Genomic DNA, 250,157 nt, shown 5'->3' with positions numbered 1-250,157 from the left:
GATCTGTGTCATCTTTCGAAAATTTTCCACTATTTATTTTTTTCTTTCTTCGCTGCCGCCCGCTCTTCTCTGGTCTGTCTCCCCTTCTCCTTCCCTTGGTTCGTGGCACGGGGCTGTGCTCTCGTTCCCACGAAGTCGCCTTGTATTGCACACAGGTCCTTGTTAAGGTTTTTTGAAAGCCCGCGGCAGGTGTCCAAGTTGCGGTCAGGCCGAAGGTCCAGCCTGGCTGGACCGCGAAACAGCGCGTCTCCAAGAGTGGGCTCTTCTTTCGTTCCGCTCGACGTACGTCCCCCCGTGCACGTGGCGTCTCGGAGCGGCTACAGAGCTCGGCACGCTTTGAAATCAATCGTTACGCGACTGCTGTGGCTTTTCCTAGCATCGTTCAGTCACGAGCAATTTGTCTTGCGTAACCGCCTTCAGGCTGACTTCGCATGCACTGCGGAAAGCAGCAAACGATTGAAGATTTGAAAGGTGAAACACGGCACAGGTGATTACGTTAACGCACGTGTGTACTTGAGCAGCCACCAGCGGCGTTTCTAAATAATCGATGACATCTGACGTGTCAAAACAACCGTGTTCTTTATCGTTTCTTTTTTCAGAAGCAGCATCGTAGTGTGTGGTCTCTGATTAATTTCGACTGCGTGCAGTTCTTTATGCCCGTTGATCCAAAACCAAAATGCACAGAAGTGATGTACCGAGAATGCGCATCGAAATCTCCATACGCCGAGCGCTTTTGCATTTTGTGACCTTCAGTGCAAGGAATCGAAGCAGCGACCACGCGTTCAACAAAAAATCAGAAAGGATTTTTTTTTTTTTTGAGTCTCTAGTAGGTCTGGAATACATGTGATGCACTTAAATATTGCCCCCGGAGAATGCCTTGTTTCTCAGTAGGTGTCCATGAAGCATCCCTGAGATAAGCTGCTGTCAAATATGTGACGTTGTTAATTTCTATTATTTATATTTAACGTCCCTTCATATCTCCATTTGCGGTCGCAATCATCGGTCTTCGTTGCGCACCACTGCTACATTATCTTCCTATAGGTGAAAGAAATTATGTTTTAAAAGCGTTGTAGCCGTGAACGTGAAGAATGTTCCCCACTTTAAAAAAAAATGAGGCAAAAGCCTGGCTAGCTGATTAATTGCCAGAAGCACTTAAAACAAACTTAAATCACTATCAGAGCTGCGAGAAGCGCTGTATGACGGTTTCGTATAAAGACTGACTGTTGTTCGTTAAACGTTTTCTAGGCGCACACAATCATTGTAGTTAGCCTTCTTTTGTTCGTGTTGCCTCTTTTTTTTGCACTTGATCCCATTGCATTGCGGCCATCACGGTCAGAAGGCGAACCCGCGATCTCGTGCTCAAAAGCGCAGCGTTACCAACGCTCAGCCAACACGGCGGCTGAACTCGTGACTATACTAATTCATGGTTACGAATCACAGCATCCTTTTCCATGATATTCGAGCCAACGAATATCGAAAGCAAAATTGCATCCGCAAGAGCATTCTAATGTTGTTGTTGTTTTTTTTTTACTACATATTAGTACAATGGCAGCTGTCATAAAAGGGTATTACAGTTATAGCAGCTCCAGCTTGTCGCTTTTTAATACACAACGCTTCATAATGTACTATGTAATGACAGAAACTTGCTAAATTTAAGAACGCTGGGATGTGAATATTGTTTCATATTGTGATAATAGCTATTTATTATCCAAAACGTACTCAAAAGGCATTCGATATTCGATTTGATTCGTTTTTGGCTCTATTAGAGTAGTAATCAATTCGGTCTCAAAAATCACTATTCGCACACCCCTTAACATTACCATAAGTTTGACAGCGCAGATCTTGAAACTGGCGCCATACTCAGAATTCCTTCCTTGTGTATACGCCTTGCAAACATACATTATACAGTAAAAGCTCGTTAATTCGAACCGCAAGGGGAAGCCGCTTCAGTTCGAATTAACGAAAGTTCGAACTAACGAAAGTGAAGGAGGGCAACAGTACACTGCGATTTGGAAGCAGTAGGGCATGTCAGGAATTCGGCGTGTCAGAAAGTGATGGCGTGTGCCGCGGGCACACGCCATCTTCAAGTCGAAGATCTGGGTCCGACTGTGCCACACCACCGATGTCCACCGAAACGAACGTGAGCCGAGGCTTAGCACCATCACAATGAATCGCGACGGCCGATACCTCCTAAGCTGAAAACAGAGGTGCACAACCGATGAAGACTGCCGAGACATGTGAAGGTGGCGTAGGCCCTGATTCGTTGGTTCTTGATTGCAAGCGCAGCTGCGACGTACTTGATTCGCTGTGTTTCGGAGCTTGCCGTGCCATCTCCGCACAACATTAGCAGCTGTACAAGATTTGCAAAGCCTCCGAGATTCGCAACGGGCAAGAAGTCTCGGAGGTTACGTAGAACGGAGAGGCGGCAGCCGCCGCTGCCTTCTGGCTGACCCCGCGTCGGTTAGATTTTTTTCCGATTTTGCCTTCTCTCGCCGTTCTCTCCGTTTCGGAGGCAATACAGCCTTGTGTGTAGGCAGTAGGCGCGTTTCTCTGGCCGTGTGCCAGGCGAGCGTAGTTCGAATTATCCGTGAGGGAACCTTCTCGCGTTCGAATTAACGGACTTTTTTATACATAGACTTCTGTGGAGATTGGCCGGACCAAATCGTACAGTTCGAATTATCCATAAATTCGAATTATTGAAGTTCGAATTAACGAGCTTTCACTGTATAGTAATACATTAGATAGTAATGTAGATATATATACGTAACAGTAGTATAGATCAAATATGCAGATTAGTTGAAGATGCAGTTGAAGATGCAGTTGAAGATTACTGGGACGAGCCTTCGTTCGGCGAAGAGGACATAAACGATGATGATCATGAATGGTTATGTTTTAAAAAAATAGTATGCAGATATTTGTGCTTTATCTCAATGGTATTAATCAGAATCGTGGCCGCGTTCTGACGGGGGCTGAATGCAACAACGCTTGTGTGTACTTAGATTTACCTCGCACTTCAAGGAACAACAAGGAATGGAAGTTTATCCGGAGTCACCCACTAAAGCGACCGCGGTATCCAGCGTGTTGCTTTTGGGCATTCAACTTCCTAATAGTATTTGGTTTTGATTTATGACGATATGTAACCGTGTGCTCCCTTTAGCAATGTGCAATATTTAGGGAAGCCCACCAGCCTGCAATAAATAACACCAAATACACAGGAAGATGGGAAAAGACAGCGCATGGTTCCGTGCCCGTAGTCCTCTTCCTGTCTTTTCCTCGGTCTCCTGTCTTATTCTGCGATGTACTGTCCTTGTCCAAAGTAAACGGGCTACTTCGCGTCTTGACCGTCTATACGTCGTCCGGCTGTGTGGTGTGGTTCTCGCGGCGCTCCTGGCATTCCATGCCTCTGGGTTATAAAAACAAGGGAATTTTTTATTCCCAAGACCGTTGCAACTAATGGCAAACCAAAGTATGGCGGTCACAGACAAGGCATGTCGTAAATTTCTGACAAAGGCTATACATATGAATAATGTGAAAACAGAAGCCGGGATATTTATAGAAAAACAGCAGCTATATTTCTACGTACCTGTTAATGCGAGTGTCATCGTACATCAACGAAACATCGGCAAGATGAGAGCCTGAGTCAGTTCCGACTAACTGATTAGAGAGTTGTTGCTGGCAATGTTTGGTTTTATTCACTTCTTTTAGGTTATTAAAAAAACAAATGCGCTACGATTTCACAGTGACAAAGCGCGCAATTCATATTGTTACGCAGCGGAAGTACACATTGTTACGCAAGTCTAAGAACGCGCGTCATGCGAACGCTATTTACTGGGTATAGTCACGAACATAACTCTTTCGCCAGAACAGACTGCCGTGCAAGTTGTTTCATGATCAGTGACTTGACAGTGACAGTGACAGTTTCATGATCAGCGAACGAAAACAGTATAAAATGTTGTATGTGCACACGTGTGCGTCTTCCACTTTGCCCCATGGGCATGCGCTGCAAGTTATTGGGGCTTTCACGGACTAACAGCTCCGAAATCAGTAGCCGCTTACCTGCACATTTCCAAAGCAGTATGAGGATCTTCCGATTCCCGGAACCACCGCGCAAACCGTCCTTACCTGTTTCGGGCAAACAATCGTGAAACGCCAATGTATTTCCGCGGTTCAGGGCATAAATATTACCGAAGCGCTGCTATAATGTCCAAATTTGTATTGGACAGAATACGACGTGCGCATTCACTGGGTGGAATTTCAGTTACGATACGCGCACTAACGTTAGTCAATAACGTTAATAATACTAATAATAACGGCAACAACAAACAGCGTCTCGTAAACCATCTGCCATTTCCTAACGCCCTGCATGTCCAACAACGCGTTCTCTCTACTTGTCGTCTTTAATATCCGACTTCTGCAAGAGTACGACGCGTAATTCGAAAGCGACACGGAATAAATTTCCGGCGCACTTTCTGCGCAGCATCACACCGACTAGCTTGTTCTGCATTGTAGCAGCTACCATCCCACCATTCAATGCAGCGTCATTCATCCATCCAAAGCTTTGGCATCGCGCATCCACAAATACATGCAGACAGTTATAAGGCGTAGCGGAATAAACGTGGACAAAGCCATTCCCTGCTGTTGAAGCTTTCATCATCATCATCATCATCAGCCTAGTTACGCCCACTGCAGGGCAAAGGCCTCTCCAATACTTCTCCAACCACCCCGGTCATGTACTAATTGTGGCCATGCCGTGCCTGCAAACTTCTTAATCTCATCCGCCCACCTAACTTTCTGCCGCCCCCTGCTACGCTTCCCTTCCCTTGGGATCCAGTCCGTAACCCTTAATGACCATCGGTTATCTTCCCTCCTCATTAAATGTCCTGCCCATGCCCATTTCTTTTTCTTGATTTCAACTAAGATGTCATTAACTCGCGTTTGTTCCCTCACCCAATCTGCTCTTTTCTTATCCCTTAACGTTACACCTATCATTCTTCTTTCCATAGCTCGTTGCGTCGTCTTCAATTTGAGTAGAACCCTTTTCGTAAGCCTCCAGGTTTCTGCCCCGTAGGTGAGTACTGGTAAGAGACAGCTATTATATACTTTTCTCTTGAGGGATAATGGCAACCTGCTGTTCATGATCTGAGAATGCCTGCCAAATGCTCTCCAGCCCATTCTTATTCTTCTGATTATTTCCTTCTCATGATCCGGATCCGCCGTCACTACCTGCCCTAAGTAGATGTATTCCCTTACGACTTCCTGTGCCTCGCTGCCTATTGTAAATTGCTGTTCTCTACCGAGACTGTTAAGCATTACTTTAGTTTACTGCAGATTAATTTTTAGACCCACTCTTCTGCTTTGCCTCTCCAGGTCAGTGAGCATGCATTGCAATTGGTCCCCTGAGTTACTAAGCAAGGCAATATCATCCGCGAATCGCAAGTTACTAAGGTATTCTCCATTAACTTTTATCCCCAATTCTTCCCAATCCAGGTCTCTGTATACCTCCTGTAAGCACGCTGTGAATAGCATTGGAGATATCGTATCTCCCTGCCTGACGCCTTTCTTTATTGGGATTTTGTTGCTTGCTTTATGGAGGACTACAGTGGCTGTGGAGCCGCTGTAGATATCTTTCAGTATTTTTACATACGGCTCGTCTACACCCTGATTCCGTAATGCCTCCATGACTGCTGAGGTTTCGACAGAATCGAACGCTTTCTCGTAATCAATGAAAGCTATATATAAGGGTTGGTTATATTCCGCACATTTCTCTATCACCTGATTGATAGTGTGAATATGATCTATTGCTGAGTAGCCTTTACGGAATCCTGCCTGGTCCTTTGCTTGACCGAAGTCTAAGGTGCTCTTGATTCTATTTGCGATTACCTTAGTAAATAGTTTGTAGGCAACGGACAGTACACGGCAACGGACAGTTGAAGCTTTAACCACCACCAACTCGTAAAGGCTGCAGCTTAGTAATATAATCGCTTTTCAATTTGGTTTCTATTACCTACTCATGCGCTTGTAACGGGAAAACAATCTTAAATACCATGGTTAGGTGCTGGACAGATCATCTCGATATCTAGGTTGGCAAGCTTCAAGCCGACACCTCTTGTTTGTTATTACATTATTTGCAGGTATTACTTAGCCCCCATCGTGTCGCATGTGTTCCGTTTCGTTCTTGTCATTTGCACTGTTATAAACGCTGTCAGCAAGATGAACCAGCTCACCCAAATCAAGGTATTATTGTGAATTAAGAGCTCTTTGCCTAAACAAAGAAATAAGTGTCATAGTTTGTCGGGGACGCCACGTTGGCGCCGCATCCTAGGCTTTCCTGCACCGCCCCCCCCCCCCCTTCTCGTGGTAGTCTTCTCAAACTTTACGGTGGCTTTTCGCCACTTGTGACGGCAGAAATGTCTAGAACAAATTAGTGTCAACTTTCTCGAAAGCCAACTGCAAGATCATGATCAGAGACTTTCATGCAGTTCCGCTAAATTCATGACATCATGCCCGGGATTATTATTTTACGCGAACGCTTTCGGCTTCATTTAAAAAGAACACACACAAGTGAACGCAATGTACACTAAATCCGATGTACAATGTGTTTGAGCATGTTAAATTACGTTGAAGTGGTTTTCTGTCCCCTAAACTACTGGATCCACAAGAAAATCACGCCCAAGGCTGATGCCCATTGTCATGGAAACTTCGCAAATGCTTGCCTCACAATTTAAACTGAGCCGTGAGTCCTCAGCAACACTGATAGTCCGAGCCAAAAGCGGGCCTCATAAAACGATCACGAGCCCTGCTTAAGGCTCTCAGTATAGAAATTAGGGCTAAGAGGGGCTGCAAGAATCGATGGAAGCCGGCTGAAGAAAAAAAGAGAGAAACAAGGCGGCTGCCACCACTCAAGGAGACCGCACAAATGTTTCGCCGCGGGCGCCGGCGTGGTCTTTCGGCCAAAAAAAGGCGGGCTTTTCGACGCGCGAATAGCATTCAATGGCAGCGACGAGACCTTTCTGCACATTATTGCTCAGGGTGAGGAGGAAAGAGCGCGCGGTAGACGCTGCGGGGGTGGAAGGTGGCGGTGGCCTGCGCAAGGACAAGTTTCGACAAATTTCTGTTGCCGGCCGAATCCCACCATGCCGAAAGCAACGCGCACTTCTACGCGGGAACAGGAGAGCGCCAACAAACTAAGCGAAGAAACACAAGTTGAAAACGGCGAGGAAGGCCGGTGAAAAGCTCGTACTGAGTGATCCACCAATGCCGAAAACAAAACGGCAGTACAGGAAATGGAAACGCGGAGAACTCGTTAAAAAGGCCGCAGAAGGTTGTAAAAGGAAAGCTCGCTGCAAAAGCCACAGGCAACAATAAAACGGGCGCAGAGGGCGCGCGGCCGAGGGAGGCGTTGTCCAACGAATTGGGAACACGGGAGAGCTGCCGACAAGGTCACCGAGCAGTCGAAAAGCCAGCTGAGTCGGACGGCCGTGTGAGTGTCTCGGCGAAGATCAGAGCGACCGAGAAGAAGAGGAGGGAAGAACATCCCCGCCTTCCCCCTCGACTTGCACAAGTGGAAGTGTACAGCCGGGAATGCGTCGTTATCCGCCACCTCCCTAACAGCAGCGTTCGCACAACACTCGTGTGTGTGAAGCTCGTATGACAAACTAGAGCATGGCGGCAGTTTCCTCTCTTTCTTTATTATGTTTTTTTTTAGCTCTCCGACTCACGATGTTGCCATCGCGGCCCCTCCCGTGCACCTTCCACGAGCCCGGAGCAGTCGAGGACAAGAAATTAAATAAGAAAAATACGAATGCGGCGATCACCCAATATATACCGCATTCTGTAACATCACGTTATAACCATCGTAGTGCACGACAGTGCAGTTATCTGGATTTTCTGCATCTTTTGCAACTTGTTGTTGTTGTTCAGTCTTTCGGCCTATTTCTAGTGTGCACCTTTCTATAGTGTAGCGCTTCAATCTCGCTCTAACCGCTGCTTTCTGCAACATGCCGTATTTACGCAGTTCGAGCGCGCCCTCGATTGTAACAGGCACACAGATTTTCTTAATTTTAGAAATTCCAAATGCAATGCCGTTCATTGCTATCTCACCAAATTTTCGCGGTGAGAGAGCGAATACGCAATATATTCTCAATTGAAAAAAAAAACGTATAGCAGCCTAGCCACGGTAGGCCAAATATCACTCGTCGTCACTGTCGGAGTTCTCCTTATTACAGTAGTAACTGCCCCGAGCATACTGCCGGGCACCCGCAATGTACGACAGAACACGGATCTAAAGATCTGCGTTGGGATTCAGACACTACTATACCAAAATTTTGGTATGCTTACACAATTCTTATGCGAATGCGATACTTTGATTAGTTTTCATGGCAGAAAGTTCATTAAGATATATTAAGTTCGCCGCTCACACGCCCCTAAAACTTCCTTTCTTTATAGATGAATATAAACAGAGGAGTGGTTTTCGACATTTTCTGAAGACAGCTACACCTGTTTTGGTTGAATGATATAATATAGGATAGAAAAAAAAATAAAGTATCTATAGAGAGATATATATTTAGGTGACTCTCTCTCCAGAGAGAGAGAGAGACATTTAAAGCGGTAGAGAAGCTGAGAGATCGGCCTGAATCAAAGTTCTCACCTGCTAGTCAACATTGGGGAAGGGCGACAGGAGTAAAGAGAGAGAGAGTGAGAGAGAGGTGTTGATGATGAGTGGTTTGCCTGGCGGCATGCCTAACATGCTACTCCCGACGAAGAGGATGAAAAATGCAATAATGCGCAAAGTTCGCAACAACGATACACAACTTACCCAAAACACACCCTTAACAATCGGCAGAAGCGTCTCATTGAGGCCAGTGCCTCGAAGGAAACACAAATGTGCCTTCATTGCATAATATGCAAAGGCAGTGAAATGCGTGGACCAAGGACGTGTAATGTAAGTGTTCAAAAGATGACAGGCGGCGAATGTTGACAGCGGATATATATATATATATATATATATATATATATATATATATATATATATATATATATATATATATATATATATGAACAGGGCCATTCTTTGTAGAGTATACTACCTGCAAGCGTATATTAGGTGGGCTGTATTTTCCCACCCTTTCCACGCAGGGTACAGTGCGGATGTTAACCATTTGATTATTAATAAGAAAAAGCGGGTGTTTGCCACGCTTATATCGATTAATTCGGGGTGGACATACCCTGTCGTGCCTGTTAAAGCCACATGGCATGCGAGACTCTGGGAGTGCGGGTCGACATACCCCAAGTTCATCAAGAAGGAGTGGGACTCGCTTCTGCGTAGCCCCGCTCTAGAAAAGCGAATCTTGGCTGTCCGGCGTGCCCGCGACCGGGCCGGTGGGCTAGACCTGCCGGTCCCGGCGTGAGACTAGCCGGGTGCGCGACAAGTGCGGACATTGAGGCACTCTACTTTGCCTGAAAACAGGATCCCGCGGTGACCGCTACGAACACACATCCTGCGTGTTTGTTCCACGTTATTTTATTTCGCTCCCGAGTGACGTTACAACGAGAAAAGTTTTACAACGACTGGTGCCTACTGTTAGCGGCGGGTGTGTTCGTGTACTGCGTCGCTGCGTTTTTCGTCGGACGGGGTGAAGTGACGGAGCGAAACCATTCTCAGCAGAAATCAGAAAAGTGTGCGCGCATGAAACAAACGTACTATAGTGTCTCAACAAAGAATATTTGCAGAAGAAGCCTTCAACGCAAAGATTTGTCGCCGTGAACTTAGCGTGAACGATCATTGTCAGCCGTGAGATAGCCGAGCGTCTAGCCACTGTGTTAGAAAAAATACTTCTAACACCGTGCGTCTAGCGACGGTGTTTGAGCGTTGTGTAGCACCGCCGATTGATTGCTGTCCACCAGTGCTCACTGCACGCGCAAGCTGTAGAATGCGTGCTGTTAAATTGTGAAAACACAAAACCAAAAAATATAAATTTTATGCTATTTAAAACCAAGAGTATTTATTTAAAACAATGAATAAAGCATTTTTGTACCTTCCTGCCTCGACCGTATTCTCGCCCAGGTTTGTAATGGTTGCGATAAATGCATTATTTTATATAAGTACTTTTTCAATAGCAACTGATTCATTTCAAGCTTGGAAAACGAGTAGTAGATACGCCGCGTACATGCAAACAAGCCATGCAAAGCTGCTCTTTCTACTTTTGTCACTTGCAATGAAGCTAAAGAGCAGACGACGGGCAGCGTTGTAGAAGGCGTGGGGTTATGTTTCTTTCACTATCCGGCATGTGCTGTGGCACATGAGAGCTCTGCTAAACCAGTCATCAAAATACAAAAGTCTTTATTTATACCGAGAATTACGCGTTTCAGGAGCACGATTTTTCGAGCGGGACTATTTTAGTCGCGGAGGCAATTGGCTGTCGCGCTTCGGTCATCTGGGCGAGGCCTCCCCTTTTTTCTAAAGTTGTATCCGACTATAGAGAGATGTTGAGTAGTGTGGGGTTTGAATCTCTACCATGCGGTACTTCGAGCGACACCTTGCTTGCAATACGTAATGCATCCATATTAATATGCCTTGCACACCGTAAAGTTTTCATTATAACAAAGTCTGTGAATGTGGTGCATGCAGGTTTGAAACACAATTACTCAGGACGCAGTAGAATGAATAATCGTCACCAACGCCGGCGTTTTTCAAGGAACTGTTCAGGTGATTTCCTTCCTTTGTGATGCACTTTTGATGACAATGGGCCTAACACCCTGCCAAATCAAAAAGGCCGATGTGAGCCAATTAAAATGCAGTTCTTGTTCGAGGGCCGAGTGACGGCCCTGGTCGTCGTGGTCGCAGAAAGATGTTTAACAAGGTAGACGCTTAATTTCAAATAAAATGCACTTTGCACAAGCGTCATCCTCGCCCTCCTCATTCAGCACGACACGCTGAATCAATAGCCCTATCGTTGGCATGAATAGAGGCTGCACCCCACGCGTGCATAGATGGATTTAAAACTGGCAGGTGATATAGAGAGGCGAGTCAATCTCAAAGTAATGTCTGGCCACGGAAGTATTTTCCGTAGATTGGCACTGGCTGGACAGTGCAGAGGTTTGCAGTATATTGACGTGGGATATGTGACGTCGATGTCTGAGTGCACGATGATAGCGCCAGAAACTCCACGTGCATGGTCTCTTCGGTCACCCAGAGTATGCCGAACAATGGTGGCTGTTGAATGCGGATTTTGTCATGTCTCGTACTGGGCTTGTTCCCGCTTTTCTTCCTTTAGAAAGCGTACACCAGATGCACGACGTGCGTCGGACGTATAGGATTGTGTAAGCGTGGCATTTTTTTTTTCTTTTCCCCAGATGGATTCCGTATACTCCAGGAGTAACGAACAGTGACTTTTTCTATCCTATTAATTAAAAATGCGTGCCTAGATTAAAGAATCAGAACTTTCGCCATTGTTTGGGCAGAGGCGCACCCGAGAACGTCTCTATAGGGTTAGTGCGTTGCTTGTAAGGATATGCTGAATGTATGAATTACACCGTTTTGTCACTTTCGTTTGTCTGCTTATAGGGCTAGTCGACTAATAAAAAGCGAAGTGTTCTGTTGATTTGCTCTTGGAAACTCTAGACTCTAGAATGGCTGGAATGTAGGGCTTTTTGGAGCCCTACATTCCAGCCATTCTTCACGTAAGAGACAAGAAGTGCTGAACAAAATAGTTGAAAATACGTTTGCTCACTCAAGCTCGCAGAAGTCTCCTTTTCAGGCTTGACCAGATGTCGCCGACCGTTGCGGCCCCCATATTGCGCGTGATACAACCACGCTAGCTTGTCGCCCTCTACGCCACACTTGAGACACGTGGACCCATTGCCCTCAACGCAGCTAACATGGCTGAGATGCCTCCATGGAATTGATTACGTACTCGCTCTCTGTTGTGATAAAAGCACTAAAGATATCCTTGTCTGCTCATGCGCAACTACGACGCGACAGGCTCCTGTGGAGCAAATGTAGTAAGTCTGAGCCCCTGAATCAAAGGAATATCATCAGTTGCCTATTATCGTGCAAATGTGCGTGAAAATTTGCTGCGGCACATATGCCGCACATAACGATCTACAATTACGCATTCTTTTGTTTCGTCATTTTTGTTTTTCGATGTCGTAAAACACAACTGCCATTCGGAACATCGTTCTATTTAAATATGGAGTTTTAAGTGCCGAAGCCACTTTCTGATTACGAGGCAGGCCGTAGTGGGGGACTACGGAAATTTCGACCACCTGGGATTCTTTAACGTGCACCTAAATCTAAGTACACGGGTCTTTTCGCATTTCGCCCCCATCGAAATGCGGCCGCCGTGGCCGGGATTCGATCCCGCGACCTCCTGCTTAGCAGCCCAACACCATAGCCACTAAGCGACCACGACGAGTCGAAACAGCGTTATTATGGCAAGAAATTACCGCTGTTCCTTAGTCCACCAGAGGCATCCGACAGGCTTGGACAAATAGCGCGCCATTGCTGAGAGACATAGCAGCCAAGTGCTATACACGACTCCGATTCCACAAAGATAAAGCCGCTAAGGACAGCGCTCGCGGTAAAGAACGGCTGACGCTGATGCCTTAGCGATCTTTAGGGGAAGAAAGACAACGCCATCAGCTGCCGCTAGTTTTCATGGATGGCCCCGTGAACGTTTCTTTCAAAGCGAAGTGCCGGTGCCCTGCCGAACAGAAACGGAGGCAGTAACTTCCTTCGGTCCCGCTCAGCACTCAAACAACAGTTCCGCGGCGCACAGGAGCGGCTACGCGCAGCCGGCAGTAACGAGCCCAATTCCCAGGTCCGCCGACCGCCGTCGCCTCTTGTCGCCGTGCTTCCTCCTTTCTTCCCTGTCCTCCTCTTTGTGTTTCCTTTCAACGGCCCCCACACGCCCACCGCTAAATGCCGAGCGTCGTTTTCCTAGGTATTTCCCCGAGTGCCCCCCTCTCAACGCTGCGGGCTGCTTTTGGTCTCGCCGCTCCTTTGGCTTGCAGTCTCTCCCGCCGCGATCGTGCACTTCAAACAAACAACATGGCGCCCAAGTCGAAGGCGATTGCAAAAAAAATATATAAAAAAGAGGGAAAGTGGTCACTGTGGGATTACACCAGACCGCTTGTGGCTTGGGTGCGCCGCAGTATACGGTTTGCCCCTGTGGAGACCAGAGGTGACACTGGCGGTTGCTGGCTGCGAGTGGTCGAATCGGGACCGCCTTTTGCTTTCGTGTTCTGAGCTCGCTGGCTTTACGAACACGAACGTTGCGGTGGCTGTTCCCGCTGCTTGGACTTTCAGAGAACGTCGTTTCGGCAAATCGGCTACGTTTGCTCTGACATGCGTGGCGGAACACCTAGCGCAACATTCGTTTGCAGACCGTCTTCGAAGTCGACAGGACCTCACATTGACGTCTGATTCTGCAAATGGGAATTACGGCGCACCCGGGACACCATCGGCCATCTTTTGGCGACCTGTGCAGTTCGGACGAAGACACAGGTGCAGCGATGCTCGTCACGTGGTTATTGTGGACGCTGCGAGCTTGACGGAGCTGTCTTTCCCGACACCTACGGTAACCCACGCGTGTATGTGTAGCTGTGAAGGACGCGCTCGGCCCCACGCCAACGGACTATTCCAGGGTAGGTAATCTGGAACTGTGAAGAGCGCTTCGCTTGTTGACTTCTTTCCCTGTGTGGACAAATGAAGTAAGAAAGATCACGTGAAGGACACGATGTGCCTTAGAGCATTGACTCTGCAACGATAGCTTTACTCGCAATGACAAGCGCACCCCGGAACAGCGACTCGGGAACACTGTGTGAAGCCAAGAGTGCCTTCTGAAGGATTGAGTGAAAGGTCCCATCCTGCGCTACCGAAAACGTGAGTGAATTTGGAGCTATGCGCCTTCTTTCGCCTTTCGGTTGGTCATTCTTAAGTGAGTTCTGTCAAAATGTCGTTACGCCGAGATGCCCCTAGCCCCCATTTCCCATGTATACGTGATGGCGTTACCCACTACATACACGAATGGTAGGTTATAGTGAAACTCTTGCTTTACTCAGTTTTGAACCACGAGTACACAGTCAGGTTTACAAGAGGCTTACGACGACACACAGGCCATGAATATGAAGTGACATTTCATTAGTTTTGGTAAAATATTTCACCCCGACAAGCCCATCTGATCAACTAGTTTTTCCACGTGCATAAGCATCCCTTCATATTAGGTCCCGCGACTCTCGGTTCGAGGACCACAGGAAGGTCAGTGACCTCGCGTAAGTTAATGCGAAAGTTCACTGTCTCATCCGACACTTGAAACCATGAACGACGCAGCTAACGACGATGAGTGAAAGCGCATAAATGCATCTTAGCTTTATATACCAAACTTTATTTCCGCGCACAATAATCAAAACGAAGAACCTGCCATGGCACATTTCTACTGAGACCAACAGAACAATATTTTAGGAAGCGATGCGTAATAAAAACGCTCCAAGTAGGTCTTTTTTTCTTCCTCTGCTTTTCTTCTTGTTCTCAGCTGTGGTTTACTTTTTTTTTTCTTCACGAGATACGGGCTCTCAACAGAATTCTCACTGCTCGGTTTTCATGTACGCAAACAGTTGGTCACATTCATTTCCCGCAGTATTTCCCCATTAGTTCCTTTTTGTCACATCCATGTAAAGTGTGCTTCCAGCAAATATTTTTATGGTATCTATATTTGAGGACAATATGTCGAGCTGTCCATGGCATTTTGTTATTTTGCTGCAATGCCCTCCTCGTTTGCGCAACTATTTGCTACGACCTTGCAGTGCACGTATTCGGTGATGCGGCCACTGTATACATACACACCCGTGTAAGCAAACAAAAAAAAGATTATATGCATCCGTGCCAAAAAACCTGATGTCAGGACACTTTGCACAGGTGGTTCCTAAAGATGATAAAGGGCAGAACTTGGTCATTTCGCCAACCAACGTCGTTCCTTCTGTCGGTGTTGCAAAAGACCGACTACAATATGTCGACAAAATATTGCAGGTCTAAAGGGACATTAAAAGAAACATCAAGTCAGCTTAGAACGATGAAACACTTTTTCGAAACTCTATTTTCTTTCCTTTCGCGGTAACAAGTGGATGATTAGAAGAGGAAATGAAGGTCAAAGTGTCGTTTTTTTTTTAAATTTCGCACCGAAATCTCGGCGCCGGTACAGCAACGTGAAGTCAGGGATCTCAGCGTAATTCTTCGGACTTAGACCGCTGTGGGCACAGCGAAAGTTTCTTCAGGTTTAGCACGTTTAGTCTCTGGCTCTTTTAGGAGAAGATGTAGTTCGCCTTTACCGACATGCAATTCACCAGGCTCGAGCAGACACCGTCGAAACTTATGACGTCACGGATCGCTGGTGCGAGAATTTCAAGGCCGCGTTGCCACCCGTCTTTCGGTTTAGCGTCTTTTCTGGCTTATTAAACCTCTTCTCACGATGAGGCGTACCTATTTTTTTTTTTTGCGAAAAGATAACAACTTGCAGGTTTTATCTCGACTTAATGCGCTCTTTTGTGCGCCTTTAAGGTTGGCGTTTTCTTTTTTCATTCTTCAAACGCCTAGAGGTCTAGCCAGATGGGCAGTGAAATGCCAGTGAGCTGTACTTTCAGGAAAAAAAAAGGAAATGGTGCGCCACTACAGCCCAGAAAAGATGCCCCACCACTTGCCCGCGCTCTCATCTGTTGACTAGTGCCTAGTTGACTAGTGACTAGTTGACTAGTGACTGGTGACTAGTTGCTAGTGACTAGTTGACAGAATGACTAGTGCGAAAAACGGTGTTGTCGTCGCTATAAGCAACTTGTGTGCTCTGTCTTCTTGCTTTCGCCTCGCCCTAAAGGATTGCGCGTAGCATATGTAATTTTCCTAACCGAGTCCATAGTGTAATTATTAGTGTATAGTTCAAAACAGTGGGTTCTCTTGGGAGAAACGGCAAGCACCGATTCAATTTCTAAAGGCATACTTAACTATCTCGTTCATGAGTTACCATAAGTCGAGGTGACAGCTCCGGCGGCGCATTTTACAAGGCCGTCTTTTGAATTTTGTTGTTTGGTTCGCGCTGATTGTCAAGCTCCGTGTTGGCATCAAGAATTATCGCCGCATTTAGCAATATTCGGAACTCTTGATTGACGCAAATGATTAGATTGCTGTGTAACCGAGAAAGAGCATAGAATGCAAGCGATTCATCCGACCTGCGGTTGCGGCAGGCGTGGGTAGGGAGAGCCTGCCATGTGGAGACGTAAAATTGCTGGAAATATTCAACGCGTGAAAGAAATACTATGTAAGTAAGGGGTTTTTCTCTAAATTTTGGAAACATTCCATAACATTTTCGAAATTATTTTAGCACTGCAAACTAAATAGAACTGCGGGTGGGGACTCATAACAAGATGTTTTCGCAACGTATGGCAACATGTTGACTTTGTATAATAAAAACAAAATTTTATTCGTTTGAAGATTCTTGGTCGCTTTTGGTATTCTCACCGACAGACCAATGAAAGCGCTTCTCTTGCTCTAGTAGGAACGCTATGGAAACAGACGCTGCCTATACGGTTGCATAATTTTAGTGTTTTGGAGCAGTATTCACGGATGCAATGAGTTTGCTACGTGGTCCGTTTCATGAAACATGGTCGCAGTGGCGAAGGCTACCTTCAACGTCTGGGCGCCTATAGATGTACGAAACGGCGGGAAAGTGGGAGCCACAAGTATATGCTGTTCGGCGCCACCCGTTTGAAGCCAATAAATTTCTTTCAAAATTCTTTATTTTCATTCAATTGCGCGAAAATGTTAATTATTGCGACACCAAAGCCAAGCTGCGCGTTCTTTTTTTATTATTATTATTTCTTTTCCACCAAAACGTTACAGGCGGTGCGTAAGCGTGTGGACAGGAGTTTAAAAATAGTTTCATGTATTTCGACTGATTTGGCGCAGTAAGAGTCCTCAGAAGTTGCTAGTTCGCGCATTTAGGTATATCATAATGCAATGTTGTCCTTATTTCTTGATAAATAATTAACTGCCCTCGTGCAAACGCTCCCGAAAATTGATGACGTCGCGACGAGAACGTCCCGGAATGCTCAGGGCGACGTCGCCCTCCCCCCCCCCCCCCCCCCCTCTTTGTTTTCGCCTCTTTTCTACTTTGCCAAGCCATTTCCGATCCCCATGAGAGTGGTCACTGAGCACTGAGGAAGGATATAAACGAACACGAAGCATTAAGCCACGCCACCAGCTTTGTCAAGGTAGCTCTCGGGGAAGCCATTCCCTTCGCCTTTTCCCTCGCAATACTGGCTTGACACGTGACCTCTGATGCACAGCGTATGGGCCGGGAATGTTTGGTTCCCTGCAGTATTTAATCGGATGCGGGCACTTGTTTCGCTACTGTGCCGTGACTCTGCCTGCAGTGCCTACCGAGGGCTTTGACATCACGATCACGTGTTGGGCCGATTCATTTAGCTTCAATCTTGTTGCGCCCAGTTGTTCCTTCCCGCAAGCCATTGGGTGTGCTTGGATGAGGATAGTGACAGAGAAATCCCGGCTAATTCTTTTATTTCAATTAGCCTTGTATATAGCACTGCGAAATCCCTCCGTATACGCCGAAACCGAGGTTATTTTTCCAGCGTTCGCCTTTGTTTCGGCATGAAAAAAAAAAAGAAGACTTAACTCGAACAAAGTGGAGATTACAGTTTACACAATTGCGTGCATAACATTAGAATATCGAAACAGTGTAGCAAAATAAAATGTTCGATGCTTTTGCATACTGTTAAAAAAATTCAGTTTATTGCGCGAAAAGGAGCCACATAAGGGTTACGGTCATTGCAGAGTTTTAAACTGAAGACCACTACACCATCTTGTAAAACAAGAACAGCTGGTTGACGCCCCACATGCTAAATGCATGCGTAAATTGCAAGTTTAAAGTTTTTAATCTATACTTCTTAGTTTGCAAGTTTATAGTAGACAGCATTTTTTTTCTAAAGCCGTATTCATTATCCACATATAGAGGAAGTCTGAACAAAAATAAGTAAATAAGGATGGTGCTGAGAACTACGCGCATGCAAGTATATGAAAAAGAAGAAACAAAAACGTTTTACGGTGTCTCTGACTATACACGTCGAAGGATATTGCTTGTGCGGCGTTCCTCAGAAGCGCCTGTAATTGAAAGCCAGCTTACACCGGCAATCTGGTCAAGAGCTTTGTTGAAAACGTGAATAGCGCCCAGCCCTCATAGACATTATTGGACCACAACAAAGACCATGCACTCTTACTCTTGCAGCATGCACCTGCTCGCAAATACCGCATCTCCTGTAATGGTGCGATAAATAGTTAAGAAATGGCGGCACTATGACACCATTATGGAGGAATAAAGCACCTTCCTCTATTCGTATCGTAAGGCTGTTTGACACTGTGAACTGTACACGCCCCTTCGTTTCAGCTTTGCTTTCGTATTTTACCACCCTCGTTCCCATTTTCAACTAATAATTTTTTTTTCTTTGTGCTAAAACTTACCTACCAAAAAAGCCCATATGCCCCAGAAGCCACGTATCCGATAATCTCATATGATCCGTATGTGAGAATATACTTGGTTTTGTGTGATCTCCATGTGTTCTTATGAGATTTCTTGATATTGGGCTTATAGGCAATGTGCGTTTATTTGATGTGGTTTCCTCGAGCATTTGGTTATCGCTTTTACGGTCATCACACATGAATCACTGAAATTATACGTCACATTGACAATTCAGCCCTGAAAACGAACGATGCCTATCAGGTTATAAGAAACATTGTTTAAATTTCCTTATAATCTAAAATTATTTCCATACTAATCCTTTATCAATAATATTTTAATACGCTCTGGTCACTAAGGTTGTGTAAAGCTTGCTTCAGAATAACCCGTTATTCTTGCTCCTTGGCGTATATCTCTTTCCTTTTTGCTCTTTGCACTTTTGTTCTCTCATTAGAGCATCTATTATCCTTTTCTTTTTTACTTTCATACTTAAACTCAATTCGTGGCCTACAACTCCAATCAAGGCGTTGTCTATACGTGCAATAGATGAGGACTATCAACTTCGCCATCATCAGTGTTCCATGTGATTGCCCACTACGAAGGGCAGCAGCTGCATTATTATCTCATTTCGCGTCCCATGACACATGCCATTCGAGCACTATGTTTTCAACATCTTCCTTGGTTATACGGTATAAACGGTCAGACGTGTGAGTAGATTGTTAAGGCTCAAAGGAGATGCGCCGCCTCTCCACCTTAGCTCTTACATTCGCAAGCACTTGACGCAAGATAGACGTTTTGTGTGAAATTGCGCCAACTGTTGTTTCTTTGAATCTTGTCTTCACCAACAGCGCAATGAGAGGACGCCCCTCATCCAGAGGACGTGGTCCAGGGAGGCCGCGAAAGTATGTGGCAGCCTCCAGCCAAGCGCCAACGCCAAACCGACACAGGACCGCAACAAAAAGGTATACAGAGCAATTAGTTTGTCATGAGCTGCGCCTGAATGAGACAAAGGCTTTTCACTGAGCGAATTGGCTGGGAGCGTTACTTTAACCAAACTGAGCTGTCTAATAAGCCGGAATATAGTAATGACGGCGACAATGGTTATGTTGTAATGATGCTGATTACACCACTGATACTATTCGAGGCGGAAGTTCGCTGTTGGGCTAGTTGACACATATTTATAAACATTAGAAATTCACCGACCATTATGTACCCCTAATGGGAAATTTGAGCGCAGCTCTATATGTGTTTTCATTTCGCGATATATGGGCAGGCGCAAACAATTTGTCTCGTGCGGCACGTTGCAAACGGACCGAAGTTGGGTGCGACTCCATTGCTAATCGACAGATCGCGAGAGGCACCGCGTGGGTGACGTGTGGGCGCGATTCGAAGCACCCGCCGCAGACAGACCTCCACTCATTGAATGGTTTGTTTCCACACAGACGACGCGCGCTACTCTGGTGCCGTCTCGTAGCCATCGTCGCCGCGAAGCCAGTCTTGCGTGGCACTACGCTTTTCTTCTCACCCTTTGGCCATACCCACTTCCTCCGCTTTCCACTTCGCGCTCTTTTCGCTAGCGCCGTCTTTCATCTCCAGCTGCGCTCCGCGTTCGCTGTCATCCTTCACTGTACTCGTTCGCTCTGTTACGAAGTACAACACCGGCGCTAGCCGCAGGAACGGGTGCCGAAAAGCTGTGCTCTAAAGAGGCGCCAGGAAACGACGGCACAAGAAACTGATACACACACAGACGCTGTATCACTTTGTCGCCCCGTTTCCTGGCCCTGCATTTAAATGGAGATGAGGATTGTGAAAGCCGAAAGCTGTCGACCAATAAGAATTGGTACATAGGCGGGCCATGCCCATGAGCATCGTCTCCATGATGTTTCGTGATGTGACGATAGTGAAAGCTTGAACCTTGAATTTGAAGGTACACCCGAGCTGTGCCTTCAAACACTTTAACCTTGAAGCCTGATAGGTACACCCGAGATGCGAGGCGATAGGTTTTTTTGTTCTGGCTGTTCACAATATTGAGTTTTAAGTTTGCTTTAAACGCGCAAGCATTTCTATGCTTATTCAATGAGAAAATCGTGCGTCCCTCCGCCCGTGCGAGCCGTAATACGACCGCTTTCAAGATGGCGCCCGCAGCAGAGAGCGAATTCACCTTCGTGCTGCCCCTCGCTTCAACGCCAACGAAGCGACGAGAACACAGCGCTCACGGAGCTATCAGCACCGAGGCACTTTCGCAGATCGTTCTCAAGATACGGGCCCGCGCGTCTCTCTTCAACGCTAAGTAAGTGGCGAGAACACAGCGCGCGAAGCTATCAGCAATCATCGCTCTTTGACGACATCGCATATCGCTTTCAAGGTACGGTCCGCTCGGCGGTGCCGCCACCCGAGTACGTTTGGTCCCGGTTCATAATGATTCGACACGGACAGAGGAGGAGCTAACGAGTGATAATGGCTTATAATGATCGGAGCGTCATCAGCGCACCTGGCGCCGCCATCTGCAGTACTTTGTTTGCGTTATCAATGCTCCTTGCGGCGCCGTATGCTCCAGTTCATGTCGCCACAGCGCTACCATTTCTACTCGCCGGATCAAGTTTTGTAACATTGATAACGACATCGGGCTGAGTGGAGTTGAGCAAGTGGCACAATGCTTACATCTGCTTAGACAACTCCCAGAGGACTTTCCGCGCAATTTTTCTTGAGTCTGTGTGCGTGCGTGTGTTTAATGTATGTATAAACTAGTATAAGTTACAGTAACGTGTAATGTTTTCATCACTGTTTTATTTTTCCTTTTTCTCATATACGTTTGCATCGCTATCCTTCGAGCCATCTCTTACAACGGTAACGTTTCCCTCAGTGCCCTCAAAACCAAACGCCTCGGGCACGTTGACCGCGTGTACATATACTTCAGGACGGGTACTGAGCACAGAACAAGTTCAGTAGTGCCTGTACAGTCCAAAATTAGCTACTTGCGGCATCCACTGCGCCACCTAGTGCAGGTGGCTGTATCGAGACAATTCCTTTTTTTTATTTTTTTCAGCGAGGGGTGCCAGACCACCCCTCATCGCGCTGCATTCTGTGAAGCGAAGGCAGCCGCGGTAGCGTCTGTATGCGGTTTTTATATAAAACAAAACAGTCATGCGGGGACATTAGCTGCATGCAGTGAGCGATAGATCACACCAGACGATAAGCCACGCCCCGTATTTGAATCCCAGCGACTGCTGAGGCTCGCCTGGCCTAGGACAGTATCGCAAGTAGGGCAGTGAAATTCAGTTGAAAAGAGCATGCTGTGTCACAGAAAGAAGAAGCGTGAGCAAGGGTGGCACACCCATGTGGCAACGATCGTTCAAGGTAAACCGCCTAAAACGAACGACCTACGGTATAGACAACATAAACGCACGGCTGAGCATCGCACTCAACAAAAGTCTGCCCAGGGCTGCACCAGTTCTACAAGCCATGCATCAAAAATTATTTTCTTAGCCTATAGTGCTCAAAAGTAAACTTATCTGGCTTAGAACAGTAGGGCGCTGCCATATAATTAAACATAAGACATTTCATTTGTGATTTCACTCGGTTTTAGATAAAATTTCATAGTTGGCTATTTGGTCGAGTCCATCTGCAGTGCCTCGGTGTCTCTCAATGTACATATAACGCCGATCTTTTTGCCTACTGCATTGCCGTGACATTTACTGGCTAGCTGTCTTTTCTTGTTCGTCCTCTTTGAGTCAGTGTTCTCATTTTTTATGTACATTCATACGTAGTACCTTAAACACCTTTTCTTTTTTCAGTTCGTATTCATTATTCCTTCTAAAGTCCCTGTGTCCACTTCCGGCATGTATAATGGCTACCACACCGCAGGAGGGCCGATCTGTGCGGCAATTTTTTCCTTTCCACTCGCGTTTGTATTTGCCAAGACCTAGTCACGTGCGTTGAAGATGCGTCCTCTTACAGAGAAACCAACTTCACGCTGACTCTGACGCTTGTCGCACAACCTTTCTGCCAGTTGACAGTTCATTGTGTGCCGTGTTCAAGCGCATTACGTCAATTAGGAATATGTATATTTTTTTTTTTTGGCACGTAGGTTGCCGATTACTGGTTTATTTCCAAATATCGGTGCTTCTCAGCGCCGTTGAGCTGCTACCTTAACTAGGGGATGCAGACCAAATTTTGCAAGGAAGAAAATCTCCAATACGTCTTTTTTTTTAATCTCGAAATATTTTACAAGGACCCAGTTACGTGTATCCTAGCATCGCACATGAAATTCACATGCGCATGCGATCCCTCACCTGTACAGGTGCATTCTTGTGAAATGCACAACGGGACAGAGCGCACACCAATACACGATGTGAATTTGGTCTTGCAGCGAACACTGCTTGTATGCAAGGCATATTCTGTATGCGTAAGGCGACCCGCCAGGCTGCATATATGAACACTGTGGGCATGGCGCGCCTGAATGCCGGGCAAATTAAAACCAACCGTGGAGAATAGTAAGAGACGGCTGTATTATTGGTGCCATAAAGACAGCGAGCACACACACTGAAACATTACTTTTTAGAGCAATAAATTTATTCCCGGTTCGATGGTTTGCGGATCTTGGCGGTCGTTAGTAAAAGCGGCAAAAAGTAAAAGTAACGAGCTTAACGGAATCAGCCACCACGCCATTGCAAGGGATACGCTCATAGCATGCATCCTTTGCAGTTTCTCTAGGTCCATATGTTCTGTATGCAGTAATTCTACTCAGCTGAAATGCCTCTTGTTTCATTCAAGGAGGGTTTTTTTTTTTGCCTATGCGCGTTTGTAAATACAGGGTACCTTCTATTGCACGGGGTCAGTTTGTCCAAGAGTACCAGCGTCCGAGCTCAGCTATGGACTTCGTGTGTTCACTATTTCCCTTCTTCTCTTTATCCCCACGCCGCAGGCTTTGCGACAGTCCTGGATCAGTGGCTCTTCGCTCCAGACTCCAAATAGGTGAGTGAGTTTGAAAGGCATCCAGAGTGTAGAGATCAGTAAGTTAGTATTTAAGTAAAAAAAAAGGGGGGGGGGGGGGGGAGGGGACATCGGAAAGTTGAAGGTGGTGGGACGGGAGGGCTATAGAGGTGAGAGAAACTTCTTGCATACTTTTTGTTCAGAGCTCACTACAAACAAAAGACAACGAAGCCTTCCTCATATTCGCTAACTCAGTAGGGGTTGGACACGTCCTAGGTGACCGTTAATCATCGGTCTAAATTTTCGGGCCGAGGATCCGACGGAGATGCTCTACACGTTCGATACTTCTTTTCTTTTTTTCGCGTGTACTCATTGTCATTTTTCTATTCCCCACAATCCTTACCCCTTGTGCGAGGTAGCAAACCGGACGCTGGTCTAGTTTACCTCCTTGCCTTTCCTCTGCCTCCTTCCTCTCTCTCTCTCTCTCTCTCGTCCTCGTTTATCAACCTGCACCGTCGCATGCGCGCATTCAGCAATTTCTCCGTAACCGCTGCTCCGAATATTCGCCTGTATACAGCAGTGGTGTGCTATCGGCTTCGAAAAGGTTGTGGGGCTCACGGAATCCGCGAGGAAGTTCAAGTTTCCTCGATAGCTGAGCAAGCATTTTTGCATAATCTAAAAATTATCTAGTGTTGCGTATTGCACGCTTTAACTGCGAGGGAAACTAGACTTTTTTTCGACTTCTTTCTTTGTTTTTGGTGTAAGCTATTGGAGTTTCACGAGGCTACTATAATGGCAGTTGCCGTGTATAACGAGCAGACCAGCGTGGGCTTCACGGTAACTCACGCATGAGAGACCACAGACAGCACCGTCTACAGAACTGCAAGTTTATAGCCTCGTGCTTCGCTTTCAGTGCCCGCAACGTTCTATTCTCTACAGAGGCAACAAAAAATGCAGCTGTTTCTCACACTCCTTTATTATTTTTTTTTCGACAGCGCGGTTATGATCACAATGTGTTACACTAAACAACGACAAAATCAGCATACTTCTTTTAGGTCCCATGATCTGCCACAAAGTGAAAGGAGGCATATTAAATAGGGTGCCCATTCACGGAACGTTCGTGATATTGCGCTGCGACGCAGGAAATGGTGAACTGACGCCAAAAATGGATTGCGCATTACATTCTAGCCGCGGGTAAATTTGCACAGTTAGAGAGCTCCGCGCAAGTGAGCGAAACTTGCTGCGCAAGTAAGTTGTCGAGTAACGAAAAAAGAGATACTTGCCCGGAACTTCTCCGTTTGCCACCAGTTGGAGGACTTTCTGGGCGGCGACTACAGCTCTCACTGTCGCAAAACTGAAACCATGACCATATTCACGCGCGAACAAAATGCTGCATGCAGACCGCCACAGGTTACAGGTCCGAATTGTGTTCGTATCAAAGGACGCTTGTGAAGGATGGGTGCCAGAAGAGAGAAGAGAGAGAGAGAAGAATACAGGAAGGCAGGGATGCCAGAAAAATTCTATTAGCCGACCGACAAGGCGATACCGAGGGCATAGGCCTGACTGGGGCCCGGCCCCCTGTTACCTGGAATTACAAACGCAGTTTCCTGCTGTCGTAGTTCGACAGAACAACAGTTCATCCTAGTGCAATGTGCACCGTGGTCAATAAAGTCATGTTCAAGCAAGGAAGAAAACAGTTTGCAGCCACATCATACTTAAGGCCCTTCTCAAATGTTTATACATTTCAGTATTAAGCAGAGCACGTCATTATTAAATTATGGGGGTTCTGCGTGCCCGAACCACGATCTGATTATGAGGCACGCCCTAGTGAGGGACTCCGAAGATTTGAACCACCTGGAGTTCTTTAACGTGCACCAAAATCAAAGTACACGGGTATTTTCACATTTCGCCCCAAACGAAATGCGGCTGCCATGGCCGGGATTCGATCCCGCGACCTCGTGCTTCGCAGCCCATCACCATAGCCACTAAGCACACACAGCGGGTGCAGAGCACGTCATTGTGATACAGTGAAGCAGTCTAAATATTACTAAACAAGAAATTGTGCACAAAAAAGTGGAGAATATGTGAAATAAGATTGGTCCACACACACACACACACAAATATATATATATATATATATATATATATATATATATATATATATATATATATATATATATATATATATATATATATATATATATATATATATATATATATATATATATATATATATATATATATAATGACTCCTGCCCAAAATATTTGCTTCCCGTGGACACAAGGCTTGCATCTCACATCATTGATCATGCCTCTTTCGCCGCAGTGCTTGAGGCTGTACGCAGCCACGACGACGCCTGGCTGTTCGCCATGCCATTGGACGAGACGATGTGTCCGGGATACTTCAGCACCGTCAAGGTGAGTACCTCACTCCCGGCTCAGTGCCCATGGTGACGTCACGATGCAAAGATCTGAGTCCGCGGCCCGCTTGCGCTACTTGCACTCGCAGGAGCCTATGGATCTGACCATGATCGCCGAGCGCGTCGAGAATGGTGCCTACGCGTGCAAGGAGGCCTTCATCGGCGACTTCAAGAGAATGGTCGAGAACTGCGCTTTCTACAACGGCCTCGAGAGCGGTGAGACAAAAGCCCTTTCGGTGTCTCCATATGGAGAAGCCGCTTTTGAAGTTCCGACTAATGTCGACGAGATGAAAGATTATCTGGAACAAGGTGCTGAATGTAAATGTAAACACCAGTTAATCAAATACAGTATCATGCGTTACGGAGAGTACCGCAAACATTTGTATTTTGCGAAGTGCACTATACCCGGTTCAACGTGTTGTATCCGTATCACTGTCTGTTAATTGGTGAGCTCTCTTGCATCAGGAAGCACTCAACTCTGTATTAAACAGCGCATAAACTTGCAACAAGTATTTCAGTCATTTTCGTGAAATAAGGCCTCTTGATAAAATGGGAACGTTCGTAAGAAATTTTTTTTGCCAAGATAACGTCTGGCCTCATCTAAAGCGATACAGGTGCAAATTTCTACATGCTATGGGTGTAATTTTGTCTACAAGCTTGGCGGTTTTTTTTCGACTGTACATATTTTCTTTGAAGACATCGCGTGCGACAGATAGCATAATTCTAGTCCTTGAGCTAGAATACACAAAGAGGTGGACATTGCACGACGAGTCAAAATGCATGATGATCTAATTAACAGAATATTACTAATTAACATAAAAACAATTACTTTACGGCAAATATTGGAATTTGCATATTAGAGCTGGTGAGTTCGCCAGGCGTATTCACTTGCACCGAAATTTCAGGATGATACCAGTTTCAAGATATTGATTCCTGAAATGTGCAAGGAAGTTAATGGGCATTCAAGTCACTTTTGTGGTTCAATGCAAAAAACGGCGTTTTTTTTTTATAAAAGTAAGTGGAACAACAGTGCGTTTCTGCCGCAAGTTTGATGGCGGATATCTCGAAACTCGTGCCATCCGCAAAATTTGTTCCAAGAAGATATGTCTAGCAATCTCACCGGCTATACAATTCGTAAGTTGCTATATCTGCCGTATGTATAGTAATTAGGTAAAAACATAGTTATTGATCCTTTGTTAATTGGTTCATTATGCATCTCGATTTCTCGTGCAAACAATGATTGCCGCTTCAAAACTTCCAGCTCAAGTGTCACCGTTATGCTATTTGACGCAAGCGATATTTAAAAGTTCTGTATCGTCTAAAAAGACACCCGGTATGTAAATGTGAAAGCCGTCGGTAACATTTACTCGTAATTTGTGATTGAAGGGGTTAAGCTCAGTGTACCGCACGTTCCCTGCATGGAAATAACACGGCACATACTACCACGACCGTACTACTGCACGGACGTCGCGCGTTGTACAATCGCGAAAGCGACTCTTGGCTGCGGATTTTAACGAAGAAAAAAAACATGGTTTTGTCTGAACCGCAGAGATCGCCACCAAGGGATACCGGTTGTGGGTGGCCATGCTGGATGCCCTGCACACCGTCTGTTTCGACGACGACGAAGAGGCTGAGGTCGACAGCACTCGGGACAGAGACGCGAGTTCCGGTGCAGGCATCGCGCGCTCGCCTGCCTCGAGACTGTACGTTCCGGAGCACGTGAGGAAGCCGAGATCGAACGCCAGCGACCAGCGGGAAGACGAGCGCACCATGCCGAGGACTCGGCGCGCGAGCAGGAAGACGGCCGCGCGAAGGAGCAGCAGCCCTCCCAGAGTCCAGGACGAGGCGGCCGAAGGCGATGGCGACGATGACGAGGACTTCGCGGCGCCCAGTGTCAAGAGGCGCAGAGTAGGAAGGCCACCCAAGGCGTCCAGGACGCGAGGCGGAAGGCGGGCCGCGTCGAACGCGACCTCCCGAACCCGTCCAGTCGTCAAGAGTCCTGCGCTCGAGGCCCTCTCGAAGGCCACGCGCAAGGCTTTGGAGGTGAGCGCTGTTAGAGATATCATTCGCCAGATTACCCGCACCACCAAAGCCTTACACATGAGGTTAGAAAAAAGTGATCAAAGCGTGAAATTATGCGTCATACAGTGGGCACTCTGTGTGCTATGAGGTGGACACTTTGTGTACAGTCCGAGGTGGCTAAGGCACCACAGTGCATGTGCAAGTGCCTGAACAGCATCGAATAAGTATTGCAGTGCCACGCTACAGTGTGTCCGTAAAGCCCTGGTGCACATTTGACCGATCACGGGAAATCAACGAAACAATATAGAAATGTGAAATCTTCACCAAATAAAAGGAAAACTTTCCAAGTTTCATACCTGTTCAGTGCAGTTCGATGTGACCTCGATTATTGGTAGCAAACACGAATCGTTTTGGACTATCCGCCGGTTTGATAGCGTGCAACAGCTGCAATTTGTAACCCGAAAAACGTAGACGTTTCTTTAACACCTTATAAACTGTACTATTGCTTAGGTGTAATCGTCGAGCACACGCACGCACAGATTTTTTACGGGGCTCCTAAGGTAGCTCTCCCGTATCGCCTCTACAGGCTCGTTACTTACCGACGGCCTACAAGAACGAGTTTTGTCCAACAAACTGGCGGTACCCTTGAACTGCTTATCCCACCGATTAATGTTGTTCCTATGTGGTGGTGCTTCGTTGTACACGCGACGATATTCACGTTGAACTTTTGTCACGGATTCGAATTTACCGAGCCACAGAACGTGCTGACCTTTCCTCAGTACCATCCAAACCTCGACTGGCGTGGGCGTCGGCTGACCCGCTGCTGCGCAGTTCGTAGTGCTGCGTCACCACCTGTGCGCGCGCACACCCTTGCACATCATATTACGGAAAATGTGGGAGAGTTTTCCTTTCATGTGGTGAAGATTTCATACTTCTATCTTGTTTTGTTGCTTTCCTGTGACCGGTCAGAAGTGCACCATGACCTTACGAACACGCTGTGTTTGTTGCCTCACCAAGCGTAGTACACCCTTCTTTAGGCTGGCCAGTGCATATCTACTGATATATTTTATTGGTTCTTGCTTGTTGTAAAAAAAATGCTTTCTATTAAGATTTCTTGTGCGCTTTCTTACCATAAAACTACAGTCCGAGGCCTTTAATTAGGTTGCATATTGAAGAATTCTTGTTTATTGTTCTACCCGGAGCTTTGCATATCCTAGTTTGTTTTTTTTTTGTTTTTCACCTAGAGAGATGATAATATGTTTAAAGTATTGACTCTTGGTCTACTTGGAGAAATCGCTAAGCGTGGCTCAATATGGAAGCTTGAGATCGGCCACCTTTTGAGACAGGCCGGAACTCTTTTCGGAAAGTTCAGAGTCATTCGCATTTTCATGCACTACCAACGTACAACCCCGTGACTGTCTACAGTAGGCCTGCTTGACAGGCCTAGATGCCTGCGCAGACACCCTGATTTTTCTTCCTTTTCCCTCCCAGTTGCCTGGTTGAACGGAGGTCGTGGCTCTTCAGTTAGGCCGTCAGGCGCGTGTTACAAAAAACAAGAATTTATTTTGTAATTAATATTGCTATGCTAAAACAAAGCGATTTTTAACTTATTGCAGACATTCTGGCAAGTCTGGGTGAATACGTGTAATACAGCAGTGCGACAAGCTTTTTTCAGAAGGAAGGAAAGCGCTGGTGGACTCCTTCACCTAAATTTTTTACGCTGTCATAATTAATGTTTGCCTTGTACATCACGAACAATAAAACACTAGCCCACATGCAGAGAAGTGCACTATTGCATGCATAAATTACATATCTTGCGCCGATTGACTTTTTCTCTGTGCTCCTTAGGACTCGGCCGACTTGACTTACGACATCTGCCGTCTGAGCGGCGACTTCGAGGCGAACAGCGACGTGGCCGGCTACTTTCCCGAACTCAACATCGCCGGCACACACAGCCACCCCTCCGACCTGCTAGCAAGGTTCGCGGGCACACCGAAGGACAGTGGCGGGTACACCATCGCCGAATCTCCGGAAGCGTCATCGCAGAGTGAATCTAATGACCGCAACCCACACGTCAGCGACAGCAGTAATAACACGGGCGAACCGATGAATCCCACCGGTGACGATGAAGCAGGCGGGGAGCAAATGGATAATCGTGGTGAATCGCCCGACGAAATTCACAATCCGGACTCAAACGCTGCTGCGGTGGATGCTGAACACGTGACAGAGGACACGGACAGAACGCGCTCTGGTGAAAGTGCAACGGAAGATTTCACTCCAGTCCTGGAAGAGACGACAACCACTGCAAGCCCTGAATTCCGAGTAAGCAGCGTCAGCAACGCAGCTGAATGTGACGAGCGAGTGAGTGACGACTCTGTAGAAGGTGCGAAAGGTGGAGCGACGCAAGAGATGGCGCCGCCAAACAAAGCCCGCCCTGGCACAATGGCGACGGGCAGCCCATTCATGGGCAACAGGCAAGGGCCTTACTTTCAGACGTCCGTTGCGACGCCTCCGAGGTGCCGCTCTGTTCCTCCTCTCCACTTCGTTGCTGTTAACATGCGTCACGCGATGAGAGTCCCTCGCTCGCCCGGTTCCTGTGGCCGCGACAACGGCGATTCGATTGCCACAGCTAGCGCGCAGCCTGGCGAACAGGGTCGTTCGGCTGCTTCCTTAGAGATCCGCGAGAAAAGACCCAGTCTCGTTGAAAGTAGGGAAGACAGCACCAATCAGGCAACGGCAAAACCAGACGGAGAGACAGAAAGCCGAGAGATGAATGGCTGCAGATCGGACGGCGAGACCGAAACGACTAAAGAGAGTTGCTTCAGCACTCTCTGTCAAGTCAGTGACGGATGCAGCGATTCAACTGCTAGCACCGGCCACGCCGCCACTAATACGGACGCCGACGCGGGAGACAAGACCACCGGGATGTCGTCGGAAGGCAGCGAAGAAACCATCCTAGAGGCTGGGGACAGTGAGAAAACGAACGAAGGACAGACGGGTGCATCACTTCCCGCTGGCAACGTTTCCCCGGAGCGCATCCAGGCGCGGGAACGATGGATTACCAGGCTCCAGGGCGACCTCCAGGGAGCTGAGCAAGAGTTCTACTGTGGACTGGATAGCCCAAAGTCAAGCTTCAGCTTTTCGTCGGGATACCTGAGCGAAGAGGCCCTGTCGCCGTCCATGCGGTATCACAGTAGCTCGAGTCCGCTCCCGCAACTGTCTCCGTCACGCCTGTCTCCGCTGCTGCCGACGTCGTGCCAACCGCCGCAAAAGGTGACGCCTCCCCCGGTGGAGACGGAAGAAATGCTACCGTTGAACGACCGAGGAGCAGCGGCTGATTCGCAACCAGCTAAGGAAGTTCCACCGGTAGATGCAGCTTCGTCGCGCGAATGTTCGGTCGTTACAGAACAACAGCCTCAGCACCGGGAGCCAACGGCACAGCCACGGTCCCCGCCGTTTGGAGCGCCGACGCCGCTGCAGAAGATATCCGCCCTTGTTGCCGACATTCCATCTCCAACCAAGAGGTGCGGCGCCTTCTTTCCGTCTCCGTTTGCGCCGCCAACTACGTCTGCCAGCGATACGTGTGGTGGCGGAGATCATCTTCGAGACGGCAGAGACGGCAGAGACGGCGCTGCGTTTAGGGTAAGTGCGGTTGGGCTCGTTCACAGATGGGTTTCGGAACTACCAAACTTCTAGACGGGAGTATTAAGGACGCTACACTGAGCAGAATTTGAATAGTTTGCACTGGACGTCGCATAGCGGGTGAATAGTGGGAAGCACATCGTCGCTTGTTCTGTAGTTGTTTATTTTTGATTCTTTCTTTTTTTTCTGTTTTTGTCAACTCCGATAAAGTGTTCCATACACCATGACGAGCGTCAACGTGACTCGCAGAACGATACGGATAGACGTAACGCAGTGGCAATAACAAGGTAGCGTTCAGTCGCAAGTGCCTACGATGCTGTGTGTTTTCACGTCTACCTGCACGACGTGTAGGGCCTTACAAAATTAAAGAAGACCTTTTGATGCCCAAGAAACGATTATTGGTGTAGTACGTGGCAGCAAACCTCACCCGCTAAAACTTTCCCGAGTAGCTCACCTTTCGATGAGTCAGCCTTTTCGCGTTTTCTTTACCCTGGGCTAAAAACGGTGAGAAGTAACAGTATCAAATGCAGATCGGAGGTTTTATTTTACACTGGTACCCACTGCGCAATCGCGATACCGTATTAGACCAACACGGGGTGCTGTTGATCTCGCCGCATACAGCTTGGTGAGAACATGTTGAAAGCCGACATTGTGAGTTCGTCACACAGGCCGCGGACACACATCAAATCCTTAAACAATTTTACAAGTTATTACAACGCAGCTGTATATGGCTAGGGTTCCGTGCATTTTTGTTCTCCTGGAACAAAAACTATCATCATCAATGGCTCATACTCTGTAAGCATTCATACTCCCGTAAGCAAGCAAAAAATGCAATGGCTCATAGTCCCGTAAGGCAGAGGCTACAAGTAGTCAGCAAAGTGAAGCGAACAATGCTCAAATTATTTCTAATCACGCATACAAGACACAAAGCAGCATGTCGAAAACTGTTATCATCAATGGCTGATACCTCCGTGAGCAATGGCTCACAGCCCCGTAAGCAAGCCAAAAAACGCAATGACTCATAGTCCCGTAAGGTTCATGGCTACTCACTTTGCGTGAATGAGCTGCGATAACACTACCCCTGTTGTCGTTGTCGGTGATTTCGATGCGGATATCTCGGTACCGAAAAGGGAGCGGTTTACGCGTTCCGTGTAGCAGACATATACATTGCGATGCCACACGGGTATACGGCCCAACCGACCACCCAGCGGCGTACGTGCATTGATTTGACATTATCAAAGAATGTGATTGCAGTTGCGAGTGAAATAATGACCATCACCCATGAAGACAATAAATAAGTTCGTACCTTTGTTCAAAATTATCTGTCACCTCCGTGTCGTGTGCTAAACAGCTTCGCTGGTCAACCACCTTCGCAGAGTGCAATGGCTCATGATTTATTTATTTTCTTACACGTACGTAAATATAAGCGCGCTTTAAAAGGAAACAAATAACATGGTGTCATATTAGATGGAGAAAAATCGCACCATGACACACACTGTTCAATGGCACCATGCCGCCATTCGGGATTTTCGGAAAGCTTCAATATTATGCCTTCATGTAAGGGCCATTTTTAGCTCTTTTAGTGTTGCTAGGTCATCTTTAAGCCTGCAGCCGTCATCTTGGTTAAACTGTGATTTTTTTTTTCCACGTGGATTATCGATTCGGCTGACAAGTATAGCTGAATTGACTTTAGTTAGGTAGATTGATATGATCCTGCAACACGAGTTCTTTATTGCATTCCCCCCAAAAATATCCCAACACCAAATACTTCAATGCGCGATGAAATTTCCAGATGTGTTATCGCTCCTCTTCATTCTACCCATCGTTTCTCTCTCTCTCTTTTTCTCTCTCTCTCTCTCTCGCTTCAGCTGCACTGACGCTTCTAGTGACCTAAGATCAAATTGCATGCTTACTGCAGCAGCGGTTACGTTTTCCACACATTAAATTCTTTCCTGTGTAACATAAAAAATCACAGGAAAAAGTGACGAAATCTTCACACAAATACTTTGAATCTTGCAGGTGACAGAACTGCATGCTAAGCAAGACTTTAAGCAAGAGTAATCGTCAGAAGCCGGTGATCCCAGCATTGGTAAACGAGGCATCTACGACTCTGCCACCCATTTGCCCGAATGTGCTGATGCTCTCTCATGACCTTCACTATTCATTAAACTCTCTCTCTCTCTCTTTCTGTGTTCACTAAGCCTGCCTGTCTTTTTATTCATTTCAGTATTCCTGCATCTCTATATGTGTATACGTCTCTCTCGATCATGAGGCATCTACGTTTAATGTTTTTCCGCGACGCTCGCAAACCAGCTCTGACAGTGAGTGCGAACAACAAGGATCCCGGAATTCAAGGGCTCAACTTTTTGCTGGTAACAACAGTATCAGGCCAATAACATAGGGAAAATTTTTAAAGGGAAAGCTTCGTGCAGGCACGCGCCCGTGCCACTGCTCTCGCATTCGTCGTCGTCTTCATCCACAGCTGGCTCCGATGCCGCTCATCATGCCAAAAATGAAAGGGCCAAGTTAATTAAGATACAGTTCATTCAGGCATTCTAACCCACGACCTTCGGTGGTAGTCAAATTCTCGAGCTTATGTGGAAGCCGAACCCACAACCATTGGGTTAAGGCGAAGTTAAGGCACAGTTAACATAGACTTAACTAGGACACTCGAACTCACTACCTTCGGTGTTAATTAGGGCCAAGGCGACTAACGCACAGTAGATTGAGGTAGCGTCAATTAAAGCACTCGAACCCACGAACTTTGGTGGGAGAAAACAAGTATAAGGAGTAGCAACGCATTCGAATGATAATGTCAGGTAAGTTAATGAATGTCTCTTGAGAGCGCAGGCTTTCGCCTTCACCCTCTTTGATGTATGCGGGACTGTCAATTTTTTGTATGTTGAATTGGAATGTAGAAATAATAACGCGAAGGGAAATGAAATTGGACGAAGAGACAAACCGTGGTCCGTGGGTGCCGTGCCCACATCTTCCCTGTTTAAGCGTACAATGTTGTGCTGATTGGTAGCCAGGGTGGCGGCGGCCCCCACGCCAACTTTCTCGGGTACTAGTGCATATGTGTGCTATAGACCTATCTCTGTGGCTGTTAGTCAGCGCCGTTAGCGGCGAATTGTTTTAAAGCGTAGTCGCTGAGTTACTACTTGATTCACCCTGCATAGCCTAATTACCGTAATTACGAATTGATTCAGCAACAGTGAAGAGCCGATAAAGCTTACCATTGGGAGCTACCTGTAACCGTGAAAGATACTCTCATATATCAACCCTTAAAGTAGCTTTAGCTTATGTATTTTTACATGGTTCGTCCCCACGACTTAAGAAAATAAAAAAAGCGAGATTGAAGATATCGCTAGTTAGAGAAGGATACTAACTCAGTACCTCTAATTTGCACTCATTTGTTGTTCGCACTGAGCAATGTTCGATGGGAACAAGAAACACTTGCATGAGCAAAAAAAAAACGAGAAAGGAGCAGCTTATGGTCAATATTGTGACTAATTTAAGCACAAAATTGGGAATGAAGAGCCCCACAATTTCGTATATCCTTCGCGCGTGAATTATCCGACGCTAGAAGCTCGAAAGAGCTTCTTTCTGGTTGTGCGCGGCTTTTATCGAACGATTGATGAAAAATTCATTAACCTTAGCCGACCCCTTGAACCTATACGCATTTACTATAGGTAGACATGTGCCAAATAAAGAGGCCACAAGAGTTGCCACAATAGCACAAATTACTTGTGCGGTTTTGCGTCCTCAATCTCCACAGTAGTACAGGGAGTCTCAGCTCAATTTATCCAATGTTTAAAAGTGTGCAGAAGCATTCTAGGAGGACGCTACCAAATGCATATTGTTGGCTATTTTACGGAGCAAGGGAAAGTCTAATATTTTGCTTAATTGCGCGTTAATATAGAAGAAATAATAAACCTCAAAACTATTAAATTTAGGGCGAAATTTTCAATGCGAATTGTAGAGCGTTTTCAGAAACATCTAATCAGCAGCTTCTAATTCCTAGTTGTTCTGTAAGTATTTTTCTGGGTCGTAAAGAAAGCACGTGAAAAAAAAAAAACGTCACATTCCCACTTCCACAACGCGATTGCAAGGCTCTCAAAGGTGCCGCGTAAGAACAAACAGCACATTTAACCTGACGTTCCGCCGCTTAAAAGGTGACAAGGCGGCGACGCGGACGCTGGACGCATTATTTGCGTCTTTGATGTGCTTGCCTCTTGTCATTTCATGATAGCGATAATTAGAAGAATCGTCAAACTTGGGTATGTGGTCATTGCTCCATCTCCCTAGAACGGCTCCGTATAGTGCGTCTTCGCCACACGACGACTCTCTATGCAGTGAAAACGTAAACCGAAGCAATGTTATGGAATCAATAGTAATCTCACTGCAAACACTAGCTACGAGCTAGAAACAGGGAACCAACGTGTCCGTTAGTTCAACTGCTCGAAAACCACAATCACCCGAGATATGTGACACCTGAGAGTTGAGCTGAGACTTGTAACATCTGCGGCGCCCCGATCAAAGCAGGGCGAATTCCTAGGAATATGCAAAACTATGTACAGTAGCCTAAGGAGAGAAAGGGCTCCGACGGTAAGTGAGAGGCAGCCAGGCGAAGCCAAGAAAGCATACAAGCGACCATTGAGATGTCCAGAAAGAAAGTAGTGCAGCCGCAAGCACTCGACAGTAACGTGCAGTTACGTGCAGAACGTGCCCGTCCGGGGGAGCGTTAAGTCTTCGGACTGCACCAGGTCATCGCGAAGTAGAAGAATTTCAGGGGTTATCGTAGACTGCATGTTTATTGCAGTCTTACGAGCTTATTACATGCCGAAACTAACCGTATAATCAAACAACTATAGGCTATTTCTTTCCTTTCTTTCTTTTTCCGCCTGCCTGAATACGCATTCGTCGTGCCAGCTTGTTGCGTAGGTGCGATAAGCTACCTCGGCCCAGCGCACGTAGGGAGCACTACCGAAAAGCCTCGCGTTCAATAAGTAGGCTTCTGCCGCTGTAAAAAACTGGGTAGTTTACAGACCGTTCGTGCTGCTAACCCTGAGGACGATCTCAGCTCGTTAAAACCGACTCACATGCCCAAGCTCTTCAGCCACAACGAGCGCGCCCACAATCCACTCCACCACCAAGCAGACGCTGTGACTCACTGGCTGCGGCATTCTGTTGGTAACGAGGAGGTCACTTGTTCGATTGCCAGCCGCTGCGGCCACATTCCGGGAGCGAAATGCAAAAACGTCCGCTTTCCGATGGTCCGAATTATTCCGAAGCCCTTCATTGCGGTGCCTCTCATAAACCCTGGGTTTCTTCGAGACGTTAAACCCTATAATCTATACGAAATCTTAACTAAATTCTGGGCTCTTAAGCGCCGACAGCTAGATAGATCTGTTTACGAGGCACGCCACAGTTGCGGACTCCGTGTTAATTTTCACCGCTTGGGGTTACTTAATAATAGCCCCTTTCGTGGTGCGCTATTATCCCGAATTCTGAACAAAAATGACGAAGTTATTTTTGAACACCACAGCTTGCAACTTGTTTCACCTCTTCAAAAAGACTAAATTCCCTTCTGCATGCGCTGTCGCGTGGATTATGTGCTGTCATCTACTATAAAAGACCGACTAAGCACAGAGACAAAGCTATAGGCTCGTCCATGGTATTGATAGGAAAAACAGAGTGCCGCTGGTGAGCTGAAAGCTCGTCCATGGTCGTTTTTATTTTATTTTATTTGTTACCAGAAATCCGTAGATGAAGCCGGCTGCCCCAAAGCACGGAAGGAGCTCTCATGCTTACTTAAACTTAAGTAGACAAGAACTAAATGTAAACATAAAAAAAAACATATAAATGTTCCTGCAGGACACCAAGCTCGACAAGCGGCTCTAGCGAGGCAACTGTCTCATGTACATAAGCACTCACCACTTCTCTTATCACCATCATCCATCCCAATACTTTCACTCCCCTTCCCTCTTCCCCAGTGTAGAGTAGCAGACTAGAGCGCACTAGCTCAAGTCGACCTCTCTGTCTTTCCTTCTATATTCTATATATAAGTAGACAAGCGTTGTTCACCTTCCGCACCCATCGGAATGCAGCCACCGCGGCCGCAATCGAACCCGCGACCTTGAGCTCATCAGCGCGACGCCATAGCCACTGAACTACCACGACGTGTGCCAGTGGATGCATACGTCTTGGCCTTTCGTATAGCTGAAAGACAGGCTGAACACAAAAGCACTACGGCAAAGCAAACAAATTGTTATGTCACCTCAGGATGCTTTGTTTGGTATTGATGTTTACATTTATTTTGTGCTGACATTTAGTAGCGCTTGTGTTTCAGAAAACGATAACATAAATAAATATGTATGTATGTATGTATGTATGTATGTATGTATGTATGTATGTATGTATGTATGTATGTATGTATGTATGTATGTATGTATGTATGTATGTATGTATGTATGTATTGACGTTCATCCTTTCCATCCCCGTGCAGCCTATGTGCGTGAACGCGAACCACGCCGGAGGTCTGCGACCGACGCCCTCGTCGTGCATCACTCGGCCCGTGCCCACCCAGCCTGTGGGAGCGCAGAGGCTGCCGTTCCCCCAGGAGAACATCGCGTACTTCATCCCTGCGCCCGGGGGCCACCTCCAGCCGATGCCCGTCCAGCGCGCGGCGCGCAGTTCCGGTGAAGGCATGGTCAGCGCAGCTTCCGTCTACGACGTGAGTGCCCTTGGCCCACTGGTGTGCTGCATATTGTAGCGCACCAGAAAAAGAAACAAAAAAAGCTCTGAGAAAATCTAAATTGGTAGATCGGCATCGAGGAAACTCCGTGGAGCACGTGGACGGGAGAACAATATGCTTTCTTTTTTCACTTACAGCAGGTGCAGAGGTCGCGTGATATTGAGTCTCAGATTAAGTGAATATGTTTTTTTTTTTCAGTTACACATGCATAAAAAATAGACGCAATCAGGCAAATAATCAGTGCACGTTCTCACCGTGTACTTCGAATATATGTTTTTAAACGGATATTAGTGTGCACCGCACGGAAAGTAAACTATTCTACCACCTTTATTATTATTATTATTATTATTATTATTATTATTATTATTATTATTAATACTAGTACTGGAAACTGTTTTTGACTTTGCCCTCCGCTCGCAGTGGCCTGGCGGCGTGGGCATACCGCTCCCGTGGGGCTGCCCGCCGATCATTTACTACCCTGCCGAGCTGGCGGGTCACGCGCCTCAGGCGCTCTTCCTGCCGGACCTGAGCCCCGAGGCGCAGCGCAACGCGCTCTGCAGCGCCCCGTGGCTCAGGAGCCGCCACCGCCGCCAGCCCGACTTCAGCTCCCACCACCCGCAGCAGCAGCAACACCAACGCCACCCGACGGCCCTGCTCCAATTGGCCGGTCACGTTTCCCACGTGACCAACGGGGCGCGCGGCTCCGGCGCTGTCACGGCGACGGCGACGCCTGCGTCGGTTTCGCAGACGACGACGCCTCCCGAGAAGACAAAGGCGTTGGTGGCACGCGGCACCGCTTCGGCGATGTGGCAGCATCACCGGGATTTCGCGACGCATTACCAGATGGCACAGCCCCTCATGGTGACGTCCGCGGGACAGCTGCACCACCTGACGGAGGCGTTCTACCAGCAGGAACGATAAGTAAGGGTCCCTCCGTGAAGTGGCAAATTGAGAGTGCTTTAGAGATATTTCGAAAGCGAAGCTTTTCGTCGCGAGTGTCGTCCGGTTTCGCGACCACGCGAGCTGCGGCCTGACTGTTCCCTTGCCGAATAGCCCAACCAATCATAGCGAAGCACGCGCTCTGCCGGGTCCTTTGCAGCAGCACAACCAAATCGCACTCGCCTCCGCGCATCCGCGGCAGCACCGGCCGTGCGGGGGGAAAGAACAAAAAAGAACCAGAAAGCCCGTCCTCGCACATGCGCGGCGGCACGGTAATGAAGAAGTAAATGTTTCTTGCTGACAGAATGGATTCGAATTGCGCTACGTACGCGCGCATGGTGGCTCTGAACCGATGATGCGTTCAAGACGTCCGTCGTACTCGCTAGTAGTCAGCAACTCCGCTTAACAAAAGAGTCGGCATAGTGTGTGGGTGCGTGTGTACGCGTGCGTGCGTGCGCGCGCGAGTGTGTTTGTGTGTGTTGCCGATGACGTCCCAATCCGCGTTTTTCTCGCTTACGTTCGTCCAGTAACTATGACTGTCCATGTCATAAGCTCGCGTCGAACGGCCCCAGCGTAAAAAATAATGCCGTTGCCACTATGCGATCGTCTCAAACGTGGTCGTCGTCGTGGTGCTGTCGTTACAGACACGTACGCTCGCGACACATACACGCACAACTACCCAATTCACACAAACACGTTGGTACGCCTGGTATCGTTCTGCGGAACTCCGAACAATGATGTAGAGCCAGGTGCCTGCAAAATGCTTCGCGTGACATGGCTTCCTACAGTGCGGGAGATCTGCACAATTTTTCTTTTGAAATAGTAATCTTCAAGGTTGTCACGTGAAGCTCCCTCCTAGTTGCTTTTTTTCTCTTCTTCTCTTTTATAGGTGTCGGCATTATTGGTGGTTTTTTATTTATTTGTTACTTGTGCAGCAGTTGCGCTCATCACAGAAAAGAAACAACACGAACTTGCGTCGCCAGTAGAATGGAGTAGAGGTGTGGAGACCGCGTACAGTTTACGCTCAGCGTGAGGTGAAATTATAAGACAGGCTCAGGGCTTACTTAATTGCTTTTGTGGGATTATCGTGCAAAATATACCGGCAATTATCGGCAATTATCGGCTTCCTCTTTAAGCTCGAAAGGTTGCTTAGATTCGCTGTGAGCAGCTTCGGAGGTAGAATTCATGCACAGTCTACGCCGTTTATAATGCCAAATAACGGCGCTGGGAATGCAAGAAAAGTCGTCTGCAATATAGTTGTGCTATCCTGCCGCACTGTCCACTTCCGCCATGTTTTCACGTTTCAGCCAATCGGGGAGGACGTGAGCTCTTCCCCTGTGCGGACAAGGTGGCGATACCTACCGTGGCGAAATATTCAGAATAGCCCGTGGAATGTCACTAAGAATTCAACAAGAAAAAAAATTCGGGCTCTAGGAGTTCAATTTGTTCATCGAACGACCAAATTAAGGAGATGAAAACGCGCTTCGTGGCAACCGGCTTCCACCCACAGGGACAAGGCGCAGCCGACAGCCGCTGAGAGCCAGGCGCACTAATCACTAATCAGCAACTACCTACATTTTAATAACGGCACCTTGCGCGCCGTACGGCGTATAGTTTTGAGCCAGTTTGTACGTATCCATGATAAGCAGCAGTTCGTCTTCTTTTTTAAAAAATTCTGGGATTTTACATGCCATATAACCACGATTTGATTATGAGGCTCGCCGTATAATGAGGGACGGCGGATTATTTTTGACCTCCCGGGGTTCTTTAACGTGCACCCAATGCACGGTACACGTACGTTCTTTTGCATTTCAGCCCCATCGAAATGCGGTCGCCGGGATTCGATCCCACGATCTCTGGATTAGTAGTGCAACACCATATCCACTACGCCGCCACAGTGGGTCAGCAGTGCGGCGTGTCCTTTCGTTTTGTCTCGTGCTCCGCGGTTCTGCCGATGCTTTATCACGCATTATGGCGCGTGCATGACGCAGCCACATTTGTCTATGTCGTATCAGAAACTTCGCTGACAACAGTAAATGGTTAAGCAGATGCTGAGACGACTTTGAAGTGTTTCGAGGCATGGTGTGGGGTTCGTGGTAAGGCGGCTGAACAGATGACTTCCTTTAGCAAATCCGAATGACGAAAACGGCGACAGCAATGCGGGAATCATATCAGTGCAGCCGCTCGTTGATTGCTCTTATGTAACACTATAACGTGCGCACAAAAGTGTCGGGCTAATCGAAGTCAAGACAGCGATAACGCAGTCAACTGCGCTACGTGAAACTTTCAGAGGATAACGGGAAACCTTGTTTGACAATCATTCTTATTCCGAGCTGTTGACGCGTCCTAGTATACGGGAAACGCCAGGTAAAATTAGGTAAACGCCAGGTAAATTGAGTTGAAGAGCCATGCAACGCTCTACATTTGCTTCCGTATACCGTGTAATTCCGTAATTCGCCGAGTGGTTTATGTTTGTCTAAAGGCTAATTCTCCTACCATAACCGCACTCTAGCCCTAGCTGAACCCGGCTTAAACTCGCGCAAGAAGCAAAGAAAAAAAGGAATGATCCTGTAATCTGGAGACAATCAGAATGACAATAAAAATTAACTAACAGTAGAGATTAGAATCCCAACAGAAGTTATAGTTGTTGGATCCCTTACTAAGTTTACTTTTAAAAAATTGCCCTGGCAATGCTTTTCAATTCCTTTCCTTTTCAAGCAAAAACCGGCGTTTGAAAACTCTGGAATCGGCATTCCAAAATTTAGAAAATGTCGCAAGTTGTTGAACGTCGCTGCTTTGACGACTTTTCTTCCTATAGGTCTTTATTTTCCTGTTAGCGCAACAATGTATTCATTAGATATCATCATGGAACGGCAGGAAGTGTAGCACAGCAAAAACAAAGGCACAAAAAAACGAAACACATACAAAAGTGCTTGTGTCTGCATTTCTTCTTGTGTCCAAGTTTTGCTGCGGTACAGTTCATGCCATTTCATCATGAGCAGCCATTAAGCCCACATTGCCACTCTAGTTTACGATACATCGACTGCATGGGAGATTTATATGCTAACTAAAGCAGATAAGATTCTAGCGTGGTTAACCTCTTAATGTACGATTTTTATTTAATATTATCCAAGCTTCATGGGCCACACATGCCCAAACAAATCTCAATGTTTTAAAGAAATGCATGGTTCGATTTTATTAGCGAGAGTTATATGTTCGTGATACGTGATACACGACGCGTATCATATGCATGACATGCATTTAAGGGTTCATTTTGTCGTCATATTGAAATGCATTTGAACTGAAGAAAGTCCGCAAGAATATTTCGGCCATTGAAAAACAGCTTCAGTTTCTGCTATAAAAAATTTTGTGTATTTCTCGCAGCTTCAGCTAGTACAAGTTTCGATAAAATGTTATGACGTGAATCTTAACTGACTTATTCATAATTTCGATATCTGGGCTAGAAACATTAGGGCGCTTCCTTTTATGTAAGTTTTTGTCTATCATAGTCTTTAGGGGGGCTTCATGCACGCTAAAAGAATGCCTTCTACCTGTTCCTCCGAGGGTTCTTTGCTAGTGATGTTGTCATAAGCTCTTTGAAATACAACAGGCCCAACACTATATCTATCGTAAACACTGCTGGAATTTTCATTTTCTAACATAGTCATGACGATAATTCTAAAAAAAAACGCCTCTAAAAACGTGTTTGCCTTAAAATGTGTTCCCTTGAGAAAATTGCTGGCGTCAATAAAAGTTTTCTCTCTCTCTCTCGCATGAGAATACAGAAATCCCCTTTGTCTTGTACAAAACAAACCATAACTGCATGATACATCATATGTGACACAGTAAGTAAAGCTTGCCTCACAGACCCACCTGAACGTACTTATCTTTTAAAATGTCAGAGTGGGCTGATAGACAGCAATGAAACACCCTGGTAGTTCTTGTGCGCCTAAATCATACATAAAAATTGTCAAAAACGTTTTTGCGATTATTTTACCTGTTGCTGTTAGATGCCTTCGTACAATTTTCAAGGAAAGGCTAATTAAAAAAATCACTTCCATGTTAGTCGCAGTGTGTGTGTGTGTGTGTGTGTGTGTGTGTGTGTGTGTGTGTGTGTGTGTGTGTGTGTGTGTGTGTGTGTGTGTGTGTGTGTGTGTGTGTGTGTGTGTGTGTGTGTGTGTGTGTGTGTGTGTGTGTGTGTGTGTGTGTGTGTGTGTGTGTGTGTGTGTGTTTTAGCTAGGCATGACATATATTGTTCTCTCGGCTTTTTTTGTGTGTTTTTTTTTCGTGTCTTTGATGGTCTACATTGCGAAGGTGCACAAATTTAAAGCATGTTAAGTAGTTTACAAAACACGAGCGGTAAATATGTTGCATCAGTGAAATCCATAAAAGCGGCGCACACGTCGAGCGCAATAAAAAAAAAATTTACCCACGAGATAATTATCACTGATTGCCGACTATTTCCATTAAGAAGCGCCAGTGCGCTCGACGTGCGACGACTATTTTTGCAGCTATCTGCCGACCATCTCTCCATGCTTCGTTACGTTAGCAGCGCTGCGCGGTTTTCATGAGGCTGCTCTCGAACGTCGGGCGTTCGTGTCGTGTTCTCTCCCGAGGGTGCACTCCCGCGAGCAAGCACTGCCGTTCCGAGGTCACGTGATATTGCTGTACACTAGCCACCGTCCTTTGGTTTGATTGGTTCATAGCTCGCTTATTTCGAGTTATCTGCGCGGCATTATGTGCTGCGGTGCAGTAAGGAGGAGGAAAGAACTTCATTGGGTCCTGAGGAACCCCTTCCCACCCACTCTTGGTTTAGTGGTCGGCAGGAGTCGCGGGCCGCACCCACGTTGGGACGGGAAGCCCGTGAGCCTCCGCCCTTTCGTGAGCCCTCTGGACGGCCCGGAGCTGGGTCTGGTGGTCGTCGCTTCGCAGGGCGTCCATCCAGTCTTCTTCTTTGCGCGGTGCAGAAAGGATGGGGATTAAGGGCTAACTGCAACGTAATTTTGAGCCACGTGAAAAGCCTATATTTTCAATGAGTGCCGACATAAAGTGGCCTCTGTGTAATATTTTACACCTGAAATACTAGTGGGCGCTTCGCAAAAAGCTCGAAAAACTCGCAAAAGTAGCCGTTCTTTTTATGCCACAACTGGAAAAAAAAAACGTTGACATTACCGCTCGCCGGAAGTGACGCACGATTCATCAAGCGCGGTTCCTCCTCAAGACGGAGGCCAAGATTCGGCGCCGCCGGCCAGTGCCCACGGCGTGCTTAATAATCGCTCAAACGACGTCTTTGCACTTCGTATTCGCTAGCCACCATGCGCCCGCGTCGGCTGCTCGGCTGCTACTTAAAGGCTGCAAATAAGAAAATTAGTCAATTGCTGGCCCTGCAGCTTTGCCAATTGTGCTTCAGTAGTAGACACCACATACTCATTATCAATTTTGCCCAAGTGAAACTTCATTGCATTTGAACGAGGCAGAAGCAGCTATCTCTCGACATTCTTGAGTGGCGTCTGACGGGAACGAGTGTGGCGTGAATCCAGTCAGTCGCTACGCCGCAGGGACCACTCGAACCTCAAATGGCGATCGTTCGAAAGCCTTGTTGAGTGTCACAGGCATGGCCTGAAGAAGAGCGTCTGCAGGGATGAAAGCAAATAGAGCGAGGAAAAAAAAGGAATAGCTAAGTCAGTAAGATACGCAACATAGTGGTGGAATGAATAGTATATACGAAAAAAAAATTCAATACCGAAGTTTGTTCGTTTCTCCTTTCTCTATTCATCCGTACAAAATGTGCCCCTCTGGCCAAGCAATAATGGTAAATAAGTGAACGTAGTTGCGTAGCTTCTTAAAAATTTTCAAAGAAAATAAAGCTTTTTAACGCCCTATACGGATGTACACTGAAATTATTAAACATTTGTTTATATTCGAGCCTCAACAAGAATCTGTCTTTGTAACCAGCGGCTTTTATTTTGTTGTTTGTTGAATTGCTTGTATAAAATTAACCTGCATTTATGCTCTCTGACGTAATCCCTTTTTTTTCTGTACCAGGTGTCCGACAATCGATGATAACCGTGCACGGAGAAAGAAAAGCACTCCCGAGGTGCGTTGTTGGGTCAAAATCCCCGAGGTGTACTACCAGTGAAAACAGTACTAGCAGTGACAGTGACAGCAGCATCAGCGGTGCGTCCAAGAACCAGAACATGTCCCTGAGCCCACGGCTCACAATGCCAAGTTTTGTGTCATTCGCAGAATTGGAACGTCTGTGCGTCTAACCCACACGACTGACCGCTGAAGCATTCATTCTCGGAGAAAACTTCAGCCATGCTCTACGGCCCTGAGCTGCTATGTGCCGCAGAGTTTGACGGGTGTTTAGAAAACGTCAAATACGCGGCCATGGCGCTGATCACAGCCCAAGGAAAAGTGGCCTCCGTCTGTGTTTTCAAGCAAGCCTGGGTCACTTCGAGTGTCTGCGCCTCTGCAGGAAGCCTACACATGCTTCCCTTGCGCTACTACGGTCATTTGTATGATGCAACCACCGAACGAAAGTTTTGTACTTTTTTTTCTGTGTCATCGCCGAGAAAGTTGCATGGACTCTCTTCTCCAAGGCCCCGCAAGTACGGCACTCATGTCCTTGCCCAGTGCGCTAGGGCACGTGTGTGCTGACAGTGCATTGAGCAACAAGGCATGACGTAAGCAGCAGTGATGTGCAAACTGTGGAATCGCCTACGAAAAGGCATCGACAATACTTGCGCGTGTGAGTGTGTGTGCCTGTGTTTGTGTACTTCCACTACGAGGAATTGCACATATAGACTTGCGATTGTAATACGCTCATCAAAGGTACGCATTCCGAAACTATTGAGGGGAACCGTGCGCGTGACCGTATATGTACTAGCGCCATTTGCAAGCTAACACAAACTTCGTGAAGAATTCTGGGAGGCGGGAAGGCGGGAAGGGGAGAGGGCAGGAGGTTTATAGTGGCAGACATAAAGCTGCCAGTAGGTCTGCATTCGTATAACCAGTGCGCGACTTTTCTTTTTCTCTGATGTAAAAAAAAACATGCGTGACTTTGCGTGTGCGCTTCTTTAGTCACATCGGATGCTTAGCGTTGGCTTGTTTGCTTTTATCGCGGCGTGATTGTTCAAAGTTTAACGACTTTCTGAGCCATATGAGTCTGTTACACTGCATCGTTCTGTTCCAAAGCGGTGAAAAGGAAGAAAAAACCACAGGAAATTAAATGTAGGAGAAGTTCATCTCAAGTGGCGGAGCAGAACAGGTGCGACAGCAGGCACAGATTTACCGGCGTTCCAGAACGGTCGTGGATGCTCGCATACCATCACAGTCGTTTCTGAAAAAACGTCGAAGTTATTTACACCGAGCGATCGCCACGAGACGAAGAAGCTTAAGACAATATCGACGAATCTGAATAAAGTTATATGAGAATTAAGCTAATAACAGTGTACATAGTCTGGGCAGTCCCAATAAAGTACGTTTTAACCCTCTTTTCTGCGTCCTCCTGTCTATGCGTGGACCGCATTGTGACGAGCACAGTGCTCTCGACGGGGTCGTCATGCCTGTGCAACTGCCGCGAACTCAACGCCACAATCTGTTGACACTCAAGACCGGACGGAGCCCCAAGCAAGGATTTGGGCTAGCCGTATCATTGCCACTCCGGAAACTATACCTGCAACCCTGGAGCAAAAAGGTGTTCCCACTGGAATTTCAGGTAATCGTCACACCGTTAGTGGTATAAGGCGTATCGTGTTCGTTCCCGTCATAGCCTCCTTATAATGCAGGGCCTTCAAAATTCAACTCAGTAAGTTTATTAAAGGGGTGGAGACATCAAAATTTTCGTTCATGCGTTTGTTGATTCAAACGTTGCGTCATGCTTCAGGGAGCATGATACACACAGCGGGATTCACATATATCCGATAAATAATTTAATAATATCATTATTATACCGAGCGACTTCGGTTTCGGTTTCTGGGCTCCGGGGGATGCTATGACGTCACAGAGGAGGAAACGCAACATGGCTTGGTCACGTGGGCCACAAAAAATAGTGACGTAAAAATATGCTGCGTCGTCTGCTCGCGCAATGCGTGCTCTGCCAGCAGAGGTCAACTGGCGATTCGAAGTGCATGTCGCGATTATTATAATTATTGCGAAGAGCGACAACGGTAAGAAAATATTGCGGCTTGTGAGAGTCGGTGATTCATTCCGAAGCGCCGTAAGCTTTAGCTTCGAAGTGAACCGGAAAAGGCCTAGCCACGATATCGGCGGCGCCGAACGATCAGAGGCGGTGAAGCTGCCGTCGGTGCACAGAGTGACCACTCCTCGGACGCTGATTGGCCGCTTCGCCGTACGGCTGCCGCACAAATGGGTCCCGGGCCCGTGCTCTCTACGGCTAGGAAATCTCGCCGTTCGCGAGCAAAACCGCTGTCGCACGGGGGCCCGCGATTGGCAAACGGCGTGCGGCGAGTTTCCGTGCCGGTAACGTGGACGGGCCTTCACATTGAGAAAGGCCAAGCAAAGGAGAGACCGCTCCGAGCTGCCGAACTATGTGACTATGCGAGGAGAGAAGCGGACAACACGAACGCCGCATATCCTCCCTTTCGGAGTCGGCCGGCTACTGTTTTACACTCAAACGTGCAAAGGCCCGTCGGCACGGCAACTCGCCGCACGCAGTTTGCTATTCGCGGGCCGCCGTGCGGCGTTCGTGTTGTCCACTTCTCTCCTCCTGTGTCCGTGTCTGCATGCCTTACCCCTTCTTTGCATTAAGGATTTCTATATGCCTGTAGCTCGGTCATAGTGGAGGCTATGCTCGGCTCAGCAGGCTCCGTAATCGGCATTTCATCGCTACTCATCATACGTCACGTTTTTGTGCTGGTGTGCTATGACGTCAATATTTTCGTTCCTCCTCTGTGACGTAGTAGCTGCCGCGCTAGCGATGGGTCTCGACTACGAGAAGGAGTTTTTAATGACTTTTTGGAGCTGAATTAAAATTATTTTGAAACGATTGCAGCGTCCGATACCTCGTTCTGGGTGTCCTTGCATACGGAAGCAACCTACAACATGCTTTTTATAGCCTCAAAATTTGGTGTCCCAACCCCTTTAAGAAAGGCTATGCTAACCACACAAATGCTGCTTCGCAGATTACTTATGCGGCTTGGAGAACGCAGTTTTTGCGAACAAGTCAATAAATACATAAGAACTTTGTTAATTATCCTTTTTTTTATTTCGCGATTGGTATATGTTTATATACGAAGAAAAGCGTATTCGAGGGCACCTTCATTTTGTGTCATACTTCTAAAGCGTTTATGTCGCAGCGTACACTGGAACCTCGTTCATGCGATTCTGTATAATACGTATTTCGGGATAATACGTTCCCCCTTTTTTTTCCCCATCGTCCCATAGAAGCACTGTATTTTCATACGGTCATAGCGATCGTGTTTTCACCTGAAATTGTATAATACGACTGCAGAATTGGGCTTCTACTGGGATTATTCTAAAACTCATAGTTTTTTATTCCACTGTGCTAACTTAAATAACATTCCAAAGACCCACGAACAAGGTGTTAAGCCCCAGCCACACTGAAGGAAAAACGTACGCGGCGCGCCGCATATGTTGGAATGAAATTGGAAATTTGCAGATGCAAGTTCGAATCGGTGCGCGGAAGGCAGGGGTAATGGTTGCTGGGAGAGGCCTTCGACGTGCAGTGTACATAAAGATAGGCTGCTGCTGCGGTATGTATTAAAAGTTTATATGAACTATGGGGTATGACGTGCCAAAACCCCTTTCTGATTATGAGGCACACCGTAGTGGAGGACTCCGGAAATTTCGACCACCTGCGGTTCTTAACATGCACCTAAACCACGGGCGTTTTCGCTCCCGTCGATATGCGGCCGCCGTGGCCAGGATTCGATCCCACGAACTCGTACTCAGCAGCCCAACACCATAGCCACTGAGCAACCACAGCGGGTATGTATGTATGTATGTATGTATGTATGTATGTATGTATGTATGTATGTATGTATGTATGTATGTATGTATGTATGTATGTATGTATGTATGTATGTATGTATGTATGTATGTATGTATGTATGTATGTATGTGTGTGTGTGTGTGTGTATGTATGTGTGTATGTTGTATGTATGTATGTATGTATGTATGTATGTATGTCTGTATGTATGTATGTATGTATGTATAAGCGGAATTAACCTTCATTTTTTTTCATCTAATAATCAACCCATTACGACAAAACAACGAAAATTTTGTTTTGAAATGATACTTTAACCATTTAAACCGATTTAGCATTTATATTTAGTGTCCTTTTAAGAGGTGTCCATTTGTAATGGTCTCGTGTGATGTATCTACTTGCCAAAACAAGAAACTTACGAGTACGCGAAATTCATTCACAACCTGATACATCAATTCTGTCTTCCATCTCCACAGATCTGCCAGTCTCTTCTTGCTTGTTTTTACCCTTTGTACATTTGAAGCAGATTGCATTTGGCAGATGAAATAATGGGAAGAATAGGAAGTACAGAAGTATGGAAAAAGAGAAGACAGAGAGCGGTTTGGTGAGAAGGATAATAAATGGTGAACAACGCCCATTCTAATAAAGTTATGTGCAGTGGCTAGTTATTCAATTCCGGACCGCTACATATTTTGACGTAGAAAGATGGGATGTGGCGCTACACTACCAATAAACATTTGTCTCTCTTCTAGAGTATTTCCTGGAGAAGCGTCTTATCCACACGTGCGGAACCATAGGACTCCCCTAACCAACGATTCTGGCTTTACTGAGGCAGGAGCTCTCTGTGGAAATTCGAAGTTCTCTTGAGAGCCCCAAGGACCCTATAAGAGACCCTGCAGTGTCTCAGATATGTTACCAAGAGTAGCACTAGAACGGGAAATTCAGTGTGTAATTAAAAATTAGTTAAATAATGGGGTTTTACGTGCCAAAACCACTTTCTGATTATGAAGCACGCCGTAGTGGAGGACACCATAGTGCACCTAAATCTAGGCACACGGGTGTTTTCGCATTTCGCCTCCATCGAAATGCGGCCACCGTGGCCGGGATTCGATCCCGCGACCTTGTGCTCAGCAGCCTAACACCATAGCCACTGAGAAACCACGGAGGGTAGCTCAGTGTGTAAGAGAGAATTGTCTTTTGAAGTAATCACATGGATAAGCTGAATCAGAGTTACGTGTACCTACCCTCCGTGCACATGACCATAAACAGCTTATCTGTTTTTGACTGTTGTAGCGTTGAACATCCTTACATTGCTGCGCAGAATCAAGAACCCTACCAGCGGCAACGCGAACTCAGTGAGAGTGATAAACACAAAAGGAATGATCGCCACGGTACCGCGCATGCAGTTAATGGCGTCCAGCTTACTCCACGTACCATTAAATATTGATGGCGTCAAAATTAACACCTCGGCAGACGGTGGAGCTTCCGTGTCCATCATTAACAGAAATCGATCGTACTTGGTATTTTTTTTTGTACGCTGGTGAAGCCTTTTGCGTCCAAGCATACGATTGTTCGGTGAGCTCGCACGAGTGGGTGCACATAGCCATTGAATGTCAAGGCCATTCCGTTGCCAACCACGCGCTGGCAACACCAGAGATACTTGTGACTTTGTACTGTACTGCGTTGGACATGAAGAACCTCAAGCTTATCTGAACTAGGATGATAAAGCGCTCGTTGAAAAGGAGCCAAGAGTGAAGGCAAATGCTGATACCTGCACTGTAAACCAATTTGCACCCTTAAGGGGACTTTACTGTCTGTTAATTCACGTTGTTAAGGTGTAAAAGAGTGAGTTAGACACATTTGTACCCTCAAGAACTCTTAAGGGTTAACTTCCTTTGCAGGGTAAGAATTTGTACATGGGAATTGTCGTCACCACATATCTGTGGTAGAGTATCGCACGGGCAATGTGGAGAGCATGGATTTGGTTCCCATCAGCTGCAAGTCGTTTTTTTGCCCGCTTTCCTTTCCTTTACCATATATTTGTACATCTAAATTAAAGGAGCAAATAATCTCCACTATGCTTACCTTTTGCTTTAATATCTGCGGGCTTCATATGATTGTTCACTAACGAAATCGGGCTCCTCAGGCTCCCCTTCCTCTCGTTCAGAGTTTATTACGAGTCATCCACTTCGGAGACGACATGTATCAAAACTGTAAGCCCTAGCTGAAGCCGTCTATGTATATTGGAAACAACCTTTGAGCTGTTTACGCTGCATACATGGGCTGCACCCTTACGAAGCCATACTTTTTTTTCATACAGCACCACACTACGCCGACACGAACGCCGCCGCGGTCGCGGCACCTCCTATGCATCTGCTTCAACCACTGCTGCAGCCGCGCCTGTACCTTCGAGGCGCGTGACGTTATTGGCCCTTTTCGCGGCGATCCGATGGGCGCTGCCGTGCTTGATCACGTAGTGACGCATCCATTGCTTGCCTCAGCTGCCTCTGCAGTGTTTACACTGGATGCGTACGACGCCGGTGCGGTTTAGCAAGCATCAGTTTCTTGAGATATCGCAGACAGGGATTGGATGGACGACACGGAAGTTTGGCCGCAGTGTTCGAGACCATACAAAAGCGCTTTCGAAGCTATGTCCAAACGGCACAAGCAGCGTATATATGATACTTGATCTAAAAGTGGGTCTAAATATGTATTCCAGGCTATCCAAACTTGCCGCTCATGAATTTAATCAGGATTAGTGTGTTTTGCTATTCGTTCTTTATTTGGCAGATATCTTGAAGCAGCGGCTTGTCACGTTTCTGACTCAGTGAAGTTCCTCGTTGCGGTCACTATCCGATTATTTTCTGCCTAATCGCTCGCGGGTGGGCTCAGTTACGATAGAATTGTTGCTACTGCGCACAAGACTTGAAACGTAGCTGTTTTGTACGTTGTAACACGTTGTAGCAAAGATATATTATCGCTCGCAAATCGCTTACTCTACGAAACATTCAGCTTCGACCATTCGTGAGCTATCGGTGTAGTCCGTCATTCATTGTGCGTATATAATGCACATATATTCAAGGGCGCGCCCATTCGCTTATTCTTGACCCGTTCGCGTTAGAGTGGGCGTAAGTTTATGTGCCAGTTCGGGTAGATGCGTGTAGATACTGCGCGTGAAACTTACTATGGCAAGAAGCGGCGCTAGCAAGGCGCTACTCACTTTGTCGACGTTCCGGGGCTGAAGCCCTTTCTTTGAAAGTCAGCGGTATACAGCGCTGGCGGATGAGCAAAATTCTGTATCCTCGAGGAAAGCCGTACATCTCGAAGTGCCGGTAACACACACGGACAGTTGCAGCAGCGGTCAACGAACTTGGCCACACAGATTCATTCCATTCCTTAATACGCCAGTCACTATTTTTGCTGCCAACTGTAGTGCACGCGTCTCCAATCCAGCATGATTGGAGCACAGTGCGTTAGCGAAAAATCAGTTGCATTTCCGACAGCTCATCGCACAGAAGCAAGCCAGAAGCGGTAATGGTTTCGTATTCGTACGCTGTCGCTGAGGCCACATGCAGCGCGCCGCCAAAAGCGCCATCTCGTTTCCCTAGAACAAACTGCTGCGCGAAAGGGGTCAATAACCATATCTTACGCCTCAGGCGATCCCTTCCAATAAATGTTTCAATCAATCAATCAATCAATCAATAACCACACAAACGCATGCCACGTGCACAGGCGCCGTCGCCACACTCCTACCCCCACTTCCCCCTACCCGTCTCCATTCCTGCAGCACTGTCGGCACACTTTTTCTGATATTGCAGCGCTTTCGCTTGGTCAGAACACCACAAGTTGGTTCGCGTGTTTCTCTACCATCTATATTAGCACGTCATTAAAACTTCTTTCTGGGCGCTGTAACAATTTTTATGTCAAATATTAGCACGCATGCCGAATTCATTTTCTTACGCTTCTCACTTCCTGACTCCATGACACTCGTCGTGGGGAACGCATCAACGACCCAAACGCTGCCGGTGATGAGACGCGCGGCTCCGCGAATCGCGGTGAATACCCCTGTTTTGCTTCGCTTACAAATGCTGGCGCACACAAACGAGTAATCCCTTCAGCCCCCTGCTCTCTCCCACACTTGGTTTTTGAAACAATATATATGAAGAAACTACGTCGCAAGAATTTAATGTAGCCCTCGAGAAAGCTCAGACCACCGACCAGAACTGTTGGGCAATTAAACCGAAGATAACCACGAAATTGTGCTTGTCATCCTGCTAAATATGTTTGGCCCATTGAAAATCCAGGCACAACTTGGCGGCTATCTCCAGTAATGCACATATATATATATATATATATATATATGCTTTTTTTTCAGTAACCAACTTTCTAAGTAACCAGTTCCAATTTTGGCAATCTTGAATTTGGCGGTAACTGCAGTAGAGCGCCCGAGATCATATCACGCGACAGCCTCGTGGATGCTTCGTGTTAAGACGAGCAAACCCGGGAGTTGAATATTTGTTTTTTCAGGTTAACGGCTGCACAAGATGACGGCCGACTACGCTCTAAAAACAGTTGCACCCTTTGGGGTGTATATTTTCCACACAACGATAATCGTCATCTGTCTGGCCCGCATTCCCTTCCTTTAACGCTGCGAGCCCGATACTTCCAAGTCAGAAACGGCATGCGCGTTATCAGCATGACAGGTCATTTTCGACAGGAAAGTAACGGAGCGCAGCGTTTTCAAGAAAGGAAACGCACGCAAGACAGATGACGATTATCGTTGTGTGGCAGATATACACCCCAAAGGGTGCCACTGTTTTTACACTCTTAAAACTGTTGCACCCTTTGGGGTGTAACTTTGTCCCACAACAATAATAGTCATCTGCCTTGCTTGCGTTTCCTTTCCTGAAAACTCGGCGCTCGCTACTTTCCTGTCGAGAATGCTGCGTCACACTGATAACGCGCGTGCCGTTCGTGACTGGGAAGTACCGGGCTCGCAGCGTTAAAGAAAGGAAACGCGGGCAAGACAGATGACGATTATTGTTGTGGGACAAGATAAGCCCCAAAGGGTGTACATTTTTCTACACTCTTAAAACGGTTGAACCCTTTGGGGTGTATATTTGTCCCACAACAATAATTCGCCATCTGCCTTGCTTGCGTTTCCTTTCTTGAAACTCGGCGCTCGCTACTTTCCTGTCGAGATTGCTGCGTCACACTGATAACGCCCATGCCGTTCGTGACTGGGAAGTACCGGGCTCGCAGCGTTAAAGAAAGGAAACGCGGGCAAGACAGATGACGATTATTGTTGTGGGACAAGATAAGCCCCAAAGGGTGTACATTTTTCTACACTCTTAAAACGGTTGAACCCTTTGGGGTGTATATTTGTCCCACAACAATAATTCGCCATCTGCCTTGCTTGCGTTTCCTTTCTTGAAACTCGGCGCTCGCTACTTTCCTGTCGAGATTGCTGCGTCACACTGATAACGCCCATGCCGTTCGTGACTGGGAAGTACCGGGCTCGCAGCGTTAAAGACAGGAAACGCGGGCAAGACAGATGACGATTATCGTTGTGGGACAAGATAAGCCCCAAAGGGTGTACATTTTTCTACTCTTAAAACGGTTGAACTCTTTGGGGTGTATATTTGTCCCACAACAATAATCGCCATCTGCCTTGCTTGCGTTTCCTTTCTTGAAACTCGGCGCTCGCTACTTTCCTGTCGAGATTGCTGCGTCACACTGATAACGCCCATGCCGTTCGTGACTGGGAAGTACCGGGCTCGCAGCGTTAAAGAAAGGAAACGCGGGCAAGACAGATGACGATTATCGTTGTGGGACAAGATAAGCCCCAAAGGGTGTACATTTTTCTACACTCTTAAAACGGTTGAACCCTTTGGGGCGTATATTTGTCCCACAACAATTATCGCCATCTGCCTTGCTTGCGTTTCCTTTCTTGAAACTCGGCGCTCGCTACTTTCCTGTCGAGATTGCTGCGTCACACTGATAACGCCCATGCCGTTCGTGACTGGGAAGTACCGGGCTCGCAGCGTTAAAGAAAGGAAACGCGGGCAAGACACACGACGATTCTTGTTGTGGGACAAGATACGCCCCAAAGGGTGTACATTTTTCTAAGAGTTTACACTCTTAAAACGGTTGCACCCTTTGGGGTGTATATTTGTCCCACAACAATCGTCATCTGCCTTGCTTGCGTTTCCTTTCCTGAAAACTCGGCGCTCACTACTTTCCTGTCGAGAATGCTGTGTCACATTGATAAGGCGCATGCCGTTCGTGACTGGAAAGTACCGGGCTCGCAGCGTTAAAGAAAGGAAACGCGGGCAAGACAGATGACGATTATTGTTGTGGGACAAGATAAGCCCCAAAGGGTGTACATTTTTCTACACTCTTAAAACGGTTGAACCCTTTGGGGTGTATATTTGTCCCACAACAATAATTCGCCATCTGCCTTGCTTGCGTTTCCTTTCTTGAAACTCGGCGCTCGCTACTTTCCTGTCGAGATTGCTGCGTCACACTGATAACGCCCATGCCGTTCGTGACTGGGAAGTACCGGGCTCGCAGCGTTAAAGAAAGGAAACGCGGGCAAGACAGATGACGATTATCGTTGTGGGACAAGATAAGCCCCAAAGGGTGTACATTTTTCTACTCTTAAAACGGTTGAACTCTTTGGGGTGTATATTTGTCCCACAACAATAATCGCCATCTGCCTTGCTTGCGTTTCCTTTCTTGAAACTCGGCGCTCGCTACTTTCCTGTCGAGATTGCTGCGTCACACTGATAACGCCCATGCCGTTCGTGACTGGGAAGTACCGGGCTCGCAGCGTTAAAGAAAGGAAACGCGGGCAAGACAGATGACGATTATTGTTGTGGGACAAGATAAGCCCCAAAGGGTGTACATTTTTCTACACTCTTAAAACGGTTGAACCCTTTGGGGTGTATATTTGTCCAACAACAATAATTCGCCATCTGCCTTGCTTGCGTTTCCTTTCTTGAAACTCGGCGCTCGCTACTTTCCTGTCGAGATTGCTGCGTCACACTGATAACGCCCATGCCGTTCGTGACTGGGAAGTACCGGGCTCGCAGCGTTAAAGAAAGGAAACGCGGGCAAGACAGATGACGATTATCGTTGTGGGACAAGATAAGCCCCAAAGGGTGTACATTTTTCTACTCTTAAAACGGTTGAACTCTTTGGGGTGTATATTTGTCCCACAACAATAATCGCCATCTGCCTTGCTTGCGTTTCCTTTCTTGAAACTCGGCGCTCGCTACTTTCCTGTCGAGATTGCTGCGTCACACTGATAACGCCCATGCCGTTCGTGACTGGGAAGTACCGGGCTCGCAGCGTTAAAGAAAGGAAACGCGGGCAAGACAGATGACGATTATCGTTGTGGGACAAGATAAGCCCCAAAGGGTGTACATTTTTCTAAGAGTTTACACTCTTAAAACGGTTGCACCCTTTGGGGTGTATATTTGTCCCACAACAATCGTCATCTGCCTTGCTTGCGTTTCCTTTCCTGAAAACTCGGCGCTCACTACTTTCCTGTCGAGAATGCTGTGTCACATTGATAAGGCGCATGCCGTTCGTGACTGGAAAGTACCGGGCTCGCAGCGTTAAAGAAAGGAAACGCGGGCAAGACAGATGACGATTATTGTTGTGGGACAAGATAAGCCCCAAAGGGTGTACATTTTTCTACACTCTTAAAACGGTTGAACCCTTTGGGGTGTATATTTGTCCCACAACAATAATTCGCCATCTGCCTTGCTTGCGTTTCCTTTCTTGAAACTCGGCGCTCGCTACTTTCCTGTCGAGATTGCTGCGTCACACTGATAACGCCCATGCCGTTCGTGACTGGGAAGTACCGGGCTCGCAGCGTTAAAGAAAGGAAACGCGGGCAAGACAGATGACGATTATCGTTGTGGGACAAGATAAGCCCCAAAGGGTGTACATTTTTCTACTCTTAAAACGGTTGAACTCTTTGGGGTGTATATTTGTCCCACAACAATAATCGCCATCTGCCTTGCTTGCGTTTCCTTTCTTGAAACTCGGCGCTCGCTACTTTCCTGTCGAGATTGCTGCGTCACACTGATAACGCCCATGCCGTTCGTGACTGGGAAGTACCGGGCTCGCAGCGTTAAAGAAAGGAAACGCGGGCAAGACAGATGACGATTATTGTTGTGGGACAAGATAAGCCCCAAAGGGTGTACATTTTTCTACACTCTTAAAACGGTTGAACCCTTTGGGGTGTATATTTGTCCAACAACAATAATTCGCCATCTGCCTTGCTTGCGTTTCCTTTCTTGAAACTCGGCGCTCGCTACTTTCCTGTCGAGATTGCTGCGTCACACTGATAACGCCCATGCCGTTCGTGACTGGGAAGTACCGGGCTCGCAGCGTTAAAGAAAGGAAACGCGGGCAAGACAGATGACGATTATCGTTGTGGGACAAGATAAGCCCCAAAGGGTGTACATTTTTCTACTCTTAAAACGGTTGAACTCTTTGGGGTGTATATTTGTCCCACAACAATAATCGCCATCTGCCTTGCTTGCGTTTCCTTTCTTGAAACTCGGCGCTCGCTACTTTCCTGTCGAGATTGCTGCGTCACACTGATAACGCCCATGCCGTTCGTGACTGGGAAGTACCGGGCTCGCAGCGTTAAAGAAAGGAAACGCGGGCAAGACAGATGACGATTATCGTTGTGGGACAAGATAAGCCCCAAAGGGTGTACATTTTTCTACACTCTTAAAACGGTTGAACCCTTTGGGGCGTATATTTGTCCCACAACAATTATCGCCATCTGCCTTGCTTGCGTTTCCTTTCTTGAAACTCGGCGCTCGCTACTTTCCTGTCGAGATTGCTGCGTCACACTGATAACGCCCATGCCGTTCGTGACTGGGAAGTACCGGGCTCGCAGCGTTAAAGAAAGGAAACGCGGGCAAGACACACGACGATTCTTGTTGTGGGACAAGATACGCCCCAAAAGGTGTACATTTTTCTAAGAGTTTACACTCTTAAAACGGTTGCACCCTTTGGGGTGTATATTTGTCCCACAACAATCGTCATCTGCCTTGCTTGCGTTTCCTTTCCTGAAAACTCGGCGCTCACTACTTTCCTGTCGAGAATGCTGTGTCACATTGATAAGGCGCATGCCGTTCGTGACTGGAAAGTACCGGGCTCGCAGCATTAAAGGGGTTGGGACACCAAATTTTGAGGCTATAAAAAGCATGTTGTAGGCTGCTCCCGTATGCAAGGACACCCAGAACGAGGTATTGGACGCTGCAAACATTGCAAAATAATTTTAATTCAGCTCCAAAAAGTCATTAAAAACTCCTTCTCGTAGTCGAGACCCATCGCTAGCGCGGCAGTTACTACGTCACAGAGGAGGAACGAAAATATTGACGTCATAGCACACTAGCACAAAAACGTGACGTATGATGAGTAGCGATGAAATGCCGATTACGAAGCCTGCTTAGCCCAGCGACCGAACATAGCCTCCCCTATGACCGAGCTACAGGCATATAGAAATCCTTTACACTAGCCGGCCGACTCCGAAAGGGACCAGGATATGCGGCGTTCGTGTTGTCCGCTTCTCTCCTCGCATAGCCGCATAGTTCGGCAGCTCGGAGCGGTCTCTCGTTCGCTTGGCCTTTCTCAATTTAGGGACTTTTAGCGGTGCTACGGAAAGTACGGTATACGGTACGGTAAGTGCATACCGTACCGGTCGAGGACTGCGCATGCGCCAAACGTACGGAATGACTTTCCGTACGGCATACTAGACGGTAAGGAGTCGGTAAGGCTCGGCTGGCAATGTGTGTCGCGAGCCGAGCTGCACCAAGCCAAAACCGTGGGAAGCTGATGTCGGCCACAGAGTCGACGTCTCGCGTGCTTTTTTTTACCATGGTAATGCCAAGGCAAGAGGTTACGTTATATCACCTTCTGAGGAGCGACGAAGTGACAAGTAAACAGCGACATAAAAAAACAACCAGGTAGGTGGCGCCATCTAGTGATGCAGAGTTTACTTAGAAGGGACGCAGAAGTTTTATTGCAGTAACTAACTATATTCTACTTATCTGCTGGTGTAAAGTGTCAGCAGCGGTGCAATTTACAAGAAGCAAACCCTTTTTTATGTATTGATTAGATACGAACATCTATGTAACAAAAAGGTTTCACGTGTTGCAGGACGAAGTGTCACAAGATGTCGCTACCGGCCTTGTGACTGGCGTCTAAGTTTGCCGTAGCCGGACACTTCTGTAAAGAATAATGCCTGTATGGACAAGCTAAAGCTTTCTAGTATTCGTCAAAATAAATATTTCGAGCTCAGCGCATAGTTATTGTATTCTGCAAAGTCCCAATGTTAGCCGCTATCATCATTATCATATTACCGTCGCATCGAGCGGCACAAACGTCTTCGGTCATCATAGTAGAGACTTTTAGCAGTGCCTTATTACGGTACGGTAAGCGCGGTATACGGTACGGTATTACTGTTCCGTACTAAATTACCGCAATGACCGAAGACGTTTTAGCTGCGTGTGCCGCTCGATGCGTACGGTAATCTGATAATGATGATAGCGTCTAACATTGGGGCTTTACAGAGTACAATAACTATGCGCTGAGCGCGAAATATTCATTTTGACGAATACTAGAAAGCTTTAGCTTGTTCATACACGCATCATTTTTTACAAAAGGGCCCGGCTACGGTAAACTTAGACACCAGTCACAAGGCCGGTGGCGACATCTTGTGACACTTCGTCCTGCAACACGTGAAACCTTTTGTTACATAGGTGTTTTTATCTAATCAATACATAAAAAAGGGTTTGTTTCTTGTAAATTGCACCGCTGCTGACAATTTACACCAGCAGATAAGTTGAATATAGTTAGTTATTGCAATAAAAACTCTGTGTCCCCTCTAAGTAAACTCTGCATCACTAGATGGCGCCACCTACCTGGTTTTTTTTTTATGCCACTGTTTACTTGTCATTTCGTCGCCCCGCAGATGGTGGTTTAAAGTAACCTCTTGCCTTGGTATTATCATGGTAAAAAAAAGCACGCGAGAGGTGGACTCTGTGGCCGACATCAGCTTCTCACTGTTTTGGCTTGGTGCAGCTCAGCTCGCGACACACGGTGCTAGCCGAGCCTTACCGCCTCGTATGCCGTACGGAAAGTCATACCGTACGGTACAGTTCGCGCATGCGCAGTCCTCGACCGGTACGGTATTACGCACTTACCGTACCGTATACCGTACTTTCCGTAGCACCGCTAAAAGTTTAAGTTAGTACGGAACGGTACTACCGTACCGCATACCGCACTTACCGTACCGTATTACGGCACTGCTAAAACTCTCATCTGAGGGCCCGTCTGGCCCGTCCACGGTACCGGCACGGAAACTCGCCGCACGCCGTCTGCCGTTCGCGGGCCCCCGTGCGACGGCGGTTTTGCTCGCGAACGGCGAGATTTCCTTGCCGTAGAGAGGACGGGCCCGGGACCCATTTGTGCGGCAACCGTACGGCGAAGCGGCCAATCAGCGTCCGAGGAGTGGTCACTCTGTGCACCGACGGCAGCTTCACCGCCTCTGATCGTTCGGCGCCGCCGATATCGTGGCTAGGCCTTTTCCGGTTCACTTCGAAGCTAAAGCTTACGGCGCTTCGGAATGAATCACCGACTCTCACAAGCCGCAATATTTTCTTATCGTTGTTGTCGCTCTTCGCAATAATTATAATAATCGCGACATGCACTTCGAATCGCCAGTTGTTGACCTCTGCTGGCAGAGCACGCGTGTGCACGAGCAGACGACGCAGCATAGTTTTACGTCATTATTTTTTGTGGCCCACGTGACCAAGCCATGTTGCGCTTCCTCCTCTGTGACGTCATAGCATCCCCCGGAGCCCAGAAACCGAAACCGAAATAGCTCGGTGTAATAACGTTATTTTTAAATTATTTATCGGATATATATGAATCCCGCTGTGTGTATCGTGCTCCCTGAAGCATGACGCAACGTTTGAATCAACAAACGCATCAACGAAAATTTTGATGTCTCCACCCCTTTAAAGAAAGGAAACGCGGGAAGCACGGATGACAATTATTGTTGTGGGACAACATACCCCCCAAAAGGTGTAAATTTTTCTAAGAGTGTTTGGGGACAATCTGGTGCGCAAGTTGTTCGTACATTACGACACCGCCCTGTTTCTCAGCCCGCTCATCGGGCAAGTTTTCAGTGTCGCCACCGACGTCTTCGCGACAAGAACTATAGCAAAGATGACGAACTAATTGTTTTTACATCAATAGAAGATATTGAAATCCTACATGTGCACTTTTCTACGCGCCACTTAACCACGATGGTGGACTTCTGCTGGCACCATTCTTTCTGTCTTCCCTCCCACGCGGCCATCATGGTTAGGGCTAGGTAGCTGTGTGGGAAAGCCTGCTTACAGAATTCCGCATATCCCGTAGAGTTGGTAAAGGTAAGCCATGCGTGAAGGGCTGCAGAAGACAGACTTGACGTTCTAGGCCAGCTCATTCTGTTTACATTATCTCTGCAATGTTATGAAATGTCTAGATGAAAGTCACGCAGAAGTAATCGATTACATTTTAGTAATGCCTCAATTACTTTTCAGGGGCAGTAATAAGTAATGGTGATCAAGTACATTCTTGAATGAAGTAATTGCAATCGACATTCTTTTTTTTTCTGTGACGTGTGCAAGTCTGGCCTGCGCACAGTGCGGTACCTATTGCTCGATCTTACGGCTAATATTACCATAATATTAACCACCATAAGATGACAGCAAGCGCGCGTCGTCACCAGCACGTGCAACAGAAAAGCACGGCTAAACATGAGCAACCAACGTACGCGTATTCTTTTGTTTAATTCCAGGCGTGAAAGCATTATTTCGTTTAGAAAACTGTTGTCAACACCATGGCTAGGCCGGCCCTACACGCGCGCGCATGCTAACAAGAAAACAAACATCACCATATACACGTAAAGTTTTGTGTTCCATACGGGAAACAAGTGCGACCCTAGAGGAGTGCACGTTGCGTTAAGGGGGCCCTGAACCACCCGTCGGGCTTGGTGAAATAACGTAGTCCGCGGGTAGCACACGCTGTTGTGAACATCTCCGCCAAGTTCTGCTGTCGTACGCGGTCCGTGGAGCACGCAAGCGGAGTGCGAAGTCACGTTTTTCTCAAGCGCTCTCGTTTCAAAAACCACATGATCCTCGCTCTTTTCTTTGTGCTCTATTTCGTCATAAAGCACACTCAAATCGGCTACACCGCGGCCGCCGCCACGAGTACAGCGGCTAAGCGCACTGCGGATCTCTGAGGACAGTTGCGTTTGGCTAATCGGTCATTTGAACTGCGCGCCACGGTGACGTCTCCGCCGTAGCCTTCGCGGTGCAAGGCATTGGAGGAGGAGGGGGAGAACAGCTGAGGCCGTGTTTGATTGCCGATAACTCCGCTTCTGCTGAAAGCATTGAAGTACTTATTGCGGCCAAGTGGTTCGGAAGTAGCCCATCTTCACTTCAGATGTCTTTCTCCACTTCGATAATAAGTAGTTCAGGGCCCCTTTAAACGGGTTCAAATATGGTGAAACTGGATAAAAAAAAAATGGCTGTGGCTTAGGTAAGGTTAAGCCCAGGATGCGAAGCATACTAGCCTTTATTTTAGTTGTTGAACCACTGTTTAGCCTGGTGAACTGCTGTTGCTTGGCTATATTTGGTTCGGCTAGACGAAGAAACAACTCATGCATTACTTCTTCGCCTTCAAGAGTGGAACGCGACAGCGTTCCCGTCGACCCGCCAAGGGGTGTAAGACAATGGGCTACAGGGCAGCGACTACGCACCCCGCATTGGACGCGGTGAGCGTCGAGCAAAGCAGCGTTCGGCGCGGCAACGAAATGTGCGCCTGAGCAAGAGACGCACGCCTTAGAAACAGCTCGTTTCTAAGGCAACACCGCATTCACTAGAGGCGCTTTTGTACCGCTTTGAAGCATCGTACTCGTGGCTCAGTGGTAGCGTCTCCGTCCCACACTCCGGAGACCCTGGTTCGATTCCCACCCAGCCCGTCTTGCAAGAGTTGAGCCAAAGCCACTTCTCCTCTGTCGTGACGTCACGGTGTCACGTGATTTCATGGCGACACCGCCGCGCCTGAGGAGCTGGGTTGAGCTCTCGTAATATGCTTCGCATAAAAGGTCTGCCTGAATAGGGACAGGAAATTCATATATAGCCTACCTGAAAGCGAGGCATTCTTATATTGTATGACTGAAAAAATATTGTGCCAACGTTATCTGCCACTTGCGTTCAGTCAGGATCTGATGCATCTGCGCAAAACAGTGGCGCTCCTGCAGCAGGTTCATTCGAAACAATCCACACGTTTGCGCAAGTCGTTGTCACCCGAATATTCGACAAGTTCGAATACTAATAATAACTAATTATAAATTTCGAGTATCTGGATACTCTTATAGATGACAACTATAACAAAAAGAAACTTGAACAAACTTAACGAATAGCATTTACCGTCTCGCATTGCACCAGGCTTTCTTTTTTAAAACACCCGCGCAAGATAAGAACTTGCCATGCGACCCTGCGTAGCCTCCGGGATCTCCGACTTTCCATGTAGAGGTGGTCGACGGGTTGAAGGTTTATAAGTGTGCAAACTTCTTGCAAGTTAGTCACACTTTATCCAGTATAAAAATAAGTCTAATATTATTCAAAGAATGTGTCTCTTTAGCTATCATTATCATCAATCAACTAGGGAAACGAAAAAGCGGTTCTCTCGGTTTCCTCGCCGCTATGGTTCCCTAGGACCCAGTACCCACTTCGCGGCAGCAGCCATGTAATCGTATGCATCCATGAAGCTGATCGCTTGGCTGCCGGGTTTTTATTCTGCGACGCTTCCGTGCAACTGGGTCCGTTGCCACTTATGCCCACCATGGCACCGTCAGCCCGAATCGCCGCTGCGCCGGCCTGAAGACCCGGCGCAGCCGTATTTCGTAGCCACGACGAGCCCTGGGCAACCGCCGACGCTTGGTTAGCTTCGCCGCCCGCCCTGCTTGTAAACATGGCGGACGTCTCTGTCAAACCAGGTGAGACCTCCTTTGCAAACGTAGCCGCTAATCTACTGGGACCAGCGCGATCATACTCGAGCACAGGCGATCGCGGCGCGGTGATTGTTCCCGCGCGCTTTGTTACCTGTGGCTGCGCTTGTGCGACCGTTGCGCGCGCACGCGTGCTGAGCGGCTTCGCCGCCGATGTGCACATCGCTCCTCTGCATTTGAAATTTCGAGCAAGTTCATCACCGCGAACCTGTTGTTTGTATCGCAGGGCGTTCGTCTTTCGTTCGGGAATCGGCCTGACAAAACGTGCAAATGTTTCGGCCCGTAGATAGTCTCCGAAGTTCCGAGCGCGCTTGGAACGGGCCCCCTCGTAAACTACGGAGCTATCGCGTTTTGAAGCGGTGGCGCTCCTCCGGCCAGACTTGCCTTATTTTGTTTAGCTTTCTTTGGTGTCTGAAGGCTCTCTTGCGGTTGGTCTCGGCCAAACGGTACCCGTCCGGTGCTTTTCGTTTCGTTTTTCCTTCGCGCTTCGAGAGAGGGCGCACGAACACCGGAGAAGACACAAATTTGTGTCATGTGTGACGATCACTGAAATGAATGAACGACTCGAATCGCTGTCGCAAAATAGAAGCGTGTGTATATAACACAAATGTGTCCATGTTACCAGCGTCTGGTTATCGTCAAAGTTTCGCGGAAGGTTCCGCCGACGCGTTTGCAGCTGTGCGATGTGCTCGAACTGTGAACGACTGCATTAAAAGAAATAAAAGAAAAATGGGGCGGGGGGGCAGTTGGAACCATTTGTTATATACCTTCGCCTTTTGTTTTTCGCATGCAATTTCAGACGCGTTAACTGACGAGGGCAAAGAGTTTCACTCCGTCAAATTTAATTAACCGCACGTGTCAACAAGTGGTAGATGCTCGTGCAGCTGCGCTTTCAAATTTCTTGATGATAGTGATCTAGGGAAAGGAAGGACGCCGGCCGCATGCAAAATGTGCGCGTGCTCATTTTCTAAATGTGCAGGTTGTTGCCAGGGTTTTTTTTTTTTCCAGCTCCATGGATTGGCTGGTAAAATATTGCCAATTGTTCGGAGTGCATATGATATTAATTAAGGGTTAAAACACTTTTTACAATGTTTCAGTACACTTCGTTTTTGTTAATGTTGTTTTAACTTTGTTAGTATGTTGTCAAAAACCTTTGGTCTCGATCGCTAAATATGGAAAGGCGTGCTGTTCGTGTTAAAGTGGCTTTACTGCCATTTTCATTAAGGATCAGAATTTTGCCAGCCTATATCGTATAATCGTATGAAGATATTTACTAACCACCATGATTACACCATATTATTGTGGTGTTTGCATATAGGAGGTCTACTCGGAAAGCTTCTGGACTGGTGATTTCGTCGATGCTGCCGATCTGTTGAAGCATCACTGCTGTGTCTTTTTCAGTCCGTGTGGCCATGTATTCTTCCAGGGGTAGGACGTTTAGTTCCTGGGTCATGAAGCGAGCATTCATCGTCTCTAATGACATTTGAAAGAAAGGTGTCATTAACAGGAGTTGGAGATCTTGGCAAACGTAAAGCCATCAGATTTTTTTTTCTTTCTTTTTGTCATTAATAGCCTGGCTACAGGCACTGGTGCAGCATGCCTCATCTCCAAACCTACCATCAAAATGTTGGGACAGCTTCCATGCCAACATGGCTTGGGAATAATCTGATGCATTGTGCCATTTCTGGAATTGAACTGGCCGTTGATCAACCAGAATGCTTGTCATCAGTATTATTAGTCCTGCCTGCTATAAATTAGTAAAACCACAGACCAATTTGGGAATCATTGAAGTGCATCTTCTTCTCCAGGAGCTGTCTCACTTTCTAGAGCATTATACCCAAGACGGGCGGTTATGGCATTCTGCTCGGCACAAGATTGTGCGCTGAACTCTTAACCACAGTTGCTGTGTTCAAATGGGTGTGGAAAGCAAGAACATTTATGTATCAATTTAGATGCACAACATGGAACACCAGGCGGCAAGAATTCGAGCCCTCCACTATGGCGCTTACCATAGCCAACAGTTTTACCCAACTTGCGACAGAATTTTATGCAAGTGCTTGGTACCGTGGCAATATGCAATCTGCCATGACAATATTCACCAAGAGCATGTTGCATCTCTATCACAGCCACCTGAAGTGAACGGACATGCCATCAGCGCACTGCGAAACCATTGTGACGACGCAACTTTCGCCTGCTGCCCCTTGCTCAGGCCTCCAGAGACGCTGCGCACCGAGAGCCAGCCACCATGCTATGTGCGTGACTTTTGTCGAATTTTCAACCATGCCCTTTTCGGCCACATTTTGCCATCGACTGGCTACGTAGACCTAATTCTGCATACGAATGAGTACGAGTACAGCAAATCACTGCGGACCTTCACGATGGCTCCCACCTACACTTCAGACACTGAAGGCTAAGCCGCCATCCATACCCACTAACGGGTGAGCCTGAAATGTCTTGTCACAAATACAACATCTGCACATGCTGGACAATTAATATACCGGCTGCCGCAAGGCTTGCACTTCATCGAAATTCCACCCTACGAACTGCAATCCTCCCTAGGGCTGACGTTCCTGATAAGTGAGGCAGAGCTATGTTCCATCCTTATTCGCATCCTACCTGAGGGAAACGTTGCCCTGCTCACCTGCCATACTACTTCTGAAAATGCAAAGCTTTTGGCAGTGAATCCTTTGATCGTCCTCACTTCCAACTAGCTGCTCACGTCTATCGAGCCACTCCGCCCAACACCTGCCGAGGAGTCATCCATCATATAACACCTTAAATTTCCTCGGCTGAACTCGTGGGAAACATCTGGGACCCCGACTTGGGCATCCTGACTGCACTCATTATGGGCTCCACACATGCTGGATGAACTGTTGGGGTGTGATGGTGTACTGTGCCCCATACAAGCCCCGGGCACAATTCTGCACTGCTTGCTCCATCCTCGATCACTATGCTGATATATTTCCCAATACCAGAGTTATAAATTGCCTTATGTGGGCTTACATTAGGCTCGCCAAACCAACTGCACGCCTGCTCCAGCGGGGACCACCAAGCTGGAGATTCTCGCTGCGAAGTCTGAGCGGCTGCAGACTGCATCTTCCGTCAAATGGAGTATGCACATTGTCTGCGTCTTCGTGCTTCCGCCAATAATCTCCAATAAATGGAACAGCCATCACGTCAGCAGCAATTCATTCTCTCGACTACCTTGCTTACCCAGGCAGTATTCATCGCCGAATCATCTGCCTCAATTGGGACATCTCTCTAAACCAAAAGCATCAGCCATGCCAGGAGCAGCAGTGTACCCAAGAGCTGCTCCAAGACTCCTATCGCTCACCCAATGGCCCAGTAGGCCAAGCTGCCGCAACCTCGCAGGCTGCAGCATAACACCTTTCTCAGGCAAGTCAACCAGGCAGCCATTCCTCAGCCCTTCTTCCCCCAAACACATTCAACAGCCCCTAAACCCGGGTAAAGCAAAATGCAATTATCGTGCTACTGCCCTCTGTACCAACTACCTTCGGGCAGCAGAAATCGACTCTCCTCCCCCTTTCCCCCCCTTTCATATTTTATCTGCTGTGGACATTGCTCCAGGTAATAATAGAGAAACATCTTCTTTCGAAACCTCTTCCGCAACCCTTACTCAACAACTATATACCCCTAGTCGAAGTCTACAGACTTCATCACCCGCTTCTCCGTCTTGAAATTAACGTGCTGCACTTGAACCAGTCGGGTGATGCCTCTTTGCAAAAGGTATTGAACGTCTTGCGGCATGCCCTTTCATCACCTCCTGTGGCTTTCACGGAAGTCTTACACCAACACAACTCTTTAGAACAGTGCTTTGAAAACATATTCTTTAGGGTCGAAGCAGCATCGGCCTCTGTCCGTCACATCTTCATAACTCTTCCCACCCTCATCCATGAAGCACTGTACAATCGTCTGGCACACTGCTTCTGTGACATTGATCATCTGTATCGCTCTCATAGCCCCTGCCTACCCCTTGCGTTTTCCTCAGTAACATCTGCTGCCCCTCTTGAGTATATAGCACTAGCTTAGATAACTTACGTCTTTCACCTTCGCCCTACTCTCCTCTTTTCTAATCTCATTGGAGGTGATTTAAGACCCTGCACACTGCCTGGTGCTATTGAAATAACACCCCTAAAGGCACTCCCCTCCTAAAAACTTTTGAGATCATCCTTTTCTTTAACTTAACAACACAGATTCTGCCACGCGCCATGGCAACTCTGTTCAACGGGACACGACACCGAATCTTACTTACATATGGGGATCCTTGATCGCAATGTGGAACAACACCCTCACAGGCTACCACACTTTTCTTACCACTGCTCTGCATACCACAGCATTCAAGCACCGCCGAAATTCTGTGTGTATTAGGAACTGGTCCCGGGTGAGACAGGTGCAACAGGCTGCCCCCGTTGCCTCCACACTGCTGGAATGGATTGATGGGCTGCATTTTTGTGTTCACGATCACACTACATAGACTTGGACAAGCGCGTCAGATGAACCACCCGATCAACATCTCCTGCATCTTTGGGATGCTTGACAAGGCCTTCTGAAATGATGGCGATGCAACAAAAGCAACCGTCGTCTACTTGCTTGAATTAACTGGCTTAATGAAGAAGTCATCGATTATTCCGACACACTTACGTGAGATAGCTTGCTTCACACTTGCGACTGTCTAGCCACTACCATGCATCTCAGCTCTGCATGGCATCTCCTCTGCTCCCTACTTAATCCTGCGGCCGGATGCGCAAGCAGCCAGCACGCTCAACGCAAGATCCTCAACTCTTATGACACAGTGGAAGCTCTCTATCATGATCTCCTGGACACCTACGTTACCCCATACGATAAACCAGCATACCCAGATTACACAGAACCGCCCCTCAATCAATCCCAATCTTTTGTATCCTTTCACTCTTCATGAACTCCACACAGCTGTTTCATATCTCCGAAGTAATACCTGTCTGGGTCAAGACAAAGTCTCCAATCGTTACCTTCTCAATCTCGCCGACTCAGATTACGATTTCTTAAACCGCCATCATCCCACATGTGTACATCTTCGCGGAAGAACAGCCTCTGTGATGTCACAGGTGGGGTGGCCATCGCAACAACTCTCACACTGTGTAGTCCGGCCCTCCTCCCCACCCTTTCCCCCCCAACATCCACCAATCTATCCCCTACCTCTACGGCTGCTTGGTTGACTCTCATAGCATTATTCATGGCTCACCAGGACATGGTAAGCTTCATCGCAGAAGCGATAAAAGGCATGCCCTGCGGGACCCTGGACTGGAGAGCCCTCTACACAGCTGCTCTTATTAATAAAATGTATCATCTTTTGCGAAAATCCAGGATACCTCTGCACATAGGACACATCCGGAGTTTCACAATGCTGACCCTTCATGCCTAGGGAACAGTAATCTTGGAGGCTGAGGCAGTAATCACAACTTCATGACTGGACGTCATAGGTGACATGCACATCACTTCGCTGCACTAAGATGTGATGCTGCCGTTCATGCACCCATACATGCCATCAGTGCAGCTATGCAGTGCACATCGACATCAGGCAAAGGAACTCTTGACCTGAATTTTCCTCTGTCACCTTCACATTGCCCATCGATACCTTTGCGAGTGGAGGCGGGGCTAGTATTTGGTTGTCAAATGAGGTAGGAGTAAAGGTCAAATGAAAAGACGCTGAAGACAGGAACACAATTGTAGGACCTATTTACGGTGCTTAAGGTGGTCATGCGACATGACATAGACAGGACAGGGGCTGATCGGCATTGATCTGTGCTTGTGATGCTGCGTACCGTATGACATCGATGAAGCTAGTTGCTTCACTGACGCTGCCATGAAGTGATCATGGCACCGTAGTCATGCCATCGAGTGAAGAGGCAAATTTCACATCATGGCACTTTTTATTGTATTTTTAGCCACTGTGGCTGGTGTGCTCCGATGTACGTCATTATCAACATTAGCATTTTCAGAAGCTGAGGGGGAAGGCAATGGCTGCATGCCCTAATCATGTTTTTTCTGGGTCCAATAGAGCCAGAGGAGGAAGTGGCAGCCGTAGACACTGCAGATGCCACAGCAGCGGCTGACCTGCAGACGACACCGGCGCAGGCAGCCGGGCGCCGTACACGCAAACCCGTCCAGCCTTTGGGGGGCGTGGTGACGCGAAGGACCTCAGCTCGACAGGTAAGCAGAGCGCACAAGGCCAGAAAATTGAAATTTGGTTGAAACACTATACATAGGGTTCCTCGTTTTCAAGTAAACTCTGGTAATTTCCTGTTTCTTGCACGTCAGGCAAGTTTTATCAAAGTTGGGTTAACTGTTTAATGATGGCACATAGAAATACCTCAGAAAAATGCCGATTTTCTCTCTCAATGTGCATAATACATTGAGAATAAGCATAATCAACAAAAAGAAAAAATATTTTGTGGTAACTTTTTCAGCAATAGGAGGGAAACACCAGGTAGATAATTCGAAGTGGTCTCTGCCCCAAGCTATGTATGGCATTGTTGGGAATTTATGTAGACAGCTCTCATTGAATGCGAACCATGGGTCTTCATTTCATTTGTACATCTATATCACGTTTGATACCACTGCAGCTTTAGATGTTGCATCGGCTTGTCTCCTCTGCATGAGCTTTCAAAACAAAGCGAATCGCTTGCCAATCCTCTTCCTGCTCAACCTGTGTTCTTGCTCTAAAGCAACACATGATGCTTGCTGCCTGTCATTCAGTGTTGGCTGAAGGCATTTAGTCGGATAGTTCGTACTCAATAACAAAACTGAGAAAGAAGAAAAAACATTGCTGTATGTTGCCTGGAAGCAACATTCATAACGTATTCGTCAATGGTCGCTTTCGGTGAGTGCTTAATGGCCGGATGAGCTGATTGGCTAGTTGAGCACTATGTGACGTGGAAGTGGTATCGCTGAAAGTGATTGTTCAAAATATATCCCATGATTTTTCCGTGAAGTTTGCTCTTTCGTAAAGCCAGAATTCTCCCCACAGTGGGTGGCAGGGGTAATGCTGTCACCACTCCAGTTTACCACCCAACCTTTGAAAGGGGTCCGTGTCATTAGGATGATCGATCTGGCCAAAACTAAAAAATTTTCTCGTCTTTTTTTTTTTTCATGCTCCTCAGTTATGTCTTTATCACTATGGGAAATCATAATAAAAAAAGTGAAGTAGAAGGTGAGGAAATTGCACTTTCCTGGTGTGCTGTCAACAAAAATCGGGTAGAAAATTGGCCATCCGCAGGCGCCATCGCACAGTGAAATGCGCTGCTTTCCGTTGATGCAACACAACTTTTTTGGTACCATCATAAAGAGGATAGATGGGAGCTTCAGAAAGACACAACACCCAAAATTGCTGTGCAAAAACAAAAGAAGTGAGGGCAAAGAGGGAAAGCTGGCATTGCGATTCTATACTGCTACCATATGTATCAAGGAAGCACTCTTATTGACTGATGCAAATTTCAATTGCCAGCACATGCTTTGCACGCATTTTGGAAAAGGTTAGCTTTGTAATTAATTGTCTCAGAGATGTTTAAGAAAAAAAATGTGGAGTTTCACATACGAAATGCACCAGATTATGAGGCATGCCATGGTGTGGGAATCCGGAATTGTTTTGACCACATGGGGTTCTAACATGCATTTAATGTGAGTGCACGAGCATTTCTGCTGTGGGAGGAGTTGCGAAGACGTAGCCGCCGTATCCACGGTTTATTTAGGCCGGCCAGCCATGGCGCAGGAGGATCTCGCGAGAGGCCGACACCGCGGTTGCCCAGGTCGAGCGCCTAGCTTGTTCTATTTTTGCACTTCCTGCACATGAGCCCATCTTCTTCACCTGCTTTGGAGACGATATTCGCGCCGCTGCAGGGCTCCCCTCCTAGTGTGAAGCGTGATTGAAATAAATTCCAATGGTAAAGTCCAGGGGAAGTGTGCAGATGGGGTCGTTGTTGGTAGTGTCATCATCATCATCAGCCTATTTTATGTGCACTGCAGGACGAAGGCCTCTCCCTGCGATCTCCACTAACATCTCTCCTGTGCCAACTGATTCCAACTAGCGCCCGCAGATTTCCTAATTTCATCGCTCCACGTAGTCTTCTGCCGTTCCCTACTGCGCTTCCCTTCTCTTGGCACCCATTCCGTGACCCTAATCGTCCGCCGGTTATCTAACCTGCGCATTATGTGACCTGCCCAGCTCCATTTTTTTCTCTTAATGCCAATTAGAATATCGGCTATACCTGTTTGCTCTACAATCCAAACTGCTTTCTTTCTGTCTCTTAGTGTTATGCAAAGCATTCTTCGTTCCATCGCTCATTGCGTGGTCCTTAACTTGTTCTCAAGCGTCTTTGTCAGTCTCCAAGTTTCTGCCCCATATGTCAGCACTGGTAAAATGCATTGATAGTACACCTTCCTTTTTAATGATAATGGTCAGCTTCCAGCCAGGAGCTGACAATGTCAGGTTCATGCAATCCGAGGGAGATGTAGCAGGCAGCACCGGCAGTGTAGGTTGTGAGTGAAGCACAGCCACAGTGATGCCATAGTGTGATATCACAACTTGCCACAAGTTCTTATAGGTGCCTGGGCCTGCACCAGTCGGAGCTCCAAAAGTAGACTGTTTGGCACCTCGAGACTTGCGTGGAGATAGTGGAGAGAGTGCAAGTGTTGGTAGCTCATGTTGTTGACGAAGACATGATTCTCGAGATGAAGAAACCAGGGCAGAGCAGCTCCTGTAAAAGCTCGGTTGGTCATGCATCCGTGGAAGGTGTGAGCACAGATGCATTGAAAGGCTCGCCTGCTGCTGCTTGCAGAGAAATCTCGAATCCCGATATGCGTCGGGGTTGCAGAGGTCGCTTAAGGCATCGTGTGTTTGTCGTGTTGCCGCACCTGCGAGTGTGAAATTTGCGCCTAGTAGAGTCAGTGGGAGAGCCTCTGAATCAGTGGCTAGTGAGGTGCCCCCGAACAGAAAGTGGACAGCTTGTGGGAAGGTTGTGTGTTCGTGTCATGCCCGGGTCACCAATTTGTGGGAGGCGGCGCGAAGAGGTAGCCGCCGTAGCCATGGTTTATTTAGGCCGGTCAGCCATGGTGCAGCGGAATCTCAGGAGAGGCCGACACCATGGCCGCTCAGGTCAAGCACGCTAGTTTGTTCTATCCTCACGCTACCATCGCGTGAGCCCATCTTCCTCGCCTGCTTTGGAGGCCCATTAAAATGTGGCTGCCATAGAACTCGAAATTGCAGAAAGGTTGTATTAGAGATAAAATCAAAAGAAAAGAAATAAAACTTAGCTGCATGTTTAAGCCTCCCTTTTCCGGTTGCAAGATGTCCGCACCTCAAAATTTTCTTGGAAGAACCCTGCATAAAGGGTAGTAATAAAATCTGGTGTTACAAAAGTAATGAACGCTGCCCACCTTGTGTGAGCACCTGAACCAAGAGAATGCTTCGAAAGGTCCGCGGGTTGAACTCTCAGTGTAAGAAGGAACTGGAGAGGATGAAAACAGAATGGGCCAATGCATTGAAGAAGGAAGGGGAAAGGAATTGCACCACTGGCCCTGTGGGGATGCTTGAGCTCAAAAAAAAAAAAGTGTTGGCTGAAGTCGAGATGTAAATGTCCCTCATCCAAACCAAACTCTCTAAAGCAGTGAAACCTGAGGTGTCGGCCGTGAGCTTAGACTGTTAGCATGGCTGAGGTTGGCTTGCCAGCATTGTGTTGTGATTTGTTGCTCTTATTTCATTCTCAAAAAATATGTTCTCACTTGTTTTAAGGCAGAGGCTGTGTTTTTGACAAAATGATGCATTGTGTGCCTTGGTCACATTGACGTGGGCACATTAATCTTGCATTAGGCACCATTATCTTAACGTTGCAAATAATTTTGACATGTAGCATCAGTGCTGTGTATTTTTATGGAATAAATCCAGTGTTCTGCTGGTGCTGAGCATCCTCGTATTGCTTGTAGTACTTGCCAACTGTGAACAGAGTGTGCAATCATCACGCTTCACCGGTGCAATGTGTTTAAGAAAAATAACTCTACATATCTTAGCCTTAGTTCAACAAGTTAACTGACAGACTTCCATAATGTGCAGTTAATGTAAATGGATTTTATAGCTACGTTTGCTGAGAAAGAATCTCGCTTGTGACAAAACTCGGGCACCATAACCAATGAGGATCAATATTAGTATATTAAAATATCTTACATTCCAGAATATTTGGTTCTGTATGCAGCTCTTTTTTATTATCTGTATTGATTCAGTTTGCCATGTTTTTTTTTTTTTGGCTATGTGTTTCTTTTTTACAACTTATTCTAAGCATATTCAATTTGCTGGTAGTTCCCTTCCTATTCAACTGCACCCCAACGAGTGCCATTCACTTGGAACAGGTTTGAAACGTATTCAGAGGTGATTGCTTCCTCCTGGGTCTGAAATACCAATGATTCCTTAACATTAAAACTTCAAGACATTCAGATCCTGTAGAACATTCGACAAAGTCACGAGTTGCAGGATTAAGGCTGTTTCCAACATATTACAGAAGCTTACCATTGAGAAAGACAGTTCGTGGGATGGTTGGTAGGAGCAAATGGTTAAATCTGTAAAAGCTTTTAAGTAAAGTTCTTGGACGTCATAGTCTAATGTTTGAATAGCTTGCCAACATTCTCATTAATGCAGAAGTTGCCATCAATTGTCACCCATTGAGTATGACTGTGAGGAGCTTTGAGGAAAAGAAATTCTGACATTGTCTCATGTGATAGCAGGAAAAAGAAGAAGAAAAAAACAACAACAGGAGATCGCATTGCGTGAGGCAAGAGTTGCTTTTGTGCCCTCTTCTACTGCTATCAACATTGGGCACTGCTGGGGATAGTTGTAATCACTCCCTAATATGTTTTGGAGATGATAGCAAAAAAAAATTTATTTGCTACAGCTGTGGTCAGCGCACTTACCACCGCCAGACCTGTCTCAATATTGAGAACTTTGTCATCATGTACAAAGACTTTAAAAATGGTAAACAGCTCAAATTACTGAGGTGTTCAAAAGATGAGACGAAGCTGTGTGGTTAAGCCATTGAGTAGCAGAATTTTTTGATGGCCAGAACAACTTCTGTGCCTCCTAAAGACTAACATGAAATGGGAGAGACTTATTCAGTGCTCAGCACGTTCGAAAAATAGGGCAATAAATTTCTCCCAGTTGCGACGAAAGGCAGAAAAGCCAAAGAGGGTTAAGCGACACGCCACTGACAACTGCAGCTCGAGCCCAGTTGTGAGGGTTAACCAAAGCCGGAAGTTCCTAGAAAGCAGGAATGCAAGGAATGTCAACTTGCCACATCGAGGGTAGATGTCTGCTGGCAACCTACGGTCATTCTGGAGGGAAAGCTCATGCTAAGAAGGCACATTGTGGGAACTTCTTGTTAATATAGTTTACTTTGCATTCTGTGGAAGTTGATCGTGTGACTTCTCTCATGTTAAGTTAAAGAACCTGTTGTCCTCTCTCGTGCAACAAAAATGGTACATTTACAGCCATCGCCACTCTGAGTGCATTGTGGGAAAAAGAAACTCGCACAAAAAGCCAATCACATATCCCCTTCAGTGACGAATTGTGGTCTGTCAATAAATTTGTCAAAGTTGCATAATTTTATTCCAAGGCCAAGAAGGTAAAGGTGGCAGAATGCCTTTCAGCATTTCCTAGTGAACTCCTCGTAATTGGAGAGTAATGAAGTCTTCACTTAGTGTACAAACAGTCGTGTTGTGTTTCTGTTTAACAATATTTGACTCGCCAGCTTATAGCACATCTACAATTAATACGGTAGCACGTTCAGCAAAGTGCTATTGGGTAAGCAGACTGCAGTGAAATGGAGGACCATTGGGTAAACAGTGTGTTCGATGTACAGCAGAATGTGTGTGGTTTGTTTCTTACGACAGCTTAACGGAACTGGCAAAAGAAAAAAAAAAGAATTTGCACATGCGTGCATGCACCATGACTGAAGGGGACATGTTAAGCAGTAGCTCATTGGTCAGCACACCTGGCTCCCAACGCACCTTGCCCCAGCGGCAGGACTCCGATATCCACTTGTGGCACTGGTAGGCAAATTATCACTTTTCTTCGGCTTAATGGGGAGGCTGAAACTGGGCATGAGAAGGTGGCCCAACAATGGTGGCATAGCAGAGTAGACAAGACAGATAGAGCAGCAATAAAGAGTTCAAGGCACATTTTGGTTGGGCTAGGGTTGGAAGTGCGCCGTCAACTGTAATTTCGAATGAAGTCACGAAATTTAGCATAACGTGCATGTTCACTGGCAACCGAACACGCAGCCATTGACATGCATTGGCTAGTGCCTAGCCCTGGAACCGAAGCCTAAGCGATCCCTTTCAGCGTGGTCTTTGGAGTGTGGGTGTGTTTGGTGGCATAATTGTAACTATCGTGCTAGAAAATGAAAACAGTATTGTGCTTTATGTTTTGTTTTATATAAGTGTTATGTGTTTGCATACACGCAGACTAGCTAAACATGATTTGAACTGGTGCTTATTTCATGGATCAGTCGAGATGGAAAGCCGCGCTGATTAATTAAGGTCATACGGTCTGCCCAGTGTGTAGCTCATCAGTTTCATTATATATTTTAGCATTCAATTTTGCACCCTGTTGGTACATCTGCATTGTGTACCGGTTGAAAGCCATGCGTGCGACATTCTAAATCTATTTCGCATGTGCGCAGTTGACAGGATGATAGCACGGTATGCCGACAAACGACATGTTTTCCTTCGTGAAACTTCTTGGTCACAAATATCCAATGGCAACCGCAATCGTCAATCAAATTTGCACTCAGGCTAAGCTATTTTCTGCGCGGCCACACCACACAAGATCAGACTTTTGCAACTGCAGAAGGCAAGCCGAGGATGTAAAGTTCGGTATTTAGTCAACCTTAACGGCCAGATGGTGGTTGTGATTAATTAAATGTTTGGCAAAAGCGCAAACCTCCGAAATTGCCTGCCTGAAATTGTGCAGGAAAATGTTTAATTATCTAAATTTATAAATTTACCTAATGAGTGAGATAATAATGAAAAAGGTATGGATGACATTGAGAAATGAATGATAATAGCATTTAACGCATCGTAGGATTCGTAAAGACCTTTCCTTTATAACGACAAAGAAAGCCCATGTAATAAATGAATAATAATAATAATAAAGAAGCACTGCAACTATGACAGTGTTTCTGCCCACCAAAGATTGCATCAACCTTTATGCAAACCTCGTCGAAAGGGAGCACTGAAAACGAGCGTCCATGCTTTTTCTCGCTATGTCAGCAGTTCTTGGTGCGCATCTTTCGTAATTATCAAAGGTTGCATGGTGAGGTTGCATGATTTTGTAAATGTGCACTATTAGAACTGTTGCAAGACTGCATCCCAGGATTAAATGTTGTGGGGTTCTCCTCTGTGCTCTTGGGACAAAGGAACGACAACACAGTAGTGCAAACAATCACAAGGGCATTTATTGCACCTTTCATAGATCAATGCCTGCTTGCCGAGTCGCTATCCACAAAACATGCCGATGGGCGCGCGACAAATCTAGAAGTCCGACTCACCGCAACCGGAAAACGAGCGAATATGTTCGCCCCGAATATGTTCGTCCCAACGCCTGGTCGTTCGCGTGTTCGGTCACGCCAACGGTGGCGCATTCGAAGGCGGCCATGCGAGACGGTCTCGCAGAAGCATGGGTCGGCGCACGTGCGGCATGGCACGTCCGTCCCGCTTGCTGTCCCAAATCCAAGAGAGACCGCCTTGTCTTCCGGCGCCCAAGTAGCCCCGCCTGTCGGCGGCGTTAGCAGCGCAACACTCACGCCATCTCTCGCACTGCGCCCCAACCACATCAACCGCCGCGGGCATCAAGCAGGCCACGCGGCGAAGCCGCACTACAGGAGGCGTGCTATGCGGGAAAAACATCAGGGGATGCGCGAGAGTCGCGCATCCCCACAATGTTTATAATAAACACAATATACTAGATTACCACGTTTACGTCTGAGACCACGTTTTATTGCTGCTGTATGGACACATTTCATATGATTTCTTTTTATTTCGCATGCTTGTTTTTTCTTGCTTTTTGTTTTTGTCAGGGAAAAAAAGACCACACAAGACCCAAGTTGCTACATGTGCTGTTATCAGTCATTTCTCGACGTATTCCACAACCTTTGCATTGGCACCTTATTGAACAAGTAAGATAACAAATGTTAGCTGATTAAACTTCAATACCGTTGACTCTCGTTATAACGGACCCTGATAACCCGACAAGAAACGTCTGTTTTATCCAACGTCCATAACATCCGAAACGCCTCACTTCCGTAATTTTTGTCGCAAAAATTGAGTGACGAACGTCCAAAGTAAAAAAACAAAAAGTCGCAGTTTCGCCTGAAAGGCAAAGCATCGATTGCGATAGCAAATTAGGCAATACGTGTATAAGCGTGGCAGCAGCAGCGAGCGAATTGACCTTCCTGCTGTCTCTCACTTCAACGCAAACTTAACAGCAGCACAGCACACACGAAGCTGCCGGCACTGGGCACTCTTTGTTCACATCGCAGATCCCTTTGAAGAAGAGGCCAGAGTGGACGCGCACTTTGTCCACATTGCAGATAGCTTTCAAGAACGGTGACCGCGCCCTTAACAGCAGCCACTGCAGTAGAACCCCCTTTGTCTTTCCCTCCCCTCGCCTCCCACCCGTGCATCACGTGCAAATGATAGCGTGCTTCCGCCCCGCTTTCCTCCCTACCTTGCCCACAAGATAATGAGCCACGATCGTCGGCTGACCCTCGCAAGTCAGTTGCCAGCCCGTGTTGACATGGCAAAAGTACATTCTATACGGCACATTTTGACAAAAATTGCCGCTGATTTTGTCCGCTGTAGCCGATAGTCCATTGTAGCACGGTCCGTTCAAGCATACTTCGTTGCATTAATAAAATAGGTAGGACAAACTAAGGCTCTGGTTCGTTATATCCGAAAGTCTGCTGTTTGTGGGTCCGTTGTAACAAGCATAGACTGTATTAGTTGCTTGTTCACAATGAAAAAAAAAAAGAAAGAAAAATTTTCTCAACTAGCATTTACATAAGCCTATCAACATAGAGTGGGCACTGTTTGCGGAAAGCCCTCAATTATTTCTCTCTTGGCCACATTTAGTTGGCATATCCTGTACGCAACTTAATGGTGGCTTCTGAGGAACCCGTATGGGCTTCCTTTGTTGCTTCAGGCTGCAGTCGGGAGGGTGAAAATTTTTCCCTATCGTGAATTTCGCTCGCCTTGCCGGCTTCTGCAAAACTAGTTTGCCATGACCTAATAGTGTTCTGCAAAGCCAAATAGAGAACACATTTTCTTCATATGCCTGTATTTCACTCATATTGACCTTTACCAAGCTGCTCTAAGATGCGCATTTACTGTTCCGAAACGGACAATTCATGATCCGAGCCTGCTCCAAAGTGCCAAATTTGCTGCTCCCAGAGCTGCACCAAAATTTCCTTGGCCGCTTCCATTCCTGTTCGGCATTTATGATGTGTCTAGAAGGTGTTTCAAGACCCTCCATGGCTGCTTGGTGGCTGTGGTGTTGGGCTGCTAAGCATCAAGTCGCGGGATCGAATCCTGGCCACAGCGCCCGCATTTCAATGGGGGCAAAATGCGAAAACACCCGCGTTCTTAGATTTAGGTGCACGTTAAAGAACCCTAGGTGGTCCAAATTTTTCTAGAGTCTCCCACTACGGCATGCGTCATAATCAGACTGTGGTTTTGGCACGTAAAACCCCAAAATGTAGTTAATTAATATTAAGGTGTTTCAAGGTTCCTGAAGCTTGTAACGAGATGAGTGCCAAGAGCAAAGAGGAAATCTTTTTCATGTCTTGTGTGTAGCTAAAGAACACTAAAGGACAAGGGAGCCTGGCAAGTCATTAGGGGTTTCTAGAAGCTCAAGAACTGTTTCAGTGCAGCAGTGTGTGTGCAAACAACTTGCCTTTGTCTGCCTCCCACCAGGTAGCGTCGTCGGCATCCCGTGGGAGCGCGGCAACCGAAAGCAGCAACAGCACACCGCGACAAGGCGCACGCGCAACGCGGCAGGCGGGGCCTCGCACGCGAGCCACACCCGCCGCAGCCGCGGAGGCGGATGCACAGGCCGCCACCATGCCGCAGCGGGCTAGCGGCCGGGGCACCTGGAAGCGCAAGAAGTCTGACGCGGAAGAGCTCTCCACATCGGAGCCTGAGATGGAGCATGACGACTCCGATTCTGATCCGGTGTGGGTGCCAGATGCGACGACAGGCAGCAAAGGTGCGGCTGGGGCTGACGCGGACTCGCCAACAGTGGCGAACGACAGCGCAGAGCCCGTGCCAAAGGTGGCGCGTCGCGGGAAGCCGGCGAAGGCGAACAAGGCGAAAGCTGGAGCGCGGAAAAGCGCGGTAACAACAGTGAAGAAACCCAACGGAGCTTCAAAGGGCGAGGCTGGAGCAGGAGGAGGAGGAGGTGCGGCCAAAGGAGGGAGGCGCAGCACTGTGCGCAAGACGGAACCGGCGGCAAGCATCGACCTGGGCAGCGGCGTTGCATCACCAGACTCACTTCAGCTCAAGGTGGAACTGCCTGGTGAAAGCGAAGAGGTCAGTACCCGGCTTTTTCAATTGGGCCATGTGACATTGCGATTTATGCACTAGTAAGTGTCTGCTGTTTCTGTACTAGCTTGTTTGTTGTTGGCACCAGTAGGTATGGCGCTGTTCGCTCGGAAGGAAAATATTCTGCTAGGGCTAAAGCTCCCAAGCAGCCTAAATTCGGCATGGGGGCCTTGAAATTCATGCCAAGCTACTATCTTGATTTCTGACCAAAAATGGACAAATTATTTTTAACAACCCCAGTTTCCAACAAGTTTTACCTCCTCAGAACGAATAAAGACGCGCTGCTGAGCTTGAGATCATGGGTTCTGATCTTCAGGGCCACATTCCTACAGGGGAATAATGTAAAAATGCTCATGTTCTGTTCATGGGGTGGTCGAACCCTAGGGGCTCAATATTAATCTGGAGCCCCCTGCTATCACTTGCCTCGTAATCAGATCGTGGTTCTGGCATGTAAAACCCAAGAACTTTTTTTAAAACAAAGGACTACAAACTACAAAGGAAAAAAAAAGGCGGGGGGGGGGGTGGTGGTCATGAGAGCGATGCAACCTCAGCTGCTGCTGAATGACGCTTGTGAGTCCAGATGGTGTGGGTAAATTTCTCAGTGCATTAACAGCAGCTCTCTATGCGTGCTGCGACTTTGCCACTGCTCTTGTAAGTAAAATTTAGCCTGTGACCTGGAATGGAAAAAGCTGTATTATAACTGGTTATAGACTCTGGTTAATTCGATCCTGGCTTAAGGTCCCGGCCGGCATCCATGCATTTCTATGGTCCCAGACTTTTATTATTCTGACTCTAAAATTGGCTTTCGCCAGATAATTTGAACGTGACCAGTTGGCACGTGCATGCCAGAGCCCAATGGTGTCTCCAACACTGACCCCTTTTGTCTGTCTAGCGTCTGTCTCTACGGAGCTCAGGGGATAGTAAATGCGTTGAACACAGGCCAACTCGTAGAAAAGGCCTATTTTTGCACTGCCCTAGAAAGATTTTCAAGCAATAACTGTACCTCACAGTGCCTGATTATGGTATTTGCCCACTTTTGACATGTGCCTTTTCTTTTTGTTCTCTCCCTCTTTCTTTTTCAAAAAGTTTGCTCGAAAATTGCCTGTGTGGTGCAGTCAAACACAATGCCAAAACCACCTTTGCGGCATTCATAAGCTTTACTGCATAACACAGATGTATCGTGCCGAAATTGAACTTAGGAAACCTGGCAACCTGCAACACATATTAGACCTTTACCCATTTTTCTTGCTGAGAAATTGAGTGCGCTTTAGATTTTCACTTCTGTTTGGGAGCTTTAATGGTCATTTCTATGTCAGTTTTGTACTTTGTATGCGTAGAATGAGGAGCGCATTTGATTCGGGAGCTTGTTTTAGAATCGGAAAAGTACTGGCAAGTGAATCAGCGGTATGCTGTGGCAGTTCTTTTCTTTTTTTTTTTCACATATTGTTTAATTCAACTCACAGAATAATTCGATCAATTTAGACAGTCCCATCAAGGTCTGGTTAAGAGAAGTCTACTATAAATTTGTCTGAACTGTGTTACAATTCGAAAACAAAAAGAAGGGGGACTACTGCATACCAAACAGCCTTTTGTTTACCGTTGCATATCCTCTGTCCTGTTCTGCGATACAGTGGGCAGCACTACACCAACTGGCCTGAAATGCTGCCCTTTATCAGCTAAGCTGTTTCACTTGTTACGTTTAACTATGGCCAATACTAGTAGTATTCCAGGTTCTGACCTTTTACTGGAAACTTTCATTCCGAAACGAAATGCCCAGTCGCTGACCGGATGGTCTTCCGGTTTAATAGGCGCGGCGGCAACGCTGTGTGCAGGGCGGCCTCAGCGGTGGGGTCAAGCGGGACTACACGCGCCGGCCCGCGACCAACACCAGCTCGTGGCGGACGCCGGTGCCAGTTGTGGTGACGGAGCCGGGCGCGGCCAACACATCTGGAGAGCTGCAGCCGGGCGACTACATCATCGCAGTGGCCGACGTGCACCGTGCACGGCCACCCATCTGGCGCATTGAGGGACGGTCGCTGCTGCAGCGCTTCGAGGCCCTTGAGACCGGCGAGGAGACCCTCCTCTACCGAAACAGCTCCTCCGTGAGTGCCTGCTGCGGTAGCGACTGTAGGGTTTCATCACAAGAACACCAGAGGGAAATTTAGTGCTTGTGTCTGTGCATGGCATAGGTTGGCATACCCGCTCACGACTGCACTGACTCGTATTCCCTCCACATGCACCTCACAGGTGTGAAACAAGCATTCAGTGAGTGATGAAAGGTACGAGTGGACATGAGTATAAACAGCAGTGAGTGCCAGTTAACATGTGTGCAAACAAAATTCAGTGATGGTGATTTTGAGTGGGTGTGAGTAGGAATGTGTGTGACTGTTGGCGACTCTGGGTGGACATGAGGATGAGCATGAGCATGAGTCAGTGCCGGTAAATGTAAAATGGAAGTGACAATGAAAATGAGACAGTGTTGGGGAGTACGAGTGGGTGTCAGTGGGAATCTGAGTGAGTGCCGACAAATGGGAGTACACACAAGTGTGACTGGGTTCATCGCCTGCGAAAATATGGGTGATTGAGTATCTGCTTATTTTGCTGGTCGTTGATGCCTGACACCTATGCTGCACTTCACCTGGCATGTCTAAGAATGGCATCGGAGCTGTCTTGCCATGCATTTCGCTGTATTTATAGGTTTGCGTTCTTGACAATGAACGCCCTCAGAAGTTGGCAGGTTGAATGTTTTGCCATTTATTAAGGCTCTGTACAGTCGGATTTTATCATAACGAAATTGTGTCAGATATGAAAATGCCTTCGTTATATCTGATATTTTTTATACGCATACAGCATAAGACTGCTTATAACGCAAGTCGCCATGGTCACAAATTATCTGGTACCACACTATAACCAAGACATTTTTCAGAGGCTGTTGTACGTGCAAAACATGTAGGCCAAGCAGCCCCCTGTGTCTGGAAATCAAAGCATACGACCGGGATGTGCCCTCAATTTCGTTGCCAAGATGGCTCCTCCATTTCCTAAGTACCGTACAGTCACAGCAGTGTATTTTGTTGACTCTGCACCAAATCACAACTTTGGCCGCCGTTTCCAGACAAGAGGGCACAGGCTACGCCTAGCCTGCGGGGTTGCCAGGCAGTACGTCATCGGAAGAAGCTCGCTTTTGATATGTGTTCATACTCATAGACAAATACACGTTGATCTGGCATGACGTCACGTGCACAGGCTGCACTGATGGCAGCGCTCCTGAAGTGAAGTTCATGGCTGGTCGTCTGGCAACTACCCTGAACATACATAGCAAGAGTTTGTATGTGGCCGTACTGGTATAGTGATAGTTTCCTACAAAAGTTCTGGTCAGAACAGTGAAAGCTCGCACATGGACAATGTTCCAAACCAATGAATTTGTGGAACACAGTTTAAACTGACAGCATTGCAGAGTCTAGGTCGCATGCACGATATCTGCACTTCATGACGACGTAAATCACTGTGGGCAAACACGAAACACATTTATGGCCTCAAGTGATTTTTCTGGGATGCCGGAGTTGAAAAAGAAAAAGGAACTACATACTGATCTCTCTATTAAAATTTTTTTCAGCTTGCCCGATAATTCAGCCAATTTTGCAACCCCCTACCCTGTCGGAAAAAATCAGTCGGTGGCTGCACTTTCCACACACAAACTGAAGAGCCAAAGAGCGTCAATTTTCGATACAGACCACGCATGGTTAGCTAGCAGCCGGAGCAAAAGGCTTCTCCATCACATAGGCAACCTGCCGCGCGCCTTTTAAGCACCTCCCCTATTCCCCCCATTGTTGCTGTGATTTTTTTTTTCCTATCCACCCCCCCCCCCCTCAGTTTCTCTTCTTTATTTGCTTGCTCACTCCACGTCGCCACTTCCTTTGCATCACCCTTGTTGCTCTTCCCTCGTCCGACGCACCTCCTTGAGAAGGGCGCTTGCTGCCTCACTTGTGTGCGGGATTTTCCGGTAACCACTTTATAACTAGTATACCGTTTCATGGGGTTGCACTATAAGTGGTATGCAGATACATCTGTGGGAAGAGGAATGGGAGTCAGAATGGAAATACCGCATTTTGTCCAGTCCTACACTATAAGCGGTTATGTTACAAGTAGTACCTCGGGGAAAAAAATCACAATCGGGTCTATGCAAAAGAAACGCGAGAGGGCTGCCACTAACAGGCCACCAAAGGGTCTCCTGTAGATTTTGGTCAACCGTCGACATCTCGCCATGCCGGTGAGAAGCTTGGGAAGAACAATAAATTGAACATACACGCTCTGCACCACTACAAGTACGCCACCGCACAATCTGTGTTATTGCGCAGGATTGTCATGGTGGCCTTGCCAACTGTGGTCTAACCAAGCAAAGCCGCTACCCTAAACATGCACACCGCCTGTAGACTTTTTGGACACTGTGGAACCCCGCGTAGATCCATACTCTGCTACTATGCCCGTGTATCTGACCTCTCTCGATCGCCAGTAAGGTCTGCAACTACAAACGTATTGGCAGTGAGGTTCCCATAGCAACTTGTCACCAGCCACTCTGTCTGCTAGGCTTAACGAGCGCTGCTTCGTCAGGAGTCTGCAACCAAAGTTGTGGTTACGTATCAGTCGATCTGTTGGCGAAATTGTTATGGCCACCATGTTTGTGGCACGCACGCACTGTTCAGGCCCGAAACACCATGTGGCATCCAAAACGTCCGTTATTACCATTATACATTGGTGCTAAAGGTAGGTGGTGGTGCCGCAGGAATGTGCGGGACTGAAAAATGGGGTGTCTGGAAGATCGGGTCAGCGATTGTATCTGACATTTTTGCTACCATGATATGCATTTGTCAGAGCCCACATTACCAATTTCGTTTTAGTAGTAGAATGCTCCATTGAAATAGAGCGTGACCAACCAAATTTTATATTTGCTTTGTCATATCTGATTATTCGTTATGTTTGTATTTGTTATATTGAGGTTCTACTTTAGTTGTTTTTTCAGTGAATGACTAACCAACCTCAACCAGTCATAGGTGCAATCATTGACATCTCTCCTAGCTGCTTTAGGAACTCACTAATGTCAGCCCCCTCTCCATGCTACCTTCATTGATGAAAGTAGTGGTTGCAATGCTTTATGTATTTTTCAATGGTGCCCTCCTCTTCATCTATCACCATGTTCAGTTTAATGCACCAGTGTCCTTCATTATGGCATGCATATTGCCATGTGTTGTTATACTTTTTTTTAATGGTAATAAACACTGGATGATCAGCATTGTCAAGTTGTTGCTCAGTGCAAGGCATACCCTGCTGTATCCAAAATTTCTGGAATATTGTCCCAATCATAATACTTAAGCAATACTTAAACAAAAGGCAGAATGAATGCACTTCTTACCCATAAAATTTTTATTAATGAGATGTGTGTCATAAAAAAAGGTAAAAATTGCAAAAATCAAGATTGTAGGATAAAATTGAACAAAGTTTGTAAATACACGCTTTTATCTACTAAGAAAAAATGTAACAAAAATTATGAGATACGCAAAATGTACTTCCATCTAATTAGCACTATTTCCGAAAAAAATCAAAATTTTTTATTGAACAGGTATTTAACCACAAAAATTTAAGTGCAAGCACTACAGTTCTGTGTGCCAGGCTGCGGCCGTTGATATTCCGGGCTGGCTTGCGTCGTCGTCAGTCTCAGAGTTAAAGTTCGACGAAAAGGTAGCATCCTCAGACTCGCTGCTGCTCAATCCAAGGATACAGTCAGCCACAAATGCAACGGAATTGCGAGATCTGCAATGTTTCGAAGTGCACATGCCGCTCCTAGAGGCGGCCATTTTTGCTTTCTAGTTCGGCGAGTGCGAAAACATCAGCGTATGGTCAGAAATTACCACCTGGAGGAAAAAGGCGAACTGCTTAGGAAACAAAATAATAGTTCTCCTCCTTCACATCCGTTAGCAAAGTGTGTCTCTGAGTGGCGCGAGAAGTCTCGAAACCGGCATTTGAAACCAGAGTTAACAGGCTAATGATACCCAATGGGCGCGGTACGAAAAGAGTTAAATTTATTCGAAAAATGTGTCACGAAAATGCATTAGTTCTATTGGAACTCTGATGCTGCATTTATGAAGTCCAGATTATCCATAAAGTCCGAATTTCTGAGTCCGAAAGATCTGTCGGTGATTGTAGTAGGAGAGGTGTGTCTGGTGAGATTGTGCATGTGTTGCAAATAGTGTACATGTTTGAATGTAAGCAAGCATCCGGGATGACCCTGGAATGTGCTGTGTGAAACACATATATGTCTCGGACACACTTGATCCGGTAGAGTTGAGTCAGCGACTGACAGCTGTGCTCACCACCGTCATGATTGGAGTGTGGCTTGTCTTTGTGAGCTCAAATTCACCCAATGAAGAGTTAAAATTCCTAACTTGCACTTTTGGTAGTACTCAGTTGCTCACCGTCACTACAGTGTAACAGTATGGCTGTTTGTGCAGAGCCTCTAGAGGAGCCTCTCATTTGTTTTGATACAAGTGATCAGTGCCAGCTGTCGGGACTCATAACGTGCTGAAACTGTGTTGATGCAGTTTTCGGCGTGGAACCCGCTGGAGCAGTCCAAGTATGCCAACATCTCGGTGCGGGTGCACTCCAACAGCCGGTCAGCCACCGTTGTCGAAGTGCTCGAGATCCATGCCAGTCCCAGCTCCAGCCTCACCAAGTGAGAGTTCAGGGTGGCACGCTTTATTTTTCTTTCGTCCTTGGGACTTTGTTCTTGATTTCCTTGCGAGTTTCAATGTCCTCAAACTGCACATTGGGCTGCGAGGTGCACTGTAGCAGAGGGCTCTGTATTAATCTTTGCCGCCTGGCTTTTTTTAACATGCAACAAAATCCAAGTGTGCAAGCATTATTTGTGCTCTGCCCACATTGGAATACAGCTGCTTCAGATTAGTTTTAACATGGGGCATGTGCTCAGCAAGAAAATAGATCTTGCATATCCGGTTTTGTTATACAGGAAAACCTCGTTAAGTCGGATTTCGCTGGCCTGAGGATGTCTGAATTAACCAAATGTCAAATTATCAAGAGTATCAAGAAAACAAAACAGATGCTTACTTTGTCAGCGCACTTTTATTTGCTGAAGAAATCGGCAAATCCTGTTTTTATTTTGCACGAAAGCAGTGTGGAAGCTGCAGTTCTCATCTCATGACTGATTAGCCCACACACGGGTGAAAGCCTCGGGACTTCCTTCATAGCGCAGCCTCACCATGCTTCTTCATCTGAGTTGCGCTTTTCACTACTGCGCACACCTCCGAATTATTTTTTCACCAAGTCACTGCCCATTGCTATGTAGACTCTAGGTGCTTCATCCTTGACAGCTTTGCACTGAGTAAAAAATTCACCGACGATTACGATACTCCTTATTGTGAAATTTGAGCGCAGCTCTATACATGCTTTCATTTTGTGATATATTGAGGCAAAAAATATGAGAAAGACATGTAGCAGAGTCGGCAATCATCATAAATGTGATCTGCAGGTTAAGCACGTCAGCTTTTCTCGATGACTCGTCGAAGATTCCAGTGTAATCGCTGGTGCCGCTTGGCTTCCAGAAAGTTCTACACAATTTCCATTGCACATACAACCTGTTTACAAAACAATCGTGAACCACAACAATCGAAACAAGTGTGAACGAGACCAAACCAAGCAAAGCAAACAAGCGCGAGTGAGAGCGGACACAAGCAGACGATAATACGAAATGGTCTGGCAGGTCCGCATGAAGCCAGTTTCCCGGGCATACATCACTGAAGGGGCTGCCCTCATTGGTCTCTGCCATTTGTGGGTCACATCTTTCATCTGCCACTCCGCGTTCGCTCTTTCATCTTTCACTGTTGTGCTCGTGCATTTGGTTATGCCGCCACTGCCGCTCAATGCATTAGGAGCCGAGCTCTAAAACGCAACGACTGTTTGCCACAACCACTGTGGACAAAACCGCGGCTGCTGTCTGTGCAATCATGAACGGCAACCTTGCGGTTCTGAAGGCACGTGACCGAAAACTAATGCTTGCTGCAACTGTGGACGAAACCGCGGTCGCTATCGACGCATTTATGGATGGTGGCTACGCAGTCATGAAGGCACAAAGGTTACGCAGTGCTATGTGTGGCAGTGAACACTAGAATAAAGACTTTAAAGGCACAAATAAGCACCAAGCGTTCTGACATTGCTTTCATTCACTTATGATTTCTACTGATGACTATGGTGGTGCGGAATCCGTCACTTCGTTTTGGTGAACGCTGACGCCGTTTTTGCTCATTTGCGGCACTCCTGAGCGTTGTCCGAATCAACCTGTGTTTGGCCAAATACGTCTGAATTATCTGATTTTGCGAATTAACGAGGTGTTACTGTAGCAGTGGAGTACTCGCTGAAATAAACCATGCCCACCAAAATTTTCTGGCATTGTATGTCACCAGATTTACTTTATTATAGCCAATAATTCATTGTACAGTAGACTGCTGTTAACAGAGAGTTTTATAATAGAGTCCCCAAATGTTGTGGGGCCTCAAAGAAACAGCATCGAAGGCACTGCGCATACGCAATACACAAACTGCATTTGGGTTTTGCATTGGGAACGCTATTTCACCGATATAACGGGAGCCCAAATAGCGGCCCCGAAAGCTTTGCGTCAGCAAATATGGCAACACCCGTCGAAGCGACGGCTCTAACCTAGCACTAAACTGGGCTCGATTCGGGGTAACGCTTGAAGTTCGCAAACTAGGAGAAGTGACTGCAATTATCGCTTTCTCTCAACTAGCGTGTGTTACGCATATTCATTCACTAGATGCCGCTGATTCCAAATTCGGTTGTGGATGTTATGGCTCATAGGCCTAATACGGCTAAGCTTGGCTGGTGAAGGCACGTAAAGTTGGTTTGCTCAAAACTAAGTGCACCTAATCGTTTCCTGGTTACAGAGTAGCCTCTAAATACAGTAAAAGCTCGTTAATTCGAATTTCGGGATAATTCGAACTGTACGATTTGGTCCGGCCAAGCTTCATAGAAGTCCATGTATAAAAAAGCCCGTTAATTCGGACGTGAGTTGGTTCTGCACGGTTAATTCGAACTACGCGCCGCCGCGCCTGGGCGGCGTGCCGCCTGGCACATGGCCAGAGCAGGCCTTGTCGCGAGGCTGCAGCGGCTGAGTTGCCTCCAAAATGGGGAGAGAAGGAAAAAGCGGGTAAAACCGGTGCCAGCACCTGGCGCAGAGGCTGGAGGGCAAGGGGTGACAGCTGTGGCAACAGCTACGCCCTCTCTCTACCTCCGAGAACTGCGGTTTCCGGTTTTGAGCCGCCAATCTCAGAGGCCTAAGAATCTTGTCGTATAGCTGCAGTTGTTAACCGATGGATGGCGCAAACAGCACAAAAAATACAGCGAATCCAGTACATCGCAGCGCCGCTAGCGCTCGAGAATTGAACAAATAGGAGGAGCCTTCGTCAACGTCTTTGTCCTGAACTCGCGGTGGTCTCGGCCGCTTTCGGCAGCCTCGAGTTTTCTGGTTTTCGGCGCGCTTACGACCTTTGTTGTGCGGATCGCTTCAAAAGTTAGGCCTCGGTGGTGTGCTTCGCCGTGCTGACGTGCGGTTTCAGAATGGCGTGCGCTCTGAGCGCTTCTCCTCTGGATTAAGGAGATGCGTGCTCAGGACATACCGCTGAGTGGCCCCGTCATATTGGCGAAGGCAGCGGACTTCGCCCTTCGGCTGGGCTACGACGACTTCGCAGCTTCAGATGGGTGGCTGCACCACTTCCGTGAAAGGCGCCATGCCCTGCTGCTTCCTGGTCGCGGTGTCCTGTTTTTCTTCATTGCTTTCGTTAGTTCGAACTTCGTTTAATTCGAACTGAGATGGCGTCCCCTTGCGGTTCGAATTAGCGAGCTTTTACTCTATTAATTAAACGCGAATACACGCGTCAAAATTACTATTCCTATCATAAAATGGCATATTTTATTTAATTATTTCTAATAGCTTTTCTTCGACGCCGTAGTGGCGCTGTCAGTGCAAGACGCTATCCGCAAACTCAAAGCCCTATTCTAAGACTCTTCAATCCTGCGCGCCCCAACGCTGACACCCACAAAGCTCTTTGGGGCCCCGAACAATTGGGGCCCCTATTCTAAAACTCTCTAATTTGAAGTTGGTTAATTAGATCTTTTGTTTAATTTAACTGTACTGGAATGTCTGTGTGAATCCATACATTGCGGTAGAAGAAAAACTTTAGTTTGAATGCAAAAGCATGCTGATTCGGTTTAATTAGACTGTCACCCGTGCCCCCTCATGCGAGCAGGGGTTACTAAAAACTTGAAAACGCAAGAAATTCAGCAGACGGTGGTACTGGTTCTGTAGACGATGACAGTGACCTGGGAAATGTCTGTTTTGAAGATTTTGTCTGGGCTGGCGACTGCATTGAGGTCTGTGGGCCATTAACGCTGACATGTCTAGTTCTTGTAGTACATTAGAATCTTGTTGATACGTATTGGGAAAAAAAAACACAAGATAAACATGCTAACAGGCAGAACGTATGATCCGATGTCGCTAAAAAAAATTTGGGCTCAACTGTAACGTAACAGCTATGTAATGCGTAAACATTGCACGAATCATTGCAGTACGAGACAGCAGCGCACACCAAGCTGGTGTGGTGGCCCAAGACACGCGTCGTTCATTTTCCGGCTTTGGCAAAGCTTGTCTTTGCGCTCCTCTGATTCACCTGGGGTCAGCAGCTTCTTCGAGTGGGTCGTTTTGACGAAAAGTTTCAGAGTGCGTTTTCGGGGCACATTGTTACAGCACTAGACACCGACAAACCCGAGGCGCACGATGGTCAAGCTTGTGGGGGCCTGAGCGACTTTAGACGCGCGTTGTTATTTTTCCTATTGCAGTGTTTTAAGACTATGACATAAAACCAAAACAAAGTCAAGCTGGTGGGCAACGCAGGAATTCGATGCCACCAGAGCGAAACATGATGCTCGCATTGTGCCGCCTGCAGCAGGGCACAGCAGCGCATTTAAGTTATCGCCTATTCGCCTATTATCATATTTATTCAAATCTAGGCTGATAGTCTTTTTTTTTTTTTTGTCATATAGTAATCATATATCAAACTGTAGGCTTGGCTTATTTTCGATGATTAAAAAAACACGCTGCAGTTTTTCATTCACATTATTAAATATGATGCATAGCTAGCCCCATGTAGAAATATCGTATCACAGCCACTACTTTCTGCGCCACTAGCTAACTGAAGTACACGAGCAACGTCGCCATTTTGACCTGTGTCGTATCGGTGTGCGGTGTGGCGCATCTTAATGGCACCAAACAGGTGTTGTCACTATGCTGCCACTTTCAAATGAAAAGTTGTGCTAGCTGCAGAGGCATTGTCAAACGTTCAAGCCGGGCGGGATTTCGCCAGCTATGAGAAAAACCGGTGGAGGGGGAAATGGGAGACACTTTTTGTGTCTGCCGGCTGCAACAAGGAGACGACAGCATTAAAGGGAAGCTGAAACGGTTTTCAATTTCCATGAATTGCTGGGATTGGGAAGAACAGACCTAATAATTTACGGTTCCGAAATTTTTTTCTTCGTTTTGTTAATATAAGGGGCGGAAATCGCTTCCTAAATCACCCCCGCGGACACGCCCCCATCGCTTCCCGGAGCGCTGGGTGAGGTGGTTGCCAGAGGAGAGAACCGGCGACAGTGGCGTCACTGGCGGGGACCGAGCTGCCGGACCGGCGTGCTGGCATGCGCTGGCATGCCTCTTTCCGTCCTGCGCTTTACTGAACGACGCTACGAGAGATTTGCCGCCGCCGCCGCTCACGTTTGTTTTGCGATTTTCGTAAACTGTTCTTTCCTTCTGTGCTGCGTGAGTGCCTACAGCCAAGAGCGCCCAACATGCCCTCGTTCTGTGCAGCATTCAGCTGCGCGAACACACGCGGGCAAGACGATGTGGTGTTTCACAGGTTCCCGAAGGACAAGAAGCTTGCAGCGCAGTGCGGTGAGGAGAGATAAGTTCGTGCCGACGAAATCAACTGTGCTGTGCTCGGACCATTTCCGCGATAGCCGGATAGCCTTACGACAAATGCGGAAACGCGTTGTTCCTAGCGTTGCTATACTCCGTTTCATACATCAGGTGCAACGCTGTGGAGGCTTGAGATACTTCTTGCAGTGGCTGCGTTCGCACTTAGAAAAAGTTCGGTGTTTCTTAGTTAGTGCTTCGGCATTCTTCCAGCAGCAAGTTCCCAGTGACACTTTAGCGCATTTTTTCTCTCGTCATTGGAACGTGCAGCTACATGAAAAAAAAGCATACGTAACAGCTAAGATTTCCAACGCGCGAGAAGGTGCACACATCGCTCTCGCTTTTGGCACACTCAACATCGTCGTTGCCGCCGTTGCCGCCATCGTTTTCCATATCGGCTGTCGGTTCGAACATGTACGGCGAAAATACAAGCTGTCCGAGACAGCGAGAACGTTCCATAATGCTTACAACTCAGCTATGAAGCCAGAACAGAACAGCGTGCTACGCTCTGAAACGGCGGCGCCGACCGGCGACTGCCACCATTGACATCACAGCGTCTCCAACCAATCATGGGCAACAGCGGCGTTCGCGCGATACCCTGAGGCGCTGGTGCGCGTTTTCATGAAAAAACAGCTGCTTGCACTTGTTTCCGCCCTTTTTGAACGTGATATTCGTGTTCAGGGAACTCAAAACTGTAGAATGCCACAGAGAACTCGTATTTTTCGATAAGTGTTTCAGCTTCCCTTTAAGGAAGATGGTGACGTAGAATGAGCTCGGCATGTTCATATTCAATAATTGCTGTTTTCATTTCGTGAACGCTGTCCTCGCTTTTTTGTTCGGCCTACATTCAAGGTAAGTTTCTTTCTTTCTCTGTCTTCAAGCTTTCGGGAGTCTGCTTATAATCGGGGACGGCCTAGATTCAAGTAAGTACGATTAAAGCGTACAGTGCGCTTGCAAAGTTACTGAACCCCATAGGCTGTGAAGCATATAGGTGAACATGCTTATCACAATAGGGTTGGCGGCAATAGCTATGTGAATGCAATGTGTTGATGACCTGGGAGGAAATTTGCTGATACACCAGGATGGGAAACTGAGTGTGTGCCGACGTTTTCATGGGAAACAGGTGGGCAAGTACTGTATTGCTGGGGAGCTGTCACGACAAGCAATTACTGTTCTCGATTACGTACCTCACGCTTGTTCTTGTTTACAGGGTCGAAAAACGTATCATACAGTCGCAATTTGGCAGTGTACTGAACGTTGGGGCCACAAGGTTGTGTTTTCTGGGACTGTAAGGGGTAGTAAAAAAAAGTTGCGTAACTGCATTGGGTCATTTCTTGTGCTCTTAATTGCAAACATTGGCACCGGGAAATCGTACGTAACGCGACTGTATCAATGAGGTTCTGCTGTATTGTACTGAAGTAGGGTCTGTCGACGACAAAAAACTATTTCAAGCGTAAAAAGAAAAAAAGAAGCATTTGGATTGTTCATTTTGCCGTTGTTGTTCATTTGGCTTTTCGGACAATTGTACTAAATTCTGTGGTCCCGCAAGGGTCAAATTAATTTGAGTCAGCTGTATCCATGTTCACTGTACAGTTAAACCTGACTATATCGAATCCATTTACATTGAATTATCATTTTTATTAAACCATCTCTAAACACTGCAGAGCTGCAATAAGAACGCATAGCGAAATGTGTGGTTACATAGAGCAAAAAGAGCAGCCACTACTGATATATGGAATATTAAACAGTGTGAAACCGCTTCAGAAGTTGGCTTTCCCATGTGGCAGGCAGGGGAGCTGCCAACACCTCCTCAGAAGAAAAGAAATTTCGTCCAGCCGCACCTGTGCGGCTCTACCACGCCACAGCTAGCACCATGCAGCCCCCTTGAAAAATTTATCGTGGTCTGCCCTGCAATACTCGCTCCATTGTTTCAGTATGTTGTTTTCCCACTTGTTACCTTTGTTTTTGTGTAATGGCTGGTACAAAGCACCAGAATCTGCTGTTCACTACGAAGTTAGAAATTGTCGAGTTGGGCATGGTGAGAAAATAGATCTCGTGTTGTCACAGAATTCTGGGCTGAGATTAGGGAGGAAGCGATTGTTGCACCAGTTTCCACATTCCCATTGGCCACAGTGGACAGTCTTCCGACAAGTGCAATGAAGTCATCGCTGCTTTCAACAACAGTTTGGAACTAGTTGTCAACATTTCCAGAGGCTGTTCAGTGGTCAACGGCTTACAAGTTTGTGTCTGCGGGTGAAGGTGCTGCAACTGCGGAAGGACTTGAGGACGCGGTCGTGAGTCAGGACTTGAGGGAGGGAAACAGTGAGGACGGCTCTGATTTTGCACCCACCCGGCTTCAGTGTGATGCGTGTGGTCGCCTTGTTTCGGCACTTCTGCTCAAATGTGGAATCCACCTGCAGCTTCAGCTGCAGCCATCCACAGCTGGCACACGGAAAATTGCGTGCTCTCTTAGGCAAAGAAGAAAATGTTGAAGCACAACATTCAGGCCTATTACATGCCGCAGTAAGCTGAAGGCAACTCCTTTTCATCAATAAAAGGCTGTTAAAAATAATTTGTGCTTTTATGTTGTCAAATTCTGTAAATATCCTATATCGAATTACAGGATATATTGAACTGATACCCGTTTCTTTGCTACCATATCTACTGGTGTCTAGGCCGGCCCCGATTCTAAGCAGACTCCTGAATGTTCGAAGCCACAGAAAAAAAAAACACTTGCTCCGAATGTAGGCTGAACAAAAAGGTGAGGACAGTGTTCACAAAATGAAAACAGCATTTATTCATAATGAACATGCTGAGCTCACTCTATGTCATCATTGCTGCTAGCCTCATTGCTACGTGAGCTTTTGGAGGCCTACCACGTAAAGGAAAACGGCGATAGATGTGTTAACGACACTTCTGTCAAATTGTACCAAAAGGAAAAGATTTTACTGCGCAGCTGTTGTTGATTATGAGTTGACATTGGATTTTTTTTTACTTTCCCCCTCCCATTCTCCTCATCCTTTCATTGGCTGTGATTCTGCATATATAAGGCACCTTCACACGAATAAAACCAGTTGATAGTTTACGCTCTTCCCATTTCCGTAGCCTTTTCCTGTGGTTGTCTTTTTTGAATGCACAACTTGGTTCTTCAAAGCAATGCATCAACGAGCCCAGCAAGAACTTCTTCTAAAGGGCTAAATATAATCCGACGTATTGTGAGCATGAGCACATGTTATATCATGTTGGAAAGAACAGCGTCTATAGTTCAACCGATGGTTTGATGCGCTGGTGCAGCCGACGCAATCGGACGCTGCCATCGTGCTCCAACATGCCTGGAGTCGCGATGCTCGCCTGCGTGTCTATAACGTTGGATTATAAATGCGCCTTGTCTTCCTTATTGCTGTCATCTTGTTGCGGCACACAAAAAGTGTCTCCTGTTGCCCCCTTCTAACGAGGAATATTTTTCTCATTGATGCTGAAGTACCACCCGGCTTGTATGTTTGACGATGCCTCTGCAGCTAGCACAACTTTTCGTTTGAAAGCGGCACTATAGTGTAATCGCCTGTTTGGTGCCATTATGATAACGCCATGCCGCACGCCGGTATGACACAGGTCAAAACAGCATCGTTTGTGTACTTCAATTGGCTACTGGCACGGCTAGTAGCGGCTGCGATACTGACTTTTCTAGATGGCACTAGCTATACACAATATTTACCATGTTCAGTTACAAACTGGCATGTTTTTTTCTCTCTCTCTTTTTTTTTTTTTTTTAAATCCTCGAATCTAAGCTGACCCTAGAGTTGGGCACATGATTATTTGAGAGAACCTTACGGCCTGGATTCGAATAAGCATGGTAGTTTGATATATGCGGGTTAGACTGTCTGTTCAGGGCTGATCAGCCTGGATTGGATTGGATTGGATTGGATTGTAAAATGTTCTGTTGTCTCTGTGCCAGGAATGGTGGTATGGAAGCCAGGCCCACGGCATGTGGGGACCAGCAGCCCAACCTGGAGGAGAAGTTTGAGGTGTACCTGCAGACGCTGCTGAGCCACGTGCTGGACCCTAACTTCCTGGCCGAGGTGCGCCGCGAGAATGACGAGTATTTCCTTGCCAACCTGCAGACGGTAGACGGCGAGAACGAACGCCGCAGCGCCCAGATTCGCAACGGCTTGTGGAGGCCCGATCTGATGGCGGCCATCGCCGCATACTCTGACCTACGTGTCACCGACCTTCCTCTCGGTCAGAAGGCTGCGGTGGCCATTAAGAACGAGACCCAAAACCCAGCGGGGGACGAAACTGTGGTGAAGAAGGAGATAGTCGACAAGCCTTGTGAGGTGGGTCCCTTTTAGATGCGTTGAATGCAGAAAGGGATGGTTTTTACCCAGCCTGCTACAGCTAAATCCTGCCACAACATATTAATGAGGCTCATCAAAATTGCGCTACTTTGGTTGCCGCCTATGACCAAGTGACGCTCACTAGGCCTAATCAGCAGGAGGCTAGCCATTGTCGGGATCTTGCACCGTGAACAACACGCGAGCGCACCTATAATATTTATTTATTTATTTTTATTTCAAAGTACCTTACAGGCCCCAAGGGGAGCATTGAGTAAGGGGGGCGTCATTGAACAAATGACAAGAGAAAACATATATATGAGCGCTAAAAAATGTGAGCTAAAAATGTTTGTAATGATCACATGCTTCCAAACAGTGTTAAAAAAAACGCTAAATCAATACAAAGCGTTATCGGAAAAGGAATGAAAAGGGCAATTCACTCTAACATAAAAGGCAATGTAACACTTGCGCGAAATAACGTACATTGCGCGAGTACATAAAGCAAACAAAATTGAAATCACAATAACAAGAAAGTCACGTATTATATGACATGACATATGTACAGATGAATATATTTGTTATGATGAAGACTGTAGGTTTAGTAGTTGTCTGAATTTATCATTGCTCATTTGAGCGACAGTGCTATTAGGAAGCGAATTCCATAACCGAATCGCGCATGGTAAAGCCGAGAAGTTAAATGCGTTAGTGTTGCCATAAATACGAGTGAGGCTTAAATCATTATAAAGTCGTCGTGATGTGCAAGACGCGCGTTCCAGTGGCAAGTTTGATGGCTTGACTTGGTGAACATATCTATGGAGCAAGGACAGGAGGGCTATGTCACGTCGGCTACTCAGTGATTGAAGTGAAAGGTCGAGTTTTATTTGAGTAATGCTTGACTGGTAGCTGTAATTTCGGGAAATAAATCGACTAGCTCGGTTTTGGATGGCTTCTAACATGTGGATTAGGTATTCATGGTAGGGAGACCATATAGGGGACGCGAATTCGAGCTGAGGGCGTACAAATGATACGAATGCTAATTTACGGATGTTAGACGGGCAATTACGCAAGTTGCGGCGAATATACCCAAGAGATTTGGAAGCGTTTGCGCATATAGTTGCAATGTGAAAGGCCCAGGAAAGGCTCGGTGTAAGATTTACGCCTAGATATTTATATGCTGATGCCTGAGATACTATATTTGAGTTGATATAATAGGAAAACCTATGAGTTGTTGTTTTTCGCGTGAATGTCATTAGTTGGCATTTAGATGAGTTAAGTTTCATTTGCCAGTCTTCACACCATTTGGTAACGAGATGAAGGTCCTCTTGAAGAATGCGATGGTCATCAAGGCTGCGAATGGGTCGATATATTATACAATCATCGGCGAAAACACGCATGCAGGATGAGATGTTATTGGGCAGATCATTGATGTAAATAAGAAAAAGCAAGGGTCCTAGTACGCTACCCTGCGGTACACCGGAACTGACATATGCAAGGGGTGACGTAAAATTATTAACGACTGTAAATTGCTGACGGTTTGTGAGGAAGTTACGAATCCAGGAGAGCGTTAAGCAGTCTAATTTGAGAACGGATAACTTGGAAATTAAACGACAGTGAGCCACACGGTCGAAGGCTTTGGAGAAGTCGAGAAAAAAGCAATCTGTTTGAAGATTATGGTCCATGTTAAAATGCAAGTCTGTAGTGAATTCTAGTAACTGCGTCTCACATGACAAACCTTTCCTAAACCCATGTTGGTTAATAAAGAAAAAATTATTTGATTCCAGATGATGATATATGTGAGATGCAATGATATGTTCAAGCATTTTGCAGCAAATACTTGTCAATGATATAGGCCGATAGTTTTCTGGGGAATTCTTGCTACCATTTTTGTGAACTGGTATCACTTTTGCAATTTTCCAGTCTAAGGGAAGCTGGCCTGATGACAACGACTGGCGGAATATATTGCATAAGAATTTGCTAGATAACGTGACTGTATTCTTTAAAATTTTTGAGTTAATATTATCGACACCCGAAGAAGTAGTCAACTTAAGGTTATTTATGAGACCTGTGATACCATCCTCTGTTACATCGATGGATTGCATGTACTGGTAATCTAGATCAGTGACTTCCGGCAGATTAGAATGGTCTTCTATTGTGAATATGGATGAAAAAAATTCATTAAAGACGACTGGGCATTCCTTGGCACTGATTGGAGCTTGATTCCTATCATTTAGTGAAATGTGATGTGAGCCACTATTGGGTGAAATCACCTGCCAGAATTTTCGGGGGTTGTTTTTAAGTAGTGAAGGTAGATCTTGAGAGTAGTATTTTTCTTTAGCCTCTCTTAAAGATGAACAGTAAACTTTCAAAAATGAGCTATATTTGTCCCATACCACGGGTGAGTTTGTACGCTTTGCAGTTGCGTATAGCCTTTTCTTCTTGTTTCTGAGCCGTCGAAGGTGCTTGGTGAACCAAGGGTTCTGTCTATCGCCTGTTATTCTTATTTGGGGGATATACGTTTCCACTAAAGCACACAGCTTTTCTTTAAACAGAAGCCAGTTTTCGTTGACTGACCGAGCAGAAAACGAAGCTAAAAAGGTGCCAGAAAGAAAAGTCTCAAGTTCTTTGTTAATACTGCCATAGTCTCCCCTGTTGTAATCACGGATGATTTTGTTTGAGACGCCTGTATATTTCAAGGGAATGTTAAGAGTAAGTTGCAGTAGCTTGTGATCACTGAAACCGTCTAAGCAAACAACTTCACCAATTGTTTCAGGGGTGTTAGTGAAAACTAAATCTAAAATCTAATCTAATAATCCCACTTAATCTAATCTAAAATCTAATAATAATAATCCCACTTAATCTAATCTAAAATCTAATAATCCCACTTAGAGTGAACATTCAGCTACTAAGAACAGTTTCTCAACAACCGAAATCTTTCGCATGAAGTCTCTGAGAGGCCAGTCCGTTTATGATGACTCCACGCACTGGTCAGTTCAGTTGCAATGAACTGATGCGTGGCAGCATCTCAACAAGCAGGGAGGAGTATGGTCTTGGTGGTCTCAACACTGTCTGCCTTGAGCTTCATAGCTAACCTAAGCTTTCTGTATTGGCGGCGAGGAGTTACGGAGTCGCCCTCTATCGGAAGCGCCTCGCTGGCGTAGTATGAGGGATCACGTGGCGCGCTCCTCATAGGTTTTGCTGTCAGCGCTCACTGAAAACACCACGCGCGAGCTCTCCCAGACATTTCTGTAAGTACTTTCGAAACGAGAGAAGTTTCTTACTGTGTCAATAATAATCTTGTGCAAACTGAAAGCACACAATCGTTTACAGCCGCTATCTCTTTACCGAATATACGTACAGTGAATGCCACTGCGCGCGGTCGCCGCGATGGAGTCTCCCGAACCGGCTTCTTGCGTGAAAGGTAGGTAAACGCTGAGAGCAAACTATGTGAAATATGTTCTGATAGTGTTTGTATAATTAAATGGAGCGTAATAGAATGAAGCCTCGATGCAGCGATCGCGCAGATTCGCAGTGACCGACTGCGCGTCTGCATGCTTGTCCGTGCACTGTTTCGCTTTCTCCGGGCGCGCGTTATCGCACCGTGCCATGAGCTTTAGGCCGCAGAATATGAGCATTTGACAGTATACAAGCAACCATTGTTGCGTGGGCGCTATCAGAGCTGTTCAAAAATAATTTCATCGTAGAGACTTCGACGCCTACGGGGACTGTGATGTGCCGTCGCGACGATTCAATCTTTTTTTTCTTCTAAATTCTTTGACCTTTCGATACTATTTCTCTAGTTGCGTCGCACTGTATGTTTATCGGTGTTCTCAGCGTGCAATTTCCCGCTGCTCCTTTTTTTGTAATCCAGTGCATTAATTCATAACATAAACATGACCATATGCCATGCTTTCTTTAAATGTGCTTCTTACCGCTGCCTTTCCACTCCACTGAACTTGCCAGTATCTATAGTATCGTCAAGTTCATAGACCAAACCGTCGTGACATTAGTCGGGCAGCGGACTCGGGCGTGCGTCTCAGTGCGCGTTTTCAGAACATCGCAGACCGGGCCATAGCAGAAATCTTCCTCGCGTCTGTGCTTGCTGCATACCCGAGTTGTAGCCGATGACTGTTTGCCGGTTTTATGTTTCGCGAGCCAAGCTTCACACAGCTTCTTGTCCTGCGGCTACGTGTGATTAAGGCTGACACCTGCCTCCGTTACGTGCATCCGGCCCTGCGGCACCGAGCAGTAGCCTACCATGTTGCGCGCCTTCAAAGGCAGCCACTACCTATTGTAGTGCTTTCAAGCGTTGTAAAGGAGACACTCGAAGCGGGGAAATTTCGCCACTAAATGAAAACTGCAGCGTACGAGAGAATTTAAACTCGTTTTCAGCTCGCATCGGCGCGCCCGAAGCAGCCGAAGCGGCCGCTATGTCCACGTGATCCCTCCTACCACGTCACGCCGACGGTGGCGCCAGCTTTTCCAGTGGTGGAGCTCGAGGCCAATATGCCACGGGCTTTACTCACAACCACATCAACAGCCTGACAAATGTGGAAAGGGTCATGTCCATTGGAAAGTACTTAAACACAGCTAAACCGCAAATTTCTGCCAGTAAACATAGTGCATGTTGTTTTTTTGCTATAAGACATCTCTTCTGGGCCTTGTTGAGCTCTGTATTGGTTGTTTTGAGAGCAAGACTTTAATGAGCTCCTAACACAGCGAACATATTTTTTTTGTAATGAAGGTGTTTGTTGTATCCGTGCTTGTAAGTACATAGGGAATACTGTATATACTCTCGTAATGAACGAACTTTTTATCCTGAAAAACAAAAGCAAAGTTGGGGAGTGTGTTTATTATGCAGGGTAACCTCTATGGAAACTTTTTCGAACCGGCAAAAATTGAAACTTAAGACAGTAATGATTTGAAAAATGCGTTAGATAACTTACCTTTGCAGTAAAACATACAGGTGCATCATTTGCAAACTGTAACGGTGTTTTTATTGCACTTCACTCTGCATCCTTGCAGCCACTTCCGGCTGGCTGTCTGCCGTCATCGCAAGCATCACGTTCCAGCACTGCTTTTTGGTACCTGTTTTTGACAAGCGCACCAAGCACTGTGTGCACTCTTTTTTTCATCATCATGTCAAAGGATTCTGTGTCTGATAAGCGTTTCCATTTTGTGAGCAGATAAACTCTCTATCCTCCAGCAGGCCTATTACTCGAACTACAGGCCCATCGCACGCAGCGAAACCAAAGACAGGCAGAAAAGCAAGCAACAAAAGAGAATTCAACACTATGCCTGACTATGCCCAAATGCCGGCCGCCCTTTTTTCACTTAAACTCTCCTGTGTGTCGTGCCTGGCTGCGCATCTAGTGCACGCGCGCTGGGCACGCTCTTCTGTTACGTCAGAGTCACTTGCAGAGAGCAGTTACGCGTTTCTTGCTCTCCCGAGTCGTGTGAGGTGCAGACTCCGGTGTATGCCCACACAGACTGAGTGCGACTTACTTGGGTGCCGCAGGGATGTGGGGAAGGCATAGCCTCGCGGTTGGCCGAGTTCTCTGGCGAGCCCTATGACAAGATGGACCTCTGCCTGGAGCCCCGCTGTGAGGACAGGCCCGAGGCGCGTAGCTTCCAGCTGTGCACCTCCTGCGCGAGTCCCCTTCCTACCTACAGTCAGCTGTACCACTACAAGTACCACACCTTCAATCGATGCAGGGAGAAGGTGAGCAGGGGAGGTTTTTTCTACTATTCTATATGTACAAGGCAGGGTAAGCAAACTATTAAAACAGGTAGTGTTGCCTGTTTCGCTTGTTTTCGCGGTGGTCATCAGACCTTCAATGCCAATGCAAAGGTGCCTGTGCAAGGGGAGCGTTCTCTCAAGCAACCGAGTTGCGGGGCACGTTCCTTGCCAATCGCCATCTATTTCGGCATCTTTGAGATGCTTGTGCGGTGCGCCAGGGCTTTAGGGTTGTCCAAAGGTTTTAGATGCTGGGGTGGCGCACTCAGGAAGGACAGCCCTCCCACTCTCCCACCACCTCTCTTTCTGTGTGGCTGCAGGATTGAGCTCTAGCACCGATACAGATGTGCTGGTTAATTGCTAGGTTCTCCATGAAATTTTGCTATGAAACGACAAATGCTATACAAGTATCCTCACGGCAACAAGTGCAGGCTTTATATATGTCGGTCCTTCTATGCTTATATATCAGTCCTTTAGTAAAGCGAATTGCTTTCTAGAAGCGCTCAGCTATTTGTTTACGTAAACAGTCATCTTCAATGATTTCTGCACAGTTCTTTGTATACGGCATTTACGTAGACCTGATGCAATATATTTCTATCAAATTGCCGGCACAAATGGAGCTAAAGGCCCTTTCGCATAAAGCTAGCTGAAAGATCTAGCAAGCGCAAGCTCTTTCTGGCACATAAAGCCACTGGCTTACACGGTCTTGATCATCAGGCACCCATTCATGTGCATGTTGATGAACTTGTTTTAGCAAGACTCTCATATCGTGTTCCTCGGTGAAGCTTGCATATTTGCTCTGGCGTGACATATGTATTGTGGTGCCACCTAGCGCGTACTAGGAGAATGATGGCCTGCTGCATCCGAGATTTCGGTGCACAACTCTGCATCTTTGATCACCTTCTGTCTTCCTCTTTGCTGTCTTTTATTCTCTGACTCTCTTTTGGCTCAAAATTTGGCATCATTGTAGAATCTCAGTAATACGAATTTTGGGACCGCAGGGAACTTTGTATCAACCAACAGCCAAAATAGGAAACAGGGAAATAAAGGGAGAGCACGACTATGAAATGGCCTACTTGCTCAATATTTCCTATTTTTTAATTTCTTTTCTCGCAGTCCTAAGACCTTCTGTTATGGCAAAATATTTGGAAGACGTATGCTGCAGAATTTGAGAAAAATTGTCTTTTTTAGTATGTTGTCTTTAAATTTGAGAAGGAAATCATGCTTTGGGAGGTGCTATTGAACCACTGATCACATGTGTGGCTTACTGTTGACACAGCAGTAACGCTGTAGGCGCGAAAGATAGATAGATTCCGATAGCTGCAGCACTGTATTTCTTTCTGCAGAAATGAAAGTAGCAAAAGCGAGCGTGAAAAGGGAAAACTAGCATCGTAGTTCGTTAGGCAGTCACATGGCATGCAGGGAGCACTCTCATTGGCTAACTCAAATTTGAATCACTGCCGCCCTTTATTTTTGTGCCCATTCTGGCAGCAGCGTACTTAGCACCTTCCGAGGCCAACGTTTCAAGGTCTGTCTGGTTATCTCGAGTTTCTTTTGTTGCTGGGTCTTAGTTGCTGCCTGATGGTGATGAGGATGGGATTTGCACAAGATAAAGGAATCGGTTTTCTTGGTGGCGAAGAAACTCGCATAATGAATGCACTTGTTTCCCTGAAAAACCGAAGCAAAGTTGGGGGGTGCATTTATTATGCGGTGAAATTTTATGGAAACTTCTCGATACCGTGAAAATTGAAACCGTAAGACGGTAATGATTTTAATATCCATTAGATAACACACCTTCGCAGCAAAAATACATGTACACTATTTACATACAGTAGCAGCACTTTTATTGCACTTCTCTCCTCATCCTCACAGCTGCTTTTTGCTGTCTGCCATTATCATAGGCATCAAGTTGAAGTCCTGTTTTTGGGCACCTGTTCTGACAAGCACGCTAAGCCTGCTGTGTGCTCGCCTCTTTGCTCAACCGTCCTGCTCATTGGCATGTCAAAGTTCATCCATGTCTGGTCAGCATTTCTGTTTTGTGAGCAGATAAACTATCCGTCCCGTAGCAGGCGTGTACAATGCAGTCCACTGATAACAATATCAAGAATGAAAATCCGATCATTACAACCGATCATCGCTATATCTGGACTGCCCTAAAAAAAAAGCTACCAAACATACCTTCGTAGCTAACGAAACGAAATGTCCCACTTGCGCTATAAGATAGGCATTGTATAAAGTAGACTTAAAAATAAAATGTTTATTTATACTCTTGAACAACATATGAAGTGTTAGCCACGCTGAAATAGCACTTGTTTTGCGGAAGTTTCAGGTTCACAACTGTGGCGTCTCAACTGCTGCGCAAATACTAGTGGCAATAGTTTGGCACACATGAAATCAATAAGCAACTCAATTGATGACAGCGTACTTCGTGGGGACGTAGGGGTCGGTGTCAAAGTCAGGTCATTGTCAATCTTGTCGCCTTGTCGCCTTGTGGAGATCTCTTCGCATAACGAGGCAGTACTATCTGCACTCGGAAAGTCCTTTATCGAAGCACCACCTGTTTCATCGTCAGTAGCGACATGCTCCTAGAGCTCGGCAATGTCAACTACAGTGAAACCTTGTTAAACAGTAGTTGGCCAGAGCTTGGAAAAAGTACGTACTAAACGGTAGTACTGCTTAACCGAAATAGTATGAGATAGCCCACTTACCTGTCAAAAACGGAACTCGGAGGGATTGCGATGAAAGGGGAAGAAACATGCAGTATTTATTTACTTCGCGCGACAAACATGTTATTTCCGTTTGATGCCGCGGCAGCCTAACAGTGACAACAGCGGCCTCAAACTTGCTGAAGCGGTGAGCCAGCTTTTCAGCCAACCCCCTCTTCTCCGCAAACACTCGCATGGCAGATTCCTCGTTGGCGTTGCATATTCTCCGTGCACAGGCGCAGTAGCGTTGCAGAAGTCGCGGGGCACCTTTTAATTCGTGGTGCTGTTCTCGTCACGACGATTGCATTCATGAGGCTGACGTAACGTGCAGCTTCTGCCACTGTCGAGTCTGAATCGCCCGTGCCGTCGCTTTCCGTGTCGTCCTTATCACCTTCGCTAGGCGACACTTCGGCAACAACAGAGGCAACGATGGCGAAAAGTCGAACCTCGTAGCCGACATCTCTTTGTGGTCGCAGCAGTGCTGCCAAGCAACTTCTTCACATTCTAAATGCCACACACTAGTCAACAGTAGACCCATGTCGCATGCCAGCGCCGACTTTTCGCGCCACGTTCGACAGCACGAACAATGTCTATAATTTGTCTTCTATGCTAAGCACCCGGCGCCTTTTTTAACCGAGTTTCGACATGACGCGAGTTCTCGCTTGCCCGACGCCACAACACCATAGAATAAAAAACCAACTGACAACGCTCTCTGGCACGGCGCCCAAATGATCTTGATGTTGATGTGGCTTCACGGGCAAATGCACAGGGCGCTTGGAGGCCATTGCGCTGATCTCTGAGGCTTGTTCTACCGGGCCACCCGATGGAGACGACGCACCGCCGTGTTTGCGCGACGAAAAGTGGAGACACTGTGTTAACCGATATGTACGCAACAAGCTGGCACGGTTTATGCGGATACAAAACACATTATGTTCAATGGCTGCTGAGTCAGGGATTTGACTTTACTACTTTTAAAACAAAACTACTGTTTAAGCGGGTGCAGTTTAACAAGGTTTTACTGTACTCCCACCATGTTGGTTCCACTATCGGGGAGGGTTTCGCCCTGGTGCATGAAGCCTGCCTTTTCGGCTGATCAGCATGGCCCCTGGTTGCAGCCGTCATGACAGCGGCGCTCCTGCAAGAGTTCGTACTTTGAGCCTTGCAAAATTTGCAGCTTCGTCTCAAGTGACACAACCTTGCACTTTGTCAGCGTCATCTTCTATTTCCGTGCATGTTCCCACATTTGCCGAGAAGGGGGCGAGGGCAGGCACTGCTTTGCGTCTCGCTTTTTCTTTTTTCTTTGTCCTCACACTCAGCACGATAGCAAGCAACACGGACGTGACGCGGCTGGCACCGTCTTGTGGCTCTTCCTCTTACAAATTATTAGAGCGCCCACGTTTGGGTAGAACTCACCAGAGCAACAAGAAGTTTGAGGAAGGCTCCGCAGGCAGTACATTTTCTAACATAGTGGTTTAGCATAAAGTTGATACCAAATACCAAGATTGCTGTTCCATTTGAAAGGAAATGTCTGCCATAACTAAATGCTTAATGAATGTCATGTTTGGAGTGAAGCATCATAGAAAATTTACTATGCAGAATTTGAAGACATTGTTACATTAAACATGTTGCAACTCTGCATTGAATGCATAGCTGTCGACTTACATTGGGAGGCTGGCTCTGCCAATTTTTTTATGCAAAAATTTTGGTCAGACAAGGCAGACCTCCGCATTGCAAAAGCAGTAGACCCATGCAACGCTACAGAGCTTACAATACCCTAGCAGCAAATTTTCACGGTTCACGCAGTTTTGAAAAACACTGCAGTTTAAGTGTGACAGCAGAAAGCAGCCGCTGTGATGTTACTCACAAGAGGGCGCCACTCCAATTCCTCGCCGCTAATATGTGTTGCGTCACAGCGGTCGGTTTTGAAAGCCAGCTCATTTCATTTCATTTATTCAACCTTAAGGGCCCGAAGGCATTACATAAGGGGGGGCGTGCGTCAAAGTCGAACAGCTTCATAAGAAAGTTATATAATAAAGTGCACATTAGTTGTAATAGGTACATAAAAAGAAAATTTCAAAAAAGAAGAAGACGGAACATACCGTATTTACTCGCATAATGATCGCACTTTTTTTGTCAGAAAAATTGAAGCAAATTCAGGGGTGCGATCATTACGCGGGTTAAATTTCCCGGGAAAAAAAAAATTTTTTTTTTTCGTCGCGTTTGCTGCGGGATGCGAGATTGCGGGTGCGGGACACCAAAACAAAAATGGCGGCTAGCGGAGCGAGCCGAACGCGCCGAACGCGATTTTTTTTTTCTTCTCGTGAGTACATTACGTGCATTGAAACAGTTTCTTCCGTATTAGTGATGAATAATATCGTTAATATCGGCAAGTTTGCGGCAATAACGTAGCCATGTCCACTTTGAGGGGACAGTAATAGGTGGGCGCGCTTAGCTGCCAGTGACCTCCTTCAGAAACACATGACGGGCATGCTGCGGAAACTGTGGCATCTGTCTTCACTACTTTCCGCTAAGGGTGGGCGAATATCTTAGCTGTGTTACAAGCGTCGGCGTATGAATAGGGCACACTTTTAACGTATCAGAGTAAACGTGGCTACTATCATTGCAGCGCGCGATTTGTTGCGTGCTCACGAGTGCAAAAGCAGATGAAAAGAATCGAAATGCGCCTTTATTGTTTTTGTTGACATCAGCCATTATAAAGCCAACCCATAATAAAGGCAAGTTTGGTTGTACCTCATTTTGTCATGGAAGTGCGGAAAGTGATGAAAGTAATGAAATGAGGCATCTACTTAAGAATGTTTAGTGCGTGCAGGCCGCTTGGCTTGTCTTGAGTCGTTCGCGTAGCATTCGACAGGTGGTAAGCGCGATCATTATTCGCTAGACTTAGCACACGACATATCGCTGCGGCAAGTTCGGGGTGCGACCATTACGCGGGAAATAAAAAAAATCGAATTTTGACGACAAATTTTAGGGGTGCGATCATTACGCGAGTGCGATCATTATGCGAGTAAATACGGTATACACAGTACCAACAAGGCGATAAATAAATAGATGTGGTATTCATGTGGTTGTGTTGGCATTATCATAGTTTTTCGCGAAATGTTTTGCAGTCACTGCACGAAACAATGTCATCCGGGAGTGCGTTCCAAAGTGTTATGGCATGGGGGAAGAATGAACTGCTCATCACCGTCGTCCGGCACTTTATCGCCGCCAAGGGGCGAGTATGGGATAAATGGGATGATGTTCTGAACGGGCGTTTTAAGAGGGCGTGTCCTGAATGGGTGAAGTAAAAGAAAGTGTGAAGAAGGCAAAGACGAGAAGTTACGCGCCGTGAAGCAAGCAACGGGAGAGACAGTTTGTTTAAAGGTGGTTACGCTGATATGTCTTGAATATTGTGGCGTAATGAAGCGAGCAGCGCGGTTTTGTATGGCTTCTAAGTCATCGGCGAGATAAGCTTGTGAGGGATGCCAGATGGATGATGCGTACTCGTTTGGGTCGCACATACGTTAAATATGCTAGTTTTTTTATTTCAGACGACGCAGATTTTAAGTTACGTCGTAAATACCCTAGTGTGCGTGAAGCTTCGCAGCGAATTGTTTGGATATGTTTCACCCATGAAAGTGATGGCGTCATATGAACTCCTAGATATTTGTAAGTACACGTGTGGTCAATAGGAACAGAGTTAATGAGATAGGTGTGATGTACGGTGGTGTGTGACACAACCTGCAATAGATCATTGTTATGCGTTAAGGCATACAAACGCCACGAAGGCTGTTTTGGTTCCGTGTCTGATTGCACCATGCAGGCAATTTTCGGCCCAGTTTTCTCGAAAGAAAAACAAAAGTCAGTTAGAATCAGGTGACTATGCATGGCATCCTGCAGGCATCATGCAGACATCATGGGCATTGGTTATTGCATGAAATTCTTCCTAGAGTAGGCCACAAATAAGTGTTTGCAACAAGGGATGACATGTTTTAAAAGCATTCACTCCCCAAGCTCCCCCGACGCAGACGCTGCCACTAAAGCGGTCGCTATTGGGGTTACCATAATGGTCAGGCACTTGTGTGCTGACTCGTCATGTTCAAGTTATCTGGCAAGAGCCTATTTTAGGATTTAAATAACAAATGTTTGGTCCTGTAGAAATTCATGGTTGCCACCCAGAACCTTTGGTCGGGATCTAATTAACCGGGGTCTAATTAAAGTAAGTCTGCTGTAACACCGGCTTCTTTGATTTACTTGATTTTATGTGGTATAGTCATTCGACATGTGCCAGTATGACACAACGGGTGTAGGGACTTTAAATATCTTCACACGTATGTGCCAATGTGACACAGGGTAACTAGAAGTTGTGATCTTTGCAGTGCATAAACATACATTGCATGTAATTACACATTGCCCAGAATGGAAGTAAACACAAATGTACACATCACCGTTAGTTGTACTATAACGTTTATTTAACGCCTTTACTGAAGCTAAGCTTTACTTAAGCTCGATCTGCATAATTTTTAGTATTTTTCATTATTATGCTTCTGCACTCCTACCACCACATAAACGTCATAGAAGGCACAGCTCATTCAAATGCATTACTGCTAGTCTGAGCTGTATGGCAAGATCAGACCCGGGAGAAAATTTTGCTAACAGAGGTTTACTGCATATATTTGGTGACAATGCAGAATTCTGTGTATACAGTCACCAACCGATTTTCTGGACCTCACAGGGACCGAAACACTCATTTGGCAAAAAAAAAAAGTATTAGACTTAAAGCGGCTTAAAAAAAAAAAATCTCTAATAATGCCCTGCCTCATACTACGCTTGGAGGCAATCAGATTTGCTTGGATTTGTGCAGGAGTGACGTCGTCACCGTACACAGTCTGATAAGAGCATCACCGCATTCGTGATGTCTCTTGTTGCAGATCGCCCTAGCAATAGAAGAAATGAGCCATGTTTCTTCGCACTGCTTGGCTTTTGCGAAGGCACACGAAAGTGGTGCCAATCACACAAATGCGAAGTTGCACAAACACACAAAAATGTGACATCATCTCCAAGGCGCACCTGCTCTGTGGACACACCACATGCAAATAGCAACCGAAACTTTAAAATAAACAAATTCATACAAATGGATTTCACATTAAGTGATTATGATAATTGTGCTGACCGAAAAAAAGCAGTGGTGGTATAGCTGTGCCAATTGCGGGAAACTGCGCCGAGAGTGAGCTTTTGCGCCATCCTGCGCCAAATCGTCATTTTAGTGGAAAACTTTGCCGAGCCTGCCCCAAAGCATGCATAAAAGCAAAACCCTCCTTCCATCGATGCTTCACAGCTAGCAAAACTGCAATCAAAACCAACACCTATCGTCATCATCATCATAGAAGAACGCATAGGCCCGTCCGAAGAGTTTTTCACTCTATAGTGAAAAACTCTATGGGCCTATTGGAGTCGTCTGGCTCATCATTCGCGCATTTTTCTCTGATGTATGTATACAATGTAGCGCCGCTGTACTGTTTTGCTTGCGCTTCATTTCGGTGTTCATCGAACCCACGTGGTACACCAAAGTTTGCCAAAGGAGGATGTCACGATCTAGGATTAAACTTTTCCTATGTTTGTGGGTGATAGCTGGGCTTTGCAAAAGAGCCGCTGCGATCAGAATCGCACGTGGTGCATAGTTAAGAATGGTATTAGCGAATGTGGTACACGGCGAGAGCTGCCACTTCAATGGGTGCCTCCATCTTCGTTGATGCAGTACTATTGCGTCGAATTTGTGTTGCTGTGCTCTTTTGGTGACACAGCATCGCCGACACAAATGCAAAACCTTATTTGCATCTCATGAATGCGTTCTGGCACTTCGTTGTTGTTGTTGTCGTCGTCGTCGCTGCAAAACTTTTGCATCCCTATTCCAAAATTCCCTAATGTGCCTGGCATGGCATGAGTATATTGCATGATATCATGTTCAGTGCTGGCGCACACTCGTATCGGTCTTGCAGTGATCCTTTGCCCACAAGCCGCGACTGTCACACTGTGTTGCATCCTGGGTTAGTAAGCATGCATTGTTGACAATCTGTCTGTGGTGCCTTCTCTGCACTGCATCGACGAACCTGGCCGTAGCGCCCTTTATGCATTGTGGTGGGTTTGTAGGAGCATCGCATCCTCTCCTGACCACACTTGCAGAATAAACCTCGCGCAAACCCATCTCCACAACATATCGACTATATCAGTTAATATTTGCATTATGTATGGTAAGCACACTTGCATTTGACCCTGCACCAAAACGGCTTTCTGCCTGCACCAGGACCTACGCTGAAAAGTGATATGCCTGTTCCACCACTGAAATAGAAATAAAGAAAAAGTGCCGTCTCCTAGAGCATTTTGTCAGCCAAGGAAAAGAGCGGGCATGGCCTCCGAGACTAGAAGATGTTGCGCGCACTTTATTGAAAGCGTGCGTGTTTTTATCTTAGAGGCTATAGAGTGGGCCACTGGAAGCTAAGCCTGGCTAAACCAGCAGAAAACAGGCAGCATGGCTCGTAACAAGTGATTTAGTCCAGAAAATCAAACTTTGGGGGCCTAAATTCGTCCGAAAAATTGGTAGCAAAAATGCAATGGCTCTATGAGAACCCTGACTGTGCATTTATGAAGTCCAGAATATCCATCAAGTCGGACTTTTTGGAGTCTAAAAAATTCGTCGGCAAATGTAAGCTGTATGCATGAATTTTCAAGTACTAGTACTGACTGTAGGCATGTGATGTATGTGTAGATCGAGCGCTTGAAGGAGGAGCAGAAGGTGACCGAGTCACATATCATCCTCGAGCGTTGCCTGCAAGACGACACTTGGGTCAACCAGGTGAGCATTGTTGTTTTCATTATCACACAGTATTATCAACCCACGGTGTACAGTTAAAACTTGCCAAAGCCCCATAATGTATGTGCATGCCATCTTCAGCTGGCAGTAGAGAGCTTTACCTTGTCTAAAAGTATTCTCAACCGCAATGCAGCGGGTCGCAGAAGAGGTGTACGGCAGCAACAATGCTGGTAGCGACACCTTGTGAAGCAGAGCTTAACCAAATGGCACACAAAGGGTACCTGCTTCGAGCAAGTTTATTCAAACATGTTCCTATACAGTTGAAACCATTTATAACGAATTCAACAGTCTTGCGAAAAATAGTCATTGTTCCAGTAATTCTTTATTTGTGAAATTGCCCTAAACATGCTCACAAAGTAACAACACTGATGCTGGCATCGGCAGTTACGATTCGACACCAGATTTGTTCGAAAATCGGATTTTCAATATCTTCATTTTTGTTTCCACCGCTTTTCCTTATCTAGTGTAAATTTCTGGTAAAAATGCAGCGTTGCAGCTCTTTCAAAACGACGCTCGGCCAGTTCAGGTCATCTGCTGTTCCGAAACTATGACCGCAGCTATCACTTTTTTTCTTCGAGTGGACATGATCTTGACCCTGTTAGTGCTGGGCTAAGACGGTTCCAATACCGTGACCACTGGCATCTGTGCGTACCTCTGTAGCAGAGGACGTCTCAAAGTGGGCCTGTATATGTGGCGTGGTAAGAATGTTGGTGAGCTGGCCAAGCGCGACAGTTTGAGCGGGGCCCCATGTAAGCGGCACGTCCTTCTTCAGAAGATCAGTAAGCAGGCGGGCAATCGCTGCGAAGTATATAACGAAGCGTTGGAAGTAGGAGCAGAGTCCTACAAAACTTCGGACGTCTTTAACAGACTGAGGTACAGGAAAAGACGTGACAGCACGAATTTTCTTCGGGTCTGGTTGAATACTAGAAGTGTCGACAACGTCGCCCAGCACTGTTATCTGCTGACGACCAAAGTGACACTTCGATGAATTTAGTTGCAGCCCAGCCTCACGGAAGACTTGAAGAACAGCTGATAAGCGCTCAAGGTGTGTCTCAAATGTAGGTGAAAATACAAGAATGTTGTCTAGGTAGCAGAGGCATGTTGACCATTTGAACTCTTGAAGCAGAGTCCATCATACGTTCGAACGTTGCTGGGGCGTTTCATAGACCGAATGGCATAACTTTGAATTGATATAGGCCATCAGTAGTGACGAACGCGGTTTTCTCTTGGTCTTTTTCATCCGCAGAAATCTGCCAATAACTAGACTGCAGCTCTATTGATGAAAAGCAGTTGGCACTGTGGAGTCAATCGAGGGTGTCGTCAATGCGAGGCAAAGGGTAGACGTCTTTCTTGGTAGTGTGGTTTAGATGACGATAATCGACGCAGAAACACCATGTACCATCTTTCTTTTTAAGAAGCACCATGGGCGACGCCCGAGGGCTCGACGAAGGTTCAACAATGTCTTTGGCAAGCGTCTTGTTCACTTCACCTTAAATAACCTTACGCTCTAAAGAAGAAACAAGATATGGCTGACGATGAATAGGACTGGCATCACCAGTATTTCTGTGATGCTGAACAATTGAAGTCTGGCCCAATTGGCGATTGCTGTGGTCGAAGATGTCGTGGTAGGAAACCAAGAGGCGACACAGAGCAGTTGCTTGTTCAGGCAATACGTCGACCGGAATGTTGCGTCAGGGCAAATAGCATCCTGTGGACATGGTGAAGAACCTGAGCAGACATCAACTGAAGACGTTGTGACATGGTCATCTCCTATAGCACGCAGCATTGCGACCGAAATGCCTTGAGGTAGAACTTCCTTTGTCAAGCCAAAATTGACGACGGGGAGGCATGTTGGGTTATCGGCGACGGTTACGACGTAGTGGGGCACAGTGATATTGCGCATCAAAAGGACATCAGGAACAGGTGTGGTGGCGTAATCACCATCGGGCACAGGAAAAGATGACAGCAAATCGACAAAAGTGAAGGCTTTAGGTGGCAGGCGGACGAAGGCGGTCGTACTAAAGTTGTTCGGCAGTTCGGCACGAATACGCACGAGTAAAGGAAGTTCGAGGCAAAGGGTACCGGCAGAACAGTCGATCAAAGCTGAATGCGCCGTAAGAAGTCTAGTCCAAGGATTAGGTCATGGGGACAATTGGTCAGCACTGTAAAAAGAGCAAGAACGTTGCCATCGGCGATACTTATACAGAAGGTGCACATTCCAGTGACGTCAACAGTGTTGGCATCGGCCACCTGTACGGCTTGTGTAGTAGGAGGCGTGAGAACCTTCCGCAGTCAACAACGGAGGTTAGAACTCATCATGGACACCTGGGCTCCAGTATCTATTAGCACCGTCAAAGAGACGCCGTCAACGTGAACATCAAGTAAGTTCTGGTTAGTTGGGAGCGTCAATGGAGCATTTCTACACGATGAAGATAATGCAGTGCTACCCCCAGGAGCTGCATGGTCTACTTTTCCATCTGCAAGGGTCCATAATTGGTCGGCGTGGCTGGGGTGACGGGGACCGACGGCGCTGAGGTGATGGGGACTGACGGCGAGTGAGCATGACGACTGTCATCGACGAATACGCCTGAGGTAGCAGGCATACGGCGAGGCGAGTAACCTCACGGGTCGACATATAAAAGAGGGGACGGGAAAAGAAACTTTAATACAGTGACGTCCAGAAGGTGCAGCAGTGGCGAGCGACGTGGCCAATGCGGAGGCAACGGAAGCAAATGGGCTTGTCATCCGGAGTTCTCCACTCGATAGGGTTGCGGTATCTGGGAGGGGAATACCACTTGCTGTGAGGCGTAGGTGTCGGCACCAGTCGGGCGTCAGGTCGGAAGACGGAGGAGGCAGCAGGAAAACCGAGGTTGGCAAATTCTTGCTGCGCAACTGCCTGAATGAGAGAGATCGCTGGGGCTGATTGGTCAATGGTCAGGTCAAGTGGGTGTAAATGGAACGGTGCAGGACTTGTAGCCTCAAGCTCGCAGGGGGCAATACTCGTGATCTGCTCATTTAAGGGTAGTGAAGCGGTAAGGTCGATGCAAGACGATGTCGCAGCCGTGTTGGAGAGCCAGGAGAACTGTGGAATGACGCGGCGGCTTTTGGCGAGTTCAAAGCGGCGACATTCCTTGACAGTGATGTCGATGGTAGACACATTGTTGAAGACCAACAAGTTGAACGCATTGTCTGCGAGTACGTGGCCGACTTTGTCAACCTCGGCCATTTTGTCGTCGATTTTCTGGCAAAGAGCGAGCACGTCTTGTATGTACGAGACATACGATTCAGTAGAAGACTAAACTCGGCTAGCAAGCTCTTTTCTAGCAGCCAGCTGCCGACCGGTGGGATTTCCAAAGAGGTCGGTGAGCTTCTCCTTGAAAGCATCCCAGCTAGAGATCTCGTCCTCGTCCTCGTGTGTCCAGAACCAGACACAAGGAGTTTCGTCCAAGTAGAATAGGAAATTCGCTAGCATAATGGTAGGATCCCAGCGGTTGTTTCGGCTAACACGCTCATACAGAGTGAGCCAGTCCTCAACATCAACATTATCTTGGCCGGAAAATATGCCAGGATCGTGGGGGTTGGTAACCGTAACGTACGGGGTTGGTGGGGTCACAGGAGTAGAAGCACACGAGGTGTCGTCACCGGGAATCCACATGAGTGGATTCCGCACTCAATAACAAAGTGTTCTAGCTGGCTGGAAGTCAAAACTGCAGTGATGCCTCGTTACTACGAACACCACATTAACAAACTTTTTAGATTAACGAACATTGCAGAAATCACCTACTGACTTCTTATAGTTTAAAAGTAAGAATATTTCAGTACTACAACCTTCCGAATACCGAACTTTTCAGAATGACGATTCTTATTCAGTTTCCGTGTCATGGTAACAACTACTTATTATTATGAACTAATACAGTCACCGACCGTTTATTCGGACCTCACAGGGACTGCAGAAATGTCTGAATAAACAGGTGTCCAAAAAAGCAGATTAAGAAAAAGAAATGAAATCCTTGATTTCCACGCACTTATTCAGGCTCGGCAGTAGGCTTGAAGAAATCGTGAATGCGCCGTTGCACGCTGTGCCGTTTACGCGCAATCAGATAAGCTTGAATCTCGGAGAAGGTCGTACGGTCACTATAGGCGGCTGAGAGCACAGTCACTGCTTTTACACGCTCCGCATGCGACGGCAGCGTAGCACATGCTGCGTCATCTTCCGACTCGGAGTGATCGTCCGGCGGTGCAGCAGAAACCTGACGAATGATCTCACCGTCGTCGAGTTCTGCGCATGTCGCTACAGCACTGTCAGCACCTGTGAAACTGTCAAATGAGACGGTGTCCGGATTCACAATGCAACCACTGTGCAGGTCTTGGCAGAACATTTTCTGCGTCAGTAGGGAGCACATCGGAAGGCGACAAATCTTAGGCCTCCCGGCACCCGCTTGCTGGCATTCACCAGCGCAGTTTGCACGGGCACTGTCGGCACCATTTGACACTTGACGCGATGTTTCCGTATGCCACGTTGGATCACTGAAACCTCGACACAGCACACAACTAACTGTGGAAAAACTGATATGCCTCTAGTACACTGTAGAGTGTGCACATTGAGGCACCCTACGCTATACTGCCTCATCCTCAAGCATGCTGGAGGCATGCCTTGATAGTACGGTTATTCTGGCACGGTTGAAAGCAGGGGACTTTACTTGCAGCTTCTGACACCCGCACTCAACACTTGCTCATCTTGGAGGCGCACGGGAGCGCGGGGCATGCTGCCATGCGCCCAGTTCGTTCGCACTTCTGTGCCTTGAAACATTGCGTGCGCCTTCCTTTTACTGTGACTGGGTTCAAGTGTTCATTGTAAGATTATGGTGCTTTTGAAAATGCTCATAATATCTGGACAAAATTTCAATTGGCCAAGGTTGGAAAATCTTAAATCTAGTGAAATATGAGCGTTACAACCGGCAAATCATTATACATACCTGGAATTGTTATAAGTGGGTTGGATAAATAAATGAATGAATGAATGAATGAATGAATGAATGAATGAATGAATGAATGAATGAACTGTACCAGGAAAAATCTGCAACAGGGACTTTTGCTGAGAAAGTCACTGTGACATTATAACAATGTGTTGCTTGCCAGTGTCTGCCGATCCTAGTTGGCTGCCGCTTGTGTGCTGCATTTAACGATAAATTGTTGTTAACAAAGTGTGTGTGCGTTCGTGTATCCCACAGAATTTGTGTGCTTAGGGCGAACTAGAGAAACTTATCCTTTAAGGGAGGAGGCTACCTTGGAGACCGAACTTTCTTATTTTTTTAAGATATCCAGATGAAACTTTCAGGGTATGTTCACACCACCGAACTATGAGGAACTGCAAAGTTTCATGAAGATATGTTTATTAGTTCCAGAGTTATTGAGGTTTAACTAGGTGATTCATGTATATGCCTGAGGAAGAGCCTGGAGAAATGCCAGGACATCGTAGGAAGCTGAAATTCACTGTGATGATTCCTTGATAGATATCCCAAGGGGCTAAAGAGCCCTTTTCTTTAATTTCCCCTCCAAAAAATTTTAAGACAACTTTGAATTTGATGTAGCCAGTAATGACCACATTCATCAAAAATTAATTGCTTATTATAAATTAACTGCACCAACTTTCAAAAAAAGAAGCCTGTTACCCCCTGGCAAAGTCACTTAGGAACAGAATAAAAAAAATGGCATACAAATCTGAAAAGCGGTTCTTGAGATATCGCCTTCCCCAGCACCACTACTCGCGAAAAAATACATTCCGAGAAAACGGGCCTTAAAGTTGAACACGTGTTTTTTTTTTTTTTTTTTTATGAGAAAGCTCCTGCGGAGCTTATAATTAGCTCTTGCGGCTCCAGGCACACTCAGTGTGTCGGATTTTCGACTGGCGACAGCCGAAAGCACAGTTTCGCCGCTGAAAAGCGTCTACGCAATCGGCACTCGCTGCGGAAGATGGGAAGTTCGATGCTCGTACAAGACGCATACCGCGCTCCCGTGCACCGAACATCTGCACTGTCTTGGGCTTTGCCGGCATCGCGTGCAGCGAAGAACTAGCGAAAAAAAAGAAAGCTGAGCAAATAATCTAAAAGATAGCGCTAGGCGATGAACAGCTCGAAAGCAGGCGAGCAAGGGACGCGAGCGCGCCATCACAGGGAGGAGCGCCGCCGCCCGCGCGGCAGCCAATGGCAGGCGCGCTTTAGCCCGCGGGATTTGAGCAGCCGCCGCCGGCCGCGCAGCAGCCAATGGTAGGCGCGCTTTACCCCGCGGGATTTGAACGCGCTGCTCCGGCCAATCAGCGCTCCGCATCACATCGCGGGAAAACGCCAATAGCGCCTCAACCGCGCCGACGATGCCATTTTGCAAGGCGGCAAAATAGAGACAAAGAAACCACGGTCAAAACGACACCAAGATGGCGAGGGCAGGCCGCATGGTCCGGGAATGGCGCGCGCGCGAAGTTTAACTTCATTTCGGCATCTGCGCGTGTTTTGTAGGGCCGCGGTGGCCTCAAAAGTAGCGTTTTTTCTGTACTTTACGGTTGAATTAGGTGCTGATAATTACAGAACAGGTAGTTTATGAGACATACAACCCAAAAATAAGGTTTTTCAAAAATCGACTTTTTCGCGATTTTTCGGTTTTCAAGGGCCGCGTCCCCCCTTAAGCCATTCCCATATGCGTGGCTTGCTTGTCGGCACGTGTCATCCTGTGAAATCCTTTTGCGCACTTTCTGCAGATGTATGCCAACCTGCAGAAGCTGTGGCGGACATGTGCACTCGGGTCCAGTTGACCGGCTTATTCATCCACCGGCTGCCGCCGGCTTCCCTGGATTTCCCTGTCCGCTGTCGTCATCACTCCCAAGGCCTCCTTCAACGACACACAGCACATGCTTTTTGTGTACAGTCATTTCCTTTTTTTTTCTTTGTATTTTCACTTCTCTCATGCCACCCTCCGTTTCCCTGGGAAAGAGGGAAGCTTTCCCCTGGAGCTTCCCTCGTGGCCCTAATTTTTTCGCCCTGCTCTTCCCATTGTCGTCCGTGTAAGCGTCACTGTCCTTCATCTTGGTAGAAGCAGCACCTTGGTTCTTGCCTGCCCCTTGCACAATTTCACTAACAGTAATGACTGCTGATGATCCACGCTGCAAAGTAATGCACTCTAAGTGAACGTAAAGCAGTGACCCAAGCTTGACTCTTTAAGCAATGACTCTTCAAGGCTTGGGAGCTGGATGTCGCAGGGCTAGTTGAATTTTTATTGCGAGCCAGTGCAAACAAGGGACAGACTTGAACTTATGTAAGGACAGCCCTGTTCACTTGGGTTTTTGTGGCAGTCTTCCTTTGAGAATAAGTTCTGCAGAAACTGATTGGGTTCAGCCTTCATTCCTATCTTGTTTGTGTTGCGTTCCTCTCATTGTGTACTTCTGTCACGCTGCATTTAGTCAAGACGCAATGTGGCAGCTGTGGCCTGTGCTTTGCATTTGGCACACATTGTTTGTGTGATCTGTGCTCTAGTTTGACTGGATGGCACAAATCAATAAAGTGGGATGACACCAAAAGATGTCTTGGGAGGAGTAACTCTTCTTTAGCATCTGTGCAAGTTGGTGGTCAGGTTAACGTGACACAAAGAAACGAAAAACTGAACAAAGGAGGTGGTGTGGATTTAACCTGGTGTTGTGTTTGGAACACCAATACCAAAAGTTCAAAAGGTATGGCAACTTCACTGTTTGTTTCACCACTTCAAGAAAGTGGCGCCTGCATCATTTGCGCTTGCAAGAGCTAGTAGATTAGATTAGATTGCAGTGCCTCCTTCCTTACGCAGGAAGGAGGCACTGGGCTTATTGTGCATGAGCACAAGAAAGTCTGAGATTGTAGCTGCTGGGAACCAGTGAACCAGGGACTAGTTATATTTTGTGCTGATCACTGTCTGGGGGAGCTTCACTTCTGTGAGATGCAGCATCTAGTACAGTGCCTCACTCGAGTGATATCCTTTGTGTTCGCCGATTCTCACAGCCTCCAAGATTGGATAACTTCAAAAGCAACTCTTGGTTACATCACGTGATCTCGGAGACCATGTCTGGCTTGATCCAGTGAATGCGCATCAAAAGTGATGCCCCTGCAAAACGGTGGCGAAGTATACTGCTCATGGGCCGAAGTCCAAGCAGACCAGGGCAACAGAAGTGGCGTGGTTGCTGTCTTTGTTAGCCACTAGTCGGTGCCAGCTTGAAACAGGTGTCAGAGCCTCCCAGGTGTTCGTGACATTGGGTGTCTGCACCACATTTGAGTTTGGTCACTCAAGTGTTTCTGGAACAAGGCACAAAATGCTAAGGGTGTGTATCCCCCTCCCCTTGTTTTTGTGGCATTCACTCGTGTCTGCAAGGACCAGCAGTGGTGTGCCTGCTGCAGTTGTTTCTGACACCTAGAGTCGAGCACCCTTCCGCTCCGCTTTCTTCATCGCACAACACTCCTTAGCCTTGCTCCTCGCACTCTTGGAAGGCCGTTCTCGATTGTCGCAGCACCGTTCCTCTCTGGGCAGAGCTGCATTGCCATAGAAACCGGGGTTACAGCGGTTACTAGCATGAAGAAATGGCACAAGAACAAAAGTTAAAAAAAAATAAAGTAATTTGAAAAGTTTTGCAGTGCTTTTATAACTTAATGTAATATAATGAAGAGCAGAATGGGTCCACAGTGATCATGGCATTTAGGGGATGAGCAAATCACCTTAACACAGTAGGCCGTGTGGTCTGCAGGATGAAATTCTAAAATAAAGTGGCACCTCTTCCACTGCCATATCATTGTTCAATGAAAACCTGTTTCGTCTATAGCCAACTGAAGACTTATTTTCATCTTAGACATGGAGTAACCTTTCTATATTTTCCTGGTCTTCCCGTTGTCTATGCCTTTTTGTTATAATGTGTCACCTTTTGACTCGAGAAACGTAGCTGCATAATGTGAGCTTCTGCTGATCTGATTTAATCAAGAAACTGAAGCACGTAGAAGAATGGCAGCTTACATATTGCATCACTGGCACAGTTTTTCAAGCTAACCCTGGACCTCTGTGCGTGTTTTTTTTTTTCTTTGTTATTCCATGCTGCAGTCACTCTCGTCAATATTGGTGGTTATTGCCAGCCCAAATTTATCATAGTGGATTGCCGATTGTCTTCTATATAGTGTATAAAGTGCACAGTTGAGTGGCATTTTAATGAAGTCTCATCCCACACAAATATGCCTTTGTTATATCTGATAAACATATTTTTATGGGTTGGTCTCGGCAAGAAACATTATAGATGTACTTTGTTGTATGCTATAATTTGTTGTACCTACAGTTTATATGTTGAGATTTCACTGTACCGCAGAATAATTTTTTAGTAGTCGACTGTGATTGGTTTGAAATTGTTCTCTTAGTAGGGCAGGGTCATTTAGATAAGACTCTAGTTATTGAGGCGCGATACCTTTTAAAATCTTAGATTTTGTTGTTTCTTTCATGCAGCTTGTGATGGTGAACAGATAGTCTTTATTCTCGCTGTTGCTGGCATTTTCTGAATGCATGCTTTTGACTCATGGATGCAGCTGCTTCAGTGGTCTGTGAGTTAGTAGAGGAATTGCCTCTTTAAAGGTTCACTAACAGCAGGAAACTTATCAGGGTAGGCTCACAAGCTTTGTTCGTGGCTTAAAGGGACACTAAAGGCAAATATTAAGTCAAGCTAAAGTGATAGATTAGTGCTTGAGAATCTCTAAGGTGTCAATATTATCACGAACAGAGCCTTAATAACCGAGAAACTGAGGTAAATGCAAGACATGATTAGAGACTCCTCCGGGACATTTAAGTGCATGCCTGATGAGGAAAGCAGTCCTCGGCTGAATTCTGTTACCACTACTCAACCACTCGTTGCGAAAAGCAGCATTGTATTATAAGACGAAATAAAATGCTACTTGTCCAGTTATATTTCATTTTTAGAAAAAAGCAACTCATTGAAATTACCCTTGACAACGACGCGGGCAGTTGAAAGGCTTTGTTTTTGCACGACTCTGCGCCGTGCACGCTTTTGCGTTCAGCAGTTTCATTATCGCGTAGTGCTGCGCTAGTTTTGCTGGCTCGCGAAACTCTCGCAATCTGCAAGTAGCAGAAAATTAAACTTCCGTGTTATGTTGCGGGATGCTCGAACGCTCTACGCCACTTGACCATAAAGCTGATGGCAGCAAAAGGTGGTGGTGGCGTACGCAACGTCACCACTTCCCCGTTTGGGTGGCAGGAGATTTGAATTTCGAAAACGTTCTTCGGACCCTTCAGATGCATTTTTCTCGTAAACTAAGTCCTTTCTTGGCACGAAACGAGTGTTGCGAGGTTTCTGGAATGGTATTTAAACAGTACATGTCGACTTATTTGCTTTTAGTGTCCCTTAATCTACATTTCAAGGGCAGAATGAAATTTTTTTTAAATTAATGGACAATTATTTTTTATGCTTGTATTTCATGTCTGTATTTCCTGCCCAAGCACAAGATTCAATGCACTTTCGCGTATATTGGTACATTTCATATTGGGAAAGGTGTCTACAGATGTTGCTAGTTTGTGTTCTTACTTTCTGGATACAAATCAATTCATTCGGCTTTCGTTTATACCCAGCTTCTTGATTTGTGTTGTTTTCCTGAGGATACAGGTGATTCAGTGAAAATTGCACGTTGAAAATTTGCGAACTAGCGTAATTTTTCCAGTTCATCTACACTACCTTCACCTTTCGTACGCTTTGTTTGCACGGCATGTCACGGTGTTTAAATAATCAGCAAAATACTGCTGATTAATTTGTAGCACCTTTATATTACCAGTTTTGAGATTGTGCCACCACATGTGTCAACATTTGGGTTATTTTGGCCCACTACTGAAGGGGAGGCGTTTTCGGAAAATAGTACTGCATGTATAATCTTCGACTATTTTGGGGATGAATATGCATAACGGTGCTAGCCTTGGGATGCCTGCTAAACAGACCTGCCTTGAGGATCGGCTGGCTATATTTTTGCCGTTGAAGTGGTGTGTGGCCTGAAGTTAACCATCAAAAAAGCTTATTAGAGGAATTTTGAGGATTTATCAGATTGCTCATCGTGACATGTCATGCCGGTGTTGTTCATCTGTCGAAAACATTGCAGATAGAGAAAGAAAATCACTTTATCTGATAGGTGACATTCAAAATAAAAAAAAAGGAAAAGCAACTAAATCACTTTAACTGACAGGTGATGTTCAAAATAAAAAGAAAGGAAAATCGATTAAAACACGGGTGGTAGAAGTGTTGTACCTTACGGAATGTTAGCTTGACGTAATGGTTTCCTTTGGTGTCGTCTTAACATACCACCTCGATGTTGTGGTGTCACTTTTGGTGTTGTGGGGTGAAACGTCATTTCGTCGACACACAAGACCGTTAACTGTACCTGTGTGCTTGTAGATAGCCTTTTCACAATGCTTTGAGGCGAGCCGCAGTGGTTTCTAGGAAAATTTTTGCATGGAGCAGTATTATATTGCCCCGTGTGGCGCGTTGTTGGCATGTCTCGTTTCAGTCGTGGCAGTTCAACTGTAACAGAAAATTTGTAAGGCATGCTGTTATTGAATAAGGGCACTCTCCCATGCACTTCATTTCTAAACGATGGCCGTTTTGTCGGAGGCTTCATTCGGAGCCAAGTGAAAAGGCCGTCCAGTCGTGCAGGTGTGCTTGGGATTCTTCCAAATCAGTACTTGTGTTTTGCGTTGAGGGAACTGCTTTAGTGGCTTGAGTAGCAGCAGTATGTGTATTCAGAGGAGGTTCTCAGTGTTGATGATATGAGCCCTGGCCACATCGCACTGCAACTTTTTCAAGATGGCATTTCCTTTGCAATAGGTACACTGCTGCCATTCGTTAATTGCACGTGGTTTTCTTGGAATCTGTCACTTTGGTGTCACTCTGTCTTGCACGCACAGCCGCAAATGTGCGGAGCAGTTTGCGGTACAGTTCTCTCGACTCTCACTGTTGCAAAATGAACAGGCTGCACAGAATGCTGTCAAATAAGAAGCTGCTTAATCCAGTCTGTTTCATGTGCTGTTATCAACTCACGGGCATGTTGGAGTAGAGAGTTCTGACATAAGGCTTCCACTGTGCGTTACTGGTGCTGTTTCGGCTACTTGCCAGGGCTGCTGGGTGCAGGAACAAGGCAACTTATCTTGTGCACGTGTTCCGTTTCAGGCATCAGTGACAGTCGCTTCAGTGACAGTAACGCAAAGAATGTTTACAGCCGACACTGGCTTATCTAGCCTTGCAGTGTGCTCGGGGAACTATGTCACACGTGTGTACACCTCGTTGGTCACATGATCTTAAACAGCACAGAAAGCTGGCAGTAACAATAACAGTAGCAGTAACAGTGGAGCACCAGCAGTATGTTAAAACTCACTAATGTGTGTTACATTACAGTGATGTGTAGTGATTTGTATTTGGAAGATTGTGACTTTGAATTTGCTGCTGCTGTTTATCACTTGTTGCCGTCAATCTGATGCTTAAAATGTTTTGTTAAATTCTTTTATATCTTGTTATATATATTGTTGTTTCATTCTTTTTGTTTTTTCTTTCTTTTTCTCCCCTCAATTTAGAAATAGCAATGCACATATTCGCTCACACAATGGTTGAAACGAACATCACCGATCTGTGTTTTTTCTATCATCCTCGGTTCCAACGTACCGGAGGTTTGTAAAGCAAACAGTTTGTTTGTGCACTGTGTACAAAGGATTAACTGCGTGACTGCTTTGTTTGATGTGAGTCTTGCTATGCCCCTCAGGTGGCGACGAAGTAGAGTTCACAAAGTGCAGGTCAAGCATTGGATTCACACAGCTGTGTGCATTCTTCTGAGCCACTGTGTCTGATATTTTCTGCATACTGACATTTCATGCACCGGGCTAAACATTTCTCCAGAGTGATGAACGAGGAGATGGTCGAACAAAAAAAAAAAAGGTTTTGTACATTGTGGAAATGCAGCCAAAGGACAGGACAGATGGCAATGCTTCTGTCTGATTACTATTAGTCGTTGAACTGCAGAATGTCGTGTGGCCCCCTTTTCTCTTAATCACCCACTGTCATGTGGCAGATAACACCGAGAGGTTATGTGCAGCATGGCCTCTGAGATGGTATCTTCACACACTCCCAAAGCGCACAGTAGCCATTGTGACAGCCATCGCATTTCAGGAAGTCGCAAAGATACAGTCGACGCACGTTACAGCGGACCCTGATAATCCGACAAAAAATGTTCGTTTTATCCGAAGTCCATAATATCCGAGACGCCTCGCTTCTGAAACTTCGGTCGTGACGTCTAACAACGTTATCACAAAAAGTGAGTGACGAACGTCCAAAGTAAAAAAATTTTTTAAAAAATGTTGCAGTTCCACCCGGGAGCCGAAGCATTGATTACGATAGCAAATTAGTAGACAGCTATGCAAAGTAAGGATAGTAGTTTTATCGGCTGTATAAAGTTGTAAACATATGCTTACTAACTGAATTAACAAGCACGGTGTCACGCACGCACAGGTGGGCATGAACACATCATACTCGATGAGCGCGGACACTCGCTGTCAAAGAGCTTGTGTGAGCAAGCATGGCAGCATCCTCGAACGAAATTACCTTTTCGCGGTCTCTCGCTTCCACTAATCGTCGAAAGCACAGCACATATGAAGCTACTAGCACTTGGTGCACTTTGTCCACATCGCAGATCGCTTTCAAGATATGGCACCTGCACAGCCACGCTGTAAGCTGCAGCCGCCAGAGTAGAACTCCCTCTCCCTCGCCTCCTCTCCGTGCCTCATGTGCAAAAGAGGACTGCGTGCCTTCCACCCCGCCTTCCTCCCACGCGCAATATTGAGTCGCAATCGTTGGCTGACCCTCACAAGTCGGTTGTCAGCCCATGTCGACATGGCAAAAGTCCGTTTTATACGCCTGAATTTGACAAAAATTGCCACTAATTTGGTCCACTGTAGCCGATAGTCCATAGCAGCGCAGTCCGTTAAAAGTGAACTTCGTTGCATGAACATAAGTAGAGCAAACTAAGGTTGAAATATGGTCCATTATATCCGAAAGTCCGTTGTACGTAGGTCCGTTGTAACAAGCATAGACTGTAGATCACTTGCCTAGCACTTGCCACCATTAGAGACCATGCCTTGCCATCTCGTCGTCTGCTGTGCAAAAGTGTGCCCAGAAGGTGTGGCAGACAGCATAAATGAGTCATTTTTTTGCCACACTTCAAGGCAGTCTGCGTATCAATTGCAACATGGGTACCTTTATAAAACTACAATGTAAGCACTATGCCTCTGCGAGACCATGCTGAGAACAGCAACTTGCTTACCCAGCAGTGTGCTTACCTTATGCCCCACATTGCATCACTGTCTTCAGCTTGGTCACTGTCTTCAGCTTGGCTTCCTTACTGACCTCTCTGCATGCTGTTTTTTACAAGACAGGACTAAACATGCTGAAATCATGGGCCTGTGCTCATCACTGCGTGAACAAGCAGCTTCAGTTTTACATCCCTTCTGCAATTTCGTTATAGCATGCTTAAAAGCATTCAGTGGCATCGTTTAAAACTGGCATTATTGCCTCTCATTTAGTAGCCATTTAGGACTTTGGCTTCATGTAGTGGGGACATTCTGTGGGCATTTATTGTGTTCAGTTTCGTGTTGGGAGTTACATGATTTCTCCAAAGCTAAGGGAGATAATGCCTTACTTCAAGGCACATGTTTGAGCTAGAACACATTGAGACATATTGTGTAATGCTGCCTGCCCATTGTGTTAGCCAAGGGTAACATATTTTGCTCGAACTTGAGATCCTGCAGTTCTGCACTGAAATTGTTAACACCGGGATTGCAAAACTGGGTAAAATATTGCATAGGCACTATTGCAAAGTGCCTTTTCACCAGGTAATGCCCCTGTCTCAGTTTAATGAGGGCGCCAGCACAGCATAGGGCTGTAGTTTTGGGCCTCAGTGGCTTGCATTTAGACGCAAGCTTTTGCCGGTTGACTTTTGGGTCGGTCAGTGCTGTGCTTCTAAAGTAAGATATGGAGTTGCAGTTGAATTGTGGTTGAAAGTTTTGGAAAGTGCGTGCAGCTTAGTGTAGTGGTTTTGACAAATCAGTTCTGCGAAAGCCTGCAAGGTGGAGGAAAGTACATGAAAGGGGAAAAGTTACATCCTCCCAAATTGTAGCACAAAGCTGCAAAGGAAACCCGTGTGCGTTTCTTCAAAAAAAATTTCTCAGTTGAACAAAAATTAATTCTGGTCCAGGATTCAAACCCAGAACCAACGCCTCTCCGTGGCAATTTCCTTTGTAGCTGCATGCTGAAAATTTGGGTATATGTCTATTTTTCCCTTAGGTGTAGTGGTTTACATGCCTAAATATTCATTTGACTGCAGTTGTGCGATCAGCTTGCGAAGAAGAAACTGCCCCTCACGACTCCATGTCACACAGAGCTACATTCTTGCAATACAGCAGTGTTAAGTACGGCTAACGACAGTGGTGGCCTCTGTCCTGGTTTTTTGGCAGCTTTTCATTCATATTGTGCTCAGCTTGTTTTCTCCATGCCATAGAATCTACACTTGCCCCCGTTGCAACAGGCGATTTGTTGCTGCCGCAGTTATGTTGTAGCTTGGCGTGATCAGATTTTCTTGCACGTTTATAATTTGGCACCAGTCACCTTGTAAGTCTGGATGGTTCTTTCAGAAGTCCTGTGCATGTGGAAAGGTGGCTGTGAGACACTGTGTACATAAGAGTGGTGCAAGTGATTTGCAACCTTTGCTTTCAAGCATCTTTCTGTCTTGGTTGCCGATTAGTAGTGATACTGATTGGACTTATCGACAGTGCAGTGTCAACTGAACAATTCTGATTGCCCGGGGCACTCTCTGCAGAATATATATATATATATATGTATGGGCATTTTGTAAAACAGTAAACAGTGGCTCTTTGCATGTCGAGAGTGGCTGTACTGTTGGTCTGTTTCCACTTATATGGTCGGTTGCAGATTGTTTTTATTTGCCATGTGTTCACAGTTGACTGTGTGTCGAAATTGCATCAGCTGCTATGCAATGTTGATTTTTTCTGCTAGATAGCTACACCGCAACAGTGCATCGAACTGGCCAGAAGGCATTGCCTGCCCTTGGCGATGTTATTGATTTTATTCTCATGAATTTTTATGCAAGCACAGCTTTATTTCTCGTGATTGCTGCATTTGCTCACAGTATTAGCCTATTTTGCACTGCCGCATTTGTTTAGGAAGTGCTTTTCATAAACATCCCACTAGCGGTTTTAACGTTGATTTGCCATGCCTGACCTTGGCTATGCTGTCCGTGGTGCTCGTTTTTTGTTCTAGATGAACGACAGTCGAGAATGACTTGCCTCACCTCTTTTGCGCCACCTGTGGGCAGCGTCGAAGGTTCCGAGCAACCTCGTCTTTATCTCCTTTTGCCAACCTTGTTCTGCATTTTAGCCTTGCAGAGGCGTCTATGTCACACCATGGTCAAGAGTGTATTTGTACAAGTGACTACTGATGTTAACTTTTTTTAACCATGCTGTACTTTTTTTTTTTTTGTAGCCAGTAGTGGTCAGGGGAAATAAAGCATGTCACCACATAGTCCCATTTATGCTTTGATGCATTTTAATGTGTTTGTGTGTTGTGCAAGTTCCCTTTCTCAAGGATTGTGCAAGGGGACTTAAAGACACCCCCAAACGATTTTGTACAAATGTACGAAGTCGTTAGGGCATGTTCTTCTGATCATTAATTGATCCATCTAAGTGCTCCACAAGAAGCTTGTAATTTATTATAAGGTTTAAAAAATGTACATCATTACCAGTCGCAGCATGCCACTAGGCCGAATTTGCAGCCACCTCTGACCAGACAACACGAGGTGGCCATATGACGCCAGTAGGGCTGCTTAGCTGCACAGTTCGCGTCATCAATACTTTTTCCAACTTTATGACAAACAAGCGTTGATAATAGTTGAAATGTTAGTTCATTTGTTTCTCTAAAAAAAGAGTAACAGTACACTCAAGACTTCCGGCACATAGCAAGTGTCATCTGCTTGTGTTGCAGCATGCTCCATGTTGACGAGAGCTCTGCGGTCATTGTTGGTCTTGATCTTTCTTCTCACGAGCACCATTGTTCGCCCTTATTACATTGTGAGCTGCAAATGTAGTGACTGGCAATATGTCAAGCCGCAACACCTTGTCCCTGTGCAAGGCAGCAAACGAGCTGAGTGGCTGTAACACATCGTACTGTTAGTATTCGATCGACACTAGGATTTGCACATTTGCGGCGGTCACATTATGCCGGAGGATTACTACCTCAATAGTGTTTCGAGTGTCCGGTATTTGAGTAAACACAGGTGCAAGGGGCTTGGTCGTTTCATGGGATGAGTGAAAGTGCAAGCATGAACAATCTAAAGCTTTAGAACAGTCTGCACGGCTCAGCCACCTGGTGGCACATAGCTCAACAAAACATGGAACTAATATAGCAGTAACAAAATGTATTATACCTTGCTGCTGGTGCAGATTTTTGGCAGGAGCGTAATCATGGACACATTCTTCTAAATGTTTGAGATGTTTTACACTTGGTTGGAGCAATGTTAGCGCTTTCGTTGGTTAAGCTTTGCGCCACCAGGTGGCTGGACCATGCACACTGATCAAGCCACTCACATCTCTTCTAAAGCTCCATCACAGCAATAGTATTGTGGAGGGGCTTTAGTTTATGCCTCCACCCTTCCATCGAAACACCTATCTCGCCTGTGGTTACCGCTTGGCGCTGCGACAGAATGCTCGCAACACATGCTGGCTTTGATAGCTTCGCTTGGGATGGACTGCCAGGCGGCTGGTGGAGAGGTTGGAGACGCTTGGCGCGTTGGCTCCAAGACAACCAGAAGTAGACGACATGACGTCCCATCTTTATGCAGAGCTAGTGAATGTGGAACTTAGCCCCAATCACTCGGCGAACGAGTTGAGGATAAAACGCGTGGCTATAGAGGACGGTAACTTGTTATAATTCGTAGCTCTCCTAATACGAGTTCACACAGATTGTGCTGTCAATGGTTTACTGCAACTGTACTCTACACGTCTACAAAATTTGTCAGAACCGTTTTAAGGACGGACCCTTTAAAACCAATTTCTGGAGTGAAAGCTCCTGCAGCATCTTGCCAGAAAAGGCACAGCCAGCACTTGCCCTGTGTTTTAGCTCTGAAACAGAGCCTTGTTGGCTAAGTCCGGTCACACATCGAGTGCTTTTGATCAATTTATGTACATGCTAGTCTAATCGAAAAATAAGAGCTGGGTGTTCCCAATGAAAGAGTTAACTTCGGCTAATTATTGATGATGTGATCTCCAATAAAATTTGCCAGGATTTTCAGCGTTCATGCTAATACTAGTAACATGAGGATACTTGTCGGCCAGTATCTGTACAACAAAATTAGGCATATTAAAATCTGGGGGAGTGCAGGGTAAGCAATTTTTTTGCTCACTATAAGCTAACGTTTTATCGTGCCCTTCCTGAGGTAGCGTCAGCCCGGCTTCACTTTTGGGACATTTCCGTTTCAAATATTTTTTTTAGACCTTTCAGGTTGCAGTTTCGCGAGTCGAGGATTGATATGTTTGTTAATGTCAATCGTAGCCTCGCGAGACAAGGTTCAAAGAAAACCTTGAACAAGTTCCATTTGAGTGCTTGAATGGCAATATCGCGCTTAAAGGGCCTTGTCACTCTTAAAGGAAATTGGACCGCGCGCTGCCCTATCGTGGGTGGAAGCCATGGCAAGCCGTCAGCAGGCTGCACGGACTTGGCAACCGTAGCGCACAGACTTCCGCTAATGTGCTGCTGCTGCTGATATTCGGTAGCACGATGAGACGTCTTGGCAGTTTGAAATGTGCACCTTAAGGCCGTGAAAATTTGAGTGGAGGGTAACGTTGATTTTGTATATTGAATATTCTCTGCCCGATAACTTGGGTTTGTGTGGGTCAATTTTCATAATTCGTTTTGCGCTGTGTACAATCACTTGCTGATAATATGTCTAGCGCTAGTATGGTGGCCCGAAAACGGCGTTGTCGGGCCCTCTTAAAGGGCCCCTCGCCAGGTTTGTGTACTGCAGACAGAGAAGCGCGGCGCGTAGATCACGTGGTGGCAATCGTGCCTGCAAAGTAAAAATTCTGCAGGGGCATAACGTGCCAAAATCATGATTATGAGGCACGCCATAGTGCAGGACTGGAAATTTGGACCACCTGGGGCTCTTTAACGTGCACCTAAATCTAAGTACACGGGTGTTATGGCATTTCGACCCCATCGAAATGCGGCCGGGGTTGGAGTTGATGGAGAAGTATGGGAGAGGCCTTTGCCCTGCAGTGGGCGTAACCAGGCTGATGACGATGATGATGAAATGCTGCCGCCGTGGTCGGGATTCGATCTCGCGTTCCAGGTGCTCAGCAGCCCAACACGATAGCCACTGAGCAACCATGGCGGGTTGTCTGCAAAGTGTAGGGAAACCTCTGCACAGCGCGCATTCCAACCGCTTAAATTTCAAACAGCCCGCGCACCCAAATTTGCCGAGTCCGACCATAGTGACTCAATAATCAAGGGGTAGGGGAAGGGAAGTGCGCAATGAGAGGAAAGCATGGTGTCACTCGCGCACAAGCAAACGTGACCACGGGCGCTGTAACGTAAAACTATTCCGAACTTTTCTATTACAATTCTGCAATCAGCCCACCACGATTGTTCAAAAACTTTTTTGGACCACACTCACTTCACCTGTCTGTCACGCGACGTCACGAAAACCGCTATAGCTCCCCATCCGATATGACGTGTACACACTGATTATGCAGAATTTGACCGAACAGAAATAGTTATTTCTGATTGGACGCCTTTTTGCCATTAGCCCTCGGTTATTAGTAAAAAGTTTTCGGGCTGCACCCACTTCACCTGCCTCCTACGCGACGTCACAAAACCGCAAGAACTTACCGCGTCAATGATACGCGTACGCGTTTAAGATGCATTAATATGCCGAAAAAACTGTTCTTCTGAATAGCTGCAGGCTGCCCCGTTCCGAAAGGAATAAAAGATGGCTGCCGCCGATCGCTCCGGCACTGGCTATACTCACCCCTGCCGGAGAACATGGGTTTATTTGCGTGTTACAAAACATTTTGCGTGGCCGTGTAACGTTTTTCAGAACTTTTGGCACCTTTACGACCCCGTTCTGCCAACTCTTCTTTGCTGAGGATCCGTTTTAGCGTCATTCTTAAGCTTCCGTTGCATGCCGCCGCGATTGTCGACGAGCCACCGCAAGCTTAGTAAGAGAAAGCGGACCAATCGCAGACGCCGGCACCACCCTCTTCATCCCGTCATCGATATTCAGTGCAGTGGCTCAGCCCCATCGAATCCCTCTCCACTTGAGCGTGATCCTCGCCTCTTGTGAGCCAATTAGATAGGACAAGCCGCTAAGTGCAGGCAATGTTATTCGTTTTTTCAAGCAAACAAAAGTGACATCCTATTCCTATGAATGAGGGGATCATTTGATTGGTTTATTCAGACAACCTTGCGGGTGACCGCCCGATGCTTGCGTCGGCGGTTACGCAAGTTTGACGTCAGGGATTTCTAAATAAAAACATATTGGAATAGTTTTACGTTATACGGTCCCACATCTCACTTGCTGACCGCAGAAACTCTGTCGGAACACTGGAGTGAGAAAGCGCGGCAGCAGCAGCGAGCGAAATGGCCTTAGTGCTGCCTGTCGCATCAACGCGAACTAAGACATGGACAAAAAAATTACTAAGCCGCGAAAACAGCGCACGGCGGACTCTGTTCCCGTCGCAGATGGCTTTCAAGATATAGCGACCCGGAGTAGAACGCCCCCATCCCTAGCCTCCCCTTGAAGCCTTGCGCGCGACGGAAGACGGCGCGCGTTCCCCCCGCTTTCCTCTCCTGCATGTGCGAGATTGAGCCGCGATCGCCGGCCCACGCTCACATGCTTTCACTCGCACATACAGCATACCGCGCGCGGCGACGATTTTATCGCCCTTTGACTTTATACGGAACCTCACGGCGACGGCAGAAACGCGCCTGGAGATGTCCATACGATTGCTATCGCAATAATAATAATAAAAAGCTGGATATATGACGTGCGCACGTAGGAGAAGGTTAGGAAAGAATGCCACTTGCGGACGCTAGTCACGGCAAATGGAGGAAGTATGTTGACAGTGAAGCTTGCCCCCTGGCAGTATGGCAGCTTGACATATTCCATTTTTTCCTTTCTCTGTTATAATGAAGTTTGCGTCTTTCTTGCGACAAACCACTCCCTAAACCGTGAAATCTATCAGAACGTTTTTGAGCGCTTTCAGTCGCGTTAGCGCTGCTTCGCTGTAAAATCAAGTGAAATCTCCTGCAAGCTCAAAAGTAGCGAGGTTCGTCAAATGCTTGCGCTTAGTACAGTGCTTGGTGGTAAGCCGCGTCATAAAATATAACAGTGTGAGGAATACGAGGGTTAGGGCGAAGGCGGCGACAGGATTGAGAGACGCTGTCATCTTCAACATATTCGAAGAAAGTCGCACAGGCACTCATCTCCTGCTCTTGCCCCGTTTATGCGCGTTGTTTTTGTTCCAAAGAGCGGTATAGCAAACTTGCAGAAGCGCAGAACCATAAAAGTTCGCAAACACTAGAATCGCTCTGGGAACTCTTAAGCGTGAACTTGCACCCAAACATGGGAAACACAAGTGTTCTGAGGCAGTCGAACTGACTTGAATTCAGTTTGTTCCACTTGAAAAGCCAATTCTGGTCATTGCGGGTCGCAGAATTTCCATAAAGTTTAGCTCGCACGTATAGTTACTAAATTTGAATTTGCAGTGCTTGTATGTGGCATCCATCTTTTATCGGGAACTGACGAAACTAGGATATGCTTGTTTTCTGTGCTAAATAGCGACATCTTCCTCCTCCCCCTTCGCAGCCAATCCGGTCGCGGCCATGTTCTTCCTAGCATGCATGCACAGAGTGGAGGAATATGCAACTTTTGATAGTCCATGGCAGTTTCTACATTGCAATGGATAACGTGGAGCAAAATGAAAAAAAAAATGTAAAACAGCCCGGAAGAAGCGCAGCATTGTACTGTTATGACCTGGGGCCTACTTTTTATGCTATCGGTGGTAAGCTAAGCGCACTGATGTCCGCTGCGTCATTTTTTCGGCGATCCGTAGCTGAAACACGTTGTTAGCCTGACAGTGGACTTTGTTGTCAGCAGCCTCAGAGCAAGTTGGTATGAACGTGGCGGACGGAAACCGCTTCCGGTCGGAAATCGAGCGCCGACGAATAGGATGCGTTGGAGGCACTTCAAAGGTTCTCACAACATAGCTTTTAAAAGAAAAGAAAGGTATACAGGAACATTAGGTGGTACGAACAGTTGTAATGGCGCTCAATTTTTTTTTACCTCTCGCATGCGTTCCGACAGTGCTCGCTCGTCATGGATGTGTCATCTACCAGTCATCAAACCGACACCTCCCTGCGCAGGCCGCGCCGACAGATAGTAGTTAGAGTCGAGATGAAGTATCGTTTGCTTTAAACTTATGTTAGTTAATTCGAGTTTAAGGGCGCAAAAGCGACTAAGGCCATGCAGCGCCAGCTACACTAAACCTATGTATGCGACCTATATATATATATATATATATATATATATATATATATATATATATATATATATATTTAAAAAAAATCCGCGTGTTGATAAAATTGCACAAACAGGCCTGGAGTGTGGCCTGATCCCGGTGACCAGAACCGGTAACGCACTCCCTCACCAGAGCAGGATTGGCCACCCTGGTGCAGTACTTGGCCACAACCTCCTACGAACACCACAATCATATATATATATATATATATATATATATATATATATATATATATATATATATATATATATATATATATATATATATATATATATATATATTCATCAGCCTTGTTACGCCCACTGAAGGTCAAAGGCCTCCCCCTTACTTATCCAACTACCCCGGTCATGTACTAATTGTGGCCATGTTGGCCCTGCAAACTTTTAAATCTCATCCACCCACCTAACTTTCTGCCGCCCCCTGCGCTACGCTTCCCTTCCCTTGGAATCCAGTCCGTAACCCTTAATGACCATCGGTTATCTTCCCTCCTCATTACATGTCCTGCCCATGCCCATTTCTTTTTCTTGATTTCAACTAAGATGTAATTAACTCGCGTTTGTTCCCTCACCCAATATGCTCTCTTCTTATCCCTTAAAGTTACACCTATCATTCTTCTTTCCATAGCTCGTTGCGTCGTCCTCAATTTAAGTAGAACCCTTTTCGTAAGACTCCAGGTTTGTGCCCTGTACGTGAGTACTGGTAAGACACAGCTGTTATACACTTTTCTCTTGAGGGATAATGGCAACCTGCTGTTCATGATCTGAGAATGCTTGCCAAACGCATCCCAGCCCATTCTTATTCTTCTTATTATTTCAGTCTCATGATCCGGATCCGCAATCACTATCTGTCCTAAGTAGATGTATTCCCTTACCACGTCCAGTGCCTCGCTACCTATCGTAAACTGCTGTTCTCTTCAGAGACTGTTAAACAGTTTTCTGCAGATTAATTGTTAGACCCACCCTTCTGCTTTGCCTCTCCAGGTCAGTGAGCATGCATTGCAGTTGGTCCCCTGAGTTACTAAGCAAGGCAATATCAGATTTGGTAACAGCAAATTTGTTGAAGGATGATGGAGGGAGCTGTCGGTTTGATGACTGGTAGATGACACATCCATGACGAGCGAACACTGTCGGAACGCATGCGAGAGGTAAAAAAAAATTGAGTGCCATCACAACTGTTCGTACCACCTAATGTTCCTGTATATCTTTCTTTTCTTTTAAAAGCTATGTTATGAGAACCTTTGAAGTGCCTCCAACGCATCCTATTCATCGGCGCTCGATTTCCGACCGGAAGCGGTTTCCGTCCGCCACGTTCTTACCAACTTGCTCTGAGGCTGCTGACATCGAAGTCCACTGTCAGGCTAACAACGTGTTTCAGCTACGGATCGCCGAAAAAATGACGCAGCGGACATCAGTGCGCTTAGCTTACCACCGATAGCATAAAAAGTAGGCCCCAGGTCATAACAGTACAATGCTGCGCTTCTTCCGGGCTGTTTTACAATTTTTTTTTTCATTTTGCTCCACGTTATCCATTGCAATGTAGAAACTGCCATGGACTATCAAAAGTTGCATATTCCTCCACTCTGTGCATGCATGCTAGGAAGAACATGGCCGCGACAGGATTGGCTGTGAAGGGGGAGGAGGAAGATGTCGCTATTTAGCACAGAAAACAAGCATATCCTAGTTTCGTCAGTTCCCGATAAAAGATGGATGCCACATACAAGCACTGCAAATTCAAATTTAGTAACTATACGTGCGAGCTAAACTTTATGGAAATTCTGCGACCCGCAATGACCAGAATTGGCTTTTCAAGTGGAACAAACTGAATTCAAGTCAGTTCGACTGCCTCAGAACACTTGTGTTTCCCATGTTTGGGTAAAAGTTCGCACATAAGAGTTCCCAGTGCGATTCTAGTGTTCGCGAACTTTTATGGTTCTGCGCTTCTGCAAGTTTGCTACCGCTCTTTGGAACAAAAACAACGCGCACAAACGGGGCAAGAGCAGGAGATGAGTGCCTGTGCGACTTTCTTAGAATATGATGAAGATGACAGCGTCTCTCAATCCTGTCGCCGCCTTCGCCCTAACCCTCGTATTCCTTACACTGTTATATTTTATGACGCGGCTTACCACCAGGCACTGTACTAAGCGCAAGCATTTGACGAACCTCGCTACTTTTGAGCTTGCAGGAGATTTCACTTGATTTTACAGCGAAGCAGCGCTAACGCGACTGAAAGCGCTCAAAAACGTTCTGATAGATTTCACGGTTTAGGGAGTGGTTTGTCGCAAGAAAGACGCAAACTTCATTATAACAGAGAAAGGAAAAAATGGAATATGTCAAGCTGCCATACTGCCAGGGGGCAAGCTTCACTGTCAACATACTTCCTCCATTTGCCGTGACTAGCGTCCGCAAGTGGCATTCTTTCCTAACCTTCTCCTACGTGCGCACGTCATATATCCAGCTTTTTATTATTATTATTGCGATAGCAATCGTATGGACATCTCCAGGCGCGTTTCTGCCGTCGCCGTGAGGTTCCGTATAAAGTCAAAGGGCGATAAAATCGTCGCCGCGCGCGGTATGCTGTATGTGCGAGTGAAAGCATGTGAGCGTGGGCCGGCGATCGCGGCTCAATCTCGCACATGCAGGAGAGGAAAGCGGGGGGAACGCGCGCCGTCTTCCGTCGCGCGCAAGGCTTCAAGGGGAGGCTAGGGATGGGGGCGTTCTACTCCGGGTCGCTATATCTTGAAAGCCATCTGCGACGGGAACAGAGTCCGCCGTGCGCTGTTTTCGCGGCTTAGTAATTTTTTTATCCATGTCTTAGTTCGCGTTGATGCGACAGGCAGCACTAAGGCCATTTCGCTCGCTGCTGCTGCCGCACCTTCTCACTCCAGTGTTCCGACAGAGTTTCTGCGGTCAGCAAGTGAGATGTGGGACCCTATAACGTAAAACTATTCCAATATGTTTTTATTTAGAAATCCCTGACGTCAAACTTGCGTAACCGCCGACGCAAGCACCGGGCGGTCACCCGCAAGGTTGTCTGAATAAACCAATCAAATGATCCCCTCATTCATAGGAATAGGATGTCACTTTTGTTTGCTTGAAAAAGCGAATAACATTGCCTGCACTTAGCGGCTTGTCCTATCTAATTGGCTCACAAGAGGCGAGGATCACGCTCAAGTGGAGAGGGATTCGATGGGGCTGAGCCACTGCACTGATTATCGGTGACCGGATGAAGAGGGTGGTGCCGGCGTCTGCGATTGGTCCGCTTTCTCTTACTAAGCTTGCGGTGGCTCGTCGACAATCGCGGCGGCATGCAACGGAAGCTTAAGAATGACGCTAAAACAGTTGCACAGGGCAACAAAGTGCTTGGTGTGCCTTTTTCTTTTTCTCTTGATCACGTGCGAGGGCACACAATCTGGAGAGCAAACAAAACCACCAGAGCTACGAGAACACTGCAGGGGAAAACTGAGCTGGTCAGGCCCGAAACTTGATGCTGAAAGCTATGGTTAACCTGATTGCATACATGATTATTGCAAGGTTGACTTGGGGCATGACTTGCGGAAGGGGGTGGGGTTACACATCGACCAAACGGGCCGATGTGTCAACGATGCGCCCAGGGCGCACGCAACCTCGGCGTGCATTTACCCGCGCAAATCCCAAGGGATGTGGCTGCAGTCCAGTGTTTCAGCAAACTTCGGTTAACGGCAGGAGCAAGCGCGTACGCTCGAGTGGGAAATTTTTGGAGCTGCTCAAAGGATTAACCTCATCGACTCGTGCATCAATGTGCCTTCAGTGCGCTTTGATGACGCAAAAAGAACTACATACGTTATCCTAACAGATTAAAGACAAATAGGGGAAAATATATTCAGCGATATGGCCTCCATGTATGCCAGATGTCACGCTGGTTTATACGCTTTATCGACGATACGACGTGCGTGCTTTTTCCCATGGAATTGTCCAGTGCCCGGCTCATGCCAGGCGCACGTGCGTGCTTAATTCCCAGCGCAGGCGACTTCTGTTGCTCATAGGAAGCTTTCAATAAATCTTCAGTTACTACAGCGAGCGTCTATCCTGTCCACATGACCTCTCATTTTCCCGTCAAGTTTGGCGCTCAGCGCCATGATCGATGTGCTACACTAACTAGCCTACAGCCCTTAACTAAGTAACTAACTATAGAATTTTTTCTGCAGGGATGGCGTCTGCATTTTTTGGTGCAATCTGAAGCAATCGTATAGCACCTCCTGACACCGCTTGTTCTTCATCGGCCTTCAAGCTGAGCGCACGTCTCCCTCTGGCGTCGTCGAGTGGGCACCGCTAGCTTCAGCGCCCTGCGGCAGGCAGCGCGCGACCGCCTCGCCGGGACCCGTCGCTGCTGGGACTCGACCGACTCGACGTCCGGCATCGCGCGATCGACGCGCGGGCGCCGCAGCGTCTCGACGACCAGCGCGCCGGCGGCGGCGCTCATGACGATCGCCCAGAGCACGAAGGTGGCCAGCGTGTCGTTGACGGTGAGGTCTTCGGCCGCGTGGCCTCCCGCGCGCCTCACGCATCGCTGCCAGTCTCCCAGTCCGTCGGCCATCCACTTGTCTACCAGACCACTCTCGTACAGCCACGTGACCCTGCGTGAAACATGTAGAAACCGGGCGTCGAGCACGTCGCAACGGCGACACAACAGCGCCGCTGTCTGTGTGTTGGTGCAGACGAAAAACGAAACTGTAACAAAGGTAATCTCTAATATCATTTGCGAGAGCCCTTCGATTAGCGCTTCCTGGCTAAGCCACTGGCGTCAGGAACGCATAAATTATCCAACCTCCTTTTCTTCAACAGTATATTCATATTGCGCGTGCAACTCTCCTTGCTTCCTTTGTAAGTTTCAAAACTTACGAAGCAATCTTCTCGGTAACGTGACAAGCACATTTTGCTGCCATCGTCCATGTCCATAACTAATCAGTGTCATTATTCTAGTAGCTATATATTTACGCCAATTAAAGCGAAAACTTTTAGGCCCTTATACAGCCGTGTCACACCTACCATGATGAATCCACTGTCCACGCCATTCACAAGAAATCCTTAAAATTACCATTTGTCATGGCGCTCTTTGGCCATAACTGGCCCTTGCGCCATTAAAAACCACATATCATCTTCATCATTAAGCCCATTTTGCGCATCTGCATGAGCTCGGAATGCACGTTGAACCTGGTCAATATTAAAGTGTTCATAAAGCAAAATTTCAATTAAGTCTCTCGTTTTAGGTCCCCAAGACGTATTCGATGTTTTGAGTCATTTAGTTTGTTAGAAAAGCGGTGATAGTAAATCAAAGTGTGTCACATTATTTACACTTGGACGCAGGCAAGGACAATTTTCTGCATACTATAAGACAATAAGTATTGGCCGCGGGAGTGTAGTGTTTTGTCGAAGACGAACACGCGTACTGAAACTCATCTATCAGTGAGATATGTGTAGACCGAATGTACGTAAAAGCAAGTATATATAAGAGGGACCTCTCATGACAACGAAACGGGATCGAGTATTATCACGGCGGGAGAAGCCCCAATGAGCAAAATGAGAACTCGCGCATCATTATTTGAAAATGCCATATTTAGACTTCCCAACCTGGGCAAGGCGGTACTACGGACGCTTCTGAACAGCATCGTTCGCGGGAGCATATGAAAAAAAAAAATTACACGCAGAATCTCCTGTGGGAATTATCCAAGTTATGCGTAAGCATTTGCTATTAATCCGCTGCTGTTTGGTCGTCATGTGCTGCTCTGTTTGGTATAATTGCGAGTAACACCGCGAAAGAATCGTGGAATGCAGGAATGTGGGTGCAACACCGAAATGTTAACTGACACGAGCATGAGACGAGGGAGAAGAGGCGAGCGGCAGCAATGTTCCCTGACGTCATACCCGGTTTTCATCTGATTATTTCCTTTTTCCTCCAAACACTGAACGTTTACTTTTAAACTCCAACGCTCAAATTGTTAACTCCCTTGTTATTATTATTATGTTTATGCACCTTATTGAACCACCCGATTCTTGGCCAATCCCCCACTGTGGGTATGTGCCACGGCCACTCAGGACAACAACAACGACGACGACGTTATATGATGGTGCGTTTGGATGACACCGCTGCTTCGTGGAGCATGAGCGCTGGCCGATGCGTGCTGTAGTACGTGACCTAATTTAGCAGTGTCACGTTTGATAGACCTCGTGCATTGACGTGGTCGACGACGCTGGCGATCTGCGATGGGGACACAGTTCACCGAGTTCTGATAGCTTCGTGCGCGCTGTGTTCTCGCCGCTTAGTTAGCGTTGAAGCGAGCGGTAGCACGAAGGTGAATTCACTCACTGCTGCGGACCCTATCTGGAAAGCGTTAGTCTTACGTGACGGACGGACGGGTTTCCATGTTGGGTGGGCATAGAAATGCTTACGCATTTAAACGTTGTCAGGCAGCGCTCGCCTGCGTAGGCGTGTTGTGTAAGGGAGCGCGGGTTGCGAGGCTGCGAGGCTCCCGTCCATTCGTTCGCACAAGCCTGCCGTTCAATGCCACAACAGCCTCGAAGGCACGAAGGGTCGACACCCGGCTTTGAAATTCTACATATTTCCGGGCAGGCAGCGCAGGAAAGGGAGAAGACAAGCGTGCACCGCTGCTGTTGCTGGCAGAATCAAGTGAGTCGCGCTATTCGCTTTTGCATGCCAATTTATTTACCATTTTCGCATGCGAATATATCTATCCCTGTGGCACAGTCAGTCAAGGGTTCTCTCGCATGTAACCGGGGTCCATCATTAAGCGGGGCACTAGAGCTCGTAGCCTCGCTGGGTGTCGCCAGGAGCGGCAGCGTCACGCAGGCGCTGCGAGTGGCGTGATATGATGCCATATCAGTGCATGTTGAAACGAGAACGAAGAAAGAGGCAAAGGGTTTGTAAAAAAAAAAAATGACTCGCCATCCCGGTTCTGTGAAAGAGGATGTCCAGCGAAGCTGTTGAAAACCACCACTACAACTGCTGAGAGGGGTATGTAATTCTTTAGAGTAACGGTAGTAATGGTAATCAAGCAAATACGTTGATTCGGCCTCGTAATATATGTTCGATGCTCATGCGTTCGGGTTTCGTTTTGCTGTACGGAAAGTCGTTTCTTTCTCTTCTAAAGTGTTCTTAAGGGCTTTGAAAACCATGGTTTGTTGTGATTGGCACGAAATGTGATGGTGGGAATAGGTTTGGTTACTTTGTAGTTTTGGTTATGAATGTAAGCAAGTTATCATCAACTGATCGGTAGTACAAACCTTTTTCGAAGTTTGAAAAAAAAAAGAAGCCAACAATTGGTTATCAATTTCATTGTAATTGCCTTTGTCGGAGAGGCGAATCATATTATGAAACATGTGGCGCCGTTCCGGGATGAAGGCGAAAGTAGCATGTAGAATTTGGTGGTCGCTAATTTCGCGCAAATAAGCAAGCGTTGGTAAACTTTCAGGGTGATTAATCAGTAGAGTCCAAGACGTCTGACGATTCACGTACGAAGCGTGTGGGTCCTGTTACTAACTGGGTCAGATTGAAGTTTAGACAAACGTCAACTAAGTCAGTTATTTCTGTGTTGCTTGTTGGTGTGAAGGTCTGCCAGTCAATGCATTGGTCTTGTGGGGTGAGGGGAGGGTGGAATGGAGAGCAAACGTCAAGCTAACGTTATCTAACATTTCACTAGGCGCTGACTCAGGCCGACGGTTTCCATTCGGTCTTATCTCGCGCAGCCTCAAGGTACGACGCCTGCAACGGCACTGGCGGCGCTCTTCATCTCGCCAGCGTTGTGGGACGCCAGGGCGCTGTTCCTTGATGGCCAGCTGTTCTGCGTCACGACAGCGTGTCGCACCCACGTATAGTTAGACGAACAGCCGATGAGGTTCAGTGCAGCGTTAAACATTGCTATTAGTGTTGTCAGGATTGGGGGCTCAATCCCATCGCTCGTGATCCGTTGTCAAGATTGGAGTCCGGCATGAATTCGAAGGTAGCTGGCCCATGCCGTCGTCCAACTTATCAACGCTGAGGACGTTGATGAAGGGAAGAACTGCTTCTGACCGAGAACGAGGAATATGGGTTTATTTACAGTATTTAAATCAGTCTAACATGACTGCTTGAGAAAAGTGCATCAGTCTAACATGACTGCTTAAGAAAAAGAGTGTCAGTCTAACATGACTGCTTAAGAAAAAGTGTCAGTCCAACCTGACTGCTCAAGAGAAGTGTCCCGAGCATTCGCACCACAGCAGTTTTTAAACACTCGGTCCTCCCGCGATACAAGGTGACGCGAACGTTCGTTTACTCATTGTAAATTCGCCGCCGCCTTGCAGAACAGTTTACGCACACAAAGGCACACACATTCCGATGTCCGGAGCCGACGTTAGAGGGGAGCCGTTCCGGGAAGCTCGGAGCCGTTCTGGGTAGCTCGTTGTCCTGCGTCCCGGTCGGCGCGTGGGAACCAACAAAAAACGGCTTTCCCGCGGCAGCTTGCGCACGCGTAGCAGATCAGGTCAGCGCTGGGGAGTTCGGGCACAAAAGTTCGTCCGCCGAACTCATTCTGTCACAACGGCGACGGGTCGGCGTCGGCGGTTTTCAGCACAAAGCCCGCTTCATCGAAAGCATCATAGCTGAAGCGACGGAGAGTGGGGGATGCGCGTCTTGTTCCCCAGTTGTAATTGGGTGGCAATCCCGCATTTCAGCTCGCCATTCTTAACAGTGTCGATCTTTCGCCCTCGGGGCGAAAGTGCCAAATTTTCTAATGCGATATCGTTATGCAGATCATTCCTTCAAATGCTCTAGGCATCAGGGGTTTTAAGAAGTACTGCTCGGAGAGAGAGTTGACGGCACGTGGAGACGACTGGGGAGGACAATAGATCAGGTATGAGGTAAAGTGGGGCAAGTACTGGCTTAGAGGAGGCGGAGTAGACGACTGCGTCAGCATCGCATGACGGCGCAGCATCGTCCCCTTTGTACGCATGATGTTGGTCGCGTCACCGAGTGCACACGCTCTGTAAACTCACGCAGAAGCTCCTCTGGGAGTTGTCTAAGTATACATAAGCACTGTGCTACCTGCTCATATATCCACGCAGCCCGGTGTTCAGTGTTCTGAAACTTGATCCGGCCAGTGCAAACGAAAGCGCTGCGGCGACACGAACTGGTGCGGATGGTGGCGCAAGGTGCAAGCAAAGTACTGCAGGTGGCGGCGTCAGGTGCTGTGATGACGCTCCGATCATTATAAGCCGTTATCGCTCTTTAGCGCCTTATCCGCCCGCGTCGAAGCTCTATGAACTGTGACCAAACGTACTCCGCCGGCGGTTTCGTAAGACACGGCCTCGCGACCTGTATCTAGAAAGCGATCTGCGATGCCGACAGAGAGTACCGACTGCTGATAGCTTCGCGCGCTGTGCTTTCGACGCTTACCTCCCGTTGAAGAAAGACGCGCGGGCCCGTATCTTGAAAGCGATCTGCGAAAGAGGCTGATGGTATCTTCGACTGGTCGCCTGTATGCCCCGAAGCAGAGTCGGGTAGATCGGTCGTTTCTCGAGCTCAGAGGTAGAGGACAAGCGCGCAAGCCGAACGCGCGACTCGCTCTCGGAGGAGGAAATTGCTGATGCGAAACCACGTGACTACTGCCAACGTCCGATGTTTCGCCTATCCAAAGCTCCCGGCGCTGCCGGAAAAACCGGCGGACGAACGTTCGTCGGGGCACCAGCATGCAGTGGCTGTCAGGATTGGGGGCTCAATCCCATCGTCCGTGGTCCTTTGCCAAGATTGGAGTACGGCATGAATTCGAAGGTAGCTGGCCCATGCCGTCGTCCAACTTATTTACGCTGAGATCGTTGATGAAGTGAAGAACTATTTCTCATCGAGAACGAGGAAGAGGGGTTTATTTACAGAAATTAACTCAGTCTAACATGACTGCTCAAGAGAAGTGTCTTCAGCATTCGCACAACCATAGTTTTTATACACTCGATCCGCCGGCCATACGAGGCGGCGACTGTTCGTTTATCACCAACTCGCCGCTGCTCTGCAGATCAGTTTACAGACACAAAGGCACACACATTCCGATGCCCAAACGACGGCGTTGGAGGGGTGCCGTTCCAGGAACTATCGGTGCCGATCGAGGGTAGCTCGTTGTTTTGCGTCACGCCGAAGCGTGAGAAGCACAAAAATACGTCGTTCCCGCGGCAGCTTGTCCATGCGTGTCAAATCAGCTCCGCGTTGGGGAACTCTGGAATCATTGTTCACACACCGAACTAGTTCCGTCACAATGTCGATGGGGCTGGAGGAAGGAGGCAGTTTCCAGCACAAAGGCCGCTTCTTCGAACGCCTCCTAGCTGCAGCGACGGTGAGGGGGAGATGCGCGTCGTGTCGCCCTGTCGTAACTGTGTGGCAATCTTGTTTTGCAGCTCGCCATTCTTAACAGCGCAAAGGCCGCTTCTTCGAACGCCTCCTAGCTGTAGCGACGGGGAGTGCGGAATGCGCGTCTTGCCCCTGTGTCGTAATTGGGTGGCAATTTTGTCTTGTAGCTCGCCATTCTTAACAGCGCCTCCATGGCCCGAAATATCTCGACTGTCTAGCGCTGACAACCGCTAGGAAGGAAGAGAACGGCTGCTGGTCAGGGGGGGATTGATGTCTTGGCTCGCAGCGACCACTTGTGCATTGATGTCACCGCCCCAAAACATCCAAGGACAGGCAACTGCAAAACGAACCCCACAACACGGCTCTGCGCCGAGATGACGTGCATTGGCTCCTACTTTAGACTCGCTAGGCTTCAAAAAAACAAGAACAACATAAGTGCAGAAACAAAAAAAAATGCTGCATTTCGCTATGCCAATTTCTGAAGCAAATTCCTGCTGACACATTCAGCAATCATGGAGGGAATCCTGCTAAATGAGAGGGGATCTTCTTCGCTTAATAAAATTAACACTAGTAACCCTAAAATTTAGGCGGGACCCCCAAACGCAGAATTCAAATTAGCCTGCTCAAACCATCCGCATTGCTATGCAACTTTCCCTTCTTATATCTAACGGAGAAGTTGTACTCTTGGAGAGTGAGGCTCCATCGGAGCAAGCGGCCGTTTTTGTGTGACATTTGATTGAGCCACGTCAGAGGACAGTGGTCGGTCTCGAAGATGAACTACGCTCCGTACAAGTAACACGACAACTTCTGGGCGGCCCAAACCAAACAAGCGCATTCCTTCTCTGAAGCGCTGTAGGCTTCCTCTCTTACATTTAGTTTACGGCTGGCGTAGAGGATAGGATGCTCCTCATTATCGTCGCCGACCGGACTAAGTACCACGCCCATACCTCTGTCGCTTGCGTCGCATTGAACTATGAATTCCTTTGTGTAGTCTGGCGCGCGAAGCACAGGGCGACAAACCAATAGCGTTTTCAAACTTTGGAAAGCGTTCTCTTTGTCCTTATCCCAGTGTACGTTACTCGGCGCTCCCTTTCGGAGGGCGTCTGTTAATGGACTTGCCAATTGCGAGTAATTCGGAATGTACCGTTGATAGTACCCCACAAGTCCCAAAAATGAACGAAGGTCCGTTTTCGGGCGCGGCTGAGAAAATTCTCCAATCGTAGCTATTTTCAGCTCAGCCGGCCGTCTCATGTCCTGACCGACAACATGGCCCAGATAAGTAACCTGCGAACAACCAAACCTACACTTTTCCGCTTTCATCGTTAAGTCGACTTTAAACGTACGAAGCCTCGCATTCTTGTCGTAATAGACTTTGGCGTTCTTTTGAGCTACTGCCATGTTCTTTCCGACTAGTTCTCGGGTTGCGCTTAGCCGTTCCAGTAAATTTAGCACGTATTCAACCACTGTTGGACTCTCCCTTCTTTCCTCCCACATCTCTCTTAACATTTTCAGAGGAGACCGGAGTGTCCTCCCATACACTAGTTCTGCTGGTGAGAACCCTGTCGCCTCATGTGGAACCGTTCGCAAAGCAAACAACGTTGCCGGCAGACAGTTCTCCCAGTCCTCCTTGTGCTCGTAACAGAGCACACGCAAAACTCGCTTAAGCACCGAATGCCACCTCTCTACACTGTTTGACTGAGGGTGATAGACAGAACTGTGTATTAACTTTACCCCGCACTATTGCAAGAATGTGGAAGTCAGTGCGCTCGTGAAAACTGACCCTTGATCTGCCTCCTGAATTTCGGCTGGAAACCCAACTCGTGCAAACACTGTCAAAAGCGCGTCTACTACTTCGGTGGAGCTGAGCTCTTTCAAAGAGATTGCTTCTGGAAACTTGGTAGCCGGACACAGCATGGTAAACAAGTACCTGTAGCCTGATTTTGTTTTTGGAAGAGGCCCTACCGTGTCTATTACAAGTCGTCTGAAAGGCTCTGTTATTAAGGGCACTACCTTCAGTGGAGCTTTCCATGTCTCTCCTGGTTTACCAGAACGCTGGCAGGCGTCGCATGATCTTACAAAGTTTTCTACATCTTTGAAACAGCCAGGCCAGTAGTATTCCATAAGCAATCTTTCCTTTGATTTGTTTATGCCTAGGTGGCCGGACCACCCATTTCCATGACAAAGACTCAAAAGGTCCTGCCTATACTTAGTAGGTATGACTAACTGATCTAAAATCCTACCCTTTCGATCTCTGTAATGCCGATACAACAATCCTCCTCTCTCATGTATCGTTACGTTGCGCCTAGCAATGCCTTCTTTAGCTGTGTCATGTAATTTTGCTAAGCTCTCATCATTCTTTTGCTCAGCTGCCAGTGACTCTCTATCCACGCGTAAGAGTAATTGGGTGGCAATTTTGTCTTGTAGCTCGCCATTCTTAACATGGCCTAGGTTGCCAAGGTTACGGTGGGCCGTCGCCAACAGCAGCGATGCGGCGCTGCGATGACGTTTCAATCTCGATGACTGCTCCGACGACAGGGCTCGGAGCGCCTCAGAACGCTCCAAGATGGAGGAGAGCAATCGAGAAGTACCAGCCGAACGCAGGACGCGCACCCTCTTTCAACCAGCCGAAGACTGCGCCGCTCGCGAGAGTGCTCCAGAGTGCTCAGAAACGACCAGCCGAAGATAGCATGAGTGTGTCAGTGTGCTGAGAGCTCCATGAGAGCTGTGTTCTCGCCGCTTCGTTGGCGTTGAAGCGAGGGGCAGCACGAAGGTCAATTCGCTTGGTGCTGCGGTTGCAGTCTTGAAAGCGATCGCCTTACGGGACGAACGGGCTGTTTTTCTTGTTGAGTAAGCTTCGAAATGTTTACGCGTTTAAACAGGTGGTTATGTATTTAGGGGAGGCAGTCGCTGCCGCTAGGTATAGACGGCGCGTCATCAGGCCGCAGCAGCGCAGCTTGACGAAAGGCCCGAAACACACGGGAAACATGCCGCTACCTGGGAAGTCGCTTGCGTGCCGAATATGCATCGTTCGGTAAGGACGCCCGTAGATGAACGCGAAACGAATCGTCGTGCTAAGGCAGGGACTGACATCAACGAAATACCACGGAGCAGCGTGCCAGACTTGAAGCGCTATTGACCACCATGAGGCAAGTGGTGTGAAAGGACGAGCGATGATCCTTCGCAAGCTGCGTCTTCGGTAAGTGAATTCAATCGTCGGCTCGGGGAAGAAGATTTCATCCACACCTGCGAGGTGCGTGAAAGGCTGCGGCTATCATAAATTTCACCGTTACCTATGAAAGTGACTGTCATATACACTATTCGCAGGAATATAATCTGAATGAAATCGTCGTGTAAATGTTGCAGAAAATGCCTAACAGCGGGCTTCCAGGAAAATTGGAGGCTCACTCGATTCAAAATGTATTGTGGGGGATGATTATAGTTGACATAGAATCTCCCAACCATCGCATTGCATGCTCTCTGAAGTGGCCACGCGAGTAGGGCGTGCAGTTCCGTTTTCGTTTCTCTTTCGCAGTACCTTATGTGTATGCGTCGGTGCAGATCCCGACGCATGAAGCGCGACATGAGGAAGGACAGCCGGTGCTCCTCGATGATCTCGCGGCCGAAGTGGAAGCTGGGCGCCACCTCGCGTCGGCAGAAGGCGGCCATGTGGAACCGCTGCGAGTTGTGGTCCACCATGAACACGGCGCGACGCTCGACCACCTCGCGCATGTTCTCGTCGCGGTACATGATGCGGCCCAGCTGCGAGCCGTTGGTGCGTATCACCGATCTCCACAACCGCCTCAGAAGCGGCGACGGGGAGCCCTGCGCACCGTAGAAGGCCACTAGAGTCGGCACTTTTGACGGAAAAAAAAGTATCGCAATACCACTGTGTGCGCTGCAAAAAAGGGTTTGGGCTAGGCCTAAACCGCTGCTGATTGACTACGCTTGATTACGGACGAATCGTTTTGGCGATTCTTGAGCATTCCTATAGCATCAGACGCATACACTGACAAGGCATCGACAGAACGAGTCCTTAACCACTGCCACTCATCGTTGTATGGAAGTGGCAAGTGGAAATGCATTTTCCATCATTTTGCAAGATGGGTGTGACAGCGAACGTAGCGTATGACTAGCGCGTCACAACTTTTTACATGTGCTTCCGAACCTGCCTTCGAGGTTCAGTCCTTCAGAATGTTCTGTCAATTTAACAACTTAGGGGAAAGAATTTGTAAAAAGATTATTCCCTGCGATTACCCTCACTGCGTGAGGCACAGCTTACGCGGGTTTAGTTCTCCTGAACGATAATTTCGAACGCCGCTGATGGCATCTAACGCATATATATATATATATATATATAGTAGAGCCTTAATTTAATGCGAATTGTGAGGCCAAGCAAGAAAGTAAAACGTCATTGATTAAAAATGAATAAAAAAAGGCACTGGGAACTTTAGGTCTACTTATGATTATCATCGCTACCGGCACATTCTGAGGTTGTGTTAAACATGAGCTCGCAAGTAACGACTTTTGTTTACAGTAGAAAACGACCGAGTGCAATATTATTAGTGGTATACCAAACCTTTACCGCCGTGCCGTTACCGTGCTTGTATAAAGTCCACCATGGGTGCACGCTGTGCGCGGTGCGGCTAGAGCACGCGCCGTCTCACTGAAAAGGATTGCGGCGCAGGGCAGGTGTGAATTGACGTCGAAGTTGTGGCAGACATGGGGAAAGGAGGACGATATTCTACTCAAATTTTATGTTATGTTGGATAGGCTAAAGAAGAAAATCCGAGCACACCTAATGCACTTCTCATTAGTTCTGAATGCGAAAGCATTGATGCCCAATTGAACGCCGCTGAGCGGTCCTTCGAGTTATGAACTCATCGCGGGCAATCGAGTGCGTTGAGACGATTGGCCAACGCCTCCTACATAGCACAAGACCGGTGCACTTCGATCCATGACGTCATGCTACCATGCCCGACTGCCACAGAATCTAATGGGGACGCATCTGAGTAAGCCGCGGTGATTTTCACGTCACCCCTTTCGTCAGGTCGGGCTTGGGAATTGAAATTTTGGTTCAAGTAGCACGACATCATAAAGCAGAGTGCACTGGCCTGCTATCGAGCAGGCGCTGGTTTAGACTAGTGGGTAAGACACTAGGCTGCTGAGCGTGGGGTCGTAGGTTCGAAGCTCGCTACCGCCAACGTTTTTCCTTTCAAATTCATTCTGGCCTTTTTACACATTAATTTCTTTGTAGCAATGGGCGAGGTGAAGTTCAAACGCAGACGAGAGCTTGCGCGGGCAAGGAAGGTACATATAACACAGGCTTCCGTGAGCGAGGGTGACGTGGTGTCGCAGAGATGCCCTCTCCCCTCACGCAACACCTGGCGCGCCAGTGCTGCACCAATTGTTCCCTCTTGCCCGCTCTCCTCCGTCGAGGCGCGCACGTGACCTGACGTCGCAGCCAATGAGAATTTAGGTGCCGTCTGGCTGCTACAGACGCCAGCTTCTTCGCTCAATGATGCATTTCACACTTTCGCATCAAAACGTACTCTGCACCTCACAGCGACATTTCTGCCACGTTTTGTCTAGGCGCCATCACGTGATGGCGCAGTTAGCACTTCAGTTGATGGCGGATTCTTGACATTGTCGCAACATCTGCGATTTAGAATTAAGGCAATGCTATAAGGTAAAGATGACAGTGCCAGGAGTGGATAAAGAAAGCGAGGGACGCTTCCATACCGAGTAAGAACTTTTGCACCCTTAAGGGCGCTGGTTTGAACGACGGCTAACATCTAGCCTTTAGCATCTAGGCCAACGCAACCCTTACCATTAAGTCTTGTAAAATGTTTACTGTACATGACAGTGACATAAGACTACACTTGCAATAAAGAAAGCCGTAGTTGAAGACTGCTTGCTTAATAATTATGGCCACAAGGTGCGCACATAAACATCAGGCACGCACGTTTGAAAGCGATCGTTATCAGAGTTCGTTTCGTGCGGCTTTCCTGTTGTATCTCGCAGTCATTGTCATGTTTAGTTGCCGCAAAATGTCGCCACAAAACTTTATTTGCCCCCATTAGCGGTTCGGCCTGACCCCTGAAGGGTGAGCGTTTCCGCCAATTAAGGGACAAGTCAAGGGTGAATACTTTTTACTGTGTCCGCTATCCCTCTTCGCCACATAAGTCATGGTGCCCACCAAAATAATTGCCTGGACCGTGCTCCAAAGCTTCCTTAGGTACCTAAGTACGTGAGCCATTAAGAGCAAGCTTTAGCTCGGGAGCTCCTATCCAAATACATGGAAACGGAGAAATCGTTTTTTTTCGGCAACCACTCCACCAAATACGATCAAGTTTGTTCTATTTCAATAAAAAAACTAGAATCTAGTGACTACAAGAAGCAGATTTTTTATTTGCACTGTAGATACTGTATAAAAATTATTAAAAATTGCATAGTATTTAAGACGTAATTGGGAACAGAATACGATGTTGGGCTAGTTGGTTCATGCTTGAAATATGGGTTCTGACGCAGCAAAACTTTGTGGAATGAAGAACGGACAGAACTAGCGCCAAACTGTTAAGTTTAGAATTCTGTAACTGAGCAATAAAAACAATAACACGATTCTGTAAAATGCATCTAATAATTCATCTAAAGCGGACAAAACTAATGTATTGCACACCCCTTTAAAGTATAGCATTAATCTATGAGTGGGACCTCTGAAAAATTATTGTAAACATTGTAATAATTTCACGTAGATTGTGAATTCACATATAAATTTTTCCCGATTTAGATGCTCGAACAGATGACGGTTACAGAACATCGATATCTGTGTTTGGCCAAGATTTGGAAATTTTTAAACTTTGTGCTTGTAGTTTTTTTATCGCTTACCACTTTTTTTCAATTTTGAAAGAAATTCCAAACGTTAAATTCAAATTCTAAAGTCTCTATACGTTGCTGTCTCAAATGAATTGAATTTTAATTGAATTATGGGGTTTTACGTGCCAGAATCAAGATTTCATTATGAGGTGAGCCATAGTGTGGGGAGGGGGGGGGGGGGGGACTCCGCAATAATTTTGACAATCTTTAACGTGACCCCAGTGCACAGGACACGGTCGTTTTTGCGTTTGCCCCCGTCGAAACAGGGCCACCACGGCGGGGATTCGATCCCGAGACTTTGAGCTTAACAGCGCATATGTAGCCGCTAAGGCACCGTGGCGCGGGCTGTCTCAAATACAACGAACTTCATTCAATTAAAAAAAATTAAATAATGGGGTTGTACGTGCCAAAACCACTTTTCTGATTATGAGGCACGCCGTAGTGGAGGACTTCGGAAATTTCGACCACCTGGGGTTCTTTAACGTGCACCCAAATCTAAGTACACGGGTGTTTTCGCATTTCGCCCCCATCGAAATGCAGTCGCCGGGGCCGGGATTCGGTCCCGCGACGTCGTGCTCAGCAGCCTAACACCATAGCCACTGAGCAACCGCGGCGGGTCTTCATTCAAATATGTCCAGTAGGTGTCTCATAAAAGGATTTCCGCATTTACGCGTATTCATATATGGAAACTGGAGTTGACCTCGAGCTAAAGCTTCCTGCCGAAGATAGGCGTCCCCATTCTGCCGCGCCATCCGAATTATCCGAAATTTCGCAAAGTGACAGCGCAAGCCACGTGGCTGGGACGCGACAGTGGACGCGCATGCTATACTAACCGAAATCAGGGCCTCGTAGTAGGAACCCTTCCATATTATGGGCCTCATGTTTGGTCGGTCGACTACGTCTTGCACGGTGTCCACTTGAGGCGGCTCGTTCTTGACTGCCATGCTGGACTTGAGGTGGCCCGCGAACGAGTTGGCAATCACGAGGACGGCCAGCAGCCACGTCATGAGCGCTATGCGGCCGGACGGCTGCGAAGGGGTGCGCGGCGAACCTGCGAGAGGGGTAGGATCGAATTTTGCTTATACATTTCGCGCGATCGAAGAAGCAGTGACGTGTCCATCTACCCCTACAGTGTAATAGCATGAAGAGCTATAAAAAAAAAAGACAGTTCACCTCGAGAACAGAAACGTAATCACGCGAGTGACATGTTCAAAAAAGGTGTTCTACATGTCAGTGAACTGTAGTTACAGTCGGCGTCAAAGGTTTGCGGGCAGTGGAACCTGGAAAAGCTCGAATATTTCTGCAGCTTGGGTAAGCAGCCTCGTATTTACAGCATTAAAAGCACTGTACCAGTTTATGTTAACACTTGGCTTGACACTATGATGTGTCAAGTGTGCGAGTGCCGTGAGCCGAGTGGGTCCATCATGTGAGCGTGCCGACGACGCCCTGCAGCGGTTGCACGAGCGCTCCGAAGAAATCCTTCGAAGACGGCACTGAAGTCTGTGGCACGAGGAGTGAAAACCGTGTGTTAAGGCCGACGGCTACAACAACAACAAACCAAAAGAACGAGTCTATGCGACGGGACGGAAAGAGACAAGAAGGGAATGAAGAAATAATCCAGGGTAAGACAAAGAATTCTAATTACAAATTGATTAAAATTTATTGCCTTCGAGTTGGTTGTATTGTCACGTAGTAGTGACGGTGAAGAAGGGAGCAAAAATGTGAACGACGAAACTAGCGTTGCATTGGGCGAACCTGTGCCCTCAAAAGCAAATTACACTTTAAGAACAACGATAGCGGCGAACACAGTCGGCGATCGTCGAAAATCTCATCAGCGGGTCAAGCGTGTCACCTTTTATACGTCAGTCATCGAAGGTTCCAAAGTAATCGTTGGTACCCACGCATGTTCCAGAAAGTTCTACACCATTCGTGTCATGCATGCACGAAATCAGATTACACAAGCTTCGGTGACAGCAGACAGCGGATAGAACCATCCATAACATTCGAGAAACTTCCATTACATCCAGACGCGTCCTGCGCTGTGCGATAACAGTTGCTGGGCGGTGAAACGTAGTCACCCGATAAAGATAAACAAGTACATTTCGTAAATCAGGCGTTTTTTTTAAGGAAAAGAAAACTGTCTTAAACATAAGTTTGCTTTAATTCATTTCACAAATTCAAAAGTACCCTGACATATACTTTTTCTCTCAAGTTTTCTCGGCCCCAAGCCGCTTAACCGAATACTTTTTGGCCAATCCCCCGTAGTGCGTACGCGTCATAATATAGGACTCAAGCCAGGCACGTACCCAGGATTTTTTTTCGGGGGGGGGGGGGGGGGGCACCACCTCCATCATCATCATCATCATCATCATGATTTAGGTCCACTGCAGGACGAAGGCCTCTCCCTGCGATCTCCAATTACCCCTGTCCTGCGCCAACCGATCCCAACTAGCGCCCGCGAATTTCCTAATTTCATCGCTCCACCTAGTGTTTTGTCGTCCTCGATTGCGTTTCCCTTCGCTTGGTACCCATTCTGTAACCCTAATGGTCCAACGGTTATCTAACCGGCGCATTACATGACCTGCCCAGCTACATTTTTTCCTCTTGATGTCAATTAGAATATTGTCTATACCCGTTCGCTCTTTGATCCAAACCACTCTCTTTCTCTCTTAACGTTATGCCTAGCAATCTTCGTTCGATCGCTCTTTGCGTGGTCCTTAACTTGCTCTCAAGTCTCTGCCCCATATGCACTGGCAAAATGCACTGGGAAATGCACTGGAAAATGCATTGGCACTGGACATATTGCACTGGCAAAATGCACTGATTGCACACTTTATTTTTCAATAATAATGGTAAGCTTCCAGCCAGGAGCTGGCAATCTCTGCCGTATGCGATCCAACCTATTTTTATTCTTCTGTGAATTTCCTTCTCATGATCAGGGTTCCCTCTGATTAATTGACCTAGGTAAACGTACTCCTTCACAGTCTCTAGTGGCCGACTGGCCATCCTGCTCTCTTGTTCCTTTGCCCGGCTATTTATCATTATCTTCATCTTCTGCATAACAATATTCAACCCCACTCTTACACTATCTCTGTTAAGGTCTCCAATCATTTGTTGTAACTCGTCTGCATTGTTGTTGAATAGAACAATGTCATCGGCAAACCGAAGGTTGCTGAGATATTTGCCGTCGATCTTTACTCCTAAGCCTTCCCAGTTTAATAGCTTGAATTCTTCTAGGCACGCAGAAAATAGCTTTGGAGAAATTGTGTCTCCCTGTCTGACCCCTTTCTTTATCGGTATCTCCCTGCTTTTCTTGTGTAGAATTAAGGTAGCTGTAGAACCTCGTAGATATTCTAACGCGAAAGACGACTCAGTAAGACGACAAACTATTTACAAATTATATTTACAACAACGGTTGCAGCGCTGACCGCTTAGATTCACAGCGCGAGCCCAGTTCGTTCTTCCTCCTCTTTCCTGGGGTGATGGCGCCTACGCGCCTCGTTCAAACAAACAAATACCTCACGCATGTAGCAATATTTTCCAAGCTTTTTACGTAAGCGTTCTGTACTCCTTGATTACGTAGTGCCTCTACGATTGCTGGTATCTCTACTGAATCAAATGCCTTTTCGTAATATATATAAGCCACATAGAGAGGTTTATTGTACTCTGCAGATTTCGCGATAACCTGGTTGATGACATGGATGCGATCCATTGTAAAGTATCTCTTCCTGAAGCCAGCCTGTTCCCTTGGTTGACAAAATCCAGTGTCAACCTTATTCTATTGGAGATTATTTTGGTAAATATTTTATATAATACTGGGAGCAAGCTAATGGTCCCATAATTGTTCAATTCTTTAACGTCTCCTTTTTTGTGGATTAGTATAATGTCTGCATTCGTCCAGTTTTCTGGGACCCTTGCAGTCGATAGACACTTCGTATAAAGAGCCGCCAGTTTTCCAAGCATTATGTCTCCTCCATCTTTGATTAAATCGACTGTTATTCCACCTTATCCTCCCGCTCTTCACCGTTTCATGTCTTGCAGGGCCCTTCTGACCTCATTGCTAGATATAGGAGGGTTTCTGTATCCTGTTCATTACTGTTTCTAAGTGAACTATCGTGACTCCTCTGGGTACTGTATACAGGTCAGCTTAGAATTTTTCCGCTGCTTTTACTATATCTTCGAGATTGCTGATGATATTATCCTTAGTATATTTTAGTGCATACATCATGGTTTGTCCTACGCCAGGTTTCTTTTTTACTGATTTCAGGCTGCGTTCATTTTTTACGGCTTCTTCAGTATTTTTTATGTTATAGTTTCGAATATCAGTTATTTTCGCCTTGTTGATCAGCTTTGACAGTTCCGCGAATTGCGTAACGCTGCGCGGCCGCCAGTCCCATACAACCGCGTAGAGCGCAAGACTCTGCGATTCTAGACGCACTGCGCTCACTGCGAAGGGTTAGAAAAACACCCACATAAGCACAGCAGAGAAGTGGCTACGTGAGGCGGTTCGACCGTAACTGTAGAAGCGTCATTCAAATTGTTCTCCACTTCCGGCGGCGATTTCTCTACTTCCTTTTTAAATAAAAAGATGTTGATCCATAAATGTTCTCATAAACAACGGTTATCTTTTTTATTATTCGCTTTTGCTTGCAGTTTGGTTGTTGCCTTGGCTCTCTCCCTTAGTAGATCGCTAAATATCTCAACTCCTTGCGATTTTTGTTTCCAGTTGCCAATTTTCCACGAAAAGTGCTGTACAGTTAGGGAAAAACAGACGAGGTAACGGGCGACAGTCATCTTGCTTATGGGTTTAATTGTTATTGCAGGGTTTTTTCAAGATGGACGCTCTTTCACATTATTTTATTTCCCACCTTATCTAACCCATATCACGTGTTTATGGTTCCGGAGATCTGTCAGCGTCGCGGCGAGCCGTAACTCAAGGAAACAATGAAGCAAAGGGATAAGTTAAACGCAATTGGCGTTTTCTCCGGCCGCAACTCGTTCTATGAGAGTACAGACAGACCAGCTGAGCAACAGCCGCATCCCTCTCCTGGTCTCAGGATCAGCCTGAACAAAGAAGGTTGAACTAACAAAAGCAACAGCTATGCTCGTGACGGTTGAATAGATGGTGACAACTGAACGCATCTCGAGTTAATCGCGCGGGTGCGGAATCTACGAGAAAACTGTCCTTCACATTACAAGAGGTGCCGTTAACTACCGCCATCTAAAAGGAGTGAAAAAGGCAGCATAATGCTGACCGATGAACAGCTGCGAAGTCTCAACATTGATCTGGCGGCGCTTTAGGAATGTGTGAGGAGTGGTGGCGTGGGTGGGGAGGGGGGGGGGGCTATGCCATTTGATTTCGGGGGGGGGGGGGGGGCCCGGGCCCCCCCGGGGCCCCCCCCTGGGTACGTGCCTAACTCAAGCAATAACAAACCATCTAGGAGAAATGCGTTCGGTTACCCTGCTAATTATTGTAGCTTTATTCTACCTGTCAGATCAGCATTTCTTTCACTGAAATTGGTTTCTCGAAATCCATTATTAACATTGTACTTATTCTATCTTTGATCGTAACCTCTTTGGAAATTCACCCTTAAGTTAGTCTGACTGCTCGCTGGCATACTAGTTATTCCGAAATCTTCTTTGTTTTCTTTTTCTTTTACTTTGCGTTTCTCATTTTCAAATCAGAATTTTCTTTTGCTGCATACTGCCGCCAGATTCTTGGCCTAGCACCCTTAGTGTGTTCAAGCCATAGTAGATCATCATCATCATCATCATCATCATCATCATCATCATCATCATCATCAAACGAGTTCGCCAGTGCTCAGGGCTCAGGAATGCAGCCGTCGGGCGTCAGGCCGGTGCTTCGTGCCTCATACTGGACCAGGGCGACTTTCTGGATGCGCGGTCACCACGGTCTTCAGGACGCAGGAGAGGAAGGCACCGTGCCACGTCGAAGAAATGAAGCCCGCGGACCAGGAGTAGAGGTGAAGCAATTGGACTTACCATGCTGCCCTAAAACCTCTACTGAGCCAAGGCTACTTAAAAAAAAAATTATGGGGTTTTACGTGCAACACCACTTTATGATTATGAGGCACGCCGTAGTGGAGAACTCCGGAAATCTCGACCACCTGGGGATCTTTAACGTGCACCTAAATCTAAGTACACGGGTGTTCTCGCATTTCGCCCCCGTCAAAATCCGGACGCCGTGGCCGGGATTTGTTCCCGCGAGCTCGTGCCCAGCAGCCCAATACCATAGCCACTGAGCAACCACGGCGGGTCCAAGGTTACTTGTCCATGTTCCCGACGTGAAAGACGTAGGTGCTCCGGCATCGTTGGCATTCTGGTGTTCGCCTGGGAGTGACCAAGATTTTCCTTCGATGGTGCCTAGCTCTACCACTACTACTCCACTCCGAGCGCTACCTCCGTCGCCACCGCGTCCATCTGGCGGTTCCGGTGCAAACCATGAAACTGTAGGACCCTTGTGACTGACATTTTCCTTTTAGATTTTTTTTTGTGTGTGTTTGATAAGTTGTCTATAACTTTATTTTTTCATTGTGCTGCGTTTTCTTAAATGAATGGCTTGTTGCGCGGGAACGAATGACTTCGTCATTTCATACGCCGATGCTGTGCCTCATCAGCGATTATTCCACCAAAGGAACCTCCTCAAACACACCTGTACTGCCGAACGTTCGCCCGCGCCGACGCATCTTGCAAATGTACTGCCCGCATCAACAGTTTACAGACCACTGGATATGAGAAAACGTTGAGCCTGCGAGGAGTTTGTGGCCGCATCCACTAAAACCGCACAACGCAGTGCTGTTCGCATATACTATACTACATATAACGGCAGAATGCCGAGCAAGCTAGTAAGAGCTAATGGTGCGGAAAGGGAGGCGTCTGAAGGGCGGACACAACTCGTGTGCCGTTCTTCGCGTTCTCTGTGAAGTACCACGTGCTCTTCTTCTCTGTTTTCTCTGCGTATGAGACAGAACTGCGACAGGCGCTATTTCATCCTGAGGTGTCATGATGCAACCATTTTGTTCGTTTCTATGCGTCCCTGCATTCCCAGTTTATTTTTTCGAAGGCCATTTGGCTTGCAAGCGCGAATTGCCTAAACTTTCCAATGCCTCAAGCGCCTTGATATCGGCTAGCATCTCTTTCTTGTGTTCTTGGTTTTTCGAGAACTGCTGCTGAAAAGCTTTCTTCGTACGATAGATGGTAAGTAGGGCATTCTGACACCAGAGGCACCCTCCCTAGCTGTGCCTCAGTGCCTTAGTGTTTGAGTTCACTTTCCAACAAAGGGTACAGCAGTTGTACGCAATGGGGCGAAAGCTGCGATGACCAAAATGTTTTATTTACTATACACGTTCATGTCCTACTTTCATGGTACTATAACTTCTAGGGAGGAAGGGAAGGGGGATCTAGAGAGGCGGCACAGTTAGAAATGCAACAGGGGCTTTTCACTGAACGCGAAGAGAGCTCTGTGTAGAAATGCGCATGCATGCGGAGCGTGGAGACCGTCGCATCTTGTGTCACCGGATACTTTCGGCCTGTATACACCAACCTCACTTGAATAATTACCGCCCGCGATTCGTCTTATCTGCTGCGATTGTCACCTTATCATATCGATTACGGCCTACCTAAGGCTAATAAGAGACTAGGCGATTCGTCTTATCTGCTGCGATTGTCACCTTATCATATCGATTACGGCCTACCTAAGGCTAATAAGAGACTAGGCTATCACGTACGTTTCGTGAACAAGTGGGCTGGTAACTTAGTGGGCCCGCCATAACGCGTGCGGTATTTAAAAGACACTGGACTTTCTGCCAGATTGTGACTTCACTGTGTGACTCAGGATTGTACGGTGCACTGCATCACAGTAGGATCGCCTTTGCGGGCTGCGTGACAGTGCCCACAGAAACAGCTTGTGTGTACGTGCGTGTGTGTGTAGTTTTTTTTTTTAAATCCTTCTCCCTCTCACCTATCGCTTCCCCTTTCCCCTCCCCCAGTACAGGGTAGCCAACCGGAGATAATCTCTGGTTAACCTCCCTGTCTTTCCTTTGCCTTTCTCTCTCTCTGTCTCATAACGCGTGAATATTCATTCATGGGAGCTATAGAAATATTTCAACAGATTGCAGCCATTATACAGATGGTTCTAGCCTTTAACGCCAATGACCTTAAACTTTTAAATTAAATGTGGTTTAAAAAGAAAGAGAGCTCTTTAATGAGTTGGAGAGGTTTGCCTGGCGACGTGTCTAGCACGTGACTCGATCCATATGGGTATACGATAAAGAATTTAAAACATGTACAGTGCCCCGTCACAGACACACAACATGCGCAAAACTCACCCCAAAACACAAATACAAACTATATTAAATATCTGATTGATGCTAGAGTGCCTTCGTTGCGCTGGACGCACGGGTAGCGTTAGTCACGAGACTAGTACGTGTCGTGGTTCAAGGTATGGCCGTCTTTGATGAATATTCAGTGCGGGCATTACTGCGGTTATTTCTAAGGTCGAGAACCTGCAAGCATATATAAAGCGGGCTATGTCTTTCCATACGTTGTACGCAGACCAGAGTGGCTTAACATCCTAAAGCAATTCAGGGATTACGAGAAACGCCGTAGTGGATGCTTCCGGTTTGGTTTCATGCATCTGTGGTTCTTTAATGTGCACCTAAAGCACAGCAAATGAGCATTTTTTCCCTTCCAACCCCATCGGAATGGTGTGGCCGCGACCGGAAATTGGTAGTCCGTGATTTCCTGCTGAGCAGACGAATGTCATAGCCATTCACTACCACAGCAGCGAGCGCTTTAACCTAGCTGTTCAGCGGTGCTCCTGTGCATTATTTTTAAAGCGAAGCTTTTTTTTCACAGTCTCTCGGGGATTGGCGTAATTTTCTTGCAGAGATAAATGAATAACACGTGGTCACGAACAAAATAGTATCAGTGAGAACACCTGTGTTCTGCGCAACCAAACATTAAATCAGGACATAAAACATGTACATAAATACACGTATATTTCCGCCTCATCGGTATCGCTAAAGCAGACTGACTAGCTCTTAATGGAAGAGAGCTCGGTACTTAACAGCTTTTTTTTTCTAATTTCTTTAATGAGTTGCGTTTGGATACCCTACTTATCTAGCGACACAAACCCGCAGTGCTACTGAGCATCTGGCCACTCTTGCACAATTTCCTAGAACGGATATGTGCCACTTTAAACCTATTTAGATGTGTGTCGTACTTCTCTATGCACATACACACACCTCACTTCGCAATTCTTCCTTCGCCAAGAGAAGGGCAATTTATTGGAAATAAGGCAGCGAGGTCAACCTGGGCCAACGCTCTTTAGCATGCTACTCGACGGGCGTCATACATCGTCCTCCTGAGCCGCTATCTTGCACACGTTCGAAAAGCCGACGTTCGATTTTGCCTCGCGCGATTGTCCAGGCTGCGCCGATATCGCGGCCGAGGCCAATCTAGTCCAATCGCGTGAGGCGAAATCGAACGTCCGCTTTTCGAACGTGTACAAGATAGCGACCCTGGCATCGCTGCGTCCATGGGCGTTATAGCTTAAAACTATTCCAAACTTTTCCATTCCAATTCTGCAATCAGCCCTCCACGATTGGTCAAAAGCTTTTTTGGACCACACTCACTTCACCTGTCTGTCACGCGACGTCACGAAAACCGCGATAGCTCCCCATCTGATATGACGTGTACACACTGATTATGAATGATTCTACGGAACAAAAGAGAAATAGTTATTTCTGATTCGACGCCTTTTCGTCATTAGCGCTCAGCTATTGGTCAAAAGTTTTCAGGTTGCACCCACTTCACCTGCCTGCCACGCGACGTCACAAAAGCGCAAAAACTCACCGCGTCAAAGTGACCTGTACGCGTTAAAGATGCATTAATATGCCGAATATGCCGTTAGGAGGCCAAAAGAAGCATAATGCAGTGCTAAAAAGCGGGCACGTCCTGTGCTACCGGGGCTTAGCGGAGAGGCGAGAACTAGGAGTCGGATTCCTGATTAATAAGAATATAGCTGGTAACATACAGGAATTCTATAGCATTAACGAGTGGGTGGCAGGTCTTGTTGCGAAACCTAATAAGAGGTACAAAATGAAGGTTGTACAGGTCTACGCCCCTACATCCAGTCATGATGACCAGGAAGTTGAAAGCTTCTATGAAGACGTGGAATCGGCGATGGGTAGAGTGAAAACTAGATACACTATACTGATGGGCGACTTTAATGCCAAGGTAGGCAAGAAGCAGGCTGGAGACAAGGCAGTGGGGGAATATGGCATAGGCACTAGGAATAGCAGGGGAGAGTTATTAGTCGAGTTTGCGGAACAGAATAATATGAGAATAATGAATACCTTCTTCTGCAAGCGGGATAGCCGAAAGTGGACGTGGAGGAGCCCGAACGGCGAGACTAGAAATGAAATAGACTTCATACTCTGCGCTAACCCCGGCATCATACAAGATGTGGACGTGCTCGGCAAGGTGCACTGCAGTGACCACAGGATGGTAAGAACTCGAATTAGCCTAGACCTGAGGAGGGAACGAAAGAAACTGGTACATAAGAAGCCGATTAATGAGTTAGCGGTAAGAGGGAAAATAGAGGAATTCCAGATCAAGCTACAGAACAGGTATGCGGCTTTAACTCAGGAAGAGGACCTTAGTGTTGAAGCAATGAACGACAATCTTGTGGGCATCATTAAGGAGTGTGCAATGGAAGTCGGTGGTAACTCCGTTAGGCAGGATACCAGCAAACTATCGCAGGAGACGAAACATCTGATCAAGAAACGCCAATGTATGAAAGCCTCTAACCCTACAGCTAGAATAGAACTGGCAGAACTTTCGAAGTTAATCAACAAGCGTAAGACAGCTGACATAGGGAAGTATAATATGTATAGAATTGAACATGCTCTCAGGAACGGAGGAAGCCTAAAAACAGTGAAGAAGAAAATAGGAATTGGCAAGAATCAGATGTATGCGTTAAGAGACAAAACCGGCAATATCATTACTAATATGGATGAGATAGTTCAAGTGGCTGAGGAGTTCTGTAGAGATTTATACAGTACCAGTGGCACCCACGACGATAATGGAAGAGAAAATAGTCTAGAGGAATTCGAAATCCCGAAGGTAACGCCGGAAGAAGTAAAGAAAGCCTTGGGAGATATTCAAAGGGGGAAGGCAGCTGGGGAGGATCAGGTAACAGCAGATTTGTTGAAGGATGGTGGACAGATTGTTCTAGATACACTGGCCACCCTGTATACGCAATGCCTCATGACCTCGAGCGTACCGGAATCTTGGAAGAACGCTAACATAATCCTAATCCATAAGAAAGCGGACGCCAGACTTGAAAAATTATAGTCCGATCAGCTTACTGTCCGTTGCCTACAAACTATTTACTAAGGTAAACGCAAATAGAATCAGGAACACCTTAGACTTCTGTCAAGTAAAGGACCAGGCAGGATTCCGTCAAGGCTACTCAACCATAGATCATATTCACACTATCAATCAGGTGATAGAGAAATGTGCGGAATATAACCAACCCTTATATATAGCTTTCATTGATTACGAGAAAGCGTTTGATTTTGTCGAAACCTCAGCAGTCATGGAGGCATTACGGAATCAGGGTGTAGATGAGCCATATGTAAAAATACTGGAATATATCTATAGCGACTCCACAGCCACCGTAGTCCTCCACAAAGAAAGCAACAAAATCCTAATAAAGAAAGGCGTCAGGCAGGGAGATACGATCTCTCCAATGCTATTCACAGCATGTTTACAGGAGGTATTCAGAGACCTGGAGTGGGAAGAATTGGGGATAAAAGTTGATGGAGAATACCTTAGCAACTTGCGATTCGCTGATGATATCGCCTTGCTTAGTAACTCAGGGGACCAATTGCAATGCATGCTCACTGACCTGGAGAGGCAAAGCAGAAGAGTGGGTCTAAAAATTAATCTGCAGAAAACTAAAGTAACGTTTACCAGTCTCGGAAGAGAGCAGCAATTTACAATAGGCAGCGAGGCACTGGAAGTCGTAAGGGAATACATCTACTTAGGGCAGGTAGTGACGGCGGATCCGGATCATGAGACGGAAATAATCAGAAGAATAAGAAGGGGCTGGGGTGCGTTTGGCAGGCATTCTCAGATCATGAACAGCAGGTTGCCATTATCCCTCAAGAGAAAAGTATATAATAGCTGTGTCTTACCAGTACTCACTTACGGGGCAGAAACCTGGAGGCTTACGAAAAGGGTTCTACTCAAATTGAGGACGACGCAACGAGTTATGGAAAGAAGAATGATATGTGTAACGTTAAGGGATAAGAAAAGAGCAGATTTGGTGAGGGAACAAACGCGGGTAAATGAAATCTTAGTTGAAATCAAGAAAAAGAAATGGGCATGGGCCGGACATGTAATGAGGAGGGAAGATAACCGATGGTCATTAAGGGTTACGGACTGGATTGGACTGGATGCATGCAAAAGGAGAATTCGTTTTTCTCGGCAACCACTGCAGTAAATTTGACTGGGTTTGCGGCATTTAAAAGAAAAACTTAAAATCTAGTGAGTGTTGGTTTCGAATTTCTTAGTTAGGCCGTCAATATTTTATAAAAAATTGACAAAAATTGCTAATTTTCAGAAAACGAAACTATCAAGTTTACAACTCTGTAACTCAACAAGAATAAATGATATCGCAATTCTGTGAATTGTATGTGATAGCACATCTAAAGCGGACAAAATTGATATGTTACATATGAACCTCAAAAAATGTAATAATATGTAATTACAACTTTTGCAAAACCGTCGTAAACAATGTAACAAATTCACGTAAGATGTAAAATGACATATAATATTTGTCCACTTTGAATGATCTAATGGATGCCGTTTACAGAACCGCGATATCTGTTCTTGATGCAAAGCTATTAGTTAGTAAACTTCATGCTTCTATTTTTTTCAAACTTCTGAATTTTTGAAAATCTTTCTAACAAAATTCAAGCCCTAAATCAAAATTCTGCGTCCAACAGTCACTAGAATTTATCTTACTCTCTCAAATGCAACAAATTTCATTAAAATCGGTCCAGGGGTTATCTCATAAAAACGTTTTTGCGTTTTTACATGTATTTGAATAGGCCGCGTCGGAGTTGGGCCCGAGCTAAAGCTTCCTCTTAATGACATCTTAGTTGAAATCAAGAAAAAGAAATGGGCATGGGCAGGACATGTGTCACAGAGTGCATGCGCGCGCTCCTTTCAAGATGGCCGCCATTGTCGCCCCAGCTACAGCGCCGCTTGCACGGCGATGGGGAGAGAGCGCTCCCCATTGTCCCTGAGCTCGCCATACCGGTTTGGTCACGTGTGTCGCCTCAGCGCGGCGGAGGGACGAGGCGGCTCGGCGAACAGCAGAGCAGCTTGGAGGACGAAGGAGCGGGGTCGTGCACCGGGGGACAGCTGAAGGTGTGGTCGGCAGGCCGAAGTTTTCGCCGGTCGAGCGACAGACGGTGCAAGTCCGTGCGGATCTTCGGCAGCGAGGTTGCAGCAGCCCGACGCTCTTCAGATGGGGACCCCGGCAAGCACGCCCCAGATAAGCCTCGTGTTCCAGCCTGCTCTCAGAACTTTCCGCCGGACTCTCTTTTCTAATCGCGTTCAAGCTTTCATTTGTTTAGCCATCGAGTGTTAATTATTGTATGTTGTACACTGTTAGTGTAGTGTTTGCCCTATTTATTGTCGCGTGTATTTTTCATTTGTGTCGCGTATTTTATTTGTTTTTCGCGAGTGTAGGATTTCCCACGTGGTGGGCTTAGTGTCGCGCGAGCGGCGTCAGGGCGTGTGTTGTGTGACCCGCACGCCTTCCGCGAACTAGGCCCCGCTGATGGTAATTTGTATGTTTTTCGAGTATGTCTCGGACATGATTTTATTGTATTAAATTGAATGTGTGTGTCGAACGTCGCCTCCCGTCTCATGCCTCTGGTTCACGGTCGATCAGGCGTGGACCTTATCGCCGGTCAGCAGTCGAACCTTCACTAAACGCACGCGGGGTGGGTTTGTTGTCGCCCCATCCCCTCCGGTTCGGAGAGTGCGAACTACCCCACCATCAATCTTTGACAACATGTAATGAGGAGGGAAGATAAACGATGGTCATTAAGGGTTACGGAGTGGATCCCAAGGGAAGGGAAGCGTAGCAAGGGGCGGCAGAAAGTTAGGTGGGCGGATGAGATTAAGAAGTTTGCAGGGGCGGAATGTCAACAATTAGTACATGACCGGGGTTGTTGGAGAAGTATGGGAGAGGCCTTTGCCCTGCAGTGGGCGTAACCAGGTTGATGATGATGATGATGAATATGCCGAACAAAGCTGAATTTTCTTCTGAACAGCCGCAGGCTGCCCTTTTCCGAAAGGAATAAAAGATGGCTGCCGCCAATCGCTCAGGCACAGGCTCAGGAACAGGCGGTGAGCATGGGTTTATTTGTGTGTAATAAAACTTTGCATAGCCGTGTAACGTTTTCAAGCACTTTCGGCATGTTTACGACCTCGTTCTGCCAACTGTTCTTTGCTGAGGATCGGTTTTAGCGTCATCCTTAAGCTTCCGTTGCATGCCGCCGCGATTGTCGATGAGCCACCGCAAGCTAAGTAAGAGAAAGCGGACGAATCGCAGACGCCGGCACCACCCTCTTCATCTGGTCATCGATATTCAGTGCAGTGGCTCAGCCCCATCGATTCCCACTCCACTTGAGCGTGCTCCTCGCCTCTTGTGAGCCAATTAGATAAGACAAGCCGCTCAGTGTAGTGTATTTCAGTGTATTTCATATGCAGCCGCTGTAGATGCATTCTTATGGTAAACGCTGTTTCTCCTGCTTCCCGGACGGCTCATTTAAACAGTGTATATATTTATTGAGTATGTTCATTTTTGTGTGTGCTAATGCTCTTTGTTTCGGATACACTAGTTTCACTTTATTCTTCTTTTTGTACTGTATTCCATGTTGTAACCACTCCTGCATGGGCCCGACGAGGGCCTGCAGTATTATAAAATAAGAATAAATTATAAAATAAATAAATGTTATTCGTTTTTCAAGCAAGCAAAAGTGACCTCCTATGAACGAGGAGAGCGTTTGATTCGTCTGTTGAGACAACCCTGCGGGTGACCGCCCGATGATTGCGTCGGTGGTTACGCAAATTTGACGTCAGGCCTGTATTGGAATAAAAACATATTGGAATAGTTTTACGTTATAGGGCCCGCCCGTATCTGCCAGTGTGCATTGGCATGAACTGCTGCTTCCATTTTGGCGTAACTTGTGAACAGTGTAGCGCATGAACATAAGCACTGCATGGTATTACATGTTGCATAGCGGGAAAATAAGCACAGCTGTACGCATCACATTTAGTTTTATCGCATTTAAATAACTGCTTCACTAAAAGTTCCCTTCACAAAGATTCCAACATGTATGTTTCACCTGTACACATATTATTGTGATAGCAATTATATACACACACTCCAGGCGAAGTATTGCCGTCGCCTGTGAGGCTCCGTATAAAGTCCAAGTGGGATATGATCGCGCCCCACGTCTGTGTGCTGTGGGTGTGAGGAAAAGCGTTTGAATGTGAGCCGAGATGGATGGTGGCTTGATGCGCGCAGTCCTCTCGCGCGCCCAATGTTGCAGGTTACGTGATCACGTGAGCGCAAGTGGGAGGAGGAGTTCAGCACGCGGTAATGTAACGACGAACGTGCTGGGGAGAGGGGGGCAGTTGAGCGTGCGTCTTCACGGCTCCTCCTCCAGCTCGGCCGTGGCGACGCGTGGCCGTCCATGCGCTGGAGCGCGTGTATATAATTATATACGACAAGGGGGGGGGGGGGTGCTGTAAAGGCTAGCCGGGCGTTTGCCCTCGACAGGAAAATGAAAACTGCACACCTATGCACCGTTTCAATAAACATGGCGACATCCGAAATATATTTCTTGCCCCATACGTTACGTCATAAGGAACTAAGCGTTTCGATCGCTTGGTTGCGAAATTACGACCTCGTTGCCAGCACAAGGGGATGCTCCACGTTTAAGAATGGCGTTCGCCATTATACCTGTGTCTGGTTGTTAATTTTAATACACCCAACAAGGCACTTAGTTGCGCGTAAGTGTAGCTTGCACTTATGCTGGCGATATTATCGTCGAAGCTCAAAAGCGCGGCATTGTCAACGGGCGTACGTAGTCGTGTCGTCCTGTTTGGATTCATTGTGACCAAGTCGATTCCCTGCGTAAACTGCCTGTGTTATAGTGTATGCGGGTATAAATGGTGCGCAAGGCCTTCTGCCAGCGATTCCTGGAATACGTAACCTTTACCATATCATCGCGCAAACATATTTGATCTCGTGTCTATAACGAAAAATAAAACAATGCGCCGTGTCAGCTGTATTCCAGGATCACTCTTGGAGTGCTCATATTGTTTTGATGTCATTCGGCGAGCGCACGCAAGATATGCCGTTCCATATAAGGAGTTTCGACGAAAGCAAGGGCACGCGTAATTGTCAATACAACATTGGCCAGTGAGCGTAAAACGGTGTATTTGCAGTGCGTGATATGCCGCGCAGTCGCAGGCATTTGCGAAAGACGAGGCATTTGCCAGTACGAGGCATTGTTTTTCAGGGTACCCGAAATTAGATCTAAGTAAACAGGCTACAGCGTTGATGAGCGCAGCGCGCTTTGCACGTACGTTGAGCTTCGGCGCCCGTGTTTGTGCGCAGGCCGTAGATCGTATATGTTAATATGTGGCTAGCTCCCTTCCCCAGGATTTCAAGCGCTACATTGCTGTTTGGTCCACAACTTACGCAAGTCTTCATCTTTGGAGTATGCGTACACCGATATCTGCGCCGTGCCTAACATGTCTGGTCTAATGTCCGAAGCGAAGAAGTCTTTTTAAAGAAAAGAAGAACGTATTAGCATTTTCGTCCGTACGAGAATGTCAACAACGTGACGAAGTATCGGTGCTTACTCAATAAGCTATGATCAACCTTTTCAAAACACTGCTAGAATAAATTCATCCGTCGCCGGATTGCAATGGGACCTCTTCGTATTAATCGACATGTTTATTGTCACTTGGAAACCTGTCGGGTAAACAGAGTGGAGAGCCTCTTTAACAATATTTTACGCATGCGCTCATCCATCGCGAAGGCTGTGCGTGTAACATCAAATTAGGTCCGTAACGACACATATCACCCTTCCATTTCGTGCACCAGTTAAGGAAGGCTGGAAGACATCTAAGCATCGTGCAAGCACTGTGCGATGGGCTAATTGGTGAGCCATGATATTGAAGCAACGCTATTACATCTGACACGCACACAAGCACCCTGAAATAGTCGGCCCTCAATGCAGCTTCGCTGCGGGTGACTATGTTAGCTTTCACATTTTTCTTTTCAATTTCGATTGGTCATGCTCACTAACATCAGGCGACGCTAAATGTTAGGTAAGCAAATTCAGTTCTATCTTACAGGATAGAACGCGATGGTAAATCGGTTCTGCAAAGTTCTGCAAAAAAAAAAAATGTAATATCACCTGTGGCGAAAATTGCACGATTGCAATTCCAATTGATTCCGATTGAACTTGCACGAAAATTCGAAACACGTATTCAAATAATTACCCGAACTCCACCAATTGAATTCCCTAATTGAATTATTTGCGCCAGATATTGCAATTTACGAATTGTAGCCCGTGAGCTTGCAAGGCGTATTCCACTTAGAACGAATTTTCGGTATGACGCCAGTTTCGAGATTTGCAAAGTGTGCTGCGACAACAACGCAAAGGCTTTCCACTTACTTTTGTGCTTCAATGCCTAAAAGAGCGTCGAGTGAAAAAGGTAAATGGAACAACAGTGCATTTTTGCTACGAGTTTGATGGCGCGTATCTCGAAACGCATTCCATGCTCAAAATACGTCCCTATATTGGAGATGCAGAGGCAGCCGTCACGGGAGGGAGACAGGCGTCGCTGTGGATTTCCCCAAGCCCGTCTGCAAGCTCCTCCTCTAGGCAGCAAAGGCGTGTCTTTAGGTCGACAAAGTGCGACAAAAGGCTTCAATCGCAGCTATAGGCAGACCGCCTAGAGTACTTATGACAAGTCATATCGTAGAGTGTCAGTTCCGCGTAAATCCATGCTTGGATTTCAATGCATGGGTTTTACGCTGGCTCCATTGTCTTTTATATTTGAAACGACTGCATGGGCATTACTTTTTTGGCGTGATAATGTGGTCACTGTCCCGAGCAATCGACTGTGCTTCTGGTGTGGGTGCCTATGATGGCGCTGCTTGTGTGCTTGTTCGTTCGTGTTGTAGCACGTGTGTGTGGCGTTTGTACTTTTCGTCTTGCCTTCTCACTTTATCCTTTTTAGAGAAGCGTACTCTAGGATCTCTGGAAAGCTGGCTGTGCAGAGTACGTTGACGTCTGTACCTTCACATTTTTCTTTCACTGCGTAAAAAAAAAAGAAAAAAAAATGAAAAGACAACATTGATCCCAATATTGGTTGAGCTCAATATTGATGTAATAACCTAGACTGGATTCAGTGCTTTCTGACTAACTGCTAAAAATACGTGCGCGCTTATGATTACAATTCGTCTATTTCTGTCACTTCAGGTGTGCCGCAGGGATCGGTTTTCGGGTCCCTCAACATTTCTGATTTATAATAATGACTTACTTGCCAGCATTAACTCTAGCATTAGACTCTTTGCTGATGAGTGCGTGCTTTATCGGGTAAATAATAACTCACGTGATGTTTCTGTTCTGTGATCCGACATTTACAATATTTCCAACTGATGCGATGAGTTGCCTATGAAATGAAATACCTGGAAGAGTAAGGTCACTGAAATGAAATACCTGGAAGAGTAAGGTCACGAGAGTAACGCAACGCAATGATATGCTAGCGAAAACATTGCTTATACCTACTCGCATTAACCCCGTCTCTTCATACCACTGTCTCGACATACGTGTAGTTCACAACTTCGCATGTAATATGCACGTTGAACATGTAACTAATAACACTAATCGCATGCTTGGATTTCTACGCCGAAGTTTCCTCCAATTCACATGCGTCACTAGTTAGATCAAAGCTAGAATATGCATTCTCTATTTGGGATCCCTCAAGCTCTGCATTAATTAGCGCCATTGAATTAATTCAGAACCATGCCGCCCGACACGTGCATTATAATTACTACCAGTGAATCAGTGTTTCATCAGTGAAAGCTAATTTAGGTCTGCCGATACTTCAATCACGCCGCAAGAATTTCCACTTGCTTATTTAAAAAAAATATTACACTAACACAACCCTTAAAGATGAACTTTCTTTTTTTCTCTCTCTCCCCAGATCATGCGTTCTCAGGAACAAATCCCCAATTCAAGGTTAAAATTCAGTTATGTCGCACTAATACATGTAATGCCTCTTTTTTCTTTCTTTTCTTTTCTTTTCTTTTCTTCTCTCTCTCTCTCTCTCTCTCTCTCTCTTTTTTTTTTTTTGCCGCAAACGAGTAGTGGTACGGAACCACCATCGCTACAAACCAAGATTCTGCCGCCTACAAAAACGCGCTTAATATTTCTTGTTCAACCGCTCCTCTCAGTAGTGCCCTCGGGTGCTGAGAGCATATGTAAGTAAGTAAGTAAATAAATAAATAAATAAATAATACATCCAAGATGGATCAAGCCCTCGGAGACGCCATCAAAACGTTGACTAATTCCACTACATGGTAATTACACTGCAATAAATAGTCGCGATAAGGTCTTCTACAAAAATTACTAGTGGTAACTTTCGCGCTATAGTGCAAATGCGGCATGAAAATGATGGACAATGTGTGTGCTTGTCTAATCATCATCCTTCTGACTTCAAAAGACTTTGACAAGCAATTTGACCAGTTTTAAATGCAACGATTCACAATGACTACGTGCGCTGAGACTATTTTCTTTGCTGTGTTTGGAAAACTAAGACTGCTGGATAAATTAGGGAGATAAATCGTAATAGTGGTAGCGTCATCAAACCATTTGTAAGCACAAACGCGAAAATGAGATATAACCACATACGAACCATCAGCGATCGCAGCGCCATCATAGCTGCTTAGTTGTGTAATACGTTTAGTTGGTAGCAGTGTATCCATAGTGGTGGCTCGGTAGCTATGGCGTCCTGCTGCCGAGTGCGATGTCGCATCATCAGAAGCACGCAAAATTTGGAGGACGCTTAAGCTTCGCCTTTAAGAGCGGAACGCGATAGCGTTAAAAAATCCCTGACTGCTTCTCACGCTTCCCGACAACTGGAGCAACCGTAATGTTTACCGGGAAACGCTGGCGGCGAACGCTATGCACGAAGGCGAGCTTTCTTGTAGAAACGTGGCCTCTTGTATAGGGCGTGGATGTGCGTAGGTGAACGCCATCTGGATGAAGTTACAAGTAACCGTGCGACCCGCTCTATGAAGGGCAGAAACGCTCGAAAAGGGGATTGTGTTTGAGTTTCCGCGTAACAGAATCATGTTTTCTCGCATATTCAAATTACAATCTGATGCTATTATGTCTGTAGGTTGTGTGTATGTCTTACTTTAGGATTTTTCTGACGCATTTTACTTTGAGAAATTCAATTTGTCCAGTAACGTCTTTGCGCTACACGGAAGGCTTGCGTGGTTGGGTATGCGCGGTTCGTAATTAATTTTCGCGCACAAGATGGTCGACGTTGGACGCTGAACGCGGGACGCCGTCGCCGGGTTTTCTGCGATACGGGGCCCTATCGTGTTAATATGAAGGCGGCATATACGAAGGCACACCGTGTTTTCCGTGCACGTTGAAGAACAGCAGTGGTTAAAATTAATCATGCCCCACTCATCCTAGCACCTCCCCTCTCCTACACCCCTCCCCCCCCCCCCCCTAGCCGGCGACCGTGACTGAACTAGTAAGTTCGCCCAACGGCTTTTCCACCTGCATAGCCTGAATGACGTGTCAGAATCGTAGAATAGCTCCAGATTTCTTTTTTGTGTGTGAGGAGGGTTATATATCCAAGACACACGCGTTACAGTTTTCGCTGCGTACTGATGACATATTTCCGAAGTGCCGCCGTCTTAAATTTGCGTCATACATGGTCACAGAGCCAGAAAAGAAATAAAGCAGGTTTGACTCACTCTCGTAGAGCAGGTTTCCGAACAGTTCCCAGCCCCACTGATGCACTTCGAGCGGCATCTTCTTCCAGGACGTCCTGTGGACCGCGAAATCCGACAGGCTGATGAGCAGCGCCAGAATGGGAATGGCGCTCAGAAGCAGAGCCCACACCTGCGGGATGTGGGAGTTACAGCGATTTCACTAACCGGACACACATTATGCGAACACTGAGTTTTTGGCAATCTGCCGTGAACGTCGGGCGTGTACAAGCAGTCCGGCGCGTAATGTGTGCCTTGCACAGCGTACTGTATCGGCTGCTCGGAAAAATGAGCGGACACTGCCCCGCTCGCTCAACAGCATTTCCTCTTCCTGTGCATTCACTCGTAGTCACTGGCAATCGCGTTCGTACGTAAACGTCCACTCAGACTCACTGGCACTCACTCGCGTCTACACTCTCGATCGTCTGCCCACCCTCGCTCACCACCCACGCCGCGCCCAACCGTATGCTCACGGACAGTCACTCCCGTTTTCACTCGCATCCCCGTTCCGTCAAACACGGAGGCAGCTGACAGTTACCGCTGGATCATGTTCAGATATATGTCTTTCCTCGTAGAATACTTTTATATTTGAGGAAGGTTGGGTCACGTTTGCTTTTTGAATGTAAGCTAGACGCTTCCTGCGAGAAGGTGCGGTACCGCAGCCTTTTCAGCTTGTCCCCTTATATTTTCCCAATGCGCTCACCTTCCAGTCGAAGGTGAGTATGTAGCCAAACACGTTCGAGGTGCTGACGTCGCTGGCCGAGAGAATGCCGAATGGCACGTATATGATGGCAGGGCTGTATTCTCCGACCGCATAACGGCTGTAAGTCTGGATCAGCGGCATGATGGTCATGTCCACTTCCTGCATCAACATCGCCAAGTACAAGTACTTCGGTCAGCCTGTAAAATCTTATTTTCATTCATAAATTTTTTTTATATGCCAACGCTGGAATCCCGTTATCGCGCCTTCTGTCTCAACCCTATAGCCCGCGCGAGATGTTTCCTGCGCCTTAAAATGAAGCACGTCTCGACATCGTCTAGCAGCGAACGCCGCCTCGGCTCTCTCAGTGGAAAAGCGCAGGCTTCTTATTGCAGTGCTAGTCGCCAGTCGCCGCGAAAGACATTTCAATGAAAACAAAGCTCTGCAGACACGAAGGCGGCCGAAATTTTCCGCGAAATATGTAGCAGTAGTTAATCTTCATACAAGATCATTGCGTGATTACTCCATCTAAACGCCGAACTTTATAAAAAGCTCTACTGTAGAGGTCTGGCATAAGTAGACGGACACGAATCGGCCATAATAACCTGAGTTTAAACTGCACGTTACGTTCCTGTGAGAGCAAGGCAACCGCTCTTATTGCGAATTGAGCCTGCAAGCCGGAGAAGACGACGAGTGGCGACGCCGCCTTAAAGTTCCCGTACCAACTTTCCGTGACATCATGAATTTTGTCTGTGGCTGCTCGGGTGTAGTTAATTATTTATCGGTAGAAAAAAATGCATTCTAAAGGGGCTCGCAGGCGGGGATACGCAACTACGTTAGCGGCCGGACCTCCCGGCAAGCGGCCCGCATTCTCCAAATTCACGACGGCAACATTTGCCGCAAAAACGAGTTTCCTCGTATGAGCCCTCGCCCACACGGACCCTCCTCTCCCGGGAAAAGAGACGGCCTACGCCCAGGCCCAAGGCCACAGATTTATTTTCAAGGAACGCATTCCTTGTAGGTTTGCAGTGGTTTCATGTAGATGTTTCAACCTAATTTCTGCGTCACCAGGAGCCTTAGCAGTCGCCGCGCTCCTGACCGAGTGATTGAGAGTTCAAAGCATTGAACGAGTAATCGGCTGCAGTGGTAGTAATGCTGGCAGTGATTGCTCACCCTTCGTTGCACGAGACCAACCATTCCAGTCCAGGTGCCGTTGGGAAGGCACACTCCTACCTGCCCGTCTTCAGGAAGAGTCGCTTCGTACCTGTTCCATTAAAAATGCAGTGGCCATTTTACTCTTTACATGTGAACAGACGAAAACTTTGCTATGTATCAACTTGCTCATCAAACCCAAATTCAGAGACATATTACGCTAATGTTTATACCTCAACATCCTGCAAGCTCTTACATATCCACCCACAAATTATATGCAGAGGTAGCAGACTTGCCGTCCCTTCAGCAATGCGCTGCAGGATTCATATCAGACATATAGCCGGTCCAACTGGTATAGCTGGTATACACTAGCCTTAATGTACGCTCTTTGTTCACGGCCATGACACGCGCCGCTATATTGAGAAAATGCTCCTTGGGGAAACGAAGACTTAAGCAGCATTTTCGTCTCAAGTCGCTGTGGCTTTTCGTGTCAAAAAACGTGCTTTGAGTGCTGTCTTGAAGCAGTGGAGCAGTAAGGCGACATATGGCGTCACCTTCCTGTACAGAACTTTAGCCTCTACAAGGCTGAAGGGAAGGCGGCAGGGGAACCTCACTATTCAGGTCAAGTCACAACATGTTTGAAAAAAAAGAAGGAAGAAGACTAATTGTGACCCCAACTTTCGTGTTCAGTCCCTCCGAACTGAGGCATATAACAGCAGCTTGCAAGCGACGCACTAAATCGGACAGCAGGCTCGTGTTGAAGCTATTCGCCCAGTGAACTTGTTACATAATCCAAAGATTGGCAAGAACTTCTTCTACATGTCACATTTACAAGAATCTGCTACGCATCAAGGCTGAAATCGCAGAAAATCATACGTCAAGTCAGACCGTCTCACTCATGGGATCCTTTAGATATCCGATGGCCTCCTTTGCTTTCAGTGAAGGTTGAGGCAAGCAGTAGTTGGGCTGCATCGGACAGCACTCGAACCAATCCAAATAAAAGATTGTGCAGTACAAAAGCACGAAAATAGAAAAAAATGTCAACTTGTTGTGACTTTTGCAAGAATTATGTTTAGGCGTCTACTGTCCTGTCAGAATCTAGGAAGACTAGCATAAGCGAGATAATGTTTTTTATATAAATTGAAATGACGCATGTTTCGTTTCTCTGGCTTTATTTTATTACACGATTGCTATGTTTTTAATTGCGGAGTTGGCGAGTTTTAAGTATATTAGTTCAATATCTTTTTTTCTGCCGCAGGTACTCATATTTAACATCCATTGGAAATGTGTATACATCTGACTTTTTTGCTAGCTGTTGTGCAGATAATACCGGGTATGTCCGCTGTGCTCGATGGTAGCACCGGAGCGAGCTCTTGTTAGCGCCCCTGACCCCTTTATGACTGGAGAATAACGCGCCATATATAGTACAACACAGCAGCAGTCTGTCGTCGAAAGCTCGAAGCTCATGTTATTAGAATGTATCGAAAGAAACAAATAGGGGCTGCAGAATTCTGGCATGCTAGCAAGACACAAGCATCTCTAAGCAGAGCGACAGAGGCACCGTAGTCCACGACGACGTGAAGAGACAGTTGGCGTATTTTGAGCAGCCGCCAAAGAGTTCAAATTTCGCTTCCTGGTCAATGGCTTCTTTAGACATGCGTGTGACGTGAGCGACAGAGCGTGGTGTCTATGGCTTCTTTGGACATGCGTGTGACGTGCGTGAGAGTGTGGTCAATGTGTATGTCAATGGTCAAAGTGTGTCAGTGTCAGTGGTCAGTGTGTCAAAGTATGTCAGTGGTCAAAGTGTGTCAATGGCTGCTTTGGACATGCGTATGACGTGAGTGACAAAGTGTGGTGTCAGTGGCTTCTTTGGACATGCGTGTGACGTAAGCGACAGAGTGTGGTGTCAGTGGCTTCTTTGGACATGCGTGTGACGTAAGCGATATAGTGTGGTGTCAATGGCTTATTTGGACATGCGTGTGACGTGAGTGAGTGTGGTGTCAATGGCTTCTTTGGACATGCGTGTGATGTGAGGGACAAAGTGTGGTGTCATTGGCTTCTTTGGACATGCGTATGACGTGAGCTACCGAGTGGGGTGTCAAGGGCTTCTTTACACACGCATGTGACATGAGCGACAGATCGTGTTGTCATGTTCTTTTTTGGACATGCGTGTGACGTGCGTGACAGAGTGTGGTGTCAATGGCTTCTTTGGACATGCGTATGACGTGAGTGACAGAGTGGGGTGTCAATGGCTTCTTTGGACATGCGTGTGAAGTGAGCGACCGAGTGGGGTGTCAAGGGCTTCTTTGCACATACGTGTGACGTGAGCGACAGAGCGTGGTGTCATGTTTTTTTGGACATGCGTGTGACATGCGTGACAGAGTGTGGTGCCAATGGCTTCTTTGGACATGCGTATGACGTGAGTGACAGAGTGGGGTATGAATGGCTTCTTTCGACATGCGCGTGACGTGCGTGACAGAGTGGGGTGTCAATGGCTTCTTTGGACATGCGTATGACCTGAGCGACAGAGTGGGGTGTCACTGGCTTCTTTGGACATGCATGTGACGTGAGTGACAAAGTGTGGTGTCAGTGGCTTCTTTGGACATGCGTGTGACGTGAGTGAGAATGTGGTGTCAATGGGTTCTTTGGACATGGGTGTGACGTGACAGACAGAGTGTTGTTTCGACGCGACACCGTGAAGGCTTCTAGAGACCTACGAGCTGTGCTCGCCTCTGCGTTTCGTGCTGCGGATGCGAGGAACTAAGAATAACAATTTAGTGAAATAATCACAGCACTTACTGCAGCTTTATTGCGCATATATGTAACGAGCTGTTGTTCTTTTGGATATGCGAAGTGGAACAATTGTTTCAGTTTTCAGAATGTAATCAATGCATGTAAAAGATATGAGGGCCTAGCAAGAAGAGGTATGCTCTCCTGGCCCAACTGTTGCTTCAAATCTTACAGTTCTTTGGTCAACCAATTTCATTCGAAACGGTTTATCAATTACCTGATGACAGCATTTCTCTCTCACGTTCCTTTGTAAGAAAGGCGAGCCAATTCATCGCGAGCCAATTCATCGCCGCTAACTTTCCTAGCTTATAGGGACCAATAAGCAAGTACATACATGTCATTCAGCAAATGATTAATCATGGCGCTTTCAAACTGCTCAATCAAGCTGTTTGCGTTTGAGACCATGAAACCAGAAATGGCGAACACGTCGTCGCGCACGGTAGGGACTGAAAAGACGGGATAGAGCTTACGTCATATTTAGACTGTTTGTGAGGGCATCCAGAAGCTGACCCATGGGACCGATGACTGTCAGAATCCCTCTTCGGTAAGCGACAGTCACGTACGGAGGCCACTGCACGTGGATCAATAGCATTCTTGTTGATCTGCAGATTAATGTTATTCGCTTCTTACGCTCAAAAGAGCAAGCACTGGCGTTTATTTCTCGCTATGAACGCCATGTGCTAGCAGCGCCTCCTGGATGACGCAAGGCTTGGAACTTCGGAGCCATCACGCCTGTGGATCGATGTTTGCGCTGTATTGCATACAAAGGAGAAATGACTGCATATCGCATCCCAGCCCTGCGGCAGGACGTCATGGCGCAGATCCGCAGATCCTCTTGATTGACTGATTGGCGTCTCTGTTGGTGAATTATATAATCTTAGCCAAACCCTGAGCAGTGGAAAGAAATGCGATTACTTAATGCTTTGCTAAGGCTCTATTGAAACTACAGTGCATTGCATTGATGATGACCCTTCATTGTCCATGCAGCTTTGTGGTTAACGGCAAGTGACCTCGCATATACTATACTGATTTAAGTTATACGCGCTTCCTCAAGACACTTCAGACGAAGAGAAAAAATAGCGAATGCCCGGTTATAATGAGCTTTGCCCATTCGTTAGCTGTGCTGAAGAGCGGGGAGGCTATAGCAGTCACTACTGCATATATTACAGCGAAGCTGTATATATCTAGGGTTCCGTGCATGTTTTTTCTCCATGAACAAACACTATCATCATCAATGGCTCATAAAAAATGCAATGACTCATAAATGCAATGACTCATATCCCCGTAAGGAGGAGTCTACAAGCACTCAGCAAAGTGAAGTGAACAGTGCTTATATTCTTGCTAATCACGCATACAACATACAGAACAGCATTTAGAAACCTGTCATCATCAGTGGCTCATACCCCCGTGAGCAATGGCTCATAGCCCCGTAAGCAAGCAAAAAACGCAATGACTCATAGTCCCGTACGGTTCATGGCTACTCACTCTGCGTAAATTGACTGCAATGACACTATCCCTGTCGTTGTTGTCGGTGATTTCAATGTGAATGTGTCGGTACCAAAAAGGGAGTGGTTTATGCGTTCCGTGTTGCAGACATATTCCTTGCGATGCCACACCTATCCGGTCCAACCGACCACCCAGCGGCGTACGTGCATCGATTACACATTATCAAGGAATGTGACTACAGTTGCAAGTGAAATAATGACCACCGATTAAGACAATAAATAAATGTGCTTACCTTTTGTCACGATGACCACCTATCACGAAAATAAATAAGTTCGCGCCTTTGTTCAAAATTGCCTGTCACCTCCGCGTCGTGTGCTAAACAGCTTCGCTGGTCAACCACCTTCACAGAGTTGAATGGCTCATAATTTTTTTACGTCTCGAAGCTGCTATTGTGCGTTTTACTGTGAAGCTGTTATACCTGGCGGACCTGTATGAATGAGCCGCATGCAGTGGTCTCGTAGGTTCGGGGGGAGGGGGGGTTCTGGGCTGGCTAACGTCCGTAAAGTGAACAAGAGATATTGCAGAGCTGCGTCATCTCGTAGGTGGGTTATCTGAACTAGCTAATGTCTGTAAAGTGAACAAAAAAGATAACGAACGACAGTACGGCCCAGAAGAAAGAAAGTACACGTGATTTCGTCGCGCGCCGCACCTGCGCAGTGAGGAGTGCACCCGCGCTGGCGGCCGTTACTGCCGGCTGCGTCTGCTATCGTCTGCACTCAATAGAACGGCGAGTCAGTTGTGGCGGGAAAACACCAGGATGTGCGCCGCGGTAGCCGCCGCGGTGTGTAAGAAATGAATTGTGCATTGCAGAGGTAGACCATTGCAACAGTTACAACTTCAAGAAAAGTGGGGGAAATGGGTAGACCATGCATTGTGCGCACGGCTGAAGAACAAGCCGAGTACGAGGAGAAGCGCCGGCAGCAGAGACGCCACTATAACCAACGACAACGTGGCCGTACAAAAGCAGAGAATGCGGCCAGTGACTTGGCCTGCTAAGAACGTCAGCAAGAGCAGATGCGAGTCTAATCGTCGGCGTCGAACGCAAGCCACCGATGAAGATCGCGCACTGGAGGCCGCTCATAAGCGTCAAGCTAGGTCGCTCGAGTCGCCGTCCAAGCGGCAGAAGCGTGAGTTACCACGTCCTTCGAATTTCACCGGGGCAAAATCCAAACTCAAGACACTTTTTCGGGACGGAGATTAGCCATAGTTACTCGGTCTACGATCGACAGCTTCACTGGCTAATCCGTTACCATATGAATGCTTTCGTCCGAGTTGTTTTAAGTCTATACGATCGAACGCATTGCTGTGTCGACCGTGTTGGACCAGGCACTCTTGAAGAACATGAAAGTGTGTACACTGCAGCTTTTCGCTGCGCTGTTTCTTCGGAAGTGCTCTGCAATCGTTCAACATTTTTTCCCCTTCAAAATGACTGCTGCATAGCAAATCGTTCGCAGCTGGCCGAGGGAATGTCTTCAATAATGTGCCTAGCCAGAGCTTGTACGCTGTCATCTCTGTTAGGGAAATCACGTTTGTCACTTGTGAAGTAAATCGCGAAAATCTGCAAGCCGCAGAGAAAAAAGTGGCACTGTATATTTAACCTAACATACCTCGTATCCCCATCACAATCACTTTCTGCACGGTCTGTGGCCTAGCCTATACCTATTGGGTGGAATGCAGCCAAAAACATGGCATATTAATGAAACGAAGACGACGGGACAAAGCTGGATACTACTAACTAAAATTTTTATGGCCACAGAAGGGCAAAATACCTTCCAGACCCGACGCACGTGCAATAAAGAACGAACCGACTAAGTTCCTGCTCACGCGTCAGGCTTATTTGCCTGATTCTCGCAGGGCTACCGCCAGATGTTAGCGGTCGATTTCGACTGCGAGCCTTCTAATGCACTCGGCCTGTTTTGACGAGCGCGTTTAGCTAGGTCAGCCGAGTGGCGGAATCAGTCAGAACAAATCGATTAATAAGGCTCATGACTGCCTTCTAAATGCTGCCAAAAAAGAAACTATCGAAGTAGAACCACACGCAGGAATATGGGCCTGCACAGTGTACGTGCAACCTTGCACAAGGTCATACAAAAAGCGTCCTCAGGCAGCGCATAAGGAGCATGAGGGCAGCTGTGTGGGCAAGGAATTACGCGTAAAGGATAAATTGTAAGTTACGTCTGGGTCATTCCATGCCGAATCAAGTAGCGTATTTTTTTTTTGAACGTGATAGATGTATTGAAAAAAAAAACTTCACATATTTCTTGCAGTTCTACACTCGTTGTGCACGTTTATTTTTGTTGCAAAAAATTTCCAGCATTTTGGCGGCAATTCGTTTTTCCTGCCAGCTAAGCTAGAAGGCATCTATGAAGATTTTTGAAGCCTCAAATGCTTTTAGCTCCCGCTGCTGGCAAACTTCAGGTAGCTTTGAATCGCTATCCGGGCGTTCAAACGAGAACATCTGGGTAAGTTACGAGAACAAAGCAAGATCATCCGGGCCACCAGTCAAAACTTAGAAAAATGCGGTATCTGGGCCTTAACCCTTTGTACAGGAACGCATTACATATGATAGTTACTGCGCAAACAAGTGAACTATTGCTTCCGAGTTCTTCCTTATATTTTTTCACAATATCACTCAAGCTGTAACTTCTAGCAGCTGAAGTTTTATTTGTCATTTCCAATAGCGACGTTCAAAGGGCAGACACAGGGCACCATACACTTCATTGTCATCTTTTGACGCTGAGACATGGTTGTCTGTACTCTTTTGAACGCCAGCGGTCCGTGAGTTCCACTGCTCGGGTTTTGCGTCGCCTCAAGAGGTGGCACCACTTTACGTGGCGCCTCTCTCAGCTGCTTTTCTTCTAGCTGGGCAGTGCGCTCTGTCTCCTAGGTGTCTATCACTGCCTGTCGTGCCGCCTTCAGCCGGTGTTGTTCCAGCTGCGCAGCGTCCATATGGATCAATGCACAGAATGGCGTGGTGCGTTGTGTGTGTAGGCGGTGTGTGTGTGGGGGGGGGGGGGGGGTGCCGTTGCGAATACACACTACACGCATTTTAAGATTGTAGCCAATGTCATTTTTAACCAATCTGCTTTGCCGGTTACCATTTCATGCTTACATCTACTCTCGATTACGGGAGAGCCAGCCTTTTTTTTTTCACATTCGCGTCCAAAGTCACATTGCATGATCGGCTGGTTCAAATGGTGTGTATGGAAAAACACTGAAGGGGTGTGGCAGACAAAATAGCCAAATTATCAAATATTTTAATACTTTCAGTGTTTTTTGACACCGGCAAAATGGAATAAAATTTCACACGGTCTTGTTTTTCAGAGCGCAGGAAAACCCAGAAGGCAGAAATTAAGTATGGATTATTATCCCGGTTGACATAGTATAGCCGACATATCTTTGAAGGTTTCAAGGTTCGGTGCAACGCCTGAAAGATCATCCTAAGAAGAAGAAGAAACTTTATTAAACAATAGTCCGGCAGTTTTTGTTGTAGTGATCACCCTAAAATTATTTTTTTTTTGCAAAATGCTTTGTTTTCAAGGTCACAAAAGTTGCTTTGGTTGTCAGCCTAAAAATATATGAGATCCATCATTAGATAGGTCTACCTGCCTGCTATGCATTTGAGAAGTTACAAAAAGGTATTGTTTTTAAACTCGAAAATTTATTTTTTATATGTTCGTACGTGGATCTCGAAGGCAGCACAAATGTATGAAACGGGCACGGCCGACAACGTGGGCGGCGGCCTAGGCCAACCACGCGAGGCGAAACTGAACGCGCGTTTCAAACAGCGATCTCCTATCGCGCCCTTAGTGCCTATAGGCCGACTACAAAGTGCTTTGTGGTGAATCAATACTGCTATTCTGCGCCAATTTTGACTATATTTACAAAGTTCTACAAGTCCTACAGGCACAATATAACTGCATCACTTCTTGACTGGATAGTTGACAATAAAAGTGTCAAAAAAGTTTTGAAGCCGGTGAGCGAGTAGTTTCGTAGTGGAAGAGGCGCAAACATTGAAAAGTGCGCGATATGCCTGATGTTAATACACACCTAGACTGCTGATGGGGTCCAAGTAACAATGTATGCTTGAATTCATTTGGAAGCGCGTACAAAAGATATTTATTTCTGAGTTAAATCGGAGGAAGAGGATAAACTTTTACTCTACAACCAGCACTTTATGATGGTCGGGCCTAAGCCTTCCATGAAGGGACGTCGATGGCTTGCCTCGCCGCCGCCTCGCGGGCGTGCTGGGTCGCCCAGGTTTGGTCGTCGAGGGCGGAGCTCCGTAGAGCCTCATGCAACCTCGACGAGAGAGTCGTTGTGTTAGTCTGTGTGTACTGTGCTGGGCACTCCCACAGTATATGCGGAAGCGTAGCCGGGTGAATGCCACAGCACCGGCAGTTGGGGGTAGTGTAGACGACTGGAAATATAAGGTGAAGGCGGGTGGCTGAAGGGTACGTGTTTGTTTGTAGCAGACGCAGGTTGGTAGCCTGCGCCCGGCTGAGCTTGGGGTGAGGCGAGGGGAAGGTTCGGCGACTGAGGTAAAAGGCCTTGACGAGATCGTTATATGTTGTCAGATTGTCCCTGGTGTCCATCTCATCTCCAGTGACTCCGGCGTGGTTGACTAGGCCTCGCGCATTGTAGTGGGTGACCTCGTTGAGATTGGGGAGGTGTGGGTGGACAGGGCCCGCATGGGTCGGGATCCATGTTAGGGAGATTATGCTGTCTTTAGAGTGTGGTGCCTGGCAGAGTATGCGAAGAGCTTGGGGAGAAATACGGCCTTTGCTGAAGTTAGTGACGGCTGAGCGAGAGTCACACACGATGGTGTGACAGGTGGCATCTAAAGTGGCCAAGGAGATGGCCACTTCTTCAGCCGCCTCGGCAGTGGGGGTAGTGACGCTGGAGGCGTGGTGTAGGACTCCATCACGTGTGGCGACGGCCACAAATCGTGTGCCATGGAAATATTGGGCTGCATCAACAAATGTGACGCCAGGTACGTCAGCTAGGGCTTTTATGATAGCTCCGGCCCGAGCTTGGCGCCGGGCCCTGTTATATTCAGGGTGCATGTTTCTAGGGATAGGGTCTATGTATATCCAGCTAGGGATGTCAGTCGGGATCGGTTGTTTGGGGCCGATGGTAGGTGAAGCCTAGCGTGGATAGCATAAAGCGGCCCGTTTCAGTAAGGGTGAGCCGTTCAAGCTGAGAGCGTTGTTAGGCTTCAATGAGTTCGAAAAGGTTGTTGTGGACTCCCAGTTGGTTGAAGAGCTCAGTGCTGGTGCAATGCGGGAGGCCAAGTGCTTGCTTGTAGACCCCTCGTATGAGGGTGTCGAGCTTGTTTTGCTCAGCCCGGTACCAGTTGAGGTACCGGGTTGAGGTATGTCACATATGACAAAGGATTGGACGAGGCGGAGAATTCTTTCTTCTTTGAGTCCCCCTCGTCGGTTAGAGATACGTTTAAGAAGTCGTAGGGTGTTTTGGGATTGGGCACAGATCTTGTTGAGAGCCAAGGCGTTGGAGCCGTCGGTAGAGATGGTGAGACCGAGGACCCGGATAGCAAGGACGTGTGGGATAGGACTGCCTTCTTGAAGGCGTAGGGTGATGGCGTCACAGGGTCGGTGATCAGATTGGTGTTTGGGAGGGCGACCCCGCTGAATGGGCTTGTAGAGCAGAAGATCCAATTTAGCCGGCGAACAGTGCAGTCCGGTCCCTTGGAGATAGGCTTCAACCATGTCAATCGCCGTTTGGAGGGCTGACTCCACTTGACCATCACTGCCTCGGCACGATGTCGTCGGCGTAGATGGTATGGTTGATATTGTCGACTCGTTGTAGTTGCTGGGCAAGGCCAATCATGACTAAGTTAAAGAGCATGGGGGAGATAACTGAACCTTGCGGGGTGCCTTTGCTGTCAAGGGGAAGCTGAACTGATCGTAAATCCCCGGCTGAGAGGGTGGCCGTGCGATCGGAGAGAAAGTCACGAATGTGATTGTAGGCTCGCTCTCCCAGGTGGAGGTTGGAGACTTGGTAAAGGGTAGCTGCATGGGAAATGTTATCAAAGGCGTGAGTGAGGTCGAGTCTGAGGATGGCTTTCATGTTACGGGAACGATCGTTTAGCACTTGATGTTTGAGCGGCAACATAGCGTCTTGAGTAGAAAGGTGAGGGTGAAATCCAATGATGGTGTGGGGATAAAGAGAGTTGTCTTCGAGGTGACTGTTGATGCGTGCTAAGAAGGCGTGTTCCATGACCTTGCCTACGCATGACGTGAGGGAGATGGGCCTTAGGTTATTGAGGCTAGATGGTTTGCCAGGCTTTGGAATTAGGATAACGTTGGCAGTCTTCCAGGCAGCTGGGAGGGCACCACTGCACCAGCAATTGTTGATGTAGTCAGTCAGATGGCACACGGACTCGTCTCGAGATTGCGAAGGGTTTTGTTCTGGCCCCGTCTGGCCCTGGAGCAGAACGACCGTTAAGCTTTCGAAGAGCAGCATGTATTTCAGATATGCTGAAATCGGCGTCTAGTGTAGGGTTGGGATTGCCGATGTAATTGCTGTGTGGACTGACTTGTCCCCTGGAGGTATATCTGGTGCAGATGTAGTCAAGCACCTGTTGTGGACCTTGCTTAAGGGTCTCCGTATAAAGGAGCTTCTGCAGCCGATCCTGTTGGGTGGTGCGGGTGGTGGTATTATCAAGCAGATATTTGAGGAGTTTCCACGAGGAGGGGCGATGAAGTTGTCCATCCACCGTGTTACACAGCTTAGTCCATTGTTGCCGGCTGAGGGTTTTACAATGCTTCTCGATGGCTGTGTTGAGTTTGGAGATCTTACTTCTGAGGCGACGCTTTAGGCGCTGCCCCTTCCATCGAGCTAGGATGGAGGCCAGAGGTTGCCAGAGGTTGCGAGCTACAGCTTCCGTGCGAATGTAGCCCCAGCCTGTATGGGCGAGCTTGAAATTGCCGCCGATGAGTAGGGGGTGTGTTCCAGCTACGTGAAGGGCCTTCTTAAAGAGGGGGAGGAAGCGACACCTTGCTTTGTCCTTGGGGCTATTGTAAATGTTCAGAAGGAAGATGCATTCTTTCCGTTTACGATTGAGAATTAATTCGAGGAATAGATGTTCGATGTGAGGACTATTGAGATCATGTTCAATAACAGGAATACGACGCCGTACTAGCATGGAGACCCGGCGAAGAGGGTGGGTGGTATGGAAGGTTTGATAACCGGGGAGCGTGGTGGGGGTGTTATTGGTTTCTTGAAGAAGGATAGCATCCGGGCGGCGGGTGTGTTGTTACAGGTATTGATTCAGTACCGGTTGTTTCTGGTGAAAGCTTTGGCAGTTCCTCTGCCAAATGAGGGCGTCTTGATTACTGTGAGCCATGATGGGAGATGGTGGATGTCGCCATCGGCGCCCCGGAAGGGTCGCAGACGAGGGCGGCATGGCTAGGAGGCGTAAGAATATGAGTTTCCAGGTTGGTCACTCGTTGGACAATACCAATGAAGGCTTGCTGGATGGAGTCCAGTGCATGTTGGAAAGTGCTAATAGCTGTTTGAAGTGAGATGAGCATGTCTTTAACTTCAGAGTGGACCTGGCCCGTGGCTCCATCTTGCAGGGCTCTCTTCTTGGGGGCGGGATTCGAGGGCGCCTCCTGACTAGAGGCAGGGAAGTTCTGTGCGATAGGTGTAGGGGCTGGTGTTTGGGATTGTTTGAGGTCTCTAACCTCCTGCGTGAGTTTAGTTAGGAGATCGCGTAGGATTGCGTTCTCGCGCTTAAGCTGAGCTATTTCTGGGTTATCTGGTGAAAGAGGAGGGGACGTGACTTGTGTGTTGGCGATCTTACGACCCTGTCGCGAGGTGCCCATGAGAGCCTCTGCGAAGCTCACCTTGTTGTTGTTGGTAGATGTGTTGCGTCAAGCCGATGCAGACCGGGATCTTGAGTGTTGTTTCCTGGATCGAGATGGAGTTCTGGAGCGGGAACGGCTCCCCCTTGAAGGTGTGCGGGAGCGTGGCTAGGTTCTGGCGTTGAGGGTGGAGGGGCCGGCTTGTTTATAGGTGGCTTGGCTGGATCGTCGTTCCCCGATGCGCTTGCGGATGACGTACGGGGTTTTCTAACGAGCGGCACAGCTCTTGTCCGCGGTGAGATGGGGACCACCACAGAGCGAGCACTTAGGGTTACAGTTATGGTCGGCGGGGGGGTTAAGGACACCGCAGCCCCGGCATATCTTGTTATCTGGGTAGGGACAAAGGTCCATACGGTGTCCGAGGCGGCCACACTGGTAACAAATGTCAATTTGCTTCCGATATAGCGAACATGGAAGTAACGTGGAGCCGTAGCGGACCTGATAGGGCACATCCAGTCCGTCAAAAGCGATGATCACTGTTGTAGTAGAAACGATGCGCTTGGCTGCCAAGGCTGTCGGGTTTCAGGCAGTGAAAATTTTGTTGTGTATCTGCTGGGGAGTCTCCGTGAGTGGGATCCCACGGATGCCCCCCTTCGTCGTGCGCTCAGCTGCGGTTTCGTAGGCATTGACCTCGTGGTTGACGCTGTTTGTTCACTTGGATAGAGCGGATACGAGCGTACCGGTCTGCATGGTCCGGGTGAGGTGTGCTGACGACAACGATGTTTTCTTGCGTATTCGGGCAGACAGTGTCTTCTGAGCTTTCTTCGTCCGTGAGGTTGGCTACTTGGAGAATGGCGGCGGTTACCACGGGACTGTCGATCTTGGCGATATGAAGGGCGCCTTTGGGCTGGATGACAATCTTGATATCCTCCGTCGGAAGCGGCGGCATGCGGCCCGCCTTCAAAACTTGAGCTTTAACGGGCTGCCTCGCCCGAGAGCGGGGCCGGCTACTTGGGGCTTGAGATGATTCACCCGTCGGGGTCAAGTTGTCCGTGCCGCGTTTTGAGCGGCGGGAATGTGCAGTGAGCCAGCCAGACTAGGCGGTCACTTCTTTCGGCGAAATATCCTGGCCGGCGACCTGGATCTCCATAGCGAAGACAGAGGTGCGGGATCACTCTGGTGGGAAATGTAAACGCCGCGCACCGAGGCGCGACACGCCGCCGAGACGCAGCCGGTGCAGTCGGAGGCTTAACGACCGGCGAGCTAGGCTTAGCGCGGCGGCGACGTGGCGAATGGACAAAAGGTGCGGTTCCCAGGAAAATGGAAAGTCCCACCTGAAAGCGAAGTGTCCACGGAGTCCGGAGAACTTCAAGAATCGTTTGGTGAAAACTTTAGGTCTCTAATCACAGAGAAATCTGCGAAATCATTTGAGAAAGCTGGAGCCAACATGAAAACATCCGCACTTTTTTTTTTGTTTTAGGCGAAAAAAATTAATTTTTATGTTGAGCGGCCACCGCGTGCCTGGGCGCCGGCCCGTAAGTCAGTTTCACTGCTTCGCATGCTATAGAATTTACTGGTAATGCTGCCAAGCAAGCTGCAGTGATTGTGACGTCACCGTTTTCGTCATGCAGCGCTAGGCAATGGAAATGTAGGTCCTAGTAGAATGATTTTCAGGGTGTCTACCAACCGGGGAAACCGGGGGAACCGGGAATTTGAATAGTCTGGAAATACTCAGGGGAAAACTCAGGAAATTTGTGCTTCTATCAGGGAAATTTTGCTGTAATCTTATTGAAAGGGAATGAAAGTCGCGTTAAAGCTGGCTCCAGTAAAAGAGGAATCGCAACAAATTGTCAGTGACGCCGTGTCATCGGCTCGAGGGATTGCCAGAGTATAGTTAACGACTGATTTTCCAGACGCCCTATTTTTCAGACATGGCCGATAATTCGCACGGCTTCGCGGCACCACCACGTACCCCACAGATTCAATGTATAAGAACGTCTAAGGTTTAAGACGCAAGAACACTTCGCCGACCGATATTTTTTACGAAATGACATTAATCAAAGCCACCAACGCTGCCATTTTGATTATCTCACCGCCTCGAACCGGCGCTATCGCACGCAGATCCGCCGGTAGCCGTAGCTACCACTGCGGCAACGCTAGGCCTATCTGCTTCTACGTTCGCTATTAAGCTTCTTTCCGTGCGGTGCCGTGCTTTTCATTGAAAGAATTCGCCGCTGTCAGCAATGGCACCGACTCCACCTTTGTAATCCACGCGAATGGCTCCGCAGCTCGTAAAGCACAACGCGTTGGGTAATGCGCGTTCTCGAAAATTAGCTTCGCCTCAATACAGTTATGGTACGTGGTGAAGCATAAACGTATTGCGTGAAGCTTAACAAGCGTGCGAAGGGGCAATTGTCACAGCACACAGTATGTATTGCTTAATTATACACGCGTGCGCCTCCGTATCCTGTCACAGTGCGAGCACCACTATTTCCTAATATGTGTACTGGCAGGCCTAAAGAGCTTTTTCGGACGTGCCTGTGAAAATTCGAGCCCTTAAGGGCAGCTAAAGACATGCATTCATTTTTTTGGGGACTGCCCGATTTTTCGTATGTTTTCGCGGCCCCTAGAGAGTCCGAAAAGTCGGACATTAACTGTACAACAGACCAAGAGGGTGCTTCAAATGGTCCAAGGAGGACGTGAACAGAAAGGACCGACGCATTGAGGAATGAACGGAAAAGGGAGCATGCCGCCACCTCTTTGAAAGAGCTTGAGCTCAAAAAACAACGTGTTCACTGACTCCGAGGTTCAGGTGTCCCTCATCCAAACCAAAATAAACTTTTTAGAGCAGTAAAACCCAACACGGATACGTTGTGTACGGGCTGACAGTATGTCTGAACAGTCGACATTGGCTTTCCAACCGCTGCGAGAGAATCTTAGTTGTGACAAAGTTCGGGCCTCATACCGATGAGCTCGCTATCAGTTGATAAAAATAGCTCCTATTCGAAAATATTTGTTTCTGTATGCGTCTTCTTTACATTCGTATTTGAAAATGTTGGACTCGATTTGGAATGGGTGTTATATATGTCTCGAATATATTTTATTCGCTCCGCATTTTACTAACACCTTCCTTCTGTTTTCTTTTTGAATAAAACAGATATTACTCCTTACTATTCAAACTGGATTAAGTCATTTTTTGTTTGAACATGCTCACTAGAGAGTGACAGCATCAGGCAACATGCTGTCGGCCCGTCTTGACGTAAAACAAAGCTCTTTGTCATTGAAATAATTTTGCAAAGGTGCTCAGCCGAAACCTGGAAAACTCAGGGAATTTGGAAATGTCATCTTGGTATACATCCTGGATTTATTAACGCAATACATGCAGGTCTTCTGATGTCTAAGGGGCGTTGACGAGCAGTGCAAGGGCACGCGAAGAGGATTTCGACGATAACGTTCAGCGCAATTGAGCAAAAGGAAAGCTTTATCTCAGTTTATGCCTTTCGTTGTGCAAGGCTACCGAAAATTTAACGAAACAAGTACAATGAACAGTCTAGTCGAAGCCTCGAGTAACAAAGAAAGCAGGAGAATTGAGAGCAAAGAATTACATACAGCGAAAGGAGATTGGCCGCATTTGACGAACTGGTTCTTGGTCAAGGGATCAGTGGAAACCCGAACAATTTGAAAAGAGCTGCCCCCCACCCCCTATAGTCAAATCAACCCAGTTGAAATGAGGGAGGGAAGGTGCTTTCTTCTTTTTACAGCGAATCTGTATACCTCTACCGTGCAAGGAAATTTTCGTGTTGTTGTAAGCGAAAATCTCCCCATACGTGGGCCGATCCTGGGGATCGTGCAATACCGGCCCGACCCGCGGCGGAGGTGAAGCAGGCGTTAAACACTTTCCATAAGTGGGTTGATCCCGAGCATAGGGCAATGCCGGGCCGGCCTGCGGCGGAGGTGAAGCAGGCGTTAAGCACTCCCCATATGTGGGCCTATCCCGAAGATAGTGCAATGCCGGACCAACCCGCGGCGGAGGCGAAGCAGGCGTTAAGCACTCTCCATACGTGAGCCGATCCCGAAGATAGGGAAATGCCGGACCGACCCACGGCGGAGGTGAAGCAGGCGTTAAGCACTCCCCATACGTGGGCCATTCCCGAAGATAGTGCAAAGCCTTCTTCGCTGGCTGCAAAGCCCCTTGATCAAGGGACTTTAGGTGGCTGCTGCTTATGGCGCGGCCGTCCAGGCGCCGTATCTTGGAAGCCACCAAAGTGCGTGCCCGCGCTGGCCTCATCTACAAAGCGATCTGCGTTGTTTGCAGAGTGGGCGTTGTGCAGGTAGCTTTGTATGCGCTGTGCTTTCGACTTTCCTTCGTGTTGAAGAAGAGATGCACGAAGGTCAATTCGATCGCTGCCGCTGCCGCTGCCGCGATTCCTCACTCCGGCACTTTGACAGCCAGTTTCCACGCCCACAAAACTAGATGTGTTCATGTCTACCTGTGCGCGCGTGAGACCGGGCTTATCAATTTAGGTAAAGCACGTTGGCGGGCTAGTTGGTTTGAATTTATAATAGACTGTGTAAGCACGACTGGATGAGGACGTAGAAAGAAACAGACACAAAGAGACAGCGCTGTCTCCGTGCGTCTGTTTTTACGTCCTTGCTCAGTCGCGCTTGTACATTATATTATTGTTAATTTACTTATTTAGCCAATGTTTACAAGCTTATATGGCCGGTAAAGCTACTATCCTTACTTCGTATGGCTATCTATAATCTGCTATCGCAATCCGTGCTTCGCCTTTCGGGCGAAACTGAAACTTTTTTTTTAACATGGCATTGCTACGAGCACATCAGCGCACTTTACTTGACCACCTATATATTAAACAATACACACCTTGATTTCTATTTCCCTGACAATCAATCCCAAATTTTTGTAAAACGCACAAAGCGATATCCGGCACAGATGTTTCGCATAAATGAACTTCGTGATGCGGCAAGTTTACTTACCCGTACGACGGAAACCTTCAAGACATCTTGCTTGGTGTGCATCTTTGGGAAAGCAGACACACGGGGAGAGAGAAAAAAAAGTAGAAATATAATTTAACTCCTGCACACCGCAAGAAACTCCTTGCTGCACACACTGCCTTGCTTCTAACTGTATACCGGGGATAGAAGCCAAATAAAAGGAGGGCAGTGTGAAAAGGAAAAACTACGATAACTCTGCGCGCACATGTCCGCGCCACCTACTTTAAGCGGGCATTCAAATAAAGCCTCCAAGATCGGGCGGTGAGTCCACGGGCACTATCGCATTTTTATGAAATCCACTGACCTAAATTAAGTCCTCCAAGATCGGGCGGCGTGCGCCGCTCTCGGAGGCTAGGATTTAGGTCAATGGATTTCTTAAAAATGCAACAGGGCCCGTGTGACTTGCTACTTTCAATGGTGTGCGTGTGTGTGTGTGCGCGGGTGCGCGTATGTGTGCGCACGTGTGCGTGTATGTGCGTGTGTGTATGTGTGTGTGTGTCTCTGTGTGTGTGTGTTTTAAATAGCCCCAGATAGTCAGACATGTAAACAGAATCGCCCCCTCCCACCCTTCCAACACGCCCATCATGGTGGTCGAAATTAACACGCATCCCTCCTCTACGGCGTTTCTTATGGCCCACTGTTGTCGGTTGTAACGCCGAAAAGTTTAACACCATAATTTAATTTTGATTTTAAGTTTATTGATCCAGGCCATGATCAAACGCACAGCGTTTCAAGCCATTTGACTATTTGGTCACCATGAGGTTGTGATTAGCCGCATATCACGCTGGATCCGTAATTTCACTATTCTCTGCGGCATACTCGGGAAATTCAATTTACCCAGTCAGCTCACCTTTTTCTCAATTGGGTCGAGCCGTGGGCTTCCGCGATTCGTCCCAACTGCACTAGCACTTCCACGCGAACATTTATACGGTCTCTCGCGACACATCGACCGTGCGTCACCTAGAGCTGCGTAAGAGCCTTTCGGTGTATCGTCTCTGTGGTCCTTTGCGAACATGTATGCAGTCGCGCATATCTGGTGCAAATGTACAAAACATGCAGGACGGCTACTAAATGCAACAGCACGGCTGCCGATTTCGTCATACCTCTTCTGGTCCTGTCCGTCTGGTCATGGTTTCGTGCTCATCTGTCGTTAGCAGAAATGGGCTGGTTTCCCCCCTTTCTCTGTCTCTCTCTGTCTTTTCAGATACTTATGCATCGGGGAGCACCTAAAAAGGATCATGCAGCTTAGAATGAAGCGTCTAAGTTTTATGGGTACAATAACGTACTTTCACTCGCTGAACGAAACAAAGTGAGTAAGGTTTCGAGTACTAACTTTTTATGCATTTTGTTGAGATAGCAATTATACGGACACGCCATCCGCCATTGCAGCGTCCTGTCCCGGCCACGTGGGGCCCATTTCGGGCTGCGAAAGAGAACGCAGAACTGGCGATTCACGTAGTACATCCAGACACAACGTTAACTTGTCGAGCACGACGCGCTATGCTGGAGCACTGTCACATGAACGCAGGGTCCCAAAAAGAACTTTGCAGCAAGGTCGATGCTTTACGAGACGCTGGCCGCAGCTCATGTCGTGGTGTAACTGTAGGTGCAACGGAAACGAATATGCCAGTGCGTCCATCCTTGGTCTGATCGCAGGGTAAGGCTGAAGAATACCTGGCTAATGCACGCAGACAAGTGCCTGCGTTGGAGCACCGCATGATTCGTAGAGGTGAAAGACATATGCTCCCCAGGAGCGTAGCTCAGCAGTTCAACCGGGAAGCTATATCGCTTGACTTGTACAATTAAACTTCGATGGTTCCTGCTCAATTTTTTTGCTCGCACTCAACACACAATGAAGAAGCTAGCGGACGCAATTCAATTTCTAACGTCAGGATTCTTGCTGTTATACTAGTTTCTATGTGAGCAGCGCGCGAATGCGCTTTCAGCTGTTTTTTTTTTTTAAATATGGGGTTTTACGTGCCAAAACCACTTTCTGATTATGAGGCACGCCGTAGTGGAGGACTCCGGAAATTTCGACCACCTGGGGTTCTTTAACGTGCACCTAAATCTAAGTACACGGGTGTTTTCGCATTTCGCCCCTATCGAAATGCGGCCGCCGTGGCCGGGATTCGATCCCGCGACCTCGTGCTCAGCAGCCTAACACCATAGCCACTGAGCAACCGCGGCGGGTGCTTTCAGCTGTGTCAAGTGTCAGCGTACAGGCAGTATTTTATCGCTTTTGTTTTGTCTCTTGTCACTTTATTTCGTGCAGGCTTGCACTACTCGTAGCAGAAGGAAAAATATGTTCTTTGTCATTTTTACAGTGCAACGCAGTAACGTCCTAGCGGAGCGCATTTCATGGTAACGGTGGGATAGATAGCAGAACGCTTTTGCGTGATAATGCACAATAACGCGTTTTAATCATGCTCATCGGCAGGCTAAGAGAGATACGGAGGTAATATGTGGCACTTATTGGCAACTAAGGGTCACTGTCGTTGTGCCGTCAACTGCTTCAGGAAGTGAATGACATGAGAGCGGCAAATGTGTATATTCTGCTAGGATAAGGACCACCGTCTAGCTAGCGCAGTAAAAGTAGATAACCCGAGGAGAAGGGTGGTGCCGACGTCTGCGATTTGTCCGCTTCAACTTGCTTATCTTGCCATGTCCGGTAGAAAATAGCGGCGGCGTGCAACAGAACGTTAAAATTGCCGCTAAAGTGGATCCTCAGCAAAGAACAGTTGGCAGAGCGATGTCGTAAGCGTACCGAAAGGGCCCTCGACAGCGTCATACTACAACGCAAAAAATGTTTATTATATGCAAATATATCACGCTCCCCGGCAGCTTCGAGTAGCCAGTGTTTGAGTGATTGGTAGGCCGACATCTTCTATTCCTTTCGGAACGGGCCAGTCTCTGGCTATTCCTAGAAAAAGAAACAGTTTTGTTCGACATACTAATGCATCTCTAATGCGTATTGTCACTTTGACGTGGTGAGTTTTCGCACTTTTTTGTCGCGTGACAGACAGGAGACTTCTCTTGTGGGTCATGCGACGTCAAAAAAAAAAAAAGAAATGTGGACGCAGCACGAGAACTTTTGACGAAAAGCAAAGAGTTAATGGCAAGAGAGGTGTGGAATAGGAAATAAATATTTTTTTTGTTTGGTCTTATCATGCAAAATCAGTGTGTACACATCATATCAGATGGGGAGTTCTCGGGCTTTTCGTGACGTCGTTTGACAGACAAGGGAAGTTGGGGTAGTCCAAAATTTTTTTTACCAATTGTGGAGGGCTTGGCCGCTATTTTGTAGCGATGCCTTATGCCTTATTCTATGCTATTCTTATCACACACAACACACAGCCATCCGATCCAGTTGATAACGTGGGCACACCGTCGCTCTGACCACCGGCCAAGTGCGAAAAGCGTGAAAAAGCATAGAATCGGAAAAGGCATCGCTACAACATACCGACCCTGATCATAGAAATGGAATATAAAGTTTGGAATAGTTTTGCGTTTCAGCGCCCAAGGATGGGGCAGTTGAAGCATTCCAAGTTGGAACAGGAGACAAAAAGAAATAGGTAAGAAGAATTTGGAGGATGCTTAAGCTTCGGCTTTATGAGTGGAACACGATAGCATTCAAAGATCCCTGACTGCTTCTCACACTTCCCGGCAGCTGCAGCTTATGTAACCGTAATGTTTACCAGAAAACGCTGACAGCGAACGCTATGGCGAAGGCGAGCTTTCTGGTAGAAACGCGACCTCTTGCGTGGCTCGAAAGTGCAAAGCAGCGCCAAAATAATTTCGCCATATTCAGGTGTCTGTTATTGTTTCGCACTTTTTAATGTTTCAGTCTGAGAAGATTTAACATAAAAGCCATGTGCTGTCGGTGTTTTGTTTCATGACATTTGCAGGCTGTCATTCTCAAAATTCCAGTAACTTTGTCAAGAATGTAAGATAAGGTATGAGCAACTTTAGTGATAGAATGATGTGGCAATATAACTCGCATATACCACATGCCATACAGCAAGTTAGTAAGTTCTTTTTCTTAAGGGACCAAAGTGATACATTTCTGCGTACTGTTATTCAAGTGAGATTAAGTTCTTCCTTGCCTGAGTGGGTTGTCTCATCAACAAATGAACAGACACGAACACCAATTGGCTTTCTGAGGGAAGTTATTATGTCCTTTTCTTTACTGAAAGCGCGTTTTTCGAATGAATTTTTTACTTCTGTGACGCGTAAGAAACTTTATAGGGATCTGGTTGATGTTTTCTTGCCGTATCCTGTTTACCGCAAGATGGATAACTTCGGATCTGAACGTAATGTGCTGAAACGCGTTAAAAATGCCGGTTAGATCTTCTGCGAAAACCTTTTTTAAATTGCATTCTGGCACTCTCCTTGTGAAGCCATGGCTACAAAGCAAGGGCTTCTTTGTTCCGTGGTCTGTTAACTGCATCATATGTAAGAAACCTGAAACTATTGAGCACATCTTCCTGGATTGCCATGACTCCGTTTTCTTGTGGGATGTTCTCAAACGAACTCTGAAGAAAGAACTACCATTAAGTCTTTTCCGTATTCGGTTCTCACCATGCGCAAACGCAGGGGGAGTGCCGGCTGACATGATAGTGCTTTTTTGTATGAGCAGCGTGTGGAAAACGCGTATGGATGTCAGGAATGCCCGCCTAGATAAAAGGTCTGCGAGGGAGCACCTAAGTGAAAGTGTTAGGTACACGCGTGATGCACTCAAGTACATGATTGAACCACCAAAGTGGTTTGAGGAGCTTGACAGTTTGGTGTCTGTGATATACTCTTTGAGAGCCTTTTAAATCTGTACAGTCTCTCCAAATGATGTAATATTATTTTTCTGCACCAAGTAACCTGCTTTGTACGCGTTTACGTGGTGTTGTAATGAAGGTAATAAAGAAAAGAAAGCAAGGGGTGGCATATACATATACGTAATATAAATGGGGATTTTCACTCACGCGGACGCCGGCGCTTGACTACGACACCGTATTTTCTGCGAAACGGGGCCCTTAATACTATGGGGCCAAACCTAGCACAAGACTCGTTCCGTCTAGTTTCCGTCCCAGTGCGACTGTGGCGCTGTTCACGTTTAGTATGGATAGGCAACTTCGTCCTTGTCTTGACGTTCTGTTCACAATGCGTTACAAACATTGAATATAATAGATTATCTATTGCATAAGTACTAGTGTTTATTCGCAGTTGTTTTTTGTCTTTTTGTTTTTTCTTCCTTCTTAAGCGACAGAACGTTACATTTTGTATATGTACTCAGAGCTTTCATGGAGCTATTATTTCTATTATTACTAATAGCTGTGTTTTTTCATCGTATGACCCACTCTTGCCTAAAGCGTCGTATCCCAAGTAGGCATTATTACTGGGATAAATCATCAATTAAATAAATAAATAAATTTAAAACTGCCAGCACGCGCATATTTCAACCATTCCCTGCCGCGATTAAGTCACGCGGGCAAGCACACCGGTACGCGCCTTGATCGGCCATCCATGGTAACAAGCAACGCGAAGTTCACAGAGACGCTGAAGCAATCAAACACAAGCGCTATGTGTTTCGTGCTTAGAAGCTCGCGTTTAGTTGCTCTTGTGTTCTTGGAATCATACGGACCAGCCCGATCGCGTCGTTGGCGAAGTGGTCGCCCCTTTGGTAACCCTCTGAACCCTTGTAGCGATCTCAATCGCCGGTAGCGGGGCCGGTTCTCGACATGCCTTGCAATCGTTGTAGACGCTGAGGGATGGACGATGACTAGACTGGGTCTCCTTAGATCTATGGGTAAGAGAGCGAGTCAGCCAAGACAGAATGCCCTTTCAGTGGAGTCTAGATCGCGGTTTTTGAGTCTTACCTGCACCCTGGTGCGCAATACCACACCTGCAACTAAAAGCACGTCTACTTTAAACCATGTCTGACGCTGCAGCTGCTGCATCATATATCAGCGGATATATTTTTGCGATTCCCGGGGACGAAGACGAAGTGATCTGAGCAAGCGTCACTTCCTGCCTTGCTGCGCTAGTTTTGTCATAGCGGAGGCTTAATTGTGCTTCTTGGACGAGAAGTCGTCCGAAGCGATGACAGACGACACGCCACCACTTGCGTCGAGCACGCCTCTTCGCACTGCGTCTCACGGGGACATATTTTAAGGCTTGCAACGTAGCCATGGAGACGTCCGGTTCCTGTTCCTCCAACAGCGAGCCAATGGACTCCGACAACGACTACACCGTCGTGGACGGCAAGCGACTGAAGAGAAAATACCGCAAGACAACCAACGACGTGAATGAGCAGGGCCCCAACGGACCACCTACTCCGACTTGCAGGATTACTTTTGTGCTGCTCGACGTCTCTGAGAATTTAAATTCTGTGCACAGACAGATTCTTAACACCTACCTTGGTAATGTGGCTCCGAAAGTAATTAACGAAGTGCGTTTGAACACCAAGAAAAATGTAGTCACAGTGGAAGTAGCGACGCAGGCCGCCCTAGAAAAATTGAAAAGAGTGCGCGTACTAGGACACATAGAAGTCCGGTCGTTCGTCGTGCACAGTGGTCGCACTAGGGCAGGCGTTAGCTCCGATGTCGTGATTGACATCAGCGACGAAGAGCTACAAAAGCTTCTGTCTTCAACAGCGAAGGTCATCGATTTTCACCACTTTGGTCGCTCGACGAGCGTCAAGGCTTTTTTTCGAGGGAGACACGCTACCTGATCATGTCAAGGTGGGCTACGTGAGACACCCGTTGCGGACTTATGTGCCCCGACCATTGCAATGTCACAAGTGACTAAAGCTAGGCCATGTCAGCGCTGTCTGCACAGGCCAGACGGCATGCCTCCGCTGTGCCGGCAGCCATGACGTATCTTCATGCACAGTAATACAAATGAAGTGCTCGAATTGCGATGGACCACACGAGGCCAATTCCAAGGATTGTCCTAAGCAGAAAAAGGAGAAAAAAAATACTGAACCAAATGAGCAAGACAAGTATGCCCCTCAAGGAGGCGGCAGCGTCAGTGCAACACCGGAGGAGACGAACGCGTCGTCGGCGTGGACAAGCTGTAGGTCTAGACGAGAGCTTACTGGCTCCAATTCCGCAGGTCCAGCAGAAGGTAATTGAATCAGCATCGATAGATCTCTCCAAACCATTGCTTCAAGCGAGCCGCGCAAGCCCGGAACCCAATGTATGGCCATGCTTACCGCCATGCACACGGGCCTCAGACGGTCAGCGCGAGCAAGGACAGTGCACTCAGATATCGCCATCGGACTCTGTCATCAAAGCCATGCTGCGACAAATAATCGCCACCCTGCAGCTGCTACTGTCCGGTTTAAATACGCCAGTGGCGCTAACAGCGGCAAAAATTATGAACGCTATAGACAGTTTCTTCGCTACGCTGCAGTAACTTATGCCTCTGCCCGCGGAGATGACTGTGCTGTGCTGTGCAGTGTACACGTATGCATTACACAGAATCATTGTACTGTGGAGCCCTCATCATATTCACCCTACCACCACCATCCTTCCTCTTCGCATCCTATCTCTCTTATTCCCCAAACCCCTTCCCCAGCGTGGAGTAGCAGGCTAGAGGCATTTCACTCAGGCCGACCTCTCCACCTTTCTGCCATTAAATATTCTCTCTCTCTCTTTGCGATTCCAAACGCGTCGCCTTTTGTCGCCTTGACACGAAGAACCATCTCTGACATTGAAAAATCATGTGACCCTCTTCTCACGCTTTGCTCCAATACGTTGTCATGCTCTTCGAGGTGTTTGTCTCACTCTTTCGCCATTTAATTGCGAGACACGCAGACTTGTACATGTTATAGAAAAAAAAGTACCGATAAGGAATATAATTACTTCTTTCAAAAACGTAATTATTTACCATCACCAGTTACTGTTCCACAAGCGTAATTCAGCAATTACTAAGAAGTAATCGCTTAAGTTAACGTTACTTTTAATTCTGCATTATTAACCCTTAATTGGCGAGTGTTGCCTGCAGGCAACATACCAGAAAAAAATAAACTAGTTTCTTGCAGAGTTTTTTAATTAGGTTTTTAGCTAAATGTTTTTATAGGCGGTCCTGAGGGCCCACGATGTGGCGGTCGGGCATGGCCTGACTGTCCCAACGTGGGAACGGCCCGCAGCACGCTGAGTCGCGTGCCTTAGGACTTTCATTGAAGTTGTGCATCCATCCATCCATTCGGCCAACACTACATGGTAGCCAGCAAGCGTCATTTGTTGGTTTCGAGCCAGCAAATGGCCAACACAGGAAAAGGAAAAAAAGTTTAGCACGCGACTCGCTTGCTTTTGTAAGCAGATCTTGAGGCAACAACAAGCACGGTCATGGAAAAGAGACATAAGTGTCGCAAAGCAAATGAAATGTGCACCTATGGTTCACGTATCACGAGAGCTGTCTGTACAAATTCCAAACGAAGCTTGGGGTGAAGCCCACTTCTAGTTTTCTGCCTGAATTGGCTCTTTCGGTGCGTCCTCTGCAGTCCTTCCCACGTTGTTTGTCTTCACAAAGAACTGCTTTTCAAAATTTTATTTGGTAATCCTCCCTCATTTTCTTGGGAAAATATCTGGCAGCGGCACTGAAAAATTCGCTCAATTCGCGCGCAGGAGAGAAATACTATGTTGTAACGTATGAACACCTTGCTCGCAAGATAGTGCATATGGTTACTGAATGCCGCGATGCTCGGGTATGCGTCCTCTGTAAAGCATAGCGCTTGATAGGGCCAGTGGAAAACGGAAAACTCGTCCATATAGGCGATTCCACGGCATCAACGTCCGAAGTGGTCATCACTATTCAGCCATAGATGGATGGATGGAATAACTTTAATGGAAGGTCCTGCGAGCTACGGGGCGCAAGGTCCCATAGAGCGGGCTACTCCCACGTTGGGACCGGGAGTTGTAACTCCCTGGCCTCATCGTGGGCTCGCTGGACGGCCCAGAGCTGATCCGCCAGGTCCGTGCTGCGTAATGCCTCTTCTAGCCTGGCGGAGTCTCGATTCTTGTTTGCGTGGGTCCGACCACACGGCCAGAGCAAGTGATGTACGTCTAGTGTGCTATGGCAATTTTCGCAATATGATGCTTGTATAGGTCAGGCATGTAGTGATGTAGTCTGTTCTGCGGGGGGGGGGGGGGGTGCGTGTTTGTTTGAAGCATTTTGAACGTGAGGGCTTGAGGCCTGGTGAGCCTATTGTGAGTTGTGCTGTATATTCTGCGGTCTAGATAAAAGTGCTTTGTGATCTCGCTATATGTGGAGGGAGGGTCCCGATTCTCGCTGGGATGGTCACGACCAGAATAGGTGGCGTCGCGGAGGGTTAGGTCTCGCGCGCTCCTGTGAGCCATCTCATTGAGATCGCGAGGGGCGTTCTCGATCTCTCCGAGATGTGCCGGGAACCAGCAGATGGTGTGATGCTGCAGCGGTGCGGATCTATTGATTATTTGTAGTGCTTGGCTTGCAACAGCTCCTTTCTGAAAGGCTTTGGTGGCATAAAAGCCATAGAAGCGCCGTTTCAATTAGTGGGCCTACATCTGCTGGGCTCTTCCCGGCGTCCTTCACTCGTTTGTCATTAGAATGTAAACGGCTAATTGTAACGGATGCAAGCAAGCGTCGATGTCACTTAAAACGTTGGCCAAATCTGTAAGGTATCTTAATATAACGCTACATGTTATTCAATCTTAAAAACTGAAGATAATTTTAAATGCGCATTGAAGCGGGTACACGAAGGGTGACGGAATAAATTAGAAATAGCGCTAATTAGTTTACACGAATCATCATCTCTCTGCCCCCATGAAAACGCGTTCAGCGCGCGGAGAGGACAGAAGAAGAAGTGCAGCGGTCCAAGGCAGCCGTTTTCTCTGTAGAGCTCCGAGATCGCCCTCTGAACCTTATGAAGAAGGACGCCGTGACGGGGACGACGGAAGAGCATGGCACGGGTAGTCCAACGACAGTGGTTGCCGCCGAGGGTTCCAATACCACTGAGCAGCAGCCCTCGATTCCTGCTTCTATAACGCGGCGTCGGCGCAAGTAAGATATCAGCGCTCGATACCACTGTACGGTGTCGTGTAGTCAATGAACCAAATTATTTTGTTTATCATGTTGGCAGATTTTTAAGCTCTTGAGCAGTGATGCTATGGCGCGCCTCCAACTCCAAGCACATATACCTGAACTATGTCTGACGCTGCAGCTGCCGTACCAAATGAGCGCGTCTTTTTGTGTTTCCAAACGCGTCACCGACCTCGCCTCAACATTAAGAGCTGGCAATAGCCAGTTTTCTGTCAATACTTTGCTACGCAAATGCAATCTCGAATTTTTAATGCACACTCGACTAGGGCCGTAGCTTAGGGTGTAAGATTTATTTCATGTGCTACTGTACGCACATTCCACTGCGAGTCGAACGTACAGGCTCGAGCGTCTGGTGTTCGTCTTCAAGAAAGGTTAGCGCTTAGGGTTAGAGCTCCTAAAATGCGGGCAGCACAACAGAATCTCTTCAAAATTGGAAAAACGCACTGTTACAGGCGTTCTGGCAGCGTTCTTGATGAGTGATTCAACAATATGTAACTTCATGCTGCTAGCTATTTTGCGACTGCTGATTCGCACCTTTCTTCGCAAACAGAAAAAAGAAAAGCAAGCCTGCAACAACAAAGAAGCGACGCCATGGTGTTTCCCTGGCCTCGAACTCCATGGCGTGCTCGATTATCGCCGATACCGCCACGCTTGCCACCGAAGAGACACTGTCCAGAAGACCCGAGGAAAGCCTGACTCAGGAAGAAGACGTTGCACGCCGCGTCAGCGTTACGTCACCGTCGACGCCCACCGAGCACCCGTCCGTCTTCAATACCGCTCAGTCAAGCCTGACCGCCTTCAAAAGCGCTGCAATGAGCCCGCAAAGCGAACCGGAGGCCCCGGAGCACAAATCTCGCAGGAATGTTCCCGGGCCTCGTACCCGGAAGTCAACCTCGCCAGACATGTGCATGCTGCCAGTGATGCCCGAGGCACTCACGATCTCCTCAGCGGACAGTAGCCCAAGCGAGCGAAAGACACCTGCCAATATGAGGCGGAGCCAAAGTCGCGGTGCCCTGACTACGGTCACCTTCGGCAGGTCTTCCTTAGCAACGCTACTACCCGACGCCAACACGTCGCCCCGAACATCGCTCGTCCGTGGCCGAGCGCGCGCTTCAGCGACACACTACGGGCGGCGGTCGTTGGCGTCACGTGTCATCGCTATCACCCGCGAACAATCGTCACCCGACGCGGGAATCGTGCCGAGCGCCTTGACCAGGGCGGGCCTGCAGACTTGCGCCCTGGTGTCACTGGCCGTGCTCACGTTCCACTGGCTGGCGATGCCACTGCTGGCGCCCTCTGTGGACCACTGGTGCCGCAAACCTCCAGAAGCGGGAAACCTGAGCGACGTCATGTGGAGAAACGCAGCCATCCCCGTGCGCAGCGACGGCCGTTTAAGCCAGTGCACCGTCTACAGCATGGTGGCCTTGGTTCAGACCACCGAATCTGCGGTTGCCGATCCGTCCATCTCGCGGGAGGAGCGAGAATGTACTTCCTGGGACTTCGACCTGGCGCCCGGTGTGAAGACCATGACGAACGAGTGGAACCTTGTGTGTGACCGCAGGAAACAGCTGCTTGTCGCAGTCATCTACAACAATCTCGGAGGCCTTGTAGCAATGCCGTTCGTGGGACAAATGGCCGACCGGCTCGGGCGCTGGTACGACATTTCTTCTGACCTCTCTTTATTAACGCTTATGTGGTGCTTATCTCTTCAACGTTCATTCGTTCTGTGCAGAAGGAATATGTATGGCAGTTGGTCACAAAAGTATGAGGCCAACAGTTAATGAACCGAAGGGAAGCATAGGATAACTTTAATGCGTTAGCATCCCTCGGGTACTTCACGCACTTTCTGGGATCTATCTATCTATCTATCTATCTATCTATCTATCTATCTATCTATCTATCTATCTATCTATCTATCTATCTATCTATCTATCTATCTATCTATCTATCTATCTATCTATCTATCTATCTATCTATCTGTCTATCTATCTATCTATCTATCTATCTATCTATCTATCTATCTATCTATCTATCTATCTATCTATCTATCTATCTATCTATCTATCTATCTATCTATCTATCTATCTATCTATCTATCTATCTATCTATCCCTAACAGTTTTCACGCTTACTTGGGTTACTGCGCTGTCAGTGGTCTAATGGGTAGCTCATCCGGCTACCGCATAGGAAGTAACAAGGTTCAAAACCAGCTATCGTACCAACTTAGGCCACTGAATATGTGGGAATATGTACGTACGCGGACGTTCTTCAACGGAACTCTTTTACGCCGACATGAATCACTATAAGGTGCGGGACTGGGTAGGTACCACTGTTCGAAGAAACACTTTGATGCCGACTTGGGGCACTGGGTACGTGCTGCTCGGTCTGCGCTGTTCTTCAATGAACCTCTTTAATGCCTTTCTTGTAATAATGACCCGAGCCCTAGCTAAACCACTCGCATCTTTTTGTTCTATTGTTCGTGCCGTCCTTCGTCTTCCTTCTCTTTTATTCCCCCATCGGCTCGTGTCGGCAATGATTTTCAACATATACCCAAGGGGCCAAGGTGATCACTGGGCAGCTGGTTCTTGGTAGCTTGCTTCGAGAACGCACGCATTCTGAACGGGTCGTTTCATCATCTATCCAGAAGCTAGTCGAAGTGTGAAAACGCGTGCAATACTGTCCTTTCCTGGAGGTACCGACAGAATTCTGCCCAGCTTCCATACTAGCGGATGCGCGCTGCCATCAAGCATAACTACCGTGTCACCTTCGCGTAACCGAAGTAGTTCACGAACAGGTCTGTTGTGCGCGGACCGAAGTAAGAGAACGTACGAACGCTTCCATAGGATCTATAGCTCGGCTGAGGCGCTCACGATAGCGCGCGTGGCGGAGCAGGTCTGCTCGTGTCGATGACGTACCATCGGAAATGCTGTCTTTTTTGCGGAAGGCATGTGGCGCGTCTTCCGAATAAGAAGTGTGAGTGAATCAGCCGTTGCAGTTCATCCGGATTGCTGTAGACGTAAGTAAGATGTCTGCTGTTTATGAACGCTTCAACTACGCAGGAAATGCTAGAGGGACCGGCGATGAGAGGGCAGTGCCCAACTGAACGCCCCACTGCGTTCTTTGCCGATCTGATGAGGCGCTTCCACAAGCATCCCCATCAGGGAGCTTTATCGGCAGTGAACTGCCATTTGATCTTGACATCAACAGTGTATTCCTCGAGAGCCGGCAGAATGGTCGTAAACATTCGCGCACAGCTGTGAGAAGATAGGGCGTTATCTTAGCATATGGTGTCGTCAAGGATTCCACGCCGCGAGACAATACGACGCAAGGCCAGAAGTGTGGTGATTGTTCGTTATAAATGGATGGTGCCAGTGACGCCACACCAGGATATCAGGCTTCATTACCTTCTGCTAGTAGCAGCCGTTTCATGCATGAAAAGGGGTCCCCAGTAATGCAGATCAACGACAGAGAACGGACTTGCTCCGGTGATTCTGTATCGTGGCTATGGAGCAAGCAATGCTTTCTCGGCAATGGGCTTATGGTGTTTGCAAGATAAATTACTGCTTAAACTTCTTTTAATGGTCTGCCGTATTTTTACTAATACCTCTCTCGAAGCTCCAAAGCGGGGCATCGACTCCGCTACGGAGTACGCACTCATGCGCAGCTAAAATAATGAGAAGGGCGAAACCGTGTCTCGCTGGTAGCAGGACTGGGTGTCTGACGTCCAAGGAGGCTGCGAGCTGCTGCAGACGACCGCCCACATGAAGTAAACCACTTGCGTTCCGGAAAGGATATAGTCGAGGAAGTGAGGTTGTTAATGGCAGCCGCTTCCCCACGCGCAGCACTTTCACTTCTTTGGAGAACATATCTTCTTGGACGTTTTGCAACCAGTAGTATTCTGTCTTGTAAAGCTCTGCTGTGGCTAATAGTTCAGCAGTCGAAGATTGTTTTGACAAAGCGTTTCTAGTCAAATGGTGCATCCAACTGCTAACTGTTAAGTTTCTTCAGGGTACTGTACCTGTTAACAGGTACTATAGTGTTCGAAACAAAAGCTGCAGAAGGATTTTTACGAAGTGTTCAAATTGATCTGGCAATTCAGTATAATCAATAGGAATGGGTCGTTGCGGATCATGAAGTCGGGCTGAACCGTGCCACCGTACAGTTGACGCAGAAAGACAAGAGGATTACAATCCTCGTGTTACCAAGTCACCTGGATTGTCTTTTCCAATACAATGATGCCACTGCATCGGTGATGTCAGGCCGTGAAACTTGGAGACTCGATGACATACGAGCAACTCTCTTTTTTGTCGGCCTACTCCGAATGGAATGCAAGGCGACGATTGAGTCAGTCCAAAAGTGAACTGGAACAGAGCCCGGCAATGTCACTGTCTTGATTTATCCACACAATCTCGTGCCGATGACGCAGGCAAATAGCTCTAGGCAAGGAAGCGAAATGCTTTAGTGGTACGACATGGCTCTTGTTTATCAGGCGCTGTGTCTTGTAGATGCCGTTTGTTGAGCACACACCTACGCAGATACAGGCGCCGAAAGCTCGGGTGCCTGCGTCGGAAAATGTGTGAAGCTCGATTGAAAAGCCTGCATCACTTGCTCATAGGAAGACGTAACCTTTCACACCACAGGGGTTCATGCTGGCCAATTCAGTACGCGGACTGTTCCAGCTTGTTTGTTTTTCTTGCTGAAGAGCGACGTCCCATGCGCATTTCCTCTTCCACGAGTCTTGAAAAAGCAGTTTTGTTCATAGCATAAATGGTGCTAGATACTTGCTAACGTCTGAAGCACCATGCTCTTGGTAGACGGCTAGTTCGCTGTCCGATGCGTCGCGTACAATGAAGATAATTTAGTCGCCTTCACGTTCCCAGGGCATGCCTAGAAACTTGATAACAGGATTCTCTCCGGCTTCGTCTTCAATATCAACTTTGTCGCGCAGGAGGCGTTTCCGCAGAGCATTTTAATTGGAGGCCCACTCGCCCAGTTCCATGCTTGCCTCAGAGAATATTTGGCGCGTTTCGCTGTACACTGGTGCATCTTTATCCACATTCGGAAGCCCCACGATGAAGTAATGGACATAAAAGACGTTTTCCAGCAAAGCAACAGCCTCCGGTTATCGCTCTCTACAAACCGCAAGTTGATGGCGAATGGCGGCTGCTGGTAGAAAAGGACTTGATGAAGCTCCGAATGTGACTCGCGTCATCCTCCATGTCACCACAGGTGGAGATGACTCAGTATCTGAGCGCAACCTGTCAGTCCAGAGGAATCGCAGCACGTCGTGGTCACCCAGACGAATAAGCACCTGTACGTGTGCCTTTTTGATATCCGCAATTATGACGACTGGGTGACACCGGAAGACGAGGAGCAGCTGCACAATGTCAACGCCGAGCGTTATACCCTTGAACAGGACATCGCTCATGCAATGACAACCAAGCGTGTGCGAGGAAGCGCCAAGCGCAACACGAATTTTTGTCCTGACAGTATCTCGTTGGACAACTAACTTCATGATGGGGCATATAATACACCTTTTCCTTTGACCGCTTTTCTTCGACTGGCTCTGCATGCTCTTCGTTAAACTAAGCTCTGATTGCCGAGCCATATCGTTTCAGGAGTTCGGACCGTTGTCGAAACCTATTGAATTGTGCTTGCATACGGCGCTCGGCTACCCTTCGATTATCGCTGCCTCAAGATTTCCATAGAGCTTGTATCGTTGGTGTTACCTGATGACGCCCCTCAAATTCGGTGATGCTCTCTTCAAATATATCAAGTTCTAGATAAGCGTTGCCATTTTCGGCTTTATATGCCTTAAGATTGCCTCAAGTCTATGCCTCAAGTCCAATGACGTCGAGACGCCAAATCGCAGAAGGATCGCAGTCATGAAGAGAGGTCCTTCTACAAGTCAGGACAAGAGCACTCACAAGTGTTTAACTTTTGAGTTTCACGGTTCCCTGAACGGTCCATCCGAAATTGGTTTCCGCAGCTGTTAGATCGCTGGTAAAATAATCAATCTTTACAGTGGCTACCTTCCAGTACACGCCGGAACCAAGTAAAACACTTTTCCATATCGCTTCCATGTCTCGGGCTTAAATTAAATTGCCCACAACCTCAAATTTCTTCTCCCACAGAAGCTGCAAGGCTGCGGCTGAGCGGCGGGCTTGTGACCATACAGACTTCAGGTACCTTCAGAGCCTCAACGGTTACCGCGATGTCACTGTGTTGGCCTCGCAAAGTCAAAGCTACCCGACGACGTAACAAGAGATAGTTTCTCATTTTTAGTAACCGGGAAATTGAGGTACTTCGAAAGATCGGCTCGAAAAGTTGACAGTCACTTTAGCATACGCTAAAGAGGATGACATAACTGACTAAAGAAACATAGGACAAAGTAAGACGTATGCACTGAAAGGTAAGCAGGATAATATGAATTTCGGCCATATAGTAAAAGCAGTATACTGAACTGTACAGTACCCAGAGCAGCCACGTAACCTTCACTCGAAGTAGGGATGAACAGGGCACATTGATGAAGTTCGAAGGGCCTTGCAAGACATGACCTGAGGAAAAGCTGCAGAAGAAGACAGTCGATTTCATCAAAAATGGAGGAGACATCATTCTTGAAAAGCTTGTGGCTCTTTATACGCAATGCCTCATGACTTCAAGTGTACCAGAGAACAGGGAGAATGAGAGCATTATACTAATCCATAAGAAGGGAGACGTCAAAGAATCGAAGAATTATAGGCCCATTAACCTGCTTTCACTATTGTATAAAATATTTACCAAAATAATTTCCAATAGAATCAGAGCAACCCTTGAATTCAGTAAATCAAAAGAACAGGGGCGGTATTCTGTAAGAGTCCACCTAGTGGACTGGCCATTTCGGCCGCTGCTGATTGGCTAGGGCCACTCGTCTCTTCCTCTCTCGTACAGCGGCCGAAATGGACAGTCCAATAGGTGGACTCTTACAGAATACCTCCCCCCCAGGCTGACTTCAGGAAGGGATATTTTACGATGGTTCCTGTGCTTGTCATCAATCAGGTTATCGAGAAATCTTCGGAGTACAATGAAACTCACTCTTTGGCTTTCATAAACTGTGAAAAGGCATTTGATTCAGTAGAGATATCAGCAGTCATAGAGTCATTACGTAATCAACGAGTACAGGAGGCATACATAAATATCTAGGAAAATAGCTACAAAGATTCCGCGGGTATCTCGGTTCTCCACAAGAAAAGTAGAAAGTTACCCATCAAGAAAGGGGTCAGGCAAGGAGACATGCTCTCTCCAATGCTATTTAACATACTGCATGCTTAGAAGTATTCAAGCCAGTAGAGTGGGAAGGCTTAGGAGGAAGGATCAATGGCGAATATCTCAGCTACCTTCTGTTTGCACGTGTCATTGTCATGTTCAGCAATACTGGGGACGAATTACAACAAATGGTTGAGGACCTTAACCGAAAAAGTGTAGGAGTGGGATTGAATATTAACATGCAGAATACAATGTTCAACAGCTTATCAAGAGAAGAAAAATTCAGTCAGCATCTATAGAGTCTTTACAGGGGTATCTTCATGTAGGTCAATTACTCACAGGAGGCCCTCATCATAAGAAGGAAATTTACAGAAGAATAAAAATGGGTTAGAGTGAATACGGCAGGCATTGCCAAATCCTGACTGGGAGCTTACTACTGTCAGTTAAATGTAAAGTGTACAGTCATTGCACTCTAGCGGTGCTAACATATGAGCAGAAACTTGGAGGTTAACAAGGAAGTTTCAGAGCAAGTTAAGGACTGCACAAAGAGCGATGGAACAAAAAATTTTAGAAGAAACGTTAAGAGCCGGGAAGAGAGTGGTGTGGTCTAGAGAGAAAAGGGAGATAGCTGAAATTGACATTAAGAGAAAAAAATGGAGCTGGGTAGGCCATGTAGTCCGTAGGATGGATAACCGATGAACCATTAGAGTTACAGAATGAGTGCTCAGAGAAGGGAAACATATTCGAGGACGGCAGAAAACTAGTTGGTGTTATGAAATTAGGAAATTTTCAGGTGTAAATTGGAATCAGCGACAGACAGGGGTGACAGGGGTTATTGGAGATCGCAGGGAGAGGATTTCTCCCTGTAGTGGACATATTATTATTATTATTATTATTATTATTATTATTATTATTATTATTATTATTATTATTATTATTATTATTATTATTATTAACGGTGAAGGCGAAAGCCTTCCCTGTCACGAGATATTCATTACACTACTTGACATTTTTGTTCAGATGCGTTGTTGCTTCCTAATACTTATTTTCTCCCACTAAAGGTTATAGGTTTGAGTGCATTAGTTAACTCTACCTCAATTAACGGTGTCTTAATTAAATTCACTGTAGTTACCACCAAAAGTCGCAGTTTCAACTCCAATCACAGGTCTTGGGTTCGAGTACCTTAGTTAACTACATCTGAATTAACTGCACCTTAATTCACTTCGCCTGAATTCACTTCTTAATTCACTTCTTAATTAACTGCACCTAATTCACTTCGCCTGAACACCAAAGTAGGGGTTCGACTCTCGACCTTAACGATGTCAATTGGAATCAAACTTCGATATGTGGCCGGTTCACCCAAATCTCCAAGTGGATTCGACTGCCAACAAAGGTCGTGGGTACGAGTACGTTAATTAACTCTATCCTAATTAACTTTGCCTTAACTTAACCCTAATAAACACCACAGGTCGTGCCGACGCTTCTTCGCCTCGGCTTCCCGCTTTCTTATAAATTGATGGCCTAATTGACCAAAGGTCGAGAGCTCCACTCCCACCAAAGCTTGTGGGCATTAATTAAATTCGCCTTAATTAACACTACAGGTGGCTGGTTGGAGTCCCACCAAAGGTCGAAAGTTCGACTTCCTTGTTTTCCATAACGCAGGACATCGGAGTTTCAGTCCCGTGAGCCGCCTAAGGCTTTCGCCTTAGTAAATTCTCGTAAGCTAACTGAAGGCATCAGACATGCCGGAGTCGAGAGCCTCACTATGGAAGAAGAGGAATCGAGAGGCCCGTTTTTAATGCAGTTAGTATTCCTAGAGTACTCAACACACTTTCCGTGGACTATCTATCTCTCCAACCGTTCTCGTTCTAACTTGGGACATTGGTAGGGCGCTGTTCATTGTTGAATGGGTAGTACATCGGCCTCTTGTGCTGATGAAGCAGGCTCCGAAACCAACTGTCGGAGCAACTTGGGTCACGGAGTATGTAGCACTGGGTATGTGCAACTGTTGAATAAACATCTTCGCCACTCTTCGATGATTCAGGGGTAAAGTTGGACCACCGTGTGTGTAGCTCTTCAATGAATCTTTTTGAGGCAAACGTGGGTCAGACCCCTGGTAATGTGCTACTCGTCAGTGAACGTCCATGGCGCTAACTTGGGTAAATGGGTATTTGTCACTGAGTATCCCCTGCTCTTCATTGAACATCTTCGACGCCGAGTTGGATGATTGGGTATGCGTCTTTGGGTACGTGCCGTCCTTCAATGAAACTCTGTGACGCCAACTTGGTAACCTAATATAGGTCCTTTAGTATGTGTTGCTCTTCAACGATACAAGAAAAATCATTTAAAATTTATCCGCTGCTCGGCGGAATCTAACCCGCGTCATATATTGTCAGACAAACTTATCTTAATGTTACGGGGACTTCGCAGCTGCACCGTTGAATGACGCCGTATGTCTACAAGGAAGCGCCGGAGATGAGCCGGCTGCATACACGCCTCACTCACGACGCGTCTCTGCGGCAATGCGGTGTATCGCTACATTGCTTCATTGCTAATCGCATTAACGTCGCCATTCATGGTAAGATGGGTTCTCCCGCCATATTAAAGAGCAGCTCTTAGGTATTCATTACTGCGGCGAGCGTCGGCGTCGTACCTCGTAACTGAGCGAAGGAGCACATCCAAGGATGAGAGCGAACGCGAAGCGCAGCGGCAGATGAAAGACGGCGATAGCGAAGAGAGCGCGAGGAGGAAACTGGAGGAGGAGGGTATGGCGAAAGCGTGAGAAGAAAAGCGTAGTACCGCGCAAGATGGACTCTGCGGCGATGCTGGCTACAAGATGGCGCCAGAGTAGTGCACATCATCGGTGTGTAAACAAAGCGCTGCATGAGCGGAGGTCTCTTTGCGGCGTCGGCTGTGAATCACGCCCATGCGTCACCCACGCGCTGCCTCTCGCGATCTGCGGATTAGACATAATAGTTCTGCGGAAACCCGCAAGGTGGAGAGAAGTAATTAATAAATGGAAAATCAGACGTCCACCCGTTCGTAGTAACTGCTACAAAGGAAGCCCATACGGGTTCCTCGAAAGAAAAGCCTCGCAGTTGAAGAAAAAATCGCCCTGGTACGGGACTCGAACCCGGGACCACCGCCTTTCCGGGGCAGCCGTTCTACCATCTGAGCTAACCAGGCGGCTAGCAAATGGTAGGGCGAAGTCGAATTTGTCAATAACTTGAAGCAAAGGCAAGAGTTTGACATAATAGTTTTGCGGAAACCCGCAAGGTGGAGAGAAGTAATTAAAAGGAAAATCAGACATCCACTCGTTCGTAGCAACTGCTACAAAGGAAACCCATACGGGTTCCTCGAAAGAAAAGCCTCGCAGTTGAAGACGCAGCTTTATCGATGTAATTGGGCGCTTGACGATATATCGGGTTTGCATGGCTATAACGCGAGTTAAAATTTTACGAACTTTCTTTCCTCAGAACACGCCTCGCTTTATATTCGAATTCCTCGCACTGAGGTTGCCAACTTCAGCAGCTTTTATTATTTGCCCTATGAGTCCTTTTCTTTTTTTAACTCCAGACGTGTCTTATCTCCGAACAGCTTCGGAATTAAGTTGAACAATAAAACAGCAGACTTAAATTTACCCGTGGTCAGCTTCCAGATAAAACAACCTCTGGAAAAAAACAATAAAGAAAACGAAAGCGCGGAAATAATTGTACTCGAAATATGATAGAAGGGTGCGCCAGCAACGGTGTCGTCTGTGTTTGGTTGATTACTGTAGCGCACAGCCTATGCCTACAAACTGCGTCTGAATTTACAAAATGAAATACTGCGCACGTCAACATTCTTTACACTCGTAAGGAAATGCAGAAAGGCCGGCAGTTGAGCTTACCCGAAAATCTTTGCGTGTGCATTTTTAATGTCTATCAATGTGTAAATTCCTCCTAAATGTTTTTACTGCACGTTAAATAGAGATTTCAATTGCTAGTCATGCATGTGTCGCGTTGCCTTCTTCATGTCCTGTTCTTAAGTTTAGCCTGTACGCCACAGTGACGTACTGATAGAAGAACGACAAACTTTGCTAGTTGATACTGGTTCATAATTAACAACAACGCAATAAGCAAACTGACGGAGAAATGCGCTATAGCCGGTGCCAATCATCTCAAACTGTATACCATTCTCCTAAAACGTAATCGGGACGTGTTCCTGTCGTTGTTGCATATTTCTCCGCTCCATGTTTATTGCGATGTTGTTGACTATAATTATGTCCATAGATGTTAATTCAAACGGCCGTCCGCCCTGACCCTCGTTGCGAACCACGCAGGACGGTGGAAGTGGCCAGCTTGATGCTGTCGCTGCTGGCAGCCGCCGCCACGGTTTCGACGACGGACTTTGTCAACTTCGTCATAGCGCGCATGCTGCTCACCGGCTCCCTGGGCGCCGGGGCTCTGGCCATGGCCGTGGAGATGTTCGAGGCCAGCTACAGCCAGCGCCAGCGGCAGCTGAGCGTGTGCTTCGCGCACATGGTCGTATCGCTGGTCGCGCTGTTGCCCCGGCTGCTGAGCGCGGTGGTGCTCGACCGACGCGCCGTGTGCCTCGCCGTGCTCCTGTGCGCCTTCGCCATGCTCGTCATGGTGCTCGCCTGCGTCGAGGAGTCTCCGCGCTGGCTGCGGGCGCTCTTCGAAGCCGCCGCCGCCGACAGCAGGGCGCCCACGTCCCTGACGGCGTTGCACCGCTTCACGCGCGGGTGGGTGGCGTAATTTTCTCGAAGCGACTTGCCCCTGGACCCGCAGGGTGAGTGTGATGGCAAAGAGAGAGGTGGGGGGGGGGGGGGGACGTGTTCCTGGATAGCGCGCAAGATAACGTCCCTTTTAAAGCGAAGCTTTCTTGGCGGACCTGGTGCTGCTGTCTTGCCGAGTAGATCACACTCGGTGATGATGATGATGATGATGATGATGATGATGATGATTCATTGACATTCCCTTTGAAACAGGGCGGTGATAAATGGTCACCTAGTCTGCTTGATTTAATCAGGCATTGTGTGCATGTTTCTAATTCTAGCATTTTTTTATACATCTCCATAACTTTCTTTTTTTCTTCATCAAAACTACTCTATCTGCCTTGTATCGCTACCTATGCCTGTAACGATTCTGGTCGTATCGATTTCTTCTCAGCATTTTTTCCACCAATACTATACACGCCTCTTGCTTGTTTCGACTGCTGACAGGTTGATGCTTCCATCCACTTTAAATCGAAGCGCTTCTGGAAGGTGCACGTTACTTACCGGTCTCACTGAGTGAATACATTCGCATTCCATTAGGATGTGCTGAGCGGTCTCCGGATATTTTTGTGCAGCATACACATACCTCATCTTGTTGCGAATATTTGCTCCGGTATGTTTTTGTTCGTAGGCAACCTACTCGAGCCTCAAACAGCAAGGCACTGCTCTTTGTGTTATCGTAATGATTTTCCCTTCAGATTTCTTTCTTCCCATTGTAATTCTTCATCTTGTTTATTGCTTCCATGCTTTGCGTCCAATTCCCTCTCTCTCTCTTTCTGCCACTTTCTTCCTGATAACTCGCTTTCAGTTAACCTGTATTTGGTTGCCAACTTTCTTGACCTCTTCCTCCATTGTGTGTCCACGCTTTGAGGTACCCTACAGATACTTGTGCTCTTCGGCCGCCCATTTATTTTGAACCATATATAGTCTTTCTTCAAATTTAATTTTGTTTTTCGCTATATGCTTCATTGTTGCTGCATTCCGCTTCCCCTTGGTTTTCACGTTATCTCTGTGAGTGCTTGAGTAAGTCTTTCCTTCGTTTATATATACGCCGAGGCACTTATATTGCTTGGCTGCGGCTGCGGCTACGGGACGGCGGCGCCATCTGGGAGCGATAGCTCACAGTACGCCCACAGTAGTGGAAGCTGGAGGGGGAAGGCTGTCGCATGTGGTTCATTTGCCTCTGGTGGAAAGAGTGAAGGGGTGGCGACGCAGACAGCCGCGATAAGACGGGAGAGAGGGCACTGGTGGAGATGGCCTCACGTTGCGCATGCGTTGAGTCACCTGGCAACCACGTGGACGATCGCATCTGAGCCTCCAAGGGGTGGTCGGGTATTGTAAACAAATGGCGCAGAAAGCCAGCTTGCCTCTTCCAACCCATATAGCGGTGGTTATGTTCCAAGGTGCATTGCATTGCAGAGCTCCTCGTTCGGGGCATCCTTGAGTGAGATGAAAAGGTTCGCGCGAATATTACCTCGTATGCTTCGCTGTATGTAGATTCCAACGTCCCGTTGGACCTGCTGCATTTTCTTCTTCTACGATTTGAGTGAATATTTGCTGCGGGATGTTTTTGTTCTTAGGCAACCAACTCGAGTCTCAAATAGCAAGGCACTCCCCTTTGTGTTATCGTAAAGATTTTCCCTTCAGATTTCTTTCTTCCCATTGTAATTTGGTCTTGCAAGTGGTCTTGACACAGCAGCCAGTCTGGCCAATGTGTACCTTGTCGCAGAAAAGCGGCACCCTATGAGCAACACCAACACCACAGGGCACAAAGGTGAAAGTTTTTTACTGAACAGCCACTATCCTGATCAATAGCGTGGCCTTCAGACTTTCGTTCAATGGCCACACAAATGTTGCCAAGGGTATTTTTCAAGAACTACATCAAGATCTGGCCAAGTGACGATCATATTGAGGCGGTGTGATGCCACGTACAGCTACGAAATCACCCCATATTTGCGCTTATTGGGGTGACCGGAATCCTGAGGGCCCTTCCGTTCAGAACCTTTCTCATTTCAAACGAACACGTACTGAGAAGTACATGTCAGAATACTTGAGGTGGACTCGAGTCACTCTACTTGCGCAAGAAAACTAGCTTGCAAAGTACGGACACACGATTTTGACAGTTCAGGATTCAGGCATGACATTTCCAAACAGTTCTCATTATCTTACAATGCCCAGACAGGACAATTAAAAAGGGGCTTAACTTATCTCGGTGCACAGGCCCAGTGCACGTGCTAGTACTTACCGGCAACTGATGGTAAATAAAATTTAAATGATCTGATTTTAAATCTGCACACTGGATAAAACGAAGCAGAAGAGGGACATTCCCACGTAATTTCCGCATTCAAAATTAATCCGTAGCCCTCCTATACGGCATCTCTCACAACCCAGTGCGCAGTTTCAGCCCGTTAAACCCCGGGAAACAATTGAGTTTTGATTTATCTCTTTTTTTAGCGGAACGGTTCATGATAGCGTACTTTCGGCATTACTTAAGAGGCGACAAAGGCTTGGAAAGCAGTTATCAAAATTGAATGTCTTCTCCTTCATCCCTGAACGCTAGTCGCTGGGTGAAGTCATTGCAGCACTAGGGCGGTGTCTGCAACAGATCAGTTGCGAGTGTAGCGCCCGCGGTGTCAGGTCTTGTGTTCTTTGTGCCTGTTTTGTTCGCGCTGCAATGCTACAATGGCTTCAACGTGAATCTACCAACTAGCCAAAGAGCGAGTTAGACGAGCGCCCTTTGTTTCCTCTCGCAGGGTAAGCAGTTTTATAGCGCGCAAGTGCTCCAGGGTACTGGGGAAGATGCGCTACCGCAAGCAACCCACGGTGGGCAGCCTGGGCCTGCTCTTCGACCGGGCGCTTCGGACGCGCACGCTGGCGCTGGCCTTCACGCTGTTCGCGCTCCTCAACAGCCTGCCGGCGGCCGCCGACGAAGACGCGCTGAGCCTGGAGCGGCTGCAGGACGTGGCGCGACCGGTGCTGCGCGTCTGCAGCATCGTGGCCGCGGACCAGCTGCTGCGCGAGTGCACGCGGCGCGAGGCCCTGCTCCTGGCGCTGCCGTGCGTCTGCCTGCTGGTCTGCGCCGAGGCGGTGGCCGAGGCCACGGCCGCCGAGTCCACCCTGCCGCTGATACGGTGAGGGGCCCGCGACTGCGGCGATGCGCTACCGCGATCTCTCTCTCTCTCTCCCTCCCTCCCTCCCTCCCTCCCTCCCTCTCTTGTTGTACGCAGAGCTGTGGCTGACATTTGAGAGCGCGCGTAACAGCCTAAAGCGAGGTCTCATATATACTCCGTTTCGCGCATCACGTGCAACGATGTGGTGGCTTTGAATGCGGTAACATTAGGAGTGCCAAAGTTGGGGGAAAATGTATGTGCGTGAAGTGTGGGAAGCCGGTCACGGGGTAGAAGTAGAGAGGGCGTGTGGGTGCTTAGAAGAGTGTGTATGATCGTGTATACATACATACATACATACATACATACATACATACATACATACATACATACATACATACATACATACATACATACATACATACATACATACATACATACATACATACATACATACATACATACATACATACATACATACATACATACATACATACATACATACATACATACATACATACATACATACATACATACATACATACATACATACATACATACATACATACATCGCATTTACCACTAGATCATCACTGCATTTATTTTTTTGCACCAACAAATATTTGTGTTTTTGGCCAGTAGATATGTGAAACTGTTCCTTATTTAGGTTTACTATGAAATGAAAAGAAAAATATTCTAGAAAAAGTAGCAAGCCGTCCTTTAGGTTATACGGTTGCTAATACTTTATTTCAGTACATTTTTCTTTTCTTCGTTTTTCCGTCGCGTTATTCATGTGCACATAGTCACGGCATCCTCACTCGCATGCTGGCGCAAGCATACGCTGTTGGCGAGCAGTGAGGCATGGACTGGCTGATAGATGCACGAAGCAAGTGCTGCATCTAGTCTGACATATCTGGTATGACGCTCAAATGACGACTCGAAAAGCTCAGGTGATTCAAACATTTAAGTGACGACAAAAAAACGAAGAAAGCAATTTGGAAGGACGCTTAAGTTTCGCCTTTAAATGTGGAGTGCGATATCATTCAAAGATCCCTGACTACTCCTCACTCTTCCCGGCAACTGAAGCTTATGTAACCGTAATGTTTTCCTGGAAACGCTAGCTTTGATGATGTTTCGAGGAACCCAGTGGGTCGCACCACACCTGTTCAGACAGACCTCAAACGGCAGCTGTACAGGGGTTTGTGTTTGAGTTCCCACTCAACATAATTATGCTTTCTGGTATATTCAAAGTACAATACGACGCCATCACGTCTGTAGTTTGTAAGTCGTGCTTTATGAATTTTCTGAAACTTTGAGAAATTCAATTACTTGAGTAACGCTTATGCGCCATGCGGAGGGCCTGCGTGGTTGGGGATGCGTAGTTCGGGATGATTTTCTCGTGCGCGGACGCCGGCGCAGACGCTGGATTTTCTGCGACATAGGGCCCTCAGCGCTGTCGCCTTAAAACATTTTGCAGGCCTGTGTTGAGCCCACGCCCATTTGCTTGAGAGTTGGATGCCTAAACCACTCGACCACGAACCGTGCGCCCCGTTACCGTTTTATGATTGAACTTCTTGCGTAGCTTGCACGCTAAGCATGAAACGAAGTGCAGGTTTCCTTCTCTGCAACGACATTAACGCGTCAACTCTCCGCTTGCATGTGGAAAAAGGGCGTCTCTTAGGCTGTATATTACATAAGGATTATTTTCCTCGAATTATTCATTTATTATTGTCGGTCCTGTCAAATTACTGATCGCAACAGCACCAGGGGCGCGGAATAAATTCGACACAGTGGCAATGGGCAATTAGAAAGAAAACAAATAATGAATTGTTTACAAGATATGGCCCCCAAATGCCCAGCCCTCTGCATACAGCACATGTGCACCTATCACAGCATGGCCCCCAGTAGCTGTGCTGTTTGCCGAACCTAGAATAGACGCTCCGTATGCGGCATGCAGCAGAGTTGAATATTAGGGAAACGTTCGTGGCGGTCAGCACTAGCATAACAGACGAACGGAAAGCGCTTTTCTGCCTCGCTTTTCGTTCTTTGGTCCTGTTTTCTTTATCAGTCATGGACGCCCGGTGTGTGATCTGGCATACCTTCCGCCGTAAAAGATGGCAGATCGGTGCCGCATCCGAGTTGTCTCGTTCGTGCCGAACCGTCGCATCGAATACTGCAATGTCTGACCAACCCGGCTGGATTTTCGTCGCCCTGCAGGGGTGTGTCGCCTGGCTGTCATTTCACCAAGCTGTGGAATGCAAAAGAAAATGGAGCGTTATATCCTTGAGGGTCTATGGATTGCTGATTCTGGATTCGCTCGCGTGCAAGCTTGTGAGCTGCGTCTGCAGGCTGCGTCTACGAGCGATTAAACAGGCTTCATGAAACCAGCTGGGCGCTGAGGTGGAGTCTTTTGGCGCTGGCGGTCGCGGCAAGTTTTCACGTAATGCATTACTTCATCAGCAAGCTTAGGCCAGTAGCAGTGTTGTCGAATTCGGGCCAATGTACGCGCAATCCCAAACGGCCTGAAGAGGGCGCATCGTGGCAGGCGGACAGAATATTGGCACGTAGCGAGGACAGAACGACAAGGAGTTGTCCAATCGCTGATGGGTAGAAATTCTTTTTACACAAGACAATGTTGCAGAGACAAAACGAAGATGGTGAACGTGTGAATGTCCGTGGAGGATGCGAACTTCAGCCTTCAAAATAGTCGATAAGTTGCCCGAGTTCTAAATCGTCCCGCTGTTGCCGAGCTAAGTCAGATATATTGAGAGCGCAAAGGAAACGACCATCATTATCAGCATCACGTGACACCACTGCAAGTGGAGCTCGCGAAAGACAATCAGCGTCAGTGTGCCTCCGGCCAGACTTGTAGACGATTTTTACATCAAAATCTTGAAGACGAAGGCTCCACCTGTCAAGACGTCTTGAAGGGTCTTGGCATGGATCTTGGCATGACTCTGAACGGACGACCGTATAAATATGGCCGAACCTTAGCTATCACCCAGACGACAGCTAAGCGTTTCTTTTCAGTGGTAGAGTAGTTTGTTTCTCCAGAGGTTAAGGTCGGCTAGCGTAAGCAATAGCACATATCAACTACATCTTGCCACTTCCCGTGGACTGCACCGAGGCCGATTTCGCTAGCATCAGTGTGCAGTTCAGTGGCGGCATATTCATGAAAGTGCCCAGGTTGGGGCAGTGTCTGGAGGCGCCGCTGAAGCTCTGAAAGGGTGGCTCTCTGCTGCGGGCCCCAAACAAACTGGATATCCTCCTTTATTAAACGAGTGAGGGGTTCTGCGATCTTGAAAAAATTCTCCACAAAGCGTCTGTAGTATGAGCAGAATCCCCAAAATCGTCACACGTCACGTTTGTTGACTGGCTGTGGAAATGTGGCAACAGCCATACACGTTTCTGGGTCTGGCCGAACACCTTCATTACTAACAACGTGGCCAAGGAACTTGAGTTCCTGATAACCAAAATGGCAATTCTTACGTTTCCACGACAGGCCTGCAGATCGATTTGCAAGAAGCACGGGCTAATGTCACTGCAAGTGTTGTTCAAATGTCCGAAGAAAAACAACGACGTCGAGTAAATAGAAGAGACATGATTCCCACTTAATACAGGTATTGACAGCACGGTGTCCATCATCCTTTGAAAGGTCGCGGCAGCTGAGCATAATCCGAAGGGCAGTACCTTAAGTTCCTACAGGCCTTCAGGAGTTACGAAAGCACTCTTTTCGCGATCTCCTTCATCAACTTCTATCTGCCAGTATCCGTTTCGTAAATCTATTGAGAAGTGTCGGGCATGTCGAAGACGGTCTAGGGATTCATCTGTGCGGCGAAGCGAGTAGACATATTTTTCGTCACCCTGTTCACTTTGCGGTAATGCACACAAAACCGAAGAGTGCCATCATTCTTCTTGGCAAGTACGACGGGGCGAAGCCCATGGGCTGGTTGAGGGTTGAATTCCGTCGTCGCCAAGCATTTTCATCACTTGACAGCGAATCGCTTCTTGCTCTTTTTGTGACACGCAGTAGGCGTGTCACAGGCGGGCCCGTTATGATACGGTGCTTCGCGAAGGGGGTCTGTGTTACTTTTGACGTGGACGCGAAACAATAATTGAACATGCATAAAATACTTCGTATTCGCTCTTTCTGTGTGGCTGACAGCTCAGGATTTAGATCGACTGCACTATCACGGTGTCACTATTGGCGGTTGCAGAAAGCTCAGCAAGCGTAGGACCTGTTGCATCGCTAATGTATTCAAAGTGAGCAAATTGCCGCTCGCTTTGCCAGGTGTTGGTACTCACCGCTGAAGTTCGTCACTAAAATCACAGTCATTCGATGGTTCAGTTGAATAATGCCTCTGGCGACAGAGACTTGCCGAGCCAAGAGCACCGGCAGGTTTCCTTCAGCGACGCCTTTCAGCAGTTACGAACATGCAAGTTTACCGCCGGAGTGTTACAGGGTCATCAACAACACGCAGTGCTATCTTGCGTGTGTTACTGTTTTTCAGTACCGGGATATAGTTGCCGGAAAATGTTATTATCAGCTCCCGAAGATCGATAACGGCACAGTGCTCGCGAAGAAAATCTATCCGAAGGATGACTTTCCGCGAGCACTCGCGCAACACGATAAATGAACCACGTACGTTTACTAACGGATTTGGAGCCTGGCAGTTCATCTCCCAGTCGGCGTCGAGAGATGACCACCTGCTCTCCGAAGGCTTGGTCTGCGCCTAGGCGTCGTGACTTTTCTCAGTTCAGCAGCTAGTTCGGCACTCATAAAATAATAATCCGTGCCAGTGTCTACGAGGGCAGTGACCGTGTAGTTGTCGACTTGAATGAGGGTGTCTGCGGAAACACTTTTATATTCGACGGCATGTGGCGATGAAAGAGAATCGTTGGCGGTCAGCTGGCGTATCGGGGAGGAGGATACGTTGTATAGATCCGTCAACAACGGCCGCACCCCCGGAGGTTGCTGCTCCTAGATTTCCAGGCGTGGGCTTGGGGGCATAACAGATCTGCCCCCAACTCCATGAGCGAACGGCAAGTGTTCGCCAGGTGAAGTAGAATCTCGAGGAGATGGAGAGCGGGACTGGCGCCGCGCAAGAGTCGGTGACTGCTGGCTCACGAAGTACTCGACAGTAGACCGGGGACGCTCACCATCACGGGGTCGACGTGCGTCTGGGCGAAACCCAGGAAGTCCCATCTGGCGGTATGTGCAGTCGCGGTATAGAGGACCTGCTTCACCACAATAGTTGCAAAGTGGTGGCCGATTAACTGAAGTGCGCCAAACACGATTTCCGCACGTTTAGACTTGGGCTTGCGAAATGCAGAGGGTTGGAAAGGTACTGAGGGCTCGAGAAGTGCTATGCCGTCTATTGTACGGGTGTGCGGGCCGGGTAGCCGACTGCCGGCATAGGAGACCTTAAGGCTTCGGCGTACGTCATGAGAGGCGCTGTGACTGGCGGCACGATCAGGGGTTGTACCAGCTGCCTGACCTTCAACGAACTACATCACTTAAAGCAGACACGTGGGAATGAGGACACACATTGCATGAACTTGTTGCAGCTCCTCGCGTACAAAACTGCGCACGAGCTCCCTCAGGATCGTCAAATCAGAGGCATGTATGTACGAAGAGAAAGATGTCCAGTTCCTTAGGCGCTCGTACTGCAACGACCGCTGCCGTAGCATACGCTCCATCGTGGTTGTGTCGTTGAGACATTCGGCTACGGTTCCGGGTGGGTTGCGCACTGTACCCGCTACAAATGCTCTTTCATGCCCCGCGTCAATAAGCGCACTTTCTCTCCTTCTGTCATTCCGGGATAAGCGCGCCGGAACAGCCGCGACATGTCCTGAACGAACATGGCGACACTCTCATTTGGTCTGATTCCTGGAACTGAGAGCACGATCTGTTACTCCTTTCGGTCTCAACTTACGGAGATATTGCGCGGCTGGCTACAAAATTCTGGCCAGGTCGCTAAACTAGCTTCATGGTTTTCGAACCAGATGCGCATCGAATCCTCGAGGACGAAGTAGACATGACGGAGCTTCCGGTGGTCGTCCCATACACTGGCGCTGGCAACTTGATAATAGTAGTCCAGCCAGTCCTCAACATCTTCGAAAACGACCAGAAACGACCTAGGGGATCGCGGCGTGTTGAAAATGAACAGAGCAGGCGGTCTCTCCAGTCTGGCTATTCGCTGAACAGGTTGTCATGGTCGTACGCTTTACTGAGAGAGGGTCCAGTTCTGGTGGTAGTCTCATTTGTCGCCGGCTGCGCCGAAGGTCAGCGTCGAAGGTGTCGCGATCTAAGTTCGGAGCTTCTTGTTGATCACAGTGCATGGAACAGTTTACCCAGCACCTTCACCAGTCACGTTACTATATATATTATGACAAAAACTATCAAATGTATTTCGCTAGAATAGCAGCTTGGGCTTGTTGATTTTCCATCCTGCTAGTAACAGCGCAAAATGCAGACAAGGGACGAGACAAGCAGACACCACTAGCAGGAAAAACTATCAAGTTCAATCTAATGCAAGCAGACAGTTCCCGTCCGATACCTTGACTAAGTGTGCGTCTTCGTCGTCGGCGGCCTCACCTTGTGCAGAAACGGCGACCCCCCCCCCACACACACACATACACACACACACACACACACACACACACACACACACACACACACACACACACATATATATATATATGTGTGTGTGTGTGTGTGTGTGTGTGTGTGTGTGTGTGTGTGCTGCGAATTTTTACTGTTCGCCATTTACTCACAGGAGAACAGACATGGGCAGTCCATCGGGCACGCAATGCGGCCGAGAGGCTAGGCCTCTGGGTCCCGACATGGCAGCGGCCCGCTTCGGGCTTTTCATACCATACCATACCATTTACTCATTCCGTGTGCTATTCGTATCGTACTTCACGAAAAATTATGTTGACCTTCTCTTTTTAAGCGTCGACACTTAATTCTTCTTTCGTTTTTACCAGTTGGGCCGATGCCAGACATAGGGCGGTCTATGCTAAGTGTGGTTAATGTTCGACTATACTGGCACCAGTTACTCCCGTACTGTTAACTTTACCTACTCTGCGACTAATTCTCTCTTCTGGTGGTTACCGACAAAGCCGCCATCTAGTTACCATTCGCAGGCGGAAACTCTGCTTAGACCAAACAAACTTATACCCGTGTCACACGGGCGTTTGGAAGGCCTTCCAACCGATAGTCAGTTGACTCAAAGGTCAAGTTCAAGCTGCCACACGGGCCGTTTCGAAGGCCGCCGAGTCAATAGCCTATCGAGTCAACGGAGCACCGTACAACTCTATCGAAATCTCGATGGCCTTTGAGCAACGGAAGCGGAAACAGCGCGTACATGCCCTCTCATTCACAGTGTTCTCGTACTCACGGTTAGAAAAAAACAAATCAAACGAAAATGCTCTAAAAATACTATATATGAGTGTTATTAATTATTCAATAAAGTATTTTTGCCACTTGATATGTGCGAACACACACAAAAACGGCAGCCGCATCAAGCGGCGCAAACGTTGCCGCAGTTTCGGTACTCAACAACTTAAAAACTAAACATATATGTATGGCGATGTATAAACAAATTCTTTTATTGTATAAACAAACATAAAAGAAATTATAGTGCTTTTAAGAGGTTTTAATGTTGTTTAACTTTTCGTGACATGAAAACGAAAATAAAGATCCGCAGCGCCACAAAATTTTGCGAGAAACGCCTGAACCACTCAACGGCGCATCAAAAGTGCCGTGTAGCAGCGCGACAACTCCTTTGAGTCGATAGAGTTGTGGCGTTTCGAAGGCCATTGACTGGAAGGCCTTCCAAATATGCCCGTGTGACACAGGTATTACCTCCATTTCCCCAAAATTTGCCGTACGGTGGCTTTCTCTCACGGTGTCTATATCTACGGCAGTGCACCCTTTACAGGAGTGTAATGCAATGTGGTTATTTTTTATAATATTGGCGTTTATTACGCCCGTACTATTAAATTCACCTACTCTGCAACTAATTCTCTCTTTTGCTGGTCATCGGCGAAGCCGCCTTCTATTTAGCATTGCCCGATGTGAGCCCTGCTTAGACCAAACAAACTCACCTCCATTTCCCCAAAATGTGCCATACGGTGGCTTTCTCTCATTGTGTCTATATCTACGGCGGTGCACCCTTTACAGGAGTGCAGTGCAATGTGGTTATTTTTTATAACATTGGCGCTATTTACGCCCGTACTATTAAATTCACCTACTCTGCAACTAATTCTCTCTTTTGCTGGTCACCGGCGAAGCCGCCTTCTATTTAGCAATGCCCGATGTGAGTCCTGCTTAGACCAAACAAAATCACCTCCATTTCCCCAAAATGTGCCGTACGGTGGCTTTGTCTCACTATGTGTATATCTATGGCAGTGCCCCCTTTACAGGAGTGTAGTGCGATGTGGTTATTTTCGGCTACATTGGCGCTAATTACGCCCGTACCATTAACTTTGCCTACTCTGTGACTAATTCTCTTTTCTGGTGGTCACCGGCAAAGCCGCCCTTTAGTTATCATTGCCCGGCGTAAGCCCTGCTTAAACCAAGCAAACTCATCTCCATTTCCGGAAAATGTGCCGATCGGCGGCTTTGTCTTACCATGTCTATATCTACGGCGGCGCACCCTTTACATGAGTGTAGCGCCAAGTGAGTATTTGTGACTGCGTTGGCGCTAATTGCGCCCGTGTCATTAACATTGCCTACTTTGCGATTGATTTTTGCTTCTTTTCTAGTTGAGACCTACATTTCGATAATGTTTCAACTCGCTGTAATGCTCTCAAGGCGCTAAAGGACCGTTTATTTCCGAAAGTAACTGAAAAAAAATTAAAGGATACTTGAGTACCCTTGCGTGGATGAATTCGAAAGCATTTGGACATCTCTCCGATGACTGCTCGACCTCGTTCGCTTACTGGTGTCGACGTCCAAAGGAGCCGGGCGCGTATACTGACCGAGAAGTCGAAGGTTCGCGCACTGGAGCGCACGACAGACCTCGCCGAAATCACCGCACCGAGTGGCAGCGCCCCGACGTGCGGTGGTATACTGGGTGTTCCACGTAACTTGAGCCCAACTTTAAATATGTGTCAATACCATGTAGCTAGACCGAAGCAAGGCAAGATTGTTTAAGGATGCTTGGAGATACTCGGAGCATTTTTGCATTCCGCCTAATTTCATAATTACCCCTAATTAATTAGTCAACTTCGCAATTATTACAGTTATATTAATACTGCCGACCATATAACTGCAGAGCAAGAGGGAAAACTCCCGATACAACTTTCTGTTGCTCAATACGTGGTACATAAAAATGTTTTTCCGAGCGCGAAAGAAGCCCGCGAACACACGCAAAATTGCCTCGCGACTGGCCGCTCGAGGCAGTTTGCGTGTATACGCGGGCTTCTCTCATGCATGAAAAAAAGAAACATTTATGTAGCCCGTAGTGAGCTGCAGAAAGCTTTATCAGGAGTTTTTCATGTTGCTCTACAATTTTGTCGTTGACACTTTTAATCTAATTATAATAATTGAAAAGTTGTTTAAATTATTCAAACTTATGATTTAATTAGGCGGAATGTCAAAAAAAAATTGTCGGAGCATCTCCAAGTGACGGCAAACAACATTACTTTAGTTCTGTCCAGCTATGTAGCATTTGCATATTTTTAGTCTGGCTCAAGTTAGTGAAACACCCTACATATTGACCGGCCACACAGTTGCCGCTTCCCAACCACTGCAGCTTATGCAACAGTAATTTTTACCCTGAAACGTTTGTGGCGAACGCTATGCACGAAAATGAGCTTTCTGGTTCTTTTTTTTTTTAACGTAGCTCTTAGGCGCACGTTCCTGCGGCAAGCGTCGGCGTAACCTAGCGAACGAGTCAACGATGAAAGAGCGAACATGGAGCGCAGAGGGGGATGAAAGATGCGAGGAGGAAAGCGGTAGAGGTGAGGGCAGCGGAACCATGAGGCGGAGATTGGAGGAGGAGGGTATGCCGAAAGCGTAAGAAGAAAAGCGTAGTGTGATGACGATGAATATGAGATGGCGCCAGAGTAGCACGCGTGGTCTCGGAGGTCCGTCTGCAGCGACTTCTGTGTGTCGCGGCCACGCGTCACCCACGCGCTGCCTTTCGCGATCTCCAAATTAGCGAGGCAGTCGCCCCACACTTCACTCCATTTGCAACGTGCCTCACGAGACAGATTCTCCGCGCCAGCCAAGATATCGCAATATCAAAGCGCGTATAAAGCTGCGCTCAAATTTCGTATTAGGGAGTATTGTAGTCGTCGGTGAATTTTTCTTTCCCCGGGATGTCCGGCGCCACCGCTGCCGCGGATGCGCGGAAGTGAGTGCCATCTGGTGGCGCTTGAAGGAGCCCAGCGGCGCACCCTCCCGTTGATTGGCTGTGACCACGCTTTATGAGCTATATAATGTTAATTTTTGCATCAATAAACAGTACCGAGATACGCCACCTTCGTGTAAAGTCAACTACTGGCTCGCTGTAACTTTTGGCCAAGCAGTGGCTACGCTGTTGTCAGCGACTACGCCCTGCTACCAGTAGGAGTTTCCTAACTGTAAAGGTAACGATGAGTCAGAAGCAGATTCTTTCGACCCAGCTGTTTCAGACAGATGGCTCAACGATCGGACGCATTTCCTGAGCTCAGCGTTGCCGCGTTCTATTAAGTGAATTCTGAACACTGATTTAAATAGAGAAAAAAATCAGCAGAAAACATGGGTTCTACATTACTTTCAACATTGTTGTAAAATCATTAATAAAAGATGTATGCGTAACAGCCCAAATGAACGCTCCGACTGTGTATAGTGCACCACGGTGCACTTGGTAATAAGCAGAAGTGCGGGTAGATGCGGGCCGAGTTGCTCCACTAGCCGTGGCTAGTCGTGCCAGTCCAATGCGTGCGCGAATGATTCAAAATAATGAAGGACGTAATTTAACATTATGGAGCTGGTTCACCTTTTCCACATTTAGTATGATCCACTGCACGCCGGTTTCAACTTGCAACTATCAGTATGATTCAGCGCAATAACTAGGGTGGTTGCTTGGGCTAGTTGCGCTGTACATTATTTTTGATCAGCGCAATAAGTTAGGCAAAAGGCTTCACCGCAAGGTGGTCTTTAATTGCGGTGCAGTATACTGAAGCACATCTGTTCGAGAACGCATTTACAGACTCATGCCATATTATAAAGCATATTTATTTCAGTGGCTTTATTACACTTATCTTAAGGTAGGCCGATCAATATAGAATTAGTTATTTAACTGTATAGCTAAAATCTTTTCTTGATCCACGCTCGCGCACCTGGTGACAAAAGCAAAACGAGGCGCATTTCTCGCCTTGCAAATCCCTTTCGCGCCTGCGCACACAGAGGTCGGTGGTACGAACCAGATAGTGAGCGTTAAGTTTTGGATCCGTTGTTGTAACGGTATACATCGCATTGGCACTTACTGTGATCCTGTTGGACTTGAATTCCAACGAAGCGGAACCGGCTAGAAATTGGCGTAGTGATTGCCGTTGGCGTAGTGAAAGCTTGCACAGCTACACTACAGATGTAAAAATCGGTCCTGCTGTAGTGTTAGCCATCTAAAAACATTCGTTTCTTGCTCAATTTCTGTAGTGAATTCTGTTCCTTTCTCGTGTGGGCATACACATGTTGGCCAAATCGGTAGTTGTCTCTACACTAGGCTGAAAATTCATGTGGATTCCACAAAAGGGGCTGACCACAGTCATCTCGCAATGCATATGAGAGGCTGCAATCTGCATGGTAAGTGTGTACCGCAATCTGAAAAAAAAATAAAGGGCCTTACACCAGCGCAAAGATCAAACGACAAAAGAGGTCGTAGAAGTCCACGAGATAAATAAAAAGGGGAAGGGGTGCGTCAGCCACGCCTCCGTAGTGCTTCATGATACTGAAGTAACTTTTCTAGATGTGGTTTAACACGTAGCAGTTTTTTTTTGGTGTCTGGAACTCCAAAAAAATTGTTCTTACCTGCTCAGCTTGATGACGTATGACATATCCCGTTTTCAGTGTTGCTAACCTTTCGAATAAACATGCAGTTGCTAGTCAGGGCTGTGTCTTGTTGCTTGTACCCTTGCTTGTGTCCTAGTAGTTCGCGCTCCGAATTAACCATGCTTCCATGCCAACTCGCCCATTTTTTTCGCTTCTTATCTCCATACAACGTGAGTAGTACTGTCGATGTTTTTTTGCACGCTTGTGTCATAACGAGCTGCCGGCAGGCCGTTTTACGGAGAACATGGCGAACGGCATTGTTTCAAAGGTGTTCACTACCTTAGTTCTTTGAAAAAAAGTTTATCTGAGGACCTGTGCTGAAGCTGCGCTGAAGCTTTCTAACGTTACGGACGCGTGCTGCCGCCGCTTCATACGCAGGGAGCTGCTGCTCAACTCCATCCTGGCCAACCTGACCATGGTGTGCGTGTACTGCCTCGAGCTGTACCCGACCTCGACCAGGGCCACGGGTCTGGGCAGCGTCTACTTCGCCGGCGGCGTCTGCGCCACGGCGTCGCCGCTGCTGCTCGAGCTGTGCCTGGAGCGACCCCTGCTCCACGTCAGCTCCGTGCCGCTCACGGTGGCCGCCATGTTCGTGGTCACGCTGCTGCCGGAGACCAAGGACGCGTCGCTGCCCGACACCATTTTCGATCTCGAAGAGCACGCCAGGCGACTCGGCTCCGGCGACGTCGACGATGTGTTCGCCGAACCCGACGTGAGTGCCGAGCGCGCGTACATGGTGTGGTCGTCGTTGCGCTGGGGATTGCTGTGCGATGGGCGATGCGCGATTAGCATTGTTCTTTAAAACTAGGTTTGTACAGTGCGAGTAGACAGAACATATATAGAAACACAGACGATGCATACAGGTGCTGACGACGTCCGCGGGGCCCGTTCGGTATGCAACGAATTGTTTTCATTTTCATTCTTGTTGCGCTGCGTAATTCGACCGCACAAAGCCGAGCCCCCCACCCCCCTCCCCCTCCCCCGCCACCGCCATCGCCGATCGACTAACCAGTGGGAACGATAAGACATTATTCGAATCGAACGAAAAGAACCCTTACATAACACACCTCGAGGTCTTTGTTTTCCCATTTGTCGTGTCTATTCGCGCTGCACAAGCAATTAGTTTTCAACAACAGTGTACCAACTAGCCTCTCAGGGAACTCTCTTGCTACGATTAGGAAATAGTACTAGTTAATGCGTGACGTTGATTTAAAGTTGAGACTATGATCGTAAGTCAACGTCTCTAAAAGCAGCGAAGATTTATTCGGACAGAATCGTGGCGCACATACTTGGGAAACGTTCACTATGCATTCTTTTTAGCGTATATTGACTGCTAGTTTGTGTCAGACTTTTTGCGTTCTTGCAGTCGTAAAAAAGAAACGTCTGTATGCTGTCGTGGAAATATTAGGCGGCCTCTGTTACCGTGTTGTCGGGACATGACTACTGTTGAAATTCCCGTTCGAGAACATCTCCCCCCCCCCCCCATCTCCCTTCCCGCCTGAAACATGCCCATATACCTCAACACCGACAAAATTGAGCGTGCAGTATAAATAAATGCTCTAGTTAGGCAGCTGCTAAACTGATTCGTATAAAATTTGTTGCATTTAAGAAACAAAATCTTGATTCTGCCAGCTTACGAAGGAAAATTCTCATTTACACCATTGAATGTTGTGCAAAAATATCCGAATTTCGGTCAATTAAAAAAAACTAAGGCACGAAGTTTTATAAAGCCGTAACTCTGCACCAAGAACAGTCATCGTAATTCTGTTAAATGCATCTGTTGCAGCATATAAAGCTAACAAACGTGGTATACATAGGTTTACAGCTTACACGAAATTTCTACAATGTAATTAAGGAATACTCTGCAAGGGGCTAGTTGGTTAGACATAATTAATACAGTTGCGCAAAGCGACAAAGAGGCAGGGTTATGTATAAGCGAGTAAACAAAACACACTTGCATTTGTGTGTTGTGCTTTCTTTCTCGCTTAAGTCCTGCCCCTTCGTCGCTTTGCGCAACAGTTTTAGTTAATTTTCAACAATGCTTGCGAGGGTTTCACGAAAGCCCTGCTCGCATATTAGTGGTATATATTGTCACGTGGTCGTGACGTCAAAGAACACAGTAGCAATACTGTGAAAGGCAAAAACTAGCTTTTATTGGGCGAACCTGTGCCCACAAAACACGCTACACTTAAAGCAGAACGAGAGCGGCGAACACAGTCGGCAATCGTCGTAAATCTGATCAGCGGGTCAAGCGCGTCGTCTTTTATAGAGCAGTCGTCGAATGTTCCAGACTAATCGTTGGGACCCGCATGCCTTCTACAAAGTTCTACACCATTCGCGTCAAGCGATGAAATCAGATAACACAAGGTTCGGCGACAACAGACAGCGGATAGAAGCATCGATAACTTTCCAGAAACTTGGGATACATGCAAGCGCGTCCCGCGCTGTGCGATAACATTTGTTAGGCGGCTAAACGTGGTCGCCCGATAAGGATAAGTACACGTGTCAATATCTGCCTGGTGTATAATACACCAAAATTGTCCAGTTTAGTTGTCCAAATAGGTGCGATTTACAGAATTGTTATGTCGTTTTAATTTGCGAATCTTTAGATAGTTGTCAGCTTGATTGTAAAGTTTTTTTTCTCTTTTGCAACTTTGAGATATTCACGGATATTTGTTAAACATTGATGGCCCTAAATAAATAATCAAGTGCATATAGCCTGTTAAAGCTCTACTATTAAATGCAAAGAATCTCATGATAAGCGGTACAACGGTTGCTGTGAAAAACAATATCAAACAAAACACGGGAACGGAGAGTCCCTGTGTTTTAGATAAAAGTTGCGGAGGCACAGCTTCGTTCAGCTGTACCATCGAATTACATATATGCAATACTAAGGCGGCCACTCTTTCCTTAAGCAGAGATTTCATGCGCCAGAAAAGTACACAAAAAACTAAATACGAGTGGCCACGCCACCGTAGAGTTTCTGCACTGGCACTCCATGACGTCACAGATCTTTACATTGTCTGCTCGCATCTAGTAAATTGCTCACCGGTAAAAACTACTAACGGAATCGTACTCTAAAGGAATCAGAAACACGACAAAGAAAGTTTCGAGAGCATCTACGGCTCCGAAGCAATCCAAAAAAGATCGCTGTTTCTTCCGAAAAGCGAAGCATCGATTGCGATAGCAAATTAGTAGACAGCTAACGAAGTACGGACAGTAGCGTTATTGGTCGTGTAAACTTCTGCAGAGCCCTTTCAAGATACGGCGTGCGCGATCGTGCGCGGCCCTGCAAAGTACGCACTCGTTGGCGGAGTCGAAGCTGCCCACCCTTCCTCTCTCGCTGCCTCCCCGCTTTCCTTCCTATCATGCGCGAGGTTGAGTTGCGTTCGTCAGTTCCCCTTGTGCCCTGTCGCGAAATACGCAGTTGTTGCCAGAACACAACGTCGCCTCCCCCTCCCTCCCTCCCTCCCTCCCTCCCATTTCCCCACGGCCTTTCGCGCGACGGAAGACGGCGCGTTTGCTCTCTGCTTTCCTCCTTTACGCGCTCCCGATTGAGCCGCGATCGTCGGCTGCGCTGGCGCGCTTTCCCTCGCACACGCAGCATACGACGCGCGACGACGGTGTCATCACTCGTGGATTTTATACGAAACATCACAGCGATAGCGAGAATGCGCCTGAATTATCCATATATTTGCTATCGCAATTAAAAAAACACATCGCAAACCATGACGTCTCACATGACGTAGAGGCACCCGGGCTTCGGTTCGGAATTGAAGAAAGTTGGACCATTTTCTCCACTTGCAATAATATCTTTCCCGCCTAATGAATGAAGTCAAAGCTTTGAAATGATAGTTTTAAGTGCCTAAAACATCTCTGTGCACTATTTAGTGTCCCTTTAAAGAGGTGCTGACACCTGCAGATAGGCTGCAGCTGTTCCTTTTCTCTAATAAATTAAACGCGCGTATGTAAGGTCACTGCAAATGCTATGCAAGTCATGGTTTCTTACAAAAACGATAAGAGGAAATCCTGGCGCTAGTCTCTGCGGAAGTTGAAAGTATGACGATTCAGCCGGCATGGGAATGATGGTTAGCGCGCGGATTCGCATAAATGGGGTCGCTCTGGCTGCAAATGGCTTTGTGACTTTACAGATAGATTGAAACAAACTACCGCGTTATAAATGAAACAATTCGCAATGATTAGCCATGTGCACAAGAACTAATAGCTTCATTGCGTTTATAAAACTGCGAGTGCTTGGAAATTGAGAAAGATAAAGTGTCACAAATAACACCGCAAGAACGCTTGAAGCCGCAAGAACTAAGATTAGACAGTTCGACGTACTAGCCGTCATTCCTACGGTAGCTGAGCGTCGCAGCGCCGCAGTCACCCCTAGTGATTTCAGCAGGAAGCTCTATACTATGTAAGTGGCTTCTTTTTGTTCACCGTGGTGTTGCTTGCGCGTTCTGCCGACAGAGCACGGCCGAGGCGCCGATTCCCGGTTACCAGCCCCAGCGCGACCAGGCACCCTTCTTTCCACACTCGAGCACCACCTCCAGCGTGCGCTAGATTTTCCGACTGATGCGTGCCACCGGTCACGCTGCCTGCGTCGCGTCATGCCTTCGAACACTGAACATGTGGCCGCACAGGCAAGCCGGCTTATGCGTGCGTGCCAAAACAAAAAAAAAACTTTGCACGGACTCTCTGCTGCCCGGCGACGAAAACGCGGTGACCGGATCTGCAAGTCTGAATATACGTCACTGCGTGTTGTGTGCCGAGGACCAAACAGGCCGCTTTGTTTCTGTGGTAAACTCGAGTTATTTTGCAACATTTTGGCCCTTATAGTTTTCCCGCGTCTGTGACTCTATGGTGCCCGCGTGCTTAAACTGTTTCGCCCTCCTCGTATACTTATTATAATTTCGTGAAATACCGACCTTGCAAGGCTGCTGTGGAGACTTTTGTGCGACGTGGTAAGTTTCGTGGTTATCTTGTGGCAGAAAAACCTGAGTTGGACGGTTCACGAAGGTCTGCGGTCGCCGATGACGGTGCGCTGCCGGAGCAGCGCGAATCTCCCGTTAGCGCGTGGGCTGAGTAAGCAAGTGGGCGATATTGCGCGATAAGGTTGCAACCGACATCGTTGCACCTTGCGTCCTTGTAGTTCGCACCTATAGTGCCGCGCCTGAAAGGACGACACGTGTGAACGCTGTTGTCACAAATGACAATGTTTATCACCAAATCCTGTGTTGTTTCCATCGCAAGTGCTGTGCGAGCCAAGAAAAGGAAGCAGCGGGTGGGTGAGCACGAGAGGAGACTTGATTCTTTACTTGCAGTATGAGTTTCGCAGCCCAAGTCAGTGTTAAAAGTTAAACTAAATTCTGGATTTTTACGTGCAAAAACTATTATATGTGTTTGAGACACACCGTAACGGCTTAATTTTTGACCACCTGGGGTACTTTAACGTGATTACAATGCGTGGTACACTGCCGTTTTTTGTATTTCGCTACCATCGAAATGTGGATTTGCACAAAGCCACTAAGCAACCTCGGCGGGTAAGTCAGTGTTACTGAAAGACCTGTAGCTCCCCTGGTGGAGAAGTTGGAGCATAGACAGTCGCGTCGTGTCTTGTCGGAGCGACAGTGCGCCCGCAGGAATGACGCTTGAGGGTTCGTTTTCGCGAACGGAAGTGTGACTTCCTTATCCGACAACCCTGGTACACAGCATGGCTGTATTTCTTACTGCCACAACAGTCTCGAGAAAGCGAAATGCCAAGACGTTCCCGTAAATTTCTACAAAATTACCGGGCATTTGGCGAATGACAGACAAAAGCGAAACTATGTGCCGAGTCAAATCGCACATTTTATTTTTATTTTCGCACGTCTTGCCTTCATTTATGCCTCGCGGTAGATCAAGTGACCCTTACGCGCATAGCGAGAGAGCTTCGAAAACCTGCGTACGAACGGGAGCCGTCCGCTCCACGCCGATCCCTTTCAGGATGAAACGCGCTGCAAGAACAAACAACCCGCCAACTTTGTCTTTTCTTAACGCTGTTTGTGCAATAGCGTGTATTGGTGGCAATAGTAAAAAAAACAATGTGCTTTTTAAATCTCTATCCATGGTCTCCGAACCTGTGACGCCGCCCTGTCTCGCAAGAACAACAATCGTATTAGTGTGCACAATCGGCAATTGTGCGCACTTTATCGCTAAACATTTAATGTTATATTTTGTCATATGCGCTTGTAATTATTTGCCATCATAGGGTGTAACCATCCTGCAAACAATGATCATTCGTCATTATGATAAATATCCCGTTTCTCTAATAAGCGGTGAAAAGCGCTTTCCAACTATGCAGCAAAAACAAGTACGGGAGTATGAGTTATTAAACATTTGCTTTCCTTAATACTCGCGACTACGCTAAAATCGCACGACTGAAATTCAGCAAATGCAACTGTAGTTCAAGCAGATGGACTTATTGAGATGTGTGACTACAGATGACAAAGCCTTTGAAATTAATTGCATGAAACAGCGTGACCATCTTCCCACTGGAGACGGGCACGAAAAGGAAGTCGTCGTTTGTATGCGCGTACGCGTACTAAAGGAATGAATGTTACTCATTACATCATGAATGTTATTATCAGAAAGAATAAACTGTATTCTTGCCTCTTTCAGACATTTGTAAGCACAGATACTTGCGTGTTGCCCTGCATTAGGCGTGTACTTCAAGCTCGATGTTCCAGATCTTGTTGCTGACCTGGAAGACATATATTATCTCGTCTTCCTCATTTTGTTCCGACACTTTAAACGAGAGACGCAGCAGACACTTGCCTTTCTTGGTGTTCCCGCGGCGAAATATGTTTAACCGCGCCAGGCTGTCTCTCGAAACCATACAAGGGGGTAAATATTGCCGTTTTATAACCTCACCACGCACTGTCATTCAAACGCCTTATCAAAGCAAGTGCACTGTGAAGTAACCCTTCTGAGCCTGTGTTAATCTTGCTTTTTTTTCGTAGCTGTTTCTCTTGTATTTCTTTTGTATTTGAATTGACCGCTCTGCTTGGACCATGAGTCCGCACTATTGTATATATAAAATAAAAAATAAAAAAATACAACGCCGGCACCACGACCAACATGAGAGCGGAAGTACGCAGCCGGAATGCAAGCGAACCATCGGGAATTCTTTTCCCCAGGGGGCCGCCCTTAATGACGATGATCACTAACGGCATCACGTCGGCGTGGTGACAAATAGTCACCTGGCATGTGTGAAGTACTTATGGGCTACCATATCGATAATTTCTGCTTTATATCGTAAAGTATACCTATGCCCGTGACAGCTCCTTCGCCATATCTTCCCTTTCCCTGCTTTCTTTTTTCTTTCCCCAATACTACAGTCGTCTCTTCGTTGTTTTCACCTCTAGAGTTAACACTCCTATCAGCATTGAAACCCAGCGCTTTTGGAAGGTGGACGTTCCAGGCGCAGGGAAAGCCCCCTCCCGCACTAAGGTCGTCATGCACTGTCTTATTAGCCCGGCCCAGTAGAGCCCCTGGCAGAGCTTGTCGAGTCTACAGATATGAAACTGTGTATCCCATGTGGTGAATAAATGCACTGGGTCACACCGGCTGGTCGGAAAGCAGGAAATTCAAGGTCTGCAGTATAACGGCTCCTAAAAAACTGTCTTCTGCTCCTGATCAGTACCAGCACAGTAGAAAGGGGAACATAAATAGAATGCTTTATACTTAAGTGGGTACCCTTATCAATCATTTGACCGTTACATTCTTCGGATCACAGGCTCCACGGTTGCAAGGTAAATGCAGACGACTGCGGTAAAAGGTGACAGAGGGAGGCAGATAAGGTAGGTAGGGTTACTTGAGGTCCAACCGGAGAGGTAGGAAGCAGTGCACCACCTGACACTCAATTTAGCTTGAAAAAGCAATAAATATGGAAGTAGGGAAATTTTTAGGCTGTCGGACCGTCCCTCCCTTTTCCCATCGTTTTTTAATACCGTGGAAACAGCAGTAGTGCGGTAGTGACAGCATATACTCGCAGTGGTGGTCGGGGACACCAATGCACAGAGCCTATCGCTGCACGTTTCAAACAAGTGACGGCTGTCGGTGTGACCTGGCGCAGCAAGCAAATGCCGCGAAGAACGAGCCAAGCCGCACTGCGGAATCAGTGTAGACCGCTTGGGGTTATTCAAACGGCGCCCAAAGCACGGTACACGATGACTTTTTAAAAGTGAACAGCTTTCTTCGGCTCTTTCGGCAGTTTTCGGGATTGTCGGCGGCCGGTCTTTTCCTCAGACCGGCCGCCGACAATCCCGAGAACTGCCGAAAGAGCCGAAGACCGGGGTGTTCCCCCATTTAAAATTGCTAAACGCCATGTATCCCACTCGTTATAGGGCCAACTGTCCTTGGTGCGGTGGCATACCTAATGCACATAACCTGGGAGTGCACTAAGCACCCTCATAGGGCAAATACCAGTAGGACAATGGAGCTGTGGGAGGCACAGCTCGCCCGCTCCGACCTGGCAGGACAAAAGTCCTTAATTAGCCAGGTAAGGCAGGCGGCAGAGGCCAGTGGGGCCCTGGACTGAGAGGCTCCGACCACCCCTCCTTCAAATCTTTACAATTACAATAAAGTTTCTCTCTCTCTCTCTCCTCAGAGGGAGTAACCGAGTGGTGCGAGACACGTTAGCCGCCGAGCACCAGCCAGCTCTTTGAGACGGACGTGCTGTCGCGAAGAGGCTCGTGGCGTCTGATTGGCTTAGGTGAGGTGGTCCGTGGTGGCGCTGCATCGCTGTTCTCCACCGCCTGGGGGCGCGTTGACCGCCAAGCCCGCTGGGCGCGCGCTTCTTGTGGAGCTACGCCGCAAGCTTTGCTAACAAAAGTTGACAGTCTGTTAAGTATGTTTACGTGATTCGAATGCGAAAACGCTATGACTTCTCTAAGTTACCTATAAATTAAAGATTTACCTTAATAATACACCTCGCTCTAATTTACCAGTTTTAATCCACTTTAATCCACAATAATTGACTTTACTCCACCCTGCTCTAACTTGTAGCAACCTTAATCCACCTTCATGCACTTTAATTTACCTTCATTCTTTTTACTTCACCGTGGGATTTCGTAGTGCGAGCCGCAGCAGGTCCAGCGCCGGAAACATTTGGTCACGTGTGTTTTGGTACCATCGGATGTTAACGCCGGACGGGCGCCGGATTTTCCTCTTCATAGGGCATATAAGGCTTTTGCCTTAAAAGACGTTAAAATCAAATCGCTCAAGATCGACTCCCACGAGGCGTGGGATTGGCATGATATTAAAGCGAATTGTCGGAGTAGTAGAAGGTCTCCTTGGAGTCATCGTCGTCGTCGTCGTCGTCGTCGTCGTCGTCGTCGTCATCATCATCATCATCATCATCATCATCATCATCATCATCATCATCATCATAAATTTAAGCCCTCTACGGGACGAAGGACTCTCCCAGCGCTCTCCGATTACACCGGTCTTGCGCTAGCCACTTCCAACTTACGCCTTCAAATTTCCTAATTTCATCGCCCCACCTAGTTTTCGGTCGTCTTCGACTGCGTTTTCCTTCCCTTGGCACCCATTCTGTAACTCTGTTGGTCCACCGGTTATCTACCTTACGCATTACATGGCCTGCCCAGCTCCATGTTTATAGTTAATTAGAATACCGGCTACACCCATTTGCTCTCTGATCCACACCGCTCTCTTCTTATCTCTTGTCAAGAATGGCGAGCTTCGAAGCAAGATTGCCACCTTGCCACCCGATTACGACAAGGGGTGCAAGACGCGCACCTCTCCCTCTCCGTCGCTGCAGCTGGGAGGCGTTCAAAGAAGCGGCCTTTGCGTTGGAATCCGCCGCCTTCCTCCAGCCCCTTCGACATTGTGACGGAACTAGTTCGGTGCGTGAACAATGATTCCGGAGTTCCCCAACGCGGAGCTGATTTGAAACGCATGGACAAGCTGCCGTGGGGACGACGTATTTTGGAGCGTCTCACGCTTCGGCCTAAGCACGGAACAACGAGCGACCCTCGATCGGCGCCGATAGTTTCCCGGAACGGCACCCCGCGCGGTTGCCTCTGTGTACAGAGCGCGGTTGCCTTTGTGTACGTAAACTGGTCTGCAGAGCAGCGGCGAGTTGGTGATGAGTAAACGAACAGTCGCCGCGTCGTAGGACCGGCGCATCGAGTGTATAAAAACTGTGGTGGTGCGAATGCTGAGGACACTTCTCTTGAGCAGTCATGTTAGACTGAGTCACTTCTCTCATGCAGTCATGTTGGACTGTTACTCTTTTTCTCAAGCAGTCATGTTAGACTGAGTTAATTTCTGTAAATAAACCCTTTTTCCTCGTTCTCGATGAGAAGCAGTTCTTCACTTCATCAACGATCTCAGCGTAAATAAGTTGGACGACGGCATGGGCCAGCTACCTTCGAATTCATGCCGTACTCCAATCTTGGCAAAGGACCACGGACGATGGGATTGAGCCCCCAATCCTGACAACTGGCTGACAGCGGTGAGATGGACTTTGCGACATGGTGCTGTATCTGCGGTGAGTGCTTGGTTTTTGCTTTGACTCTCTAGGCTTCATTTTGTGGTTGTTCTGTTTAGAACAGTAGGGAAGCTAGATTGTTGTGTGTTAGCTAGGTTGTGTTTTCCTAGCTAGATTTAGAGAGCAGAATCAAGGCAGTAAAGCAGCAGTCATGTAGTTAAGGACACTGCTGAGAGACGAGTTGTTGATTGTTGGTGAGGAACTGGGCCTAGATGTACGCAAGGAAATGCTCAAATCGGAATTATTGGAGCTAATTTCCGAAAAGGCCAGTGAGGAAGAAATTGAAATGGGGTTTGAACTTCTGAAAAAGAGAGAAGAACGAGAGAGAAAAGAACAAGAGAGAGAGGAACGCGATAAAGATCGCGAGTTAAGAAAAATGCAACTGGAACTTGAAAGCAAACGTTTGGAGATGTCTCATGGAAGTGAAGGCGCTCTGGGGCGATCAAGTGAGGCAGAATCGTACCGCATGGACAGGCTATTAAAGCCATTTGAGGTCGGGACCGACATAGGCTTGTTCCTAAGCAATTTTGAAAGGACTTGCGAAAAGATGAACTTCGGCCCGAGTACATGGCCACAGCGGTTGCTGTCTATGTTGCCGTGTGAGGCGGCGGAAGTAATCGCCAGACTGAGTGTGCAGGATGCATATGATTATGGAAAAGTTAAGGCTAGTCTCCTGAAGAAATACCGCCTTTCAGCCGAAGCTTTCCGGCAAACGTTTAGGAGCACAGGCAAGAAAGATAGCGAGGGCTATCCGGAGTTTGCATATAGCTTAAAGGCCAACCTAGTCGAGTGGCTTAAAAGCGCGGAAGCGTACGACAGCAGAGACATGATCATTGAATGCATGTGTCTAGAGCAGTTTTACAAAACCATCCCCCAAGCTGTGAAACTGTGGGTGCAAGACAGAGGTAATGTAAACACTGTGGAAAGGGCGGCTGAATTAGCCGATGAGTACGCAACCCGTAGAAAGTTGAACGCCGAGGAGGGAAACTGGGACGGTCGAAATGGACCGCGGAGACCATTTCCGTTCAAAAAGGGTGCGCAAACTAGACGATCCGAGCCTGTAGACATGGCGGAAAAGCCCGCAGAAAAGAGCGAGGAGAAACTTACCGGAGAAACCGCACAAAAAGAACAGAAAAGAAAATTCGAATCTGTTAGACCAATTCGCTGTTACAAATGCCACAAACTGGGACATATAGCTGTAAACTGCGAGAAGTCTAGCGTAGTTTTTTCCTACGTGGAGGAAAAAGATGAGAATATGGAACTTTTAAGTCCATATCTCCACGACCTGCAAGTTAATGGAAAACCATGCCGAGTGCTAAGAGACAGTGCCGCCACGCTGGACATTGTCCATCCGTCTTACGTGATGGTAGATGACTTCACCGGAGAAGTAGCATGGATAAAACAGGTTGTAGAAGAGCACAGCGTGTGTCTGCCCATGGCCAAAGTCAAAATCAGTGGACCATTCGGGGAGCTAGAGACCGAGGCTGCAGTTTCCAAATTTTTGTCACTGCAGTATCCCTACATCTTTTCGAATCGTTCGAATCAGTTACTGCGTGACAGAGGGCTCAAACTGGGAGAGGGCATAGTACAAGCATTGACCAGAGGCCAAGCTCATAAGATCGCGGCGCTTTCGGCTGAAAATGCTCAAGCTCCTCCAGCTGAAGCAGAAAAGGGGATAGCTTCAATACCCGAATCCGAGCTAGGCCCGAGGGACAAAAGAACAGTTGAGGAGAGCCTGCCAGTTGACCAGCTCAATGAGAGCGTAGCACTAGAGTGTCAGAGTTCTAGCCTGCAGGAAGAGCAAGCAGACGCGCTCACAAGCGAGACAGGGTCGTTATTATCACCGGCCTCAAGGAACTTTGATCAACTCTTACGCGTGGATAGAGAGTCACTGGCAGCTGAGCAAAAGAATGATGAGAGCTTAGCTAAATTACGTGACACAGCTAAAGAAGGCATTGCTAGGCGCAACGTAACGATACATGAGAGAGGAGGATTGTTCTATCGGCATTACAGAGATCGAAAGGGTAGGATTTTAGATCAGTTAGTCATACCTACTAAGTATCGGGAGGACCTTTTGAGTCTTTGTCATGGAAATGGGTGGTCCGGCCACCTAGGCATAAACAAATCAAAGGAAAGATTGCTTATGGAATACTACTGGCCTGGCTGTTTCAAAGATGTAGAAAACTTTGTAAGATCATGCGACGCCTGCCAGCGTTCTGGTAAACCAGGAGAGACTTGGAAAGCTCCACTGAAGGTAGTGCCCTTAATAACAGAGCCTTTCAGACGACTGGTAATAGACACGGTAGGGCCTCTTCCAAAAACAAAATCAGGCTGCAGGTACTTGTTTGCCATGCTGTGTCCGGCTACCAAGTTTCCAGAAGCAATCCCTTTGAAAGAGCTCATGCAGCTCCACCGAAGTAGTAGACGCGCTTTTGACAGTGTTTGCACGAGTTGGGTTTCCAGCCGAAATTCAGGCAGATCAAGGGTCAGTATTCACGAGCGCACTGACTTCCACATTCTTGCAAAAGTGCGGGGTAAAGTTAATACACAGTTCTGTCTATCACCCTCAGTGAAACAGTGTAGAGAGGTGGCATTCGGTGCTTAAGCGAGTTTTGCGTGCGCTCTGTTACGAGCACCAGGAGGACTGGGAGAACTGTCTGCCGGCAACTTTGTTTGCTTTGCGAACGGTTCCACATGAGGCGACAGGGTTCTCACCAGCAGAACTAGTGTATGGGAGGACACTCCGGTCTCCACTGAGAATGTTAAGAGAGATGTGGGAGGAAAGAGGGGAGAGTTCAACAGTGGTTGAATACGTGCTAAATTTACTGGAACGGCTAAGCGCAACCCAAGAACTAGTCGGAAAGAACATGGAAATAGCTCAAAGGAACGCCAAATTCTATTACGACAAGAATGCGAGGCTTCGTACGTTTAAAGTCGACTTAACGATGAAAGCGGAAAAGTGTAGGTTTGGTTGTTCGCAGGTTACTTATCTGGGTCATGTTGTCGGTCACGACATGAGACGGCCGGCTGAGCTGAAAATAGCTACGATTGGAGAATTTTCTCAGCCGCGCCCGAAAACGGACCTTCGTTCATTTTTGGGACTTGTGGGGTACTATCAACGGTACATTCCGAATTACTCGCAATTGGCAAGTCCATTAACAGACGCCCTCCGAAAGGGAGCACCGAGTAACGTACACTGGGATAAGGACAAAGAGAACGCTTTTCAAAGTTTGAAAACGCTATTGGTTTCTCGCCCTGTGCTTCGCGCGCCAGACTACACAAAGGAATTCATAGTTCAATGCGACGCAAGCGACAGAGGTATGGGCGTGGTACTTAGTCAGGTCGGCGACGATAACGAGGAGCATCCTATCCTCTACGCCAGCCGTAAACTAAATGTAAGAGAGGAAGCCTACAGCGCTTCAGAGAAGGAATGCGCTTGTTTGGTTTGGGCCGCCCAGAAGTTGTCGTGTTACTTGTACGGAGCGAAGTTCATCTTCGAGACCGACCACTGTCCTCTGACGTGGCTCAATCAAATGTCACACAAAAACGGCCGCTTGCTCCGATGGAGCCTCACTCTCCAAGAGTACAACTTCTCCGTTAGATATAAGAAGGGAAAGTTGCATAGCAATGCGGATGGTTTGAGCAGGCTAATTTGAATTCTGCGTTTGAGGGTCCCGCCTAAATTTTGGGGTTACTAGTGTTAGCTTTTCTTTAGGCGAAGAAAATCCCCTCTCATTCAGCAGAATTCCCTCCATTAATTGCTGAATTTGTCAGCAGGAATTTGCTTCAGAAATTGGCATAGTGAAATGTAGCATTTTTTTTTGTTTCTGCACTTATGTTGTTGTTTTTTTTTTGAAGCCTAGCGAGTCTAAAGTGAGAGCCAATGCGCGTCATCTCGGCGCAGAGCCGTGTTGTGGGATTCATTTTGCAGTTGCCTGTCCTTGTTGGATGTTTTGGGGCGGTGACATCAATGCACAAGTGGTCGCTGCGAGCCAAGACATCAATCCCCCCCTGACCAGCAGCCGTTCTCTTCCTGCCTAGCGGTTGTCAGCGCTAGACAGTCGAGACTTTCCGGCCCATGGAGGCGCTGTCAAGAATGGCGAGCTTCGAAGCAAGATTGCCACCTTGCCACCCGATTACGACAAGGGGTGCAAGACGCGCACCTCTCCCTCTCCGTCGCTGCAGCTGGGAGGCGTTCAAAGAAGCGGCCTTTGCGTTGGAATCCGCCGCCTTCCTCCAGCCCCTTCGACATTGTGACGGAACTAGTTCGGTGCGTGAACAATGATTCCGGAGTTCCCCAACGCGGAGCTGATTTGAAACGCATGGACAAGCTGCCGTGGGGACGACGTATTTTGGAGCGTCTCACGCTTCGGCCTAAGCACGGAACAACGAGCGACCCTCGATCGGCGCCGATAGTTTCCCGGAACGGCACCCCGCGCGGTTGCCTCTGTGTACAGAGCGCGGTTGCCTTTGTGTACGTAAACTGGTCTGCAGAGCAGCGGCGAGTTGGTGATGAGTAAACGAACAGTCGCCGCGTCGTAGGACCGGCGCATCGAGTGTATAAAAACTGTGGTGGTGCGAATGCTGAGGACACTTCTCTTGAGCAGTCATGTTAGACTGAGTCACTTCTCTCATGCAGTCATGTTGGACTGTTACTCTTTTTCTCAAGCAGTCATGTTAGACTGAGTTAATTTCTGTAAATAAACCCTTTTTCCTCGTTCTCGATGAGAAGCAGTTCTTCACTTCATCAACGATCTCAGCGTAAATAAGTTGGACGACGGCATGGGCCAGCTACCTTCGAATTCATGCCGTACTCCAATCTTGGCAAAGGACCACGGACGATGGGATTGAGCCCCCAATCCTGACACTCTTAACGTAACACCTAACATTTAATTGCAAAAGCAATGATCTATACACTACAAGCGAATTTCGCAGTCGCCGTCGCCTTGAGGTTTTGCATATATTTAGGCATATGTATGCAATATGGCAGGTCATGCTATATTACATGTGGTATATGCGAGTCACATTGCCGCATTATTATATCACTAAAGTTGCTCATACCAGGGAAGGTATTGTGCAAGAGTCCACCTAGTGGAGATGTCCATTTCGTCTGGTGCTGATGTGCTGATTGGCTATGACACCTGGTTGCTGCGGACGCGCAGCCCAGCTCAGCCAATCAGAATTTCAACAGCAGACGAAATGGGCGTGTACACTCGGTGGACTCTTACAGAATACCTCCCCCGGTCTTGCATTCTTGGGGAAATTATTCCTCATAATTTTGAGACTGGCAGCCCACAAACAAATCTCATTAACGAAACACTGAAAGCGTATGCATTTTATCTTAAATTATCTCAGACTTAAATATTAAATGTGCGAAGCAAATAACGGAGCTCAAACATAAAAATGATGTAATTTTAGTGGCGCGGCTGTGTGCAACCTCCGAGATCGGCCCAGGAAAGAGGCTTGAAACATACCGGATACAAGAAAGTGGTAGTAAAGATGCTAAGAAAGACGTTGGCTTTAATTATTAAACCTAAAAGAAATTGTCCGATGGCAGGATTCAAACATAGGAGTAGGAGGAGAAACATTTATTAAAAGAAAAAAAAGGACAAGCAGGATCCCTAGTATAACAGCTCGTTTCTCAATTCAATTCATACTGCCACTACAGCTATTTCGTTATACATATAAAATAAATAATGGGGTTTCACGTGCCAAAACCACTTTCTCATTATGAGGCACACCGTAGTGGAAGACTCCGGAAATTTCGACCACCTGGGGTTCTTTAACGTGCACCTAAATCTAAGTACACGGGCGTTTTCGCCCCCATCGAAATGCGGCCGCCGCGGCCGGGATTCGATCCCACGACCTCGTGCTCAGCAGCCTAACGCCATAGCCACTGAGCAACCACGGCGGGTAGCTATTTCGTTCTGTCGCTCGTTGCGCGGTCCTTGACTTGAGTGAGTGAGTGAGTGAATAAACTTTTATTTGGTCCAGCAAAGCGCGATAAAACGCGCACCTGGCTAATCCCACGATGGGACTGACAGATCTAGTCTGCCGGCCCGATCGCGGGCGCGCTGGACGGCCAGGATTTGATCCTCAAAGACGGGACTTCGCAGGAGGGCGTCCCACTCTTCCTTGGTGAACATCGGGCCCAGCGACCCGCACTCCCAGAGCATATGAGGCAACGTAGCTACCTCACCACAGGCCACGCAAGAACAATTCGTATAAATCTCTGGATATATGCTATTAAGGGACGCCGGATTTGGGTACGAGTTCGTTTGCAGAAGTCTTAGTGTGACCGCCTGCGGCCTGCTTAACTTGGAGTGAGGCGGGGGGAAAACCCTTCTCTCTAAGTAGAAGAATTTTGTTATTTCATTGTGTGTGAGAGGAGCGTCTCGGTGTCCGGGGAGAGAATCGCCCGACCCGAGGGCAGCGCGGTCGGTAAAGCCACGCGCAGCCTCGTGGGCAGACTCGTTGAGGTTCAGAGGAACCCCCTCAATCGCCCCGACGTGTGCAGGGAACCAAAGGATCGAGTGCATGGAGGTGTTGCCGTGTTTGGCGCCTTTCAGAATTTGAACTACCTGCCCGGCTACCCGGCCTTTCTGGAATGCCCTGATGGCGGCTTTCGAATCGCTATACACCCTGTCTCTCCGACCGTCTTGCATGGCGAGTGCAATGGCCACTTGCTCGGCCACCTCTGGGTTCGTCGTCCGGACGGAAGCACAGTTGATAACTTTGCCCAGCGTGTCAACGACGGAAACCGCAAAAGCCTTGCCGTCTCGGTATGCAGCTGCGTCCACGAAGCTTGCTGCGATTTTGTCCCTGTTTACTTGCTTTAGCATATTCAATGCTCTTGCCTTGCGACGACCTGCGTTGTGGACGGGATGAACGTTGCGGGGCAAAGGGGCGACCACGATCTTCTCCCCTATTTCTCTGGGGATTTGGGTGTCTTCAGCCAAGTTCTTGGTTGGTGCGAGTCCGATCTCCTCGAGGATACGCCTGCCGGCCGGCGTGGTGGACAGCCGAGTTAGCTGGGCCCGTTCCTGAGCCTCGGCTATCTCCTCCATGGTGTTGTGTATGCCGAGCCGAAGGAGGCCCTCTGTATGCGTTCTGACGGGCAGCCCGAGGGCTCTCTTGAAGATTTTTCTAATGAGGGCATTAAGCTTTTCCCCCTCGGCTCTGAGCCAGTTGTGCATGGCCACCGTGTAGGTGAAGTGACACAGCACAAAGGCGTTGATGAGCCGAAGCAGGTTGTCCTCCTTGAGGCCACGATGTCTGTTCGTGACCCTTCGGACAAGGCGAAAAGCATTGTCGGTTTTCGCAATTATCTTGCGTAACGCAGTGCCGTTGCCGCCGCGTGATTCTATAAACATACCCAGGACTCTGATGGTGTCGACCCTGGGTATCGGGTCACCGCTCCGAGTGAACAGGTGAATGTCACTTTCCGAGACCGGTTTCCAGCCCTAGGGTCTGCGCCCTTTTTCTTTTCTATAAAGGAGAAGCTCAGATTTGGTCGGGGAGCATCTGAGTCCGGTGGGTAGCAGGTACTGCTCCGTGACGTCTACCGCCTCTTGCATGGGGCTTTCCACTTGCCTTCGCTACCGCCGGTGCACCAGATGGTGATGTCGTCTGCGTAGATGGTGTGTTTGATACCTTCAACTTGGGCCAGATTCCTCGAGAGGCCGATCATGCAGATGTTGAAGAGTGCAGGAGAAATGACCGAGCCTTGCGGCGTGCCCCGTGGGCCCAGGAGCACCTCGTCGGAGACAAAGTCGCCGGATCCGCAGCTTCGCTTTCCTCCCCGTCAGGAACGCACGGACGTAGTTATATAATCTGGGGCCCAGCTCGAGGTCTGCCACGGAGGCCAGAATGTATTCGTGGAGAACGTTGTCAAAGGCTTTCTCGAGGTCGAGTCCGAGCAGGGCCCTGGTGTCTGGTACTGCCGTCGATGATCTGATGTTTGATCATCGTCATGGCGTCCTGCGACGAGAGGCCGGCACGAAAGCCAATCATGTTGTGAGTATAGATGTTGTTCTCTTCGAGATATCTGTTTAGTCTGTTGAGGACGACATGCTCCGCCACTTTCCCAACGCAGGAGGTGAGAGAGATCGGTCGGAGGTTGTCCACGTTCGGAGCCTTGCCGGGTTTGGGGATCAGGACGACGTTGGCGGTCTTCCATTGCTCTGGGACGCTGCCGTTTTTCCAGGTTTCGTTGATCTTCTCGGTGAGGTATGCGATCGAACCGTCGTCAAGGTTCCGCAGCATCTTGTTGGTGATTCTGTCGGCACCTGGCGCACACTTCCCCTTGAGCGCGAAAATGGCTTGCCTAATTTCCCCCACGGTAAAGTCTTCGTCCAATTCCGGACGGCTTGGGCCGAGGTAGTCAGGAAACCGGTCTTCCTCGTTTCCACGCTTTATGGGAAGGTATTTCTCCATGAGCTTGGCAACCAGCTCGTCCCCGGAACAGGATGTGGTAGCTTCATGCAGGGCTCTGGCGAGCGTGTGTCTCTGACTGGATCTGGTGCTGCCCTCGTCGAGGAGATGTTTAAGCATGCCCCAGGACTTGCCGTTACGCATCTGCCCGTCTATCGAGTCACAGACCTCGTCCCATTGCTGCTTGCCGAGGGTCCGACAGTGATCTTCGATGGCCTTGTTAAGCTCGGAGATCTTTTTCCTCAATCTTCGGTTAAACCTTTGTCCCTTCCATCTTAGAAGCAGCGCCTGCTTGGCCTCGATCAGATGGGCCAGCCTACTGTCCATCTTTTCTACCTCCAGGTCGCTGACGATCTTCTTAGTGGATGACTCGGCGTCACTCTTCATTCGCTCGCACCAATCTTCCAGGTCTTTGGGGACGGGTGCGCTGTCGTTGCCGCGGAGCTTGCGAAAAAGGTCCCAGTCCGTGACAGTGAATTCCCTGGATTTACTTCGGGTGACTTCGAAGCGGGTCTCGAGCACATAATGGTCGCTACCAAAATTTATTGCGGTGTTGCTCCACTCGGCTCCCTCGACGTATTCAAGTATTCTGCTCCATGCGTTAGCACCGGTAGAATTGCACACTTTTCGTTTCAACGACGGTTGTTTACTCGGTGGAGTAAACAAGCTGTAAAGGAAGCGCAGGTGCGCAGCTGTTCTCGTGCCGTCCTCTTCACGCTTTCGTCATTCCGTCGTCCTCATGCCACCGTCATCGCTTCGTCGTCGTCGTCGCGACATCGCACTGATTTCGTAGTCGTTATGTGGCCGATGGTCATTAAGGGTTACGGACTGGATTCCAAGGGAAGGGAAGCGTAGCAGGGGACGGCAGAAAGTTAGGTGGGCGGATGAGATTAAGAAGTTTGCAGGGACGGCATGGCCACAATTAGTACATGACCGGGGTTGTTGGAGAAGTATAGGAGAGGCCTTTGCCCTGCAGTGGGCGTAACCAGGCTGATGATGATGATGATGATGATGATGATGATGATGATGATGATGATGTGGCCTTGGTCATGCTGCCATTGTCCTCACGCAGTCATCTCCATCGTCATCATTCTACCATCGTTACGCCGTCGCCGTTGTGCCACCGCTGTATATCGCGCTGCCATGCCGTCTACCAAAACATGTCGGCGATAATTTGTGCCGGCATCGTCAAACTACTTCATCAAGGTCAGCGGTGTACTTCGGAGTGTGTGCGTGTGTGTTTGACTTCTGC

At 47.3% G+C, this 250,157-nt stretch overlaps 3 protein-coding genes and 1 long non-coding RNA gene across 4 annotated transcripts; 2 read left to right on the top strand and 2 right to left on the bottom strand.

The window, feature by feature from the left end:
- The first annotated feature begins 63,951 nt into the window (after positions 1 to 63,951).
- On the top strand, positions 63,952 to 129,246 carry LOC135912840 (uncharacterized). The gene is made up of 9 exons (XM_065445387.2): positions 63,952 to 64,279; positions 70,350 to 70,501; positions 80,303 to 80,917; positions 82,762 to 83,031; positions 87,523 to 87,653; positions 96,928 to 97,306; positions 102,819 to 103,022; positions 112,509 to 112,595; positions 119,365 to 129,246. Exons 1-9 carry the CDS (start codon positions 64,255 to 64,257, stop codon positions 119,416 to 119,418), a joined length of 1,917 nt encoding a protein of 638 aa, XP_065301459.1. The 5' UTR covers positions 63,952 to 64,254; the 3' UTR covers positions 119,419 to 129,246.
- A 10,063-nt stretch (positions 129,247 to 139,309) lies between these two features.
- Positions 139,310 to 180,110, bottom strand: LOC135912831 (probable glutamate receptor). Its single transcript, XM_065445380.2, has 7 exons — positions 180,054 to 180,110; positions 175,547 to 175,637; positions 174,377 to 174,535; positions 173,659 to 173,806; positions 153,362 to 153,579; positions 149,191 to 149,477; positions 139,310 to 139,902 (listed from the first exon to the last, which is right to left on the bottom strand). The coding sequence occupies exons 2-7, from the start codon at positions 175,568 to 175,570 to the stop codon at positions 139,542 to 139,544; spliced, it is 1,197 nt and encodes a 398-aa protein (XP_065301452.1). The 5' UTR covers positions 175,571 to 175,637; positions 180,054 to 180,110; the 3' UTR covers positions 139,310 to 139,541.
- A 13,659-nt stretch (positions 180,111 to 193,769) lies between these two features.
- On the bottom strand, positions 193,770 to 197,742 carry LOC139057917 (uncharacterized). Its single transcript, XR_011513089.1, has 3 exons — positions 197,640 to 197,742; positions 194,000 to 194,089; positions 193,770 to 193,892 (listed from the first exon to the last, which is right to left on the bottom strand). It is a non-coding gene; the product is annotated as an uncharacterized lncRNA (long non-coding RNA).
- Positions 197,743 to 202,499: 4,757 nt separating this feature from the next.
- Positions 202,500 to 235,447, top strand: LOC135912841 (solute carrier family 22 member 7-like). Its single transcript, XM_065445388.1, has 6 exons — positions 202,500 to 202,701; positions 203,291 to 204,394; positions 214,306 to 214,728; positions 217,515 to 217,892; positions 230,293 to 230,626; positions 234,388 to 235,447. The coding sequence occupies exons 1-6, from the start codon at positions 202,565 to 202,567 to the stop codon at positions 234,478 to 234,480; spliced, it is 2,469 nt and encodes an 822-aa protein (XP_065301460.1). The 5' UTR covers positions 202,500 to 202,564; the 3' UTR covers positions 234,481 to 235,447.
- The last annotated feature ends 14,710 nt before the right edge of the window (positions 235,448 to 250,157 follow it).

The sequence above is a fragment of the Dermacentor albipictus genome, chromosome 3 (assembly GCF_038994185.2).
Source record: "Dermacentor albipictus isolate Rhodes 1998 colony chromosome 3, USDA_Dalb.pri_finalv2, whole genome shotgun sequence".
Lineage (NCBI taxonomy): Eukaryota > Metazoa > Arthropoda > Arachnida > Ixodida > Ixodidae > Dermacentor > Dermacentor albipictus.
Note: the sequence above shows the minus strand (reverse complement) of the source record. Positions and strands in the feature narration are given on the sequence as shown.

Excerpts from the sequence above, each read along its gene's own strand:
- LOC135912841 (XM_065445388.1), top strand. The coding sequence starts at position 202,565 with ATGAAGAAGGACGCCGTGACGGGGACGACGGAAGAGCATGGCACGGGT. Across the intron at positions 204,395-214,305 it reads GCCGACCGGCTCGGGCGCTG|GACGGTGGAAGTGGCCAGCT; the intron begins GTACGACATTTC and ends CGAACCACGCAG. Across the intron at positions 230,627-234,387 it reads ATGTGTTCGCCGAACCCGAC|AGCACGGCCGAGGCGCCGAT; the intron begins GTGAGTGCCGAG and ends TTCTGCCGACAG.
- LOC135912840 (XM_065445387.2), top strand. The coding sequence starts at position 64,255 with ATGGCGGACGTCTCTGTCAAACCAG. Across the intron at positions 64,280-70,349 it reads GGACGTCTCTGTCAAACCAG|AGCCAGAGGAGGAAGTGGCA; the intron begins GTGAGACCTCCT and ends TGGGTCCAATAG. Across the intron at positions 80,918-82,761 it reads TGCCTGGTGAAAGCGAAGAG|GGCGGCCTCAGCGGTGGGGT; the intron begins GTCAGTACCCGG and ends CGCTGTGTGCAG.
- LOC135912831 (XM_065445380.2), bottom strand. The coding sequence starts at position 175,570 with ATGGTTGGTCTCGTGCAACGAAGG. Across the intron at positions 149,478-153,361 it reads ACTACGAGGCCCTGATTTCG|GGCTCCCCGTCGCCGCTTCT; the intron begins GTTAGTATAGCA and ends TACGGTGCGCAG. Across the intron at positions 139,903-149,190 it reads CACCGACGCATACACATAAG|GGTCACGTGGCTGTACGAGA; the intron begins GTACTGCGAAAG and ends TGTTTCACGCAG.